The sequence below is a fragment of the Bubalus kerabau genome, chromosome 17 (assembly GCF_029407905.1).
Source record: "Bubalus kerabau isolate K-KA32 ecotype Philippines breed swamp buffalo chromosome 17, PCC_UOA_SB_1v2, whole genome shotgun sequence".
In the NCBI taxonomy this organism is placed as follows: domain Eukaryota; kingdom Metazoa; phylum Chordata; class Mammalia; order Artiodactyla; family Bovidae; genus Bubalus; species Bubalus kerabau.
In genome coordinates, this window is record NC_073640.1 from 16003754 (window position 1) to 16272175 (window position 268422).

Sequence of the window (268422 nt, forward strand, 5' to 3'; positions counted from 1 at the left end):
CAGAAGAGGACCAGGACTTTGCTCCATGTAGCTGACTACATCCAGCCCGAGCACAAGGGTCCAGCCTCCAGGGCTAGGCTTCTCCCACTGCCCCCCTGGCTCTAGGGTATATCATTTTCCAGAGCGCACGGGAGGAGGAAAGGTCGCCCTGGCCAAAACCCTGGATGTTTCCAAGGTCGAGACTCTGTCCAGCATGAGATACCCTGTGAGTGGGAAAGGGTCCCTCCTGCCCACAGGGAGCTCCCAGCCTGGCCAATACCTGAGCATTGTTGCCTTTGTGGGTGAAAAACAAGGTACTCCCTCTCGATCCGGGTGTCTTTATTTTAAAACATATTTTCCCTTTTGATGCATTGAAAAATGCTTCCATCAGCTCCTTTCTCTTATGTGTCTTCCCTTCCTCTCCTCCCTGGGGCTTCTCGGGAATAACCCAGGGTGATAAGTGTGGACCAGGGCAGGGGAAAATTATTTAAAGAAAAATGAAAGAAGAGCTTGCTGCACCTCTCTGTGTGCTCTTGGGTGAGGCACAGCTCTGTGCTCCGTGCAGAGGAGCTACAGGGGGTGTGACGGGTTCTGGTTGGTGCAGGGATTCTGGAGAGGGGGGCAGAGAAGGTAGGCTCCTCTCAACATTGCTTCAAGACCCCCAAAATCTATCCCAAAATCGTTCCACGAAAGGTTTGCTGATCATCTTGAGAATCCACTCACTCAACACATAGTTACTGAGGGCCTAACATCTGCATGGCACATGGGGTCCAGCGGTGACCACAATGGACACAAGTCCTGTTTGCCTAAAGATGGGGTGAGGAGGCAGACTGTAAACATCAGCAATAAATGATCCGGTATGCATGAGTGTCATGTGGCTGCTATAACAAAACTGCACAAACTGGGGCACTTAAAATTGCAGAAATCTATCCTCACAGTTCTGAAGGCCAGAGCCCCAAACTAAGGTGTTGGCCAGGCCACACACCTTCTGACACCTGTGGGGAAAACACGTCCTGTGCCTCTCTCTCAGCTTCTGGTGTTGCCAGAGGTCCTTGGCAGTCACTGGCTTGTAGACGCATCCCTTCAGTCTCTGCTACTCTGTTGTCGTGTGACCTCTCCCTGTATCTCCAGCCTTCCTCTTCTTATACAGACACCAGTCATCGGATCAGGGCCCACCCAGATGACCTCATCTTAACTGGATCACGTGCAAAGACCCAATTTCTAAATAAGGTCCCTGTCAAAAGTAACAGGGGCAGAATTTGAACATATCTTTCTGGGAAAACAATTCAACCCACAATTGTGCTTGGAGAAAATCAGGCAGAAAAAGGAAGTGCCAAAGTTGGGGGCAACATGTGCATGTCTCTAAATGGGGACATCTTTAGAGTCTGTGGTCTTAGCAAGACATGATCAAGACCATCCCCTTTAGACCCTCAGGATTCAGAGGCCACTGCACCACCCTTTCTTCTCACTTGCCCCCTTGAAGCTGAGCTGCAAGTCACCAACAGCATCATCTGGTCACTGAGCCCCTGGTGCCAACGCTCTCGAACCCTCTCCAGGCCCCGGCTTTCGTCCGGTGTAGGGGCGGGGCTCTGTCCAGCCTGCACTTCGGACAAGAGGCTGACACGTCTCCACTAAAGCTGCCTCATAAAAGCTGGAAATATATTGAGCTGAGGGCTGTCTTTCCTGTCCATGCCGGCAGGCGTTCGTACCAGGCTTTCATTCTCGGCCAAGCACTCCAGGGAGGTAACACTGCAAACCAATTTTCTGAATAAATGTTTACACTGTATAATTTTCCTTTGGTGCAAAGCATTTCATCTACACGGGAAAACAAGCCAGAGACAAGGCCGGCAAGCTGTGTAAAGGCAGGACTCTGTGAACCGTGGCGCGGGGGGAGAGGGCGGAGCCTTGAAGAGTCTCATTAGAGACAGAGGTTGCCACCCTGCACCCCCTGGCTCCCCTTCCTAGCCCTGCAGCTGCAAACAGGGTGCTCTCGAGGTATCTCAGGAGCTGAGGGTTCTGCACATTCGTCCAGCTTCCTCTGGGCCCATCTGTCCCAAATACCTTAGATACATGTTTCTTTTGGTAATGGCCCCTCCGTTAAAGATCCTTAACAGGGAAAGATTTTTCTTTTTTTTTTTTTTTAATTAACAGACTTTAGTTTTTAAAGCAGTCTGGGATTTACAGAAAATTGAGCAGAATTCCCACACAACCCAGAGATGGGTTCCTACCTGTTGTCTCCAGCTAATGTCCCATGTGAGGCAGGCAGCCAGCTGTGAGCGAGGCCACCATGGGGGTGGGGACACCTCCAATGGGCCCAGCTGAGACCTGCTCCCCAACACTTTGATGCTACAGAGAGTGTAGACAAGTAGGCCAGAGAAGCTACTGTTAATGAGGGTATGACAAAGGAGACAACCAGAACGGGGAGACAGACACTGAAGGAGGAGCCTGCTCCAACCCCATGCGTAGGGGCAAAACTTAACACAGTGCTGTTCATGGCTGCATTTTATTGGTGATATTGAAAAGTTAGAAACAGCCTCGAGGTTTAAATACAGGAGTGTAGTTAATTAGGCTCAGCATCCAATGAATGAAATACTATGCTGCCACCAAAAATAATTTAAAGACTGCATAATGCCAGGGGAAACACTTACAATATAATTTGAAATGAAAAGTAGCAGAATACAATACTGTACTTCAGGTACTAACTAGGGGCACATAAAAATATACATACACTGGAAAGAAACACATCACATTTAACAGGGGTTGTATTTGGCAGATGAAGAGATGGAGGTGCATCTCTTTAATGAGTATATATACCTTATGTAGTAGGTGGGAAGAAGTTTTAAAGAAAGAAATGGCCCCAAAGTTCAAATCAGTTCTGAAGTCAATCAGAGGTTATGATTTAAAAGTCAGTATTTAAACCAGTATTATTGCATTTGACATTTCCCTATTTCTGATCACTCACCACTAGCAAGCCTAAAGGCTACGTTAAGATAATATGCACATATGTTCACATGTATATATTTATACATACACGCAGATATATGTGTATATGTGTGTTTGTATATGTGTATATATATCCATCAGGGTTTTCTTTCCCAAGGAAAAGTTATAAATCTTAATTTGTTTGGAAAAAAATCCCCAAAGGTGGGCTCCAAATGGTCTTATGAAAATAGATGACCAGCCAGGATTTATGAATACATGAGGTAGACAGGAATAATTTTACACATGATATGTTCCTGGCAGAGTGTCAGCCATACATTTGCAAAATTATTTTTTAATTAATTTCAATAGTAAAAAAAATAAGAAAAGAAAAAGTCTTTGAGTAATTAAATTCTCTGCCTCTAAGCATTTTCACTTAAATAGATTCATTTAATTTTTAACTGACTCAGTAGAAATTCATAGGCCAAAAAACTGAGGTCTGAGCTAGTAATCCTGGCCTCAGACCGTAAACTGGCTGCTATGAGCTCTAATTCAGGCTCGGTTTAAACTCCCCCTGTGGTCCTGGGCTAGTTACTCGGGCCTAGCTTGCCACTTCTTAGCAGAGAAAGTTTAAAATCACCGTGGATTCTGCAGCGTTGGTCGTTGTCTAGTGGGACTGAGATTGGCCATATCGTGGGTTGCAAACCCCTCTGGGCTCCACAGAGAGCATCCACCTGTCACTTGCCTGCTAGGGGCCTTGAGCTAAAGAACGTTCCTCTCCAAGTCTCATTTTCCTCATCCAAAATACAGGAATAACAAAAGCACCTCTCTCATCAAGAGTGAGCAAAATAAAACCAGGACTTAATGTATCAAGGGATCCCACATGACAGGGTTCACTTTCTCCTCCCAACTCTTTTTTTAATAATTGATTTACCAAATGATTCAGTTGAAGTGTGTATGTTTTCCCTCTGGCAGAGGTTGGTTTTCATTTTACTGAGCACTTACTGTGTACCCATATTAGTATTACTCACATAACTCTACCAAGAGCCCTGGAAGTTACCAACCTCATTTTCCCATTAGACAGAAGGGGGCGCTGAGGTTCAGTAAACAGAACCAGGAGTACAACCCAGGCAGTTGCACTCCAAGTCACATGCTTCACCCCTCTCTATGCTACATGTGAAGGGGACAGGAACACGGTTGTGGATGAGCTCACTGACCAAATGTGAATGTTAAATAGGATAAGTGATCCACAGGAATCCAAACAGCCCCCTACTCCTGCCCACTCCCACAGGCTCTCAACTCCAGAATCCTAAAGATAAGGATTCCAGTCTCAGCTCTACCATTTTCAAGCTGTGTGATCTTGGATGGGCTTCTGGACCTCTCTGTTCCTCCTTTTCCTCAGCTTCAAGTTAACAATAGAAGGATCTCACAGGTTGCTATGAAGATTACATGAAATAGTGCACTCAGACTGCGTACAGATCAGGAACTGAGATTCAGAGAAGCTGCATGCCTTGCCCAACACTCCACAGTCTCGGTCTCTGAACCAGCTGTAACGGAACCTGCTGTGCTGTTGATGATGGAACGCCATTGAGTGTAACATCACCTTTGGAACAGGAGAGTTTTATTTGCACATTTCGTGTTTTTGTTTTTGTTTTCTGTCATTCATTAATTTGTTCAACAAACATTTGAATCAGATTCTGAGTTGGGAGCTGGGGAAATTACAGAGAATAAGACCAATGTGGTCCCTGCTTACATGGGGAATTGCAAAGAATTCCATCTTGCCTCCATGCCACTCTTGGGATTCCCTGGCAGAGCCCAGTCAGGTCTGCTTTCTGGGGTGGAAACTCTCACATGGCTCCTAGCAGTGTGGGCAGTGACAGGCACTGTGCTCGCAGCTGGGCAGCTAGGTGGGGATGGGGCTCCTTTCACAGCCGGGACCTGCCAAGAGAGTCTCCCCTGCCAGTTTACACTGGGCACAGACTGGAGTCAAAGTACCCAGGTGCCTTCTAGTCTTGGGGCCTTTGCACATGCTGTTCCCTCTGCCTGCAACATCCTGGCCCCGTCCACTCTCCACCTGGCCAACTCCTCCCCCTTCAGGTCTCAGCACAACCGTCAATTCCCGGGGACCACCTCCCTTGGCCAGGACCACCCCCTTCTGGCGTAGGCCCCTCTTTACAAAGGCCCATACACCTGCACTCTCCCTGCAGTCCCAACCACACTGTGGTTCTAAGTATTTACCTGTCTCCCCCACTGAACTTGGAGCCCCATGCAAGCAGGGATCACATTGGTCTTAATCTCTGCGGTTTCTCCCACTCCCAACACAGACTCTGACTCAAATATTTGTTGAACAAATTAATAAATGAACAGAAAGAAAACTAAATGTGCAAGTAGAACCCTCCTCTTCCAAAGGTGATGTTACACTCAACAGCATTCCATCACCAGAATAAGCAGTGTGTTTTACCTCCTTTTTCCTCTTCTACATCCCCCACTTCCTTGCTTTCCAAATTTATAAACTGAGGGAAAATGAGTTCACGTAAAGGACTAAGCTCCTTTTGAAAAACATTTTCGGTGACTGATGTATTTCATTAGCATGGAAAACAATATAGTTACATTATACATTTTATACAAACTACTAATCCACATGTGTGCAAATTTGCCTCTAAGGACCACTTAGTATTTTTACAATATGCTTTCAATATTTCCCCATTGTTCCCATGTAATTTTTTTGCTATTAAAATACATAATAATGTTCTAGAGAAGGAAAAAAAAACAAAAACAAAAACAGGGTCGCCCTAACAAAGTAGAAGCAGAAGACTAGGGGCTTACAGATCCACTTTCCCTTTGTCTTTGATGAGGAAAGGGTCTGAAATTAACTTTGCCACCTGGATTTCAAAAATACGTGGAAATAGGCATATACAGACTTGAACCCACCACATTGCTTCAGCTCGCTTTCCCCGGTGCATCCGGCCCTGCAGAGACACAGGGACGTGCAGGTAACATCCAGCAACACTTCTAAATCAGGGAGCCCAGACAGCAGCGTCTGTCCACTGCTTGCTGTGTCCTCTCATTAGGAGAGAGAGCTCTGATCTCTTCCTCTTCTTCCAAGGACGCTGACTCCATCATGGGGGGCCCACTCGCACGACCTCCTCTAAGCCTAATCACCTCCCCATGTGGCCACCACCACGTATCACTGCACTGGATTTGAGAGGACACAAACATTTTGCCCAAACACTGACTAATATTTATAATGTTGATGATACTTTTGGTGTTTTCAGTTAAATAAAGTGTATTATTCATTTCGCTTACATTCTTTAAAAGGAGCCCATCAGAAAATTTAGAATTATACGTGAGCTCATCTATATTTCCATGGGATGACAGTGGTTTCCCAGACCATGAATGCAAATTCTATTTGCATACTGTACAGTGTGACCTTGAGCAACTAACTGTGCCAGGTTCCTAATCTGTGAGATGGGTGTCGTTCTGGCATAAAGGTGAGCTCTTTTAATCTGCGCCATCACTGGCAAATAGCCTTTCCAAATGGGCAACTTTCCCGGGAGCACGTGTGTCTGCTGGAATCCCCTCCCGCGTGAAAAGCTCCCCACCTCTGTTTAGTCCTGTTTAGCCTAGGGATCACACAGCCTTTGTCTGGTGAAGAACTGATTGGCAGGGAGATACTAAGCAAGAAAAACAAACAGGGCCCCTTTCTATATGATTATTCAAGAGAAAGCTTGAAAACCAACAAACGAAGAAAGAAGCAGTCACAAGAAATCTAAGTCGTTAATGAGGCGCCTTAGAACTCCCTCCAAGCTCCAGATTGGGAGTGGGAGGGGCTGCAGAGGAGGGCCACAAAGGGCAGAGGAAGCAGAGGGGAGGGGATGGGGAAAGGAACACCCACCTCAAACCAACAGAAGTCTGACAGGTGAAAGCTGACAGGGCCTTCAGGTGAGGCGAGGAAGGAGGTCCCCACGTTTGGGAGTAATTACTAAATCATTCTGCACCTTTCAAAACAGCAAAAAGCGATTTCCAGCTCAAAATAGCTTTGCAACATTCCCCACTGCAGAGTCCCTCTGAACCCAGCTGGCTGAGTAGTACTTTCAGCATCGGCTCCGCCAAACCAGGCTTGGAGAGAAGGGCATTCTGCGGGGGTCTTCGTGCTGCCCTGGGGCTGGGGCCGCAGAGCAAAAATGCAAGGATGGTTTGTCTGCCACCACTGGGATGGAACCAGCTGGAACCCACTCACATCCTGCATCAGCCGGTAGTCACACTGTGATGGATGAGGGTCAAGAACCTGCCCCTGACCTGTGTCTTGGGGGGCTGGGCTTCACTTAGAGCCCGGGTCTTCAGTGGGGGAGAGGGCTAATGCCCGCTGAGCCACATGGCAACAGCTCCTGAGCTGCTGAGAAGTCCTGGTCAGTGGTGTTCGGTGGATATTCTGACAAGAAGTGAGAGACTCTGGTTTTGCAGAGACAAAGTCCTGTATCTTATGGTTTCAGCAAGGACCACCTTGCTTCCTGCCCCATATACCACCTGGAAATGCTGGTTCCTAGACTGCTGAGTGACCAGATCTAAGGAAACTATTCACCTAACTAACTGCTTTTTCATAAGATTCTCATTAAAACTCTGCCTTAGCTAAGCTAACCAAGTCCAGGCTCCTCTCTACCTCTGCTCCCTCTCACAGCCCTCCAAGCTGACCACATACCCCAGGAGTTTCCCAAAAGGTACTGTATCATCACCCTTAATGCCAAATGCCACCCCTTCCACCTCCTGGCCCCTTGAGAAGCCTCCCTCACCTTCCCCTGCTTCTTAGTTCAATGCTCCCCTCACTCCACTGGCCGCTCTGGCCCTTGCACAGCTATTGCTGCCCTCTGCTCTCTGCATCAGAGTTATTTCGGGGTTTATTCATTTCCATGTCTGGTTGCCAACCCATGGGAGGCCAATGAGTGCCTCTGTCTAAATCACCTTGGCATTCAAACAGCGCAAAGGCTGAATACAAATGAAGAAGTGTATGAATGAGTAAATGAACAACTAAACAAATGAAAATTGACTAGGCAGACATTTCAGAGGCATTCTGGGCCCTTCCTCTTTAATGAGGGTCAAGAGCATAGACTCTGAAGCAGTAGGCCTGAGGTTGAATCCCAGCCCATATGCCTTGCTTACTGTGTGACCTTGAGCATATTACTTAACGTCTCTGTGCATAATAACAGTACCTACCTCCTGGCTAGAAGTAACTCTGTTTGAAGTCTGTAGAGCCATGCCAGACGCATTGTAAGACCAGGGACACTGCATAGTCTCAGCACAGAGTACAAAACCAAATGTTTTTTATGAAATTCTGATGTTGATCCCAATAGCCCACTTTGAGCTCACTGTGATAAAACAGAAGGCAAGGAGTTAAACCCTTCAGCCTCAGGAAAGAGGGATTAGCAGCATTGTGTCTGTTTAGTTACTCAGCTCACTGCCTCTCCAGAGGAAAATGCCCTTGAAAGATTAGACTATGTAGTGCGAACTACAGCCACAGAGCCGAGAGGCGCTGCTGTCGCCTCCCAGCCAGGCTGAGGCCTCAGGCTAACTTCCCGTAGGTGGTCTGGGCCAGATTTCCTGGAGGCCGGGGACAGAACAAACAGCCTTTCCTGTCCCCCAGGGACTACAGCGTGAAAGCACTTTTTGAACCTTAAATTAAAAAACCGAAAGGCCGTGTCCATTCTGCAAACTCCACATACTTAATTTTTAAAACAGCAACACGTCAAAGAGCTCTCACAAATGATGGGCCCCTGCTTTGGACTATTGAAAAGTGTTCGCCTTTAAGAAAAATAATTCAAACAGAGTGACATGTGCCTGCATCTCTCCTCCTCTGGAATGTCTTTCCTTCTCCAGGTGTCAGGGCTGTGAGAGATGAGACAAGCGACATTTGGAAATTGTTCATACCCTGATATTTTAATGTTCCAAGGGAATCAAGGCTTAGCACCCTGGAACAGGAAAGTCTCCTTGTTCTTAGTATGAAATGGACCATCATACAGAAGAGAAAAGGCCTGGCTTTCTGTCAGAGGTTGGAGATGGCTCTGTGCTTGCTCTTCAGATTTGTGACGACTCCCAAAGATGGGAGGGACATCCCAAAGATTCAGAGGGACAGAGACCAAACTTTGAGCAGAGAAGCCAGACTCCAGACAGAGTTGAAATGGAAAATTCTAGATAAGCATCACAAAGCCTGAACTCAAAGCTCTGTGGCTTCTGGGACCCTGGACCAGTTTCTTGACCTCTCTGAGCCTCAGTTTCCTCATGTGCATAACTGTAGGACTATCAGTTCCCAGGCTAACTAGTGAAGACTCCATGGAAACTGTACTTGAAGACTCTCTTTTGAGAACTGTAATTTGTAATAGTGCGGTATGCAAGTGGGAGTTTTCTCTAGACGAGGCTTGGTGTGTTGTGCCTTGTTGCGCAAAGAATCTTTAAATCTTATAAAACACCCAGGTGCTCAATGAGACCTTCATTGCTTCCTTTTTTATAATGGAAAATCAACTGGAACTTAATTTGCTGTCCATCAAAATTCAATTCTTTCTCTCAACATTGAAGAGTACAGGGCATAAGGGTGAGCATGGAGAAAATGCCTAGATACCCTGTTAAATAGAGGGAAACTAGCCCCAGCACAACATGCCTGCAGGCTGTGAGCTGTGTGATGGCTCTCTATTGAGTCTGCTACTCACAGCATCACACCTGGCACACAGCAGGTGCTCAGAAATATTAGTTGAACCAATAAATACGTATAGAATTATTCTACACATTAAATATTGGCTGCCACTGAATGTGGCATTAAATGACTAAAGTATTACGATCCATATACATATACAAGTGCTTGGGAAGGAAACTGGAAGGAAGCACTGAAGCCGTTGAAGGTGATTGCCTGAGGAGGGATGGGGCAGCACCTTTTGCCATAACTTCAGAATCATTTGAATACTTAGTCAGTTCAGTCGTTCAGTCGTGTCCGACTGTTTGCGACCCCATGGACTGCAGTACTTCAGGCCTCCCCGTCCATCACCAACTCCCCGAGTTTACTCAAACTCATGTCCATTGAGTCGGTGTTGCCATCCAACCATCTCATCCTCTGTCGTCCCCTTCTCCTCCCGCCTTCAATCTTTCCCAGCATCAGGGTCTTTTCAGATGAGTCAGTTCTTCACATCAGGTGGCCAAACTATTGGAGTTTCAGCTTCAGCATCAGTCCTTCCAATGAATATTCAGGACTGACTTCTTTTAGGATTGACTGGGTTGATCTCCTTGCTGTCCAAGGGACTCTCAAGAGTCTTCTCCAACACCACAGTTCAAAAGCATCAATTCTGCGCTCAGCTTTCTTTATAGTCCAACTCTCACCCCCATACATGATTACTGGAAAAACCATAGTTTTGACTAGATGGACCTTTGTTGGCAAAGTAATGTCTCTTCTTTTTAATATGCTGTCTAGGTTGGTCATAACTTTTCTTCCAAGGAGCAAGTGTCTTTTAATTTCACAGCTGCAGTTACCATCTGTGGTGATTTTGGAACCCCAAAATATAAATATAATGAATATTTAAAAATAAACATAATGACTTTTTAAAATAAATATAATGAATTTTTAAAAATAAATATAATGACTATTTAACCCTGAAATTATATTCTTGCCAACTTGTATACACTGTAAAGTAATAAAAAAGAAACTCATTTATAACTAATACCCCCTACTGGGTCACAAGAATTCACAAATCATTACAAAAGAGTCTTTGGTGACCCATAATTTGAAATTAAAATTAATAAATTCAGAGGAAAGAGTTGCACAGCACTGACTCCCACCTCCAAGAGCAGGAACTGATGGATCTAAGTAGTGAGTTAACCTATCTTGATAAGCATAAAAAGGGACCAAAGCTGGGAATCAGAAAGCATCCAGCTCTTGTCTTCATATTTTTATTAACCAAGATCACTTTCAATTAATAAAAAAAAAAAAAAACCTCAGAACACGCAGGTAAGGACAGTCCTGGCATGGAGCCACTATGGGAATAAAGCCCTGGGTAGCCCAATTTCCTTTCATTCTTTCAAAATTGGCTTCAGAGACGATTGTGAACATGAGAGAGGCCCCAGGCAGGGCTATCCTCAAGGTACAGAGAGGGAACCTAGCCAGTGGAGGTTTCAGAAGAACATGACACATTTTCTCCTTAGTGTTTCCTTTCTTACACACAGGCATGCACAAACATACACACACAGCAGCAGCCAAGGAACTTCTAAAACAGATTAATCCCAAAATTAAGGTGGGGAAAGGAAACCTCCTCAGGACACCAATCCTGTTTGAAGTTAGGTTTTGTTTATTTGTTTTAGAGCTCTCACAGTCTCTTTCCTGAATGTAGGTGAAACTATCTTTGGGGATCAGATGAAGAGAGCCCCCCACTGGCCTGTCGTCAAAAGTTGAATAGATGTTCTATCAACTAGAGAACCAGCCACCAAGACCCATTATCAAGTTGTTGTGTATGGACTTGCAAACCCACAGCACATACACCCCGACACTCACACCCCACACTTGTGGTGTCATGTTGACTCCGACGGTCAGAACTGAAAGCCTATGTGGCACCAAGATATCCATTAATTGCCCAGTTCTGCATGGAACAGAGGCTGTCCTGTGGGGCCCTACTCCATCATCTTGTCCTGGCATGAACCCTCGGGCTTAGTCTCAGAAGCACCTCCCCATGACTGCCCTCCCACACTTGTCATGCATGACAACTTTGCCAGGTGTGCTGGGTCCCAGTCTGCCTCTGCCCACCCCAAACACACTCCCATGTTGGGGCTTCAGGGTCTCTGGTGAATGCTGCATCTGATCAGGCCTCTGTAGGCATCCAGGAGGCTTTGGAGGAAAGGAAATGGTAGTTACTCTACGTGAGCCTGAGGAAGACACAGACAGAGACCCTGTGGAAAGCTGGGATGTGGCTGAGCAGCCTTTACTCCAAAAGACAGTGGAGACCTGGAGTCCAGCCACCTGCTGACACTTCCATCCCATAAGCCAACTAGCTGACCTTTCACCTGAATCTTGTCTCTGTCACGTCCATCCAAAGAGTTCTGTCAAATCCAGCCTGTGTGTGTTAAAAAACACGTAACATAAAATCTACCACTTTGACCATTTTTTAAATATACAACTGAGTGGCATTTAGGGCATTCAAGGGACTGTACAACTACCACCTCTGTCTCGTTCCAAGATGTCCACGACGCCTTCATCACCCCAAAAGAAAACCCTGTGCCCACAAGTAGTCACTCCCCATCCCCTTTTCCCCTGGCCCCTGGCAACCCTTGGCTTTCTGTCTCCATACGCTTATCTACCCCGGACATTCCACATCAGTGGACTCATACAACATGTGGCCTTTTGTCTGAATTGTATTTTAGGGTGGTCTTGAAGCAGACCCACCTTCAGTGGGAGATGGCTTCCTTCCTTCTGACAACATGCTTCATGGGAGGAGGACACCAATGACTTTCAGCCCTCTGCTCACAATGAACCCCTTGCTGACCAGAGCTGGAGTGGATGGCCTCAGTAGTGGGAAACCATCCTTTCCTTCCTCACCTGCATCAGCACATCTATGCCTCAGAACCCTAATGGCAGGTACCAAGTTGACACCCTCTTACAGCTGCAGCCCGGAAGAGCTAACCCACTTGCTTCACAGGTTAGCACAATCCACCTCACTGACTTCTGCATTTCTTTGCATGACACGATGCTCCATGCCTCTACTACTCACCTTGGGCTCATCGATATTTATTCATCCCCTGCCCATAAGAAGCTCCATGGTCCAACCACCCTAGAAGTTCACCACCTGCAGTACCCTCTCTCGGAACCCTCTGCCCGTGGCCATGAATTCAGGTGTGGCCGCTGGTTCCCGGTGAGGTGGGTGCACCTGCCGGGAGAGCACACACACAGCAATGCATGTCCTGCACGTCTGCATCACTCCCCCTCCCACACACATGTGCCTGTTGGAAAACAACTCAAGATTCCTAGAAGGGCCTAGAGAGGCACAGAGAAGCTCGTTTCTGATTTCATAGACCCTTGACCAACGGCCTGGGGCTGCTGTTCTCTTACATAGCTCAGCCTGAATAAAGGCCCTGCTTGTCTCAGCCAGTTATCAGTCAGGTTTCCCCGAAGAAACAGAACTACCAGGAGATACTCGTCGTCGTTCAGTCACTAAGTCATGTCAGACCCTTTGCAACCCCATAGACCGCACCACGCCAGGCTTCTGTCCTTCACTATCTCACAGAGTTTGCTCAAATTAATGTCCATTGAGTTGGTGATGCCGTCCAACCATCTGTCACCCTCTTCTCCTTTTGCTTTCTATCTTTCCCAACATCAGGGTCCTTTCCAATGAGTTGGCTCTTTGCATCAGGTGCCCAAACTATTGGAACTTCAGCATCAGCATTAGTCCTTCAATGAATATTCAGGGTTGATTTCCTTTAGGGTGGACTGGTTTGATCTCCTTGCCATCCAAGAGACTCTCAAGAGTCTTCTCCAGGAAGAATTTAAAGCATCAATTCTTCAGCGCTCAACCTTCTTTATGGTACACCTCTCACATCGGTACATGACTACTGGAAAAACCATAGCTTTGATTATATGAACCTTTGTCAGCAAAGTGATGTCTCTGCTTTTTAATACACTGTCTAGGTTTGTCATAGCTTGCCTTCCAAGGAGCAAGCATATTTTATATATGCATATGTCTACATATTACATATGTGTATATGTGTACATTGCGAGATTCATCTTAAGAAGTGACTCATACAGCTGTGGAGCTGGGAAAGCCTAGAGTCTGTAAGGCCACTGCAGGCTGAAAACTCAGGCAGGATCTGATGCTGCCGTCCTGAGGCAGAATTCTTCATCCCAGGGAAACCTCGGCCTTTGTTCACAAGCCTTTTAACTGATTGGATGAGGCCCACCCAGACTATCCAGGTTACTCACAGCCTACTGATTGGTCACAGCTACAAGCCTTCTCGGCAACCCCTAGATTAGCATTTGATCAAATAACTGGTCTTACAGCCTGACCACATCTATGCACAAAACTGACCAACCCACAGCCCTTGGAAGCCTCAGGTGGCAGATACTGCTCAGGTGTCAGACCCCACTGAGACCTCAGGCCCACCCAGGGCTGCACACGCCAAGAAGCCATAGATGAGACACAAGCAGGTGTCACATCCGCTCCTTCTCACCGCAAAGTACCTCATCTTAGGACAGCATGCTGCTTCTCTACATGAAATGTGACTTGGAATGCTCTAGTGCAAGATGTAAAGTGACTTTACACACACATGTATAGACAGTCATTAGAAAATCCAGATGGGATATTATCAGAATCTTCCTGTTGTCTCACAAGAGCTGTCTTGCTCAGCAATTACTTCTCGGAGTCACCAAGCAACGAAAAGAAACTTCAAGTTTTAAAATTTAGGTGGCTAATTCTCCCATCTAGGACAAATCATTCTTTAACGACTACCATGAAAAAATCCCTGTACAGAAAAACCAATGGGCAACTGGACCCTAGCCACATCCAAGAGGATAAAATGGCATGGAGTTGTTGCTGCGCCATCTGAGACCTGGAAGTAAATGCGTCCAGATCTCCCTTATGACACAGTTGGTGGGGTTGGAGGGCTCAGCAAGAAGGTTACATTATACCAGGTCCCAGGAAGTCAGGTTCTCCCAAGGTCCCTGGAATGTGTAACTGCAGAGACATGAGAGAAAAATCACAAGTATATTTTCACTGTGACTGAAGAAATGGCAGCAAAGTCTACCAGACAGAAAAGGGGGAAAGCCCTCTTGTTTATGAAAAAGGAGGGGGAGGGGAAGGGAAGGAAACATTTGGGATTAAATATTGTCGTTTGAGTGGCGCAGCTGATGAAAGCCAGGAAATTCAAAATGTGCGCACCGACAACCTGACACTCCAATTTTACACTCTGGACCCCGAACAAAAGCCGCTCTGTGAGGTGCCGGGACAGCGGGCGGCGTGGCTGCCGAGGGAGGGACGCAGGCCTCCTTTCCATTTAATGGCTGTTCAGTGTCGAGAGTGAAAACCAAAATGTTGTTCTGCGGCCCAACACTGGGCCCCTGCCCTGCCCCCAGCTCTGGTGACACGGTTCCGTGGCTTAGGCGGAGGCACCTGGCCTGTTCTTCCCCTCAAAACCCTGAAATTCAAGGGCGCTTCCACCAGTGGATTCCCCCCATCCCCATCTGGACATAGGCAGCTGTGATGTCCCCAGTCTTGAGCCCAACTCCCCCAGCACTGCCCCTGCCACAGCAGATTGGCCCACAGGTCCCTCCAGAGAAAGCCAAATGCAGCACAAAGAATCAACCAGGAGGGGCTCCAGGCTGGACCGTGCGCTGGTTCAAGTGAAAGAGCCCCTGAGGAGGGCAGGCCGAGCAGGCGTTCACACGACGGGGAGAAATGACACAGGAACTAGAAGCCACAACAACCAGGGTCTCCACATTTGTTTACTGAGTTCAGCCAACTGTCTTTGAAACTTCAGTTGGATGGTCCTCAGATAAAACCCTTGGACATTCAAACAGGCATTGACAAACTTAACCTGGCCAGGTGGGAGCCCGGGAAGTGCTGAGGCCCAGCTCTAGAGATCAACAGCAAAGGCCAGCACGGCAAGGCCTCTGCCTGAGGGAGCACCCGGACCGCGAGTGCAGCAGGGGACACAGACAAGGCCCCCACCTGAGAAGGAAGGGAGACGTCAAGTAAAACGCAGGAAGTAGGGAAGTGTGAATCCATCACTCCCCCTCTCTACAGTTTAAGGCTGAGCTGTGGGCTCTAAGAAAAGCCACTGGGAAGTCATGCTTCAGTAGCATAGAGCACTGATTAAAAAGTCACCCCAAAGGCCCCACCCAGAACCCGTGGGCCTGAGTGAAGTCCACATCCACGTGGGCCCACCATGCACCCATGGCCCACCCTCCACCACGCCTGAAGCTTTCCCATCACCAAGCCTTTGCCTGGGCTGTGCCCTCTGCTCAAAATACCCTTCCCATACATCCTCTCCTAAAGAAAGGCATTGTCACCTCTCCCATGACGCCTACCACCTCACCCAGGCAGACTAGTCTTCCTCCCTGTCCACGAGCACCTCAGCCAGAACCTCCAGAGAGACTGTGGCACCCTCTCCCCCTAAGGTCCGAGAGGCAGGGTTGCGGGTTCTCATCTGTGTCTTCCCGGCTCCCTGTGCAGAGCAGGTGCTCTGCAGTGCCAGCGCCACCTCCCTGCAACAGTAAGCAGGGCTGTATTCCCCAACAAAGTCCCTCAATCAAAGACGCGTGGCCGAGGCCCCCACTGTCTCTGACTACAGTACCGAGGCACCAGCCCAGCCACAGCCCTGCTTTCTACGCAGCGGCACAGGGAGAGCCCCTCACAGTCATCAACTCACAGCCACAACACCTCATGGGCATCAGGACTTTTATCCCTGCTTCTCTCTTGCAACTCATCCAGGGACACAGAGGAAAGGACACAGCCCAGAGCCTACCTCCTCAATCTCTTAGAAAAGCAAAATTGGGTTCTCAGCCCCACCAGCCCTTCCTGCAAGACTTCCAGGCAAAACAAACAGAAAAAAATGTCTTCTGACCCTCAAGATGGGTCCTCCTGCAAACAGAATTCAAAACTCAAATACAGAACGTGAATGGAAGCTTTAACTCATCATTTTATGTTCAGAATTGTTTTTCTTCCAAAAAGCTAGTCCCAATGCCCATGAATTTCCCTTGATCTTAAAGTCACCCTTGGAGGATTTCTCTGCTCGCCTTCGCCTCCCAGCCCATAAAATGTAGGACGGCGCCACCTGCTGGCCAGAACGTGTAGGACATCAGGCGTCCAGCTCAGAGGTGTCCAGCGAGCTGGCCATCCTTGTGATCTCCAGAGCACTTTAGCCTCTTCAGTCCCAGTCAGGAGAGGAAATAAACATGGACACGAGGTGGGGAAAATGCTGGATTGGCCTCCATATGCTCGCTTATCTGCTGCAGGAGCTGCAATAACAGGAGCTTCCAGGGCTGCCCAGCAGCATACTGCAAAGGTCAGGTAAAAAACAGGCATGTGAGCCAGAGGGCACAGGGCTTCCTGGGGCCGGGAGAGTAGCCCAAGGCAAGCTGTCGGCCAAGGGAACCCCAATCATGAGGCAGGTTGAGGGCCCCAGAGAAGAAATCAAGGGCAGGAAGGCAGGTGCTTAGTGTCCAGTACAGGACCCAGAATGGGGAGAACCCTAGTAAATACGTCAAAAAGCAAAACATGCTGAGTCAATCGTCAGGCAGCAAGCAGGCCCGGCTGCCCTGAGCTACAGCTGTGGGCATGCTGAGGGTACAACGCAAACGAGGCAAACAGGGTCCCTGCCAGCTCAGCGCACACACGGGAGGAAACACACAACTAAATACATAGACAACAGTTCCACGTGGTTTGTTACAGAAGTTAAGGTCTCCAGGTAAGGCCCTCCATATTGCTCCCAATAAACACTGTTATATGAGGAAGTAGGGTCTCAGAGAGATAGTGCCCACTTGAAAATGCTGTTCGTTCCTTCATTCAGTAAGTGGGGTCTGAGAATCCACATGATGTCAGGGACTACAATAAACACTTTGGTCCATTAGCTCTTCACCACAAGCCCTAAGAGGTAGGGGCAGAATCTGTATTTCATAGATTGAAAAACTGGGTTCCAGCAAAGTTAACTTATGCAAGATCACACAGCTTCTCAGTAGCAGAATCAGGATCTGAGCTGAGGTTCAAGCCCAACACCTGTATATGAAGTGTGCTAAGCCCCATGATGGTCCTCCACTCAGGAGATATTGAGTTTCTGTCACAGGCAGGCATTGAGCCAGTTCCTTGGGATACATCAGTGAGCAGAACAGGACAAGGGCCCCGCCCTCAAGGAGCTGAGGCTGGGAACACAGATGATAAACAAGTGAACAAGAGAATGAAAACACAGGGGTGGAGGCAAACTGCTCAAGAGCAGAGCTGGACAGATGCATTTCCAAATTCGATTCTGCTTTCCTCTTTCTGAACCTCTTTCCTCATCTGTAAAATGGAAATAAGAGTAGGGCCCATGTGAAGATTGAAGGATACCTGGCAGCCAGGACACCCAAGAGTGGCTGTTGGTATGAGCAGCTCAGGATGAAAGGCTGCGTGAAGCCCACAGGCAGGGTGCCGTGGTGGAGGAGATGCCTGGTGCTGTTCAATATTGCTCTGATGGCCATCCTGGGAACACCAGGGCAGCCAACTAGCCCATCAAACACCCTATCAGTGACAGTGCAGAGGTCCCCGGGTATGTCGTTTTTTTAAGGGGGAAGATTCTCTTTTTTCCCCAAACACTTCTTATTTTTATAATTTCAGACTTGCAAAAAAAGTTCAGTTCAGTTCAGTTCATTCCTCAGTCGTGTCCAACTCTTTGTGACTCCACGGACTACAGCACGCCAGGCTCCCCTGTCCATCACCAACTCCCAGAGCTTGCTCCAACTCAAGCCCATTGAGTCAGTGATGCCATCCAACCATCTCATCCTCTGTCATCCCCTTCTCCTCCTGTCTTCAATTTTTCCCAACATCAAGGTCTTTTCCAGTGAGTCAGTTCTTCACATTAGGTGGCCAAAGTATTGGAGCTTCAGCTTCAACATCAGTCCTTCCAATGAATATTCAGGACTGATTTCCTTTATGATGGACCGGTTGGATCTCTTTGCAGTCCAAGGGACTCTCAAGAGTCTTCTCCAACACCAAGTTCAAAAGCATCAATTTTTTGATGCTCAGCTTTCTTTATGGTCTAACTCTCACATCTATACATGACTACTGGAAAAACCATAGCTTTGACTATACAGACCTTTGTCAGCAAAGTAATGTCTCTGCTTTTTAATATGCTATCTAGGTTGGTCATAGCTTTTCTTCCAAAGAGCAAGTGTTTTTTAATTTCATGGCTGCAGTGATTTTGGAGCCCAAGAAAATAAAGTCTGTCACTGTTTCCATTGTTTCCCCATCTATTTGCCATGAAGTGATGGGACTGGATGCCATGATCTTAGTTTTTTGAATGTTGCATTTTAAGCCAACTTTTTCACTCTCCTCTTTCACTTTCATCAGACTCTTTAGTTCCTCTTCACTTTCTGCCATAAGGGTTGTGTCATCTGCATATCTGAGGTTATTGATATTTCTCCCGGCAATCTTGATTCCAACTTGTGCTTCATCCAGTCTAGCATTTCGCATGATGTACTCTGCATATAAGTTAAATAAGCAGGGTGGCAAAAAAGTTCAGAGGAGTATTAAAAAAAAAAATCCCCTGTACCGTACTCTTAAGCAGGACACATCATGGTGGTAACGTCTTCCCACATCTGCCTTCTCTTGCACGTTTGTTCTCAGAGCCATTGGAGGGTACGCTGTCGTGCAGACATGATCACCTTCAGTCCCTATGCACTTCATGTGCATAAACATGAGAAACTGCCTTCTCAGCTACAGCACCTGGTGCAGCACCTCAAAATTGGGAAATTTGCTCTGACTGATGTCGCCAATCTACAGACCTTACTTGCATTATACTCACTACGCTGAGAAGGTCCTTCACACCAAGAAAAGTCCCAGAACACACACTGTGTTCCGCTGTTCCATCTCTTTAGTCTCCTCTCACCTGGAACATTCCTCAGTCTTTCTGGTCTTTCTAGAGCCAATCATTGAGTAGAATGTCCTTCAAATTAAGTTTGTCTGGTATTTGGTCATGATCAGAGTCAGGGTGTGCTTTCTGGGCAGGGAACCCAGAAAGTGATGCTGTGTCCTTCTCAGGGCACTGTATCAGGAAGCCCACGAATTCTGTTTGCACATGATGATATCACTATTGACTAAGGCAGTGTCTCTCAGGCTTCTTCACTGTGAAGTTTGTTCTTTACCCTTTGTAACAAGTTTCTCATGGGGAGGTTCTTTGAGACCACACACTCTGTTCCTCAAGAAACTTTCATGCTAGCATCCAGTAATGATTCTTGCCTGAATCAATTATGGCTATGATGGCTGTCCAGTAGTGGGTTTCTAACCATTTCCTCTAACTTTATTAGTCTCAGAGACAGATTATCATGGAAGAGTGGAAAATTAGTCCCCCTGCTTCCTTCTTGCCCCTGGCTATTCTCCACACAATAGTTAGAGAGATCCTCTGAATAAGGAAACCAAAGCCTGTTTACCTGCAAAAGAATGAAGCTGGACCCCTACCTCACATCCTATACAATAAGCAACTCAAATGGATCAAGAAGCTCAGTGTAAGAGCTAAACTTTAAACTGTTACCATAGGACTAAATCTTCATGACATTGGAGCTTCCAATGGGTTCTTAGATGTGACACCAAAAGCACAAGCAATAAAAGAAAAATGGATAAATTGGACTTGATCAAAATTTTAAAGCTTCAAAATACACTAGCCGAAAGTGAAGTGACAACCCTACACCTAAGGGAGCAATAGGAGGCGGCCTCTTCTGGACGGAAGCCCCATTGGCCATGGAGCCATCTCAGTTCAAGCCACCTCTCCACAGACCCCCCTGAACCTTGTCCTTGCCATCTGACAGCTCCATCGTCTGCACCAAATGCTGCTGACTGCACACACCTGACACTTCTGCCGCCCCGAGTTTTCCTCACTGACTGAGGAGACAGTGCCTCTCACACTTTAATGTGCATATGAATTGCCTGGGTCTGTCCAGCTGCAGATTCTGGTTCACTGGGTCCTGGGTGAGATTGTTTCTGTGTTTCTAAGAAGCTCCAGGGACGCCTCTGCTCTGGTCCATGGACCACGCTTTAAGTCACAAAGTGACAAAAGACCTACTCACTGTATCAAGTAACGGAAAAGAAATCCTCCTTTCCTCTGCCTCTCCCTTCCCCACAATGCCCAGGGCCTTAGAAAGGGTTGCCTCCCTCTGAAGGCAGTGCCAGGTAGATAGGACTTGTCCACTTAATGCAAATTAGACTTTTAGAACTTGGGGAAGAGGAGGGGCCTAGGGACCGTTGGCAGAGTCACTTCCCCAGAGCTTGTTTCTAAAGAGAGACTGTCATCTGGAGAGGCAATATTGTGCAATTCTTCTGATTCCAAAGCTGATATTCTACTGTTTCCAGGATCCAGGGCAAACAAGGGAACGACTTAAAGGTTTAGCTAGGTATGAAGGAGGAGACCAAAAGCAACATCTAGTGCCAAATGAGGGAGAAGGCAATGGCAACCCACTCCAGTGTTCTTGCCTGGAGCATCCCAGGGACGGGGGTGCCTGGTGGGCTGCCGTCTATGGGGTCACACAGAGTTGGACATGACTGAAGAGATTTAGCAGCAGCAGCAGCAGTGCCAAATGAGAACCAGAAGAGTCCTCCACACCCCCTACCTGTCCTCACTGTGTACCCTTTAAAGTTTGCTGGAGCCCCTGCCTACATCTAGTGGAGTCATAGGAGGGAGATGTGATGAGGGAGTAAAAGGTGAGAGAGAGAATGGAGGATGCTTAGTATCTGAGGCCAGTTCTATGGTTCTCACACTTATCTTCAGTCACTTATCCTCTTTTATAGATAAGGAAACTGAGGCTCAGGAAAGGTTAAAGGGTTTGTCCAAAGTCACATGGCAACCAAGCTGGCAAGAAATGTTTGTGTTCCTGACTCCTGAATCAGGCTCCTTTCTAACAGGTCTCCTAAATTGAATGTTTATATTAAGAAAAAAAGCAAAGTACAGATGGCATTTTGTGGGGTGGTAACCACATAAATTAATGTATTCCAATTAATTTGGAAAATCTCATTAGAGAAAGCAAACATTGTATTGAACAAGGGGAGGCGGTAAAATTGGTGGTCAGGGCAAAAATCATTTTCCATATATAGGATCTTAAGGAATGGAATGATTGGTTGGGGACTATTTATTTATTTATTTTAATGAGCCAGCAGAACTCTTGAAAGCACTCATTCATTCAAAAGCATTTAATAAGCATCTACTGTGTACCAGGCCTTGTGGTAAAGTGGACAGAGAGGGGGGCGGTCACTGCACTTAGTCCTTAGTACCCCATCTGTTATTCCTCTTTATACATGAGTTAAACCAGGCTCAGAAAGGCTAAGGAATCCGGCCAAGAGGGCTGTGAAGCCAGGTGTGTTTGAACCCAAAGTCTGCAGCCAGGGCACTACCCACATATCACTCCCTAGAGATGAGGATATCAAGTGCTCAGTGAAGCAAGTCCTCACCTCTGTGCTTCCATGGACACAGACTATAGTTGTTCTCAATGTTGACCTAGATTTAGAAAAATCACACTCTACCTGCTAATCCAAGTAAGTAAGAAACTAGCAACATGCTGTCTGCAAGAAATAAGCTTGAAATATAAACACATGGACATATTTGAAGTAAAAGGGTGGTTCTGGCAATGATAATAAGCACTGGATTTATCCTCCCATTTTACATACAAAAAAGAAGAAATATGCGAGCAATCTCAGCTCAAGAGAGTCGTGCCTGAGAGAGTGGAAACAGAGGGGAGTCTCATGAGGGCACATATGGTAACAGAGATGGAGAATGCCCTAACTGAGACCACCAGAAGATGCAATATGGATGAGGAAAGAATCCATGAAGCTAGATCAATAGAAATCACCCAAACTGTAAAACACAGAGGAAGGAGAAAGAGGAGCCGAAAGAGATGAGGGAGAAAGAGGAGGAGAGTGAGGACAATGAGGGGCTTTAAATACACTTGGGACAAGGTAAATAATCTAATACACATGTAACTGAAATCCCAGAGGGAAAAAGAAAGACTTGATGGTGTAGAAGACATATCTAAAGTAATAGCTGATAATTTTACTAAAGTAATAAAATATGTCATGACAAATCCAAAAAAGATCACAGAACCCCAAGCAGGATTATTAAAAATAAATAAAAATAGACATATCATGTTCAAAACACTGAAAGACAAAGAGAAAATCTCAAAGGCAACTCAGATAAATTAAGGAAATATAAGAATGACAACAAAGTTCTCATCGGAAACTATACAACACAGAGGACAATGAAGTGGCTTCATAAAAGTACTAAGATAAATAATAACTGTCAACACAGAGTTCTACCTCCAAGAAAAAATGCCTTTCATAAATGAGAGCAAAATTTAAATTTTTTTCAGAAAAGTAAAACCTGAGAGAAGGAATTACCAGTAGACTGGTGCTGCTGCTGCTGCTAAGTCACTTCAGTCGTGTCCGACTCTGTGCGACCCCATAGACGGCAGCCCACCAGGCTCCCCCCTCCCTGGGATTCTCCAGGCAAGAGCACTGGAGTGGGTTGCCATTTCCTTCTCCAATGCATGAAAGTGAAAGTGAAAGTGAAGTCACTCAGTCGTGTCCAACTCTTAGCGACCCCATGGACTGCAGCCCACCAGGCTCCTCCGTCCATGGGATTTTCCAGGCAAGAGTACTGGAGGGGGTGCCATTATCTTCTCCAATATTAAAATTCAGTTCTTCAGGTGAAAGGAATATGAAACAAGACCGAAACACAGACCTGCAGAGAGAAATGAAGAGCTCCAGAAACTATAAACGAAAGGAAATATAAAAGATCTTCTAAGTAACTTTTTAAGGCTGGGTGTTTAAAGCAAAAATAGAAATAAAAGACTGTGGAATTATAGCCTATGTAAAAGTAATACATGATAAGAATAGCACAAAAGATGGGAGAAATTGGAAGCAGACTATTACAAACTGCTTATGCTATTCATGAAGTGATACATTATTTGAGGGCAAACTGAAAAATTAAAGATGCATATTCTAAACCCTAGGATGGCAATAAAATATCGTTAACTATTTAATGATATAATAATAATGTATTGTGGAGTTCATAACATCTATAGAAGTAAAAAAAATATGAAAAAAATAACACAAAGGTTGAAGTTGGAGGGAATTTTTACTGACATCTTTTTGATCAAACCAACCACATCTGTAAAATGAGGACACTACCCACCTCAGAGGGTTATGAAGAGAACTAAATGAGAGCACATGTGTGTAGTATGGAGCCCAGCCCTGCCTGACACACAGTAAGTACTTGGGAAATGTTTAATGAATGAATGAGTGTTCAGTAGCATGCATCCCATTCATTCTATGACAGAGTTAGGATTTCTTCCAGAGCAGAGATCCCCCAAAAGCTGAAAGTAGACTTCCTATTTGAGGATCACAGGGAAGTGGGTTAATTGCCAACCAGCTCTGTTTCTTCAAATCCTGGTCTTTAATATAATCTATAGTCAATTCTACCTCCAGAAACTCAGTCTCTCCACCTCCCAGGAGCTTTCAAGTGAGGCAGACAGAATTTAGTCAGTAATGGCAGTCAGGAAAAATAAACTTATCTAGAGAAAGGAACAGAGAGAACCACAAACAGCTTATGTTGAGAAAAGGAACTTTGTAATCCCCCCAACATCTGTAACACACGTTTATCTTGTGATGGGCATTGGCACTTCTGTGTCTGACCTTGGGAAGACCCTAAGAAGTCTGGCTGGTTTGAAGATGAATGTGTAAACCACACACAAACTCTACAGCAAATGAGCTAAAATATTCTCCAACCTGCCCTGGACATGTAAATGTTACTATGAATATAATACATCTAATATTAGATAATATTGCTATGAACCTAATAAATCTCCTAATGACATAACGATTTCCATTAGGCTCTGTGCCCAAATCCTAGGCTAAGAGCAGCAAATACAGCCTATAGGAAGATCTTTAAATGGGATGCTGGTAAAACGAATTACCATTTTCCATTTTGCATGGCAGAAACATGACAACTTAGGAGGAGGAACTGCTTGAGGAAAGGAGGTGAAGGAAAGCCCAGGGCATGTCTGGAGGCACCAGCGTGTCTTTGAGACTGGCATGCTGGCTGTTTCATGCCTTGTGTGCTATTCTCTCAGCCCATCATTTTACTCCGCAATTTCTGCAGCAGCCCTTCATGCACAGATGCAGTCTCTGCACAGTAGCATGCCTCCCTGCACTCTGCATGTCTTGCTTTCTGCCCAGCTTCTCTGCCTACGACCTCCAGAAGCTCATCCTGTCATGGAAGAGCCAAAGACATACCACCTGTGGAACTTCCCTCCACCTACAGGAGATCAGAGCCAGTGGGTAAACACTCACCCCTTGGGCCTCGGTAGGCAATTTCTAGTCTCATTCTACATACTTCATCGAAATTCCCGACAGAATCAAGCCCAACTGCCCACTGCATGGGCTAGCACCAGCCCTGACGGGGCCCAAATGGCCGCACATCTCTTCCCCAAAAGAATCGGTTTGCTCAATGACCAACTCAACTTTCGAAATTTACCAAATTTAACCACTTACAAAAATTCTATTTATGTCATTTATAGTCATTTATATTATATTATATAATATTTATATTTATATTAAGTGATGAACTATGGACGGAGGTTCATGACATTGTACAGGAGACAGGGAGCAAGATCATCCCCAAGAAAAAGAAATGCAAAAAGTCAAACTGGCTGTCTGAGGAGGCCTTACAAATAGCTGTGAAAAGAAGAGAAGTGAAAAGCAAAGGAGAAAAGGAAAGATATACCCATTTGAATGCAGAGTTCTAAAGAATAGCAAGGAGAGATAAGAAAGCCTTCCTCAGCGATCAATGCAAAGAAATAGAGGAAAACAATAGAATGGGAAAGACTAGAGATCCCTTCAAGAAAATTAGAGATACCAAGGGAACATTTCTTGCAAAGATGGGCTCAATAAAGGACAGAAATGGTATGGACCTAACAGAAGCAGAAGATATTAAGAAGAGGTGGCAAGAATACACAGAAGAACTGTACAAAAAAGATCTTCATGACCCAGATAATCACGAAGTGTGATCACTCCCACTCACCTAGAGCCAGACATCCTGGAATGTGAAGTCAGGTGGGCCTTAGAAAGCAGCACTACGAACAAAGCTAGTGGAGGCGATGGAATTCCAGTTGAGCTATTTCAAATCCTGAAAGATGATGCTGTGAAAGTGCTGCACTCAATATGCCAGCAAATTTGGAAAACTCAGCAGTGGCCACAGGACTGGAAAAGGGCAGTTTTCATTCCAATCCCAAAGAAAGGCAATGCTAAAGAATGTTCAAACTACCACACAATTGCACTCATCTCACACGCTAGTAAAGTAATGCTTAAAATTCTCCAAGCCAGGCTTCAGCAATATGTGAACCATGAACTTCCAGATGTTCAAGCTGGTTTTAGAAAAGGCAGAGGAACCAGAGATCAAATTGCCAACATCCGCTGGATCATGGAAAAAGCAAGAGAGTTCTACAAAAACATCTATTTCTGCTTTATTGACTATGCCAAAGCCTTTGACTGTGTGGATCACAAGAAACTGTGGAAAATTCTGAAAGAGATGGGAATACCAGACCACCTGACCTGTCTCTTGAGAAACCTGTATACAGGTCCAGAAGCAACAGTGAGAACTGGACATGGAACAACAGACTGGTTCCAAATAGGAAAAGGAGTATGTCAAGGCTGTATATTGTCACCCTGCTTATTTAACTTAAATGCAGAGTACATCATGAGAAATGCTGGACTGGAGGAAGCACAAGCTGGAATCAAGATTGCCGGGAGAAATATCAATAACCTCAGATATGCAGATGACACCACCCTTATGGCAGAAAGTGAAGAAGAACTAAAGAGCCTCTTGATGAAAGTGAAAGAGGAGAGTGAAAAAGTTGGCTTAGAGCTCAACATTCAGAAAACGAAGATCATGGCATCTTGTCCCATCACTTCATGGGAAACAGATGGGGAAACAGTGCAAACAGTCCACTGTTTCCCCATCTTTATTTTTCTGGGCTCCAGCTTTCTGTTTCCCCAACTTTATTTTTATTTCTTTCTGTTTCCCCAACTTTATTTTTCTGGGCTCCAAAATCACTGCCGATGGTGATTGCAGCCGTGAAATTAAAAGATGCTTGCTCCTTGGAAGGAAAGTTATGAGCAATCTAGACAACATATTAAAAAGCAGAGACATTACTTTGCCAACAAAGGTCCGTCTAGTCAAGGCTATGGTTTTTCCAGTGGTCATGTATGGATGTGACAGTTGGACTGTGAAGAAAGCTGAGCACTGAAGAATTGATGCTTTTGAACTGTGGTGTTGGAGAAGACTCTTGAGAGTCCCTTGGACTGCAAGGAGATCCAACCAGTCCATCCTAAAAGAGATCAGTCCTGGGTGTTCATTGGAAGGACTGATGTTGAAGCCGAAACTCCAATACTTTTGCCACCTGATGCGAAGAGCTGACTCATTTGAAAAGACCCTGATGCTGGGAAAGATTGAGGGCAGGAGGAGAAGAGGATGACAGAGGGTGAGATGGTTGGATGGCATCACCGACTCGATGGACATGGGTTTGGGTGAACTCCAGGAGTTGGTGATGGACAGGGAGGCCTGCCGTGCTGCGGTTCATGGGGTCACAAAGAGTCGGACATGACTGAGCAACTGAACTGAACTGATATTAAGTGGAACAGTTTTAATACATTTTGAAGATTCTGCAAAGCTTTAGGTAACTACTTTTTATATTTTGTCTTTATAATTGCATTTTAAGGAACATGCAGCTACAACTCCCCAGCAAGAGGGGAGAAGGTATTTAGGAGATGATACACAGAGCAGCCTGGGCTTCTGATCACGGGTGGGCAGTGGGAGACACGGTGAGGTGGTGGGGAGGAGGTTGCCCCAAACCCTGCATCCTGGCCCCACCATCTTCCCAACTCTAATGGTCCTTCCAGGTTGGGAGCCTGCACTCTGGGCAGCTGCTGGGTTCAAGGATCAGCAAGAATTCCTGACAGCTGTGGGTCCCTGGCCAAGTAACTTCAGTCTCCATAACCTCCTCGATAAAAGGGGAAAAACCACCTGCCCAGAGGACTTCAGTGAGAGTGAGATAAGGGGACATGTGTTCAGCACACAGTGCAGTAAGAGTGTGACAAAAGTAGGGTGTTTTAATCTTTGCTCTGGCCACAGATATTCCTGTCTAAGGAGCTCATGCAGTTCTGAAGATGTAGCTGAAAGAAGATTCCTCTTGGCTACACATGTGCTCACTTTTTAAGAGACACTGATCGGCCTATGAAACTTACTGAACCACTTCACCCCCAAGCCCTGGGCCAAGCACTGAGAACATCACATACAACTCTGCCTTCCAGAGGCTTCCAGCCAGGACACAGCAGGGAGACAGGCCTGGGGAAGAGAAGCTGCATCCACAAGAAAGGGACTCTGAAAGAGAAGGGAGCGAGGGTGCTCTCAGCAGAGAGAGTGAGCAAAGGAAAGGAGGCTGGAAATAAAAACTGGGGTAACAGTCAGGCTGGGGTGTGGGGCCAGGAGAGCCCTGGGGCAGATGGGGTTTCACAAGCTTGTAAGGGCTCAGATTACTGAGAACTTTACCTACCAAAACAAAAAAAATAAATCTGTTTTTTCCTGCAATCAATGAAGAACTTCCTTTAGGAGGACAGCAATTTTTCCTTTGAAACTCCAGATTTTAATCTGCATCCCTGGCACAGATATACATTACACATTTAAGGAAATCATTTCTCAACTCCTGAACCCTGCAGACGTTCTCTTGGGCATACAGCTCTTGGCCCTCCCTATTTGCCACCTCTGTGAAATTGCACTCAGTCCTGCTCTTGCCCCAAATGCCTCTGAATAAATCCCACAGAATGCTGCAGTTGCCAAAGCCCAAAACAGTTTACTTGGTCAGGTGATGATCAACACCTAAGGAGAAGGGTGTGACGTGCGGCCTGAGACAGAGAACCTCTGAATGGACAGCACTTGGAGAACCTTGCCTTGCTGGAGAACAATGATTCCTCTAAAAGGAAACTTAAAGCTGCAGGAGTTGGAAAAAATTCCTTACCTATGTCTTAATTTTGTCATTTATAAAATGGGAATGACAATCATGCCCTACCTCACAGGGCTATTGTAAGGAATAAGCACAATATCTGCGTGGCACACTTAATACAGTGCCTGAGACTTAAGAAGCAATAAATGGTACCTAACTATGTTAACGGAGAAGGCAATGGCACCCCACTCCAGTACTCTTAACTGGGGAATCCCATGGACGGAGAAGCCTTGTAGGCTACAGTCCATGGGGTCACTAAGAGTCAGACACGACTGAGCGATTTCAATTTCACTTTTCACTTTCATGCACTGGAGAAGGAAATGGCAACCCCCTCCAGTGTTCTTGCCTGGAGAATCCCAGGGACGGGGGAGCCTGGTGGGCTGCCGTCTATGGGGTCACACAGAGTCGGACACGACTGAAGCAACTTAGCAGCAGCAGCAGCAGCTATGTTTACATCATCATCACCACCACCACAACCACTACCCTTGTCTAAGTGTGCCTGGGATGGTAGAGATACCTCATTCCATAATCCTGCACTCAAATATGACTTCCCCTCCTAGACATGGGGACAGAATGTTGAAATGTGAAACATTCTGGGGCTGAAGGCATATACTCAGCACACATCACTCCTCTCTACTCCCATGACTAGAACAGACTTTGCTAGTTGATCACGGTATTCAGATGTGGTCTCCTTATTCCTGACACACTATGCAGACCCACCAACAGATTACAATCAGCCCAGGAGGTGAAATATATCTACCCACTGCGACCACCATGCCACTGGAGGAAATGGGCTTAAAGCACAAGAAGTTATTGGGCTGCTATCCCTTAAAGGTACAGCTGAATGGATTCCTGATTAACTAGTAGGACTTCAGCTCAGGGTCCAAGGTTTTGAGAGCAAATTCAAGTTCACTCAAAATGTGTGAGAAACACAGTAAGGTATCCTGAATTGAGCCCCAGGACATTAATAGAAAAACTGGTGAAATCTGAACACCATCTACAGTTTACTTAAGAGCAATGTTCCTTAGTTTTGACAAATCTGAAGTTATCAAAAAATTAAAATTTTACTTAAAAATTAGTATGATTTACACAGGAATAGCCAGGACCTGAAACCCAGCCAGCTGCTTCACCAGGAAGATAAAGTGACCAAAGCTTCAATCCTCAGAGCTAACCTGGAATAACCAGATCATGTAACCATGATGACTGTAAGTGCCTCACTCCCAGGGCCTTCCCAATTCCCAGCATTCTGATATGATATGGACTAACACTGATAGGTAAAACCTTGCTGCATAATTTTGTTTTCTCTTCATGTAACTTTCTTCTTTTCAAAACAAGCAATTTATTTGACTGTCTTTTAATATTCTTTTTCTTATAAATTCATACGCCTGAGAAAAAATATTTTTTCAGTCAGTATGTCTCAATTTTTCTTTTTTTGATAACATGATCACCGTCTATAGAACCTCAGTGCCTTCAAGCTCTGATGCACTGTCCCTTCCACATCTGTCCCATTCACTATTCACCCCTTTGCAAGGAGACATCACTGGGCTGAACCCACACTCACACACTGCCTGGCTGTGTGACCTTGGGCAAATCACTACCTCTCTGAGCCTCCATTACCTCACCTGTTTGTTAAAGGAAGGATGAATTAACACCATGCATGTAAAAAGAATGTGAAGCAGGTAGAGGTGGGAAACAGTGAAGAGTAGGTATCATTACTGTTGACACTTAAAAAACATCAGTTCACTTCTCTTCCCCTTTTCCATCACAGAACAGCAAAACATTGTGATGTAATGCTTAGTAACTGCCACAAAGAAGTCTCTCTAGCTCATTTATTAGAAGCATCTTCTCACATTCCTACCTTCCTGAGTTTATTCGTGATCAGCTGTCCACTCAGTAGGTGGGTAAATGAGTAAATGTCTCCAGCTCTTACTAGACCCAAGATACTTTCCTGCAGGAAGAGTCAACCATGCAGATGCCACGGTGCAGTCATGAAGGCTCCACACAAGCAGGAGGACCTGCAGCCACGCTCACTCAAGCGACTGAGGCTGAGGTTCCTTGGCATGCGGCCTCTCCACAGGGCTCCTCAGGACATGGCCTCCGGCTTCCACAAAGAAAAGGATCCAAGAGAGAAGTGGGAAGGGTGGGGAGAGAGTCGGAGAGACAGAAAGACAGAGAGACAGAGTTGGAGGTGGAAGAGGAGAGCGAGTGGGAGAGCGAGAGGCGGAGGCACCAAGATGGAAGCCGCAGCACTGTTCAGGACCCAACCTTAAAAGTGACAGCATCACTTCCGCAGAGTCTACTGGCCACACAGACCAGCCGTGGCGCAGTGAGTGGGGCAGGGGTTCACAGGATGTGAGTTCCAGGAGGGGGAACCACTGGGCATCGTGGAAACTGGCTGCCACCACCTGTCTAGGTCTGTCCCTATGGACACCGTCCGGAAGCACAGGTGGAGGCACCTACGTCATCCTCTGGACCAGAGTCAAGTGGCTGCCATCAGCTGGGATCGACAGCAAGCCTGGAAAAGATGGTAAGGCTGCGACTTGACAGTAAGTGGGAGAGGCTGACACTGCTTCTCACTAGCTGCAAGACAACTGGCAAGCGAATACCTCAGGCATTAACACCTCCCTGGAGCTGAGGTTAATTATTTCAGCGCATTAGCAGGCTCAGCTTCATATGCCTTTCAGAAACTCAACCAAGAATCAAAGCTGAGAGGTCACCCCTGCAGCTCGTTTTCAGATGGTCTTAAATTTTATTTAAGAAGGAAGAATTTGGGATTGCACAAATAGGGGTTGCTTTTGCCCACCCGGGTCGTAATCAGCTTCTCACTCACCTGGGAGGACAGAAACAAGGAAGAAGCTTGAAAACCCCAAGCAAACTTTGTTTGGAATGATTGGAGGGGAGCAGGAAGGAAGGTAGCTATTTAAATAGGAAAAGAAATGAAGTGAAGTGATAATCTTTCTGTTTCTAATCTTTTCACTGTGTCCAGAGGTAGAAAATTACAACCTCTGGCCTCCTCTCAGGCAGGCCCTTGGATCCCAGGCTCTTGGGGATACCCAGGGATCTAGAAGTCACAGCCACTCAAGCAGCAAGGAACAGCTCCAAGGGTCCAGCCTGGCCAGGCTCCTGCACATTTCACACCTGTACTCTAAGAGGAAACAGAACCAGAGGGCTCTACCTCAGTTTCATATGTAAAATGGGGTGAAAACAGTGCCTATCTCAGAATATATTACTATTATTATTGGTCATGGCTACAACTTGACTACATGCATTGAAGGCTTGCTTGCTCTAGGCCAGGCTTTGGGCTACTCACCAAGCCTGCCACCAACAAAGCCTCGCTTGGCAAGTGAAGAAATGGGAGCTCAGAAAGATGAAATCACTGGCCTCATCCAGCTGGCTGGACACAAACACTGACCCCAGAACTGGTGGAATAGAGCAGGCCTCAGCCTGTGACAGGTGAGTAGATGGGGAGATGGGTGGATGCGATGTGATAAGTCCAGCTCCTTCCTTTAGAAGAAGTATTGGAAATTTCCATGTGTTTCCTTTCTGCAGTCTTTGACAAATGTTCCACAGGAGAACAAGGTTTGGCTGTGAAATACCTCATCTTTTCCCAAAGAAAAACAGCACCTCTTTTTTCTTTCTTGTAAGTGATGCGAAACATTTCACATGGCCCCAAACAGATCTAGCACCTTAAGGGTCAGGAGCTGGGGACTTCACCAAACACATACATCATTAAAGTTCCCCTGAAGTTAATGTTACCACTGTTTTGTGCCCATGAATAAAGCATTAAACAAATATTGTGCCTGAGACACCTCATTACCCAAGGTCGTTAAGAGGCTCAGGAACACCGCAGCTACATTTGAAGCCAATTAAGAGGCCTCACACTGGGTGCTGGAACCACATGAGTGGCTGGCACGACCCCTAGCACATAGTAGGCACCTCGTAAAACATGCAGAGCAATTCAACGGGATCCCCCTGCCCTGGAGATTAGCTGACTCCACCAGCGTGCTCTTAGAGCCCAGCCCTCAGGTCCCCTAGCACGAGACACAGACTACAACACTCGAGCTGACAACAGCTGTGAGCACAACAAGCAAATGATCGACACCAATGGTAAACATCAATGATTTCAGTTTTGTTTCCATTTAATTTTTTATTATGGTGAAATGCACAAACAAAATTTACCACCTTTACCATTAAGTGTGTCGCTCAGTCGTGTTTGACTCTTTGCAACCCCATGGACTGACTACAGCCCGCCAGGCACCACTGTCCATGGCAACCCCTTGATGGTGGTAATGGAGGGGAGGGGGTCCTCCACAGTTCTGCACCAGGAGGACACAGACCGTGAGATCCTGAAGCTGGCCCTCCTAGACTGTAGAGAGCCTCTGGTACATGATCACTGATGGCAGAAAGATTACCCAGAAAGAAGACTGGGAGGAGGGGGAGGAGAAAAAATGGGTAAAAGGGGGATAGGACAGAGGGAATGGGAGAGGAGGAGGGGGAGGAAGCTAGGGAGGGGGGAAGGGGTAACGACATCAGATCCCATGTTTATTGCTATGTGACATGTCAATCATTTAGGAACACCTCAGTATCATTTTAGTGACCAGATCACAGTCTTTTGGCCTGGCATGTAGTCCCAACTCTGCCGTCCAGAAATCCCAGTGATAGAGAAGGTGTGTCTGCTGGTGCCCTGGATGATCCGGAGCAGGCAGGTGGCAGGACCCACAGGAGCTGGCCCCCCTTTTGCCACAGTCTCCATCCTCCCCACCCACATCAACTCCCAGGCGATTGCATCCAGCCCCAGGGCTCCAAAACAAGCCAGCTGGTGACTCAAATTTACCCCTCCAGCCACAGCTCCCCTTTCCACAAAGACTCAGTTCTAACAGTGATGTCAGCACCTCTACGTGGCTCCTCCACCGTGCCCACCACACCCACTCCTTCCGCCGCTGCTCTCCCACCCCAGCCAATCTACCAGCAAATCCTGTTGTCTCCACGCTCAGTATACACCAGGAGCTCAGGCTCATTCCCACCCTCCCAGGTAGCGAGACTGCCCCTCCTCAGTCAGTCCTCAACATGGCCACCAGAGGGAGCAGGTTAGAAGCCAGCCTGGGGCCATTCAGTCCAGGCACTTCCAAAGGGCTTCTCCAAGTCAGAACAAACCCTGAGACCCGCAAATGATGCCAAGACCTCAGGACCAGGCCTGAGCTAACCTCCAGACCGCCATCCCTGACCACAGTCCACTTCACTCTCTGCTGTAGTCACACTGGGTTCCTAAGCTTCCTCATACTCCACGAATATCCATCCTCAGGGCCTTTGCACCTGTCACCCCACAGTCTGGGGCTCTGTCCCCACTGTCACCCCATTCAATCCTCCGCTCAGGTCTCCTATTCAGAGAGGGCCCCCACCCAATCACCACCCATCTTTTTTCTGCTTTGCCTTTCTTCCTAGCACCGTCACCACTTGACCATCTCTTCGCTTTCAGTTTCTGTAGAGCCAGACCTCCTGAGGAAGAAAGCTATGCCTATGAAATGGCATGTCTCAGGCCAACTGTGTCAACTGATGACAATCGGAGGCCCATGAGGGTTCGTACTTTGCCATGCCAGCTCATAAACTTTAGTGACTCAGGGACCCACACACATTAGCCTGTGCTTTGCTTTATGCCTGGCTGACTTTCCATGCTTCACACACACCTTTGACCATGACTGCAGCCCCCAGGACTGCACTCTGAAGTCCAAGGACATTCCAGTTAAAGATGCCTCGCTCTTCTGTCTTGCTTTAAGTACAGTAACTGGCATCATCAGCTGTCCTCAGCTGGAACCACGTGAGACAGCAGAAGGGATGGCGAAGGCTGTGGACAGACCACTTGCAGCAGAGGCAGCACTGCTGCTGCTGCTGCTGCTAAGTCACTTCAGTCGTGTCCGACTCTGGCGAACCCATAGTCGGAAGCCCACCAGGCTCCCCCGTCCCTGGGATTCTCCAGGCAAGAACACTGGAGTGGGGTGCCATCACCTTCTCCGAGAGGCAGCACAAATGCTGGCAAAAGTATGAGGAGCTGCTCACACCTCAGTTAAGCAATGCCAGTTAAAAGGTCACAGCACGCTTTACCTCTCACATTGGCAGAGGTTCAGGGGAGGAGGCATGCCCAGTGCAGGTGTGAGGGAGAGAGGCCCTGTCACTGCTGCATGGTGGGGTCGCATCACAGAAGCACTCAGAAACATCAATACACCTGTGTCTGCAGAGTGGGTCCCACACTGACCTGAGCAGAAACAACAGGCAAGAGTCACCCCACAACTAGCACTCAAGGCAACACCCTGAGTACACGAGTCTCTTCAGACACAGAGAAATCAGAAAGTTCATACACTGATGGTGGGAATATGAAATGGAAAATGGTGCACAGGGACTTCCCTGCCTGCCAATGCAGGGGACATGGGTTCAATCCCTGGTTCAGGAAGATTCTACCTGCCGCAGAGCAACTAAGCTTGTGATCCTCAACTACTGAAACCCACAGGCTCTGGGGCCTGAGAGCCACAGTTAATGAGCCTGTGTGCCTCAACTACTGAAGCCCGTGTGCTCTAGAGCCTGTGCTCCATAACAAAAAAAGCCACTGCAATGAGAAGTCTGCACACTGCAGTGAAGAATAACCCCGCTCAACAGAACTAGAGAAAAGCCCGCACACAGCACTGAAGACTCAGAGCAACCAAAATTAAACAAGTTTTTTTTAAACTTTGCTATAAAAAATAATAATAATAAATAAACAAATAAAATGAGGCAGTGTTTTCCACCATGGAAATGAGGCAGCTCCTCAAAACATTAAAGAGAGTTACCATATGACCCAGCACTCCCAGGTACATACCCAAGAAACATGAAACATGTTGACACCAAAAGTCATAAATAAGCGTTCACAGCAGCATTATTAGTAATACCCCAAAAGTATAAATAACCCAATATCTACCAACTGATGAATGGATAAGCAAGATGTGGTCTGTCCTTGCAATGCTTATTATCCAGCCATAAAAAAAGGAATGAAGCTACTATGTGAGTGAACCTTGAAAATATTATGCCAAATGAAAACAAGCCAGATACAAAGGATACATATTCCATCTATACAAAATTGGAAAAGTGAAAAAGTAGGTTAGTGGTTTCCAGGGGTGAGGAGAGAAGGGAACAAGGAGTAAGTGCTTAATAGGTATAGGGTTTCTTTGGGGGGTGAAAATGTCTGGAATTATGTAGCAGTGGCAATTGTACAACCTTGTAAATATAGCAAAAAAAAAAAAAAACACTAAATCACTCTAAAAAAGGTGAATTTTATGGTATGTGAATGATATCTCAGTTTTTAAAAATATAAACTGCATACAATTTTATGTTACTTAAAGTGAGACCCACATGAAACAGATGCTAAAGCCATTTCAGGATCCTCATCCAGAGGATGTGCTGTCCTAGCAAAGGGAAAAGAAGTTCGGGGACGGCCCCCCGCCCACAGGGACACAGAGGTGGAGAACGAGTCCCATCCTCACAAAGGGAAATCTGAGGAAATCATTTTTCAAAAAGTGATCACTTTGAGTTTCACAAATAACATTTATTGATCATATTCATAATGGAATCTCACCCACATTCACAGCAACTCCACTACAACTAAAAATCACCTGATGATAAATAACTTGCATTGACTGAGAGAAGAGAGACTATCACAGACTCTCCCTGATTTGATGGCTTTTGTTAAAGACCTTGAGGAGGATGGACATTTCTGCTGATGTTCTTGACGGTAGCCGTTGATTCCAACTTCATACCCAAAAAAGCTGGCTAGAAAGCAAAGAGAAAGGCAATTACTAGGAACTGACCCCAAAATGAAACCACACTGGCCTTGTAGGGCCTGTGTGAGGAGCCTTCCCGCGGTGGAGGGTGGAGGAAACCCCACCGCAGAGCAGAATGCACACTCGGCCACTGAGGAGCCTGCGCAGGAGACAGGGAGCCACCCTGGCTGGCTCACTGTCCAGGGTGGGACCTGAGGGAAGGCACTCAGTCCCCTCAGCCCCCTCTCCCCTTCTGGGCTCCAAGGAGAACACCAGCTCTGCAGAACTGTGGAAGGAACTGAATAAAACGAAGCAGCATGTCCACATGGACACAGCATGTCCAGACCAGAAGGCAAGGATTGACTCATCAGTACTCTTCTGGGCTCCCTGTTGGGCAGGTTCGGAGCTCATCCATTCTCCCATGGCCTCTGAGTTCTAGCAAGCCTCTGCCAGGCCAGCAGATGGGCCAGCAGCTTCTCCTGAGATAAACTGGGTGTGCACTTTGTGGGATCTCACAGGGCACCCCACATACACCCCAGGCAGGTAAGGAATTTTTCCTAACAGCTGGTTAGTGCCTGACCTCTGCCCTAAGATCCTGGCTCAGAAGCAAACACCTCCCATAAAAGTATTAGCAATTTTCCTTTGGCCCACCTGAACCACCTATTAATACTTAATATGGATCATCTACAGACAAGCTTCTATCTTTGTTCTTCCCAGAGTGGGAACCAGGGAGTCCAACCAAATTTGACATCAAGTTGGCAAACAAAAAAAGAAAAATGAAACTTAAACAAAGAAGGAAATCTCACAGTGCTGACCCATTCAGATCATGCAAAGCTGACAGAACCCTGGCCGGCTGCTTCCTCGGGGCACTCGCCCTGGAGAAGCTGCAACCCAGGTCCACTATAGGCACCTGTATGCAAATGTGCATCACGGTGTCATATGGACCACAGGGAGCGCCAATACTAGGAGAGTGGCCAGGAAGGATTCAGGGAGAGGAATTTCCACTTCCAGACAAGATGGAGTGACAATGACAGAGCTGGTTTCTTATTTGAACAACTAAAAAACTGGGCAAAAGGCATCTGAAACTGTTTTCAGATACTGGACATTTTCTAGAACATTCCTCTTACAACTGGGTGGAGGAGACAGACAAAAAGTAAATAAGTCAATATATGTAAATTCTAATTGTGCACATTTACATATTGATATGTATTTGCATGCCTTCTATTTACATATTGGTGTGTGTTTGTATATATTTATATATAGGTGTGATGAAAGAAACAGGAAGAAGAAGGTGGATGGGGTAATGGTTGGGGACATGGGTAAACTGGGGCGTTAAGAGGATGAGAAGGAGGAGGAGAGCTGTTACTGAGGGGACTAAAGCAAGTAACCAGGTAAGGAGAGGCCCTGCAGTGAACCTGAGGTTGCCCTGGAGGCTTCCTGGGTGGTGGCAGAGGCAGAGTGGGGCCCCCAGGTGAGAAATGCAGGCCTGGACAAGGCCAGGTGTGTTTAAGGCTGGAGAAAGGGCTTTTCAATATGGAGCCTTGATAGTCGGGGCTGGGCTGTGAGAGAGGCAGCAGGTTCCTCAAGGCTGTAGTGTGCTTAAACTCCAGAGGGATGGCTGGTCAGGCTGGCATTAAATCCACTTCCTACCCCAACACAACAGAAGTTTGCAGAAACTGAAACCAGTGGTCTTTTGGGGGAAGGGGAATTTAGAAACTTGAGAACAGGGAAGGTGAGAAAATAAAGGTGGGTAGATGCTCCACCACCCTACCACTGGCCCTAATCTTCATGCATCTGGTTTGTTCTTCCCTTGCATTTTCTGGAAGAAGATGTGTGCGTCAGGTACGAGCAACAGTCCAGACAACGCTAACCACATAACAGTAATCAGAGCAGTGCCCACCTCTCACCCTCTGCTGCGCGACAACCAAGTTCTCCCACACCTTCAATTCAACTAAACCCCAGGATGTAAGATAAGCCCAAGGCCACCACTGCCCCACCCACACCTGCTCACCGGATGGCCTCCATGACCCTCAGCAGGGCATGGAGGAGTGTCAGGAGGCTGAGGTTGAGGGGCAGGAGGGAGGCTGGGGGGCTTTCTGGCTGCCCTGAGGCCACCAGCCCAGCCTGGTGAAGAGCCTGGAGCTGCTGCCACTTGAGGAGATGGCGCCCTTCACCACAGATCCGCCAGCGGTTGTACCGGGAACGCACATCCAGAGGGGCTTCTAGGCAGAGAAAGTGAGTCAGGCCCCGAGGGGTATGGGGCCAGGGTACTCTTGAGCCTGCACCCATGAGAGAGCCCTCGGGAAACCAGGGCAAAGGAACCAGGTGTCACAGCAAGGCAGGTCGCAGCCCTGGGGTGTGAGCACTCACGCAGCGCCCAGGGAGATGAAGACAGCATGGCTATGTGTTTGTTTCTAGGGCGACTGTGGGCCTTTGTGGCTGTGTTTTCTGAGTCTTTATCTTTTAGAGCTGCCTACTGAAATATTTATGAATGAAAGGATATGGTAGTTAGTGGTGATCTGCTCCACAGTAATCTTTTTTTTTTTCCTTTTTTTGGGGGGGGCGAGGTGGTATGGAGTGGGTGAAGCACAGAAGAAACCAAATCATCCAGGAGTTGATCAGTTGATTGTGGCTGTAGCCGAGGGAAGGGAACATGGGCTTTTGCAGAGTATCTGAAATTTCCCATAATAAGCGGTAAACAACCACCACAAACACAAATGGAATTCAAACATCTCTATCTCCTCCATGCTCTTTAGCTTTTTCAAGTCCTGCTTTGGTCACATGTGACCCTCTTGATGTTATATCTCTTATTTATTTTTACTATTCTATTAATATGCTACTACTAAAAATGTAGTACCCCGACTCTAATCATACTAATATAAAATACATTAACAAATATAAACTATCTTTTCTTTATAAAAAACTATCACAAGAGCATAAAGAAGAAAAGCACATGAGCCCTCTATTTACAAGATCAGAAACACAGATTTTTCTAAAATGGAAATCAGCTGGATTTGAAGCCAATGAACCATCTCTTATTTTTAGGTCACTCTGTATGAAGCTCAGAGGAGAGAAGGCTCCCTAACCTCCTAGTGGCAGTGAGACTGGCACTCACTCCCAACCTGTGAACACACTCTCACTCCCATCCTGTGAACACATTCTCATTCCTGTCCTTGAATGGGTTTGAGGCTTGAAATATTACTAACATAAATCACCTGAACTATAAAACCATGGCTGGAGTAAAAATTAATACTGGTTTTTAACAGTGTTATCAATGGATGCATGATTCACTAATAAAACGACCAAGCTTTTACACTTTCTTAAAGATGCAGAGTAGTCAAAGCCAAAAACAACCAATAAAAATAAACCACTAAATTGGTGAGTTTATACTATACAGTAAAAAGAGCGGTTTCTCAGGTGGTTCTCATTCTACGGCCACTTTTTTTAATAAAGTGATTTCTGGCTCTTCCACCTAAAACTTGAGGCAACGTGTTGCTATCTGTTTTGTTCACCATGCTCACACACACACACACACACACACCCCCCAAAAGCCTCTCTTTACTGGGCTGACCTGCCCCTTTCCCACCCACAGGGATTACCTGTGACTGTCAGCTCAGACACACGAAACCAACCTTAACCTACACATAAACAGAGCTTTCATTTTTAAATTGACACTGCTGCTGCTGCTGCTGCTAAGTCGCTTCAGTCGTGTCTGACTCTGTGCGACCCCAGAGACGGCAGCCCACCAGGCTCCCCCGTCCCTGGGATTCTCCAGGCAAGAACACTGGAGTGGGTTGCCATTTCCTTCTCCAATGCATGAAAGTGAAAAGTGAAAGTGAAGTCGCTCAGTCGTGTCCAACTCTTAGTGACCCCATGGACTGTAGCCCACCAGGCTCCTCTGTCCATGGGATTCTCCAGGCAAGAGCACTGGAGTGGGGTGCCATCGCCTTCTCTGAAATTGACACTAGTGGAGTCCTATTGCCTGGGCTACACTGACTTGTTATTCTACCTTGCAATGTGTTGGGGGATCCGTTTCATCATCCCTAACAGCTGTGGACTTTAGGTAGCCAGTGCCACATTTCAAATGCACCTCTATTTATGTCCATCTTCCCACCAAGAGACACTTAAGTTGCTTCCAATTTTTCACCAAAGAAATCACTGCTACAGACAGACATGTGTGGAGTGCCCACAGATATTACCCAGACATGGGCTTGTTGGATTAAAGATTTTGATCGATACCTCCAAACCTCCTGCCAAAGGCTGTGACAATTCATGCTCTTCCTAACTGTGCTTTTAAAATGAGGGAAAAGTTAAGTATCTTCTACATGAAGAGATGAGCATGAGAGGTAGTGGCCGCTCATTTCCCAACCACTCTACCCCGACCTGCACACACCCAGGCTCTGGGTGGGCCGCTCAAATCACCTGCTCATCAGGAAAACCCCTTGTCAGACACCCAACGTCTCAGTTCTCTCCAGGTCCTCCTCCAGAGAGTCCATCAAGGGCGCTCACCGTGCAATCTGGCCCCAGCACAAAAAGGGGAGGGTGTGATCTGACTGCACAAAACACGTCCACTCCCTTGCTCACATGCAATGCAGAGAAAGCAGACTTGTCAACCATCTGTGAGGAAAAGCACCTCTGCTCATTTCAGAGATGAAGAAAGTAAAGGTGCAAGTAGAGACACCATCTCCTGGCACACCAAGACTGAGCGTGTGAGGACACGCATACATCAGGCCACACATAAGGATACGTGAACACACCTTGTCATGATTATGAACTGCACTGTGAACATGTGAGTATGTGCTAGGCCTGTCATGAACATATGAATATATGTATACACTGTATGATGAATATATGCATAAGTGTGGTGTCATGAACATACAATGTGTCAGGAATACATGAAGATACAAATATGTCAACATACAAGCCTATACACTGTCATAAATGTATATTTACATATAACACATACATATACAAGTCATATCATGAATTATAGAAGATTAGAGCTTAAAAAACACTTCAGATACCACCTAACCCCAGGATGCAAATTGGTTTCATCCTGAGAGTCAATATTGATAACTGGTGGAGTCTGAGGCTTCTCTGGGTTCACTGGGAAAAGATAAGGGGTGATTAGTGACGCCTGGTAAGGGTAGGTGTCGGAGAAGTGGTATGTGCGCCAGACTGTGGCCTTCTCTGTGTTATTACCCATCATGACAGAAGTCTACCCCACTCCCATCATGATGTTCATGAGAACCCCGTCTTCCTTGGGGAGGGGGTGATGAGACACGTGTGCACTGAGTTACCTGGGATGCCTTTAAAACTCTGCTGCCTTTTCACCACCTAGGATAAAAGATAAGAACGTGGGCAAGAGCGTCAGCCCAGTGATCCACCAAGACGGGGGCCCAGTGATTTAGCCTGGAGACCCCCAGAAACGGGTCCATGACCAGCTCAGAATGCAAGTTATGTTTTTTTAAAAGGCCTCTAGGTTTTAATTCTGGTGACAGTTTGCTACTTGGTGACAGAAAACCAGCAGATGGAATGTGGGTGAAGGCAGAAGAAGCCTCTAATTCCAGGACACTCAGAAAGCAAGGGAGAGGAGTGGCCCCGGAACTGAGCGGGGCTAGGCCTAGCCAACCATACCCCACCACAAACACTGCCTGGAACCCAGAGCTGTGGAGGCGGCCAGACAGAGCCGAAGAGTGAGCACAGACTCTTGAGCTACGGCCCCTCCCCAGAACCCTCGCTCCATGCCTGCCATGCTAGGGCTACAAGGTCAGGCTGCTCAGACAGGCCGAGGAAAGTGAGGTAGAGGGGAGGCAAGGAGCAGCAGGGTCGGGTGGGAAGAAAGAGGGAGGGAGGTGAGCAAGTTGGAGAAGAGGGAAGAGAAAGGAGGAGATGGGGAGGAGGAGGGGCAGAAGAAATGATGGGAAAGGTGGCAGCAGACCCTCAGAGCGCAGTGTATCCCACCCTTCCCAACACCACCAGGACACCTGACCTGGGCCTGCCCTGAGTACCACTTGCCTCCTGCTCTCTGCTGCCCTAGGCCACAGCTTGGAGGAGACCCCCAGACACCAATGCAGGCTACTGTGGGGAAGGAACCCGGCACCCTTCCCCTCATCTCTGGGTCCCCCTCAGCCCACCCCTCACTTTCAGGCCTTACTGCCATACGAGCCTCCCTCTTACCTTCTTGTGAGACCTCAGGACCTGAGGCACCCAGTAGGGCATCACGGCCTGATCCCTAGGCATCGGGAGGTGGCCCCCAAAGCGGTGGCATGGGCAGGGGCATGCCTTGGTGGTTTTGGGAATATAAGACCGGACCATCTTTTGGATCTAACAGAGGAAGGGAAGAGAAGGTCCAAAGGGGGGTGGAGCCACACCCCAGAAAACCTCAGCCTCAGGGACAGGGCCCTGGAGAGTGCCTCTGCTATACCCCTCCCACAGTACACCCCAACTGCCCGGCTGAGGGAGCAGGTCCCCCCATCATGATATTCCCAGGGGTGGCCAGCACCCTCATTACCCACCACCTGCACATCTGCAGGGCGTGGTGCTGTGGTGGGACACATGCGGGGAGTCAGGAGACCTGGCTCCGTCCTGAAACTGCTGGCCTCCAGGAGCACCCTTGGTACCACATTTAGCCCCTCTGAGCCTCAGTGATCTCAGCGAGAGAGGGGACTCTGCCAGCACCTTGGCCACACTGGTCAAAGTCTACCATGGATAGTCTTTGGTCCAGCAGTTGCACTTCTGGGACCGCATCCCGCGAAAACACATGTGCATTTGCTCAAGAACACTCAGTGCAGCACTGACTGTAGTGACCAATCAGCCTGAATCTGGTAATAAGGGACAATGAATAACGGACACAGGGACAAAGGGAATGGATGGCCTTTGGAAAGAATAATGCAGATCTGTCTGTCCTGACATACAATGAGCACAGAGATGCAATATTAAGTGAGAAATGCAGCACTGTGAATACAGCATGCTACCATTTACATCAAAAAAATTAAAGAATATGTATGCAGTGTTGTTTGTATATGAGTTGTGGTGGGTCAGATCCTTACCCCAATGCCTCCTCACCACCCCTAGCCTCACCCTTTGCCCTGCAATTCTGCAGTTCCTTCCAGAAGAGTAGACTCTGCCCCTTGACTCTGGTCAGATCACGTACTGGACTGGCCAACAGTATAAGCAGGAAGTGACAGTAGCCAGATCTGTCAGGCTGTGAGCTGCTCTCACATCTCTGCCATGGCCACAAGACAGTGCCTGGGGCAGCCTGCTGACCCCAAGATCGGGATATCTGAGGCCAAGCTGCCAGCAGAGTGTCCCTCAGCCACATGAGCTATCACAGTGACTGCTGTATCAAGTTGGGTCTTAGGGTGACTTGTACATTGCTAGCCAAACAACACAAGCACAGAAAACCTCCAGAAGGCCAAATGAGGACACCTCTGGAAGAGGGGTAGGACAGAGAGTTCTGTGTACCACACCCCTGCTGCACTGTGGGAATTTCCAACCATGTGCTCACTGCTCACATTATAAAACATAATCAAAACTACTTTGAGTAACCCCTGCAACCTCTGAGGCCGCGGGAGGACTGCACTGGAGCCTGGGTGTAAGGTGTGCTGCCAAGCAGACACTGCCGCAGGAAAGAGGAAGGGAGTCCTGGACCTCCTCCAAAGGAGAGAAGATGAGGCCTGGAGACCCGGGCACCTCCCTGCACCCTGGCTCCTTGTCACCACGGCACAGGACCCCTCTCACACAGGACCCTTTTGCCCGCCAGGATAGGGATACTCTAGCCACTTCTACTCAATCCACCCATGCCTGCTAAGCCCGTTCTCCATGGCAGGTGCTGCACCAGAAGCAACAAGACCCCATCCTGCCCACAGCAGCTCCCTGCACAGCACCGTCCACTGGGGAAGAAGAAACACTGGGACTCGGGGAGCAGAGCTGGGAGAACATTCAGGCCAGAGGGGCAGCTAGGTGGAGAATCAAGAGAGCAACCATGCCTGCTGAGAGTCCCAAAGACATGACAAGAGAACTACCAGGGCAGCCACACAGCAATCATTCCTCCTCCTGTTAAAAGAAACCAACTTTGCTTACGATGCAAAGCGGCCAGGCCAGGGATCAGCCAGTCCCACTTGCCAACAAAGGGTCTGGGGGGTAAGGGGACAAAAAAGCTTGGGCTTCTGGGAATGTTTTATCCCTGAAAAGGAGGAGAAGGTAGGAGGTAAGCTTTTGGAAGACTCTGGAAGACTCACTTTCTGCCATGTACATTGTCATATAAGAGACCCACAGCCAACATCTAAAAACACTAGAAGTGAAAAATAACACCAACTCTACACAAAGTCTTCCTGAAAACTTAAAAGATTCATTTTTGATAAAAGCTCTCAACAAACTAGAAATAGAAGTGAAGTCCTCAGCCTGATGAAAGGCAACCATGATCCACCACTGTGCTGGGGACAGGCATGCCTAAGCAAGATCCAGAAAGGACTAAATTATTAAACTGATAATCGGACTTCATCAAAATCTAAAACTTCTGCTCTTTGAAAGACAGTGATAAGAGAATTAAAAGACAAGTCAAAAACGCAGAGAAAACACTTGCAAACTAAATATCTAATAAAGAACTTGTATGAAGATATATAAAGAACTCTCAATACTCAGTAATTAAAAAAAGTAACTCAACGTTTTTAATGGGCAAAATACTTGAACAGACACAAATCAAGTAAGATATGCACATGGTAAAAATATACGAAGAGATGCTCAACATCATTAGTCACTGTGGAAATACACAAGTTAAAGCCTCAGTGAGAGGGATTCCCTAGTGGTCCAGGGGTTGGGACTCTACACCTTCACTGCCTGGAGTGCAGGTTCAGTCCCTGATCAGGGAACTGAGATCCCGCAATCTTTGAAACCAAAATTTTAAAAATCTTTTAATCAAAAAAACATACAATGAGATAAACACTTATTAAGATGGCCAAAATTTAAAACACTCACCAAACCAAGCATTCATGAAGACATGAAGGAACTGGAACTTTATACATTATTGGGAAGATTGTAAAATGGAACAACCATTTTTGCAGAACAGTTGACAGTTTCTTAGAAAATTAAACATATGCCTCCCATACAATATAGCAATGCCTTTCCTAGGTGCTTGCCCAAGAAAAATGAAGGCATGTTCACACAAAGACTTATACACAAATGTTCACAGCAGCTTTATTTGTTGGACAAAATAGAAAAAAACTGGAAACGATCCACACGTCCTTCACTGGATGAATGGTCTATCCATATAACACACTGCTAAGCAGTAAAAAGGAATGACCTATCAGTGAACACACTGATGAATCTCAAAAATAATCATGCTGAGTAAAAGAAGCCCCTGGAGAAGGAGATGGCAACCCACTCCAGTATTCTTGCCTGGGAAATCCCACAGACAGAGGAGCCTGGTGGGCTATATATAGTCCATGGGGCCGCAAAGAGCCAGACACGACTCCGTGACTAAACCACCACCACCACAAAAGAAACCAGACTAAAAAAAAAGTACATACTATACGATTCCATTTATAAAAAATTCAAGGAAATGCAAACGAATCTATAGTGACAGAAACAGACCCATGGTTGCCTGGGGACTGTGGGAAGAGAGGGTTGAGTGGAATTACAGAAGGGAACAAGGAGGACTTCCCCAGTGGTTCAGTAGTTAAGAATCCGCCTGCCAATGCATGGTTCATGGGTTCAATCCCTGGTTCAGGAAGATTCTACAAGACAGGAAGCAACTAAGCCCATGCACCACAACCACTGAGCCCACACTCCAGAGGCCACAAGCTGCAACTACTGAGCCTTTGTGCTGCAACTACTGGAGTCCATACTCCACAACAAGAGAAGCCACCGCAGCGAGAAGTCCGCGCACTGCGACTACAGAGTAGCCCCCACTCACCTCAACTAGGGAAAAGCCTGAGCACACCAATGAAGACCCAGCACAGCCAAACAGAAATAAATAAATATAATTTTGAAAAGGGTACAAGGAAACCTTTCAGGGTTGTGTACATGTACTGCATTATACCATTTTATACAAGGGTCTTGAGCACCCTGGATTCTGGTATCTATGTGCATCCTAGAACCAATCCCCTGTGAATATCTAGAGATGACTGTACATTATCACAATTATGGTGGTGGTTTCATGGGTGTGTGCATATGTCAAGATTTATCAAACAGGATATTTTATATGTGTGCCATTTTATCACATGTCAATCATATCTCCAAAAATCTGAACCCCTGATTCAATTCACCTACCTGATTTTGGGGTCTCAAGGAGAGAGGGACCCAGTAAGGCAGTGCTGCCTTAGCCCTGGGCACTGGCAGGTAGCCCCCAAATTTGGCCTGGCACTCACAGCAGATGGGCTCTAGATGAACAGTGCTGGGGACAGGACACATCTGAGCAAGAGGCAGACAAAACAGAATTTAACGTGATGTTGCATTAGTGATGCAAGCCAAGGCACTCTCTGAATGGTAAATCCACACTCAGAGGGAGCCAGGTTAAGACATGGCATCCAGGGCAAGTGCAGGCACAGGGGCCTCGGCTACTGCAGACTGTCCTGAGATCCTCCAAAGTCACTTGGAGGGGGACCACAGAGCCTGCAGACCCGGGATGTGCAATCACTTACAGCCACATTACTATGAGCAAGTCTTGGATCTCTCTTTCTAAAAATGGAGAAATACAACCAACTCTAGGATGGATGACCGCTCTTTCTGTGGTTGTCCACGTCAGTCTGCATACAGAACTTTGTTTGCAAAACCTTCCACATCCATCGCATATGATCCCACCACACCCACAGGCTGGGGGAGAGGGAAAGTCATCCTCTCCAGGAGCAGACAGAGCTGCCTAGAACAGATACATTAAGGGGCAGCACTGGTTCTCCCAGACCTCCTAAATCCCTGTCTCAAGGTATCATGAGGCACTGAGGGGCGGGGAAGGCAGTGGGTGACCCTATATAGAGATTTGGGGGCTTGCATGGCCACTTAAACCACTGGCTGACACACCCTCTCATGAGATGCTGCTTCTGGACCCACATTTTCTGCTCTACTCCCCACCAAAGGGCATGTCAGGGTTGGGGCAAAGTAGTTCAGGTTTGCTTTCCTTACCAAATGATCTATGAGACACACTTCTTTCCCAAAAGCTGGAAATGTGCTTCTTTTCCTAGAAAAGAAGACAGCTTAGAAAGTTCTGGACTTTGTGTACATTGGAGGCAGGAATGCTAGTATGAGAGCCTGAGCCAGCCTGGCTCGTATCATTAAACCCCAAGAGTGGAAAGTGAAAGTGAAAGGTTAGTCGCCCAGTCATGTCTCTTTGCGAACCCATGGACTGTAGCCTACCAGGCTCCTCTGTCCATGGGATTTTCCAGGCAAGAGTACTGGAGTGAGCTGCCATTTCCTTCTCCAGAGGACCTTCCCAACCCAGGGATCGAACTCAGGTCTCCCACATTGTAGGCAGACACTTTACTGTCTGAGCCACCAGGGAAGTCCTAGTCAACTGCCCATTCTGAGGCCCTAGTCAACTGCCCCCCAAGAGTGGAAGGGGTCATCATTCTGAGCCTAAGAGGGGGCAGAGGGTGACAACAGAAGCAGGTAGATACACACTCATGTGCTAAGGTCTAGGGGTTCCCATATGTCAAGCTATTGTGGAATCCTCCATCCCCAAAGGGTTTAGCTGGAATCAGCCTGGGTCGGGAAGATCCCCTGGAGAAGGAAACAGCAACCCACTCCAGTATTCTTGCCTGGAGAATCCCATGGACAGAGGAGCCTAGTAGGCTACAGTCCATGGGGTCACAAGAGTCGGATATGACTTAGCGACTAAACCACTACCACCAGGCACACTCCAGCTAAACCTATGCTAGGACCTTTAGGAAAGACAGGAACATTCCAACCTGGTGAGAACTTTACAAAATGTGTAGCTGCCAACCACAACACATGCTTTATCATACACCCTGAGCTTACTTAGAATTCTGAAGGAAAATACTGTCAAAACCATACATCTAATGAAATTCTTTGCAGTAAAAAAAAAACTGGGTGCTTTGTCTCTTGGGCTGACAAAGCATTTGGAGCTACACAGATTCTACTACTCTTCCCCATTCTCCGCACAACAAATTGCTAGTATGTTGGCCACCATATGGAGAGTGTCCAGTGAGCATAAATTCAAAACAAAGCAAAACTTCCAGCTTTCCTAATAGCATATGTAACATGGCAATGGTAAGAGTGATATGATCATAATAATCACTATTTTGCTATCTATTTACAGTAATAGCTTCAGGTCACAGAGCTCAACTCCCACACCTGATCCTTGACAACACAGAATATGGGATGTTGCCCTGCACAGCACCCAAGCCCCCTAACAGTCATAAGAGCATTGTTATTTCCTTTGTGGAGGCCAAACCTCCAGCCCAGAAGATGAAGCCAGTTAGTCCCAGAGACTGGGTCAGAATGTCATAACCCAAGTCAACCCAGTGAAACTCATTCTTGTTGCTATTATTCAATTGTGTCTGACTCTGCAACCCCATGGTGCAGTATGTCATGCGTCCCTCATTCTGGGGCTTTGTGTTAAAATTACTAGGAAAGGAAATTTCCTTTTCTGTTGAAGTTGCAAGAGCTTTTCCAGAGGTCTTGGTGGTCATTTTGCCCCCAAAGGGGAAGAAAACAAAGCTGAAAGATGGAGACAACAGTCCCTGACCACAGTCCTTAAGCATCTGTGTACATCGGTTCCTGACGACTTACACCTGACAGCCTCAATTAGTCAGTGAATTGCCTTTCCTGCTTATATGATGTAGTGTAGTGTCTTTCCTGCCTACCTTTTACAAGCTACTATGGGACGGGGTCGGAGAAGGCAATGGCACCCCACTCCAGTACTCTTGCCTGGAAAATCCCATGGATGGAGGAGGCTGTAGGCTACAGTCCATGGGGTCGCTGGAGAGTGGGACACGACTGAACAACTTCACTTTCACTTTTCACTTTCATGCATTGGAGAAGGAAATGGCAACCCACTCCAGTGTTCTTGCCTAGAGAATCCCGGGGACGGGGGAGCCTGGTGGGCTGCCGTCTATGGGTCGCACAGAGTCGGACACGACTGAAGTGACTTAGCAGCAACAGGAGCAGCAGCATGGGATGGGGTGACCTGAGGCTATTGGGGCTCCCCAGGTGACTCAGGGTCCAGGTTCCCCCAGATGACTCTCAGCCCAGGGCCCCTCTAAGTGACTCAGGGTCTGGGGCCACCCCAGTAGAATTGGGGTCTGTGGCCTCCCAGTGGACTCGAGGTCCAGATCGCTCAGGTGACTCAGGGTCTGGGGTGCCCCAGCTGACTCAGGGTCGGTGTTCCCCAGGTGACACAGGTCCCGGGGCCACCTCAGGTGACTCAGGGTCTGAGTTCCCCTCAGGTGACTCGGGGTCTGGGGCCCCCTCAGGAGACTTGGGGTGTGGGGCGCCCCCAGGTGACTCGGGTGCCGGGCCCCTTGTGTGGCGCGACGGCCCAGCGTGCAAGACTGAGGGAGGCACCTGCCTGTCATGACGCGCTCGGGGTGAGTGTGCGCTGACAGACCGAACGGACAGCCGAGAGCTCCCAGAAATGCCCGCCACGATTCTGCTAAGTTATGGTGAGGGCGGTGACGAAGCTCAAGATGACAGCCGTGACGAAAGTCGGGGCTGGCTCACCGTGTCACTCCTCTTCGGGCCCGCCCCTCACACCGCCCCGTCAGTCCCCGGGACCGCCCTCGACCTCGAAAGCCCCACCTCTTCCGCCCTCCCGCTCCTCTGAGGCCAGGCTCTTCCGGCGACAGCACTCTATTAGCTGTCGATTGGCTCTCTATTAGCCAATCAGATGCTGCATTCTATACATGTTTACTTACCTGGCATCTGATTGGGCTCTGAAGGCACAGGCAGGGGTCAGCGGAGCGGGCGGGGCTGGGGGCCGGGCGGGGCCGGGGGCCGGGGGGCGGGACGGGGACGGGGCGGGCCGGGGCGGAGGTCGGGCTAGGCGCAGGTGAAGACTCCTCGGTTGTGGTCTGGACCTGGCCTAGGTGGGCGTCGGCCTCGGAAGACACACCTTTCCCCGCCCGATCCCGGGAAAATCCACTCACTGTTTCGTGCAGACGGGCCTGCGGGGCTGCAGGGCACAGTAGACGGGGTATCTGTCCCCTGGAAGGAGAGAGAGAGCTGCGCGACGCGGGCCCAGGACCCATTCGAGAACCGCGGAGCATCTCGGTGGGAGTGTGTCCCACGCAGGACCTGGGACGTATTTGTATTTGAAGTCTTTCATTGTTTTTCTGACGCTGAGATTTAACTGGGCGCCTTTGTCACTGGCTGAATCGGACTCAAATTGTGATTTTTGAGGATGTGTGTTTCTGAAGCAACCGAGGGTTCGAAGGCCTTGGAATTCAGAACAACTGATTGTAGTATCTCTTGAAAACAAACTTTTCAGTGTTTGCTAACTTTTTTTTTTTTTTCTTTTTGGCCACACCTCAGCTTGTGAGATTTCAGTTCCCTGACCAGGGATTGAATCCCAGCCCCAGCAGTGAAAGCCCTGAATCCTAACCTCTAGACAACTAAGGAACTCCCTTTTTTTGCTGACTTTAACATTCTCAACTAATACTAATATTTGATCAAACCATCATAAGCAACGGTAGCCCTGGTGGGCCACATTTCCTTGTGCTGACTGCTACTGCTGCTAAGTCGCTTCAGTCGTGTCCGACTCTGTGCGACCCCACAGACGGCAGCCCACCAGGCTCCCCCTTCCCCAGGACTCTCCAGGCAAGAACACTGGAGTGGGTTGCCATTTCCTTCTCCAATGCATGAAAGTGAAAAGTGAAAGTGAAGTCTCTCAGTCGTCGGACTCTTAGCGACCCCATGGACTGCAGCCTACCAGGCTCCTCCGTCCATGGGATTTTCCAGGCAAGAGTACTGGAGTAGGTTGCCATGGCCTTCTCCTAGCCATAGACAAACAGAATTTCCCAGGCACTACTCAGGTTTCATGGCTCTTTTATTGAACTGGTAAGTTCATGACCTATGAACAGGGCTGAGCTTCCAGCCAGTTCCCACCCTGCAGGCTCTCCTAGCTAGCACCCATGCTGATTGGGCAGCACCCCCCACTATATTAGTTGCTAATTATTTATTTTATTCTGTCTTTTAGCTGCTAATTATTTTGGACACCACCCCCTACCTGTGTATCTGTATAAACAATGTCAGCACTGGTCTCTTAATAGCTAATGACAAAATTTATCGAGGAATCTCACCATTAGCCTAGTATTTTATTTATGGCTGTCTCATCTCTGCCAACCTTGGATGGCCCTTGGGAGTCCTTGTCATTTCTATTCTCCTGAGCCCACTGGAATATCATAACACAGAAGACAGGTTTATGCCCCACAAGCCCCACAGAAGCACTGGCCCTCACCACTCTTGACACTGTCATTCCATTTCATGTCAAGTGCAACTCATCACCATTTCCACCAAAAATGGCTAAAATTAAAAGGACTGACAGTACCAAGTTTGTAGAGGGTGTGGCAGCAGGAACCCTCACACCTTACACAACAGATAAAACCATGTAGGCAAACTGGCAGTATTTACAATGTCTAAACATGTGAATGACTTCCCTGGTGGCTCAGACGGTAAAGCGTCTGTCTACAATGCAGGAGACCCAGGTTCGAACCCCGGGTTGGGAAGATCCCCTGCAGAAGGAAATGGCAATCCACTCCAGTACTATTGCCTGGAAAATCCCATGGACAGAGGAGCCTGGTAGGCTACAGTCCATGGGGTCGCAAAGAGTCGGACACGACTGAGCGACTTCACTCACTCAAACATGTGAATATCCTGTGACTAAGCAATTCCCCACCCCAGGTAATCACCCAAGATAATAGAGCTTATGTCCACCAGAAGATACCAACAAAAACACACACAGTGCCAGCCCAGCCAGCAGCTGGAGGACAGCCACTTCTCACTCCTTCACACGTATCTGTGTGAGAACAGACATCTGTATCTTTGAGAACATTCCTAAAAAAGCATGTATTGTAGCTGGTAAAGAAAAAAAGTTGTGGTTTGGTTTTGAGTTTCACTTGTTATTTCAGGATCATCTTGCCTAACTGACCTGTAACAGTTTTCACAAACGTAAATCCTGTTATGGTTAGTGGTTAAGTGAAATCATGATTTTCAAATAAAGTCTAAGCTAGAACTGTAATTTTTAAGTTCTCGTGTCCCATGACTTTTGGGTCTCTCTCAGGTTGAACCCAAGCTGCACAGTGGTTCAGGTCAAGATTACACCAGGCGCCGCCACCGTCACAGCCCTGAATACAGGACTCACTTTTTTACCCAGATGAGGGCCCTGTATGATGTGACAGGTGTACACTGGTGATCGGCATGCCGTCAACTCTGCTGCCCCCAACCTTACCCTTTTCCTGTGGGCCCACAGGCTTCATCGTCACCTCACCAACTGTGACACCTAGACTTCTCTTCGGCGGCTGTGACAGCAGCGTCTTGGCCTCTCCTCCCTCCTCCACTGTGAGCTCCTGCAGTCTGCTGGGGGGACACAGGACCACTGTCATCCTTCTCTGTCATCGGGGCACTATGAAATGGCACGGCCAGGCCAGGTAGCCAGGCCAGGAGAGTCTTCTCATTTCCAACTGCCTGTGTCACTGTCTCGCCCCCACCCCCAAGGTGCCAGGGACCCCATTCTAGCACTCGCCCTGAGATCACCGAAGCATCCTCTAGGAGAGGCCTCCGCACCGTTTCCCCCACACCCATGGCAGCCCGTGGGAGCTTGCCTTCCAATAGAATTGTGGAACTCTGTGAACAGGAGAGACATTCCATGGTGACGCGGCCATCCACCTGGGCTCCCATACCCACACAGACCCACACAAATGCTTTGTTGTTGTTTTTCAGTCACTGTCGTGTCCGACTCTGCGACCCCATGGACTGCAGCACACCAGGCTTCCCTGTCCTTCACTGTCTCCCGGAGTTTGCTCAAACTCACGTCCATTGAGTCGGTGATGCCATCCAACCATCTCATCCTCTGCTGCCCATTTCTCCTCCTGCCCTCAATCTTTCCCAACATCAGGGTCTTTTCCAATGAGTTGGCTCTTCTCATCAGGTGGCCAAAGTATTGGAGCTTCAGCTTCAGCTCAGTCCTTCCAATGAATATTCAGAGTTGATTTCCTTTAGGATTGACTGGTTTGATATTCTTGCTGTCCAAGGGATTCGCAAGAGTCTTCTCCAGCACCAAAGTTTGAAAGCACAAATGCGTTATACATATAAACTATGTCTGTGGCATTAAAACTTCATTGGGGGTGTTAGGGGGAAAACGTGTACAATGGCTCTTTGGAGGGAAATGATAATGAATGAAAGAAGCCAGGTTAAAAGAGCTACATACTAAGTAATTCCATTTATTGGACATTCTAGGAAAGGCCAAACAATAGGGATGGAGAACAGAGGAGTGGTTTAAGAAGGGGCAGCACCAGGGATTTTGAGGAGGATGGAACATTCTATATCCTGACTGTGGTGCCTGTTCACAGCTCTGTGTTGGTAAACTTAAAGACATGTACTTGCACTACAAATTTACATAAATTACATCTCAAAGAACCTAGCCAAGAAATAAAAAAGGACAGCCCAACCATTCCCACAATAGTGTCAAGCTACCAGCCCTCCTTCCCCCAAGTTTCCTTTCCCAGAAAGGAGCCTGAGAGGCAGCCTTCCATCACTTAAAGGGATTTTCAAGTCAAAGTGGCGGGAAAGGTCTGAAAGCTTTACCCTAGAGGCATGTCTTCGTTGATTTCACCTTGCTGGCTGCGGTCATGCAGCATGCAGTGACCCGAAGGGCCCACTAGAGTGGGGGCTATAAAGGGACCTGGTCACAGGGAGCAAAAGCCCCCAGGCCTGGCAAAGCAGCCCCCTGCAGTGGGTAAGGGTGAGCACGCTGCCTTCGGGGATGGGAAACGAAGCGACGCCCCAGATGGAGGGCAGAACTCAGCCTCAACCCTTCTCAGGAATCCAGGCCCAGCTGGATGGGAACGTGATGTAGTTTTACTTTCTGTACACTATTTGAATTTTTCACAAGGATATTACTCTTGTAAACAGGTGAAAATCATACATAAATGAGCTCCTCGGCTGTCTATTCAGCCACTGAGCACATCCCTGCCCTTATCTATCCCACCCTTCGGTTCTCAAAAATGGCAACTTAGACTTCAGACTAGGAGAACCCACTGCAGCCCTACCCTTGGGGAGAGGGTACAGGTCCCAGACCAAACAGAGGGATCCAGGGGCCTACCGTTGTCTGGGTTCCCAAGGGCCACTCGCCAGCCACTCTATTCCATAACTGGGAAAATCACAACTATCCAGACCGGGTATGAGAAGCACAGGCCCCTGGGGAGGCCCCACCCCCGCACTGGTGACCCAGTCCTCTCTGTCGACCAGCAACTACTCTCCTGTGATTGGCCCCTGCCCACATCCAGAGCCCATGTCACTTAGGGCTCCAGGCTCCATCTGAATCATAACCCGAAAGAAACAAATTACAAAGCACACAAGATTTCAAAAGCTGCTTTATGGAGAAACAGCACCCCAAGGTTGTCGAGTCCAGGTCACAGGTCAGACCTTCCTAGGGTCCTGACCCTGCCCCACGCAGCAAGCCCGAGCAGATGCCTGAGAGTGATCACAGCGTCCATCTCAACTGTTGTCTTCATCACTCGGGAGGTGGGGTTTCAAGATCAAACAGGATGAATGTTTTTCTTCTCCAAGCGGGCTTCATGATCTCAAACCACAACCAAAATTAGAATTAGGTTAAAAAAAAAAAAAAAGCAAAGGGTTCTCATCCCTTTGCGTGTTCCGGCAGGTCTCCCTGCAAGCGCAGAAAGGACCCAGAAGAAAGCTACTTTGCTGCTGGACCCTCAGGTGTCACTGCTGGTGACCCTGGGCCCCGGAAGGCTGGCCTGCCGGCCGCTGAGCTATAAATGACACAGCACTCCATGTGGTTCCCATTCACAGTATCAGGCAAACTGACGGCATGTGGCTTTCTTCTCTGTCTAAATAGTTCTGAGAACGTACAAAGTACACTGCAGATCTTCTCCCCAAAGTGAAGACAGAGAAGTTATCCTATTAACACTGGGATGGACTCTGTGAATTGAGGCATCTTACCCTCAAGGTAGGTGAGGGTTACCTGAGAACACTCACATAAGGATTCTTAAAGTTAAAGCATGAAAGTATCCAGGAGAACACAGCTACTGAGTCACAGGTGCTCCTGGTCCACACTTGAGATACCACAGTCGCAAGGAACTCGGGGAATTCCCCAAATGACAACGGGCTGAGCAGGTTTCTGACCCACTCTGGCTTGGCTCACAAGCACTAAAAAGACCTCTCAGTGGCAGTGGGAGAAAGCCCAGGCAACCTGAAAAGTGAAGGCAGTCCTGAAGTGTCAGACAAGAGGGCAGCTGGCTGAGGGAGGGATCTGGCTGTCTGGGAACAACTCCAAGTTGTCAGTGAGAAAGGCAGGACAGCTTCACCCCTGAGCTTGTTCTGCAGGCAGTGGGAATGTAGCTAGTTAGACGACCGTACGCTTTCCCACCCTACTCATCGGCCAGGGACACAGGTACCCTGCACGGAGCGGGGACACCAGGCCTGGTGTCAGGGCCGGAGGGGACAAGGGGAGGAGCCAGGCAGCGGCGGCCTGGAGCACCAGCCACAGTGAGCTGGACTGTCCCAGAGGGGCCAGGGCAAGGCTAGGAAGGGAGGTTCCAGTCTGAACTGACAGAGGAAGAAGATTGAAACCCTCCCACCACAATGCCCCTAAACCCGTTCCCACCCAGTATTAGATGCTGGAGCTCTGAGCCCCGGGAGGCACGGGGGGAGGGTGAGGAACAGATCTGGGTATAGTGCCAGGCCTACATCACGAAGCCAAAAAAATAAGGGCGTTTGACACAGCCTCACACCAAACACCTCCAGCCCCAACATGAAGAATCCCCATGACCTGTGTCTGAAATCTCCAATCACGTTTCTAATCAACTCCCAGAGCGTGGAGCCCTCCAGGTATGCAGAGAGGTATCCCTCCACCCCATACCCAACCTCACGGCAGCAAAAGTGGCAGTGAAGGTGATGCCCACCGTGGGGAACATCCAAAGACCGCCCGAGGTCCACCTGCCACCCCCAGATCAAGCCCCACAGGAGCATGGCCAGCCCCTAACCTGGGTCATGAGAGATCCCCATTGGAACCGGCTTTATCAAAAGCCTCGGACAACACCCTCTGCCTTTTTGAATCCTTGCCTACAGTGAGTTAACTGGTTGGAAGTTCCCCTCCTGGGCCGGTTGACCATCCACCATGGGGGGGAGCGGCCGGTACTGCGTCTGTGCACAGAACTGCCACTGTCTGCGCACCTCACCTACAGAACTGGAAACTGGGGCTTCCAGAACTGGAAACTAAGTACAGTTGGGAGACTAGGAGCCCTCTGGGCAGATGACAAGCCCACGCCCTTCACTCCTACTGCCCTGCCCAGCGACACCCAGGCCGCTGCCACCCACAGGCCCCACCTGACACCCGAGACGGAGGCCAACGTGAATGCGGCCAGCAGCCCAAGGTTATTTCAGTCACTGTTAGTGGCAACCATGCGTAGGCCAGACACTAGAGGCAGGATAGCATTTAGTTTGGGATTGGTTTTTAATCAGAAATGCTCATCTTTACAATGCTGGGGGCCTCAGACGGAGACAGTCCCTTAGCTCTGGGTAAAACACGCATTTTCTTGATTTTATTTAAACAGTGGTGAAACCTAGAGAGGAACAGCCTAGCGCCCAGCTGTCCTCCGTTTTCACTGTCCTCAAGGCTTTGTGGCTGCACCATCAGGGACAGCCACGCTTGGCACAAGAGAAGAACAGCCGCGCTGTGAGATGGGGGAGGGCAACAGGCTTTGAGGCTCAGTCCTGCGAGAGATACAGGAACTGAAACCACGTCCCTACCCGACTGTGGGTCCTGCTGGAAGGATCTGGGAGGTGTGAGGTGGTGTCACTGATGAGACTCGGCTGACAGTGCCCGGCGATGGCCCAGGGCGGACCCCACAGAGTCCTGGTCCTGGGAGGGTTAGTTTGCATTTCAGGGCCATGCCCAGAGCTTGTTGCTTCTGGGCAGCAAAGGAAGGAAGGCCCAAGTAGCCAAATGGACTGAAGCGGGGACTGAAGTTATTTGAGAAAAGGGCCAGTCAGGAAGAATTCTACCAGGAAACACAGGACACGTTTCTTGGGGCACCTCAGGTTGGGCTCTACGTGAAGGCACCACAGAGCTGCCCCCTCCCTGGGGCGCCCAGAGTGAGGGCTCAGCGCAGTCCACCCAATGAGGACAAGAAGCTGGGTTGCAACAGAGTCCATCCACCCCGGGGAGCCACCGGCCCTGGCAGGCAGGTGTGGTGATGCTCTGCGGGCTGGAGGGAGGGCTGAACATAACTCCGGCAGGTCTGTGCCCAGGCACACAGGGCTCCGTTCTTCAGGGGATGGCAAGATCAGGCCTCGTGGGGGTTCCCAAATGCAGGGGTCAACAAGACAATGGGGACAGCGCCAGCAGAAGGGTTAGCGCCCGGGTTCTCCACGCTGGAGGGGCCTGGTCCCCTGACACTTCCAGAAAGCTGCCCTCTCCCCTGCAGAGGGGCGTCAAACACCCAGCACGACCCCTCCCGATGTTCCGCCCCTTTCAAGAGTGGCATCTCGCAAACCACGCAGGGGAGCAGACGTGGGTCATCTCCGAGGGGCCCTGTCCTGGTTCTGAGACCGGCAGCTGCAACTCACGGTCTCACACCAGTGAGTGTGGGGTGGAGGAGCAGGGAGGGCGCTCACTGACTGCCTGTCGGAACAGCTACAGCACAGGTCTCGGTTCTAAACCTGAGAGAGGCCAGGCAGGCACCTTGTGCTGCGGGGAGCAGGGCCGGGTGGTGCTGGACCAGGGCCACCGAGCTGCCGGACGGCCTGCAGTGGGCATCTCCTCATGACCCGTATCACCGGCCCCATTCACTGATCTTGGAAACTGAGATCGGAGTGACGTGCACTTGTCCCAAATCCAAGCGGATAGGTGGAGAAGTGGGTCTCGAGCCCCACCCCGTCTCCCCGGAGCTCCTATTCTGCACACAGCACCCCCACCCGCCCAGGCTGCGTGGAAGCCACCGTGGCCCTCCGGCTTGCTCCCCGCAGAGGGGATGGTGGAGCCAACATGCCTCCCCCAGGACTCCTTCCATGAGCTGGAGGCAGCAGACCCCCATGCATGCGGAGTGACCCTCCCTGGGGGAGGACTGTGTTCTCCCTAGAAAACGGCCAGTCTCTCCAGTTCAGTCGCTACACACCCCGCGGCCCATCCTCCAGGTCCGTTTGTTCTGGTTCTGTTGTTTTTTTCAAGACATGCTCAGCCCTCCTTTTGCTACTGGCAGATATGCAGGTGTGCGGTGCGCTCCGTGGAAAGCATCTGGGCGGCCGCGCCGAGGCTCCTGCGAGCAGGGGGGTGTCAGGTGTTGGCCGAGTCCCCCAGAGCGCATGCTGCTACCCTCCCAGCCCTGAGCCGCCCTCTGTGGGGAGGCGGACCGTCAGGAGGTGAGGGACTGGATGTTCTTGAGCATCTCCTCGAAGGCCTGTGGGGACGGGGCGTCTGCATTCCGGAAAGCGGCCTGGACCCTGCTGTACAGGCTGAAGGACTTCAGCTCCAGCCAGATGAACCCGAAGCGGTCCTCGTCAAATAAGACAAAGACCCCAGGGGTGCGCTCAGGGCTGGTGAAGCCGTGGCCGGCGATGAGGCCGGTGCCGTAGAAACTGAACAAAAATAAAGAGTGTGGGGAGAGAGGGTGAGCAGGGCCCTTGAAGACACGCGGTGGCCCCAGCCCATCACTTTGTGGTCCGGGACATTCTGGAACACCCCTCCCCCAGAGATCCCACATGGGCTACGTCCACCATCCTCCAGCAGTGGGCAATACGCGGGGTCCGGCTAGTGGGCTCCGCACCTTCCGGGAGGCTGGCGTTCACTTACAGGGCGTGAGCAGGCCTGCTGCTTCGCCCCAGATGGCTGGGCTCACCCCGCCAACCGCGACTCTCTACCAACTCACCCAACGAAAGGATGAGGGTCTCAGGCAGCTCCCCCTCGTATTGCTGCCCCAAAGTGCACATCTTCATGGCACAGACCCAGGCAACAGAAACCTCAGTTCCCAGGATAGTCATGTGCACGTGTGAACAACTCAAATGTAGTCAATGACTTATCTGCACGTAAAAGCAAAACTTGCAAATACCCGTTACAGCCACGTTTGGAGACTCGGGCTCTAATGCACTTATGTCTTTCTTGCAAAGAACTCAGTGTTTCTGACAGATGACAAGGAGTTGGGACTGGCCTGACCCTCCCGGTGTGTGGAATAATGCCTAGGACCCCACCTCTGCCTACCACACTGAGGCTTTGCTAGGCGGGAGGGGACTGCAGCCCTGTGCCTGAGGGCCCGCGGCTCGGATGGCTCCTGGGCACCAAGCTTGGACACATAAAAATGTGTGCTGCACAGGCTCTGCAGCTGGGCCAGGGAACGCACGCACCCCTCCCAGCCGGGCCCCTAACATCCAGCTTGGGGTGGAGACCTTCTGGTGACATAGCGGGGGCTGGACCAGAGCTTCCAGGCCAGCTCTGCCCGAAGGCTCTAAGCTGGCCTTGAGATGCTGCAAGTTGTCAAGTTTCCCAGGGATGAGACATCTGTCTCCTTTATGACTTTCAAAAATTCACAGCAGGTGAAGTTACACTGGAACGCTATTGTGTACACCTCCCTCTGGAAAACCCATATTCAGCCTCTTTTATCACAACAGTATTAACATGAAGAGGATGTAATAGATTTTGTCTGTCAAGTCCGCACCAATGCCTAAATCCCTTTTGGGGAGCTCGGCGTGGGGCCCAGGGAGTAGCACTGGCCACCCAGGACCTGGAACACTTGGGCAGAGCTTCCCACGGTGCAATGCTCCCCACTCCGTGTGGAGTTGGCCCCACCCCAGGCTGCCTCTGTGTTGGTCTGGCAAGGGACCCCGGAAGCCCACGCCCCGATCCTTACCACATCCTGCAGGTCCGGGGATAGTCCTCATTCCTCGAGCTCACGCCCACTGGCAACACGAACGGCTGCCCCGACTGGGCAGGTGGCTCAGCCACGGCCACGGCCCCTCCATCCCCAGGTGCCTGGGCCGGCTCGGCAGGCGGCTCCTCGCGGGGCTGGGGGCTCTGCTGGCCGAGGCCCTCAGCGTCCTCGGGCCCACCTTCCTGCTCCTGCTCCTGCTCCTTGCGCACCTGCTCGCGCACCTCCAGGACAACGCGGGAGAGCTCGTTGAAGTCGTGCAGGCTCTCAGCATCAGGCAGCTGGATGCGGTGCCTGAGGTCAATCTCTACCGTCTGCTGCCCAGCAGGGATGTTGGGGTCGCCCTGTGGAGCCAGTGTGCAGCCGTCAGCAGGCTCAGAGACCGCGCTGAGCTTCCAGCCCCAGTCCTGCCTCCGGCCGAGGGCGCTTGCTGAGCCTTTCCACTGGTTTGGCAGTGACCCCTTACCAGTCGGAATATCTGATACGTCCTTAAAAAGAAAAACAGTGCCCAGAGCAGGCAGCCTCCTGTGAAAGGCCTTTGAGGACAGGGAATGACAGTACCACAGGTGACCCTGGGAGGGCCCATAGGCACCCCTACACCAAAGACCTTGGGTGGGAGCCACCCTATGTTGACAGCTGAAGCAATGGAGCCTCAAGAGGTCTGTGAACCCTCCCCGGTCAGGCAGGGCCAGCCGGAAATGCCAGCCCAGACTGTGTGCCTGGAACAGGAGACAAGGGGCCCTTCGGCCAGGGCCCCCACTCAGCTCAGCAGCCCTCCAGGCATGTTCCCGAGCTGCTGAGGCCCAGACAGGCTGTGGGGGCCCAAGTGCTAAAGCAGAGGGTCACCCAGGGAGCTCCTGGAGCCCCACACCCGGCCTACCCCCATTAAGTCAGAACCTCTGGGGTGGGGCCAGCATCAGGGTTTTCTCTGCCTCCCCAGGAATCCTGGGGTGTGGCCAGAGCCAAGGGCTGTGCAGGGAAGGCTGCCTTGGAAATGTTCAGAATTCCCAGGGGATCATGTGAAAGGTGGGCCCTGAATCAGCAGGTCGGGGTGGGGCCCGAGATGTCAAGTTCCCGGCAAGCCCCCTGGGGAAGTGCTGCCACAGTCTGGGGCCTGCTCTGAGTAGCTGGGGCGCAGCCAGAGCCGCCCTACACCAGGATTATGTGATTGCATACATGTGGTGCTGGGCCCGGCAGGGTGGCCCCCGGGACCCACCGTGATCTTCGTGCCCCTGGCATGTTTCCCGTGGAAGCTGAGCATGACGATCTCCAGGCCGTGGCTGCCATAGGTGCCCTTGAAGAGGCCCGGCCTGATGAGGTCATCCGGGCGGCTGGGTGGGAGGTAGATGCGGCGGTAGGTCAGGCAGTTGCTGCAGGACAGGGGGTGTGGGGGGAGGAAAGGGCAGCGTGAGAGCACGACTGGCACAGCCCACGGGCGCGGGGGTAGAACACGGGGCTCACGCTGTGCTGCACAGGGCAGGCCGCGTTAGGTTCCCCCCAAGGCCAGTGGGAGCAGGGGCACCCCTCCTTCCTGAGCTCCACTCACCCCAATGCATGGGTGCCCACACACCTCACACCTTCTCCAGCACTCAGGGTGGGGACTCCTGAGGCTGCCAAGGGGCCAAACAGAGGCAGCAGGAGAGGGTCTGAGGGCAGAGAGCATGACAGCGAACGGGGGCTAAGAGGCTGCCCAGGTGGGCATGGGAAAGGGAACATGAGGCTCTAACACACAGGCCAGGCCTGTGAGAACACAGCTGGTGGGTGATGGGGGTCAGACAGGCAGAAAACGGACACCAAGGTAGGTCAGGAGACAGGGCCTCTGGCCATAGTACCCAGAGAGAGCAGGACTGTACTCAAAGTACCATAGGGACCATGTTCACAGTACCCAGAAGAGAGGGACTGCATTCACAGCACCCAGAAGAGAGGCACTGCATTCACAGCACCCAGAAGAGGCACTGCATTCACAGCACCCAGAGGGACTGTGTTCATAGCACCCAGAAGAGAGGCACTCCATTCACAGCACCCAGAAGAGAGGCACTGCACTCACAGCACCCAGAGAGACTGTGTTAACAGCACCCAGAAGAAGCACTGCATTCACAGCACCCAGAGGGACTGTGTTCATAGCACCCAGAAGAGAGGCACTCCATTCACAGCACCCAGAAGAGAGGCACTGCACTCACAGCACCCAGAGGGACTGTGTTAACAGCACCCAGATGAAGCACTGCATTCACAGCACCCAGAGGGACTGTGTTCATAGCACCCAGAAGAGAGGCACTCCATTCACAGCACCCAGAAGAGAGGCACTGCATTCACAGCACCCAGAGAGACTGTGTTCACAGAACCCAGAAGAGGCACTGTGTTCACAGCACCCAGAGGGACTGTGTTCACAGCACCCAGAAGAGAGGCACTGTGTTCATAGCACCCAGAAGGATTGTGTTCATAGCACCCAGAAGAGAGGGACTGTGCACACAGCACATGGGAGGGAGAGACTGCCTGCCCCCAGCCAGGGGCTGCACTCACTCGTACTGACTGGTGTAGATGAACTTCATCAGGATGAGCTCCTGCATGTGCTCGTGGAAAATGTCCTCCAGCGTCCGGCCCCACTCCTCCCTTAGCCACGTGCGGAATTCCTTCCAAGAGAACACAGGTCACAAAACCACCCAGACACAAGGGTGCGGAGAGGCTGCCTGCTGTGATGGTGCGTGGACAGCATGAAGACGCAAGCTGGGCAGGAGGGACGGGACTGTGTGCATTCGTTCTCCCAGCTCCCAGCCTCCCTTCCTGTTGAGGAGCCTGGGGCTCTGGTCCCCACTTTCCCAACTTCAACAGGAAGGACACTTAGGGACCATGGGCGTCCTTTGTGGAGGCTGGGGCCACAGCGCTGTCAAGAGTGCCTGGGAGGCAACTGTATGAGCCTTGCTTCCGCGCCAGACGGCAGCATGTACACTGAGCCTGGTTGTCGGGCCTCTGGGGGAGCAGGCACATCGGACCCCTGTGCTGGCCACGTCTGCTTTCTGCAGCCCCCAGTGAGTACAGGACAGGGATGGGCAGGGTGGAGGGTGTGGGTGGACTTTCCTTTTTAAAACCTGTCTTCCTAGTTATGTTCAGTAAGTATATTTGTAAAAAGAAAGCTTTTTAAACAGTGCATCCACGAAGCCCCATAATTCATTATGGCATCAAGCTATGCGAAGGATATTTAGCACTTCATTGTTTCGTTCTGTACATTCAACATAGCTAATCCACAGCTACGTGTTCCTAACTCAGTACAGTGTTTCCAGTGACTATCTAGAATTAGCTCTACAAACACAAGCAAAAACAATTTACTAAAAAAAAAAAAAAAAAAAGGCTACTATCTGTCAACTGCTTTAATATGTTACTGCTCATACCCTGGCAAAGAATAGAAATTACTAGTGACTGAAATAAACAACTGTTAGACATACAAGGTCAACAAATAACAATTAACTGAATTTTTTATATACTAACAGAACAAAATTGGAAAATGAAAGTTTTAAAATCCTATTTACAACAGCCTCAAAAAACACACAGACTTAGGAATAAATACACAAAGCATGGGTGATACTTCTACTCTGAAAACCCCAAGATGCTGCTGAAAGGGGGTGAAGAGGCCCACAGGTCAGAGACACCTGTGGACCAAAAGATTCAGTATTAGGTCAGCAACTGTCTCACACTGACCTACAGACTCAACACCAGGCCAGCCGTAATCCCATCAGATTCTCTGGAGAAACTGCTGAGCTGATTCTGAAACCCCTTTGGAACATCCAGAGCAACCTTGCAAAAGAACAAGGCTAGAGGATGCACGCTAACGTGGCTGACTCACTGCAAAGCGACAGTAACCGAGACGGCGGCTGAGCGTGAGGTCAGAGCTAGGGAGAGACCTGGAGGGAGTTCGCTGGTGGCCTCATGGTTAGGACTCTGGGTTTTCACTGCCATGGACCAGGTTCAGTCTCTGGTCAGGGAACAGAGACACTGCAAGACATGTGGTACTGCCAAAAAAAAAAGACAGAGCCTAGAAACACCCACATGTGTCTCATTAATGGACTTTCAACCACAGCATCCAAGCCACCCAACAGGGAAAAAGTCTTTCTTTTCCACAAATGGGGCACAAACCAACAACCACAGGGAACAAAGAAGCGATCCCCGCCACATACAGTAACCATTCAAGACAGGTCACAGACCGAAACGTAACGTGAAGCTACCAAACTCCTAAAAACAATCACAGAGAGAAACACACTGTCTTTGCAGTCTGGGGGTGAAACAATAACCACAAAAGAAAAAACCTCACAGGTTAGACTTCATCAAAATCAAAACCTCCCACTTACGTGGCTGAACTCATGGAGGAAAGGCCCTTAAAAAAAAATCAAATAGAGAAATACCAGATGAAGATGGAGGTGAGGGAATGCAGCGAGCCAGGATTTCAGTGCTGTCACGGCACATAATCAGACTTGAGCTGAGAGCCAAGAAACTGGCTTGTGAACCGTCATAATCTTATTTCCTTCGCATGAGGTCAGTCATTAGGAATACCAACCAGACCCAATTACTCAGAACAGATACGCTCACTATGAAATTATCTCATCAGATATGTATCCACAAGGAAAAACACAGGGGCAGAAAACATACCAGACAAGAAGTCCATTACAGATCCAGGGCTGGTTCACCATGGCCAACACCCCACCACCATCGCCTCGTTCTGCACAGCAGCCTAGGAGCTGGGTGCTAACACCTTCCCTGGTCCACAGAACTTTCCAGAGCCACACAGCTAGCAGGTGACAGAATTAAAGCTAATAACCCAAGGCCACATGCTCACCGGTCTCATCTCTGCCACAGCCAATCAGGGCTGGCAGGAGTGCAGCAGGGCAGAGGGCCCCACGCACCATGGTGGGCTGTAAACAGGAACCAGCGAACTGACAGCGTGGGAACACAATCTGAAGCACAATCCGGAGGACCTTCAGGGCCTTTTATACAATTCCACTTTTGCAGAGTCCATGCAGCAGTCACAAAAATAATGCCCAGCATCTCTCTTAGGCGGCTCCAATCAGGCCTGCCTCTAAGCCATTGACCACTCAATGCTCCAAATCACCTGCGACTACAGGCAATCTCAGGGCCCCGTTTTATAGACAAGGGCTGAGGCTCCCAGAGGGCAGGTCACTCGAGCATGTGGTCAAAGGATGACAGGGGAACAGCTGAGCACAAACCCCATGTCCAACTGCAGGACAGTCACACGCCTACGGTTGTTACACCAAAGCAAGATGATGGATGGAATGTTGCATAAAAACTAAAGTCTGCAGAGACATCCCTGGCCATCTGGTGGTTAAGACTCTGTGCTTCCAAAGCAAGGGGGATGGGTTCAATCCCTGGTCAAGGAAGGAAGATCCCGCGATTGATGCAGCACGGCCAAAAAAAGAAAAGTTTGTATATAATATTAATGAGACTGGGAAATGTTTCTGGAATACCAGTTAAGCTAAAAAACAAAAAAGAAAAAAACAGAAAAACTATCTAAATTAGATAGACCACAGTGACACCACAAAGGCCAAGGGAAACAAGGGATGATGGAGAGTGGACTTGCGGAGGCCACCCTGGTGGGGCCGTCTCAGCACTCTTCTCCCTCTGGATTCTGAGCATTCTGCATCTGATGGTGACAGTTCAGGAAGCATCATTTTGGGAAGGCGGTGAGAAAGTATATAAGACAAAGGAAAGCAAAATAAAAGCAACTGTGTGCAACTCAGAGTGTCCAGCACCACAGGCTTTCTGCACGCCGTGGGTGGGACCCGCCACCCTCTCCTCCCTTTCCCATCCATGCTCCTCCTCACAGCTCCCCCCAACCCCCGACTTCCAGAAGCCTCAGGCCGCGGGGTCTGGACAGATGGGGATGGGTATGGTGGCTCAGCCACGCCATCCCACCCAGGAAGAAAGCAGGCACCATCCGCAGTGGGAGTTAGACAACAGGCACACAGCTGGGGTCTGGGCAGACAAAGCCCTGCACTGCCCTTGGGGACCCCAGAGATGAGGCTGCAGCTTCAGGAGGGACAGGTAAGGAGCAAGCGCAACACCCCAGTCCCAAGAGGGGCCAAGACAGTCTGGACGTGGCCTTGGAAGTGGCACAAAGCTGGTAGGTAACCCAGAACGTGGGGAGGTAGAGGTGGGGGCGGGGTTTTGGCAAGCCTCAGGATGCAGTTTATGCAGAGCAGGCTTTGGGCATTGATGAGGGCAGAGAAGGGCTGGGGTGGGGCTTCCTCCTGAGCAGAGGGAGGGGTGAGAGCCAGCAGGGCCTGCAGGGGCCGGGGGCTCAGAGTCAAGGACAGGTCTCCACCTGGAGACAGTGATAAGTTTACCCTCCTGCCCTCTGAGGCCACCAGGAGTCCTCTATTCCCTTGGGAAGCACCACTGTGGTCCAGAATTTTACGTGATTATCAACCATCAGAGCACAGGGTGGCTCAGGCTTTCATCTTATCTTCAGAGCCATCACGATTCCTCTCCCCCTGGAGCCTGAAGCCACTCTCTAGGTCGGCAAGACTCAGCTAAGAGTGGGGATGTCTCAGCTGACATGTGAATCCACAGAAGAACACCATCCTCTAACTCCCTACTTGGAGGGAGAGACAGAGGTGGAGAGGTGGAGCACAAGGAGCCAGCAGAGAGACCCCGGGCAGCTGAGGCGGGCAGAGTGACCGTGGGCCAGATGGCGAGCTCCCCACCCCGGGACTCGGGTGGACCCCCCAGCACCTCAGGCAGCCCAGCCTCTGGCTCTAAGGGGTTCGCCCTGATAAAGCCTCTGGTCTCCCTGCAACTCACACCTGCAATGAGACCCCGCAGCCCTCGGGCCTCTTGTCAAAGGGGCGATGGAGAAGCAGTCAGAGAACCACTTCTACTCGGCGTGTTTATCCTCAGCCCGGCACACACATCCACACCATGAGGATGAGCCTGGGAGGCGGCCTCCCTTCACATGTCCACCCTCATGTCACTCCCCGGGACAGCAGAGTCGGCCTCACCTCCTGCCGCCCGCCAGACATCCTGTGGTGGTCCGTCTGGTTGCACTTGGTGGAGAACTCGTCCTTCTTCACGATCTTGAGTGTCCATAAGACGGAGAGAGGGTCACCAGTGAGCCCCGGCGGCCCCATCAGAGCAGGGGTGCACCAGGCCCTCCCGCTCCCATGCCCCCCATCATCCAGGGGCCCCAGAGGCCGCCAGATGGTGGGTGGTCCTAGAAGGGCACTGGGGACCCCCTGAGCGCAGGCGGCATCGCTGCTCCCAGGGGGTGTCCTCGAGCCGCACTCTCCTACTGAGGCAGCAAGGATGCCCGCTCGCTAACTCGCTCGCGGGTGGCTATCTGCCAGGCCCACACCCAAGAGTAAAATGTCTTATTCCAAGCAGACACCCTTCCAAAGGAGGAGAAAAGAACCTCGCTTAGAAGGACACATGGTTCTAAGTGGAGGCAGAAGCCGGGACAGCTCCAGCCAGTGAATCTCTGAAGCAGGGTAGCAGCATCAACAGCACCCAGAAGGACTGGGCCAAGCCTGAATCCCCACTCCTGCTGACCAGCGCGGGTTGGGGGTGCTGCTGGGAAGACCCTGGCAGGCAGCTGGCACTGGGCCCCGGGGAGCAGCAAGGAGCCCTGGCCTCACCTGGACATGGCCGTTGTGGGGCCCTCTGTGGCCGTACATGCACTCCACCGTGGCCGACTTCCTCTCCATCAGGTGGATTCGGAACAGGGGCTTGAACCGCATGGGGTCATCCACGTGAGGGTCGTGGGGAGGCAGGTACATCCAGCCAATGATGAACAAGCCATCCACCTGCACGCAGGTCCACACAAGGGTGAGGGTCGGGGTTGGGTGAGGCACAGTATCCCCACCCTAACCCCCCTTATGACTATACAGTGGAAGTGAGAAATAGATTTAAGGGACTAGATCTGATAGAGTGCCTGATGAACTATGGACTGAGGTTCGTGACATTGTATAGGAGACAGGGAGCAAGACCATCCCCATGGAAAAGAAATGCAAAAAAGCAAAATGGCTGTCTGGAGAGGCCTTACAAATAGCTGTGAAAAGAAGAGAAGCGAAAAGCAAAGGAGCAAAGGAAAGATATAAGCATCTGAATGCAGAGTTCCAAAGAATAGCAAGGAGAGATAAGAAAGCCTTCCTCAGCGATCAATGCAAAGAAATAGAGGAAAACAACAGAATGGGAAAGACTAGAGATCTCTTCAAGAAAATTAGAGATACCAAGGGGACATTTCATGCAAAGATGGGCTCGATAAAGGACAGAAATGGTATGCACCTAATAGAAACAGAAGATATTAAGAAGAGGTGGCAAGAATACACAGAAGAACTGTACAAAAAAAGATCTTCATGACCAAGATAATCACGATGGTATGATCACTCACCTAGAGCCAGACATCCTGGAATGTGAAGTCAAGTGGGCCTTAGAAAGCATCACTACGAACAAAGCTTGTGGAGGTGATGGAATTCCAGTTGAGTTCTTTCAAATCCTGAAAGATGATGCTGTGAAAGTGCTGCACTCAATATGCCAGCAAATTTGGAAAACTCAGCAGTGGCCACAGGACTGGAAAAGGGCAGTTTTCATTCCAATCCCAAAGAAAGGCAATGCTAAAGAATGCTCAAACTACTGCAGAATTGCACTCATCTCACACACTAGTAAAGTAATGCTCAAAATTCTCCAAGCCAGGCTTCAGCAATACATGGACTGTGAACTTTCATATGTTCAAGCTGGTTTTAGAAAAGGCAGAGGAACCAGAGATCAAATTGCCAACATCTGCTGGATCATCGAAAAAGCAAGAGAGTTCTATAAAAACATCTATTTCTGCTTTATTGACTATGCCAAAGCCTTTGACTGTGTGGATCACAAGAAACTGTGGAAAATTCTGAAAGAGATGGGAATACCAGACCACCTGACCTGCCTCTTGAGAAACCTATATGCAGGTCAGGAAGCAAAAGTTAGAACTGGACATGGAACAACAGACTGGTTCCAAATAGGAAAAGGAGTACATCAAGGCTGTATACTGTCACCCTGCTTATTTAACTTATATGCAGAGTACATCATGAGAAACACTGGGCTGGAAGAAGCACAAGCTGGAATCAAGATTGCCGGGAGAAATATCAATAACCTCAGAGATGCAGATGACACCACCCTTATGGCAGAAAGTGAAGAGGAACTAAAAAGCCTCTTGATGAAAGTGAAAGAGGAGAGTGAAAAAGTTGGCTTAGAGCTCAACATTCAGAAAACGAAGATCATGGCATCTGGTCCCATCACTTCATGGGAAACAGATGGGGAAACAGTGGAAACCGTGTCAGACTTTATTTCTGGGGGCTCCAAAATCACTGCAGATGGTGACTGCAGCCATGAAATTAAAAGACGCTTACTTCTTGGAAGAAAAGTTATGACCAACCTAGATAGCATATTGAAAACCAGAGACATTACTTTGCCAACAAAGGTCTGTCTAGTCAAGGCTATGGTTTTTCCAGTGGTCATGTATGGATGTGAGAGTTGGACTGTGAAGAAAGCTGAGTGCCGAAGAATTGATGCTTTTGAACTGTGATGTTGGAGAAGACTCTTGAGAGTCCCTTGGACTGCAAGGAGATCCAACCAGTCCATTCTAAAGGAGATCAGCCCTGGGTGTTCTTTGGAAGGAATGATGCTAAAGCTGAAACTCCAGTACTCTGGCCACCTCATGCGAAGAGTTGACTTGTTGGAAAGGACTCTGATGCCGGGAGGGATTGGGGGCAGGAAGAAAAGGGAACGACAGAGGATGAGATGGCTGGATGGCATCACCAACTCGATGGACGTGAGTTTGACTGAACTCCGGGAGATGGTGATGGACAGGGAGGCCTGGAGTGCTGCGATTCATGGGTTGCAAAGAATCGGACACGACTGAGCAACTGAACTGAAACCCCCCCAACAGTGAGGACCAGCCACATCCACATCCCAGTCCTGCGGGGACCCAGAGCAGCAGGATGAGCACGGTCTCTCCCGCCATTAATTAATTATTAATTAAATAACTAATTTAAGTAGTTTATCCAACATGAAACATGGTAGCTAAAGCTGGTAACACTGTTACATCATTGAAATATGCTGAGAAACAGAAATCACAGTTCTCCCCACCCCTAGTAAAGGGATCAAACTGTGAGGTGATGGGTACCTTGACTAACTAGAAGGGGGACTCCTTCCACGATGTTACTTGTGCCTCAAATCGCCACAAGGTACACTTTACAGACCTCACAGTTTTGGTAACTATACTAAACCAAGCTGAAAAAATTAGCTAATTTTTCAATAGAAAATACAGCAGTGAGACCTGGATCCAAGCAAGCTACTGAGAGAGAGCATCCGGCTCTGAAGTGGGCACGGGGGGCGGGGCAAGGGAAGAAGCCCAAAGACACAGGAAAGAAGCAGGAGTGATTCAGAGAGCGACCCCCAACAGGGCAGCAGACTTGAGAAGGAACGGGCGCTGCTCTTGCCAGGGGAGACTCGGGAGCCAAGACCAACGCGCGACAGGAGGCCCTGGCTTAGATCCTGAGGCGGATGAGCCAGCAGCTGAGGGTGGTTCTAAGATGCACGGGGAGCCCCAAGTGTGGATGGGGCCTCAGGGGACCCGGGGACCAGTGCTGCTGTGGTGAGCTGTGGTCAGAACCTCACGTGTGTGGGTGCTGGAGTTAGAGACCCACGCTGAAGCACAAACACGGACTGTCAGGAGCCTGGGGCTTGCCTTAAAATACTGAAAAGAAAAGGCAAAGGGGCCGTGAATTTGGCACCAGGCAGCTGCCAGGAGGCGGGCATGTGGGCGTCACCCTGCCGCCCTGTGTGTGTTTAGAGTGCCACATGATAAAAGTGGTGACGGGGATAAAGGAAGGGACAGTCCCCGGGCACCACACTCAGCAAGCGCGCGTTCTCGTGGAGGGCGGGGGTGCCTCTGCCGCCCACACGGTGGCCCCCCAGCCAGTCCTGCCTCCCCGGGGGGGTTGAGTCCCCAGCTTCTGGTTCCAGTGACAGAGAAGGACGGAACTCAATCACTAATCATCTGAGAGGAGGGCTAGTTGGCGGTGCTCTGTCAGGGGCCCCACTTTACCCTAATTATCCCCTGCTTTCAGAAGCCCTTTTAAAAAAAAAAACCACACACAACTCTATTATTCACTGCCAGTAAGAAAAACAGTGACCCCCTCCCGCACTGGAACTAAGGAGAGACTAAGCCCACGCTGGGAGCTGTCTGGCTTATCCCGAGAGAACATTCTAACAGCAAGGCTTCCCTGGCGGTATTAATATTAAACAAATGTGAAGTGAGTTTCTCAACAGATGTTTCCACTACATTATAAGGAATATGAAGCAATATTTATCCCTAACCAAACCCCACCTGGTGAGCAAAACCCAGAGTCACCAGAGTCACCTGGCAATCCACGTGAACCTGGCTCCTGGGACCCTGACAGCCGCAGCAAGGCAGACCCGCCAGCTGTGACCCGAGCTGCAGCCAGAGCCCTGGACTCAGGCTTCTGGCCCGCCAGGTGTATGTGCAGCAAGAGGGAAGCAGAGGTGGACCCCAGGCTGCCGGAAGGACCCCTGGCTTGGTTTTCCCTGCACTGCTGGCCACAGTGACGCTACGGCCGGGGCGCCTGCCTGGAGCTCGGTGAATACAAGGCCCCGCCCGGCTTCTGTCCCGGAGGCTGTAGTCATGTCAGCAAGAACACCAGCAAGAAGGGCCGTGTCCTCCTCGATGCTGACTCCAGTTAACGCCAAGGAAAGTCAGGTCTGAATTTTTTCAGACGGATCCAAAAATTGATCAGTTAGTTTTTTACATAAGATAGGCAAGTCATCAGGAAGCATATAAAGATTAAAACCAAAAGACTTTTCTCCTGGCTACCACCAAGGAGCTTATATCAAACAGCCACTCCTGCTGGGACCAGCCTTAAAGGCTGAAAAGGGGAAGTTAAAATGCTGCTTGAGGAGGCAGAGGGCAGGCTTGCAGAGGAGGGACAGGTGCCTGCCACAACCCCACGCACGTGCCACACATACCTTGGAGCAGAGCCAGCATGGGCCTTCCATCCAGAGCCAGCCTCTGAGGGCCCCACACTGCCTCCTGTCCTTTCAGACCCTGATTTAGGGCAAAGGGCCTGTGCACAACCCAAGACGGGAGTGTCCGGGGCCTGTGACAATCAACGGCCCTTGGTGTCCAAGAGGCAGGGATCAGGTAAAGCATTTTGTATCACAAAGTCCCTGCATGTGGCAGGGGCCAAGAACTACTTAGTACGAATCTTTGCTCATTTAGAAAATAACACCTGGCCTGTTGAGTCTTTGCGACTATCTGTCAGGTAGGAACCACTCAGGCAGGTGGACAAAGTCCCTTGCACAAGAATCCAGGCCCGAGGCTCTTCAGACTTACCACCACGTTCAGCAGTCCTCCGTACGGCCCGATATCCGGCTGCCACAAGCCCAGGATGTGTCTGTATCGGTGAAGCACTACAGGGAGAGAGAGGACAGGGCTTCGCTGTAGAGTCAGCCAGCCTCCATGCAGAGTCAGTAATCGGAGGGAAGAGCATTGGCGGGGGGTGAGGCTTGTGAAGAGGTCACTCATGAAGGCTCACAAGAGAGCCGTGCAAACAAATGGGGCTTTAAGTAAACCTTACAAGTTCCTAAATCATTCAAAGAGTAAAAATGTCTTTAGAAAGCATGATAACGGGGTTATTTTGAAACCCAGCCTCTGCGTATCAGCTCCAGTGACGAGGAACTGCTGCCTCAAAAGACATGCAGTGGGCACCCTGGTGAGGTGATGAGCCTCCCGTCGGTCTCCACAATGGAGTAAGCATGGGACTCTTTAGCAGGGCAGAGTCCAAAATGTCATGGGGCTGTAGAGTAAGATTTAAAACAGATCATCCTTCTTTAAAAACAAAACACATTCCCGCCTTATTTCAAAAGCAATGCATGTATATTTACTGGGGGCAACAAGAGAAAAGGGCACTTGAGGCCAACCTGCGATCCCACTGCATGGCCATGTGCAGCAGGTGTCCTGGGAAAAGTCCTTCACTTCCACTTCCTTTGCACGGGTATTTGTGGAGTGAATAGTGAAAAGTGAAAAAGTGAAAAGAGGAGCAAACTGCACAAAGAAGTGAACCAGCTCATGCAGGGCCCCGCCTGCCAGTTGCAGGGTCTGGGGTCTCACCACAGCCAGTGTGCGGTGCTAGAATTCATCTGTCAACTGGATTTGCCCATGGGGGCCAGGGGTGGGCAGACATTCTTGGTCAAACATTATTCTGATATGTGTGTGTTCCTAGACGAGGGTGACATTTCAATCTGCCATCTGACAGAGAAAGCAGATTGCCTTCCCTCGTGTGGTGGGCCATGTCCAATCAGTTGAAGGACTGAGCAGAAGAAGGCTGGTGCTCCCGTGAGTATGAAGGAGCTCCTCCTGCCTGGCTGAATGTTGGGAGATCAGTCTTTTCTAACTTCAAACTCTAATCATGGGCTCTTCCTGAAGTGGACAAAAAGGCTAACCCTCCCACAAACAAGGGAGTTTTCTCTTGGCTGACTGTGTTGACCTGGGACAATGGTCTTTTCCAGCCTTCAGATTTGAACTGAAACATGGGATCTTCCTGGGTCTGGAGCCTGCCAGACTTCGAACTGGAACTACACAATTGGCTCCTCTGGGGCTCCAGGCTGCTGACTGGATCCTGGGACTGGTCAAGGTCTCCATAGTTGTGCAACCCAACTTCTTATACTGCTCTCTTTCTATATGAAGGAACTGGTTCTGTGTCTAAAAACCTTGGCTAACACCCAGTGGGAGCCATGGATGGTCTCCAAGTGCAGGAGCTGCATCATCACAACTTCAGGGAGGAAGGCCAGGCAGCAGGGTCCAAAGGGACCTGAGCCCAGACAGCAGCTCTGCGGCCACCACTTGGTCTGGGGTACAGGGACAGGGACGGGTCCAGCATCATCCCGAGCCCACAGGGCGTGCAGAAGACTGGTGGGAATGTTCCACCAGCCTCCCTAAGGTTGCAGCCTCAGAACACACATCTTCTGAGTCAGCTTACAAGACACATGTTAAAGTCAGTGGTTGTCTCATGGCCGTGCCCCCATAGGTTTTGCATTTGTTAAACAAGCAATAATAAGCGGGGTCAGAGTCATAAGCAAATACTGAGCTCCAGACAGTGCAGCACACACGCACGTGTTTAGGGGTAAAACAGACTAATGTCTACCACTTACATAGAAACACAGCACATTATACGATGAATGCATGGACAGGTGTGTGGGGGTGAAGTGGGGCAGAGAGCTACGGAGTCGGGTAGGTGGGTGCTCACTGCACAATTCTCTATACTTTTCTGTTATGCTTTTAAAATGTTGCCATATAACTGTGGAGAAAAAAATCAAATGGGCCCATACAGCATGGCCTTCTCTTGTCTCCGGTCTCCCATCTTTCCAAGATCAATCAATCTGATCCTGAAGCCCCTGGAAAGTCTGTCCAAAGAATCTGCCACCGACCTGGCAATTTCCAAAGGGGAGTTCCTTCTTCTGCTTTAAAAGCAGCAACTCTCTGAAAAAAAGAGTCCAGCCTCCCGTGCTGCCGAGAGCAGCAGCTGCCTCTGGATTGCAAGCTCCACGCAGGTGAGCACACACGGGTATGCCCCTGGCTCCTGGCCCACCCAACCTGGGCCCTCAGGACAGTTAGAGGGAAAGTCAGAGACCACCGGCGTCAGGTGGGCTGGGAGCATGCTGGCCCAGAGGCACTCTATTCCCTAAGATAACGTGATGCCTGTGCTTTACAACATATTCTTCAGAAAGTCTCAGGGTTAGTCCAGGAGAAGCGACCTGACAAGCCCCAGTGGCCCTCGGACTGAAGCGTCCACTTGAGTCACACAAAACTTCAGGGTGAGGACAGGAAGGGCAGCCCCATATGCACGGTGGCCGCCTGTGCCCGGGCCTGTTGGGAGGCCGGCTCTAAGGCGCCACGGCCACAGGACGGAACAAGCACAGACAAGCTCAAGCACCTGCCCTCGGGCTCGCCTCTGACCCGCGCCCGCACCCTGCCTCAGGCAGAGGAGGGGCCCCCGGGTTTAGGACAGAGTCCCCAGCATCTCCTGGCCCAGGCGCTCAACAAACTCCAGGGCTCCCCACCTGGAGGAGGATCCCCAGCTCAACAAGCCCTCCTTCCTCCGTCTCCAAACACGCATTGACCACTCAAGTCAGGAGAGTAAAGTGGGATTCAGTCCCACTTACTGAATGGGGCTGGAGAAGACAATGGCAACCCACTCCAATATTCTTGCCTGGAGAACTCCATGGACAGGGGAACCTGGCGAGCTACAGTCCATGAGGTCGCAAAGAGTCGGACACGACTGAGTGCCTGACACACACACACTGAATGGGGCCCACCTGACACTGCCCACATGCAGACAGTGGGCTTCGGACCTGAGGCAGCCAGTGGACAGGATCAGACCCTTCAGGGGCTGTCCCACCAGAAGCAGGCGTGCTCAAAGCGCCCAAGTCCCAGGAATCCAGGGAAGCCGGGTGTTCCAGTTCACAGGCGAAGCAACCAGAAACCAGAGAACCACACTTTAACTCAGCGAGAACAGTGAAAATGCTCCTGCTCTCAGCCCCATGAAGCAGGACTTGGGCCTTCCAGAAGGAGCACCAGCTCGGAGACCCTGCCGACCACTGATCCCCAAGGTCAGCATGGTTGCGTTCAGAAAACCAGCCCAGGCTCTAAGGTCACCCCACCACCACCACCAAAACAGGAACAATGGTCCAAGATGACTAAGGAACCTCTCAGCCCAGGAGCTAACAGAAAAACACTCTGTCCTAGTCAGGGCCAGCCGATTCTCATCTGCCAACAGGAAGGGCCACTTAATAAGCCAAGTGGGAAACTCCAACACACTTGACAACACCCAGCCTAAAAGACCCATCTTCCCTCGGCATGAGCTGAGACTGAGCAGTCTCGCCCCTGCTGTCCTGCCAGCAGCTGCCACGGCCCACCATGCTCGGGGCAGCCGGCCCACCACCCACAAGGCTGTAACATCATTTTTGAATCACTACATCTGTCGTGCAGAACTGAGGTTTCAGGCCCAAAGGAAAACCCTACATGCAACTGACGGTATCTCCTGCCACCCACTAGAAACTTTAGGTAGCTGGAATAAAATCAGAGGAGAAAACACTTCCAAACTCACTCTGTGAGGCCAGCACGACCCTGATACTAAAACCAGACAAGGACACCACGAGAAAAAAAAATTTAAGGCCAATATTCCTGCTGAACACAGATGCAAATATCCTCAACAAAGCGTCAGCAAACCAAAAAGAACCGCACACCACGATGAAGGGGGTTTTATCCAGGGAGGCAAGGATGACACAAAACCCGCAGATCAATCAATGCGACACACCACATTCACAAAATGAAGGCTAACAACCACGGGAGCCTCTCCACACACGCAGAAAAGGTCTTTGACAAAATGCAACACCCATTTATGATAAAAGGATATGGAGAGAGTGTACCTCAACACAACAGAGGCCATGTGTGACAAACCCACAGCCAGCAGCACATCAAACATGAACAGCAAAAAGCTTTTGAAAAACAAGGATCCCCACTCTCCCCATTGTCATTCAGTGTAGGATTGGAAGTCCAAGCCAGAGCAATCGGGCAAGAAAAAGAAATAGAAGGTGTTCACGCTGAAAAGGAAGAAATAAAACTGCCACCATTTTGCAGATGACATGTTACCATACCCTAAAGACACCACCAAAAACTCAGACTGAATAAATGAATCACATAATGCGGCAGGATACAAAATCGATATACGGAACAAAGTCAGGAGAAACATCCCACAGACACACGCTCTCCTCTCTCAGACACACACCCCGCTGGTGCCCACAGCCCTTTCCAGGAGGGCCCTTCTGCTTTATCCTTACCCATGGTCTCCTGCCTTTCTCCGTAGCCATCCTGCAATGCGTTCTCTGCTCCGCTTGGCAGACTGGGTTTTGGAGGGGACTTCCCCTCCAAGGACTCCACCCTGTGCCATCTATACCTGAGGATTAAAAATGGCCTGGCCATCTCCTCACCCACGGGGGTGATGTTCCACTAAACACCTCATGTCTACTCGAGCAACCTGGAGCACTGCCAGAATGCTGGGTCTGAGCCTCAAAGCCCAGAGCCCTACAGGTACACGAGGTTATTTTTAAGTTCAAAGTGCACCATCGATTCACACACACAGACATGTGCTAGATTCATCAAAAAGGCAACACACATACCCCCGGTACAATCCCAACATCCTACAGACACGGATTGTCAAGACTGTCAGTTAGCTACACACACACACCACCCCCAGGAGCAGCTGATCTGGGCCACAAGGCTTCAGAGAGACTGTGTCTCTCAGGTCCAAGGGAATGAGGCCCAGAAGACTTCAGGGGACCTGGGGACCTGAGGTCCCATGGCTCCAGACAGAGCACAAGTGGACAAGGAAGAGCCCAGGGCCTCGCTCCTCACAAGCCAGTCATCACAGCAGACGTCTCTGGAGCTTGGGAGAGCATCAGAGCACGAATATCAAGAAGCCCTCAGTTGGGACACCTTAGGACACTGGAACCTGGAACAACACCTGGGCGTACAAAAGCTCAAGCTCAGTTGAAATTGATTTTTCTTTTTTTCACGCATGCTTATTTTTCCCTGGTATTCTTGTAGACCATCTAAAATAACAGACCAGTTCTCAGAGAGAGGCAACCAAGGCTGACAACTGGTTACTGTCACTGTGTCTAGATCTTCCAGGTGTCCCGCTGTGCTTTTATAACTACACTCGCAGCTCGAGGCGCCAGCAATCCCCCACTAAAGCAGGGCCTCGAGGCAGCGTCAGCTCCAAGCAATGGGGACAGCACGCATGCGGCTCTGGTCCAGACGCTCGAGATGTGGTCTCCCAGAAGTGTGGTCAACCGTCGGGACTCAGGACTCATCCTCATCACTGCAGGAAGCTTCTCTCCACCCTCTGGGCACAGAGAAGGACACCTCTCAAAACAACCTGAGGCACTTCCTGGTCCCGGTCACCCCGAGAGGCGTGTTGGAATCCCACATCAGCCTGACAGTGTAAGTCCTGGAAGAAGCCTGTGACAGCCCTGTGGCATGATAACCTCTAAGTGCTGGTCTGTTTGTGCCTAAAAGCCCGCGACACCTGGTTCCCCTCAGCACAGCCAGTGCCATCGATCCGCTGTTCTCATTGATACCCGAAACGTCACCATCTGTCCTATGGGGCTGGAGATGGCGCCTGGCTCACTGACTGCTGGGCGCGGGGGGGATAGCACAGCCCAGGACAGAGTGTTCCAGAGAGCCGACTCCCAAGAGGGCCAGAAAAGGAACAGGACTCACATCTTCAGCCAGCCAGCCCAGCCCGGGTGTGTGGTGACTGCTCCCACACCAGTCCCCTGGGCCTGGGTGACACACGAGGTGGCTTTGTAAGTGCACAGTGCCCAGAAAGTGCCCCAGAGCACACTGCCTAGACTTCGGGATGACCCTGAGTAAAACAGGACTGGCCAGCACACAGCAGCTACATGGAGTCTGGTGGGGGTTAGGAAAAATTCCACCAATGACTCTATTCTCTCTGTTTTAAGCAGATTTTGTTGGAAACTATGCTCTTCTAAGACTCAGGAGCGGGTCTGCTCAATGCAGATGACGCTGGCCCCTGGACACCCAAAGGGGTGGGGAAAAGAGCAGGAGAGGGTTGCCTGTGCTTCTCGAAAACGTGAAAACAGCTTCCAGCACATCCTGGCTCAACCCAATACAAACAGAGACAGCATTCTTCCCCTGTGGAACACGGCTTAGGAAGATGTCTAGAGCTCAAGTGATGCCCATCAAAGGAGGAAATACCCACTATTTCTACGTACTTTTGTTGTGTGTGTAAACTTTTTACATTGACGTCTACTGTTAACACATGATGACTACAAAGCCGAGATGTGAACACTCACATTTCATCTCGGAAGAGGTAGGTTTTAAGGCTCCTATGTCTCAAGAAGCGATAAATGTTAAAATGCACAGCAACACATGCTCGTGCTTGCTACAACCCCAAACCCAAAGCGGCTGCAGAAACCCTGCCCATTTGTATAACTGCCCCAGGGCCACCACTCAGGAGGTGAAAACCAGCAAAAGCCAAGGAGGTCAGCCCACTGCCGGGACCAGAGCCTGGGTGACAGGCCCTGCCAGCAGCATCTCGGCGGTGCTCGCCACAGAAGCGGAAGCCAGGGTGGGGTTGAGGGTGGGGGTACGTACGGCAGGTGTACACGTCTCTGTACTTCATGTGCTCGTAATCGGGCAGAATTCTCATGAAACGTCCCGACTTCACTCGTGGGTTTATACCTGAACAGACACAGCAGGCAAGGGGCTGAGGGGGCTTCCGCCTTCTCGACAGGACTCGCCATTTGCTCACCCACATCACACGCTTCCCCTTACGTCCTCGACCCCTGGAACCTGCAGGGGCACTCGCCATGGTGGCAGGCCCGGCCAGAAGGAATTGTGGTGACAGGCATTGCTGCCAGTCAGCGATCCATGCTGGGAACTCCCCACGGCAGGCCCACTCGGGACTCCCCCAACCCCAGGCTCTCTCTCCATCACCCACCACGATCACCAGGCTTGCTGAGTAGGGAGGTCAGAGGTCACGCTCACAGATATTGGGGTGACCGTGTAGGGAGCCCTGTACCCCAGCTAGGATCCCCGGCTTGCCCGGTGCATACCTGGCATGTCCTTCACCTGTTGCATTTGAGCATGCTGTTTGTGCTGAAGGAAGTACTTGCCAGCCCCCGAACTCAGTCAGACCCCTCGCTCCTGAATCAAGGTAGCTGGGTCCACTATCTAAGGAGGAGAGGGGTGACTTTCTTTCACCACCTCCTCCGGAAGCTAAGGATGAGGCCCTCAGAGCAAACTCAAAGAAACACGGTTCCGGGGATGTGAGGATAGAAGCTGAAGCTCACACTGGCCGGGACAGATCAGACACTCTGGGATGCCGGTTAACAGACTGCGAATCATCCTCTGCACTTGGCAACCACTTTCAAGGGGTTGAGAGCCAGCAGTTATGACCTCTCCAGATGTCCTGCTTTGCCTGTGACCTCCCCATGGCCCTGTCCCCTCTTGCTGGACTGCCCCTCTCTACTGCTCACCTGCCCACTCACTGTGCCCAGACATCTCCTCCACAGGACAGCTGCCCCCAGCCCCTTTGCCCACAGCTGAGATGAGCTCCGTGGGGGCCTTAATTTCTCATGCATGTTCTCCCCCAGGCACTTCAGCCCCACCACCAGGCAGGTGTAAGCCTCCCTCCAGGACTATTTCAGGACTTACAGCTCTTACAGGGAACTCAAGTCACTTTCACATGATATCATCAAATGGCCTAACAAACTCAAGCGGCCCGATGATAAGAACTTGTCGTATTAGACCCTCAAGGCAACAGCTGACCATTCCCCAAAGCCAGGAAGCCTCTCGTTTCTGTGCTGACAGAGGCTACTGCGGCCAGTGTGGTTCAGACAGATACTGATGCCCACAGCAAGGGTAGCCTCCTGAACTCCCCGGACTTAAGACTCCAACTCTGGGGGAGCAACGCTGGAGCCAAGGGTGGAGTGGGGCCCTGGGGACACCCCCAGGACAGAGGGCAGGAGGACAGGGTACACAACCAGCTCTCCACTCCTGGAACTCTGGGCTTTGCAGGATTCAAAGGAGCATTGTTCTCGCCCCTGAGACCAGAGGACCGGAAGAAACTACACTTTCCCAGGAGTGACCACTAGGGCCCCCAGATCCACTTCCCCTGGAGGCACATGTCTTCTTGGGGAGTGGGACATGGAGCAGAGGTCAGAGAGAAAAACTAAAGTGCGAACGTGGACAGGGAAGGTGGAGCGGGAAAGCCTGTGCAGACCAGCACTGGGTCCAGGACCCAGGACAGGGACAGGGTGCAGGCAGGGGTGGGGACCAGGACCAAGGACAGTGGTGGGGTGGGGAGAGGGGAGGACCAGGACCAAGGACCAGGGCCAGGGTGCAGGGAGGGGTGGGGACCAGGACCAAGGACAGTGGTGGGGTGGGGGGAGGGGAGGACCAGGACAAAGGACAGGGGTGGGGTGGGGGAGGGGAGGACCAGGACCAAGGACAGGTACAGGGTGCAGGAAGGGGTTGCCACCAGGACCAAGCACAGGAAGTGGGTGCAGGGAGGGGTGGGGACCAGGACCAAGGACAGGGGTGGGGGGAAGGTGGAAGTCCAGGACCAAGGACAGGGGTGGGGGGAAGGTGGAAGTCCAGGACCAAGGACAGGAGTGGGGAAAGGTGGAAGTCCAGGACCAAGGACAGGTCCGGGCGGGGGATAGGGCGGGGATGGTGGCTATGGTGAGTAAGGATGCAGCCCAGGCCCCTGGCAAGTGAGGAACTGGGGTGCTGGGAGGTAGAAGTAGGCCGGGACATGCAGGGCTCTGGTGGGAGTGGGGCGGGGGCGGGTGGGTAGTGGGGACGTGGCCACCTTGAAGGTACAGTCAAGCACCAACACCAAGAACTGCCCATGTCCAGGGTGGCTGGGCTCCTCAGAGGAAGATCCACGGAAACCCAGAGACTCTGACAGGAGATTTCCCAACTCGTGAGCAAACTAACCCAGGAACACCTGCCAATCTAACACCCCCCAAGTGGCCACGGGATTGAGACGGAGAGAAGTCTGAGGGGATGAGGAAGTCAGCCTGGATTCAGGGGCCAACTGTGGCCCATGGCCTGCCTCCCCACACTCTGCTTGTGCAGGGGGTGTGGGCCACGTGAGGATGGGCTGGCCCCCTGGGAAGCCCCCCATTCTGAATCACAGGTGTTCCCACAGAGGACCCCAGCCCTGGCTTCCTAGGGAAGCCGCTCAGGGAGAAGCACCACCTGGTCTGAGTGTTCTCTGCAGAACTGGTACAAAGTGCAAAAGAAGGTGAAAACCAAAATCTACCAAGATGCTTTTAAGACGAACAATTAAGGTCCTTTCCAGAGAATTCAGCAGGTCTCCCTTAGGCCAAAGGTCTTTCTTACACCGTCTTTTACAACCCAGCCCCGAGGGTTAATAGCGCATCACACCCCAGCCCAGGTAGGGAGAGGCAGGATGCCCCCTGCAGGACCCTGGGTGGCATCAGTGCCAACAGCCTCACACCTGAGGGACGGCCAGAGGAGAGATGCTTGGGGCAGGGGCTCTGGGCATCAGGGAGCATTGCTGGCGACTCTGGAAGGCAAAGGGGCGGGGACAAGAAATGGGGGGAGGGGCGGGGACTGGGGGCTCACCACTGCTGCAGGAAGCGAGCCCAGGAAGGGCAGGGCTCGGGGAGGTGGAGGGGCCCGGCTGCTGTCACACATCACGGTCACCCCTGCTGCCACATCTCCAGCCAGGCTGCGGGCCAGGACCCAGAGAGGGGCGCCTCTGAGCCCCCCGGAGCTGTTTTCAGGGCAGCCACGTCTCCCAGATAAACAACACCTGATGCACTTGTGCTGCAAAGTCAGAGTCATGCTTTGGCCAGAAATGGGGAGAAGAGAGCCCCCTGCCTGCTCAGTGCCGTCACGCCTGTGCTGGCTCCACGGCGTCACCTCTGACTTTAAGGGGGCATCTGAGAACTGGCCCGTGGGCTGAGGGCCGTGGACTTTTACTTTACGTGGTTGCTGCTCAGTGAGGGTCCGCCTCTGGAACCAGTCAGCGGAAGATGACAACAGAGTAACTTACGCTTGGCATAGACATCTCGACAAGACACGCCCGTGATCTCCAGCTTCCGCAAGTTTTCACAAACGCCGTACTCTGTAACAAGAAACGTTTGCTGGGAATTACAGTCAAGAAATCAGAAAGCAGCAGCAACAGAAAGACTAGGGGAGGGGCTGGGGTGGGCATGCCTCAGCCTTGGCCGTGTGCTCCGAGCCTGACCCTTCTCCCACTGCGGAGGTTTTACGGGCCTTCTCCACACTCAGTCAACACCTCACTCACCAGTGAAGCCACTGTTCTATTTTTAGATGACACCACTCTGAATGAAACAGCAATCTGCATTGTCTATTCTGATTAGCTCTGGAAACCTAATCGCTCAAACCCACAACCAGACAACCAGCTCAGGAACATAGTGAATACTGTGTGTTCCCATGGAAATAAGACCATCACTGGTATCAGGGTTCCACAAAGGCCCCAGACCCCGGTGTGGCTACTGACTCTGCAGTGAAGACACAGCTGGGGCTGCCCAGGGTAGCCTTGAAGCAAAACCCTATACCACCTCCACGACAGCACTCTGCCCCACCTCAGGCAGGGGCCCCAGGCTCAGAGAGGCTGGTGACTCAGCAGTCCTTCCAGAAGGCCAGCAAAGGGCTGTCAACCTCATCACACCATGGCCGTTCCCCTGCCAAGGCCTGGTCTTTCCAGCGGAACGCCTGACGTCAACCCAATGCTTCTGTGGCTGCGAGGACTGTGACGGTGTCCAAGCCAAGCTCAAGAGGCAGACAGTGAAGCAGCCACTTGGGGCAAGGCGGTCACCACCAGGCCTGTCTCCCTGCCTCCCCTGCTGACGAACAGCCCATGGCCTGCCTCATGATCACACAAAAGCACACGTGCTACCCTCCTGCCAAGAAGAATGTGGACTCCACTCCGGAGAGTCATGCAAGTCGCAAGAACTTGAAAGGAACTTGATAGTGAAACATGCTGTGTGTGACCTGGGGCAGGGGTGACACCTGCATGTCACATGAGCCACCAGCAACCAAGAGGCCCCAAACCCTCTCAGACCACGTGGGGGACCAGCTGGAAGGGCCACTTCCACCCTGGCTGGCAGTCGAGCTGGAGTGGGTCTGCCCACACTCTTGAGAAGAGCTCGGCCCCACACCAGACGGCCTTCATGAGCTCCCACCACGGTCAGGCGGCCGCCTGACCACCACGGGGCTGTCACCACCTTGGGTGATCCCCATAAACAGTGTCCTTCCCTTGCACCAATGACGGCGCACTCAAAAACTGTCACCACACAAGACCTGCTGTGTGGTTCTGAAAGGACAGCTCCTCCTCCTCGGTTCCAGCAGCAACCAGAGCACATGGTCAACAAGACCTGCCTCTTACTGCCTCACAGACATGATGGACATGATGGTTTGGGAGCCCACTAGGGGGCAGGGGGTGGGAGCCTTCTCCTCCAAACTGTGCACTTTTTTTTTTTAATTTATTCTCTCATTTATTATTTTAATTTATTTTTTTATTGAAGGATAATTGCTTTACAGAATTTTGTTGTTTTCTGTCAAACCCCAACCTGAATCAGTCATAGGTATACATATACCCCCTCCCTTTTGAACTTCCCTCCCATCTCCCTCCCGATCTCACTCCTCTAGGTTGATACAGAGCCCCTGTTTGAGTTTCTTAGCCATACGGCAAATTCCCGTCGCACTTTTGTGATACACACGGACACTGCCGGTCAGATACAGGGCACAGACCAGAGATGCACCTGCTCTGGAAGCCTGTATCTCGCAGAGGCATGGGTGCCACCCCGCATGCACCTCCCAGGGCCGAGTCGCTGAAGGCAGGCAACCTGATCTGAGGTTTTCCTGTCTGAGTCCAGCAATCGTCCAACCTGAGAGAAACAACACGCTGCCTCCCAGCGATGGCTTGAACTTTGGATGACTGAAACACGGTGAATCTCTCTGCACAACGTGTCAAGAAAAGGCACTGTTAATATCACCCAGGAGATGAACCTGCATGAGCAGACAAACCAACCACAGAAAAGGCCACCGACAATCGGAAGGAAAGCAAAGGTATGACACAGTGCTAATAAATATGGCAACGCTCAGTGGGTTTTCCTCAACGTTCCCCAAAGATAATACATTCACCAAAGCAGAACAATGTCATTCTGACCCAAATGTTCCTGCAAGAAATGTTCGGTATTTTCCACATGATGGGAAAGGCTTTTTTTTTTTAAAGTTGCGGCTAGGAACGATTCCACCTCCTCTGACTGTTCTATAAACCTTTCTGTAAGTCACTGGGGAAATGCCATAAAGTAGCAGTAAGGCCAGTGAACCTACACCACCACGGAGCCTCCCTCCCAGAAAAACTCATCCTCCTGCCCAAGATGGTTACAGTTAGCACACCAAACCATGCTGCCCACAGCTGCTTTCTAATTGCCAGCAATTCAAAAAGTTTCCTTGCTAAACTAGTACATCAGGCAGCTTGTGAAAGTCTTTTTTGAAAGTGTCTACTCTAAAACAAGCAACACAGTCTAAAAAAAAAAAATAGTTTGGGAAGGGGGAGAAAAATGGCTGGCTGAGCTAGACTTGAGGAAATTTAAATTAAACATAGAATCCAGCTATTACCCTATTTCTAGTACATTCTCAAAAGAGATGAAAGTAGACTCAGAGATGTGTGTTCACCTTTGCTTACAGAAGCATGGTTCACAATAGCCAAGAAGTGGGGGCAACCCCAGTGTCCACTGACAGATGACAGATAAGCAAAATAGGTCCATCCTCACAGTGGGGATGGACTTAAAAAGGAAGTGGCCTTAAAAAGGAAGAGAGGCAGACACCTGACACAACCTGGCTGAACCTTGAGGACACTGTGCTGAGTGAGATGAGCCCATCGCAAAAGGGCAGCATTGTATGGTCCCACTGATACGAAGTCCCCAGAGCGGCCCGATTCATAGAGACAGAAGGTAGAAATGGAGGGTGCCAGGCGCTGCGGGAGGGGAAACGGGGTGTTACTGTGTCATGGGGACTGAGCAGCCACTGGGGAACATGGAAAAGTTGTGGCCATAGTTCTGGTGATAGCTGCACAGCCACATGAATGCAGGTAATGCCGCTGAACCACCCACTTCAAAAAGGTCAAAGTGGTACATTTCACTTTGTGTATATGTTACCACAATTAAAAAAAAATTTAAATTGCCACTTCCAAATATTCCAATCAGGAAATTTCCGAAAAGCTATTTAATGCATGTTTCGCCAAGAGGGAAAAACAGGCCAGGAATCTGGGCTGAGTCAACACTGAAGCTGCATCCTCCTGTGACCCGACTGCCAGGGGCTCCCGGCCCTCCTCACTCACTTCCCGTCCAGTGAGGTCCCTTGCTGCCCAGGTTTTACCCAAGCTGCCAACCACAGACGTGTTTCTTAATGTGCAGGAGGTCTTTTCTGTCTCCATGGGTGGGGACGGGTAAGAGTTTTCTCCTCTCTTTTCCACTCTCTCGCCTCTACAGGAGGACCCAAGGGTCACATGCTACTTCCCAAGACCCTGGAAGAAAAAACGGAGGTGAACGGAGCTGGTGCCTGTGCCTGCCGTGGCTAAGACGTGCAGGCACTCTGTGTCAGAATCGAAGGTGACAAAGTTAGCGACATCCATCTATGGGCTGCACCAGTCCTGGAGTCCACAGTTACAGGGCACTCAGCCCCATGCTCCAATAAAGGCCACTCAGGAGGGCTCTGCCACGCTGGATGGCCACAGAGCCAGAACCAACTCTGACGCAAGCGAGGGGCACATGGGATGAGAGTGGGAACAGCAGGTCATCCTGCTGTTCCAGAGACGGGGCTGGGGGTCCAGGGCAACGCAGGAGCACTGACAGGCTCAGGCAGCAAAGCGCCCAGATGGGGCGACCTGTGGGTGGAGCCGGCAGAGACACACCTGGAGGCACAGGTGGGGGGTGCAGTGCGGAGGCCACTGCACTGCCAGGCAAGGCAAAGGCAGAAGAAAGGCTGGGGCCCAGCCGTGGCCCCCAGAAGGCAGCAGTGGGAGAAGGGGGCTGGGGGAATGCGGCTGGGTCGTCTCCCACCTGCTGTAAACTCAGTTCCCCAAACAAAACCAAAAGGTAATATTGATTGGAAATGTAGTTCATTTTTGTTTGCACTAGATTAGGGGATAATTATAACCCTTAATAAAGTATGGTTGGAATTTCTGAGGCTGTAAAAGGAGGCAGAGGCAGGGATGGGAGCTGGTAGAGAAGGGGGGTCCATCAGGCTTGGGGTGGGGGGGTTTCAGGCAACTGGCTTTCAGGTCTCCTGCTCTGAGGACACCCCTCCAACAGCAGAGCACAGGTTCCAAAGTCCTGTGTGTCCCACAGCTTGCTGCTTTCCTTAGCTGTTACTGTAACTGCATAAAATGCCTTTTAAAAATAATAATAATAATAATAATGTAGCAGATCTGGAAAAGCACTTTGCAGCCAGCTCATCTCAGGATGGACGAATGTAAAAACCAAACCTAGACGCAGCCCATGGGCATTTCCTATTAAACACTTAGAATATTCGGGCTGCTAAGCAAACAGTTCCCCAGGACAGCTGATACCACCTACACAGTCAATGAGACTTCTTCCCAACCAGCTCCACCTCTGCAAAGATGAACAGCCTCAGTGCCAACAGGAGCCTCGTCCCTCCAGCCAGAAGATGCTGACCCTGTCCAGCTCCATGATGGGCACCCACTGGCCAAGGGAGCCCCACTCCCACTGAGGCCCATCTGTCATTCTTAGACACTTATTCCTGCTACACACACCCCTGCTGGGTCTTACCACCCACTCCTGAGACCAGGGGGTAAGCAGGAGTCTGACTCTGCCATCACGTCTCCCCAGACCTCCTCTCAGATTTCAGACACTCCCCGACACCCCACTAATATTCAGCAAGCAGGCCTGCTGGGGCTACTCCGGGTTCCTCCCCTGCCCATCACCGCGGGGCAGACAGTGAGGGCATCACTGGCAAAGGATGCTGACTCATGAGTGAGAACCCAGGCCACCTCCTGGACCAGTCCTGGGCTTCTCAGAGGACAGTGGTTCCTCCAAAGTCCCAAAGACACACTCCTTCCAGCCAGAAAGACAAACCAAGATCCTCAACTGAATTACATAACCACTTTGTAAACACAGCAAACAGTGAATACAGCCCAGCAGTTCTTCCTGGCAAGGCACCCATGTTTGTCCAGTTAAACATGGCCAAGGGGGAATCTTGGCTCATCACTTCCTGGGGGCCAGACGCGCTTTCTAGCTTGCTGCTCTGAGGCTAGCGATGTCCGCTAAGAGGAAGTGTCTCCTGTACCCCTCCTACTCTGCTAACTGGAAGGATTAGGTTACTCTGTGGAGCAGCATACGTGATGCAACTCCCAAAAATAAAGAGCCTGTAGTCCTGTCACTGAGCAAAGCAGGACAGGATAAGGGCTCCCCTCCAGTTCTGAGACCCTGCTGTGTGTCCAGGAGGCAACCTGGCTTCCTCTTTCTCCTGGTTGGGACAGGGATGCTGCTCCTACTACCTGGACAGTCTGTTTATACACCACCACCCACCCCACACCCCCAAAACAAGCAGGCTCAACAGGCATTGCTTAACGAGAACCATAAAATATTCCCAAAGCCAACAACCTGCCCACTTCACCTCCTCCCTGGATGATCCTTCCGAGCTCAGCCATGTTTATCAAAAGCCACATTTTTCACATTTCATGTCAGCACACCAAACAGAACAGAAACAGTGTTTTCTTCTGTATGCAAATACAAAATTGAATATTACTTTTGATTTTCCCATTTCTGTCATACAGCTCAAACATTATGGGAAAAGGATATTTCTAATTATGATGGAATTGCAGCCCACCTTAGACTTACAACTGATCAAAATATTATATAAATATTATTCCAGGGGTCACTGAGGCACTTACCATCAAGAGAAGAAATGGGCAAATTATATACTATATAGTTGAAATCTGACTTTATGTCTCTATGTCTTTACGTTTGAGCATTTCCTTTGCTTCTAAATATATCTTTTGCTATCATTTGAATGTTCTGAGTTGGAATCACAGTCTGAATTTTCTAGACGCATTAGCCTCAGGTAGACCTCACAAAGTGCTGCAGAGATGAACCGTATTAAAAATGGCCAGTGTTTCAAAATTCACCAACTAAACGGTGAAGTATTAACTGAGAAAAGCCTCGTCAGGGTCAAAGGCAAAGAATGGACTTGGCTTCTGCCCTATGCTCTGAGAAATGACGGCTTATTTATAGCCCCACAAGCAAGTAACTGCAGAGGGCCTGGAGCCAAAGGAGTGATGCATCAAAACACGGCTGGGGGGGTGGGAGGTGCAGGGGTTGGAAACGGGGAGAGGCAGAACACAGCTCACTCCCGACCCCGCGCCGCCCTGCAGGCCAGAGCTGCTCTGCTTTCCCATAAGAGGGGAGATATCACTTATTTGGTGTACTTGCCCCCAAAACAGAAGCACATATTTGGCTTCTGAGTAGCAACTTTCTTTCACCTGCCCAAAGAAACTATTCAATCCAACAGCTCCATTAGGCAGGGGGCTCAGAAAACCAAATTCTATAAAAAGTACTGATTTGTTACTGTTGGTTTCCTGCTGCTAGGACACTGAAAACCGTGAGATTCACGCTAGCACTGTAACAGCCACCCCACTCTAAGTTTCTAGGCTCCCTCCCCCACCACCCTCCACCTGCCCCCAAGTCATCCCCTCATTTTAAAAAGAGCCCCTGACTCGTATGTCTTGCCCGCAGCCCAAAACTCTTAGAAGCAATAAAACACAGGGGTAAGAAAAAAAATTTTTTCTAATTAAAAAATTTTTAAAAAACAAAACACAGGTGTGCAGCACCCTCTTCCCCGGATTGCTTGTCTTCTCCTCTGGGAAAACTGATTATCAAAACACAGAAAGCAAAGGCACATACACTGAGCGGTAAACACGCACGCTCACTAACGCCTCACTCGTCCTCCCAGAACACTAACAAGTGTCAGGGCTGGACCTGGGGCTTCAGAGCCAGGAACCCCAGTAGGCTGCGACCACCCGCCTCCTGCTCACCAAGGCTGGGATCATTTTGGTTTTTGCCTCTGTGCACATGACTTTGACCTTATCTCCCACCACAACCAAATGTCTAGTTCAGGATGGAAGCCGTTTAGGGGCTCAGAGAAATGAGACTTGTCTCACGCACGACTATCCTTACACATACTCCAGTCGTAATTACACTAACCCTATGGGATGCCTGTTAATGCTACATGGGACTGCCAACCACCCAATGTTGGACCCAGATGAAGTGGAAGTTAAAGTTACCAGAACAAACAAGTGAAACTGAAGACCCGGCTGTTGACAACCTCCATAACCTCAGGATGACAATCATTACTTAAACCGAAAGCTACCAGAAAATAACTTTGATCAATGCTGTAACTTTTGCAAAAGTGACTATAAGTGAAGTTTGAAAGTAAAGCACTATTGACTATGAGAAAATGGTCTGCATATATTAAACAGAAATTGATCCAGATTAAATAAAACTTGCAAATCAATAATAAAAAAATAACAATGGGGAAAGGGGCAAAGATTAAGGATACACAAATAAGAGAAACCAAAGAGTGCCAATAATTATATTTTTTTAAATGCGCATCTTCATGAGTTATCTGCCATCTGTAAATTAAATGAGATGCTGTTTCTCACCCAGATTGGCACAGATTTTTAGAAACAAATGGTTCAAACCAGAAAAAATTTAGGGGACACTGGATTAAACGATAACGAACCCAGACCACAAAGGCAGCTCTGTGATGAGCACAGAGCACTCCTGTTACCTTCAGTGTCTTGCCTGTGCACGCCTCGTGACAGATGTGCAAAGAGGAAAACACACCTGTTAATATCTGGAGTGAAAAATCACCGCCCCCCCAACCCCCACAAGATAACTGGCCAGTTTCTAGCAAAACTACAAAACTCATAACCCACTACCCCAGCAACACCAGTTCTGGATATATTCCTCAGAGAAATTATCAAATTTAACTGCATCCAAGGAAACATATGAGCTCGTTCACTATCACACTGTGTGCAGTGAGAAAAATAAAAACGAGCAAAGGACCACACACGGCCTCTCCAAATTATGAACCACCACACAGTGCTCAGGAAGCTGGAACCAGATTTAAATGTATTAACATGGACAGAATTTAAAAACACAAGTTGACAGATGCGTAATACTCACAGATGATATATTTCCGAAAAACTAAAGCATGATAAGACAATGTTGGGGATGTTACAGGTGTATGTATATACAAGTAAAATCGACCCACAAGCGTGGCTGCTTCTTGGGGGTGGGAAAGACAAGGCTGATCTGGAGGGATTTGAGAGCTGGCTAGAAGGCTTCTTTTAAAAAAAAAAAAAAAGGAGAAAAATCAAAAGCAAATATGATAGAAGACTTAACTGTTATTTACTGGGGATGACTAAGAAGGCGTCTGCTTTACCATGTTTGTCTTTCATTTTTTTAATTTCTCAGAGTGAAAATTCTCCCGGCTGCCAGGCCACCTTGGTGAAGAGGAGGCCTTGACCCAGCTGTCACGGTGTCTGCTGTCCCCAGAGAGCTGCACTGAGAGGCACAAGAGCAGGAAAGGAAGGGCTAGTCGTCCTCCATCTGCCCCCACGCCTTTCTACATCTTCAGGAGGACTTTTCATATTTCCACTAGAAGTTGTAAGAACCTGTCCTGAGCTGTACCTCTGGTTAATTTTACTCTGTGGCACACCTCTGAGCTTTCTGGTCACACAGAAGTCTTGTTAGCCTCTGTTCCTACACATCTTACAGTTTCCCCAGAGACAACCCCCTGGAGACCACCACACAGGTTTGGCTGACTGATGGAGAAACTCACAACGCTCAAAGCAACATCTGTGACAAATCTGGGACTCACAAGGGTACAAAATGCAAAACAAAGCAAATGAAACGGTGGAACTCTCTTTGCCTCTGAAAGAGGTGAAGTTAAAATGGCCGTGAAGCATCATCACCAGTTAGGGTGTGAGGGCTTCATCTGTATCATCTCATTTTACCCTCAAAGTAACCCTATGGGGGCAGCACTTCCCAATAACAGTTGGGCCAGGGAAGCAGCATGTTCAGGATCTCAGAGCAGATAAACAGAGTCTAGCCACTGACGACCAATCCTGAGGGTTGACCACTGAGCTTTATGGTAGAAAGATGATGAACTGACTGACCTCCCTCTGGAGAGGATTCGGGGAAAGAGGCCTTCTCATGAAGTCTTCCTGGGGGTGTAAATACCAACAGCTGGGCAATGAGTATGTAAGGTGTTATCAAGATGCACAGCCTCCCTGCTGCCCACAACCCCACTTTGGAAAGTTATACCCCAAGAAGATAGTCTCAGAAGTTCTAAAAGGTGTATGTAAGTCCCACCAATTCCTATAAAATGCACAAAGGCAGTCTCGATGGCACAAGGAAAAACTGCAAGCTTAAAAGTCTAACAGTAAAGGACTAGCCTGTGGCATACACAGGCAGTGGAACACTATGAAGCTTTTTTATACTGAACCCTCTATGAGATCATAAATGATACGATCCCATTTACGGAAAAATGTGTACATGACTCCACATGTGCGTAGGGAGAGACGTTTTCCAAAATTTTAAGAGTGGCTTATCTTTGATAGCAAGAATCTCTGATGATTTTTTACTTTCTTCCCTTTGTTGTCCTTCATTGTTTGATTTTTCTTCTTACCTATCCTTTTTACCGAAACTCTAGAGTTTAGTGAACAGCAGAGATCTGTCAACGTTCAAATGAATACAGAGCCCTGAACTCTGGGTTAAGTAAAGCTGTTTTCAGGGGATTTGTTACAAAACTATTCACCACCCTCACTTCGGACATCAGCATCCCTAAGCGGGGCATAAGCGCCCTCCAGCAATGCCCGCCTCACAACCCACCGCTTCATAGACCAGGTCCTCGCCCTGGAGACCGTCCAAACCCTCGGACTCCCCTAACTATTCAAGTTCACCCTCATCGATCTCGTCAGCTCCGCCCCCAAGGGCTGGGGACCGAGAAGGGTGTCACAGACGTCAGCTAGTTCCCCGGCCTAAACCCAGCCCCAGCTCGCGTCACTGCCCTCGGCGTCCTGGCCCCCATAGCTGGGGCACCCCCTCAACCCTCTCTGAGCACCCCATGAACTCCGCCGCGCCCGGAACCCGCGCCCCGGATCTGTGGCAGGGGCCCCCGGGGTCACAGCAGCACCCGGCGGCTGGGACCTTCCCCCCTGGATCCCTGTTCGATGGCAGCTGCCCTGCCAGAGCCCGTGGGGACCCCACCCCACCCCCTCCCAGTCAAGGCCCCTGGGGCCCAGGCCGCGCCCCGGCGCACTCACCCTCCCGGCAGCGCCGCCTCCAGATGGTGTCAGTGTGCAGGATGCGTCGGAACTTGGTGCAGACCTGGGCCAGGCTGGGCAGGTCGGTGCCAGGCAGGGACGCGAAGATCTCCACCAGGAGCTCGGGCGGCAGCTCCAGCAGCGAGCATCGCGGGGGCGACGAGGGGCCCGCGCTCCGGTCGCCCCCGGCCCCGGACAGCGCCGCCGAGCCCGCCTCGATGCGCTCCTCCTCGGGGTCCGTGTCCGGTTCGCTGTCGGCCGCCGCGGTCTCGGCCGGGCCCCGGCGCTGCTGGCGGCGCCGGCATCCCCGCGACGGGCCCACGCCGCAGAGGCGAGCGCACACCGCCATGCCGGCGACTGACGGCCGCCGCGCCGCCGCCGCCCGTGCGCACGCGCCGCCGGAGAGCCCAGCCCCGCCCGCCCGGACGGAGAGCCCGGCCCCGCCACTCCACGCCACGCCCCCCAGGGAGCCTTATTCCCGCCCCTCCAGGGAGCTTTATCCCCGCCCCCAGGAGCGCGGAGTCCCGCCCCCCGGGGGAGCCGAGCACCCCTGGGAGAGCCCTGCCTCGCCACGCCCCGTCAGAGAGCCAAGCCCCGCCCTCCGGGGGGAGGGGGAAACCAAGGCACCACCACCACCACCACCCCCCCCCGGGATTCGAGGCCCCGCCCCGCCCGACAGCTAAGCCACGCCTCTAGTACATTGCCAAAGTACCTGTCTGGGGCTTGGTCCCGCCCACCAGAGGGGACCCGAAAAGTCTTGGGCTGGCGTAGCCGAAAAGCCCCCCGCCTCGACCGCCCTTCAAGGTTCATTAGGTCCCTCTCCTCGCAGCCCCACCGGTCCCAGGCGGCCCTGGCCTCCGCTCACCTGAGGACTGCGGGCCTCCCGTCGCGCGCCCGTACAGAGCACGGGAAAGGAATGTCACCGACAAACGCACGACGGCCGCCCCTTCCCGACTGAGCGCACACGACAGGTAGGCAGTAGATGGCGTGCTGCCGGTTGTGAGGGCCGAACTCACCACCTCCTGAGTACCGCACTGGAGCTCTCCCAGAGGTCACCCTGAAGACCCTACGAGGGACACCCCCCCCACCCCGCCCCCGGAGAATGCCTCGGGAAGGCCCTAAGGCCCCCTCCAGAGCTCCCCCCAAGGATCCCCAAGGAACCCCCTGGGAAGGCCCAGAGGACCCCCAGGGAAACCGGAGGACACCCTCTCTAGAGGACCCTCGGGAAGGCCTCAAGGAGCCCCCCAAGGATCCCCCTGAGGATCCCCAAAGAACCATCCAGGGAAGCCCCGAGGACACCCCCACAGGATCGTCCCAGGAGGGCCCCAAAAAGACCCCTGGGGATTCCAAGAACTCTCCAGAAAGGCTCTGAGGACCCTCTGGAGAATCCTCCAAAAAACCTGGAAGAGAGCCCTACAACCCCCATGAAGGCTCAGAGAATACCAGCCCCGGACCCTTCAGGAAGGCCCAAAGGAGCCCTCTTAGAACCCTCAGGACCTCTAAAAGCCACCTGAGCACCCTTGCATGAAGAACCTCCCAGGGTAGCCCAGAGAACACTCTTCTGAGGACCTCCCAGGAAGGCCTGGAAGAACTCCCCGCAGGATCCCAAGAACCCCACCAAAAGTTTCAAAGGACCCCCAGTGTACATCTTAAGGATCCCCCCTCAGAGAACAATTCAGGATGCACACAAGGACACCCCCACCACACCTCCCCATGACCCAGAAGGGTCATATAAGGTGTGATTAGGGAAACAACACAAACTTATAGCACCTGGAACTAGTTAAGCCAAGTCGGACCCTAAATTGTGCCTTTGTTATTTAAAAACTGACATTCACTTATTTCTACCCTGATTGCAATGAAAAGAGGTAATCACACTAGATGGGTAGTCTATATGATCTTCAGTTCAGTTCAGTTCAGTCGCTCAGTCATGTCTGACTCTTTGCTACCCCATGGACTGCAGCACACCAGGCCTCCCTGTCTATCACCAACTCCTGGAGTTTACTCAAATTCATGACCATCCAGTCAGTGACACCATCCAACCATCTCATCCTGTCACCCCCTTCTCCTCCCGCCTTCAATCTTTCCCACCATCAGGGTCTTTTCAAATGAAATGGGTATATCTTTCCTTTTCTCCTTTGCTTTTCACTTCTCTTCTTTTCACAGCTATTTATAAGGCCTCCTCAGAGGCCAACCATTTTGCCTTTTTGCATTTCTTTTTCTTGATCACTGCCTCCTGTACAGTGTCATGAACCTCTGTCTGTAGTTCTTCAGGCACTCTGTCTATCAGATCTATATGACCTTTCTGTGCCCTGATTACCTTGTTTACTGTGCTCGAGGGTACTGTGGGTTCTAGACGGGAAGCCAGCTGGGGCCTGGGGCAGGGGTGAAAGACACAAAGCCTTCCTGTGACAGTGGCTTCCCCTTAAGCAGCACTAATAACAAGAAACTGTCATTTCCAGAGAGAAGAACGCGATTACGAGATTATGGAAGCAGACCTCTGCCTGGGTGAGCCCAACTCCTTTCTGGTCCAGACTCACGTCAACACCCTGAAGTGCTGGAGCAACTGCCCAGAGCCCATATGGAAGCTAAGAATCCACAGACCACCCCAGTGTTTCTGGTCAGTGTTGCTCTTTCTACTCAGATTGAAAAATAATGACTCTTCGAGTTCCCTGGGCCCAGCCTCCACAAGGTCCTGGCTCTTCACTACTTCCTTAAGGAGGTCTCCAAGCGGAAAAGACAGCTGCCTACCCCAGTCCACAGAATCCCATAAACAGGTAAGTGCATCTTTTGACAAAAGTAACAATGCTGGACTTCAAACCTTGACTATCTCAGCTCCGGGCAATTGAAAAACAACTTGTGACTGCCTTCCCTGTATCTGGGTGTTTTTTCAAACTGTCGTCCAGCCTGTTATCAGAACTCGCCTCCTGCAAGTGGTAACACAGAAACAAAAGAAGAGTCATGCTTCACTCACCTATTTAATATTAGTATTTAATGACCCCATTGACTCCATATCACATGACACAGAGTACTTCACAATCCAGGCCTAACCTCCAGGTCTGGCAGCATCTCCTGTCACCAAACATCTCTCAATGGGAGCCACCCAGTTCCTTAGTGGGAACGCACCATGCCTTGTCACATCCCTGCCCCTTGTTCAAGCTGTCTCCTCTGTCAGGAAAACCCTTTTCCCAGTCTGTGCCGGTAAACAGTCACCCCTTCCACCTCGTCCTCAAATGGTACCCCTTCCCGGAATGTCCCTTTATTACTGCACCATCCTTTGTTTTATGACAAACACGTGCTTCCTTTGGTAGCGGCCTCCCCAGCTGTATCCGCTGTTACATGACAGACATGCTAGCATACATCACGCAATAGGCAAATGTGTACTGACTACATGTTGGCTGAGTGAAGAACAACAAACTGGCTAGATGGCTACAGAGGGAGGAATGTGAACCAAACAGATTTAAAGAAGCCTTGTGGATCATTGCCATCCCCATCCAAGCTAGGAAGTCTCTCAGCAAATAGAAATGCGTCAACTCATGTGATAAGTATTTACAGAATGCCTGACTAACCTACATGCTATGTTCTACATGGATCCATAGATTATAAAGCATGCACTTCGCTGCTGTATATTTCAATTTGTTTTTTTTTTCTAATCTGTCTACTCACTACTAGGTCCTATTAATAAAATATTCTTCTAGAAAAGTTTTAGGGTATATTAAAATGTACAAAATAGTTTGGTTAAATTTCCATCTTTTGAAGAATGGTTAACCATGTTCATAATTTGAATTATGTATAATTCAGTTAAAAGATATACCTAAATCTACATTTTTGACAGCAGGAACAATAAAAGACTGTGTACAATAACCCACAAAGATGTTAAAGGTTTGAATTTGTGCTGACCATTAGAACAGAAAGAAATGGATGACCATGAGAACTGTGGTAATCCATAATGGGGGAGAAGAACCAGAGGGGAAGACTTAGGCTATTGCAGAAAACAATTACACATTGAACCCTGAAAGCTTTGTGTCCTTGAAGCTTTTACAGCCCGTTATGTAGAACTGGATCCTTTACAAAAAAACGCCAAAGAGGATACATTCATGCTAAAATGAGGGAAGATTAGATAGAAGAGATCTTTTTAAACGGAAAATTTTTTAAATTGTATACAATTTTAAAGGTTACTTTTTCTTGCAGTTATTACAAAACATTGGCTATATTCCCTGTGTAATACAGTACACCTTTGAGCCTATCTCACACCCAAAAGTTTGTGCTTCTCCCACTCCTGTGTTGCCACCTCCCATGGTAACCACCAGTTCTCTGTATCTGTGAGTCATCTTTTTGTTATATTCACTAGTTTGTTGTAGTTTTATTTTTTTTCCAAGAAAGCAAAGTGAGGATTTATTAAGTGAAAGTATGCTCACAGTGGGAGAGCAGGCAGACTAAGGTGAGTAGCTGCCTCACTTGTTGTATTTTTTAGATTCCACATATAAGCTTGTGCCTCCCACTCCCCACCCGTCTTGTGCCCCTCCCTCACTTTCTCCACTGGTAACCACTAGTGTTTGTTCCCCATGTTTGCAAAGTCTGCTTCTTTTTTGTTATATTCACTAGAGTTTGTTGTATTTTTTTGGATTCCACATATTAGTGATATCATACAGTATTTTTCTTTCTCTCTCAGGCTTATTTCACTAAGCATAATGTCCTTCAAGTCCATCCATGTTGCTGGAAATGGCAAAAATTTTGTTCGTTTTTGTGGCTGATTGTATGTGCATATGTACATCACATTTTTACCCATTCATCTGTTGATGAATGTTGTTGACACTTCAGTTGCTTTTATATCTCAGCAATGGTAAATAATGCTGATATGAGCATTGGGGTATGTGTATTGATATCTTTTTTAATTAGTGGGGTTTTTCCAGATATATATCCAGGAGTGGAATTTCTGGGTCATATGGTAGTTCTGAATATTCATTGGGAGGACTGATGCTGAAGCTGAAGCTCCAATACTTTGGCCACCTGATGTGAAGAACTGACTCATTGGAAAAGACCCTGATGCTGGGAAATATTTAAGGCAGGAAGAGAAGGGGATGACAGAGGATGAGATGGTTGGATGGCATTACCAAGTTGATAGATATGAGTTTGAGCAGGCTCTAGGAACTGGTGATGAGCAGGGAAGCCTGGCATGCTGCAGTCCGTGGAGTGACAAAGAGTCAGACACGACTGAGCAACTGAACTGATGGTAGTTCTGTTTTTAATCTTTTGAGAAACTTCCATACCATTTTCCACAGCAGTTGTACCAAGAGATCATTTGTTTTACCAAATGACTACATGCTCCCAATACATTCCCTCTTGGGATTACAAGAGGGAACTCTTTGTTAGTGAGAACTGTTATCTAAGGAAATTAGTAGTGTACAGGGCAAGGCACTTTTCAACTGATTGCCTCAAAAGTCATGGAAAATAGTAGTTCTTGGACTTAAGAAAGCCTTGTCAACTTCCCCATGCTGGTTCTCAGAATCCAGATTTGAAAATGGCATCTGCTCAGAAGAAATAATCAAGGTGAATGGAGAGAATAGAAAATATTCAAAGGCTAAACAAGAGATTTGGTGTGTAAAATAAGAGTTTCAACAGCAGCATTTATGGGCAAAAGCTGGAAAAAGAGCAGTCCTTCAGAATTTGTTTACAATTAAAGGAACAAATGACTATAACAAAGAAAAAGGCCTGTGAAAGGCCAGCCGGTTCCATGAACTGTTACACGTTCACTTAAGAGATAGTATTAGGTTGTAGGAGTGATTTGAGATCATTTTCCTGCAGTCACCGGGGTGTTGATTTCTGAAGTTGTACAGGAGAGCCAGGGCGTCATGGGAGAGAGGAAGTTCTCCCGCGCCATGCCTCTTTCGCTCTGGACACTCTCTCCTGGGCCCGGTGAAGACATTCTGAAAGACTGGAAGCTATGGAGCGTCACTTACAACACCCTCCTGGCTGAATCCTTTCTGAGGATAGCCAGGACACTGCTCTTGAGCAATACTTGTTTGTTTACTTGTGCTAAAGAGCAGGGATGACACAAGACTGATTGGACCAACAGCCAATAGTAACCCAGACAACAAGGAGGGTTGGATAGCTCTCCCAATCAGAAAGAGAAGAGGCGGGACAGGCCGGGCAGGCCTGAAGAGCTGAACTTAAAGCTCAGTGTGACTTGCCCTCCATACTGAGTGTGGCAAAATAACCCTAACGTGTTCTGTACTGCAGGTTAACGTTTCATGCCTTATTTACAGATTCGCAGAAATAGCGTGGTAGCATGATTTACAGCATTACTTCACTAATGCTGGGACATCATATTCTAGCAGTTACCTTATATCCCCCACGATTATGGTCATTTCATGTTAGGAAAAAAGGAATAGGGTGAGAGCTATTTAAAACTGACCCTGCTTGGCTTTCTAGAATGATTATGTGATAGTTGAAAAAGTACCATGAGGTTTCTGGAGAAAGCACTGAATAAATTCACAAAACAGATTTGTTCTTCTGTACATTATGTAGATTATTTAAAAGATGAGTCATATTTGCTATTTGTTTAAAAATAAATCTTGCTATGCTTATATTAACTAGCTTAAAACCTTCCTTTGGAAACCAGATAGAATGTTTAAATCCTCTATATTTTTTAATTGGATTCTATATGAGTGATATTAACTGACCACTCAGAATATCATTTACATTGAATATCATTTACATTGAATGTCTATTGAACTGCAATCTGAGGGCACATGAAATTTTTCACATTCAAGTACATTTGTTTTCAAAATTTACATGAAGTTACAGTACTTATTGGTTGATATTTGTTTGCATATAACAAATTAGTCAACTTTAAATATAATTTATCTCAATATGCTTTTCTTTCAGGCTCATGAGATAACTTTACACACCAACTGCTTTAAATGATTTTCTGAGATACTTATGGGGTTGTGTGGTTTTAAATTCAAGTAGGAATTTAAGATAAGACCATACCACTCACTGTTAATATGGACTTCAATACTTGAAAAATCATAGAGTAATCCTGTCCCATCACTGTAATAGCCCTTGTGGTAATCCCTGGGGCAGTGAACCCAAGGCTTGAGGTAATCTGGTAAAGCTTTATGGATGCCTAAGGGACTAGAAAATATGAAACCCTTCTTACCCTCCCCCCAGTTCCATATGCCTGATATCGATTTTTTTTTTCACTCTTCTTGCATTGGGAACAGTTGTCCAGCAAGGGAACAAAAAGTCCATTTCTTACAAGGCAGCAATTAAGCCAAAAAAGCACTCACCAGTCAATACTCAATATCATAAAAACCCAGAAAAGAAAGCAATACACCGTCCACACTCTCATGGAGACTTCGAAACTGATCATTTTGTGCTTGGGAGAAGGTGGGTACTCTTACTGGATTCCCCCCATCCCAATCCTTGCAGAATAAATACAAAAATACTAAGAATGCCCATGGAGCTTAAAACCTTCCTTTGGAAACCAGATAGAATGTTTAAGTCCTCTTTATTTTTTAATTGGATTCTATATAGTCTTGTTTTTTAAAAATTTATTTGCTAATTGTATTTGGCTATGCCGGGTCTTAGTTGTAGCGGGCAGGATCTTTGAGTTATGATCTTGCATCATTTGAACCCTTAGTTGCAGCATGTGAGATCTTGTTCCTCAGCCAGGAAGAGAAGCCAGGCCTCCAGTATTGGGAGCATGAAGTCTCAGCCACTGGACCACCAAGAAAGTCCCTAAGTCCTCTTTATTAACTGTACCTTATCAGAGATTTTTCAAGGTAAAGAACTGTGACAGAAAGGGCGGGGGGAAACCTGGGAAAGTGACATATGCCCAATACAGTGTTCTTTTGTGAACAGTGATACAGCGCAGAGCCACAACTAACAGCATTGTTCTGAGTGGGGGGTGATTATACAACAGACTTGGCTTCTCCGTAAAGGAAGAAATTCCAGCTGCACTGGAACCCTTGAGAGCTATGTTTTAGTAGGTTCTGTATGTTTGTATAATAAATGTTCATTAGCACAATCCAAATACTTTATCAGACATTATAAGAAAGGCTTTTTCCAAACTCAAAAAAAGGGGAGAACACTTTCAAAGTCCAAGATATTAAAAAGCAAAAACAGTCAAAGAATCAAGTGCTGTTCATTCACATACCTGTTTATTAGATGTTTGGGCAATAACTGACTTGCTCACTAAACGCTTCATAGAGATCTATATTCTACCAGGTCACTTCCATCTGCTCCTCAGAAAACACCTGGAGTTCTAAAATATAGTACAAATGAGTCTGAGACTGAGAAAAATGGTTAGGTATTCAAGGCAGTTCCGCTAGTTAGTCACTGAAAGACTGTGAGGACTGAATATGGGTAAGGCTCCCTATTTGAGAGAAGAGCGGAGATCAGTAAAAGGTAGTGAACTCTGCCAGGTGCGGAAAGGCCGGCGTCCTGCCATTGCAGGTGATGCCCAGGGCCCCCTCCACCCCAGAAGTCACCTAAGGCCGAATGTCAAGCCCAGGGCACGGACTTTCTCCAAAGCCAGACTCGACTGACCGTAACCTGAAATAACGCGGTTTTGGCTCTTTTCCCAGTTGGGACAATGTGTGATGGAAGTTACCAGTTGACAGTTTCCTTAGAAAAGAAAACTGAGATGTCCTTGACGTGGAAAGCCAATAGAAACAAAGACACACAAAGCCGCCGACGGAAAAGAACCAGCAGCTTCCAGCTGTGAGCTCTCAGAAGGCAGGGGCACAACAGGCCTTTATTTTCCTGTGGAAACATCGCTGGCCACCGTAACTGGCACCGGGAACAGGAGCGAGGCCGCGCCCCTGCAGCTCTGCCAGGGAAGCAGAACCGCGCGCGTCCGCCGGGCACGTGCCCGCGGGGGACGGCCAGGTTCCGGGCTCGCGCTCCCCCGGCCCGTGGCCGGTCGCCGCGCGCCAACTCGCTCCCGCGAGCCCGGGCCTGACCCGTTGCGCATGCGCGCGCCTCTCTCCTCGCCACTCACGCGCTTCGACCCCGCCCCGGCCGCTGCGCGCGGCCCGCTTCCGCCACGCCCGCCATGGCGGCCGCTGCGGCCCGCCCCTGGCCCCGCCTCCCGGGATGCCGCGCAGGTCACCTGACGCGGCTGCGGGCTAAGGAGACACAAGAGAAGTCGCTGTCGCCACCGTCGGAGCTGTCGCCGCCTCTGCCGCCGCCTGGAGCCTCCAACTCGCCGCCCCCACCCAGCCTGCAGCGCCATGCCGTCCGAGAAAACCTTCAAACAGCGCCGAACCTTCGGTGGGTGCCGCGGGCCGGACGCTGTCTGAGGGCCGGCGGGGGCTTCGGGGCCGAGGCAGCGGGGCCCGGCCGAGCCGAGGGGCTCCGGAGAGGGCGGGCGAGCGGAGGGCTACGGGGCGGAGGGGCCGAGGCGAGCTGAGGCGGGGGCTGCGGGAAGGCCGGGCCCGGGCGGCCGAGGGAGTCGAGGCAGGGAGCCTGACGGGCCGAGGGCCGCCGGGCCTGGGGGTCTAAGGGGCCGAGGGCGCGCTGGTTGGGAGCTGCTGAATCACCTTTCGGCCCGGGCGGTCTGCGGGCTGTGAGCTCGGGGCCGTCAGCGCTCCAGCCCCGCGCTGTTCGGGCCCTCCGACAAAACGAGCGCTAGTGGCGCGGGGGTGCAGTCCTTGTGGGGGAGTCTGGCCCGGCGCCGGGCCGGGTTCTCAGAGGTGGTGGCACCGCGGGTGCACGTCTAGGTCACACATGGTCCCTTCAGACGTCTGTACCTCCACGGAGAGGGGTCCTCACGCCCGCCCCTTCCCCTGCAGCCCCGCGTGGCTGCGACGTCTTGGTCCTATTTGTGGCACAAGCGCGAGGGTGGGTGGCTCTTCTTCTCACTGGCTAGCGACAGCATTCTTTGACACCAGCGGCAAATCCGTTCTCTCCCAGTTCGGGCTGGAGTCCCTACTTAGCACGCTGGTGTTTGGTGGAAACCGAAAGTAACACCATCACAATACTTACTCCTGCACAACACCGATGGGAAGGAAGTGATTGGTGCTCCTTTTAAAGCAAGACAGTGCTGCAATAACAGCGTGGCCTCCTTGTATATCCCCTGTGTAGGGCTTGTTTGTTTATCTCAGGCCAGGTGGAGTAGGGCGGGACCAGCGTTCCTTCCTGTCTTAATCTTCTTCAGGATCTTGAGCAGTATCTCTGCTGTCTTACTTTGGTCTAGTTTCCCGGAGTCTGGAAAAGAGGCAAGCGTTCATTTGAACCTGGATATGGTTTTGTAGATCTCATTATCGATAATTATTTCCTGTGCCTGAGAAACTCCAAAAAATGAAATTCATATTGATCTGAAGAGCATATCCTTTCAGCCTCCTGAAGCAGTTGGCTGGTTAGCAAGACTTCGAGGTGTCTTTTTTTTTTTTTTTTTAAGAAATTTTGTCTATAGTGACCTTTGTGAATTAAGATATTCGTGAATATTAGTTTTTGTGCAGCCCCTGGGAGCAGATTTGCCATTGTACCTGGCTTCTTTCCTTACTGGCATTAAAAGATAACTGGGGACGTTTGTATGGGAAAGATGCCCGTTTTCTCATGACCGGATACTATAGTTAACTTTCTTTCTGCTTAGAGTACTTTTAGGTTATCTAGAAAAATCCTTGAAGAAGAGTAGGTAGAGTAGGAAAAGTGAGAAATAATGAGAATAAAAGTGAAAATAAATGACAATACAATAATGAATTAGAAGGAATTCCCCTGGTGCCTGTGGCCCTGAGGGTAAACCAGCAGGAATGCCTTAGTTTTTCTCCATTTGTGTATGTTGCATATACTATATTTGTGGGCTTTCCTCTTTGTTCACCTTTATTTACTACCACTCCTTTTTTTTTTCTCCCTTGTCTCCTGACTCTTGATTCACTTTTTTTTTTTTGTACTTTTATTGAGAAATGACATTCATTACTGTGTAAATTTAAGGTATCCAGCGTGATGACTTGGTTTACGTATCTTGTGCAATGACGACTACAGTAGGTTCAGTTCAGTTCAGTCGCTCAGTCGTGTCCGACTCTTTGTGACCCCATGATTCTCAGCACGCCAGGCCTCCCTGTCCATCACCAACTTTCGGAGTTCACTCAGACTCACGTCCATCTAACATCAATAAAAAAGGTATATTTTCTCCTTGTTAGAAGAATTAGTATTACCCTCTCCTCTTTTTTTTTTTAAAGGGCTTAATAGTCATTTTGCAGAAGAATATATCATTTAATGGCTACTGCCTTTCCTTGCTGTTGATCATGATAACCAGCACTGATAATTTTTTTGTAGCACAGCAAATGAGTCAATCAGTTCTTTGGAGATACCCTTTTTGTGGAACCTAAGACCAGCCCCAGTTAGCTTGAGCAATAAGTACTCTTCCCAAGTGAGTGAGTTTGGGTTAATTAAAAATTGAGTGTAGCTCTGATACATATATTCTACCAGGGTTGAGAGGGTTGAGATGAATCTTAGAGCTCACCCAAAACAAGGACTTCCTTTTGTAGCCAAGGAAACTGGGTGGGGCCCTGAGAGTTGGAGATCATGGTCCACCTAGTGGCAAAGTCTGGACTTGTCCTTCAGCCCTTCTGGTAGGAATTCTTCCCATCCTCCAGGAGGTAGCCAGTACATGAAGTGGACTAGCACTGAGTCAAGAGGCAGTGATGTGTCCTTACAAATATTTTGAATAATTTTGTGAACTTTAAAGCTATACTTGAGCAAATATTTTTGGATTCAGTTTTCTCAAATGTCATAATTTCACTCCATTTTCTTTTGGGTTGCCCTAGTTTAATAACAGATCTGTCTCCTAGACATAATCTGCTGAGATTCAATGTTAAACCTAGATCTTAAGCTTCACCATCAATAACAAAATGGGCCTGCGTTATCTCAGAAGTTGATGTGGTAGTCTAGAATAAATAACTCCAATTACTCTAACAGGTAGACTGAAGAGTGAGTTTATGCCAACACCTAGATAACACTCCCTGAGCTTAAGCTATGTCACTCCTGGATGGGTGGGATTTTACATTGTTTATTTCTAGGCATATTGGGGGAAATATTTATTATGCTTCCATTTCATCTTTGTACTAGCCTGAGCCCTGGGGGAATACAGAAGTGACTGAAGCCGGGGCAGTCTGTTGAGAAAGGCAAATGATAAACAGATCATAACAGCGCTAAGAAAGTAACTGAGTGAAAGAAGTGTTCTTTTATGCCGTTGATCAGTGATGTTGGTAATGCTTTTGTTAAATATACTGCTGGCCTCTGAAAACAGCCTTCTACTCAAAGAGGTTTCAGCATATACCATATTTATATTTAATTTCTCAAGGCTTACCGCTGGATTTTCATTGCAGCTGGCCAGGACGCTAATGATATTCCTCTAGGACTTTGGTACTACTCTTGTCATCTTAAGGAAGTCACTTGTCTTTCTCAGTGAAAATGATCATTTTTGCCTTCCTTTTTGGGCCATATTTTGGGGATAAATTAACAATAACTGAAACAGAGATGACCTACCAGGATTTTGGTAGGATGCTGCTCTCGGATAAGTCGGACTTAGAGAAGGGATAAGGGGGCTAGATCTGTTGATACTTTATCAAAGAAGGGTGGTGTCCACCCTCTTCTGAAGGAAGCAGAGACTACAACTGTGGGAGAATCAGTATCTCTCAAGACTTAACTGGAGAAGGCAATGGCACCCCACTCCAATACTCTTGCCTGGAAAACCCCATGGATGGAGGAGCCTGGTGGGCTGCAGTCCATGGTGTCGCTAAGAGTCGGACACGACTGAGCGACTTCACTTTCACTTTCACTTTTGGGGATGAATCAAGATAAAGCTTTGACACTATGGTTTGAAGCCGAACATTTAGAGCCCATTTTGCTTTTCCCTTCTCCACTTAACCATAATAAACCTGTTCTCCTTATATAAAAAATCTTTCATCCTTAAGCTTGAGTGATTCCTTTTTAGTTCAGTTCAGTCGTGTCCGACTCTTTGCAAACCCATGAACTGCAGCACACCAGGCTTCCCTGTCCATCACCAACTCTCGAAGCTTGTTCAAACTCATGTCCATCGAGTTGGTGATGCCATGTGATTCCTTTTACCTTAAATTTATTTGGATAAGCTTTTAAATGTGAAACATCTCAGGGTATGTTAAACTTATTATTTATTGGCTGCAGTGATTTAAGTAAATTATGATTTCCCTTTGCTTGTGAAATCTGCTCTGACAAGATAAAGATTTTTGTTATGAAGAGGGCTGGTAGTGGAGTATAGGTGGTTCAGCATCTTTTCTGGGATAGAACAGATATAAGGACAGAGCTGAGAGAAGTGATGCAGTATTAGTAACACCCCAGAAATAGAGAGGAGTTCAAAGGATGATGTAAAGAAAAACTCTACCTTTGTGTTTCTTCTACTTGACAGTACTGTCCTGAACACTGTGGCTCACTTTCGTGTGTGTGTGTGTGACTCACTTCTGACACCAGACATAAGTATTTTTCCACACAACAAGCAATTCAGCTCATTGTCCTGTTTAACTCAGTTGTGACACTACCTGGTGATAGCCTCAGATCCAGTCCATGGGGTTTCAAAGAGTTGGGCACAGCTGAGCAGCTAACACTTACACTTGGAGCTTCTTCTCGGTCCAGCCACTGAGCTGGTAGTCAGTCACTGGTTGTCATATAAAATCCACTTTTTGTCACACATCACAATGCAATCAAGAAATGCTTCTTTGTTTTTGTATAGAATAAGAGAAGACAACACTTCAGAATGATGATTTTTTTTTTTTCAGTCTGCTAACTCAACATTCAAAAAACTAAGATCATAGCATCCAGTTCCATCACTTCATGGCAGATAAATGGGGGAAAAGTGGAAACAGGGACGGATTTTATTTTCCTGGGCTCCAAAATCACTGTGGATGCTCACTGCAGCCATGAAATTAAAAGACACTTGGTCCTTGGAAGAAAAAGCTGTGATCAACCTAGACAGCATATTAAAAAGCAGATATCCCTTTGCCAGCAAAGGTCCATATAGTCAAACCTATGGTTTTCCAGTAGTCATGTGTAGATGTGAGAGTTGGACCATAAAAAAGGCTGAGCACGGAAGGATTGATGCTTTTGAACTGTGGTGCTGGAGAAGACTCTTGAGAGTCCCTTGGACAGCAAGGAGATCAAACCAGTCCATCCTAAAGGAAATCAACCCTGAATATATTCACTGGAAGGACTGATGCTGAAGCTTCAGTACTCTGGCCATGGTGCAAAGAGGTGGCTCATTGGAAAAGACCCCAATGCTGGGAACTGTTGAGGGCAGCAGGAGAAGGGGATGACAGGATGAGATGGTTGGATGGCATCACTGACTCAACAGACATGAGTTTGAGCAAAATCCCACAGAAGGGAAGGACAGGAAAGCCTGGTGTGCTAAAGTCCATGGGGTCAGAAAGAGTCAGACACGACTTAGCGACTAAACAACACAAGGCACCCACTTACTGAGCTTTTCACCTTTACAGTTTGCTTCAAATGCTAAAGGACCATAGAATGGTCGACGTTGAGTTCTTTGGCAATTTCTCTTGCAACATCAGTGATCCTCTCAATTGGTCATTGTCAACCTCTGATGCCTGACCACTACAATCCTCATCTTCAAGGCTTTCATCTCCTTTGCAAAACTTCTTTGAACCATCAAAGAAGTTGGGCCAAATGTGTTGTTGATGCTGCAAGTTGTCTCTGATGTTTTATGACCCATTTTGGACTCATTAAAAAATTGCTCAGATTTGCTTTTTGTACATCATTTCTATAGTCTAAAATAGATAGAAAATAAACAGCAAGTAATGCTATCAGCAAAAAAAAAAATAAAGTGAGAAATTCACATTAAAATGATGTATAGCATAACCACATTTATTTCAGAATGTATTCCAATATCAAATGGTGAAGTTCAACAGTGCAAAACCGCAATTACTTTTGCACCAACCTAATATGAAGGCTGTGAAAGCCTGCCAGGGAACAGCTGAAGGAAGAGATGCATGGGGTGAGGAAGAGTGCTAAACACAGGAGTTTCTGTCTCCTTGGAGGTTGGTAATTGCATTCTCCTTCCACCCAGAAGCACTCCAAACCATTTGTAGTAATAAATTCATTTGTATCACTTTTTAGATTCTACATGTAAGTGATGTCATATGATACTTGTTTTTCTCTGACTTACTCAATATGATAATCTCTAGGTCCATCCATGTTGTTGCAGATGACATTATTTCATATTGAATAATGGAGCATTTATTAACCATTTACTATGTGCAGATATTTGCAAGGGGTGTACCAATGATCTCATCGAATCTTTAATTTTTCACTATGATTTATTATAGGATATTAAATATAGTTCCCTTACTATAAAATAGGACCTTGTTTATGCATTCTTTATATAATAGTTTGCATCTGCTGATACCAAACTCCCAATCTAACACTCCCCCTCCTCCCTGCCCTTTGGCAACCACAAATCCATTCTCTATGTATTTGAGTCTATTTCTGTTTCATAGATAAATTCATTTGGGTCATATTTTAGGTTTCACATATTAGTGATATCATATATTTGTCTTTCTCTTACTTTGCTTAGTATGATAATCTCTAGGTCTATCCATGTGGCTGTAGATGGCATTATTTCATTCTTCTTTTTGGCTGAATAATACTCCATTGTATGTATATACCACATCTTTATCCATTCCTCTGTTGATAGATACTTAGGTTGCTTTTTTGTCTGGTCTGTCATGAATAGTGCTGCTGTGGACATTGGGGTGCATGTATCTTTTCAAGTTAGTTTTCTTTAGATATATATATGCTCAGGAGTGGGATTGCAGGGTCATATGGTAGTTCTGCTTTTTGTTTTTTGAGGCACTCCTTACTGTTTTCCATAGTGGCTACACCAGCTTACATTCCCACCAACAGTAGTGGGGTTCCCTTTTCTCCACACCCTCTCCAGCATTTATTTGTAGGTTTTTTAATGATGGCCATTAAATCAGTGTAGATGATAAACAACTCATTGTAGTTTTGATACATGATAATTATTAGTTATGTTGAGCATCTTTTTGTGTGCCTGTTGGATGTCTTTGTAGAAATGTCTATTTAGGTCTTCTGCTTATTTTTTAATTGGATTGTTTGTTTTGTTGTTGAGTTGTATGAACTGTATATTTTGGAAATTAAGCCCTTGTCAGCTGCATCATTTGCAGATATTTTTCTCTCCCTCTGTAGGTCATCTTTTTGTTCCTTTAAATGTTTCCTTTGCTGTGCAAAAGCTTGTAAGTTTGATTAGGTCCTGTTTGTTTATTTTGCTTTTATTTCTATTGCCTTGGGAGACTAAGAAAACACTGTGAAGATTTATGTCAGGGAATGTTTTACCTGTACTGTCTTCTAGGATTTTTATGGTGTCCTCTCTTATATTTAGGTCTTTAAACCATTTAGAGTTTATTTTTGTGATTAGTAAGAGTGTGTTCTAACACTGATTTACATGTAGCTGTCCAGATTTTCCAGTACCACTTGCTGAAGAGACATTTTTCCATTGTATGTTCTTGCCTTCTTTGTCAAAGATTAATTGACTATAGGTGTGTGGATTTATTTCTGGGTGCTCTTTTCTGTTCCACTGATCCATATGTCTGTTTTTGTGCGACTAACACAGTTTTGATTACCATAGCTTTGTAGTATTGTTTGAAGTCTGGAAGGTTATTCCTCTTGCTTTGTTCTTTTTCTTCAGGATTGCTTTGGCAATTCTGGGTCTTCTGTGGTTCTATATAGATTTTAGGATTATTTGGTCTAGTTCTGTGCAAGGGTAACTTGATAGGGATTGCATTAAATCTGTAGATTGCTTTGTGTAGTGTGGATACTTTAACAATATTCTTCCACTCCAAGAGCATGGGATATATTTCCATTTCTTTGAATCAACATTAATTTTATTAATGTTTTATAGCTCTCAATGTATAAGTGATTCACCTCTTTGGTCAGGTTTATTCCCAAGTTTCATTTTGTTTTTGATGCAGCTTTAAAAGATATACATATACATATATATATTTTACATTACTTTTCTGATATTTCATTGTTAATGTAGAGAAATGCAACCAGTGTCTGTATGTTAATCTTGCATACTAACCTTTGCGAGATATGAGGTGTTAGTGTTTGGTTTCTTTCAGTTCTAGGGAAGATGTTTTTACTGCTTTGCTTTGCCACAGCTAAGGATAGGTGGGGTCAGATATGGAAGTCTACCAGTGCAGAAAATAAGTTGGATTTTTGGTCCTTAATAATGCCGGTGTTTCTTCCTTTCTTTGCAGAACAAAGAGTAGAAGATGTCCGACTTATCCGAGAGCAGCATCCTACCAAAATCCCGGTAGGTCATCTCTGTTTCAGTTATTGTTAATGTACACAGAAGGGAGCACTGCTTCAGTAGTGCTTCTCCATGTGACCGCCTGATGGCTTCTGCAGGAATCTACAACCATGCAACCAGTGTGTTCGTTTAGTGACCTGGAATGGAGGCGTCTTCATCTGCAGTGTAATCTGATCACTGTTTCCTCCCAAGTCTGAGTCTGCTGTCTTAATGTTACACACTTCACAAGCCATGTAAATTTTACTTGGTAGAGAAGGGATAAGGGGGCTAGATCTGTTGATACTTTATCAAAGAAGGGTGATGTCCACCCTCTTCTGAAGGAAGCAGAGACTACAACTGTGGGGGAATCAGTATCTCTCAAGACTTAACTGGAGAAGGCAATGGCAGCCCACTCCAGTACTCTTGCCTGGAAAACCCCATGGATGGAGGAGCCTGGTGGGCTGCAGTCCATGGGGTCGCTAAGAGTCGGACACGACTGAGCGACCTCACTTTCACTTTTCACTTTCATGCATTGGAGAAGGAAATGGCAACCCATTCCAGTGTTCTTGCCTGGAGAATCCCAGGGACAGGGAAGCCTGTTGGGCTGCTGTCTCTGGGGTCGCACAGAGTCGGACACGACTAAAGTGACTTAGCAGCAGCAGCAGCAGCAAGACTTGACTGTGACTGTACAGTCCAGGCTGCCCGACTTGGCCCCAGAGAAAGAAGACTTCTTATGTTCCGTTTCTTTGCAAGAGATGGGGGAAAAAGATGCTGCTCCTGTAGTGTAAGGGCCCACATGTGCTGTGCCCTGGGTCCTTTGGTGGTGGACCTTAAATAGTTCCTGTTGTGACACTAGGTCTAGGGAGAAATGGTCAAGGAGCTTGTGGCTTTAGACAGAGGCTGAATTGTGGCCCTAGGTTCAGGGTTACTAAGTGATCTTGGGCTAATTACTAAAATTCTGAGAGGAGCTGCCGTATCTTCATCTATAAAATGGGAAGAGAATCCGATCCCACGTGGCTGGGAAAATGTGCATAATTCTGGGGACATGATTGTCACCTCTTACAGACTGCATCCACTGCTAACTTCTGCAGAAGCTTCCATAGTTGGCTTTCTGATTGATCATTTCATACCAAAGTGAGGGAAGAGAAGATGGGAAGATCTGGGATTAGGGTTGTGAAGTAGACAGACAATAGGAAGGGTCTGCTCAGCAGGGCAGGACTGGAGGATTCTGTACTTAAACGTATGTTTGCTGTGTTTCTTAGACTGGTTGGAAATTTCAGTCTGTCTTCACGCTTAGGCCTACATATGACCTGGGCATGAGGTTTCTGGGTAATTTCCCTAATTTTAAGGTTTTTCTTCACTTTTGAGTACCTGCTGTGTCTATTTGCTAGCAGGTACTTGGCAGTCATTGGAATCAAAATAACCAGCCCAACAGTCCACCAGTATTGTTCCATAACCTCTTTTTGAAATATGAATGTTTGCATACATTTTCAGTCATCTTTTTGCTAGTAGTTTCAGGTTTTTTTTGCAGAAGTCATATTCTTACTTGCAGATACCATGTTTTGAACATACCTCGTAGATACAGAAAGCTATTGATCTTGCCAGGGAAGGTGACGACAGCTTGGCTTGCCTTATACAACCTCATGTAGGCCCCATACAGTGCAACAGTATATATATAAGCATTTAAACTCTCCTAAAGATTTCCCCATTCCTGCCTTACAACTTGGAGAAGGAAATGTCAACCCACTCCAGTGTTCTTGCCTGGAGAATCCCAGGGATCGGGAAGCCTGGTGGACTGCCGTCTCAGGGGTCGCACAGAGTCGGATATGACTGAAGCGACTTAGCAGCAGCCTTACAACTTCTTGTTATAACAGCAGGCTAAAGAATTGCTCTACATGGGGAAGGCTATCCATGGTGCTTAGTAAATAGGTAATACTAAGGCTCATGGGCAGTCACTAGTCTGCAGTCGTAGCTTATATAATGTGGCTTACCACTAAAAAACAACTTTTTTCCTTTACAGGAAGGAAGTATGGCAAGAAGCTAATGGATTTAAGTCGTAATGTGGAACTATTTTTGATCACTGCATAGTTCAAGATTCTTTGAAAATTCATTTGTTAAAAAAGCAAAGATATCTTATCAAAGTGACAGAATCTCTGAGAAGTCTGCAAAAAAAAAAAACAAAAACAAAAATAAAAAATTGTCTCCAGACCAGCTAATTGTGATCTCTACTTGTCAGATATTTACTTAGCATTTGAGTCTATTACCATACTTAAGATCTTAAAGTTTTATTAAAACTCTTGTCATGTCACAGGTAGTGGAATTGGTGTAGATTGAGATCATTAAAGCTGGCACTCAGCATCTCTGTTCTTTTAAGGCTTGGGGTCTTTTTCTGTAGTGTATTTTCATAGTTGCAAATAACAGAAGGCACTGCACTTTCCCCAGCTGGTGGCACCCCTGCCCTTCTCTGAAGGCAGCCGTGTTGTCTCGTGCACTGTATTTCATAAGGAACAAGTGTGCTGTTGTAAACACTGTTTTGGAACGTGCCAGTTACAACAAAGGAAGTGTTTTAACTACTTTTCATTGTTAATGGCTATTTTAAAAACCACTTTTGTGGCTTTTCTAGGTAATAATAGAACGATACAAAGGTGAGAAACAGCTTCCTGTCCTGGATAAAACAAAGTTCCTGGTGCCTGATCATGTCAACATGAGTGAGCTCATCAAAATAATAAGGTATTTAATCATCTTTTAAACTTATTTCTTTGGGTAACTTCTCATTCTTTAACAGGCTTACAGATAAATCTGCCATGTAGTTCTGATAAAAATATGTGCAACTTAGTAACACTATAAGGTGTTCCATTTCTGAGTCTTCAGATTTCTTACCTGCTGCATCTCAAGTCCCTTCTGATTCTTCATCCTGACATCTATGTAGATACCATGCGGGCTCAGCAGTTTGGTGCATGGGCTTAATTAATTAGTTGCTATCACAAAGCATGTGGAATCTTCCCGGACCAGGGATTGAACCTGTGTCCCCTGCATTAACAGATTTTTATCCACTGAGCCACCAGGGAAGTCCAGCATACTAGTTTAAAACTGGCCTAAGGAGCGTAGTAAGAATGATCTCTCAAGGGTTATCGTTAATACTTATCATGCATATAGTCATAGAAAACATTTTGTGCTTTGTGAGAAGAAATTCAAATCATCAGTTAAGTCATATTGCATTTTGCCAGAAGCAACATTAGCAAAATCTTTATTACTTCTATGGGATTCCCTGGTGGCTCAGACAGTAAAGCGTCTGCCCACAATGTGGGAGACCTGGGTTCGATCCCTGGGTTAGGAAGATCCCCTGGAGAAGGAAATGGTAACCAGTACTCTTGCCTAGAAAATTCCATGGATGGAGGAGCCTGGTTGGCTACAGTCCATGGGGTCGCAAAGAGTCGGACACGACTGGGCAACTTCACTTTCACTTCACTTTATACTTTTATACTGATCCAATGTGGGCGATGTTTTGTACATTTCTCCCTGTGTACTGATGTATCAATATTTCTTCACATGTTTTCTTTCTTTCAACAGAAGGCGCTTACAGCTCAATGCTAATCAAGCCTTCTTCCTGTTAGTGAATGGACATAGCATGGTGAGTGTGTCCACTCCGATTTGTGAAGTGTATGAAAGCGAGAAGGATGAAGATGGATTCCTGTATATGGTATACGCCTCTCAGGAGACTTTTGGAATGAAATTATCTGTGTAAGACTAAAAGAAAAATGCGTGTTACAGAATTTTTTAAACCCTTACCAAGGAATAAAAAAGGGATGTTACCAACTGAGGTTGATCAGTTCATCTAATCACCGATCATCAAAACAGTAGTTTCCTGCCTAGGAGTTTTAGGAAGTTGTTTTTTTGTACTTCAGACAGAAAAACTGAGCTCCAGATGAGCACATTCAGCTTTGGGAAACTTTATTATTTAACCTAGGCTATCTGGTTTTTAAATTTAATGTTTAAAAATAAAATACTTTGCATTATAAGTTGCCAATAAAATAGACCTTCAAGTTAATGTTTTTTTTTTTCCCAAAAGAAACTTGCAGTTTTGAGCATTCAGAGAGACATTGTCTTCTCTAGGTTCACAGAAGCTGCCAACTTTTTATAGAAGGGTTTGCGGTCAACTGGAGGAATCTCCTTGAGAGGATCTTTAAGTATATGTTGTCAGGTATAGCCACCCACCCCCAATGCATTTGCCATAATAGTTGGCAAAAAGCAGGGTGAATGGGGGTGTACAGGAAATAAGGAAACCGTGCTGCTGTCCAGGGTCCCCACTTGCTAATAAGTGTGTTTCAAGTTAGCACTCTCATTCCGGAGTTCTCATTTGGTTTGTTCTCTAGACAGTAACACAGAAAAACACCACTGCTCAATAGGAACCTTGAATAATTGATTATTTTGGTCAAGTTTCTCAGAAGGCCTAGAGAAAGATATTTTTTGTTTTGAATATTCTCTTAAGAGCTCAGAATGGTGCCTGCTTTGGTAAATAAACAAGCAGTTACCTGGGTTTCATTCTTTGGGACAAAGGTAGAAAGCTGCAGGATACTGAAACTAAAAGCATTGAGATTCAGATACTTCTTCTGCCTTTTGGCTTGTAGCTGTAGATGATCCATGTTTTATGTTGTGTGTGACTAAAATATGTTATTAAAACATTTTTAAGAGTATTTCAGTTATCACTGTTAGGTCAGGCAGTCATCAAAGTACTCCTGCTCCATGTGCATGTCAATTTTGAAAATAGCAAAAGGAAACGTTCTTCACAGATATTGATGTCAAACGTTAAACATTTTTGAAGTCCAACTAGAGTAAATAATGAGTGCTTCCTACTACCTGCATGGGGTTCACTATGTACCATTTTTTGTGAGAGCTGCCACAGAAGGATCACAGACCCACTTGAGACTGTACACACAGCAGGCCACCGTTCACCCTTGTGTATCTAGATGTGTGTGGAAAACCTGTATCTGTTAGTGGCAGTTATTTACTGTAATTGAGGAAGAAAAAGCAATATTACTGCATATGGGCGCTCAGCCCCAATCTGCTCTTCCTGCTGCATGCATCTGTCCACATGTAACTTTTAATATGTATATTTTTACATTATGTACATTCTTAGCCTGTCTTGTTTAGATTGTATACATCATTATATCTGACATTCTTGTAACTACTGTGTGATCAATAAGATTCCTATAAGAAACTCTGCTTTTTAAAGACAAAAATACCGTGCTGAGAGGGCTGACTTAACTTATATCCCACATTAATGGGTGGTCACTCTATTTATAGGATCTTTAAAACATTTTTAATGAACTAAGGTGAATAAAGGCACAACTAAAAACTATCATCAAAGTTCAATGGCTTAGTATTTGAGACTTGCAGTCTGTACTATCCAAAGCCACGGGGATAATACCCTTCCAAGTGAGGAGTGTTGAGGCTGGTCTCACTGTGGGTGGAGGGACACCCACCTCTAAAGGTCCCTGCCTTATGAGCAAGAGACCTTGCTCCACCTTGCTCATGTTGGTCAAAGTGTCCTGCCTTCAAAAAACTCAATTATCTTAAAATTACAGATGTCTCACAAAGTGTGTGGGGGGAGTGTCGGAGGTAGGTGTTTTGTGGGAATAAGCACTTGAAAACCTACTCTAAATGAACTAAAGTACAACACAAAAAGTATTGACTGTGTGGGGGGCGTGGTCTGGAAGGCATTACAAGGTGGTCCGTGGTGCCCGACGTGGCCGGGTCGGGGGCTGTGTACAGTAGACAGCAGGTGTGCACGTGATCCCCATCCTCGGAGTCCCCGGACGTGACCAAACAGGGAGGCCTTCCCCATCTGAGGGGCTGCAACCTAGCAGGTCCCAAGAGTGGCCAGCTGTGTCTCCTGATGCTACTTACCTGACAGGAGCCCTGACCAGTCCTGGAACCGTGCGTGTGCGTGTGTTTTTCTCCGGGTATCCAGAAGTCTGAGAAGACCAAGCCAAACTGGAGATTCCTGCTAGGAAGAAAGTCCCTGAATTCTCTCTCTGTGGCCTGCACTGCTCAGGGTAGCACCACGGACCAGGGCAAACACATGCTTGTTAGCCTGCCACCATCCCGAGTCCAGGGAGGACATGGCCACAGACACCAGGGCACACTCACCACGAGTTTGGAAACGTCCAAAGGACACTTGGTCTAGTAATGCTGACCCTGATTATGGAACTGGGAGCTGGAAGACCTTAAAACCAATCCCAAATCAATAGAACATTTTTTAAAAACCCAGGAAACTAGACAGAAAGTGGATTTAAGACCAGGTATCCCTTTTGTAACACTGAGAAGGCGGCAGAAAGAACAGACTCCCTAGCTTGGAAATCAAGAGCCACCATTGGAAAGGATATGTGCCTTGTATTACATGAGACGAAGACCTAATAAAAAGAACTTTTTTTTTTTTAATTTTTATTTTCAGTACATTAAATTTACTCATAAAAACATTCTAAAAATGTACAATTTTTCCTTTTTAACAAAGTATAATAAAACATAAAAACCCCAAAAACAGAATACTTGACATTTACAATTCAAAATCAAATTAGCAGAATATTAAATATTTACAAAACTATATCTTTTAAAAATATTTATAAAGTTACATGCAATTTTGTAGAATTGACATAAAAGAATGGCTCAAAAATGGGATAATTTTCCTTCATTCCTAAAAAGAAATATGTCCAATAGAAGCTGTGAAGATTCTTGAGTACACGAGGTCTTCAGTTTCAGTACCAAAGCCTGTCTTTGTGCATCTAAGAACTGTACGCATGAGGGGCTCCTCACAGCACCGGGATGGACTGGCCGGCGCTCCCCTCCCTCCAGTAACAGTGTAGTAACATTGACCTTTGGCCTCAACCAGCACAGTACATAGTTTGCAAGTGTTGATTAAAGATACTCACTTTGATTCAGAACCTCAGGACTTTTAATTGAGCCTCTTCAGAACCCATGGATGTAAATGTCACCTGCCTCATTCTTTGGGAGTCATCTCTGCACTTTGGAAAGGACGGCCACCTCACTCAGGGTCCACGGGCCCATCCACTGGATGGGTGGTCGAGCTGAGCAGGGTCACGGTTTCCCTTACAACCTTTAAGACTCTTGGACATGTAACGCCATCAGTTATCAGCGTGTAGATCTAGCAAGGCATCTAGTAAGCCACCACGGAAGCAGGAAGAGTGACAGTGACAGGGAGCGAGGAGGGTGCGACCCAAGTCCTGCTCAGGAAAGTGCTCACTAGCAACACTGGAGTGAGTGGACAGATGCAAGCCTCGGTCAGCCTGTGCTCAGACGGGAACGCGTGACAGCCGTGTAACAGTAGGCAAAGTTACTACCCGCTCTGCACCTCCACACAGCGTGCAGTATAAACTAACTGTGGGACTTCTTGCGATAAAGGACCTAGAATTCTAAATTGGTAAATTAAAATACTGAACCTACTGACTACTATATTAACAAGCTGAACTCGTGTAATCTTTTGGAGATTATAAATGATGCTGGTTTTTTTTAAAAACATCCAATCACATACCTGCTTTCAAGAAAATAGTTTTGTCTTTATTATTCTAAGTGCTAGCTCCCATTTTCTCAGTGCTCTTTAGCAATTAGAAGTTTTTAACATTTATACACTTTCCAATTTTCAATATCATAAAATAAAAATTAGAAAATAAGGTAGAAAATCGAGTGTTCTGCTTTAAAAAAAACAAAACAAAAAAAATTAGTGTTTTATCCCAACGTATCTACTTCAATCTGTACATTCCACTTTCCCCATTCTTGGGGATAGAAACTTTTAAGATATGACAGACCACACAGAGCACAGTGGCTGGGGCCACAGCATTTAGAAACTGAGCGCACAACTTCAGTAACTGATTCAAAGGGCCAGCCTGATCTGTTTCTAGCTGATGAGGACATCCTCTGAGGCAATGCCAAGTGCTCTTTAGGCTCACTGACTGTGGTTGCTTCTGGAGAGAGATTTCATCACAGACAATACTGCTAGCAAATATTCCCAAGTATGGGACCCACTCACTCGAGAAGAGGTCTCACGGTTTGGCAGCTGAATGCTTTGTGCCTGTGTGTCCCGTGTCCACGTTTTACCGTTAGCAACTCTGAGTGGCCACACACGCATTTTCAAAGACAGCTAGCAGTTTCTCTGAGACTTCTCATGACTGGAACACAGCCACACAATGTCTGAACCTATTTCTCTTAATTTGAATGTCATACTTTAAGTTGAAGTTTGTTCTGATTTTTTGTTGTATTTGACGCTAACCTCTAATATTTATCAAAACAGTTATAAGGGTAACAACAGACACTTTCATTCCCCGATACTGACGACTAAAACAAAAAAAAAACCTAAATATGATTTTTCTCTTTTGTTATGAGACAGTTTTCAACAGTTTCACTGTGTTGAAATAGAATTTATTTAAAATAGTTCTTTGTTTAAAAAAAAACCAAAAAATTTTAAAAGTTTGGCTTTCAGCACATATCCAGGCCACTGTAACGGCCTTCAGAAATATTAAAATCGTAAACATCAATGAACACTCCAAGTCTTCCTTAAACATAATATGACAAGTTCCAGTCTAGTACTCTTTAAGGCAAAGTTGTGTCAGTTCTCACAATTTTGACATTTTGTAGTGTTTATAATTTAAGAGATCAATGTAACATTCCCCCAAAAAGCTGTTGTAAGCATCATCATTACTTCAAAACTGTAGGTAACACTGTGCCAAGGAGAGAGAATACAGAGGTCTGTCAATTCTGCATTGCATAGAAACAAAACTACTAAAATAAAACTCTAAAAAACTCTACTAAAAGCCTTTCATTAAAAAAAGTAACAACTTTCTGCTTTAGTTTCCAAGAAGCCAGGAAACTGATCTGAAAAATTTGAAGCCTTACAACACAATGCCTCAAATTCTAGGGTACTCTTGATTTACACCAATTTTGCATGAGGCTGATTGTCCCATTTTAAGAATGGTCTGAGTATTATTATTTTCTCTTTTAAATATTCAACTGGAAAATCCCTGGGCAAGGCCTTACCAATCAGTATTTTAACATTGAAGGCTATAGCATTTAAAACAGTATTACTGAAGCACAAAATTCCCTTTAGCCATGAAGCTTTAAGTCCCTAACTTTCACAACAAAAGCTCTCATTGCATGGGGTAAAATTGAGAGCTGCGTGGTGGGCTGTATTTCCCACCTTGATAAAACTAGGCTTCTGCAGGTCTTGTAGCTCTGTCCTGTCGGTGGAGTCTCTTTCAGAGTCTTAACCACTTTCTATCGTAGTTTTCCAGTAATTTTTAAATGGAATTAACTATTGATACAGAGCCTAATACAAAAGAAGTTGACAGGAGAAAATTTCAGTCGTTTGCTCAGAGATTGTAGGACTGTATTATGTTGAAAGGTCTGTCTCAAGTGTGAATCCGTTAGCAGTGAGCCTTGGGGTCCTTGGGAAGTCCATGGGAGATAAAATAACTTGCAAACTTGGCTAAGGATACGCAGCCTCCCGTCAGTGCCGCTCACGAGGCCGTGCTGCTATCGCGTCTGCCAGGGTTCCTTCATGGGGAAGACGACAGGACTCAAAGCTCTGAAGGGCTGGGAAGGAAGGTGTCCTCAAAGCTTTGACAGCTAGGGATTCTCTGGGACTTGGACCCTTTTAGAAATTAAGTTGTTGCAAGTAACTATTTCTGTTTAATAATGTAGTTTAAATGTATTTGCAGGAAAAAATAAAAACCTGAAAACTGCTACAAGTGCTTTTAAGGAGGGAAGGAACACTAACACCTCTGTTGTGTACTAAGTCATGTAGCCTGCTGGTGCCGACTCTAAAGACGGAGTCTCTGAGTGTCTTGCACTGACTGGTCTCAGGGAGTCTGTCTCCCAGAACTGCAGAGATTGACATCAGTTTACATTCTTCTGTAGTGCAATCCTTAAAAAGCCCAGAGATTAGTGCCTAACCACTGTTAAGAACGAAACAGAACAAACAGAACAAAACAAAGGCGACATTTTCCCTCACCAGGGGTGTCAAGAGTCCGACTGGTAGAACTCCACTTGGAGAACTCCGACCTTCAGTTCTCGATTCCAACCTCACGTAGCTGCCCTGGAATTACGTGTGAGCCTAGAAGGACCATTTACGGCAATGCTCTTCAGGAGACGGCAGGTCTCTGCATTGCGACCAAGGGTGGAGGTGGCCAGTTTTCACCCACAGTGGAGATACCCACTAGGCCAGTCCTGACATCAAGCTCCCGTCTAGGATTTTGGCAATAAAACTGAGTTTGATGCATTCCTACGCTAGGTTTTCTATCCAGTCTAGTAAAGTAAAGCACCTTTGGATTAAAAATATTAAGCTCAACAGCAACTAGACTTCTCAGTTTTGTATTTAATTTTCCTTAGGTCTCCATGGCTTAATAGTGTTCTGTTGCCAGAGAAAAATATCAATCTGTGGAGTCCAGACTTTCTGCTGGAGGGGCATATTTCAACCTAAAAGTACCTAGAGAAGGGGGAAAAAAAAAAAAAAAGAGATCAAATTTGAATCACCATAGAATTACTGCCATGATCTGTCCAAAGTTATTTCCGGAGTCACTGGTCAAGATTTGGGTGCTGGAAATCTAAACCACCTCTTCTAAACCACTCCCAATTCCCCTGCTGCACCCCCAAACTCTTTTGTAAAGTTTATCAAATCAGACAAAACGGTGCAGAGACTGCAGAGTTCCCAGTCCTTTCCCTCAAACTTTGGGAGCTCAGACAGCAAGAATCAGCCCCTTCCCTGGGGCAGGGCCAGGGAGGCCCGACCCCACAGAGGGCTCTGGGTTCGCTGCCTCAGGAGACACAGCACCATCTCTGTCAACGAGGGTGGCCACAGCCCACAGGCACCCCACCTGCCACCAGACCCGACTCCAGGCTGTCTGTGCAGTTCCCCTCAAAAGTCTCCAGAAAGCAAGTGGCTGACTGTCCAGCTTTCCCCATGCCCAGAAAAACAGCAAGAACAAACCTGGTGTGGTAACGACAGCAGACACACACCTAACTAAAGGAGACAAAAAAATAGCGAGTGGAAGTAGGAGAAGGGGAGAAAGAAGATACAGCACAGGGAGCGAGGACACCACGGAGCCACACGGCGGCCACGGCCACGCCACGCTGGACCGGGGACACAAGCGGGGACAGAGTCCCATCGGCAGCGCCTGCGCTCACACGCCACGCCCTTGGTTCTCAGTTAACACTGGGGGTGGCTCTGAATCACCCACGCTTGCTCCCCAGTCACGTGGCACAAAAGAGCAGACCGCGGAGCCGTCGGGCCACGGCCAGAGAGCCACCCTGGAGTGAGGAGCAGGCGGAAATCATAAAGACAGTCTCTGAACCAAAGCTGCCCTCTGGGGGCTGCACAGCCCATCAAGAGTTTGGTGCCTTCTCAGAGAGCACTTGAAAATCACTTCTTGCTTGCTTTAGAAAAAAGGAAGTTGATTATTATTTTCATAAAAAGGACACTCCTGTCTGGGTCTCTCCACCTCGAGAGCCTTTACCTTGCCGATTGAAGTCCATGGACGGCTGCTTGCAGTCCTGAGCGCGGTGACCGGTGGCCCCACAGTTGTAGCACGAGAGGCTCCCGCTCTTTTTGTGACTGGAACCATTGCTACTGCCCACCAGGCCCTGGGCCTGGTAGACGCCCGCCGCCCCCATGAAGTTCTGCACAGGCGGGACAGTGAAGGCAGACTGGCCACCCAGCACGGGCTCGGGACCCACGCCACCGCCGTAGGGCGAGTGCACGACTGGGAAGGCGCCGCCGCCATACTGCTGGGCACCCATGTAGCCGCTGCCGCACACGGGGCTGAAGGGCAGGAATGGGAAGGGGAAGACTGAGGGCCCCGAGAATGGGTGCTGGAAGTAGCTGGCATAGCTGACAGTCAGGCCGCTCGAGCCGCAGCTCCCACTGCAGCCGCATGACGTGCACACAACACAGCCGGGCGGCGGGGCGGGCGCCGGCTGCTGGGGCGCCGGCTGCTGCTGGTGGTGGTGGTGGTGGTGGTGGTTCTGGGCCGAAGCGGGGAGGTTCCCGGGGGAGCCGCCACCGCCGCCGCCGCCACTGCTGCTGTAGAAGCTGCTTTCAGGGGCCGAGGGGAGCGCGGGGCTGGAGCTGGGGGCCGCGCAGCTGGGCACGGTGGCCATGTTTGCGAAGGATGGGGAAGGGTGGCTACTGGAGGCGGCAGTGTTGCTGTTCGCACAGAAGCTGCCCTGCAGGGGGCCCACGGGCACACTGCTCATCGCAGAGAAGGCAGCTTTGGTGTTGGCTGTGTACAGAGCAGTCCGGGGGTTTATTATTGCAGGGGGCACACTTATTTGCACATTGTTAGAACAGGAGGTTTGCCCAGAGATGGCGGAATCGGCAGGGACAGATGAAGACACCAGGAGTTTGATGGGCGGCCGAGCCACGTGGAAGACGGTGCTGGACGTCCCCGCGGCAGCAGTGCTGGCTTCCACCACCAGGGCCGGCTGCTGCGCCGGCTTCATCACCCTGTCCAGCGCGGACGCGTGGACGACTTTGGTGCGGGGACCAAAGGAGACAGTGGGAGACACGGAGCTGCTCTCGGCGAGTCCGGAGAGGACCTGCATGGGCTGATGCGGGGTGGACGAGGGGAGCACATCCATCATGGTATTGCCAAAGCTCTTGTCCACTTTGATGCTGCTTCTTGGTCCAGAGACTTTACTGCGCTCCTCGAGGGACAGCAGCGAGTGCACAGAGGACGAGAGGAGCTTCATGTCCGTGCTCCCCCTTTCCGCCTTGTGCACAGAGTTCAGCATCCGGATGGGTGCGATGTGTGAGGCCGCCGTCATCATCTGTGGGGGCAGCGAGTGGTGGCCCGACGGGGTGGAGCCTGCCTCGTTCTGCACGGGGAGGACCTGCGCCGTGGGCCGGGCGGAACTTGAAGTGAAGTGGTTCAGCAGCATCACGGGCTTCTCCTTGTCAGGGCCCTCCAAGTGGATCTCCACACCTAGAGGTGGAAACAGCGTCAGCACAGCCTGCCTGGGCCGGGCGGGGGCAGCGCCTCGCGAGCCGCGCAGGAAGGAAGGGCATCCTTACGTCTGTCGTTCTCTTCCGCGCTGTCTGAGCTCTCTTCCCGGGCCTGCACGCCCATCGGGCTGGGCGAGGAGCTGGAGCACTCGGAGGAGCTGCCTTCCCGGGCCGTCTGGTGAGGGGCCTGCTCCACCTCCACCCGCAGCGCTGCAGAGAAGGGACAGGTGACAGTCCAAAGGTGGCACTGAGGTCCTCGAGCCACAGGACATGACGCTGGCTGTGCCTTCCTCTCCCACCCACAGGCATGCCTGTCGCGCTTGTCTTCGCATCAGCCCCAAGGAGGCAGGTCCTACCCTGGCCCTATGCACACAGGGTTGAGGCTCCCACGCTCAGCAGATGCACACACAGCCATGCCCTTGGCTCCCAAAGCACACACCACAGACCAGGAGAAGGACCCCCCAACCACCAGGTGCTACAAAAGCAGCCCTCCACCAACACAGAGACCTCTGTGTTCTGAGGCCCAGGGACACAAGACCTTTTCGGTTAAACAAGTACCGAAAAGATGCACTGACAGTTTTTTCTTCCTGGTTCCTGTCACTCTTGATGTTTCTGGTGCATAAGGAAAACAGCAGAAGGGCTGTTACCATGGTCCTCCACCACCCGCTGAGGAGAGGAAGGCAGAGGGAAGGGGAGAAGGCTGGTGGTCCGGCATCAAGGACTTCAGGGTGGACATGCAGGGCAGCAGCCTAGGGCCACCTCTCTGCACCCACGTGGAGGGGAGAGACTGGCATCTATTTTCACATTTCCTGTTCTTTCCCTCTCACCAGAGCAGTTCCTGGGTCTAAACCTTTTGCCCAAACAACTTCAGGCGAGTCACCTGTCTCCAGCTGCAAACCTAAGGTCTCTTCTATTTGTCTACTGCAGAAACTATAAGAGCTAAAATGATGAAAAGTAACTCTTTAAGTACTAGGAGACAGAAATGGACAAGTGGTGTGACCTGAGGTCTGACCCTCGCCAGAAGGGTCCCGGGTCCAGGCGCACCCGGCCCCACCCACCTGCAGCATGGCTGCCTCGCACTGTCTGCACGGGCCCCACGTGGCTGGTGGGGGGCACGCGGGCCACTCCGCTGCTGCTGACCGGGGGAGGGGCCGAGGGGTTCAGGCACCGTTTCTCTGACTTCTCCCTGTGCGACAGGAAAGCACACCAACAACCAAGTGTTCAGTTCTGCTGAACAAACTCTCAATGCTTCACAGATGCTACTTAAGTACACATGCTCCACAGAAGGGTGATTTCCATCAAAATAATCCCCAGGGTAGAAGATAACTGACTTGTCAGATTCACTCTAAAGGGTCGTTCCTAGCAAACCAAAGACATATTTGTAGAGTTTTAAGAGTATTAATTAAGGTTTGATAAGCCACCAGCAGTAACAAGTCCTAGCATCTGTCCCTCATGTTAGAAACTAAAATGAACACATTTCATAAACAATCTCACACTCACTTCTCCAGCTCCAGTTGAGTCTTGAGTTTTTTCTTTGCTCCCATGGTGAGGGATTCAAATTTATTTAGATCTTCTTCCGTAAGGCTCAGAAACTTCCACAGAAGAAACAAATTACAAAGTTACTGAGAATTAATTAGGATTCTGACAACAAAGAACTTGGAGTTTAGCTTAATAAACATATTCAACCTCTCGGATACATAAACCCATAAAACTTAACCAGATAATAAAAGACAGGGAAACGCTACAGCATTTACTTGCTAAGTGACTTGGTGTCCAGAGTCCAAAATACGAGACACCCACTTTGCACCTGAGGGTCACGGGCTGTGTCTCCTGAGCCTTCGGCACAAGCATCGGGACCACAGCCGGGTGAGCGTGGGGCCCTGGAAGGCGCGTGCTGTGCGGGCAGGTGGCTGGGACAGTGTCCTGCGGTCTCAACTGCTACTGGGATGCAGTTCATGGAAGTGTCCTGCTCCAGGGACCCGACTCCCACAGAGAGGAACATCGTCCTCTTCAGCGGCTCTTGTTTTTGGAATCACGGGACACCAGCAACTCTGTTGGGCAGCAAGTGATCCAGAAAAGCACGTGCCATCCACACTGAGTGGAAACCTAACCCACTGCCCTTACACTAAAAAAAGATCTGACGTGGTTCTCGTGACGGCCCCTAATATGATCTGTGATTTTAGCCTTTTCAACTACATACATCACACCGTAACTTTTTAAACTGATCATGAGCAAGGATAGGAAAATCTGTTGTTTTTAAGACTTATGAATCCTAAATTGAGAGTACTGAAAATATACTTAAAAAGTGTTTTTTATTAGCAGTAAAAGCTTGACTTCTAGTTCTTCAATTGCAGGTTTTTGGACAAAGGAAATGTTTACAGAGACCAAAGCTACCACAGCACTTTATCCAGCAGAGGGCACTCAGAGTTCAAACATCCCATACAGTCTAATTTACCAGAGACATTGAAACTTGAAAGAAATTTCAGAATTTAACAATGGAAAAAAAAAATGCTTCTTGTCAAAATTCTACTGTAAAAATAGTTTCTATGTAGGACTGCTTGAAAGATACAAAATTCATCTATTCCTTTAGCTATTATGCCCTTAATGAAGCCAGGTCATCAGCCAGCATTTACCCGGGTCAAAGTATGCGGGGTCCTTTAAAAAGGCCTGCACTGAGGGCCGTCTAAGCAAGGGGGATGCAAGCTCCAGAATCTACTACTTCTACCCCCCGCAGGGTGGCTGGAGGCACAACACTCTTCACATCACATACAGCAAGTATCTACTTGGGAAGACCCCAAACTACCTTTAAAAAGCTGTTTGTTCACAAGCAATTTATGTTCCAGTTTTTGTTTCCAGCTGCAGGCAGCTTCAAATTCAAATCCACGTCCCCCTCCAGCAAGCTCATGGGACCTGGGGAGCACGCATCTGGCAGTGTTAAGGACCAGGTGGCATGACCTCCACAACACACACACTGCCGAAACCCAGCTCGGTTCCTCTGGGAACGAGGTCCGAAGAAAGAAAGATTACCCGAGACAACAAGCACATTCTATCTGCCTGCCAGTAACCAACGTACCTTCTCCATCGTGAGCTGTTTAAAGACAGGGTAATACTTGTGCAAACGCAGTTTCCGAAGCCAGTCTAAAATCCCGTTTTGCTCCTGGGTCTGCGGGGCCTGCAGGCTGGACGGCATCAGGATGGTGGGCGAGCTGTCCATTGGGGTCCGGTAGGCCAGCGCCGAGCCTGCACCCCCTGAGTGCGAGCAGTGGGGCAAGGCGGCCGCGCTGGCGGAGTGCTGCACGTGGTGCTGGGCGCTGCCCTGAGAGGACGGGATGCCGGCCACTCCGCACACAGGCCTGCGAGGACAGCAGACAGGTGGTTTTCAAAACTCCACGGCCTCCACTCAAGACCAGCTCCTCGATCCAGACTGCATCTGTGGCTGACTCCACCACTAGCGTTCCAGTTGCAGCCTCTGCCACCACACCCCCGCCCCAGGGGACCGTCTGTGGACACGGACGTGTGCATGCACCTGTCCAGACACGGCGCCTGAGCACATGTACACACACATGTGTGTCACCACCAGACTTCTGGTTGAGCTGCCTAGTTTTTTTCTGTTGTTTCTATCACAGAATAATACTAACAATCATATACTAAAATCGACTCCAAACATTTTTTTTTTTAAAGTAAATTCCAGAATGCTGGAAGGAGCAAAAGCATCTCTCTCTGTACCAGCCCCTTCAACACTAAACTGCAGACCCACAGATTTATCATGTGCTCACACACTCCAGGTGACGGATGAACAAGAAAGGTGGGACACCAGAGATCTCCTTGCCTGACTAGCGTCCGTAGGACCGTGTGTATGTGTGTGTGTGTGTGTGTGTGTGTGTGTGCGCGCGCGCGCGCGCACACCCCACCCCACATGTGAGGTCAGCCCATTTTAGGGCCCCAGCTGGCAGAGAACCCAGACAGCAGCAACTCTGGCCCTTCACGGGCTTAATCACTCCCTAAGACCTTGTAAAAATGAAGATTTTCAGAAATTCTGGTTTCCGAGAATGTACAGGGCCCAGAAACTGGCATTTGCAATAAGGGTCTTTGGGAATTCTAATTCCAGTGGCTCAGAGAACCCCTTTTTTCCTATTTTTTGAGAAATCAAAAAGTAGATTATCTCTATCCAATTCTTATCCAGTATTACTAGTCGAGACTAAGATCAAGAATGCCTTAGCTCCAGAAGCAAGTGCTGGCACACAGTGAGAAGCAAGCCCTGTAGCAAGGCTGCCTGGAATCGCGCGGGCTGACAGGAGAAGTCTCACCTTCCAGACACGCCCATCATGGTACCGACTTTAGAAAGGGAAGGGGTGCCAGGACCTACAAGTTAAAATGAAGATAATTCATTCACAGACCACAAAAATATTTCTACTTTTACTGAATTACATTTTACAAACTCACTTGGACTTTGAAGCTGTTGGGTGGGAGAAGAAGTGCTGAAAAATTTCTTAACATGGTCATTTTTTAACACATGAGAAGGTAACGAAGCCAAATACCTAAAAAATAAACAGAGTGGTTTTATCAGCATTAAAATGTATTATTACCACAAAGTAACTGGGAGAGAAATTTTAATTTTCAATTAAGAGACATCTGTATCAGAGAAAAACTAAACAGAAGCACCTTAACCTCTAATCTTCCTGCTTTATTCAGTTTAGTTCTTGGCAGGATTCGGGGGTTTCCTGGAGCCCCTTCCTGCATTTACACTGTACGAACAGAGTCTCTCTGGGCCCACAACACGGGGCCTGTGGTCTCAGCTGCCGGGGGCACTCCAACGGCGGGCCCAGTCCCGGGCCCTGGCAGCAGGGCTCCCTCTGTAAACGTGTACAGGACAGCATGCAGGACACCCTCAGGGTCCAGAGTCTCTGGACCCAAGAAATGTTTTATTAGGTCTTCGTTTCATCCTTTCTACTACAGAAGAGAAAGGATAACCAGATTTTATTTCGTAAGACTGTCAAAATTACAGTACATGGTGGCATATACTTCAGAATTCCTTCACTTGTATATCCTCAAAAGCATGCCTAGGTTAAGATCCTTCAAATTCTCCGTAACTGGAGAGGAGACCGGAACCACCCAGACCACGTGTCACCTGGGCAGCCCCTCCGTGACCAGGCGGCCCAGCCCCACCCACACCACTGAGGGCCGTCGGTCCACCAGTCACACAGTGCTGCTGCAGGGGGCTGCTCTCCGTGGCCTTATGGAGGTCAGGGGGGAGCATTACCTCAGGTCCGCTTCCAGATCCATATGGTTTCGCTCTACATAAAAGGAATCTGGGCCAGCTAAGCAAGGAATGAATTTCTCCAAATTTTCTTCAGGATACAGCTGAGACAACTGAAAGAGACGAAAAGGCACAGGAAGTCTGGCACAATCTACTTAACAGAACCAGGACTCCTCAGCGTGAGAAACACCTGGGCAGGTGCGAGGAGGTGGCGTCTGCTGGTGAGAGTCTGGGCTTCTGCATCCACTGGGACGCAGGAAGCCACAGCCCACCACAGCACAGGGAGCTGGGCGGCAAAGCCACCACATCGACCCAACTCCAAGAGGGACCTGCCCTCCAAGGAGACGGCACATGAGCCGTCCAGCTGCAGAACACGAGGAAGAGGCGGCTGCCATACAAGCGGGCAGAGGAGATGGGCAGGGATGAACACACCCCACAGGCTGAATGAGGGTCAGACAGCAGCCGGCCAGGAGCCCGGGCACGGGGCAAGGAGACTGTGCCCTCACTTCTGAGCTCTCTTCTGTGGGCGGCAGGCTGCAGGGAGCCTCTGCAGATGGCACAGGGTGCAACGGCTGTCCCGGGGGCCAGGCAGGAAACCCCATACCTCCCCCTGGACACTGCTCTCCATCCAAAGCAGAAAGCCCACAGGCCACAGGCCAGGATGAGATGGCGCCTGCTCTCAGAGCTCAAGCACAACCCCCAAGTTTCTGGAGATGAGGAAGAACACCTTCCTGCCTCTGGGAGAGGAGGAAGAAGAGGAAGTCCTCCTGACACTGGTCTTTTCTCAGGGAAGGTCAAAACAAAACCCCTCAAGCCCCAAGGAAGGGCAGGAACCCCTCCTGAGTGGAAGAGCCTGCATGAGCACAGAGTGGACCAGGTCAGCTGCTGGGGAGGGAAGGGCAGCGATGCTGAGAAAGGGCCCAACCCTGTGCCTGGAGCGCGGGCTGCACCAGGACAGGGAGCCCCCATCCCCACCATAAATCTATCCCCAGCACCCTCCCTGGGAGTGGAATCAATGGGGCAGGCAGACCCACTCTGTCCCACAGGTGAGGCAAGACCATGCCATACTCCTCTCGAGACTCCAGGGACCAGCAGGTCTCTCTGGAGGAACCCAAACCCAGCTCTGCTCCTGACAAAACTAACCCGAAGCCACACTAATGGTTTGATGGATTCCATTTCCAGACTAGTTTCTAGACATGATGTCTAACATTCAATCAAAAATTATAAGATAAAAAAGAGGTGGAGTCTATTGTCAAGATAATCATTAGAACCAGACTCAGAAATAACCCAGATGTCAGAGCTATCAGATGACTTGAAAATGAACAAAAACCCCTAAAATCATGGTACCAGAGATGAAGAGTTCAGCTCATGAGCAACCTGAACAGAGCCGAGGAGAAACATCCCTCAACTTGAAAACAGGGTCAAGTACACGTAACTCAAGGCCCAGGAGAAGAGAGAGTGGAGCAGAAGAAATACCGAAGGAGGTGATGAAGAAGACAGTGAGGCAGAAGCCCAGGAAGGGCAAAGGACCCAAAGCCAGGGGAGTGTCAGCTGCTGCAAATACCCAGACAAGAGCGGCAAGGTCTGCCAGCATGAGCGGAGTCCAGAGAATCACTTTTCCACAAAACAAGTATGGAGGCCTGGAGGAGAGGAAACTCAGTGGTCTACATGGTGCAGAGGAGCAGGAGAGCCTGGGGCAGGACCCACAGCCCTAGAAAGAAGGCCTGTGGCACTCTTCAGGGCAGGACAGGCTGAAAAAAGAGGCATGATCAAGCAACTTCTGTCCAAGCTTTTCAACTCGATTTTCTCCCATGGGATGTTTTCCCTCATCTTATAATCAAACTAGACAGCATATTAAAAAGCAGAGACATTAGTTTGTCAACAAAGGTCCGTCCAGTCAACGCTATGGTTTTTCCAGTGGTCATGTATGGATGTGCGAGTTGGACTATAAAGAAAGCTGAGCGCTGAAGAATTGATGCTTTTGAACTGTGGTGTTGGAGAAGACTCTTGCGAGTCCCTTGGACTGCAAGGAGATCCAGCCAGCCCATTCTAAAGGAGATCAGTCCTGGGTGTTCATTGGAAGGACTGATGTTGAAGCTGAAGCTCCAATACTTTGGCCACCTGATGCAAAGAGCTGACTCACTGGAAAAGACCCTGATGCTGGGAAAGATTGAGGGCAGGAGGAGAAGGGGATGACAGAGGACGAGATGGTCAGATGGCATCACCGACTCAATGGACCTGGGTTTGGGTGGACTCCGGGAGTTGGTGATGGACAGGGAGGCCTAGCGTGCTGCAGTCCATGGGGTCGCAAAGAGTCAGCGAGCGACTGAGCGACTGGACTGAACTGAACTGATAATCAAACTGCCAGCTGCACTCTGGAGACGCTGCAGCCGTGCTGGCTCCACTCGGCAAAGGTGGCCACTTCAGATGCTCAACTGTGGCTAAGACAGTGGTTCACCGCCTGGCAAAGGCCAGGCTGGGCGACTTTAAACATGCAGGTGTGTGTGCACGCACACGTGTGTATGGTGGTAAAGAGGTATTTATTAGTGCAGCTTGTTGTTGAGATGGTATTTGTTGAATCAATTTAAAAACAAGCAGCCGCCTTTCAAATTTTTTTAATATTTGAAAAAATAAACACAAACAGAAATATTCAACATGTACATGTACATGTACACAAAGGTGGAAGCAGGTGGAGTCTGCGCCCACTGCCGCCCGTGCCGCCCCTCCCTCAGCTGTGGCAGGAGAGCAACAAACCGCCATCAGCCAAACAGCCCTGGCGCCCGCGGACTCACGTCCTTCTGCCCCGCCCAGTTCTCAACAACGGAAGGAGGTGGACCACACGCCGCACCAGGGCGGGAATGCCCACCCTGCACTCACTGCCCTGGCTCAAGGTAGCGTCCATGGGCGTCAGGCTGCCTTCTGACCATGATGAAGGGGACCCTATAATTTTTATAAGAGCCCTTGAATCACCTTACCTTTGAAATAAATTCAGTCACTTCAGAGGAAGATTTGGTTACTGATGTGATTGAAGAATCAGACCACAAGACCTTAAAAACAAATAAACAAACCAACCTTAAAAACAGACACCACATACTCAATTCACAGCACATTCTTCCAGGGATTCACAGCCAGTACATGGCGGTAGTGGGACGAGACTTTATAAAAGCCTCGTGCGTTTATACCCCTTGGCGTGTTATAGAAAAGATGTTCTCGTAACTCTAGTCCATTAAAGCTTAACTTCCTGTTTTGCACAATTATTCAAACATCACTAAGTCATTCATGTGTGGAGTCTAAGGTTGCCCCTTAAAGCGTCATAAAGTCCCTGATGACCCCGACTGCTTGTGTGCACAGCCCCTGACGTGGGAACCCCCTGCTCAGGTAGGTCAGTCTACGTGGAGTCAAGACACTATGAGAGGTGAGCCTGTCCAACAGTGAGAGCTCCCGTTCAGGGCTGTGGCCGTGCTGGTGGCCCGCAGGAGTCTGACACGAGTCAGGGCAGTTAGGACCAGGAGAGCAGGGACCAGCTTCCACTGCAGGGGGCGGGGGAAGAACGCAGCAGAGAACATCAGAAAGGCCTTTCTGGAAGTTCTACAAAGCCTGGTACAGGGGGCACAAATGTCCATCTTCCCAAATAGACTGTGAGTTCCTTGGGGCAGGGGGCTGGCTTCCCAGCACTGCTAAGTCGCTTCAGTCATGTCCGACTCTGTGCGACTCCATAGACGGCAGCCCACCAGGCTCCCCCATCCCTGGGATTCTCCAGGCAAGAATACTGGAGTGGGTTGCCATTTCCTTCTCCAGTGCATGAAAGTGAAAAGTCAAAGTGAAGTCGCACTGTCTGTGCTATTTTCCACCTATGTCAGCACAGACACCTGTCAGAGGCTCTCCTGCACTGAGAAAGGCGTAAGCTGAACTCAGAAGGAGCGAGACAGGACAGAGGGAAGCAGGTGGGACAGGAGGGAAGCAGGGCCCAGAACAAGAAAGGTTAAACCATGAAACCATGATGTTCACCCTAAAGTCCAGAAGCCCTGGAGGATTTCAAGTCAGGAAATAAAATGACTGAGTCTTCTGTCACCCAAAGGGAAGCATTACATGCACCCTGATGTAGAGAAACCAGAGCTTGGAGATAATCAAGCAACTCTCAAGCGTCCACCACCCGCCAGCCTCTTGCATGTTTGCTGACGGTCTCCCAGGCCTGGACTCAGGGCTGGCATCTCTCCTCCCTGTTGAAATTCACACGAGTCCCTTTCTACTCTGGAGCTGTCATAGCACAGAATAATTACTAGGGTGTGTTTTTCAAGCCCCAACAAAATACAAAGTGATCAAGGCAAGGAACCTTTCTCCTTTATCTCTGAATTATCAACACCTCCCAGAACTCATCACAGCAAGTGCTAGCATTTTTTAATGAATGTGCTGTGCTCCATCCAAAATCTACCTACACTAAAATGAAAATACCTACACCATTTTTTTCTGTTTGAAATAATTAAATCTTTTAACAACACTAAAAACAAGACTGGGTGTAGTGAGCTGCTCCCCACGTAAAACAGCAGTAGCAGCCATGATTCAAGGTGAGAGCTTTCTCGCTTTAGATACATGACCCAAGCACTGTTGGCACTATGGTTTTCAAAGCAAAACACACTGCACGTCACACGCACGAACACACCCTAACTCAACTCAGAGCACTGAGCCCAACACCCAGACGGTGAGCACAGCACAAACATACCGTTTTACACTGAAACAGACAATCTGCTTCCCTGACCATTTTACATTTAAAGAGGCACAACTATTCTAGGTTGCCTGCTCCTGATATAATCTTCTTTGACTTCCAAAAGGAGTTGATGTTTCCACCCAGGGCAGATACAAAGCAAGGACTGGAAACCAGCTGACTTCAGCAACACACCTCTGCAGGAATCACAGGCTGACCTGACCCAGCCCTGAGCCAGAAGAGAGGCCAGCCAGCCCCCAGAGGGGTGTGGACCAGGAGAGCAGCTTGGCATCTTGCCACAAGTTAGAGACACGTGATCCATCGAGTCCAGGATAGCATCAGTCATAAGCTAACCCACGGTTCCTGTACCAGCAAGAAAAAACACTGCCAAGCAAATGCCGCCACAGTCGCTTCCTATCACCTGCACTCACTCAAAGAGCCACTGAGACCTAAAGAGATGGACTTCAACATATCTTAAACATACACAAAAAAGCATGCTATGCATAGAACAGGTAAGTATTCACACTCAGAGTCTGACTCCTCTGACTCACTGTCTTGTCTTGCTCTCAGCACCCTCTGGTCCAGGGGCAGCAGCTTAGGAAGAGGCCCTGCTACTCAGGTCACAGCCCTCATGTGGGCAGCCCTCATGTGCCCAGCACCACTAGACCTGCCATCAGGCCTCTGAGGAGCTCTGAAGCCAAACACAAGGACAGGCAGAACAGTCATAAAGGACAAGGCAGCCTGGAAGCAGCACAGACCACATGCTTTTAGAACTGTTTTTTAATGCTAAAACTATCAACAATATTTGCCATGAACTACAAGCAGAAAGCATCGCCAAGAACAGGATGCTATGAAAAAAAAACTGTCAGGGAACAAGAGTTCTTCGAAGTTTAAAACAGGACAGCAGAGGTGAAAAAGTCAATTCAAGATACAGAAGATGGACTCTTCCACACAGTAAATCAAAAAAGTCAAAGGGAAAGAAAATAGAGGCAAAAAGAAATAAAATAGAGGGCAGGAGTTCCAAAATAAAACAGAAAAATGGGGCAGAGGAATCAAAAGAATGATCCAAGAAAAGGTCCCCAAGTTAACGGGCTTAAGCAAAAAGGGCTGATGCGTCCCAGCACAGTGGATGGAAACCTAAACCCATGTGTGGCTCTGAGAAATGTGCGAGTGACTGGAACAAAGCAGAGATCCTAAAACTTCTAGAAACTGTAGAACAGAGCCATGCTTCTCAATAGCAACACTGCAAGATAGGAAGTAAGAAGTGCTTCCGAGCTCCTAAGGAAACATGACGGCTGGTCTAGAGTTGTATTCCCAGTCACGTGTCAGGGCAGATGGATAAAGACACTGCCAAACGTGAAAGTCGGGAACTGTGCCTCCCCAGGACCTTCTCTAAGAAGCTACAAGAACCAGAACGGACCTGCAACAAGAGGTGATCTGCGAGCCATGAGCAGGGAACCAGAGCTGGAAGGGAAGAGGGGACCCCAAGGTGAAGACATGGGGGCCCTCAATGAGGCGGTGCCAGCCTGAGTCCAGGTAGGAGAAGGGCCACAGCTCCAGAGGGGGAACCAACAGAATGTCAGACCCATCTGAACACAACCAGGGAAAACTTTAGGGGCAAAGCTGTTTTCCAAGTACGTGTTCCCAAGCAACAAACAGAGAGAGACAATTAACCCCAGAAGAGCAGAGCACCGGCAAGGAAAAGCACTAAGCGTCCACCACACAGCCAGGGAGCCACAGTCTCCAACACAGCCAGGCTGCCACACAAGCACTGAGGTGTAGTGTGTCCCCTGGTGACGCGAGCACGCACACTGGAGTCTCTGCACACATGGAGCTGATGGGAGCAAAAACTAAGCAAGAAACAGTTGTTAAGACTGACCCTCAGCTCACAGTGAGGATGCATTCAGGGCAGTGAAGACTGTTTCAAGATGGAAAAGCAAACTTTTAAAGAAAAAACACAGCACTAAAATAAATGTACTGTCAACCCACTCCAGTATCTTGCCTGGGAAACCCCATGGACAGAGGAGCCTGGTGGGCTACAGTCCGTGGGGTTGCAAAGAGTCAGACACAACTGAGCGACTAAACAACAGCAACTGGGTTCTCAACAGAGACGGGCGTGAGAGGAACGGGGTTTTTATTGGTACTGCTCCGCAGTTCCTCTTAAGTCAATACAACTCTCCCGTCTGCTAGGCATTTCAAGTGTTTGGGTCATCTTCTGGGGTTTTTTCCCACCCTGTCCTTCATGCATAAGTAAAGAAAAATATACTTTAAAAAAAGTTTTAGTTATTCGACAGTGAGTTTGGGGAAGCTGGTAAATGTGGACATTTCTACATGGATACAAAATCATTTTGTATTTTAAAAGATTCTGTCATCTGCTTCCTGGATTTGATTTCCACAGTAACTAGTAACTAGCAATTACAACTTCAGCAAAAACAAAACCAACTCCATGGAAAAAAAAGAACAGGAAACTCAAACTCCTACTTGTAGTCTATTTGTTACTTACATCTTCCTATAAAAAAAATAACCTTTCATTTGCATCCTGGAAAACAATGACACATAAAAATTAAAACTAGAGATAAAGAAGGCTGAGAAAACAGGCGGCAGGGGGAGGGGGGCACGGGAAGTGTCGCTGACTTTTCCCTTAATAAGTGAAAGCTTCCAGAAAAAACTGCTTCCTGAGTCTTCCTACACTGTAAGCAACAGAGGGCATACCGCCCCGTGGTATGGCAGACACTCCTAATAAAGGTTTTTACTGTTCTGGCCATAGTACAATAGACATTCATTTCCAAGTTCAAAAGACAACCTATTTAAAGGACAATTTATCCTAATTATTTAGGGCTTTGTGGACAAAAATTAATCCTCAGGTAACTTTTAAAAGTGTTTTACTGAAGTATAACTGACACTGAAATGCACATATTTAAAACGCACACTCTGACCAGTTTGGACGCACACATGCACCCACAAAACCATCCTTCTGGTCAATGTAATGGACATGGCCATCACCCCTCCCCAGCAAGCTACCGATCTGCTTTCTGTCACTGCAGATTATTTCGCATTTTCTAAATTTATCTAAATAAACCCGGAATGAGCATACTTTCTTCCCTGGCTTCCTTCACACGCGTAATTATGGAGTTCTCTCTGTCTATACTGCATCAGTAACCCGCTCCTCCACGCCCAACAGCCCACCGTGTGGTCACAGCACAGTGTATGCCCAGTCTCCCGTGATGGGTATTTGGGGCCTTACAAACAAAGCTGTTACAGACATTCGTAGACAAACCTTTGTATGAACACATACTTTCATTTCCTTTGGGTACTGACCTAGAAGTGGGGCTGATGAGTCATATTTTAGGAGCATGTTTAACTTTTTAAAAAACTGCCAAACAGTCTCCCCAAGTAGTTTCACCATTTTATGCTCCCAGGACAGTCCTTCCACATACCTGCCAGCAGTTGGTGTGGTCAGTCCTGCGGACCTCAGCCGTTCTGATGGGCAGGCAGCATGAGCTCGTGGTGGGTTTAACCGGTCTCTTCCTAACGGCTAATGACGCTGCACATCTGTTCACGTGTGCTCTCTGCCCTCCACACATCTTTCTTGGTAAAATGTCTGTGCATTTTTTATTGGGTTATTTTCTCATGATTGAGTTCTTGAGAGTTCTTTTTATAGTTTGAATACAAATCCTCAAACACACACGTAATTTACAAATATGTTTCTCCTAGTTCTGTGGCTTGTCTTTCAATTTTCTCCACAGAGCCTTTCAAAGAGCAAGTTTTAAATTCTGATGAAGCCTAATTCGTTCATTTTCTCTTCTGTGGGTCATGTTTTGGTATCCTACCTAAGAAATACTTGCCTGTTAAGTCACAAATCTTTTTTCTGTGCTTTCTTCTAGAAGTTCTATAGTTTATGTTTTATGCTTAGGTCCAAAATTAGTTTTGAGTTAACTTCTATACAAGAGGTGAGGTTTGATCAAGATTCTTTTTTCTTTGCATATGGCTGCCTGCTCCAGAACCGTTTGTTGAAAAGACCAACCTTTTTCTTCACTGAACTGCCTTTATACCTTTGTCAATAATCACTGACCAGGGTGGTATGGCATCCAGGGCCTTAGCCCAAAGCAGAGGAGGCCTGGCCTGCAAGACGGAGCAGTCACCACCGCCGACCCCAAGCCCAGCCCAGGGCAACCCCAAGCGGAGCCGCAGGCAGTGGGAGCCTGAGCTGCTCTGGCCTCATCAGAGCGCTGCCTGACCCAGAACACACAGAGCACTCGGGGCAGGGAGGGACCTCAAGCCTGACGGATGGCGCCCAAGCAGCCTCTGTCCTTCGGAGGGCCACGGTTCCCTTGTTTGCTTTTGTTGGCTACACTGAGCAGCATGCAGCACCTTAGCTCCCCAACCAGGGGTCAAACCCACGCACCCTGCTTTGGGAACGTGGAGACTTAACCACTGGACTGCCAGGTAATTCCACAACAATAAAACTCTTATCAGAAAACTCAAGAATGACTCCTTATTACCTTGGCTTAGACAAAGATTTCTTAAATACAAAAAGCATGAGTAACGAAAGAAAAAGTACGTAAATTGGACTTCTTCGAAAGTCAAAACGTCTGTGTGTCAAAGGACAGTATCAAGAACATGAAATAAATTCCCACACAGCGGAAGAAAGTATCTGTAATCCAAAAGGCCCGGTAATTCCAGTCCTAGGCGTATATCCAAGAGAAACGAAAGCATCTGTCCACACGCAAACCTGTACACCAATGTTCACAGCAGCATTACCCATAAGAGGCAAAAAGTGGGAACCACCCAGAAGTGTACCAGCCAGCGGCTGAGCAGGCAAACAGAACATGTCCATCCACACAGTGGAGACTCACTCAGCCATCAAAAGGGAAGTACCCATACAAGATACAACACAGATGAGCCACAGAAACATTATTTGCGTGAAAGAAACCAATCACAAGAGATTACATATTGTATGATTGCACTCATGAGAAATACACAGCACAGCCAAACCCAGAGACAGAAAGTGGATTAGTGCTGCCTGAGACTTAGGGAGGAGAAGAGGGCAATGACTGCTAACAGGCATGGGGCTTCTTGGGGTGATATAAATACTAAAATTAAATTGTGGTAATGGTTACTAAATTCTGAATAAATTGTAAAAACACTGAATTTTTTTTTTTTCTATTTTAAAAAAAATTTATTTGGCTCCACTGGGCCTTAGTTGTGCCACGGGGGATCTACTTCCCTGACCAGGGATCGAACCCTGGACCCCTGTACTGGGAGCGCAGATGCCTTAGCCACTGGATGACCAGGGAGGTCTCAACACCAAACACTTAAAATGGATGATTTTATAAAATGGATGAATTTTAATGGTATATGATACCTGTCTCATCAGAAGTATAAAAAAAGTCGCTTAGAATATTTTAAAAATGTTTCATCTTTAAAAACACCAGTGATATTCTCCCAAAGTCTTCCAAACAATCAACTGACCATGTACATGTGAGAGCAGCTCTGGCCCCAGGGGTGGCCCCTGCCCCTCTCAGCATCTCGGTGTCAGGGCCCCTGCACTTCAACACCAGTGCTGAGGTCAGGTAGTGAGTCTTTCAATTTGTTCATTTCAAAACTGCTTTGACTGCTCTGTAGTTTCTTCCATATACATGCTATTTGTTATTCATTCACTTATTTACGCAGGCTGCACCACCAGTATGCAGTATCGTAGCTCTTCAACCAGGGACTGAGCGCGGGCCACGGCAGTGAAAGTACCAAGTCCTAACCACTGGACTACCCGGGAATTTTCTCCATGCAAATTTTAGCACCATCATGTTGATTTCTAGAACAGAAAAATGCTCCTGGGACTGACTTTTGCAGACTGTTGTGTGAGATGACAGAGAATCTGTAAGTTTACAGGTGTGTGCAGAGATGTTCCCACAGGGTCCATGGTCCTTCCTCTCTACAGAACTGCAGCTCTGACCACAGCCAGCCAGAGACTGTGGTTAAACCCTGGAAGCTAGGCAACCATAAGGCGCCTCATCTTTCTAGCGTGATGGGATGCGCAAACCAAAGGTCATGCATATTACACATTCACAGCCCACAGGCAGCCACTTAACTTAGTCACAAGCAGGAGAGGGCAACTCACTGCCCAGAGCACCCACACGGCTGAAGCTGCACCAACGAGCAGCGTGCTTCATAAATAAGGGAGTTGTGTGTTTTTAAATGTTCATTTTATCTTTCCTTATATCTCAAATTACCATCCAAAAAATACAGTTGGGGCTGTAAATCCCTGAGGGCACATCAGGTTAGTAACCCCACCCCCCAAAAAACCTAGCTGAACTGCTGGCTGGTGAAGGCTTATCACCGTCCTAAACACAGGAGTGTGCTTATCAGTTATCTCATCAGGGGAAGTAAGCTTTCAGATAACCAGAGCTTTTCTTTAAACGCTAAAACACTTCATTCAGCTTATGCATCTGTGTAGAAACTTCCTAAACTCAACAATAACCACACAGGACAGTAAGCTCAGAGCTGAGACAGGTCTCCAAGGAGCCTTCTGGAACTGTCCACTGGACCTCCAGAAGACTCGGGGTGTCCCTGTCTGCCAGCCTGCTGCCCCCATCGTGGTCACAAGCCCCTCGTTTGGAGAGAGGCCGAGGGTCCACCCTGCCCAAGCTCACTGCTTTACAGAGAGGCTGAGGATTGGGGCTGAATCCAAACCCAGTTTGAGCAGACTGGCTGTGAGTGGGGTTCAAAGGGCCTGATAAACAGTACGCCTCAATTTTCACAATTCTCCACTGTAGCCAAATTAGGTGACCAACTACCAGAAGCCGAGTATGTCAGTCCAGAGCGCGTTCCCCCCAAACCCACCAAGGAGTTTCTGTCATCCGGGAGGTGCAGAGGGACACGGCTCATCTCTGCAGGCACTGACTCCCCCAGATTCCAGCCTCTGACTGAATGGAGGTGCTGGGATGCAGACAGGTTCAGCACTGTCCTTGGTCACACAGCTAACAGGGACACAAGTGGACCGTGAGTTCCAAGCTGCACCCAAGCCCAGACCCTCCCCCTCGATGGAGAGCAAGTAGCCCCAACAAGCGCATCTTGGGGACCGGCCACCCGCAGGGCCCAGTCCCCACTTCTATCTCCCACAGCACTGGCACAGAGCTTTGCAAAAAGACCCGTCTTTTATTTAGATAAATAAAAGTATTGCTTTATGGTAAATATTCCCTTCCTATCCCTTAGGGGAGAAAAGGGGAAAAAAAACTTAGTATCTTACCTCAAAGGAACATTCAACATTTCTTTCATTTTTTTTGTGTGATAATCCCTTCAGGTCTATCTTTTCAACAGTCACTGTGAAAGTAAACAAAACAAAAAAACAACAAACAGAATTATAAAAACGAAATAAAAGCTTGAAGTATACATGATTAGTTTGCATCGATTGATATCTTAGCGGCTTTCACAGGAAAGCTCCCAGCACCCGGCACCATCTCCTCCGCGGGGAGCTCGTCAGGAATGAGGGAAGCTGGAGGCTGAGCTCAGAATGAGGGCAAAGTTGATCTTGAGACAGAAAATACAGGGAAAATATAAAAACAAATTTTAAAAAAAGGGATCGGTACTTGAAAAGAACATACGTTTATTTGCCTGCTAGAGGGCACGGATGATTACTGTAACTGAAGGTTAGTTATGCTCTGTTCTCATCCCTAAAAGACTAAAGATCAACACCTCCCACTCTGGTTGTTTAGAGACGTAGCTGCCCAGAGCCTTCGTCAGCGTCTTCCGTCTCCTTCTGGGACGGGGCCAGGCTGCAGGCGCGACGACCGCAGCTGTGGGGCAGGCGCTGCAGACCCCTAGCGCCGCCCCTACAGAGCAGGGGCCACGGCTGCACAGGTGGACAGGACAGGAGAAGACAGTCGCGTTAGACAGCCCCAAAGTGATCCCCTCCTCATGCCTCCCCTGTCACTCCCATGGGTGCTTTTTTTTCTCTCCTCAGAAAGAAAATTATACAATTAAGCTTGTAAGCACTTAAGTTTTAAGATGCAAATTAAGTTTGTAAGATGCAAATATTCGAGCACAAATATTTTTGAAAATAAAACAGCACTTAATAAACATGATCTAGTTTCCAAACTTCAAAATCACACTTGGTATGTATGTCCTGTTTCTGATTCAAACACGAATGCATCTCAAATGCTCATTTAACTGCTTGCTTCTTCAAGCTTATGAACTTCTGGCAGGTGCAGCAGTCAGACAATCCAGCTCTTCCGGAAAGACCCCAGTGAATGAGGGAGGCTTTCCTGCGTGAACAGCATACACACCTTCCTGACTTTTCACCCGTATTCCTGGAGGTCGCTTGGCTGTGTACTATGGACATGTCTGCAGATCCTCAACACCTGTCTAATCTGACACACTCAGTGTAACTCACAAAACTATCATGTTACACTTTCTGCAGACGCCCGATCTCCTGGTCGGCCACACATCCTGAGTTTTCTCCAGCAAACACCACTCTGGAAGACGTTCAGGGCCAACCCCCAGAAAGCTTCGTGGTCAAAAGTTTGGAGGGAAAATCTAAGAAACTCCTTTTCGTAGACTGCCCATGTACGTGATCATATTAAAGGCTCTGAAAAGTCCTGTGACAAGTAAATCTACTTTTATTAACCACATTTCCCCAATTTTTTTTTTTTGGCCGCAGAACTCTCTCCTCCCATAATATGTCTAAGTGCCCAGAGAACGAGCAACTCTGGGCACCAGGCTTCGGAAAGGTTCTAACCCTGACCTTCCCACTATTGCAGCCACTGACCCCATGGGACCACTTACTTTGGTATTAATTACAATTGAATAAAATTAAAAATCTCATTCCTCAGTCGCACTAACCACATTTTAAGCACTCGGCAGCCACACATGGCCAGTAGCTGCCACACTGAGCAGACCCAGAACCCTAGTCATCACAGGGAGTTCTACTGGGTGGTGCTATAAAGTCAGGGGCGGGTGGGCCACAGGCAGCCCTCGGCCATTGGTGTGACCGTCTCCAGGGTGCAGAGCCACACTGTGGGCTGACGTACCGCCAAAGGCGCTCTCTCCCCTCCGACAGCAGAGCCCAGCAGTGGTGCCAGGCTCCACACACCTCCTCCCCGATCCAGAAACACCAACCATCTGGATCTTCGCAGAAAACAACATGCCGATCCCTGCCCTAAACCAACAACTTGTTCATTCACCAACTCGTTATGAAGCGCCTACTGTGTGTTGGGCTGTACTCCGGGGCTGGGCACAAGGTGGCCAGCACTGACCAGAGTCCTTGCCTTCACAAACCGCTGCCTGAATTTTTGAGCCTCTGTAAGTTTATAAAGTTGTATCAGAGTTGATACGGATCGTGGGAGACACAAAAACCCATTTGGTTTAGAGTATTTTAAACTTAAAATAGCATCTCACAGGAAGGAATTACTGTTTAAAAAAAACAAGAACGTTTGTTTCCTTTCTGGCAAAACAAAGAAAACACCACGTTTAGCAGCTGTGCACTGCCCGAGCTCGCTCAGTGAAACTGCCCACTGCTCCCGTCTGACTTCCCCAGGCAGACTGTCAGCAAATAAACAGTTCTTACACTCTCCCAATCACTATTTTTAAAAACTTACCCACAGTGACCTCACTCTAATCCAGACCCTTCACTTCTTTAGACAATAGAATATACAAAGTCAACGAACACAGAAAAACCTATTTGGCGTTTTCCTGGGCCACAGAATACCAACGTGTAGCTACAAGTCCCAGGGCTGAATATTAGGATTTGTGAAAAAAAAGCAGAAAAAAAACCCTAACTGGACTGAAGGCGGGAAGTGACTCATATCTGGACAGGAAAATGTGAAAAGCAGATGAATGTTACTCAGCTGTTTTCAAATCAAAGAGGCATTTCGGACCAGAGGTCTGAGATGTTAGCAAGACCTCTTTGGAGCCCCCAGCCCACCAGACGCTGTGCTCTGTCTGCATCACCAGCCCCGATTTTGCCAGGACGCCTCTGGACCAAACACACGGACAAGACCTGCTGTCTTCTCTTGATGCCGCCTGCCCTGGAAGCGACACCTGTGGCCACACAGGGCCCTGAGGGTGGAGGACGGCCCGCTGGGGACAGGGGGTGGGGCCAGGTGGATTCTCTGCAGCAGGTGAGAGCGCTGACGGTGGCCAACACGAGGGTCGGGCTGGGTGTTCAGCTGGGCTTCAAAGAAGTATAAGACACTCTCAACTCCGAGACTATTAAAGACCATGTTTATAACAATACAAGCACGAACAAGTGCTTATCCTGTTACCTGAAATATTATAAACTACATGTATAACATGATTATAGTTTAAAATGTAAAAGAGAGAGAGACTGAAAATAAATGATCAAAAATGACAGGGTTAACTGTGCCTGGTGGTGGAGTTATGGCTAGTTTTCCTGTCCCATCTCTGCAGTGTGGTTGCATGGTTTTAGTGTTTACCTGTGTGCACACACGTTTGCCGACGGCCCACTGAAAGCCCACTGGCAGACAAGGCCCCCCTCCCCTCCCGCCACCCTTGTGAGCCTGCAGACTGGGTCATGTCACACGCGAAGCCCCACTCCTTTCTGAAATGTATAAGCAAAAAACTTGTCAGTTTGAGGGGCTGGATATCAAACCATCACCTGAGGAAGAGAACACAGCCCAAGACAGGATTAGCACCGACTGGGAAGACCCCCTAAACCCAGGGCTGGGCGGGAAGAGCACCCAGGACGAGCGCGCCTCCCCGGGGCCCAGACGGTGAAGGGGTTCGGGCAGGGCACGCAGCTTCGGACTCTGGCTTGAGGCCGCCAGCCTGCTCCCACGTGCAGAAACAGCACGTGACAGTGTGCTGCTTCCTTTCAGCATTTCCTGGGCTCAAATTTTCTTCTTTTCTTGTTCCAGCTGTACACCAGCGGTTCTCTCAAATCTTACGAGTCAGAGCACATGGCCTTCGGGAAGATGTGTAATTGCACTGCACTCCCATTTTTATAACTGGATCCATGCCTAATTAAAAACCAGAGCACTACTGCCACTAAGAAAGCAGGGAGGCCGAGCTGCGTGGATAGACTGTAAAATGTACCGTGGTAAGAGTGCAGGCAGCTGCCCTGGAAGGCCCAAGTGGGGTCCGGTGGGCTCACAGACCCCCTCCAGCAGCCACACCGTCAGGTCCAGGAACACACTCCCTACCCCAGCCTGGGAGCGCCTGTTAGGCCCACAGCCTAAGGGCTGCCCTTGCTGCCAAGTGCTGCCACGTGACCCCCCGGCGCTCAGGGCCACGTAGCACGAGAGAACAGGACACCCAGAGATAATGGCTTTAATATGTCCCGAGAAGGAGGCTCTCCTCTGAAACACCTCCCTTTCTACCCTAAAGACTTCTGGAAAAAACCGAGTTGTCGTCAGTTTCCTGCTAATTACGTGTTTTACTTGATTTCAGTGTATCTTTGTTAAATAGCGTAATTCGGTACAGTCAATAACAAGAAACCAATTTTATGCCACACCCAAAACTAAACCAAAGCTAAAAGAAAGCATAGTAAAAAGGGTTTTACTGATTAGTGAGAGAAAATATGAAAAATAATCATTTTCTAGCACAACACCTTCTCTCAAGCTCCATACAACAGAACTCAGTGTCCTCATAATTAAAGAAACTGAACCAGAATAATAGTTAAGATGCCTCCAGCTTTACAATTTTATTACTGAAATCTAATTTTAATCTAAGAATTTAAAAGCTGTACTCTTAAAAGTCTCAGCTAAATAATGTTCCTAAATATCAATTTACTTTCTCACTTTCATCTAGCATTTAGTTGTCTGTGTTAATGGGAATAATTTTTTAAAACACTGCTTCTTTTAACTGTTGTTAAAATTTGAGCATTCACTACTATGCTGATTAAACTGATCCTCTTTTCTACATCTTTTTAGATCATGTTATATGAATTTAAGAACTCTATAAATTTACTTTTCTTTGATTTTATCATCTAGCTCCCCTGCATTAATTTGATTTGTTAGTTCTCCAGAAAGATATAAACAAAAGTTGAACATGATCCAGAAAACACAAAGCTGATAAAAGAGACGTCTGAAGTAGAAAATTAGGAAATGAATGCATATTCCATCTGGATGGTTAGCAATACAGCACTTGAACTTAGGGACGGGAGGAATTCACTTATTTACATTTGTTATGTGTATTAAGGCCAGCGTTTGTTCCGCCTTCATACGCACGAGGCCCTGCAGCGCCATGACTGGTGCACGAGTGCCTCAGCCCACAGCAGCAGGCGGGGCAAGACTTTAAAAGCGAAGGGAAGGGCCCGCTGAGCAGAGCCACACACAGTCAAGGCCCAGCGGTGACAGCACCTGTGTTGGGAGGAAACTAAAGTGGTGGCGGAGACGGGGGACAGAAGGCCAGGGCAGGCGGGCTGGCCCAGGACCCATGCATCAGGGCAGGGGGAGACCAGGGGCTCCGCAGTCTCCAGCTGTGTGAACTGTGACACGTCAGCTGCATGACCTTGGGCACCGTTATTTAATCCCTGAACAGAACAAGCACCAGCTTGCTCCGTGGAGCTGCGGCATCACCTGGCAGGCTCCTGTGAACTCCCAGGCGGCTTCCCAAGGAAATCTGTACCTGAAACCTTCAGTCAACAGTACAGAGAAAGAGGTAAGGCTTTCTTTCGCCTAATGAGTGCATGACTTTCCTTTTCTAGTCTCTTCTGTTTAACCAAGTGTTGGGATCTCAGAGTTGGAATCCCAGCTTCTCTTAGGAATGCTGCTTAACCACAACTCAGTTCTCCTGTCTGAAATGGGGACTGCAGTTACAATGAACCAGGCTATTATACCTGAGTCCCACAGGGTCCTAGGAAGGTCAGGCAGGTTAGAGTATGTAACAAGCTAGGACCACCTTCTAAGACTAGTCAGGGCTTCAGACCGTCCTTACTGCTGTCCCGAGCTGTAATCTGAAGAAACACAAAAGTCTGACCTCTTTATAAGTTGAACTATGTCTCTGAAGACTTTTAAAAAACACAGACAATCCAAAACTGAAGTGGGGTACAGAAAAGACAACAAGAAAACTAGTAACGCTGATAGTGGCTTCAGACTTTCCGAAGAGCAGTAGCAGGGCACTGGGGAAAGCACAAACAATAACCAATGACCAGTTACCTGCTGGGTCAGCTTCACGGTAGAGGAACTACGGTTACCTGTGACCACTGAATGGAGACCGCTGAGGATAATCAGCAAGGTCTGGCTTACTGCATCTTCTAAGGGTCATGATGTCTGAGAGCAGTCAGGTCCGGTCCTACCACAGTCCTGCCTTCCTGCACCAGGCATCCCAGCAAGACACAGACACTGCTGTTCAACCAGCACTTACATTAAAACACAGGAACAAAGGGTCTTGATAATTGTGCCGACAGGAGAAAACCATAATGGTGAAGAAGTGGCCCTCCCCCCTTAGGACTGCAAGGGTACAAGATACAGGCTCCACTTGGACGGACTGGGGACAGAGGAAGCAACACCCACCAGGAGGCACCTCCCCCTTAACAACACGATGAAGGAAGACCCTCTGCTCAGTGAGTGACAACGACCCACCCAGGAACAGAGGCCCTGCTGCCTTCAGGACGACTGAGCCTCCAGCAGAATCCAGGAAACGAGCTGACTGCTGCTCCCAGGGCCGTGAGGAGGGCAGCCGTCCAGGCCCGCAGGTGTGAGGACTCGGCACCACCGGCATCCTCGCGCAGCTCCAAACCGGGAGGCGAGAGCAGCTGGGGGCCCTGCGGGCTGCGCCCCATCCTGTCCCTGTGAGCCCCCCACGGGCCCACACCACTGGCCAGGGGGCCACTGGCCAGGGGGCCACCGGCATGACACGGTCCTCTGTGGCCGCACAAAGCCAGACAGCCGAGAACCAGGGAGACCAGCCTGCCCCTGTGGGAGGGAGAGCGCCTTGTCCACGAGAACCAGGGAGACCAGCCTGCCCCTGTGGGAGGAGAGCGCCTTGTCCACGAGAGCCAGGGAGACCAGCCTGCCCCTGTGGGAGGAGACCGCCTTGTCCACGAGAACCAGGGAGACCAGCCTGCCCCTGTGGGAGGAGACCGCCTTGTCCACGAGAACCAGGGAGACCAGCCTCCCCTATGGAAGGAGAGCGCCTTGTCCACGAGAACCAGGGAGACCAGCCTGCCCCTGTGGGAGGAGAGCGCCTTGTCCACGAGAACCAGGGAGACCAGCCTCCCCTGTGGGAGGAGAGCGCCTTGTCCACGAGAACCAGGGAGACCAGCCTGCCCCTGTGGGAGGAGAGTGCCTTGTCCACGAGAACCAGGGAGACCAGCCTCCCCTGTGGGAGGAGAGCGCCTTGTCCACGAGAACCAGGGAGACCAGCCTCCACTGTGGGAGGAGAGCGCCTTGTCCACGAGAACCAGGGAGACCAGCCTGCCCCTGTGGGAGGAGAGCGCCTTGTCCACGAGAACCAGGGAGACCAGCCTCCCCTGTGGGAGGAGAGCGCCTTGTCCACGAGAACCAGGGAGACCAGCCTGCCCCTGTGGGAGGAGAGCGCCTTGTCCACGAGAACCAGGGAGACCAGCCTGCCCCTGTGGGAGGAGAGCGCCTTGTCCACGAGAACCAGGGAGACCAGCCTGCCCCTGTGGGAGGAGAGCGCCTTGTCCACGAGAACCAGGGAGACCAGCCTCCCCCTGTGGGAGGGAGAGCGCCTTGTCCACGAGAACCAGGGAGACCAGCCTGCCCCTGTGGGAGGAGAGCGCCTTGTCCACGAGAGCCAGGGAGACCAGCCTCCCCTGTGGGAGGAGAGCGCCTTGTCCACGAGAGCCAGGGAGACCAGCCTCCCCTGTGGGAGGAGAGCGCCTTGTCCACGAGAGCCAGGGAGACCAGCCTCCCCTGTGGGAGGAGAGCGCCTTGTCCACGAGAACCAGGGAGACCAGCCTCCCCTGTGGGAGGAGAGCGCCTTGTCCACGAGAACCAGGGAGACCAGCCTCCCCTGTGGGAGGAGAGCGCCTTGTCCACGAGAACCAGGGAGACCAGCCTGCCCCTGTGGGAGGGAGAGCGCCTTGTCCACGAGAACCAGGGAGACCAGCCTCCCCTGTGGGAGGAGAGTGCCTTGTCCACGAGAACCAGGGAGACCAGCCTCCCCTGTGGGAGGAGAGCGCCTTGTCCACGAGAACCAGGGAGACCAGCCTCCCCTGTGGGAGGAGAGCGCCTTGTCCACGCGGAGCCAGCGCAACTGCAGTGTGATGAAATAAGACAAGTTCAGGCCCTCTGTCCCGCGGGCCCGCGTGGGGCTGGCGGCGACCACGTCAGTGCAGAGACAACAGCACGTCACTGCACAAAGCGCTGCTCTAATGCAGGGGTGCCGGCGCGGGACGCGGCACGACAACGGCCACTGACTTCCCCTTGATGAACATCAAGACCTGAGACTTCCACAGTCCAGACACATCCGTGTAGAACTTGCAGAATTCAGAAAAAATTATACATCTAAGACTGGCGTTTTCAAACCACCTGGACACATCCAGCCAAACGCCACGACCCTCAGCTCCTCCCCACACCCCGTCCTCCCAGCAGCCCCGGCTCACCTCTGGACAGTTTCCCTCCAGGCCTCTTGGGCAGCGACCCCTCAGTGGAATGTGTGGATGTGTGCAGGGCGTTCTCCAAGCTGTTGCCCACGTTGCTGACGGGGGGCTCCGTCCTGGGCGTGACCTGTGGGGACAAAGTCGCCATCATCTTATTTTCTTCCTAAATTTAGTTCATGTGTAAGGATTTTCATTTTTATCTGAAAGTCACTTATGCTTACTGCAGCTTCCAATTTTTCTGTAAAACAGTCATTGCTAGTGTGAGCACTTCAGGCGGAAGACAAAACTTTGAGCAATTCACCACTCACCACTGAAATGTAAAGCCACCCCAGTTTGAGCAAACATGGGGACTAATGTCTTGTGCCAGCAGTTCACTCGCTGGGTAGAAACTGTTAACTAAGCCGTCACAAATCCTATCTGAGGCATAACCTGATTTTTCAGTTCTTCAAATCACAATTTCCTATCAATTACAAAGCAGGACTTAACACTGTCCTATAAATCTTGAAAAAATAATAAAATGCTCTAATAAAAACAGGAGACAACAGGATAGACCTGGATCTATTTGGGGGTGCATTTTTAAAAAGCATATTCTAGAAATACGTTACAATCCCATCTCTGGGCATTTGTCATACAAAGTACTCACAGGTGAGCACGATGTGTGTGCGGGGCGGGGGGTGGGGTGGGGGGTGGGGGGCACACTCACTGTAACAGTGAAACACTGAAAATGCCTTGAACAGCTACTGATAGAGAGCCAGGAAAAAAAAGGACCACCGCCCACAGCCCCCCAGTCTATGCTGGCCTTGGGGTTCAGCCTACACCAAGTTCCCGACAGGAGCCAGGAGGGCTGCCCCATCTCCACTCCCTCGTCTTAGGCTTACAGCCAGCCAGGACCCCAGAAGGCCACCTTGGACTCTACAGTGACCTCAGGAGGGGAGGGGAGGGGAGGGGGGGTCCTTGGGAGGGGGGGAGGGAGGGGCAGCACCTTTACTTTTTTCCCCTAATGACAACCAGTATTTGAAAATTTTTATAGCCGAATGTATTTATTACTTTTAGGATTTAGGGGAATAATAATGACCAATGCTTTAATGTCTTCCTACTCACAATTTAAAAGGAGAGTAGAGAAAAGTTACGATTTTAAAGTTTACCAAAAGCATCAAGTTTTAAAAGATGGAGAAACACAGTGCTACATACACAGCCAAAGAGAAGGTCTGGGAAAGGGGCATGACTTCCGGTCCCAACCTGGACCCGAAGCGGGCACGAGATGCACACAGGAAGCTCTCTGGCTGCCGCTGTCCTCAGCTCACCTTGTTACCTGGCTAGCGGGTGGGCGGCGGCACAGACCCTGCTGTGTGCAGGCCTGGCCGGGGCACCCGGCAGAGGCAGAGGGTCTGGGGCAGGCGGAGGTTGGCAGAACGCACCAGCTACCTCGGGAGGCCTGGCCGGGACACCCGGCAGAGGCGGAGGGCCTGGGGCAGGTGGAGGTCTGCAGAACGCACCAGCCACCTCGGTAGACGGGACACCCAGCCCCCCGCAGACAGAGCTCAGGGAGGCTGCTGCAGGCACGACCCTGCCTGCTCCCAGAGGCCAGTCTCTGGCCCAGGAAGGCCCCAGCTGTGCAGGTGTCCCCTCCCCACACGCGAGTCCCCACACAAGCTTAGTAACTCCGCAGGTCTGGCTAATCTGCAAGTTTACGGAACTCAAGGAAGAAAACCCTCCCCCTCCAGCACTCCACCAAAAAAGTCCATTCATTTGGTAACATTTACCGAAATGCTGTATTTTCCAATTATTTATATTTGTAGTTTAATTTGCATTATTTCCTTTAGGTGGAGCAAAGTTTTCTTTTATCATCCGATGACCAGAATATTCCAGAGATGAACTTCTTTATTAAATAAGGTAAAAGCACTGACAAGTACAACACAATGGATATGAATCTGAGCAAACTCCAGGGTATAGTGGAGTCTGGCGTGCTGCATGCAGTCCATGGGGTTGCAAAGAGTCAGACATGACTTAGCGACTGAGCCACAACAAAATTACTCAAAGAGCAAGATTTTAAATAACAAACAGTATTTTGGGAGGCTGACATTTCCAATACCCTAAACACAACGGCAGCCAAGTTCCCACATCTGGCCTGACCCCCAGGAACCCCCTCGATCTCTCAGCTGCCCTGGCGGGTAATTCTAAGTCCTGGTCCTAAGGCGAGGAAGACTGAGGGTCTCAGCAACAGCTAGTGGAAGCGCAGGCCCTGCTGGCCTGTGAGGAACCTCTCCGTGTGGAGCAGACACACACACACCCCTGCCCAGCCTGCAACAGCCCAACCGGCCAGGACGGACGCCACCCTCCAGACTCACAGCCTTTGGGGAGGGGGCTGCAAAAATGGACCGCAGTGCCCTCAGCCACTCTGGTGAACACTGAGGCAGAGAACTCAGCCAGTAAAGCCTGGGGCGGAGGGCAGGGGCGCGGAAATGACTCTGGTTCTCAGCCCTGACTGCACATGGAACCCTGGAGTTACCCAGCAGGATGGATGCACTGCATCCTACATAAATACAGGAAAGAAAACTAAAACAAGGAAAAAAAAAAAAAAAACATTTATTTTCCTTGGCACTTTTAAAGCATTTTTTCCTAGTTTTCCAAAAGTTCACTTCTTTCAACCCAGCCTCTATCTTTGTCCTGGTCCTTTGTTTACACTGAAAGCTGTCTTCACTTGTGCTTCCCAGAAATGCTGTTTTTTGGGGTTATTTTTGGTGAAGCTAATTTGCCCCATGTGACCCACACAGCTCAACCGAGCGCTGTCTGACTCACGCTCACAAGCAGAGCCGTCAGCAGCCTGACGGACTCAGAATGGAGCCCTGCTTGGTGCCGGGGTCGCTTCTGCTGCTGCCGTGAGGCTCTGGGAAGACGCGGTCCGGCCGCCAGCCCAGCGCAGCCCTGACGGATGTTTTCCATTAGGCTCACAGTCCTGCTTCCTGCCAGTGCCCGCCGACTGACACCCTCTGGGCCAGTCAGCTCCTTTTCCACCTTCCCAGCCGCCCCTCCTACGACCCACGGGGTCTGGCTCCTGACATCTCCCATGGCCGTCTGCTCCATCCACTGGGCCTCCGGGGCAGGAAGATGGTCAGGATACACTGGAGGCCTCTGTCCTGGCTGCGCCCTCAGCCAGGGACCCCTCAACCGTGTCTCATACACAGCTCGGGCTCTGCAGCCGTGGCCCTGCCGACCGAGCCACCAAGGCCAAGACCTCTTTCCGGCACATGTTCAGCTTCCTCCACTGCACTCACCTCGCAGGGTTTTTGTGAGATTTAAATGGAAAGCTTTTGAAGTAGCGTGCTGCAAAGACAGTCAGGACTCAGTGAAATGGCAGTTGTGGCGACAACCAGGGCACGTGCAGGCCAGGCAGGAAGGCAATCGCACAGGTTCACGTGCTGACACACGGCACAGCGGGGACACTGGAGGGGACGCACGCCCACAGGGTCCCGCAGAGAAGCTCCCCCGGGCGGCCGCTCGACCACACCCCGAGAGGAGCATGCAAAGCTGCACCGCTGACCTCACCCAGGGACGCAGTCCAGGCAGGCCCCCGGATTCCGCATCCCCGTCTTGGGAAGCTGGGGGCTGCCTTCTCCTCTAAATAGACACTCCACCCACAGGCAGCTCTTCTATGACGAGCGAGCGCCACCCTGCAACAGCATGGACGGTGACCTGGTTATCTGGACCACAGGCAGACAAATGCCCCATGAGTCAGCGCTCGTGATGCCACAGGGGAGCAACCTCGTCCCCAGCCAGCAAGTGCAAATCACTGCAGCCGTGTGTCTGTAACAAACTTCACTGCCTCTAGACCCCTGGGCCCACTCATGCACTGGGAGGAAGCTGTCCTAAAAAGATAACCAGTGATACAAGGATTTGTGTGCAAGAAGGTTCATCTAAGCTTCAAAAGAAGAAAAACAGGCAAGTCCCTGGTGGTGCAGTGGGTGGGACTCCAAGCTTTCACCACTGAGGGCATGGGTTTGATCTCTGGTCAGGGAACTGAGATTCCACAAGACATGCAGTGTGACCAAAAGGAGAAAAAAAAATATCCAGCAAGGTTAATATGTAAATACGTAAATGTACATCCATATGATTAAATATTATGCAGCCTTTAAAAAACAACTTCAGAAAATGAAAGGCATGGGGAACACTCACATTTAGGTATGTGAATGTGTAATATAGAAATTGTATAGACACATACATTATAGGCATTGGAAAAAGAAGAAAATATGCCATAATTTTAATAGTATTTTTTATCTGAGTAAGTAAAATATATTTTTTGTTTTCTAATTTTTTAAAAAGGAATAATCACTATTAGGGTTAGGAAGAAAGCTAAAGATACCAAGTGTAAATGAGAGCACGTTTCTACAAGATGCAAACAACATGAAAAGGTCAAACAGAAGCAACTTCTAAACAACGGCAGCCGCTCAGCCCAGTGGCCGCCCTGTCTCCTGGCCGGCCAGTGCTGCCACGGAGCTGTCAGAGGTGCTGAGAAGCCCCAACAGGAAACCCCGCCACTGGGGGCAGGCTGGTGGAGCTGAAGCCTGGCGGGAGAGGAGCCAGCCAAGCAAACACCTGCGGGAGGGGCTTCCAGGAGCAGGAACAGACCCTCAACTCCAGCATCTACCGACAGAGTCCCTGATTTCCAACTTGTCCTCCAAGTGCCGCCTCTATAGTGGGAAGAACAACGTGCTGAATGTTGATACTTGTAAGTCAAAGGGAAAAAACACATAAAATCAGAACGAAAAGTGATTTGTAAGCATTTTACTAAAGCAGTGATTACGTGTCTCTAAAAAACCAGAACAAGAAAATAGATAGTTTAATAGTGAAAGCTATTTGCTGACTTAGGACAAGTGAAAGCCAGAGCTAACCAAAAACCGTTTTCCACATAAAAACATTCCTTTTAATATTCCCTACCCTAGAGCTCTGCTCATTAAAAAGAGAGAAGAGATGGGAGAAAAAAATGATTACTGCTCAAAAATCTCAGCACGAGATACCAAGTACGTAACTAGATGAGTTCTAGCAAAGCAATTCTAGAGCCAAGTTCTTCACAAGCAGCCCTGGGAGGTACAGCCCCACGGCACACCTAGCCCCACCGTGTGCCCCAGGAAGCTCAGAACTTCGTCTCCAGGCCACCCACAGCTTGCGATTAAACCAGAGTCCGGCGGTAAGGCAGGGCACTGGGGGAGCGCCTGGAGCCTGTCACCTCGCAGGAAGCCACCACGGTCCAGGCTGGCAACATGGCCGGGGTGCAGAGCAGGCAAGGCTTCGTCTGAACAGTGCACTACCAGCTCTCACTGAGAGCTTTATTTTAAACAACCTAACAGGTCAGGTGTATTCTCCTGGAACTGAGCAGGTAATAGGCAGGAAATTTAAGGTGGGGCTGGGGAGTATTCAAAACAGTGCTTTGGAGAGAAAGGCACAATGTTAGTGGTGAGGAACACAGTGATGCAAGGGGTCACACAGAAATGTTATTAAATGCACAAGGCATTTAATTAATATCAATTAATTAATATCAAAAGGCACAGCCAGGTGGGAACAAACCCCCATCTCTATAAACTCCAAAAGCGACTCTGAAATGTAAAATACTATGTTCAGGAAGATAGCCCTCCCCCTTCAGGAAAAACCTAAGTCACGTGACTGATGTCCTGGTGGAAGCTGCTCCCCTCGGTGTGCAAGGTCCATTCCAGTAGTTTCTTTCCAGAACATCACAGCCAAAGACACAGACAGGGTATCCGCCGCAGGCTATTTTCACCCTCAACACTTCTGACAAGAAGGGCACAGTATGCCTAACACTGGTATCGTGCACATCCTGGCCAGAAGGACGCATCAATCTTGGGTACTCTTTGAGAGCCTGGCTCAGTGTTTAGTCATAATAAGTGAGGTGGGCTCTACTGCCCGCTTTGGCTCTTGACGTAACGCTCCAGCACCTGACACGAGCATCCAGAGCAGCGCGCGTTCCCAGGGGTGCTGCACGACGCCCCGGGGCGTGAGCCACGACACAGGATCAGCCCAGAACACGGGGGCATCGGCGACGGGCAGAACAGGCGCCCACAGACGCTGGGGGTGAGCTGGACCCCCAGCTGGAAAAGAGGACGTGAGGACACATCAAAGGTTCAGAAGCACCAGTGAAGCAGGCCCCGGGGATGTGTCTGGGTAGGAGCCCTGTGAGCAGACGCCTATTCTGAAAGGAAAAAAATCACTGTGATTGGTAACCCAGCCCCTCCAGTACAAGTATTAACAGCACATGGCTCATGCGCTTCATAACTAGTCAAGGAAAAGACCCACACAAACAAGCGTTTTCAGAAAATTCCCACCTGCAAAGTTAGCACACAGGAACAGAGGTGGGGAAGCTGGTGATAGGAGAAGTGCAGTCCTCCCCGGGGAAGCAGGGCCCAGGGAGCGCTGTGTCCAGCGGGGTCACAGCCCAAGACGCAGATGGGGCGTCCCCTGTAGGTTATTTTCACCATACATTGTCCCACATGGCCCAACAACCCACATCAAAGTATCTCATTCACTTAATTAACTCTGTTATAGCGATAGGTTGTTACCATTATCCCCAAGCTTTTAATTTTTATTAAAATACCCAAATGTGATGGGAGGAGGAGCTGTTTTTCTTCCCCACAAATTAATTCTCTTTCCTTTTCAGTTATTTTTTTTTTCTAGTCTAGACTATAATATTTCTAGAAGTAGTTCCTACATAATACATGTTTTAATTAGATTCACTGTGAATCAGTAAGAAAACTGAGGATACAATTTCTTTCTAGTAATTCTATTGAGGTTCTTATGTAAAAGTCCTAAATAATCAGAAATGATGCTACAATGCTCCCTTCTCATAATGAATTCCACATCAGTGTTTAAAGTATAACGAATATAAACTAACAACTAGGGCGCTAACAGCCGTTGGTTTCCTGCCGTTCTACAGTACACTAAAATACCTAGGCTTACCACGAGTTACAACTTTGCAAATATTAAAGGAATACAAGCAGACAGTCTTACTTTCAGAGCTACAGACTCCTCTCTGAGACAACCTGACCCACGCGCGTAGTTCTACAGGTGACAAGCCCATCAGAGCACTGGAAGAATACACCCTCTGCTCCCAGCTCTCAGTGTACTTGTCCGTCAACTTGGTTTTGTTACTGCTACTGCTGCTGCTAAGTCGCTTCAGTCGTGTCCGGCTCTGTGCGACCCCATAGACGGCAGCCCACCAGGCTCCCCCGTCCCTGGGATTCTCCAGGCAAGAACACTGGAGTGGGTTGCCATTTCCTTCTCCCATGCATGAAAGTGGAAAGTGAAAGTGAAGTCGCTCAGTCGTGTCCAACCCTCAGCGACCCCACGGGCTGCAGCCTTCCAAGCTCCTCCATCCATGGGATTTTCCAGGCAAGAGTACTGGAGTGGGGTGCCATTGCCTTCTCTATTGGTTTTGTTAAGGTATATATAAAGCCAAACCATCAAGTTCAGAGAGTTTCTCCCAACAGAAGCTTTTGCACACCAGCTTTTGAAAAATAAAACAGCAGGATACAAAAGTTAAAATTCACTAGACTCTGCATCTATATAGCACATAAGAGAAATAGCCGTTGGATGTTACTAATAGGCCCACGGGAAAGAAAAGCACTGAGGAAGACAATGTTTTCACTCGAGTGGCCTTTCGAAAACCCCCGGCATGTCCCTCCACTACTCAGGACACAGCCCCCCTACCAGGAGGCAGGGACCGCTAGCCTCTGGGACTGAAAGACGATGACACAGTCTCTGCCTCCAATAATCAAAGTTTGGGAATGAAAATGTGAAGAAACCTATTACAACACAGTATGGTAAGGGCTAGGGCAGAAGGAGCCAAAGAAGGCTGCTTTATAGACTGTGTGAGCCAGGAAGTGGGGCCAGAGGCCCACTCTGAGAGAAGAGCATCTGGGGGGGTCAGGGGAAAAGGGGGTGCGTGAACACGAGGAACTGACTACAGACAGAGCTGAAGACACACAGCCAGGCCAAGGGCAGGTGCCGCGCTGGCACGCCGCGCGCCACGCTAGGAGCTCAGGCCAGAGAGCACCAGCCCTACGGACAGCTTCCTGGGGCCACTGCTGCGACGCCTGGGGGCTGCGGTCAGCGGGGCACCATCACACACTAGACCCAGGTCGGGGATCCTAGACCAGAGCCCACTTAAGGGCAGCACCCGAACATGTCACTGTTATTTCTAAAAAGAGATAAGGCACCAAAGTTTCTGTTTTTAAATTTAATCACAAAACAAGGGAGAGAAGCTCTAAAGTTGTCTCTTGTGGACTTAAGGACAGCAGTTAATTCTAAAAGGAGGACATCACTCGCCTGCTTCCTGACTCGGGATGAAGTGGAGCTGCCTGTGGCTAGGGCTGTGCTTATTCCCAGAAGACTACTGTGATCTGTGCCCTGATTCCCTCATAAATTACCCAAATCCAGTTGCAAAGAAGTGTCCCGCATATGTAACCATCATACCAAGTGTGTCAGGGAGAGGTGGGGACAGGGGGAGCGAGTGACAGACCGAAAGACACGAAGAGCACAACCCGGCTGCCGTGTCGCAGCGTCGGTGGAAATCAATGACTCTGTGGAGATGAGAAAGCAGGCAGACTTGCCAACGGTGTGGGATCCTGGCCGGCGGGTCGGATGTGCTCAGCGGTCAGAGACAGAAGACAGGACCTCGCCTCTGGACACCCAGAGCTCCCTGGAGCATCCGGCCACAGCTCAGTCACAGCTGGTTACAGAGTTGGGGGAATAAGAGAGAGGGCAGACCATCAAGTAACAAGAGAGAGAGGCAGAGAGAAGTCCGAGGAATACCATCATCAAAAGGGCAGGCAAGCAGGAGAAACAGAAACTAAGACTCAAACAAGTGGAGGAAGTTTGGGGTGGGGGGTGGGGGAGGGCTGTCAGAGAATAAGGTGGGGTGGGGCTCCCAGGGAGCTCCAACCAAGCCCCACCCAGACCCTTTAACTGAGCGTCTCAGCAGCCACAGTTGTTTAAAAAACAAAACAAAACACCATCCCCCAGAGAATTTTACAGTGCAGAGAGCCCACGGAACAAACGAGATGAGAACGATAAAGGGTGAATCTGGCAAATCACAGGTCATCAGGCTAGAGACATCAGTGAGACCCAACAGACAGTCCAGAAGTAAACTGAAACATACCGGAAATACGCCACATTTCAAATCTGAGAGGAGGGTGCGTTATTCAACAAATGGCACTGGGACAGCTAGGCTGTCATCTGGAAAATATAAAACTAGCTTTGTACCTTAGACCAAATAAATTCCAGATGGATTGGTTAAATGCAAAATGAGAAACCACACGAGTTCTGTATAAGCACACCACAGGGAATGGTGGCTGTGCACAATGCATTACGTTCATGTGAGCACAATCTACGCACGTGTACAGTGATGTGCACAATGCACACTGCATTTCTAATCACGACACAGCACCCTGAAGCCAGGCGAGACTGACAACGACAACGTTAAAAAGGAAAACCTAAACTGCATGGCAGAGTCTTTTGGAAAAAAAACCAAACCTGGAAAATAAATTCCTGAAACTTTCACTGGAGTCAAAAGGACAACTTCCTTGAAACTTACAGAGCTCCTAAAAAAGAATAAAGACAAGATCAATAACCCAACAGAGAGGGGGCAAAGGATATACAGAGCTCAACAAAAATAAATAAAATGGATCACCTGAACGTGTGCCCCCACACTGAGTGGTATTCCTCGCCTCCTCACATTCTGTGGGGATCCCACAAACGAACTCGGCAACACCCCAGTAATTACAGGAGCACAGACCATGTGACCCACAACCAACCCCACGTCCAGGCTTCTCTTCTGCAGACACGCTTACCACACATTAAGGGCCACACGTGCTGTCTGCCGCACGCAGGTGGCATGCACAGGACAGGGAAGTGACAGCATGATCTGTAGTAGTGAGGGGGGAACAGAGCCCATCATCAGAGACCCAGGGCAGCAGCTCTGCAGGCAGCACGATGCTCATCAACAAAGATGCCAAAAAAAATAAAAAATGAAAAAAATAATAATAAAAAAGAAAGAAAGACGCCAAGAGGCACAGGCGATGGACAGACCTGTGCGCACGCTAAGGCACGGGTCATCTATCGATAAATACAGAGTTTTTCTTGACGGTTCCACAAGAAACAAAGAGGGGAACAGAACTGCATGGGTTCCTGGGTAAAAATAAACCTGTTTTAAAAATGTGAAATAAAAAGTATCTACACTCAGGTAAGGGAACAGAAGCTTGAAATGTTCTGTGTGTCCTTCCCCAAGTGCATGGGGGACAGGGGAGTAAGGAGAAGGGGATGGTGCATTGAATATTCTTTTGTAGCTTTTCCATTTATTTTTACCTCTCATTATTAAAATATTTTTAATTTAAAAGATTACTGGCTACTCTTTAATTAAAACTGTTTTCCTTGAAGAGGCTGGGGGCAGAAGCCAGGTTACAGGAGGCTGAGGAATAGCTGACAGTCAGGCCCAGAGCAGTAGTACTGATTCCAAGGAGGCTGCTGTGTCCTGTATCACTGGGGGTGTGTGTGCACGTGTGTGTGCGTGCATGCTCAGTCACACTCATGAAGACGGCGCAGATGAGAGATCCACTTGTACTGAACTATGTATACATGATGTTTTCAAAGAATACATAAGTATATTTTTAGATAGGCATTAGAACCTTGGAAGATTTCACACCAGACTGTTAAAAATGGGCGCCCCCTGGAAAGCAAGACCTGGCCACAGAGGAACAGAGGCCACAGAGGAATGAGACCACGGTGGATGGCCGAGGGTTCAAGTGCAAGGAAGGGTTCTGCTGCCTCCAGCAAAGTGCTGATGTGCCAAGTGGGAAAACAGCGGAGGTCAAAGGTTGGCGTGGGGAGGTGGGGAGGACAGGAAGTGGCAGAGTGCAGCACGTGACCCAACAGTGTCCCCGAGGAAACAGAAAGATGTGACCAGGACAGAGGCAGAGGGCTTCCTGGGACAGAAAGGAAAGCTCTGTCCCTGAAAGGAGCAATTAAGGATAGGACGGGGACAGGGAAGACTTTCTGAGGGCTGGTGATTTTTCTACAAACCAGCACAACATCCACCCCAAGCCCTGACCCCTCACAGGCACGTCCGCGGTCCCGCCACCAGCCTTGCCTCCTACACGTGACATTCTGCACCAGCAAGAGCCGCCAGGGCGGCGATTACTGGAGAGAGGGTCTGTCCTGCCTCTGTCTTCTCTTCACTCGAAATGACTCCAGGCCTTCTGACCCAGAATAAAACAAGCTGCTTCAAAACTAATCAATATTTTATCACTTCTCAATAACTGCTTTTGACTTTGACAGAAGTGTTTCTGTAACGTTTGGGTCTTACAGGGCAGCTGTAAAACAGAGAGGCTACTACACAGAGTGAGGCGCGTACAAAACAGCTAGGGAGACTGCATGAAGCTCTCCTGTAGAAACTAATTTCTAAACCATGTACGTCAAGGGTAAAAGTAAAAAACCAGAAACCCATCGATAATTTGTAGACTATCAATAATAGTGAACCTGCAGCAACAGTTCTTACTTAAACTAGAGAGAAGTAGTATTCTGAATGGGGGTTTCTCAAAAAAAAAAAAAAAAAAAAAAGATATTCAAGGGATCTCTTCTAAAATTTAACCCATCAAAGGCAAGGAAAAAGGACACTTAAGTAGAAACTGCTTTTCCTAGATGTAATAAAAATTTTCTTTTTATTTTATTTATTAACAGTCACCAATTCTGCCAACAAACAGAAGCTGGACCAGCTCAGGTCCCTTCTCCTCACTTCTTCTGAAGTTGTAAAATGCGCACATGAATTTGTTGGGAAAATACATTCATCCAAAATGTCTTCAATCCAAAAGAAGGGAAATAAAGTGTACAGGACTGAGGAGAAAATGGGTAAAATAAAGACTAAATAAAAATAATGAACTTCAAAAACTGCAGAAATAAGGCTAATGTTGATGTTTATCTACACTAACGTTCTAAGTTGCATCAGTGATGCCACCCCATTGCTCATCATGTCCTAACAGGATAGGAAACTTCCAGCTTCCACAACTATACTCCAGAACACGTGTGGAATAGAAATGCAAACGTTTGTTGAGTTGAACGACGCACATGTAAACTAGCTCATGTCAAGGTAAGTGGCCTGAATTTAACCTGAGGGCAAAGGACAGTAATTCAAGTGTCACATAGTCTGAGCCATCGTACAGCGGGGCGACAGCTACAGGAGAGGTGAGGGGCTTTCATCTGTAATGAACACACCAGCAGCACGAAAGCAGTTAAAACCGCACCCCAGGAGGTCTCAATTCCTGTACCATGTACTTCACTATAAAAAGAGGACCGTCTTTGGGACCTACAAAAGCTGGCCAAAAAAAAATAAATAAAATCCAATCAATCTGTCTCAGGACACCCTCTCCCGCAGTGCACTGAAGGAAGTCAGACTTGCTGGGAGTGGCCTTGACGGGTGGCCTTGGACATGGGCTGCCCGGAACAAGCGTGACCGCGGAGCCGCAGTGGCCTCCCAGGCACAGTGCTTCCTTTAACCTGAGCAGGAAGCACAGCGGCTCCAAGCAAAGTCCCTTCTTGTGGTTTCAGACGACTCCCAGCTCCAACAGGCCAGGGTTTAGGATTAGTTTAGGATTAAAGGAGAGACCAGAGGAAGCCACTTCTAGCTCACATGACAAACTACCCAGTATCTCCCTTCGGAACTGCAATGATTTCCAAAAACTTTTGGAAAATCAATGAGACAAAGTCAGCTCTTGCTCGCCTTGGGCGAGGGATTGTTAGCAGATGTGTTCACCGCGCCTGTGTGGACCCCGAGCCTCCCTGGTGCTCATCCCACAGCGGAGGGCTCCAGACCTTGACTAGGGCACACGGCCAGAAGACCACCACCAGCCACCACACTCCTGCGCTAAGCACTTTAAAAACAGTTTCCGCACCCTCTCACAGTAGGTCCGTGAAGCTCCTGACCCAAGGATTCCGGACACAAGGGCAGGAGGGGCTCACAGCGTGCCCCTGGAGCTGACCATCAGCCCCAAGAGCAGAGTGGCCTCTGCCACCTTTCAGCGCAGCTCCTCTGGAAGCCCAGGGTCTTCCAGAGGAAAACCTGCAGGGCACAGCGCTGCACGCTACACAGCCATCCGCCAGGTGGACTCCAGTCTTGAGAGTCAGCGGCCAGATGTTGGTGACACTCCAAAGATGACCAGGTGAGTGTTAGGTGTAAGGGATTAAGACAAGAGTCTACTAGCCACGAAGCAAAAAGAGTCTAGAAACAAGCACCGGAAACAATCCACCTGTCCACCAACTGATGGATGGATAAACAGAAGAGGGCATATCCACCCACACAACGGAAAGCACTCAACCTAAAAGGAGAGAAGTGCTGACACAGGCCCCATCCAACACGAGCGACCCTCGAGAGCAGTGCACTGGGGGAAGGCAGTCAGCCACAGAGACCACACACCGTAACCCCGCTGACATCCAGTGCCCACAACAGGCAAACCCACGGACAGAACGCAGTACAGTTCTCAGGACTGGGGGAAGGGGGAGGGGAAGTGACACAAATCGGCACAGGCTTCTTTTAGGGGTGATAAAAATGTTCTGGAATCAAGACAGCCGGGATGGTTACACAACTCTATGAATATACGAAAAAACATTGCATCACACACCTTCGAGGGGTGAATTTCACAATATAGGGATTAAATCTCAATAAAGCTATTATTTAAAAAAATAAGCACATACCACAGCACCTTATCACTTATACAGAGAAAAGATAGCAAAGGATAAATGTAAACACTTTCCAAAACTATGACTTTATAATTAAATAAAATGAAAGACTGAGGCAGTGTCAAGTGGAAACTAGCTACCATCACCAGTTTGTACTACACACCCATAGTGCCATCAGCTACTGGGCACCATGAAGCCACCCTACTCTCCCTCCAGGTTTTCTATGAACACCTTCCTTTCTGAAAGTTAAAATGTCTAGTTTACATTCTTCACACTTTTAAACTTCTTATGCAAGTCCTTGGAGAAAGAAGATTTTAAAATAACACAGTGAGACTTTGGAGAAGCAATTGGAAATAACCACTATATCAGAAAATTTAATTACTAGAAGTCTCTCTTTAAACAGGATAAAGAATAAAAAACAACCATCATCATTATCTCTAAAAGACACAAAGTCTCTAAACTCAGAGAGCTCAAAACAAAACACAACATCTTAAAAAAGAAATGTAAACAGAGATTTAACCAAGGCTGCTTTTTCAGGACTGCCCTAAATGTCAGACTTAAGAGATACTAAGAAGGCAAAGGCTTACATGGTAGATTTCATGTGAGTTTTGCATCAATGTCAGGCATATACTGGACATCAGCAAAGGAACAGAAAGTTAAATGAATGTGATTGAACTTAGTTTGTCCAGGTAAAACTAGACACCATGACCGTTTCTGAAACATGGAAGCAAGAGCCCCAAAGTTACTCACTATAACCTCATTATCAAGGGTCAGGCAGATCTCTCCAATTTCCCACAGATGAACAAGAAAAATGCCAACTCCAAGTAACTACATACTCAAAAATCAACTTAGAAAACACTAACATTCTGAAACAAATATTTCACTCCCTAACAACGTGCCTTACTTAAGTTAGCGCTCCTAGAGAATTCCCTGGCAGTCCAGTGGTTAGGACTGGGCATTCTCATGGCCAGGGACCTGGGTTCAATCTCTGGCCGGGGATATAAGATCTTGCAAGCCCTGTGTTGCAGCCAAAATCATTAAGAAAAAAAAAATTCAGTGCTCCTCTAAAGAAAGCCAAAGAAGACCAGGCAGCAAAGGAAGCTCACAGCATATCTGCTGGGCACCTCACAGGGGACCTCATGGAACCCCCAAACAAGCCCACAAGGCCATCCACTCCAAAACACCAGGAAAAGGGATTCTGGTCAAGGTCACACAGCTGGTCAATTCTGAGCCCATGCCAGACCAGCAGGGGGGGGAGGAAGGGGGGACTGGGGAGGGGAATCAGCCCCCGAACCTCATCCAAGGGGTAGTTCTGGTTTGACAAAAAGTCTCTCTTATCAAAGATATTTTTTTTCTAGCTTTAGCTCACTGCCCATTTTTTTTCTAGTGTTAGCTCACTGCCCCGTTAAAATCATCACCATCTTCTGCTTTTATAAGGCGATGCATCTCTACACACTAAAGAATCCCCTTCAAGAGCTGACTATGAATGGTTTAACAGCCACGGACAGCGGCAGTGCTTAGGAACAGGAGCAGAGGACTGACTGGTGAAACTGGCCACTGGGGACTGAACCCCCTTGAGCAGCAGCACCCCAAAGCCTACTGAGCTCCCTGGGGACAACCACATTTCACAGGACCCTGCTTTCCCTTTGTTGTAAATGCAAGAATGTTTTTAGGGTGGGATTTGAACACACACTTAAAAAAAGAGACTACAGTCTCAGAGGTAGTACCTATCTCAAAAAAGATATGACAGATTAAAAACCAATGTAGGTACCACAACCACGTCTCAAAGGAAGTCATTAAAAGCCACAATTCACCAGTGAAAGACAGCTGAAAAACCACCACTAGCAAATCAGAGAATCAAAGTTTCAGTTTAGGACACTCAGCCGTGATCGGAAAGCACTTAGACTACTGGTGTGACTGCAATCTTCCACTTCCCAAAGAAAATCAGTTTTAATACAAAAACATACACCACACATGGTCACAGATAAATCCTTTTGCTTGGAGCACAATCCTAGCACAGGGTCCCAGGGGGCTGCTAAAAATAAGTTTGAGCTCCAAACACTTTGTGTTTACATAGTTTTGAAACATTTAGACAAAAGTTCACATTTCTAAGTGAATGACCACTCTGCCCTTCCTGTTTAATTTGAAGACACCAGATCTTTTAACTAGTCCTAGTCGGCTCCCCATCAGTCTGGGATCCGTTCCTACAAAGGAAGGCGGGTCACCGAGAAGTAACTGTTTCACGGGTGTTCAAGGCTCCAAACCTGTTTTTCCTTCTGTTACGGTAGCCTGATTCTTACACGCAATATAAACACAGACACAGGAACACATTCAGAAATACACACATGCACTCCATACACACGCATACATGCACACACTCACGTGTGTACTCACGTACACGCACACACGGACACGTGCCCACGGCGGCCTGCGACCCGCGCCGACCCTAACCTCCTCGGGGCGACTCGGGCCCCACAGCTCCGGGGATACCGGCACCTAGGCCTCGGGCCCCGCACGGCACACTGCAAACGTCTTCTACCCTTCCAGCACCTTCTAATCTCCACCTCCCACCTCACTAGTGGCTTCCTTTTCTGATAATAAACACCAGATTTGGAGGAACCAAGAGGACACACTGTGTAGCGGTTATCTGTCGCCCAAGAGCCTGATTAAGGGGACAAAGGCCTTATCGCGCTTCCAGCGGAAGACGTGGACCGAAGGCCTGACCGGCCGCGAACTCAGCTCAGGGCGCTCTTCCCAATCCCGGAGCCCCCTCCCCTGGGCCCCCAAAGGGCATGCGGGGCCGGGCGGGGTCCTGGGGTGCGGGTTCGGAGTGCGAGGTGGGGATGGCAAGTTGAAGTGAAGGTGGGGTTGGAGGTGCCGGGTGGAGAGGCGTGGGACACGAGTGAAATGCGGAGCGGACGCTTGGGGTGCGAGTGGGAGGTTGGGGTGCGGGGTCGGTGAGGACACGTTAGGGCGGAAGCTCCGGGCGCGGGTAGGGGTTTGCGGTAATGTGGCCGCTTGGGGAGCAAGGCGTGAGGTCTGAGGTTCCGGTGGGGGTTTGGGGTGGGGGCCTGGGGAGCGGGTACGCACCTTGTGGCAGGCTGGGCAGGTGGGCAGCGCGCTCTTGCCCCCGGGGCCGCCGCCGCCGCCGCTCAGGCTGCTCTGGATCTGCGTGAGTTCCTGGCGCAGCACCTGCTTCTGGTGGAAGCTGAAGGCCGGGTGGTTGGAGGCCATGGTGAAGAGCAGCAGGAACTCATCGCCCGTGCGGCCCTCGTTGAGCTGCAACCCGTAGTTGTGGATGATGGAGTCGATGTGCGTGAGCGTGCGGTACAGCACACCCGCCGCCTCGCGCTGCTCCGAGCCCAGCAGCGCCAGCGACACCAGCAGCTTGCTGCGCACCACCTCGTCCGTCAGGTTGGTGAGGCTGCCCAGGTCGGCCGGGTTGTTGGCCTTGATCTCCGAGTCGCGCAGCGAATGGTAGTCCTTGCGGGCCAGGTCCTCCAGGCACGAGCCGAGGAAGCGCAGCTCGAGCGGGATGCACAGGTCCAGCAGGCCGCACAGGAACTCCACGCGCTGCGGCGACGGCAGCTCCGAGAACCAGCGGTACACGCCGTCCCTCTGCAGCGGGCAGCGCTTCTCCACCATGCTGCCGCCCGCGCCGCGCCGCCACGCGGGGCCGGGGGCCGCCGCCCGGGGCCGGGGCCGGGGGCGCGGGCGGGCGCGGGCGCGGGCGGGGGTGCGGCCGGAGCCGGGCGAGGGCGAGGGCGGCCGGGCGCCGCGGGCCGCGCTGGGGCCGGGGGCGCGCGGCGCGGGCGAGACCCCCGCCAGGGGCCGGCGGACGGGCGCGCGCGGGGCGCCGGGGGGGCCCGGGGCGGCCGGGGCGGCCGGGGGCGGCGATCGGCCTCGGGCCCCCCGCTCACGGGCGGGATCCTGGCCCGCGCCCGTCCCCGGCGGCGGCCGGTGCGCGGCGGCGGCGGCGGCTGCTCCTCGTCGTCGTCGTCGTCGTCGCCCGGGAGGCGGCCGCCCCCATTTCCCCCCGCGCCGCAGGGTCTGTCACTGCGGGCCGCCCCCCGACGGAGCTGCCCGGGCCATGCCGCCGCGCCGCCGCACTGGGCCGACGGCCGTTACCCGGGACAGAGGCCGCTGCAGCTCGGGAGAGGCGCTCAGAGAGGGCTCGGGAGCGGGCGGCGGAGGGATCTGTGCCGGCACTCGCCGCGGCCTCGCGCCTCTGTTTCCAGCGCCGCGGACGAATCCGGGCCGAGCGCCGCGTTCGCAGCTGACGGGCGCCGCGACGAGGCGCAAGTGGGCGGGGAGGCGGCCTTTCACGAAAGCCGGGCAGCCGAGCCCGCCCCTCCCTCTGATTAGTCCGCGCTGCGCCTTCTCGGCCTGCGATTGTTCCGGATCCCCAATCCTATGCGCCCCTGCCGCGGCCACGCCTCCCCAAGGCTGTCGATCACGTTGGAACCTCCCTGGCCCGCCCCGCGGCGGCCGACGGAGTCAACTGGCCGGCGGGGGCCGGGTGGGCCGAAAACCCGAGGCGGATTTATGGTTGCTTTTGTTCGCGCAGATTTGCGTGGAGCATTGTCTTAGGTGAAAGCTGGGCGTCCGGCCTTCCTGTTTTACTCCTGAGCGTCACAATAGGGAGGTAGCGGGTGTCTTCGAAAAGCCGCTGGGAGAGGGCCTCCGGAGACCCCCCCCGCATCGCCATTCCCGCCCTGCTTCTGCGAAGCTTTGTGACCTTGGGCGAGTGGCTTGGCCTCTCTGAACCCCGGGTGCTTCCACCCAAAGTGAGGGTGACCACAGGCCGCCTCCGGGGGGCCCATGAGAAAGTCGTGAGCTCACAAAGGCCCGGCGCCCGCATCCCTGAGGCGGCTGGCCTGCCCTGGGATGTGACGGGAACAAGCTTTGTGAGAAAACCTCGCCCAAATGGAGCCGTTAGGCCGGCCTCCTTTCACGAGTCACTTCCTCAGCTTCGGGAGCCCAGAGGGTGCAAGCACACCGGCCAGGGTCAGGGAGCATTTCCATTGGCCCGGATTGCGGGTTGGGGACAGGCGGGGGAGAAGGTGGTGGCCCAGCCATAACTGCGGGCAGCGGTCTGCCATCTCCAATAAGGAAACCTAGGCCCCGGGAGCAAGAAAGTCATTCTTCCCGGCCCTTCCTGTCGATCCCTCCATCTGGCCCGCTTTTGCATTCGTTCAGCAGCTCTCCGGGGCGGGGCGGGGTGGGGGGGGGCTTGCGAGCCAAGCCTGCCTTCGCGCCTGTGGAGCCAACAGCCGGGTGCCGGGTACTAGGCAATAGAGATTGATTGAGTAAATGAATGCATTTCTTCAGGACATAGTCCAAGATACAAACCTCCTAACAAGACGTTCTCCAGCCTTGAGACTTCAAAGTTGCACAGATATTGCAGAGCCATAGTTGAGGGGTGAGGGGGTGGGGGACACAGTTGCTTCCCAGTCTTCCACCCCCTCCACTCTTTGGACAACTTTTCCTGGAACCGCCTGCTGTTCTTGGCTGCTGTGGGAAGGAGCCGGCATCCAGGTGAAGGTCAGCACAGCTTCCCAAGTGTATCACATCCTCACAGGCAGCAGGGGCAAGGCTGGGCCCAGCTGGGTCCCCACTTCCTTCCCCAGTACAGATTGATTCCTGTGAGTAATTGAGTTAATCCTTGTTCTCCCCAACTGCACTTTATTAAGTGATTCCAGGGAAGTAGCCACATTCCCAAATCTACAATATGAGAAAGTGAAGGAACATGAAAACCAAAACAGTTCACCTTTACTTTCTGTTGATAAATTAAGTTCCTTGGAGTGGAAAGATCTTGGGACCTAATGGGTGCTGAGAGCTTCCTCAAATCCAGCCAGACCTGTCTGTGAAACCCTTAAGCTCTGGTGCCAGTCAACCTGGATTCCAGGCCCAGCTCTAGATGGCCATGTGACCTTGGCCATTCATTTGACCCCTCTGAGGCTCAGTTTCTTCGTCTGTAAAAGGAATCAGGAACCCCACCTCCCAGCTGGCATGGAGGTCGGAGATGCTAGTGGAGCCCCTTGGCAACTGGGGCAACCGAGCCACAAGCAACTAGATGGAGGGCTCCCAGCTCCCAGCCACCTTCTTGTCACTTCAGCCCATGCTGTTTGCTACTCAGAATATGCACTGAGATGAAACATGTCCCCCCCAAAGGTCCTATTCACACAGAAGCTCAGAATGTGGCTTTATTTGGAAAGAGGGTCTTTGTGGGTATAATTCAGTTAAGAATCAAAGATGAGATCAGGGACTAGAGTCAGCCCTGAAGGACAGTGTCTTTATAAGAGACGGGAAAAAAAAACAACAACAACAGAGACTGGGTAAGAAAAAGGCCCTGTGAAGACAGAGGCAGAGCTTTGGAGCCAAGGGTCACCTGGAGCCACCAGGAGCTGGAAGAGGCAGGAAGAATTCTCCCCTGAAGCCTTCAGCGGGAGCACAGCCCTGCCCACACCTTGACTTTGAACTTCTGGCCTCCAGAACATAAGAGAATGCGTTTCTGTTGTGTTAAGCCATCAGGTTTGTGGTTGGTGTCACCGCAGCCCCAGGAGACTCCTACAGTATTGTTTCCTTGTGACCTTCGGTCTAGCTCAAGTTAAATCTCTGCCCTGCAAGACAGACCCCACTAAGGGTTTGGGGCTTCTAAGGAGAATGGAACCCAGTCCCCAGCCCCCACCCCTTACTCTAAGGAACGGACAGCCTGGACTTCTTGCTCTGAAGCAGATGGGAACCAGTCCGCGAGGGAGTGCTCTCTTCCATACACTGTCCCCTTCCCCCAAGGACCTCTGGGGAAGGGGTAGGGTGGGCACTGACCCCCTGTCCAGTCCTGAGGTTGAGGTTTTCTCTGCTTTACCTGCTTCCCAGGGATCCTGCCCAAAAACAGCCTGTAGCCCTGGGCTGCTAGCAGCTCCTCACTTTCCCTTGGTCTCCGGGAGGTGATGCCTGGCTTCCCCTGTGTTTGAGTGTTTCTCCAACTCCTACAAATTGGAGAGGCTTGGGACCCATGGAAGGAGATTGAGAGGCCACCCCTCCCTGTGAAAGCAAGGGGGCTACAGGTAACAGGGAGATGGACCACGTGTTCAGCAGGGAGATTTCCACACAGTGCAGAGCAGGAACAAGTTCACTTGCTCTTTCAGGCTATTCCTGCCACATGCCTAACTCGCGGGGGCCCAGGGATGACAGTGCAGCGGGCCCTGCCCTAAGGGGTAGGACAGTATGTCTGTCTGCATTTTCCATAGAGCTGGGATGGAGCAGAAATTGTTTTAATACTACTTTTGAGAAAGAGAAAGATTGGCATTCACCCCAAATTCTCCAAACGGTTTTGCAGTGACGTGCCTGGGATGACCTCTTGTGTCTGAGTTAGCAACACTGATGAATTACTGCGGTAGGCAGGGACCAGGCTGAGACGAGACTAGCCACCTGGACCTCGAGTTCAGGGCTTCTCTCCCCGTCCCCAGCTCCTCTACCAGGGCCTTGCTTCTCTCATTTAGGATCAGCCAGAGAGGAAGAGCCTGGAGGCCAGGTTGCGGTTGGGAAAAAGAAAACAGAAGTAAGATTGAGACTCCGATTAAGATGAGGGTGCCTTAAGCAGTTAGGGCTGGAGGTGCATGCACACACAGTCTTCGTGTCTGGAGCCACCACTTATTTTTCCCTGGGGTATGTGGCCAGGATGTGTGTGGTTTCCTTGTAGATGTTTTCATGTTCCCTAGGCCCTGCCTTCCTGTGACTGAGCCAGCAAAGGACCCGTAATGGCCCTAAGAAGTGGGTCCCTAACCCCTCTGTCGGATCCTTGCTAGGTGTAGCTTCAAGCCAGCGGGACTAATCGGAACTAATCGTAATAGTACTATCTTTGTTCCCATTTTGCAGATGCAGAGCAGTCAGCTGTGAGCCCGGGGGAACTGATGGAACCAGATCCTGACCTAAGTCAACTGCTAGGACTCTGTCCCTCAGGGAGTAAAGCACAGAGGTACAAGTCATTATTCACTATCTCTGCAAGCCAGATTCCAAAGGTGTCTGTGGCATGCCAATTCTTTCTAGCCATGAGACTAACAAAGTCCACCTGAGGTCATAAACAGGCAGTTGTCCCCAGCCACGCCTGGCCTGGTGCTGTTTGGCCACGTGTTCTCCTCCAGGGCAGACCTGCTTTCCAGGGTGTCTTTAACCTTGGTCTAGATGCAGTGTTTCCCCAGGGGGAGTCCTGGGCTGTCACCTAAAATGCAGATTCCTCAGCCAGACCCCAGGTGCGGAGTCAGACTCCATGGAGTGGGGCCTTCAGATCTGCATGAGACATGCTCCCCAGGGCACACTGAAGTTGGGCAACTCCCCCTGGGCAAGTAGTTCTCACTTTCAGGCTTCTAATGTGCTTCCTTGGGTTGACAGCCACAGTCCTAATCAGAGTCAAGTTCATGTTACAGCCCTGCCATTCCATAAGGATCTCCCTATTTTATTTACTTTTTTGGCCACACTGGGTGGCATGAGGGATCTTAATTCCCCAACCAGGGATTGAACCCATGTGCTCTTTGTTGGGAACTTGGAGTTTTAACCACTGGACTGCCACAAAGTCCTGGATCTCCCTGTTATACAAGTAAGGAAACTGAGGCTTAAAGAGACCACCCAGTTAGTGAATAGTGAATTCACATCATTAAGTTCTGCAGCTTTACTTCTGTTGTATATTTGCTTGTTACTCATATTTCTATGTTTCTTATGGCACAGTAATGATATCCTCTGAAAGCTAACAGTTCATTGCTGCCTTTAGTTTTGTGTGCTTTGGGTTTCTTTTGTTTACCTTTTTACTATGGAAGTTTTCAAACGTACTGGAAAATCAAGAGTATAGTGTAGTCATTCTTCGCATCCCTACAGCCTACCTCCAACAGAGATGACATTTCACTGTTCTTATTTCATCTGTTTCCCACTAGAGTGGGCGAAATACATATATTTTCTTTCTGGCGTATTTTAAAGCAAATAATTTGGGGATTTATACACATATATAATTGTATATGTACTATGTATATGAAAATGAAAGTCGCTCAGTCATGTCCGACTCTTTGTGACGCAATGTACTATACAGTCCATAGAATTCTCCAGGCCAGAATACTGGAGTGGGTAGCCTTTCCCTTCTCCAGGGGATCTTCCCAACCCAGGGATAGAACCCAGGTCTCCTGCATTGCAGGTGGATTTTTTACCAGCTGAGCTATCAGGGAAGCCCGTACTACATATTTAAAACTGTGTTATTTTGTCTGATTGTGAGATAATACATGTTCCTTGTAAAGAGATTATGCTATGCTAAGTCACTTCAGTCGTGTCCGACTCTGTGTGACCCCATAGACGGCAGCCACCAGGGTCCCCCGTCCCTGGGATTCTCCAGGCAAGAACACTGGAGTGGGTTGCCATTTCCTTCTCCAATGCAGGAAAGTGAAAAGTGAAAGCGAAGCCGCTCAGTCATGTCCGACTCTTAGCGACCCCATGGACTGCAGCCTACCAGGCTCCTCCATCCATGGGATTTTCCAGGCAAGAGTACTGGAGTGGGGTCCCATTGCCTTCTCCGTGTAAAGAGATTATACCTCAGTAAAAAACAACCTTAAAGTCAAATAATGTTGCTTCTCAGTCGTAACCAACATTGACATTTTAAAATATATTTTTCTAGACACTTTCATATTCATATATACACATGCAAATCTATTTTTTTAAATGGTATATTCCTCAAAAATAGGACTGTGCTCCCCATTTTACCATCCATTTTTTTCCACCTAACAGCATACCCCAGATATCTATCCTTGCCATGGAACCTCTTGCAAATCGTGATTGTCAAGGACAGCCCAGAATCTTGTCTGGATGTATCGCGATTTGTTCAAATAATCTCCTGTTGTTGGACATTCAGGTTGTGTCTGCGCTCTGCTGACTGTCTAAAGGCAGTTCTGCCTGCCTTGGACTTTGCACTAGGCTGAAGGCTGGGCCACCTCTTCTAAATCCCAAGTGGTCTTCCGAGAAGGATCAGGCAGGGACAAAGACATATACTGTGGAGCTTCCAGTGCCTCCCCAGTCAAGTCTCAAGACATAAGACACACCCAGACATGAGTGTGGATGAGAATCACATTTCCAGAGGCAGGGAGCGTATTGTTTGGGCGACAAGATGTAACTCTAAAATACAGAAGGTTTCTTTTCCGACAGTCATACCAGAGCTCACCCAACCCAGTAACTCCCTGTCCTTTCAAAGTAGTCACCCGGAAGGCAGTCCTCTCCTTGCAATAAAACGGTGCTTGCATGAAAATGCATCTGAGAATTCTTAAAACTATCTCCAAAGCCTGGTGTAGGTGGTGTTTGGATGTCCTATAGGCTGGAAAGTCTTTATGCTTCTAGGTATGTTGAGATCTGGAAATAGCATGTGTTCACCAACTACATTGCAAACACAGAATTTATGTCTAGTTTGAGCAGAAACAGATTTACTCAGCTATAACAGAGAGATGAGAGTCTGTGGCAGGTTTGGAGAACTGCTGTGGAGGCCATTTTTGTATCTTTTTGTAAATGAATTGCCTGTTCATGTTTTTTGCCTATTCTTCTATGAGGTTTTGGGTCTCTGTTTCTGTCAATTTTTAATTAAAAAAAATTGTTTAGGGATATTAGCCCTTTATCTGTGATTTATGTTGAAAATACTCTCTATCAATTTGTCAATTGCCTTTGACTTTGTTTATAGTATTTTTATCCTGAAAAGGTTTCCTTTATTTTTATATAGTTAAATGTATTTATCTTTTCTTTTATTGCATCTGGATTTGGAATTGTGGTTAGAAGAGCTTTCCTTACACCCAGGTTAGATAGGAATTAACCCATATTTTCATCTGCTACGTATATGGTTTCATTTTGTTGTCTTTAGATCCTTGATCTGTTGGGAGTTTACTCTTACGTGGAACATGAGGTATTTGCTTTTGAAACCCAGTTTTATTAGATGTATTCATTAAACCTCGGGTTGCAAATTAAAATGCTTTCAAGAGCCAGGCAGAAAGTTAATGAGCAAAGCTAGATGGTATAATAAAACGGAGTGGTAAGGTCCATGGCCAACCAGAGATTACATTTAAAAAACACACCCACACATTGGGACTTCCCTTGTGGTCCAGTGGTTAGGACTCTGAGCTTCTACTGCAGGGGCCACAGGTTTGATCCCTGATCAGGGAATTAAGATCCCATATGCGGTGGTCAAAAAACACCCCTCACAGTGGGTATATTAGCTTCTTAGGGCTGCCAGAAACAAATGATCACAAACTTGGTGGCTTAGAACAACAGAAATTTATTCTCTCACAGTTCTGCCGGCGAGAAGTCTGAGGTCAAGGTGTCAGCAGGTTAGTCTCAGGGGGAGTCTGTTGCAGGCTGTCCTCCCAACTTCTGTGACTGTCAGCTGCCTTCCTGGGCCCACAGCCACACCACTCCAATCTCTGCCTGTCTTCAGGCCTCTTCCCTGCATTTGTGTGTCCAGATGTCCCTCTTCTCATGAGGACACCAGTCCTTGGATTCAGGGTCCACTCGTATCCAGGACAACCTCATCTAACTTGATTACATCTCCAAAGATCCTATTTCCAAATAAGGGCACCCTCATAGGTTCCAGGTAGACACATGTTCTGGGAGGACGGTGAGGTGAAACCAGAACTGTCCAGAGCACCTGGAGCCTGTGTGCCTAGAGCTTGGGGACCTCCATGGACATCTCCTGCTGCTGTTGGTGCCATCTGTGCCTAGTGACGAAGGGTCTGTTAAATTGGGAAACTCATCAGACCTCAGGGCTTCCCTGATAGCTCAGCTGGTAAAGAATCCACCTGCAATGCAGGAGACCCTGGTTCGATTCCCAGGTCAGGAAGATCCACTGGAGAAAGGATAGGCTACCCACTCCAGTATTCTTGGGCTTCCCATGTGGCTCAATGTGGGAGACCTGGGTTTGATCCCTGGGTTGGGAAGATCCCCGGGAGAAGGGAAAGGCTACACACTCCAGTATTCTGGCCTAGAGAATTCCATCGACTATACGAACACGACTGAGTGACTTATACTTCACTTCACTTCATCAGACCTCACTCTCCAAATCAGTTTTGAGAAGCACTGACAGCTGGTCACTTTAAAATGTCCTGAGAAAAGGAAAAAGAAACTATAGAGAGAGACCAACTCTCCCGAGTCTGAACGAAGAGCTGGCCTGCCCCGCAGCCTTACCGAAGACAGGCTTGTTCTGTATAAATATTTGGGTTTCCCCCTGCAGGCCAGGCCTCTGTTATGCTTCTTCCTTCACTGTAAGGGGTGAATTCATACAAACCCCTCTGTGCCAAAGGACGTCCCCTTTTGTACCAGAGAAGGAGAAGGGTGGTGCTTGCCCTGCCTGGAGGTCTGGGGGAGGGCTCTCTGGTTTGCCCTCTCTCAGGTCCCCAGCCCCTGGTTAGCCAAACACTAGCCCAGGTGCTGCTGTGAGGCAATTCTGCAGATTAAAGTCCCAGGTCTGGTGATCTTAAGACACGAAGCTTATCTGGATGGGCCTGACCCACTCAGGTGAAACTTGTAAAAGCAGGGTGTTTCCAGAGGCGTTAGAAGGGTCAGAGGGACATGACGCTCTGTTTCTGCTCTGAAGACAGATGGGGCACTTGGGAAAGAATGTGGGTGGCCTCTAGGGCTGAGTGTGGCCCAGCCCACGGCCAGAAAGGACGCAGGACATCAGACCTACAGCCTCCGGGAGGCAGATTCTCCCACAGATGAGAGCCCTGCTGGGGGACACCTGGCTTTTTGCCTGTAAGACCTGCACAGAGAACCCAGTCAAGCCTGGATTCAGATTTCTGGCCCACGGAGCTGTCGGTGGTCAGTGGGTGTTATTGTAGGCTGCTAAGTGTGTGGTGACTTGCTATGCAGCAGGAGACGGGAACCGGCCTCTGCTCTGGATGAGGTTGGGGAGGCTGCTGAGAGAGGGGTCGGGTGATTCTGTCTCTTCTGCCAGAACATTTCCATCCTGTGTTCACCCACGCCATCTACCAGAGCTCCTGGTCCCTGCCCATGACATAAAGACACCACGATGAGCTGGGTGTGGGGGGCCACCGGCTCCAGAGGCTGAGGGAGAGTGGACCTGTGCCGCTCTGTGCTCAACCAGTTCACCAAAGACCCGGCAACCAGGTGAGTCGAATTACATTCTATCTGGGTGTTTTATAGCTTCCTAGAACCAAGGAATCTTCACATAATCAATTCCCCCCTTTTGGGTAAGGTCCCAGAAAACTGCATCCCCTGGAAGTGAAAAAAAAACAAAACAAGAGTAAGTAACTCTGAGTACCTGCATCTTGATACCCTCCTCCTCGCAGAGTGGAGGTGGTGGGTGCGGGGCACATGGCATCCAGCAGGTGCTCAGTAAACCTTGGCGGTTGGGACGATGACTCTCAGGTGGAAGGCTTATTCACTGCCCCCTCCCTGGTCTCAGTGCTGTGACCCAGGACAGGTGTCCTCGTCCCGTCACGGAAGTGAGACCATAGCGGGGACCTGCAACCCTGGCTGCACAGCAATGGCACCCGGGACAGGGAGGAGCTGAGCTTCTGCCCGGGAAGACCACCCAAAGCCCTGAGCATCCTTGGGCCACAGTGCCCTGTGCGGGTAGGAGGAGATGTCAGTGCCAAGCAGGGCAGTCAGGGCTTTGAAAACAGGTTTTAGGACTCATGTGTCAGAGAACACCCTCCCGCAGGGGAAGGAGCAGTCAGAGAAATGCCAGAGGGCTTCTTAAGCAGGGGGTGTGAGGCAGGCGGAAGGATGAGAAAGGCCCCACTCAGACAAGAAGGACCGCCGGTGTCAGGGGTCTGATCTTGGAGGAAGATGGCCTCGGTGTGGCCCCTACCTCCCCTCCCGCCGACAGGGTCTCTGTTCTGGGCTGAATTGCGCCCTCCCCACCCCACCCTCCGCCCCCAGAAGATGTGTTGAAGTCCTGACCCCCATCACCTGGGAGCCTGGCCTTGTTTGGAAACAGGGCCTTTGTGGATGTAACCAGGTTGAGGCAAGGTTGTTAGGGTGGATCCTAATCCAGTAGGACTTGTGTCTGTATACAAAGAAAAGCATAAAGGGGAGGGGCCAGGTGAAGATGGAGGCCAAGATTGGGGTGATGTGGCCACAATCCAAGGACACCTGGGCACCCTGCCCCCGACTCTGAAAGAGGTGGGAGGGACACTCCCCAGAGCCTCCAAGAGGTAGCACAGCCATGCCCACACCTGGACTTCAGACTCGTACCCCGTACTGTGAGAGAAGCCATTTCTGTTGTTTGAAGCCCCTTGGTTATGGCGGCCCCAGAACGCAGATCCAGCCTCCAAGACCCGGGTGGGGACGGCCGCTTGGTGAGTGTGCAGTGCTGCACATGAAATACCTATTCAGGGTGGTTCACAAGCCACCCCCCTGCCCCGACCTGTTCTCTCTCATCATCTCGGGCTACGGAGGCAGGAAAACACATTTTATGTATCTGTCTTCCCTCACATCCAGGAGTCACTGTGTGGTCCTGTTCTGGCCAGTGAGACCCAAGTAAGTCTGCCAAGAAGTTTCTAAAACACTTCTGCTTCTCAAATCAAAGGACAAGTGTGCCAGGTGCCCCTCTTTCCTCTCCCCATCCGAGCCTGCTTGAACACAACATGGCCAGTGTTGGGGGCCGTACCATTGGGGAATGCCATCTTGGCACCTTGTACCTGACATCACCCAGCTGAACTCAGCTTGTCCCGTGAGAAAAATAAAACTACTTTGTTCAGCCTCCTTGGGCTTTCTGCTCCCTGCCGCTGACGCCTTCCTGGGTACCATGCTCTGCCTGCATGAGCCTTTCCAAGCCCGTCTTCCCTCCAGGTGACCAGAGAGGTTAAAGGCAAGTGCTCTGCGAGTCAGACCAAGCAGACTCCAACCCTGGCTCCCTCACCTCCAGCTTGCAGTTCCGCCTCCTCCCAGGGCCTCACTCCCCTAGAAATGGAGATAAAGATACCCACTTGGAAAGATGGCAGGAGAGTCAGATGAGATGCTGCCGGCACTTAGCAGATGCTGGAGAAATAGTGCTGCCACCATTTCCAGGAGCGTCTCCATCCCCGGGCCCTGATGTACGCAGGGCTCCACAAAATCCTGAGCACTGGAAACGCAGTGCACTCGGGGTCAGGGCGAGGACGCTGACCCATCTCACCTGGGCTCTGAACCAGCAGTTGACACCCCATAGGTTCCCGAGCCTTAGGGCTCACTGCCCTAACTTTGGCTTGATCCAGTCCCATGTCAGAGAACAGGAACAGCCCTATATCATCATCATGGTGGTTGGCACTGTGGGAGCTGGCTCAGTGCATGGGGCACGGCACAGGACATCACTTGCCGGAGGACAGACAGCAAGTGACAGAGCAGGGCCTCGAGACCGGCAGCTCCCGCGCCTCCTGCCAAGCCCGACCGAGCTAAGGGTTTTGGCACCAAGAGCAGGAAGGGCAGAAATGCCAGGGGACAAAGCACATTCATGCCTCATTTAACCCTATGACATGCTTTGAAATCAATAGATCGTTATCCTCACCTGGTAAGGAGGCGATCAGGCCTCAGGGAAGGAGAACAGATGCTGGCAGAGCTCACGCAAGAAAAAGTGCTTCCTGACCCCAAATCCTACTGCCCTGTGCCCTCCAGAAAGGCTGAAAATCAAGCCCGGGTCAGAATGATGGCTCTGTGGGCAAGGAGGGTCACTGGAGCTCGGTGAGCCTGGTGTCAAGGAGCTAGCACCTATGGAAACCTGCTGGAAGCTGGATGCTCTGCATCATCATCTTACTCAGCCCTCTTTGGACAGAAGAAGAGACTGAGGCTTAGGGTGGCCACTTGCCCACATAGACAGCCAGGAAGGACAGACTCCACTTCCTACCCAGTCTGTGACCCTAATCGCTTTGAGAATTTCCTCACCAAGCAGAGGCCTTTGCCCTGCATTTTAACAATATATATGTAGGATATATGTTTCTATATTAACATGTGTTTGGCTTCAGCTTAAGGTTTTGTGAAAAGGGAATTGTGTGGCTCACATTGTAACCACTGGTCCATACGTCACACGTGTGATTCTTGGTGATGGGCTTATTTTCTTTCCTACAGGGATAGTATTCCTCAAGGACTTCTAGATGGAACCATCAGAACCATACGTGGATAGTTTATGGCAAGGCCATGCTGGCATGTCCCAGATGGAGGTTAATACTGTCAAAACATGTGCCGGTGGCTTAATGGAATTCCAGTTCCCCAAGAGCAGGGGCTGGGTCTGGTACTTTTCTTCCACCGTGGGTTTCCAGCTCTAAACAGATGCCTTATAGGCACTTACTAAATATTTTGAGATGGTCATTCTAAATTCCTCAAATAAGTGTTTGTGACGCTTCTCCCAAGCAGAATCTTTTTCTTCTGTAAAGATCATGGTACTGGGCTAATTTCTCCAATTAGCAGGATATTTGTCTACCAATTATGATTTGTTATGTATAATTATGTTTCTACCCAAGTGCTTGAAAAGTGGAATGTTTTCCAAAATATTGTTGATTATTTATTTATAGCATAGCCTCAATCCCAGGATGGGAAAGACTTGAGCTGGAAGAGCATTTAGCTGTCAGGCAGGTTAAGTTCTTAACTAGTAGATGAGGAAAATAGATTAAGGGCCACCAGGGATCACCTAGCCAACTCACTCATCACTCAAGTAGGGGAGTGATTGCTGGTGCAGAAAATAAGTGATGTCATTTACAACCTCTTCAGGTTTTTGATCAATTACATTTGACCAAATTTCTCTGTATTACCTATGTGATAACAGTTTGAAATAATATGTGCTAGTCACTATTCATCTGTGGTTCTGACACCAGGTATGAATTTACCCATGTAACCTGCTAATTAGCAGCTCCCAAGGGCAGCTCTGCTTGCTTGCGGTGTCTAGTACATGTAAGGTAATCAATACGTGTTTGTTGACAATGCGTGTTTGTTGACTGAATAATTGATGAAATTTGGATTAAAATGCTGCCTGTGACTTTCCCATTGAATGTGAAGGCCGACTTAGTAGGCCTCCTAGACCCTTCTAACTGATGCTGGGTTTTAATGAGAAATACCTTTGGTTGCAAAGAATGGTGATGTTGAACATTTAGGGTTTATTTTTTTCATAGGACAAGAAATCCAGAGATGGGTAGTTGGTGGTGCTGCCTCAGCAATGATATTCATTGATGTCAGGGACAGCATTTGTGTGATTTGTGATTTGGTCCTTCCTAATGGTATCCATATGGCTGCCACAGCTCCAGACATCAACTCCTGCACCAAAGGAAAAAGGGAGGAAGGGAAGAAGCCAGCAGTGTTCAGTTCAGTCACTCACTCGTGTCCGACTCTTTGTGACCCCATGGACTGCAGCCTGCCAGGCCTCCCTGTCCATCACCAACTCCCAGAGCTTACTCAAACTCATGTCCATTGAGTCAGTGATGCCATCCAACCATCTCATCCTGTCGTCCCCTTCTCCTCCTGCCTTCAATCTTTCCCAGCATCAGGGTCTTTTCAGATGTGTCAGTTCTTCACATCAGGTGGCCAAAGTATTGGAGTTTCAGCTTCAGCATCAGTCCTTCCAATGAATATTCAGGACTGATCTCCTTTAGGATGGACTGGTTGGATCTCCTTGCTGTCCAAGGGACTCTCAAGAGTCCTCTCCAACACCACAGTTCAAAAGCATCAATTCTTTGGCACTCAGCTTTCTTTATAGTCCAACTCTCACATCCATACGTGACCACTGTAAAAACCATAGCCTTGACTAGATGGACCTTTGTTGGTAAAGTAATGTCTCTGCTTTTTAATATGCTGTCTAGGTTGGTCATAGCTTTTCTTTCAAGGAGCAAGTGTCTTTTAATTTCATGGCTGCAGTCACCATCTGCAGTGATTTTGAAGCCCCCAACATAAAGTGTGTCACTGTTTCCATTGTTTCCCCATCTATTTGCCATGAAGTGATGGGACCAGATGCCATGATCTTAGTTGTCTGAATGTTGAGTTTTAAGCCAACTTTTTCACTCTCCTCTTTCACTTTCATCAAGAGGCTCTTTAGTTCTTCTTCACTTTCTGCTGTATTGTGTCATCTACATATCTGAGGTTATTGATATTTTTCCTGGCAATCTTGATTCCAGCTTGTGCTTCATCTAGTCCAGCATTTCTCATGATGTACTCTGCATGTAAGTTAAATAAGCAGGGTGACAATATACAGCCTTGACGTACTCCTTTCCCGATTTGGAACCAGTTTATTCCATGTCCAGTTCTAACTGTTGCTGCTTGACCTGCATACAGATTTCTCAGGAGGCAGGTCAGGTGGTCTGGTATTCCCATCTATTTAAGAATTTTCCACAGTTTGTTGTGATCCACACAGTCAAAGGCTTTGGCATAGTCAATAAAGTGGCTGCTGCTAAGTCGCTTCAGTTATGTCTGACTCTGTGCGACCCCAGAGATGACAGCCCACCAGGCTCCCCCATCCCTGGGATTCTCCAGGCAAGAACACTGGAGTGGGTTGCCATTTACTTCTCCAGTGCATGAAAGTGAAAAGTCAAAGTGAAGTCGTTCAGTCGTGTCCAACTCTTAGCGACCCCATGGACTGCAGCCTACCAGGCTCCTCTGTCCATGGGATTTTCCAGGCAAGAGTACTGGAGTGGGGTGCCATTGTCTTCTCCACAATAAAGTGGAAGTAGATACAATTCAATATTTTTAGTGAATTAAAAGAGTACAACATACAGCAACCGTCACTACAAGTTTAGAAGTTTTAATCACCCTGAAAGAAACCTTGCACCTGTTACGGTCACTCCTCAGTTATCCAGAACAGCCTCAGCCCTGGCAACCACTGATCTGTTTTCCATTTCTATGGATTTGCCTCTTCTGGATGTTTCATAGAGACACGGTTGTACAAAATGCAGCCTTTGCCACTGACTGCTTTAATGTAGCATGATATTTACAAGGTTCATCCATGTTGTAGCGTGTGTCAGTTTCCCCTACCTTTATTGAGGCATAATTGGCAAATAAAATGGAATATATTTAAGGTATACAGCCTGATGATTTTATACACTTAATTTTGATTACCACAATCAAGCTAATTAACATTTCCATCAACTCACATAGGTTACCTTCCTTTTTTATTAGTTGAAGTATAATTGACCTACAGCACTATGTTGGTTCCAGGTGCACAATATGGTGATTTGATACTTTTCTGTGTAACAAAATGGCCCCCCAGGATAAGTCTGGTTATCATCAGCCGCCATACAAGGTTACTACAATATTATTGGCTATATTCCCCATGCTCTACATTTTATCCCCATGATGCATTTATTTTGTAACTGGAAGTTTGCCCCTCCCCTCAATCCCTTTCACCTATTTCACTCATTCCTGCCACCCCCATTTCCTCTGGCAACTATCTATGAGTCTGCTTCTGTTTTGTTATGCTGGTTCATTTGTTTTATTTTTAGATTCTACATATAAGTGAAATCATATGATATTTGTCTTTGATAGCCTGACTTATTTCACTTAGCATACTGCCCTCCAGGTCCATCAGTATTGTCACAAGTGGCAAGATTTCATTCTTTATTATGGCTGAGTAATAGTCCTCGACTATGTATATCACAAATTATTTGTCCATTTATCCATCAGTGAACAGTTGCTTCAGTGTCTTGGCTGTATGAACATAAGGGTGCATGTATATTTTCAAATTTGTGTTTTTGTGTTCTTCGGAAAAATACCCAGGAGTAGGATTGCTGGATCATATGGTAATTCTATTTTTTTCATTTTTAAAGGAAGCTCTGTGTTGTTTTCATAGTGGCGGCATCAATTTACATTCCCACCAACAGTGTGCGAGGGTTCCTTTTTTCCACATCCTTTCCAATACATGTTATTGTCTTTTCAATACTGCCATTCTGACGGGTGTGAAGTGATACCTCATTGTGGTTTAGATTTGCATTTCTCTGATGACTCATGATCTTGAGCATCTTTTCATGTACCTATTGGCCATCTGTATGTCTCTCTGGAAAAATGTCTATTCAGATCCTCTGCTCATTTTTCAACTGGATTATTTTTTTATATTGAGTTGTATGAGTGCTTTGTGTATTTTGGATATTAACCTCTTATCAGATATCTTATTTGCAAATATCTTCTCCCATTCAGTAGACTGCCTTTTCATTTTGTTGATAGTTTCCTTTGTTATACAAAAGCTTTTTAGTTTGATATAGTATCATCTGTTTATTTTTTCCCTTGCTTAAAGAGACAGATCCTCCCACAATACTGCTAAGACCTGTGTCAGGGAGTGTATTGCCTATATTTTATTCTAGGAGTTTAATGGTTTCAGGTCTTACTTTGAAGTCTTTAATCTATTTTGTTTATTTTTTTATGAAGTTTGAGAAAATAGTCCAGTTTAATTATTTTGTGACCATCCAGTTTTCCCAGCACCATTTATTGAAGAGGCTGTCTTTTCCCCATTGTGTATCCTTGCCTCCTTTGTCATAGATTAATTGACCATAAGTGTGTGGGTTTATGTCTGGGCCCTCTATCCCATTCGTCTCTGTCTGGTTTTGTGCCAGTTTCATACTGCTTTGGTTACTGTAGCTTTGTGTGGTCTACAGTCAGGAGCGTGACAGCTCCAGCTCTGTTCTTCTTTCTCCAGATTGCTTTGCCTATTGGGGTCTTATGTGTTTACATACAAGTTTCAGAAGTTTTTGTTGTAGTTCTGTGAAAAATGCCATTTTTCAACTTGATAGAGATTGCATTGAATCTGTAGATTGTTTTGGGGAGTATGGTCATTTTAACAGTATTAATTCTTCCTATCCATGAGTACTGTATATTTTTCCATTTGTTTATAGTGTCTTCAATTTGTTTCATCAATGTCTTATAGTTATCTTTTTTTTTGTCTGTGGTGAGAACACTTACAATCTACTCTCTTAGCAAATTTCAGGGGCAGAGTATGGTATTAACTCTAGTGGTGAACACTGTACATTAGATCCTCAGAACTTATTCATCTTGTAACTGAACGTTTGTAACCTTTAATCAGCATTGATTTCTATTTATGATGACGTCTTTCTCAGCATCATCAGGGCCATGGTGGCCTGATACAGTAGGCAACTCTCACTGTTCACCCCTGGGTTGGCAGCAGAGCGCTTGTGAAGCAGACTTTGGAGCAGAGCACAGACTCCAAGGCACTGTCTCTCAGGAAGGTTCTGTTTCTAGCTGGGGAGCATCATGTACACACAGGAATGAAGACAGCCCTTGGAATCATGGAGCTGTGTTACACTTGCTTTTTATATTATCACATCACAAGGCAACACAAGCTTCCAACCATTATAGTGGGCACCGTATATATTTAATCCTCAGCATGACTCTGCAATAGATACGATGCTCTTGACTATGTATACCAGAAAATCCAACTGAAAAGGGCTTAAATAAAAAAAGAAATTCACTGTCAGAAAGTCCTGAGGTGTGAAAGCTTTAGAGTTGGTGAATATATTGACTCAAGTGTACCATTGAGGACTCAGTCTTCTGCGTGTACATTCTGCCCTCCTCAGAATGTCAGCCCTGACCTTAGTCTGGCTTTCCTCATGCTCACAAGTGGCTGCAACTGTTCCAGGAATCACATCTAGCATCCAGAAGAAGGAAGATTATTTTTCTATGTATAGCAATTTTAAGGGCAAAGAAAAAACAAAACAAAAAAGCTTTGACTGAAGCCCCTTAGTTCAGGTTGTAGCACATGCCCACGCTTAAACTAACTTCAGACAAGAAGAATAGAGTCATCATTAGACTCATAGAGTCATTGTTGACCAATAAGGATGCACCTTCTGAGGCTGGAGCCAGCCTCTCCTGAAGCCCATGGTTGTGGAATAGAGTGTGGAAGCCAGAGTAATATCAGGATTCTGTTTGCTAACGAGGACACTGAGGCTCACAGAGGTCATATAACTTGCAGGAGGTCACATCTGATATGCTTTATGCCAGGTTTCTAGCACAGATCTGTCGGACCCGAAATCTCCCTCCACTGGAGCACCCTGCTGCTTTACACGAGGTGGCAAGGCTGGAGAGGGAAGGGCTTCTGTTATTACAGGGCTGATATTGCCCTTTTACCGTCATAATCACAGTGGCCGTTGTACTCCATTAGAGGCAGCTTTTGAGAGTGTAGGTGCCCCATAATCATTAATTTTATAGCTGGGCAGATACAATCTAGCTTCAGATAACCACATAGCTCAGTCCAACATTGTGCGAGGGTCAAGTCTGCCAGGTTAATTACCTCCTCTTCTGTGGGAAATGCACTCCACAGCCTGTAGTGCTTTCTTCCTTCTTGTCCACCCCTTAGCTAGTTCTTAGCATGACACCAGGACCGGAAAGTGTTGGGTCTGCCTGGGTCGCGCAGTAGCATCCCTGGGAAGCTGATGAGAGAGGAGGTCCCAGGGGCTGACTGTAATGAGGCTGGAGCTTCCCCAGGCTTGCTGTGTCACCTATCACTGCTCCACTGCCACAGATAAGGGAGAAGTGGATGTCTCAGCAACAGCCTCCTCGTCTTGCTCACTCACTCGACACTCACACGGCACTGCACGACACTAGTGTGGAAACAGGGTGTGCCCTGCCTTTATCCTGAGATGATCAGGCTAAAACCTCCTTCGTGTCGTCTGGGTTCATGAACAGTTAGCAGCGTCAGAGGGGACAGCTGGGAAAGCCAGGGCTTTGGAAACCCGGCTTCTGTCTTTCCCACTTTGGCCTTGGACATGCCATTTATTCCCTCTGCCTCCCAGTTCTCTTATCTGTGTGCCGCCTTGGCCAGGCTGCTCTGTGGCTCAGGGACCACAGATGCTGAAACCTGATGAGCGGCTGGCACCCAGGAGCAGTGGCCATGAGTGTTATCCTCATTGGACCTGGGCCAATAAAATTGGGACCAAGTCAAGGCTCCTACATGGAACTTTTTACAAATTACGGGCCAGTTTCTTACCACACATGGAGTATGACTGAGGTGGATTTGGATGGAGCAATTTGATTCAGTAGTCATCTGACATCTTGGCACGCTCTGAAAGGAGAATTTAAATTTTACTGTGAGGGCCGGCTTCAAAATCTTGTGAGCTTCCTTGCTTGGTCCAGGGAGCTGGGAAAGAAACATTTGGATTTATGTCTCCTCCTGGGTGAGTGTGTTAGCTCCCTCTGGCTGCTCAGTAGCTTAATACGTATTTATTATCTCTCAGTTTTGGAGACCAGAAGTCTGAAATTAGTCTCACAAGTTTAAAAATCAGTGTCAGCAGGGTTGCTCTTTCTGGAGGCTCCAGGGGAGAATGTTTCTTGCCTTTTCCAGCTTCTAAAGGCGCCGCATACCTTGGCTCGTGGTCCCCCTCCATTTTCAAATTTCAGTCTCTGCTTGCATCTTCCCATCCTGTTCTTCTGACTCAGACTCTTCTGCCTCCTTCCTTCCCTCTTATAAGGACTCTGTGAGGATATTGGGCCCCCAGATAATCCAGGGTAGTCTTTGCCTCAAGATCTTTAACTCAATACCATCGGTGAAGTCCCTTTGCCCAGTAAGGTCATATATTCATGGAATTAGGACGTGGGTGTCTTTGGGGTCTTTATTCACCTGCTACAGTGCGTGTACAGCAAGCCTGTGGTGGAGGGGACCATGCGGGCATTAGAAGTGTGCTGTGCTTAATGCTCCAGGCAGCGACCACACTCCTGGGGTGACACCACCTGCTGAGGACCAGAAAGGGGTCCTAGGTTATTTCTGATGATGGAGAGAGAGCTGGATTTACAAATGCTGGATTGACACTGGCCTTCTGTTCCCACAAGAGTCCAGACAGGAAAACAGAGCACACCAGCTATCTGGGCAGGAGAATTCAATACAGGGCATTGGTTCAACAGATGTGGAAGTGCGGAGAGGCAGGGAGGGAACCTGTGGTAGTAAAGAGCAAATGTGCATCCCTCAGGCAGAGCAAAGATTCCCCCACGAAGTCCAGTTGTCAGCTGGTTTGCTAGCTCGTAACCTGTTACAAAACAGAGCTGTGACATGTTGGCTTAGCAAAGTGGATTTGTGGGCTATATACCACCTCATCTAGTCCTGACTAAGTTAAACACATGCCTTAGAAAGTACAGAACATGAGGATCGAAGCAAATGCTACAAAACTGGAACACAAGGGCAGAAAGCAGGAGAGGCAACTGTGCGGTTTCTGCCCAAGTCTTCATCAGATCCATCCACATAGGAAACAAAGATGGTCATCCAGTCAGACCTCAAAGACAGTCCCAGAATCCAAGTCAGGAAGTGTATCGGAAGCATGTATTCAAAAACCCAGGACCGTTAGCAAAAATCCTCACCTAAAGGCATCTTTCTGCCTTGAGGTGTCGTATTAGTGATGATGGAAGCTGACACAATAGCAGGACGTTAAAAACCATCGTTTCCTCTTTTACTCAGCACTTTAAAATCTCCATGTTGAGGGAGTTCCCTGGCAGTCCAGCGATTAGGGCTCACCCGTGTTCCATCCCTGGTCAAGCTCACAAGCCTCACAGCGTAACTGCCCCCCTGCCAAAAAAATTTTCCGTGTTAATGTGGCTCTTGTGATTTTACATAAAAGATGAGAACACGAGTGCATGTGCTTAATTCATAAATTTTTAAATGCACATATAGTGTGCTAAAAAGTTTTTGCACTAAAGAATTCACGTCTACTAGCTGTCAAAACAAAAACAAAAATCAAAACCCCAAAGCAGTGACTGTAGGAAACATTTTGGTTTCCTGTACTGTGTAATTGAGAACTCCGCGAGGGCGACGACTGCAGGCAGACGATGAAGGTCTGCTTGCTTTTTCACGGGTGGGGAGCACCTGTTGTGTAGAGAAGGTGTTCGGAGAGTGTTTGCCTGTTGGTTGGTTTTCTGATTTGTTGGAACCAGGCAGAGGGGCCCTTCCACCTCTGGGTGGCCCCCACTTCTGAGCAGAGGGAGGGTTGGGTGTTGGGGAGAGGAGAGCTCTTACAGCCAGAAATAGGGGGACAGCTCTGGCTCTCGCACCATACATGGGGTGCCAGTCCTAATCACACAGGACTTTATAGAGGAAACACGGTTCTGATCCTTCTGCCTTCAAGGCTGGAAACCACTGTCCCTCCTCCCTTCACCCAGAGCCCCAGGCCTGGCTTGGAGATGGAGTGCTGGGTGCTTGGTGTGGACTGTTGGTTGGGATTCTGATCGAAGGCTCCTGAGGAGAATGATCCCCCCTGAATTATACAGGACATTGGCTTGTAAATACCTTTTTTTTTTTTTTTAAATTAAAGCAGAGGGTCCATGACTTTCACCATATTCCCAGATTAGCCTAAGACCCAAGGAAGGCTGACAAGAGTTGGGAAAGCATATTCTGAGCTCAGACTAAGTTCTGGCCGTGGGATCATCTCATCACCTCTCTGAGTCTCTGCTTTCCTCATCTGGATGAGGGGACAGTCCTGCCCACCACCACCACCCACGCCCACCCCCAGTGTTGTTGCCATGGACACGCAGAGCGGTGATTCCCAGTAGCAATAACACTAGCCTTTGCTGACCCCACTCTGCTCCCCAGGGCCTCCCCGGGTTCTCAGCTGCCAGGCTCCACAGTGGCCTTTTTGTTTGTTTGGAGTGAGTTCCGGAGAAAAGATTGTCAGCAGAGTTCTAGAAAACACACACACTCCTCTGCGCTTGGAGGTCTCCCAGCTGCTCCCATGGCCGCCTAGCTGAGAAAGTGGTGTTAGGAATGTTTATCTCTGGAGGAAGCTGAAGAGCTCCTTTCAGCAGAACAAGGAGAAACCACAGGAGCGGGCAGAGGGGCTTGCCGGAGCATCCCAGCATGGCACTGTGGGAATATCCATGTCCTTTGTTCTGCCTCAGCCAACAACACCTCCAAGAGAGGCTGTCAGCCAAGTCCTGGTGATTTAATGTCACAGGGCACACTGATGGCTCAGACCAAAGAGATTGGTCCTCAACTCCAGCGATCAGCTTCCAGGCAATGTGGGGACTCCCTCTGTGGTCCACATCTCTGCATCCTTCCTGTTCCCAGGTGCCATCTTGTGTGAAGAAGCAGGGCTCTTGGTGAGGTTCAAGCCGATCACATAATGGTTAAGGGCCTCTGTTCTGGAATCACATTGACCAGGGTTTGAATCCTGGCTCTGCCGCTTAAGAGCTGTGTGCCCTTGGGAAAATTACCTAATCTGCCTGAGCCTCTAATCTGCAAAATGGCAATATCAAGTACTCTGACCACAATGGGTGGTTCTGAGACCCGAATGAGGTTATTATAATAAAAAAGCATTCAGCGTAGGTAAGTGCAGACACATGGAAAGGAGGTCACAAGGGGTAGCTGGTGTTTTTTTCAGTTGTCTGAATATAAAATCGAGAAGTGGCAAAACACAAAAATTTCGAAGAAGAAAACCAAAAGCCCTCGTGACCCCAGACTCTGGAGGTACACACTGCTGGCCTGTGGTTAGGCTGCTGTTCAGTCTCTCTTCTTTTTTAAAAAATTTTTATTGAAATATAGTTGATTTTCAGTCTCTTTTTAATTTTCAAAAATTTTTAAACTGGAGGATAGTTGTTTTATTATGCTGTGTTGATTTCTGCCATGCCAGTCTGTTTTCTTTTTTTAAAAATTGTTTTTATTTGAAGGATAATTGCTTTACAATATTGTGTCGGTTTCTACCACACATCAACATGAATCAGCCACAGGTGTCGGTAGGTCCCCTCCCTCTTGAACCTCCCTCCACCTCCCACCCCTTCCCACCCCTCTGGGTTGTCAGAGAGCGCCGGTTTGGGTTCCCTGAGTCATACAGCGAGTTCCCAGTGGTTGTCGTCTTACGGATGGTGGTGTGTGTGTTTCCTGCTCTCTCGTTCGTCCCACCCTCTCCTCCCCGCACTGTGTCCACAAGTCTGTTCTCATGTCTGTGTCTCCACTGCTCCCCTGCACATAGCTTCAACAGTAACATCTTTCTGGATTCCATACATACGCGCTAGTACACGCTATGTGCTTCTCTCTTTCTGGCTTCACTGCATACCAGTCTATTTCCTATGCGTGTGTCTTTCAGAGATTCTGCTCACTGTTGAATGAGTACAGCCTACATGCATATATACATGCTAACTTGCCTTAATTCCAAGCATGATCTTTTTTAACCCACTTTTTTTAAACTTAAAAATATATGGCGAGCATCTTCTCCAAATCATTACATTTTTACCATATTGCATATTTTCCCACATTTTGATATTGCTGAGATAAAGATGTGTTTTAGAATCAATGTCAAAAGAAACATGCCAGCTATTTTCTTCTTTCTCTTTCTCCCCTGAAAAGGGGGCTATGAAATGGTATGTTGCATGTAAGGAATGGTAACAATGGAGCTTTTGAAAAAGCACTTCTTAGAAACCACGTCATATTCTTGGGTGCCTTTGCCATAATTAGTGTAACTGACTTCTACTTTTGGACATTGCAACTCCTTCCTTGTGTGTGTGTGTGTGTGTGTGTGTGTGTTCTCTTTCTTTACTATAATCAACAGTGCTGCCAAAGAAAGCATATGGCAGGAAGTACAATCTGGTGGGTCACTGACCCAGCGGGACAGAGGTGGGGGTACTGGTCAAGGTCACAGCCAGCCTGTGGTGACCTTGAAGAGAGGAGGGTGGGAGATCAGGGCTGACCCCCTACTTCCCCCCTCCCTCCAGCCTCATGCCAGGGCTGCCTGCTGGTGAGGAAGGGGGCACAGTTTTTCAGGGCAGTGTGCAGCGGGGCCCCAGATGTGCACACGTGGTGCTCAGCATGCACACACCAGCCCTGGTGAGTCGAGGCACCGGCTTCAGGCTAGGAGCTTACTGCTCGGGCTTTCCCCTCCCGTGGAACAGAAGGTGCGGAGAGCGGCCGCCAGTGCCAGGCACAGACGGGAGCTTCATGCTCCAGGCGAGAGCACAGACGCTGTCTCCTTTCCTGGAGTTCCGTCTCATGCCTGCATCTCGTGGAGGATGCTATTCTTAAGCGCCTGGCTCTGCTGACTTGTGCACACGACAGGAGGAGAGGGGATTGACAGGGTGCAGGGGTGGGCAGGGGGCGCTGCCCGTGCCCTCGCTAACAATGGGCTGGGGCTGGCGGCTGTCACACCCACTGCCGACAGTAATCACATCCTGCCTTTCCTTTCCCACCAGCTCTGACACAGGCAGCCACACCCCGCTTCTGGAAAGCACCACTCAGACTCCAAGGGTGCTTCTTGGCCACCCCTTCCCCCCTGGGGCCCTCCCCCACCGCAGATCCCGCTGCCAGCTCTGGGGGCTGTGTGGGCCCTGGGCCACCACGAGAAGCATTTGGTACTGCAGGCTCTTTGAGGTGGGGCACCAGTCCGCTTTGGAATGTTGGTGGTTGTGTGGGGCGGGCTCACGGGTAGGGTGTGAGGCCCAGCCCGGTCACTTTCAGCCAGGGCTGGGGGGTGGCAAGCAACAGAGGGGTTGCAGGAGGGGGGTGCTGGAAGGACAGGGTCTAGTTTACAGAACAGAAAGGAAAGACAGACAGCAGATGACCGGACAGAGAGGAGAAGCACAGTACTGGGATGCGGGAGGCCTCTTGGGCACAGGGGCGGGGTGCTGCTGGGATCCGCTTGCTCCATTTTACACTCAAAGCCACAGAAAGTCAGAGGGGAGGGGACTTGCCCAGTCACGTGGCCCATTGGAGGCACAGCCAGCCCTGAACTCAGGCCTCTGACACGGGCAGTGGGACCAGCCCAGGTGTCCAGAGAAACCCCAAACCACAGCGTCCTCCCTGGAAAGGGGGTGCTTGTTCCAGGGCCGCCTCCCCTCCCAACTCCTGACCCCTGACCCCTAGGCATGGAGCATTCAGGATTGGCCGGCGGGCTGCGCCCCAGGCAGGACCAGGGTGTGACTCAATTCTGCCTACTCCCCCAAGCCCCAGATGGGGAGGCTGGCGAGCAGGAGCCAGTGCACAGCCACCAACCAGCTGCCCAAGTCCCGCTCAGAATGGCCAGGCCTCAATTTGCAGAGACCACAGAAGCACGGCCTTGGCAGGATGCCAGGCCTTGCCTCTCTGACCACCAGCAAGCCCACCCTGTCGGCATCCACTCACATGACGTGTCCTACCCTCCGTGCCCTGGCCATACCAGACATCTCACCCGTCCCTCCCCACTTTCCATGCATTGTCACTTCACCTGGAACGCCCTCCCTCACCCCATTTTCCTTCCACCCCACTAGCTCCGCACGAAAGAATTCAAGCTCTGCAGTCGGAAAACCAAGCAGCCTTCGCAACTTCCTGGTGCGGACCTCGGGCGAGTTGCAGGGCTCCTCTCGATGTCAGCTCCTCCTTTGTAGCGTGGAGATAAGATGTCTCTTGCAAGGTTGCTGTAAAGTTGAGGGGTGAGGGGTGCAGACGCAGATGTTTGGCACACAGGAGATGCTCGGGATGATGGCTGTTATCTCATTCCAGGGCCCAGCTTCTCCCTTGGGCACCCAGCCTGCAGGAACGTTCCAGGCCACAGGGTCGCTTTTCCTGGCCCCGCCTCTCGCCTCGACCTGGGTCATTTTTTGCAGCACTTCTCAAATGCTGCCCTGCACTGTCCTCGTGGCAGAAGGGAACTTTTCAGCTGCTTACAAGCAAGCCACACACACACGAAAAACTGACTGTTGCCAATTCTCGCCTTCAAAAATTACAGATCATAGTGGAGATGCTGGCCTCAGGTTCTGGTTAGCCAGGAGCAGAGGAGAACTTGTCATTTCAGAGCAGCGGTCAGTGCCTCATGCTACTAACTGCTGGAGTCTTGGCTTACCTGAGCAAGTTAGTGAGCTTGTGTGTTACTCAGGACTCTTTTCACTGCAAATGACAGATTTTCAACCCAAATCCCTAAAGTAAGAATAATATTTATTGGTTCACTACATGGAAAACAGAGTCTATAGTTGTCCTTAGCTTCAGGTACAGCGGTATCCAGGGGCTCAGTGGTGTGTCTCCTTGGCTTTCCTCCATGGGTAACCTCATCTGTTTAACAGAGGGTGATGGTAGCTCTAGGTTTCTAGGTCAGGCTGTGTACTTCAAATTTAGCCACATCTACATATGTCGCATCCCACATACTCTCCTAAAACGTAATGTTGACAGGGGACTTCCCTGGTGGTCCAGTAGCTAAGACTCCACCCTCCCAGTGCAGGAGGCCTGGGTTTGACCCCTGGTCAGAGAACTAGACCCTGCATATGCCACAACAACAAAAATCAAAGATCCCCCATGCCACAGTTAATGCCCCGTGCAGCCAAGCAAACAAATAAGTAATGGTAGTTGAGGAGATAGCTCTTCATTCTCTCAACATCCACATATCATTTCTTAGTAAAGATTATTGATTCAGTGTGGGTGAGTCTCATCTTTGACCAATCATTGTGGCCAGAGGGATGGAAAACTCTGGCTGGTTAGGCTGGAGCATGACTCATGTCCTGGCCTGGTGAAGAAAGGGGACAGGGACGGTCAGTTTAATCAGGACCCCAGCAAGGAGAAGGGGGATGCTAAAGGGTGAGCCATTAGCTAAAGGGTGAGCCATTCTCACATGTAAAGCAGGTCCACAACTTACTTGTGAGTTGCTCTACCATCCAAGAAAGTGTTTTATTTGTTAAGGCTTAGATGATGGAGAGTTGGGGAAAGGAACCCAGAAAAACCACATTCACACTGTCCTACCATGCATGGATAGGATTCAGAGAAAATAGGAGAATGTTAAGAAATGAAAGAGGGACCTCCCTGGTGGTCCAGTGGCTAAGACTCCGAGCTCCCAATGCAGGGAGCCCGGGTTGGATCCCTGGTCGGGGAACTAGATCCCAGACGCTGCAACTAACAGATCCCATGTGCTGCAACAACCAAGACACAGCTTGTGCGTGCGTGCTGAGTCACCTCAGTCGTGCCCGGCTCTTTGCAACTCCATGGCCTGTAGCCTTCTAGGCCTCTCTGTCCATGGAATTCTCCAAGCAAGAATACTGGAGTGGGTTGCCATGCCCTCCTCCAGGGCATCTTTCTGATCCAGGGATCGAGCCGGTGTCTCTTCTGTCTCCTGCACCGGCAGGCGGGTTCTTTACCACTAGTGCCGCCTGGGAAGCCCCAGCACAACCAACCAAATAAGCAATTTTTTTTAAGTTTTATTTAAAAAAAGATAACACAGGCAGCTAATGCCTGAGTTACTCACGTCTGTGTGAGGAACTAATATTCTGTGCTCAGCATTGCATTGGGTGTTTTATATACATTCTCACTTAATGAACCTGCACTCTTGGAGGGAAAGGACTGAGCCCCTGGGGCAGTATCTGGCATATAATAGTATGTTTTCATTAGGATTGCACCTTGGCTACTGTAATAAAGGCCAAAATAACAGTGGTTTAAATAAGACAGGACTTTCTTTCTCTTAACAATTGCCCAAGATTAAATAATTCAGGCCCATGTGGCAATTCTAGCTTCTCTTATACATATAAGATCATGTTGCTCTGCCAATCCCAATATGTGGCCTCCATCTTCAGATCTAAAAGGGCCGCTCCAGCTCCTGCCAGCATGTCTACATTCTAGCCAGGGCAACAAGATAAGAGGGAATGAAGGATGCCCTTTCCTCCTTTTAAGGACTGGCCCAGAACTCTTACCCACTCTCTTTTGCTTATATCCCATTCACCAGAATTTAGTCACATGACCACATCTAGCTGTAAGGGATGCTGGGAAATGTAGCTTCTAGCCAGCAACTATGTGCCTGCTGAAACTCAAGGGTCATATTACTAAATAAAGAACAGGAGATTGGGTATTGGGTGATGAACAGTAGTCTTGGCCTGAGACACTCAGAAGCAGTATCCCTAACGAGAGAGGCAGTGTGTACACTGAATAAGATCACAGGCCTGGAGCAAGCTTCCAGACAGTTTTATGTAGGCTCTACCCTTAATGTGATCTCTACCCTGTGTGATCTCAGCCTCAGTTTTCTTACCCATAAAATAGAAGTAGTGGTAATGCTACATTTCATTGAGTCTAAGATTCACATGTTAAATGTTTTTACAAGTAATGACATTTTTAATTGACAGCAGTTTTCATTCTTAGTCATATACAACATAATGGTGTGTCTTACAACTAATGGTCTCAACAAAATATAATTTTTTTGAGAACAGTATATGAATAGTATATGAATAAATAGAATATACACATTCTACTTATTAATACAAATAACTCCAGTATTCTTGCCTGGAGAATCCCAGGGATGGAGGAGCCTGGTGGGCTGCTGTCTATGGGGTCACACAGAGTCAAACACGACTGAGGCGACTTAGCAGCAGCAGCAGCATCAATAGAATATATCAGATCAGATCAGATCAGTCGCTCAGTCGTGTCCAACTCTTTGTGACCCCGTGAATCGCAGCACGCCAGGCCTCCCTGTCCATCACCAACTCCCGGAGTTAACTCAGACTCACGTCCATCGAGTCAGTGATGCCATCCAGCCATCTCATCCTCTGTTGTCCCCTTCTCCTCCTGCCCCCAATCCCTCCCAGTATCAGAGTCTTTTCCAATGAGTCAACTCTTCGCATGAGGTGGCCAAAGTACTGGAGTTTCAGCTTTAGCGTCATTCCTTCCAAAGAAATCCCAGGGCTGATCTCCTTCAGAATGGACTGGTTGGATCTCCTTGCAGCTCAAGGGACTCTCAAGAGTCTTCTCCAACACCACGGTTCAAAAGCATCAATTCTTCGGCGCTCAGCCTTCTTCACAGTCCAACTCTCACATCCATACATAACCACAGGAAAAACCATAGCCTTGACTAGATGAACCTTTGTTGGCAAAGTAATGTCTCTGCTTTTGAATATGCTACCTAGGTTGGTCATAACTTTCCTTCCAAGGAGTAAGCGTCTTTTAATCTCATGGCTGCAGTCACCATCTGTAGTGATTTTGGAGCCCAGAAAAATAAAGTCTGACACTGTTTCCACTGTTTCCCCATCTATTTCCCATGAAGTGGTGGGACCGGATGCCATGATCTTCGTTTTCTGAATGTTGAGCTTTAAGCCAACTTTTTCACTCTCCACTTTCACTTTCATCAAGAGGCATTTTAGTTCCTCTTCACTTTCTGCCATAAGGGTGGTGTCATCTGCATATCTGAGGTGATTGATATTTCTCCCGGCAATCTTGATTCCAGTTTGTGTTTCTTCCAGTCCGGCATTTTCATGATGTACTCTGCATATAAGTTAAATAAACAGGGTGACAATATACAGCCTTGACGAACTCCTTTTCCTATTTGGAGCCAGTCTGTTGTTCCATGTCCAGTTCTAACTGTTGCTTCCTGACCTGCCTACAAATTTATCAAGAGGCAGATCAGGTGGTCTGGTATTCCCATCTCTTTCAGAATTTCCCACAGTTTATTGTGATCCACACAGTCAAAGGCTTTGGCGTAGTCAATAAGGCAGAAATAGATGTTTTTCTGGAACTCTCTTGCTTTTTCTATGATTCAGCGGATGTTGGCAATATGATCTCTGGTTCCTCTGCCTTTTCTGAAACCAGCTTGAACATCAGGAAGTTCACAGTTCACATATTGCTGAAGCCTAGTGATTGACCACTCTCATATTTTCCACCTGAATAGTGTCAGGATCATAGTAAGAGCTCAGTAAATGCCAGAATCTTCAGAAGGTAAGAGGAAGTGACTTGTTCAGTTGGAGCTAAAATAATACCCAGGGCTCAGAAAATATAAACCACCCTGCTATTGTCAAGGCAGGAAATGGACAGGTCCTTCCTTCATCTGACACAACACTGATTTTAAAATCAGTTTTGCAGGGACTTCCCTAGCGGTCCAAGTGGCTAAGATTTCCTTTTCTAACACAGGAGGCGTGGGTTTGATCCCTGGTCAGGGAGCTAAGATCCTACATGTCTCATGGCCAAAAAACAGAACATAAAACAGAGGCAATATCATAACAAGTTCAATAAAGACTTTAAAAATGGTCCGCATCAAAACGTCTTAAAATAAGTTTTGCAACTGACGACAGAATGTAATGGAAGGGGTGGGGGCCAGCTCACATACTGTCTTAGTTCAGGATGCTGTAATGAAATGCCACAAACTGGGGGGTGGGGCTTATAAACAGCAGACATGTGTTTCTCACAGCTCTGGAGACTAGAAATCTGAAATCAGGGTGCAGCGAGGTCAGACTCTGGTGACAGTCCTCTTGCGGGTACAGACTGCCAACTTCTGATTGTATCCTCAGATGGCAGAGAACAGAGCAGAGCCGTGGCAGTCAGCCCCCTAGAAGGGCCCTAATTCCATACATGGGGGCTCTACCCTTTAGGTTTCATTTAATCCTAATCACCTCCCAAAGGTTCTACCTCCTAATACCATCACATTATGCGTAGAGCTTCACTATAGGAACTTTGGGCAGGACACGAACATCTGGTCCCTAACACTTAGCTTCTCGGTTTTCCTCCATAAGCCGTGGGGCTACTGTAACAAACTACCTCAGGCTGGAGGGCTTAAGACAATAGAAATTTTTTCTCTCCCCATTCTGAAAGCCGAAAGTCAGAAATCAAGGTGCAGGCAGGGCTGGGCTCCCACTAAAGGCTCAAGGGAGGGTCCTTCCTGCCTCTTCTGGTGGCTCATCACCCTAGTCCTAGGTGACCTCCTCATGAAAGTGAAAGTTGCTCAGTCTTGTCCGACTCCTTGTGACCCCATGGACTTAGTCCATGGAATTCTCCAGGCCAGAATACTGGAGTGGGTAGCCTTTCCCTTCTCAGGGGATTTTCCCAACCCAGGGATCGAACCCAGGTCTCCCACATTGCAGGCGGATTCTTTACCAGCTGAACTTTGAGGGAAGCCCTGATACCCTAACCATATACCTGCAAGAGTCCTGTTCTCTGCAGGTAAGGGTGTGTTCTGAGATGTGAGGAGATATGACTATTTAGGGGGTGCTGTGCATAGCAGAACGTCCCTCACTGCAGTCTGTTCCCTGCCAGGCTTTGCTCGTTCTGCTTTCTCTCTCTCTCTTTTTTTCTGCCGTCTTTCACTCCCTGGCACATCTGCTGGTTCTGAGCGGCATCCTTGATTCCAACGTCTTGAACATTCTGTTCCACGCAGATGGGGAAGGAGGCACCCAGCCGTTCCACTAGCTGCCGTTAAAATATAATAAGTTAGAGAAGAGATGAGGGAAGATAAGCCCGGGAGGAATAATTAATAGGAGGGAATGTCACGTGGCGTGAACTCACTCAAGCACACCAAAATTTGTTACCGAGGCTTCCTCAGAGCTCCATTTATTTTTTTCCCTTCAGTAAAACGTTCTACGTAAGCACTGAAGTTGTCAAAATGCAAAGAGATGGCATAAGAAAGATTTTTAGTTTGGGGTATCAGCTTTTCTCTCTTTTTTTGAGGTGAAAAGGAAATTAGGCAAGTGTTGTGTTACAAGCGGAGGTGGTTTTTCTACTAGGTCAGGAGGCAGCCTCTTAAGAGTCCACAGGGCCAGCTCATTGAGATCAGTCTCTGTCCACACTTGGGCCACAGTGGGGCAATGATGCTTTGGGACTGTTTAAAAGGCACCGTGTACAGGGTTTTGTTAGGACTATGGGAAAAGTTTTCTGAGGTCAGGATTAATTATTTTAAATCTGGAAGGGATCTGAAGAAATGATGTTACTCAGTGGTTCCCAGGCCTAAGTCAGCCCTGCTGCTGCTGCTGCTGCTAAGTCGCTTCAGTCATGTCCGACTCTGTGCAACCCCATAGACAGCCTCCTACCAGGCTCCTCTGTCTCTGGGATTCTCCAGACAAGAACACTGGAGTGGGTTGCCATTTCCTTCTCCAATGCATGAAAGTGAAAAGTGAAAGTGAAGTCGCTCAGTCGTGTCCGACTCTTAGCGACCTCATGGACTGAAGCCTACCAGGCTCCTCCATCCATGGGATTTTCCAGGCCAGAGTACTGGAGTGGGGTGCCATTGCCTTCTCTGATATCAGCCCGAATTAACACATTTTAAAGAATACAACAGGGCTTTCCTGGTTGCTCAGGTGGTAAAGTGGCTCAGAGGGTAATCTGCCTGCAGTGAAGGAGACCAGGTTCAATCCCTAGGTCAGGAAGATCCCCTGAAGAAGGGAATGGCTACCCACTGCAGTATTTTTGCCTGGAGAATTGCATCAACAGAGGAGCCTGGTGGGCTACAGTCCATGGAGTCGGACACGACAGAGCAATTGACACACACAAAGAATATAGTAAATATTCTATAATGCTCTTCTTCATCTGAAATGAAATTCATAGAAATAATAGCTTACCTACACACTAATTGAGAAATAAAAGCACAGCAACATAATGCCCTAACTGTAACATGAAGGAAAAGTCATTTAATATAAAACTGTAGATTTCAAAATGTAAAGGCTGAGGTCTGAGCATGGTGGATGAGAGTGAGGGGTACATGCTTGCCCAGAAGGGGCATCACGGTGACACAGGTGCGTCACATGAAGGCTCAGCACCACGAAGGCACCACCGCTGGTGACGGGATTCTCCAAAATGGTGAGCAACTCACAGTCAAGCTCTGAACAGACGTGACCATCTGCCCTTGACCACATGATAGCTTCTTTCCCAGAATGTCCAGGGTCTATGCTGCCTCATGACTCATTGGAAAAGACCCTGATGGTAGGAAAAATTGAGGGCAAGAGGAGAAGGGGTTGACAGAGGATGAGGTTGTTGGATGGCATCACTGACTCAATAGACATGGTTTTGAGGAAACTCAGGGAGTTAGTGATAGGCAGAGAAACCCAGTGTGTTACACAGTTCACAAAGAGTTGGACGTGACTTAGCCACCAAACAACAACATGCTGGTGCTGCACGAGACAGACAAACAGAAGACAGAGCTAGTTCTAGGCCTGCAAATGACAAGAGGGCTTATCATTTGCATAAGGTCTGGTGGGACATTGCAAAGAGGAAAGGTTGGGGGAATTCTCATTTGGGGGACGTCTCTGCCATGCAATGCCTACAAATTTCACACGCCCTTGGGGCAGCACTGCCCCTATTGAGGACCACTCATCTTTGGTGACCCTCAATTTTTAAGGTAAACTGAGTGAGGCTGGGGCTTCCCAGGTGACTCTGTGACTGCCAATGCAGGAGATGAGGATTCGATCCCTGAGTCAGGCAGGTCCCCTGGAGAAGGAAATGGCAACCCGCTCCAGTATTCTTGCCTGGGAAATCCCATGGACAGAGGAGCCTGGCGGGCTACAGTCCATGGAGTCCCAAAGAGTCAGATACCACTGAGCACGTACACGCAACGAATGAGTTTTACTCACGAGCTCTTCCAAACATTGAACATCTATCATTCTGGTCTCACACGAACTCTTCCAAGGAATACACAAAGAAGGAGTATTTCCAAACGCATTCTGTAGGGCCAGTGTAATGTTGATGCCAAAACCTGACAAGAGTAGTGTGAGAACAAAAAGTTACAGGTTAAAATCACCCATAAAAAAGACATGAAAATCTTACACACAATGCCAGCAAGCCCAGTCTTTTCTATATGTATGTCATGATATGTTACATAACATATCATGACAAATGTTAATTTATGCTAGGAATACAGAAGTGGTGTATTGACAACATAAGAAAAATCTGTAAATGTCATTCACTACATTAACAGATTAAAAAAGAAAAACCACTTGATCATTCACACAGATGCAAAAAGAGCAATAGCTAAAACTCAACATTTCTTTATTAAAAAAAAAAAGTCTTGAAAGAATTCAGTCTCTAAGTCTCGTCCAACTCTTGGTGACCCCATGGATTGCAGCACGCCAGACTTCCCTGTCCTTCACTGTCTCCCAGAGTTTGCTTAAACTCATGTCCATTGAGTTAGGGATGCTATCTAACCATCTCCTCCTCTGCTGCATTTTTCTCCTTTTGTCTCATTCTTTCCCAGCATCAGAATCTTTTCCAATGAGTCAGTTCTTCACATTAGGTGTCCAATGTATTGGAGTTTCAGCTTCAGCATCAGTCCTTCCAATGAATATTCAGGGTTGATTTCCTTGAGGGTTGACTGATTTGATCTCCTTGCTGTCAAGGGACTCTCAAGAGTCTTCTCCAGCACCACAGTTCGAAAACATCAATTCTTTGGCGCTCAGCCTTCTTTATGGTCCAACTCTTGCATCCATACATGACTACTGGAAAAACCATAGCTTTGACTACACAGACTTTGGTGGCAAAGTGATGTCTCTGCCTTTTAATATGCTGTCTAGATTTGTCATAAGTTTTCTTCCAAGGAGAAAGCGTCATTTAATTTCATGGCAACGGTCACTGTCCACAGTGATTTTGGTAGATTTTGGTAGATAGGACCCCCGAAATAAAATCTGTCCCTGCTTTCACTTTTTCCCCATCTATTTGCCATGAAGTGATAGGACTGGATACCATGATCTTCCTTTTTTGAATGTTGAGTTTCAAGCCAGCTTTTTCACTCTCCTCTTTCACCCTCATCAAGAGGTTCTTTAGTTCCTCTTCACTTTCTGCCACTAGGGTGGTATCATTTGTATATCTGAGGTTGTTGATATTTCTCTCGGCAATCTTGATTCCAGCTTGTGATTCATCTAGCCTGCCATTTTGCATGATATACTCTGCATATAAGTTAAATAAAGGGAAAGAAAGTGAAAGCGTTAGTTGCTCAGTCATGTCCGACTCGGCAACCCCGTGGCCTGTAGGCCGCCAGGTTCCTCTGTCTGTGGAATTCTCCAGGCAAGTATACTGGAGTGGATAGACATTCCCTTCTCCAGGGGATCTTCCTGACCCAGGGATTGAACCTGGATCTCCTGCATTGCAAGCAGATTCTTTACCATCTCAGCCCGCAGGGAAGCCCCGAGTTAAATAAGCAAGGGGACAGTTTACAGCCTTGATGCGCTCTTTTCCCAATTTTGCACCAGTCAGTTGTTCCATGTCCAGTTAGATTTTCTTAATATCTTAAGCCTATCTACCAAAAATTCTATAGTAAATATAATTCTTAAGGTACACATCCGAAGCAGTGCCTTTATAGTCAGAAACAAGGCAAGGATGACTCTCTGTCTCTCTGCTTCTCTGTAACATTGTACTGGAGGAGCGACCAGCACAGGAAAATAGGGAAAGTATTGTTTGTCAGGGTTGGAAAGGGAGGAACAAAACCATCATTGCCTCTTGGGTGACATGACTATGTTAAAAACTAGAGTCTATAGGAGAATCATTAGATATGAGAAGAGTTTAGCAAGGTGACATCCAGTCATTAAAAATTTAAATCTAAAAGCCCAAACAGAGTAGCCGGGAGCATGCCAGATGAGAGGTTCAGGTTCTATCTGGACAGCAAGGGCTGAGCCCAAAAGAGGTTCTGCCCAAGGTCAGTGCTGGTTCAGGAATGTGGGTGGGTCTGAGCGCTGGGCACAGCGCTGTGGTTCCAGCTGGTTGGAGAGCAGGCTGGGGAGGGTGAGGAGAGGGCTGTTCTGAGTTCGCCTCGTGAATCAGTTGCTCGTTCTCCATCAACCCCGGCAGGCCTCTCCCTGGGTCTCTTTGGATTCAGCTAGCATGTGACCAGATGGTTGGGTTAGGTTCTCTTATGTTGGCAAGAAACAGACACCTTCCCATCCTGTGACCTCGCTCTGGTGCCGGCAGGTCAGGTGTCTCTGTATCTCTCCTGCTGTCTCAGTCCGTCTCTTACTCTTTCTCACCTCTCACCACCGCACCCCCCCACCCAGAAGAAAGGATCTGATTGAACAATGCTCATTCTCATTGTTATGCTCATTACCTCTTATTCTAGTTATCTGCCACTTTCTAACAAACCACCCCAAACCTCACGTATTAATCATGCATTATGTAAAATCAGATATCATGGTGAAAGTGAAAGTGTTACTTGCTCAGTTGTGTCTGAGTCTTTTGACCCCGTGGACTGGAGTCCGCCAGGCTTCTCTGTCCGTGGAATTCTCCAGGCCAGAATACTGGAGTGGGTAGCCATTCCCTTCTCCAGGGGATCTTCCCGACCCAGGATGGAACCTGGGTCCTCTGCACTGCAGGCAGGTTCTTTACCATCTGAGCCGCCAGGGAAGCCCATGTGGTGGTGGCACAGCTGCAGTTTGAGCAGGGCTTGGGGGACAGGTCACCTCTGCTCCATGTGGACACAACTGGGGCAGCTCGAAGCCTGACAGTGGTTCCGTGGCGGGGGCTGAGGTCGGCTGAAGGTCCTGCACTCACAGATCTGGTGGAACCTTGGCTCAGACACCTAAATGTGACTCCTCTGTGGTGGCTGGCTGCCAAGAGGAAGCATCCCGAGAGAAGTGGGTGGAAGGTACGTCACCATTTAGGACCAAACGTCCGGTGTCATGTGGAATCACTCTGGCCATGGTCACAAGCCCACTCCATTCCGGGAAGGAGACCCAGACGCCACTGCTTTGGGGAGGAGGGGTAAAATCGTACCATGAGAAGAGCCTGTGGTCTGGGAGGTGTTGCAGCCACTTGGGAAATACAGTCTGTCCTGCCTCCTCTTCTGGCCTCCCCTGTTGTCTGACAGCAGACCCATCCTGTGTCCACACGGGAGCCCACGACCTGGCTGGGCCATGAGTGACACGCCATCTCTCCAGCCACAGGGACTGGTGGGGAGGGTGGGACACGTGGGCATGTGGCCCCGAGCCAGCCCAGCCCCTCCTTGCCCATAGTCCCAAAGCGCACAGCAGGGGGACGGCACACACCAAGGACAGCACCACTGACTACAGGCAACGCCACAGCGGCGCTGCACCAAGCCCAAGCTTAGGAGGCCCTTAGCTAAATGAGCTTTCCCTCACAGTCCTGACTGACACTTGGCGCAAGTGACCACTTTCACATCATCCCCTAAATTCATCACAAAGTAAGCACAAAGCTCAGTAACCATCATGGTTGATTTTTTTTTTTTTTTTTTTGGCAGCCTGGTGCAGCTTCCGGGATCTTAGTTACGTGACCAGGCATTGAACCCCAGACCCAATGCAGTGAAAGTGCTGGGTCTTATCCACTGGACCACCAGGGAATTCCGGGCTTGGTGATTCTTTGTTTGAATAGCTATCCACAAAGTGTCCATATCTCTTTTGTTCATTTTCCCAAACTTGTCCATCCCAAGCGTTGGACAGAAAGGCTCTCAGTTAATTTATCTTGAATGAATGAGTGAGTGGAGCAGGCTAGCAAAAGCCACAGTAGCTCTTGTGTCAGATAAAACCAGGTTTGAATCCCACTCCCCACCACTCACCCACTGAGGGATCTTTTTTTTTCCCCTAAGCTGGCTCATTTTTAAAAAAAAAAAAAAAAGATTAATTTATTTGGCTGCACTGGGTCTTAGTTGTGGCATGCAGTAACTTTTATCTTTGTTGTGGCATGTGGGATCCAGTTCCCTGACCAGGGATCGAACCCAGGCCCTTGCATTCGGAGCGTGGAGACTTTGCCACCGGACCATCAGGGAGTCCTGTGGAGGGTCTTGCGGCAGGGTCGTCGATCTCTCAGGGCCCCCTTTTCCTCATCTGTAAAATGGGGATGACAAGATTAACTAGCTCAGAGGCTTCTCACGAGGATTAACAGGTTGAACTCTACTGCTGTTATGGAAACTGGTAGGAGGTGTGAATGGAACGAGAGGAGACCAGGTGGAAGACACCCGTGAGGTTAACCCACCTCTGCTCCAGAAGGGGTGGGTCTGACTGCCGTTGACAAATTACACTCCCTCAGCTGGGCAGCACCTCTGTGGCCTCACGCGGGACTGCTCACATGTCTGTAGCTGTCAGGCGGCTCGTGGGGGCTGCGTGGTCTAAGACCATTTCTCTTACGTGCCAGCGGTTGGTGCCAACTGCGGGTGCAGCTGACGTGGCTCTTCTCTGCTTCGCATGGCCTCACCCTCCACGGACAGGTTGGGCATCTTCCCGGCATCCAGAGGGTGAGCATGGGGACAGCAGGGTCTCTCGGGGCTGAGGTCAGCCACACAGCATCATTTCCACTTCCTCCCCAGCCGTGTCATCTCCTTTGATAATTCACCCCTTCGCATCTGCAGGGTTTTTTCCCCTCTGTGTAGTTGCCTGCTGCTGTTGTCACGAATTACCACAAACTCGATGACTTGAAACAATGCAGATTTACCATCTGAGGTCAGAACTCTAAGATGACTGGCCGACATATTCCTTCTGAAGGCTCTAGAATCGAATCCACCTTCTGGCTTTTCCAGCCTCTGGAGGCACCACGTCCCCTGGCTCGTGCCTGCCCACCCGCCCCATCTTCATCTTCAAGGCTGGGAGCCCAGCATCTTCTCTGTGACCTCCTCCCTCCTTCAAGGACACTGGGACTGCACGTAGGCCCCCTGGATATGCTGGGATCATCTCCTCCTCTCAGCATCCTGCCCTTCATCACAGCTGCAAAGTGGCTTTTGCCAAGTAAGGTAAACACTCACAGCTTCCGAGGATTAGGACATGGAGGTGATGGGGGCCCTTGTCCCATTTACCACACACTCTCACCCTGATTTCTAATCTGGTGGTTTCCACACTTTCAAACATATTACAATTTTTTTTTTTTAAGGCATGATCCAACATATGTAATTAACAGTCTGGGCTCTGCAGCCAAGCTGCCTGGATCCAAGCCCTGGCCCCACCTCCAGTCTGTGCTTCCTTGTCCAGACGCCTGACTCTCCACACCTCTACCTCCTCTCAGCACCGAGGGGGTGGTCATTTCCTGTGGATGCACCCATAGCCAGACAGGTTGTTTAAACCACAGACGCTGATTGCCTTATGGCTCTGGAGGCCAGAGGTACCAGATTGAGGTCCTGGTGATTGGGGTCTGGAGAGGACCCTCATCCTGGCTTCCAGATGGCCACTTTCTGGCTACATTCTCATGTGGAGGGGAGGAAGGAGAACTAATCCTTTGGGGTCTCAGTAACCAAGTGGGATCAGGGCCCACCCTTAAGGACCTGACTTCCTCTTTGTTTCTTCCTTACTCCAAGTGTAGCCCTGCTTGGGGTCAGGACTTCAACTTGTGGATTTGGTGGCGGGGCAGGGGGATACAGTTCAGTCCGTAGCCGGAGGTGATGGTACCGTGAAGAGCCGTGGGGAGTAAATGAATGAATAGCTATAGACGGCTTGGGGCAGGGCTGTGGCACACGGGCAGGACGAGGGCGCTGTATTCTTGTGGTTATTTGTAAAGCCCGCCTCTGTACTGTTCTGCACCACTTAACACACACCGTCAAATATAAAAGAGAAAAAGGGTGAGATGAGTTGAAGTGATAACAGCCTCTTCCCACACTTGCAGTGGATCCCCTTGCATTTCTGTCTCTTGGGGTGCCCAGTGTCTGTATTTTCCAAACATCGTCTTGGCATTTGAGAAACCGCTCTAGTCAGCCATGGGAAAACCCTAGGGACTTGCTTGCAGCCCTCCTAACACAGGCTCCCAAGTCAAGGTCACCCCACCTGCTGAGCCTGACATCGTGGCTGAGACATTGAGTTCTTGTATTCACAAGGTCATAGTTACCACACTCATACCCACACTTGCCACCCCGCAATTCCTGTCTTATTCCCTTGAGATGAAAAGCCACTTTTTTTTGTTTGTTTGAGACCCTCAGTCACACCTCAGCCACCGCTCTGTGTAAGGGGGCACCCCATGACCTTCCCCTCCAGCACCAGCCTTCCCACACGGCCAGCACAGCGACCGTCTGCAGATACAAGTCTGCGGGCCCAGTTGCCTGAGATCGGGATTCATTCAGAAATATGAAAAATGCTTGAGGTTGGTTCTCAAGCATTTTCCCTCCCTTTCTGCTGGGGGTCAAAGAAGCTGCCCTGTGAGGGCTGCTTCTCAGGGAATCCGGGACCCCAGCTGTCCTCTGGGTTGGGAAAGCAAACGGTCGGGCTTCCCAGGAACTGATGCATCGTCAGAAGAAAGCCATCCCATAACTGGTTTGTGTTTCCTTTGCCTCTGCGGCCCCAGCGTCCTCTGACCTTGGCAGTGCCAGGATTAGAAGAGGGGGCCCCGCCTCCCTTCTCAGCTCCCTCCCTCCTGACCGATTCCTCTTTCTCCATTAACGTCTGCGGGTGATGAAACGAGACCCCTCAGAGAAGTGCATGATGGAAGTAAGTCTCCTCCAGCCCAGCTCTTCAGGGCACCAGACCCGCCTTCACAGAGCTAAGCAGGGTTGTCTGCTTCTGTGTCCATTTTCAGAAAGAATCTCTATCCACCTCCATGTGCTCAGGCATAGACATGTGTGTGTAGCCCGTGTTCACATGTGCCCGTGTGTGTGTGCATGTTTGCAGGACATCAGACATTTCTTACAGAAGCAGGAGCATCCATGCGCCTTGCTCTTTTTCATTCGTTCTTTTTCATTTATCCTGGAGACTGTTGCATGTCGGCTCAGACCACCCAGCCCTTCTTGTGGTCCGTCTGCTCGTTGTCGGTATGTGGGTGCTGAGCTGTATGTACCAGCCTCCCTCCTGGGAGATGTCAGACCTGTGTAGTAAACACAGCATGGAAAGGGGCTTCTTGCATGCCTGTTCAGCACCAGGGGGGCCAGAGAGACTGGGATCCAGTCCTCAGACCACAGTCCTTGTGTCCTGCCAGAGGTCACCCAGCAAGATGGAGATATGAAGTAGGAACGCCCTTGTTGTTGTTCGGTCGCTAAGTTATGTCCGACTCTTTGCTACCTCATGGACTGCAACACTCCAGGCTCCAGCAATCTCCCAGAGTTTGCTCATGTTCGTGTCCATTGAGTCAGTCCTTGTCAACCCTGAAACAACCCTCTGCACCCTCTTCAGTCTCCACAACACCAGAAGGGACTTCAACCCCCTCCAGCCCACCCACCTGGCCACCCACCCCCAGCACAACATAGCCAGCTCAGGTACCCGCATCTCAGATTCCCAGAGATGGACCCCCAGGTGTGTTTTTCAAAGCAGAAATGGCTGCAGAGTCAGGAGAGGCCACTCTTGCCACTGGACAGGGTTGGACTTTAAACAGACCTTGCATCCCCAAGTGCTGCGCTTCTGGTGGACAGTGGCCTGGCCCGCTGGCCGCCAAGGATCACCCTGCAGAGCCCACCTGTTCCACCCCAAGGACTGATCTAGAAATTATTTATAGACCTGAACTCCACAGAATCCACTGTGCCTGCTGTTGCTGTGGCAACGGGATGTGGAGCGAGCACTGGGCCTGACGAGGCCAAGACGAAGGCGGTGATGTCTACCCCGGAGCCCCGCTCGCACGCGCTGTCAGGGGTCACCCGGCAATGAAAGGAGGCTTTCAGTCTCGCCTCCCATGGGGGCTGGCTCACATCCCGGAAGCAAAACCACCTGGGGGTGGAACCGCCGGCTGCCTGTTGGGTTTTGTTCAGACCTCTTGATGAAATCACCTAGGACGATGTCCCCTCAGCCCAGGAGCCTCTTACGACTCCGGCTCCTCACCCTAGACCAGCTGCGTCAGGCTCCCTGGAGGGTGGGGCCCAGGAATCGTGTTTAATTTTCTGGATGAGTGGAAATCCACAGGACTCAGCAGTCTAAACATACAGAGGGCTTGTGGTTTCCTGCACCCTTGATATCTGCTTGCGTTGCTTTCTTGTATCAGTATTTCCTTCTTGATGGAGATGCAAACACAGCACATGTCATACAGGTTCTTATCCTTCTCCCTTTGAAAAACAAGGATACCACACCCCTGTTAACAATCTGTTCTCTTTTTTTCCATGAATGCATACCCTTTTTTAAATTGAAGTACAGACGGGACAGTTGGACCATAAAGAAGGCTGAGCACTGAAGAATTGATGCTTTTGAACTGTGGTGCTGGAGAAGACTCTTGAGAGTCCCTTGACAGCAAGGAGATCAAACCAGTCAATCCTAAAGGAAATCAACCCCAAATATTCATTGGAAAGACTGATGCTGAAGCTGAAGCTCCAATACTTTGGCCACTTGATGCGAAGAGCTGATTCATTGGAAAAGACCCTGATGCTGGGAACAATTGAGGGCAGGAGAAGGGGGTGACAGAGGATGGTTGGATGCATCACCGACTTGATGGACATGAGTTTGAGCAAACTCTGGAAGATAGTGAAGGACAGAGAAGCCTGGCGTGCTGTAGTCCATGGGGTCACAAAGAGTCAGACACGACTGAGTGACTGAACAACATAGCTGATTTATGATACTGTGCTGATTTCAGATCAGATCACACCACAGTGATATGTTGTATTATATGTATATATGTATAAATGTATAATATATTCCTCTTCAGATTCTCTTCCCTTATAGGTTATTACGAAATAGTGAGTAGAGTCCCTCTATGCTATATAGGGGGACTATATGTTCATTGATAATAACGTGGTGATTGATTCTGACATTTGCTACTAAAGTCTAAGTGGGTCCTTGTTGGCTACCTGTCTCACACTGAGTTGCGTGTGTATTTAACAGCTGATTCTAAAGGCATCCCTGAGAAGTAGCGGCTGCTTCTCCTTTTTCCAGCCACAGCTGTGGCGTTTCCTTTGTGCGGATGTCTAAGGCATCGCTTACCCAGCTCTTTCCTGGAACAGGTTGCCCAGAAGCAGGACCTACTGTGAAGCTTTGTCTCAGGTGACAATTAGGGAGTGAGGGAAGCCACACAGGAGGGACGGGGGGGCCACACAGGACACTCAGGAAACGGGTTTTCTAACCCCCGACCCAGACCTACCCTTTTGGTGAAGGGCTGCCCGGAGTGATGTGAATTGAGGCATCTCACTCCTGGGGGCAGGTGACCTGCAGGAGCCATGGGCAGCCCTCCAGACACAGCGCCGGTGGGGGTGTCGGAGGTGTGGACATACTCAAACTTCAGTGCGCAGAAGTGGGGAAAGGGCTCCCGAGACCCTGGAGGAGTGCTGACCACATCACAGCTGAGACCATGTGAATGTGGCTCAGACTCAGCCCCTGGGGAGCAAGGTGCAAAAGCACTTCCTGGTTCAGGGCCCATCAGTGACCAAGTCTTCATCCATTTATGGAGCGCCTCCATGAACAAGAGTGCACGTGGTGTCCCTGGGGGCCTGGTGCCCAGTGGGAACACCAGCCAGCGGGGCACAGCTTCCTCAGGGGGGGCACCCCTGCCTTCTTACCGAAGGTTCTCAGGGCAGCTGTCCTCGCTGCACTGCCCGGGCTCACTGTGCACCAGTCTCACTGCCAAAATTGCTCTGGTCCTCAGCTCATCTTCTTGATCTGTTTATGGATTCAGTGTAAAATATGCTCATTGGTATTTGATAAATTGGTATTTGGTAAAATATGCTCATTGGTGATTGATTCTGACATTTGCTAGTAAAGGCTAAGGCCTTGGAGACGAGCAGAATCCTTGTAAGTGCTGGCAGAGGTTGCATTACCCGAGGCCTCTTAACAGCCTGGTAATCACTTGCGGCCACTCCCCATCTAGACCTGCCTGGTGTGGTCCGTAAATCATGCTGCAGATGGACACTGGCGCTCAAGCAAGGCCGTGTGGTCCTGTGGGAGCCACGTGTTTCTGGGACCAGAGGTGTTTCTGTAAGAAGTTCCTCATAAGGATTTCTGACTCTTCCTTGCTCGCCTCTTCACACCATGTTCCCCAGCCTGCCAGGATCTTGCCGTTGGCAGGAAGAGACCCTCACTGTCTTCTCCGGAGCGAGTCTTCAAGCCCATGGGGCACGTGGGACCTGAGCCAATCCTGGGAAGTCTGTACAAAGGCGCCCCCATCTGGACTGTTTAAAGAGGCACGGCCTTCTAGGTGGAGGAATTTAGGGGCTCCCAGAGGAGCCTGGTGGGCTGCAGTCCATGGGATTGCTAAGAGTCGGACATGACTGAGCGACTTCACTTTCACTTTTCACTTTCATGCATTGGAGAAGGAAATGGCAACCCACTCCAGTGTTCTTACCTGGAGAATCCCAGGGACGGGGGAGCCTGGTGGGCTGCAGTCCATGGGGTCGCACAGAGTTGGACACGACTGAAGCGACTTAGCAGCAGCAGCAGCAGTGGTTGTAGGGACACAATCCTTTTGGGCTGCCCCTGTGTCTTTGCAGCCTAGCATGTTAATTAGGGATCACTTCCAGTGCTCTAGTGAAGAAAACCAAACAGCAGAGCCAGAAGTGTCTTTGTCTCACAGCAAGGTCATGCTGACTTGGCACAGGCACCTTCTTACCTAGGGATCCCCTGCCTTTCTCTGGGTGCAGGCTGGGCGCTCCACCCATAGAGATCTGCAGGCAGAACGGTCCTGGGGGCACTGCCTGGCAGGGGGAGACCTTCCCTGTGACACAGCCTCCAAGGCCTCACCCCACGGGTGAGCTCCGAGGCTGGGGTGGCCCTTCAGGGCTGTCCTTTGTGTCCCCACGTGGACCAGAGCGGGGTGGCTCCAGGTAGGACAGCTGAGAGTGTCTCTGGAAAGGGCTGTGTCCCAGCAGACGGGGTAGGAGTTCTCCGGTCCAGAAGGGTGGTCCATGGACCCGCTGTCACTCAGGCACACAGCCCATACCAGGCTGGCTCCCCAGGGCGGTGCTCCAGTGGGCAGGAAGGGTGGGAGGGAGAACATTCAGGGACCCAGTTCAGAAGCTGCGCACCTCACCTCCTCACAGGTCCCCAGCTAGAACGCAGGCACGTGGCTGCTTCTGCCTGCTGGGAGGTGCATGTTCACTGTGGGCAGCCACGTGCCTGTTGCGAGCTGGCAGTCTCCCTCTATGAGAGATGGGCAGAGCATGGTACCTGGCCTGTTCCTGGCCAGTCTGGAGCCCAGACACCCAGTACAGCCCTGGGTGAGCAGAGGGGAGTGCCTACTGTACAAAGGAGAGGGGATGTTTTCTCGTGGTTCGGGAGGACTCTGAGGTATGGCATGTGTGTTAGTTTCCTGGGCTGCGTAATAAATTATTGCAGACTTAGCAGCTGAAAATGCCCCCCAGTGTGTCTCACAGTTTCTGAGGGTCCAGTCTTGTGGGCTGCAATCAACATGTCATCTGGGCTGCATGCTCATCTGGAGGCTCGGCTGGGAGGGCTCAGCTTTCAAGCTCACTCTGGTTGTTGGCAGCATTTATTTCTTCATGGCTGAAGGATCGAGGTCCCCGTTTTGTCTCTAGGTGTCACCTGGAGGCTGCCCTCGAGCACCCCATGGCAGTTCACAGCCTGGTTCTTTCCTTCTCTCTCACTGCATCTGCTAAGGCAGAGTCTTGTGTAAAGAAACGTCATCATGGGAGCGACATCCCACACTCTCTTGGTTGGAAGCAAGTCACAGGTTCTGCCCGCACTTGAGGGGAGGGGACCACCCTAGGACATGTCTGCCACAGCACGAGATTGTAATCATACATTTGGCAAGGCTGGGTTCCAGACCCAGGGCTACTGCTGCTGTGTGACATCAGGCAAGCCACGCACCTTCTCTGGGCCTCAGTGTCCTCATCTGGGCAGCAAAGCAGTAGAGGCCAATGGTCATTACGTTCAACATCAAAATCGATGTGTGTTTTTCTTGCAAAGAACAGGTTTAGCAATTCCATCTTTCATGTTAATCATCCGAATGCTCGCCACTGTGGCTGCAAGAGCTAACGGTGCTGGCTGAGAACTTGCAGTAGGTGATCAGAACTTGCAGTAGGTGAATGCTTCCCGTTCACCTCTGTACTCCTCTCAACATCTCTACAGGGTGGGCTTTCTGTCCTCAGCCTGTGGGCCAGGAACCTGGCTCAGAGAGGCTGAGGGGCCTGCTCTGGACACCCAGCCAGTGAATGGATGCTGGGCCAGGCGGTCTGACTTCAAAGCTCCCACCCCTCTCCCTGCCCCCTCTGTCTGTTATTGGCAGCTGCCACCATTCTCCGATGGAATTTAACTTTCAGAAGGAGGGGTGGGAAGGGAGGAGGCTTCGTTCCTTGACCTTGATAAAGTGCTTGGGAACACCTAGGTCTCGTCCTCTCCCCCTCTCCCCACCGCTGTGGTCAGACCTGGGGCAGAGCCAGGAGGTGGAGACGGACTGACTTTTTGGCAAGGTTAGCCCTCCAGGGCACCGAGCAGCATCATAAATCTTTATGACGTCTCATCTCCAGGAGAACAGTGATCCGACCCAGACACAGTCCTCACTGGAACCTGCTGCCACAATTGCCCACTAGGGTCTTCCTGACTTTTCCTGGGGTTCCTGCCTCTAGGGATGGGCCTCAGGGAGGGGGTTCTGAAGAAGAAAGGGCGGCCCTTGGCCCATCTGTCAGGAGACATGGGTACACTCACACCAGGGTCACCTGGGTGGTCCCCAGAGGTGTGGGCAGGCAGGGCAGCAGGCACAGTGCCCTGAACGGTGCAGAGGAGCTGCAGAGCTGCTGCCACGCAGGGCCTGGAGCGTGAGGGCGGGCGGCGCTGGAACTGGGGGTGGGGGGTCTAGAGCATGAAGGTGGCAGTGCTGGCACCAGGCAAGGGCAAGTGTGTGGAGCCCACAGCCTTGACCTTCAAGAGACACCTGGCCCGAGGCAGCCCTGCAAGAAGGGATCCAGAGCATGAACACCCAGCCTTCGCTCTGCACCCCATGCCAACTGCACCAGGGTACCCCAGGGCAGCCAGAGGCCAGAGAGCAACTGTGTCCCCTTTTTCTGTTTTTGGCCATGCCTCAAGGCTCATGGGATCTCAATTCCCTGAATAGGGACCAAACCCACACCCCTGGCAGTGCAAGTGTGGGAAGTCCCAAGTGTGTCCCCTTCTGCCGAAAGCACAGGTCAGCTCCTGAGGCAGGGATGGGGCACACAGGGTGCAGCAGGGTTCTGGTGCCGAGGCTGTGGGTGGGGCAGGCATTTGTGGCCGGGCATTGGAGTCAGATTCCATAGCAGGTGTGTGTGGCAGGCTGAGAAAAGTGGCCGAGATCACATAATGAGCAGGTATCAGAGCTGATGTGTTAGTCAAGGCTCTCCAATAGTGGGCAGGGACGGGGTGCAGCAGGGACCTGTGGGGAGCGGAATTGTTCAGCACCATGGCCAGAGGAGAACTTGGCGTTGGAGGAAGTGGCCAGACAAGGGAAGTGAGGAGAGCAGGGGCAGAGAGAGGAGGCAGTGAGAAGGTGGGACACCAGTCTGACCAGGTGGGGACACCTTCCTGATGATTCTTTGACAACAGATTGTCTTTACGTTTTTTTAAAATATTGATTGATTGATTTGGTTGTGTTGGAATCTTTGTTGCTTCACGTGGGTTTTTCACTGTGGTGCATACACACTCTCTAGTTGTGACGCATGGGCCCAGTTGCCTGGAGGCATGTGGGATCTTAGTTCCCAGACCAGGGATTGAACCCACGTTCCCCTGCACTAGCCAATGAACCACCAGGGAAATCCCAAAGGGTTGTCTTTTGACAGCAGACAGTTCCAAGATCCCAAAAGCAAAGTGCATAGAACTTTTGCAGAAAAAGTCATATCTTTATCTTTGGGGTGGGGAAGGATTTCTTGAACAAAATCACCAAAGGACAGACCACAGAAGAGATCACTGACTCTGACATCTAAATGAACAGGCGAGGGGAAGAGGCGTGATGTGCCTGCGGGGTAAAAGGCAGGCCCCCACCAGGCAGTAGGGCACACACACCTGTCCCGGTGTGGCCCTCTCCTGGCCAGTGGGTTGGCAAAACTCAAAGAACCTGGGCATACCAGGTGATGCCAAGGACAAGGGCACAGGCTGCCAGTCCTCTGCTGCAGAGAAGGTCCCCACGCGTGGTGTCCAAGAGCAAGACCTTGCCCACCCAAGACCCTGCAGTGCCCTTTCAAGTGCAGCTGCTCACAAATGGGCAGAGATGCATAGATGTTCACAGTGGAATTGCTTTATGGTTGAAGCAGCCCCGAAGCCCCCGTCAGCAGGAGTCAGGTAACTTCTGGGCCACCACTAAGGTCCCTTCTCCCCACGCCGCCCTCTTGTCACCTGGCCAGGAGCACATGACACACGAGGAGCAAGGTCCCTGGTCACCATAGGCGTCACCTTCAAGGGAGGAACACAGTGACAGTGACTGGGGCTTGAGGAACACTCAGCCAAGAGCTTCTTCTGGAATGTTCCCACCTGTGCACTACCCCCACCATCCAGCAGGTGGCAGCACCAGGAAGTGTGCTGCAGGATGGGGGCTCCCTGCCCACCCCTCTTCCAGCCAGCTGGGAGCCCTGAGGCCGGAGTTCTCCTTTCACCTCTGCAGGCTTTCCTGCCCCTAGGCTTTTCCTTCCACACCAGGGGGCTCATTACTGGGGGTGCCACATGTCTCTGGCCCTTGCTCTGTGCTGGGGGCTCCTTCTGGAGTTCACGTCCCTGAGAGGGGACTGGTGTATGGCTGGTGGGAGGCGCCTGGCCCTGAGACGTGGCCCTCACCCCACACCCAGCCCCGTCTCCATATGAGACCCCAAGCCCCTCCAAGAGTCACCAGTTATTGCTGAGTGTATTCATCTCTCCTGATGGTCCCCACAACTTCTAAGGGTCCAGCCCCTCCCATCTCTGTGGTTTTGCAGAACAGGCACCCCATTCTAGCAGACAAGCGAAGGGGCAGGAATGGGTATTAAAGGCCCCTCAAAGGCACCTCAGCACGCCCTCCCTGGTTTCCTGGAGGAGGCAGTGGGTGAAGTTGTGTCCCCTCCGGCGCAAAGATGTGGTCAGGTTCCAACCCTGTTACCTGTGGATGTGGCCTTACTTGAGAACAGGGTCTCTGCACGTCATGACTTCGAGCTAAGATGAGATTGTGCTGGTGCTGGTGAGCTGAAAGGAGCAGCTTACGCCCAGTTCATCGTGCTGTTGTCAGAATGGGACCGGACACAGAAGCACACGCGCAGCAGGTGCTCAGTAAGTGCACCACAGCTCCTGTGAGTATCAAGTGCTTCTCAAGACGATGGACCAGCGGACAGACAAGGGACGGCCAACTCCTGATTTCCACTGGGGAGTGACTGGCCCCGGAGGCAGAAGACTGGGGGTGGGTCGGGGGGAGGGTCGGAGCATTTGGCTCTGGCTGGGCCCTCACTCTGATGGAGAGGGCTTCACAGGAGGGCAGCGAGGGGCAGGCGCTTCCACGTGTAGGATTCATATGAAGTTCCTGTGTGTTTTAAAACCCAGGTGTTTAAGGGGAAACAGAGATTCCGCTGGAAGAGTGCTGGAAAAGCACATGAACAGAGGCGGTTAGGTTCCGGGTGGAACATGGGAGCTTCAGATATTTGAGTCCACCCGGTTGGTTCCTGAAGCCCGGTGGGACACAACAGCACACGCTGGGTTGTGTGATTTCCTGGCAACACAGGCTGGAAACCCAGCTTCAGAGACTAAGCTTCTTAGAGCACCTACCTGAAAATTCACTCACAATGATCACAGCAGCAAGGGCAGGCAGGGGATCACAGAGGGCCTGGGGGCCTGAGGGTGAAGGTGCCAACGGGAGACCGCTGGGCAGGGTCCCCCTCCGCACCATTGGCCCGTGCCGTGTAGCCTGCTGGACAACCCTCTGCAGCCAGAAGCCCTAGTTTCCATCTCTAGGAAGAGTAAGGACCTGAAGCCCTCTGAGAGACAGTCGGGGTTGGCGTTTTGTGCCTTTTTTTTCAGGTATTTCTGTGGGCCTCCACAGGCTATCTCTTAATAGGGTGCTCCTGCCTTGATGCGAATGGACACACAGCCCTCTCGAAATGAAGCCGTGATTCTCGTTGGAATTGTCACTCACTCAGACTGGAACTTGGTGGGTGTGGCTAATTTAAATAAAACGTGGGCAGCCCAGCGGTCCCTGCGAGTCTTCTCTGTAACCAATTCAGATCCTCAGGCAAGCTCAATCCCAAATGTAGAAGGCATTTGGTGAGTGAAAATGTCCCTCTCAGTGTTATTTACCATAGAAAATACGGGAAACGGCTGACATGCTCCATCGTGGGCTTCCCTGGTGCTTCAGATGGTGAAGAATCTGCCTGCCGTGTTGGAGACCCGGGTTCTATCCCTGGGTCGGGAAGGCCCCCTGGAGGAGGGAATGGCGACCCACTCCAGTATTCTCGCCTGGAGAATCCCATGGACAGAGGAGCCTGTCCATCATAGGAGCCGGCAAAATAAATGCTGCTGCTTTCCCCAGATGGAACATTATGGGGTCCCCGGGGACAGGGTTAGAAATGTTACAAGGGGGCTGGTCTATGATCCAGCAGTTTCACTTCCTGGAATTCATCTCAGAGACACACTTGGAAAGTGTACTGACGTTTCACAGTTATTGTGAAAAAGTGGAAACCGCTGTCACCCAGCAGAGATGTGGTTGAATAATCTGCTGAAGTTGGATTTCAGTGTCCGTGCTGTCCTAATCTCAGTGGAGGTGTAAAACTATAAAATAAAAAAAAAAAGGCATTGTATGAATATATGTATATGCATGTGTAATGAAATATATATGTATATGTATATATAAAATGGGCTTCCCTGATAGCTCAGTTGGTAAAGAATTTGGCTGCAAGGCAGGAGACCCCGGTTTGATTCCTGGGTCAGGAAGACCTACTGGAGAAGGGATAGGCTACCCACCCCAGTATTCTTGGGCTTCCCCTGTGGCTCAGCTGGGAAAGAATCCGCCTGCAATGCAGGAGACCTGGGTTCGATCCCTGGGTTGGGAAGATCCTCTGGAGAAGGGGAAGGCTACCCACTCCAGTATTCTGGCCTGGAGAACTCCATGGACTGTATAGTCCGTGGGGTCGCAAAGAGTCGGACACGACTGAGCGACTTTCCCGTTCACTACTTTCATATATAAAACAGCAAGCACATATGTAGGTATGACTGCAAGCTTGCAGATGAGTAAACATGTACGTAGAGTTCCTCTTTTAACTTTTCATTTTGTACTGGGCTATAGCCAGTTAACAATGCTGTGGTAGTCTCAGGTGAACAGCAGCAGGACTCAGCCCTTCACATATATGCGTGTACCCATTCTCCCCCAGACTCCCCTCCCCTCCTGACTGCCCAGCTTTGAGCAGAGTTCCGTACGCTATACAGCAAGGCCTTGCTGGCTACCCACTTTGAATACAGCAGTGTGTACCTGTCATCCCAAACTCCCTCACTGTCCCTGCCTGCTTCCTTCCCCCCATCCACAACCATAAGTTCCTTCTCTAAGTCTGTGAGTCTCTTTCTATTTTGTAAATAAGTTTATTTGTATCGATACTCTTTAGATTCCACATATAAGTGATGTCATATGCTATTTCTCCTTTAGAGTTCTTTTTTGTTGTTGTTGTTTTAAATCACATCCTGGCTGATGAGCACCCAGGGGGTTAAGGGTGATCTTTCTGTCTTCTCTCTCCATCACACTCTTTAGTCTCTGAATATTTTGCAATGAGTCCATACTGCTCTTACAACCAGAAAGATGGTGATTTTGCAATAAATACATAAATAAATGTTGCAAGGAAAAGCGGTGCTTACCAGGGTTATGAAATGATGTGGACAGACACTTACGGACATGCTGTGAAGTAGACGAGGAGGCAGGCTGCCCACATATGTGACCACAGCCTGGCAGACAGAGCCACCCGCCTGGGAAGGCAACGTCATGGGCCTCCCAGCAGGGCAGCATTAGCAGGGGGTTGAGGGGGGCTGTGCTGCCCTTTCTCAGTGCTCAGGTTTTAAGATCCATGCTCCCAAAATTAACCAAATGAGCTTTTCAAGGCGAGCAGGGAGGCTCAGCACTGAGGAAGGGAGCTGGACTCCACTTCCTGATGGAGGAGGGGTCAGGTTGGATCTAGACAGTTCTGTAAGAGGGACCAGAGTCCAGCTGAACTGCAGCCAGCACTCCTCCTCGCTCACTGGCTCCACCCAGGGCCGCCCAAGGAGCAGGCTCGGCCGGGAACCTGACTCCCAAGGCAGTGTTTGCCGACTCCTTCGAGGGCTTCTCCCCATCAGCCTCCTCCCTGGCCCGGGAGCGGTCCTTGCTGGACGCTGCTGTCATGCCTTTGCCCTTAGGTGAAGAGTCTTCACTTCCCCACTGTGTCCAGGAAGGGGAGGCCAGGGCGGGGAGGAAGGGCTGGGCTGCTGAGCGAGAAGAGTTCCTTCCCATCCCCTGGAGCTGTGCCAACAGCCTGAGGCTGTGCCACCCACACCCACCTTCCAGCCAGCCGATTACTCACAGCTGGGTAATGTCTCTGCTTCCTGGCCGGCCAGCACTTTCCCACCCTGCCAAGACTTTCAGGAACACAGCTGGGATGGCTAACCCGAGGGGCCTGGCCGGGAGTGGCCTTCCTGGCCGGCTGGGCCTGGGGATGGCAGGCAGAGAAACACCCTTACTTCTGTCCAGCCTCCCAGAGAGAAGTCCGGCTGTGGGCTCCAGTTCTGCCCAGGCCTGTCCCAGGCTCAGGGCTGGCCCTGTTTCCTTCTAGGCAGAACAGAAAGCAAAACCTCAACCAGGGGGTGGGTTGAGATCAAAGGCCGTGGCCCTCTGACAGCCTGGACATGCTCACCATTCCTGGGGCTCAGGGAGGACAAGGTGGTCGAGAGCCCCTGCCAGCCCAGCATCCAAGGTCTAGTAGCCATCAGTTCCCACCAGGCTTGTGGAGGGATTACAGAGGTCAATAAACTTAGAGAAAAAAAATTACATCTTGCTTTCACTAACCTTTCACTGATACAAACAAGCCAGGCCCAGTAGGATTAGAGCAGTGGGGTCACATTAGCCAGAGTCGGGGCAGGCATCTCAGAGCAATGCCATCTTCACCTCCAGCCTTCTCCCCACTTTACAGATGGGAAAACCAAGGATGGGCAGGGGACGTCATCACTCAAGGTCCTGCTTGTGAATCAGGAGCAGGTTTCAAAGCAGGTCAATCCTGCCCCAGTGCTCGAGCACCATCCTGCAGCCACTAGTGGTCCCCCGAGTGCCCACTCCCAGCAAGAAGGACAGGCCTCTTGGAGCTTGATATTTACCATGCTAATACAGAAACCTGCATCACTGGATCTCAATCTGAAATGATGCTTTTGCATTTATGTGGCTTATCTCCTTATGGGAGTGCGGGATGCACACGTGCTCAGTCATGCCCGACTCTGCGACCCCATGGACTATAGCCTGGCCGCCAGGCTCCTCTGTCCATGGAACTTTACAGGCAAAAATACTGGAGTGGGTTGCCATTTCCTACTCCAGGCGATCTTCCCTGCACCAGGAATCGAACTCTTATCTCCTGTGTCTCGTGCACTGGCAGGTGGATTCTTTTACCACGGAGCCAGCTGGGTACCCTATGCATTTTAGTTGTGCGTTTAAACCATTATTCTGAGAAGAGATCCAAAGCTTTTGCCAGAATGCCAATAGGGTCCACGGCACAGAAAAGACTATGAACATGCTTTAGAGCATGCCCAGAAAATGACGGCAATGAGGAGGAGGAAGGCAGACTGCCAGTTCTTTGAGGCAGGGACCGCCCCTTAGTTCACTGCTGCATTTCAGCATCTGGGGAGCACCCTCTCAGGAGAGTGCCAAGGGTGACTTAGGGAAACTTCCAGCTTTTAACCAGCCCCCATGCCATTATCCCTGTAGACAGACTTCCTGGGACCCTCCTCCTGGTGAGGGTGCTGTCAGGGCTTCTCTCTTGCAGAAACCCTGGGTGGCTGTGGTCGTCCTCTGGAGGAAGGGGTGAGTCCACAGGGTGGGCAGAGCTCAGCTCTGGATCAGACTAACTTGGGTTCAGTCCGGGTCCCAATGATTTACGAGCTGGGTGACCTTGCACAATTACTCTAATCTGAACCCTTGATTTCCTCATCTGTAACATGGATTTAATCATAGAATTTGAATCAATTCAGTTCAGTTCAGTCACTCAGTCGTGTCTGACTCTTTGCAACCCCATGGACAGCAGCACGCCAGGCTTCCCTGTCCATCACCAACTCCTAGAGCTTACCCAAACTCATGTCCATCGAGTTGGTGATGCCATCCAACCATCTCAATCTCTTGAATAGAAATGTTCTATATTTGCACATGTCTGTGCATCCATCCATCCTTCACCTGTCTATCCATCCATCTATCCACTCATCCATGCATCTTATTAGTTTGTATTTCAGAGTATGTACATTTCTTCCTAACTATGTCAACATGCATATCATGAACAAGACTTTAGTGCTTGTGAAACTTAATTTTCCTTCTGGATATGCAAATGACCGAGTCCTGCCTCCCCCTTCTGTTGCCTCTCCCCACTGCCACCCTGCAGCCGCAGGCTGAGAGCTCCCAAGCCAAGGACCAGCAGGGCCCTCTTAATTCCCCCCAGGCCCCTGGCTCCTGGCTGACCCTCTTCCACAGAAAATCTGAGGACAGACAGGAGCTGGTGTCTTAGCTCAGATTCTTTCCAAGGCTTCAGTGTGAGTTGAATGATGCTTTTCTGCTGTGGAGACATATGTGCAAATTATTCCCCTGGATGTCCTGCGAGCTCTGGTTCTGAGCAAAACTCATCATCTTGGACTAGCTGGTCTTAGAGGTAGTGAGCCCCCCATCACTGGAGTTAAGCAAGGATAGAAACAGCTCTGGAAGGGGTGTGGGTATATAGAGAGCATTCAAGCCCAGAGCAGGGAGTGAACTACACCAGGGTTTCTCAGCCTTGGCACTGTGATGTTCTGAGCTGGACAGCTGCTGTGGGAGGCACCTGTGCACGGCTGGATGTTATGCAGCATTCCTGGTCTCTGTCCACTAGATGCCAGTAGCGCCTCCCACCCAACCAACTTGACAACCAAAAATGCCTCCAGTTCAGTTCAGTTCAGTCGCTCAGTCGTGTCCGACTCTTTGTGACCCCATGAATCGCAGCACACCAGGCCTCCCTGTCCATCATCAACTCCCGGAGTACACTGAAACTCATGTCCATCGAGTCAGTGATGCCATCCAGCCATCTCATCCTCTGTCGTCCCCTTCTCCTCCTGCCCCCAATCCCTCCCAGCATCACAGTCTTTTCCAATGAGTCAACTCTTCGCATCAGGTGGCCAAAGTACTGGAGTTTCAGCTTTAGCATCATTCCTTCCAAAGAAATCCCAGGGCTGATCTCCTTCAGAATGGACTGGTTGGATCTCCTTGCAGTCCAAGGGACTCTCAAGCCATCCCCAAATGTCTCCCAGGGGGAACTCGCCCACAGTTAAGAACTCCTGAACTAGAGGACCTTGGAGGTCCCTTCTGTCTTGAAATTCCACTGTTTATCCTACCCCCAGGACATTCCCTGCCCCACCCTTCTTAGTCCTGCATCCTTTCCGTTGCTATGGAAACCGGGAGTTATCTCACCTCTTCCATTTCTCCTTGCCCCCCTCTCCTTTGCACCTTCTTTCAACCAACAAACCCATGAGCCCAGCCAAGGGGACACTACCACGGACAGCCCTGCTTGCTCCTGTGTCAGATGGGAGCAGCTGTAGCCTGACCTCCTGAGGCGGACTGAGGATTGAGTGAGAGGTGCTGGGAGAAGCAGGGCAGCCATTAGAACTGGGGTCAAGTCTGTGGGGGGCACGGGCGGGGGTGGCGACAGCAAAGGACAGTGCCCAGTTCTCACGGGGTGAGCAGGAGGCTGATGCCCGACCTGAAACTGAAGGAAAGATACTCCATGAAGATGACTGTGCAAGAGCAGAGGTGGGGCAGGGCTTGACAGGGTGCTCTTGAAGCAGGAGATACTGGTCTGGGGTGGTCCTTGCCCTGGAGGCAGCCCCCTGAAGGGTTTTAAGCAGGGGTTCAGTTCAGTTCAGTCGCTCAGTAGAGTCCGACTCTCTGGGGTGAATGACATCTATTGAGAGTGAGAAAGGGAGAAGGAGGGGACTGCAAGACCGGCGGGAGGCAGTTACTGCAGTCCAGAAACTAGATGGTGAGGGCTGGTCCTGGTGCTGATGGCCAGAGGAGGGGCTGGATAGGAGGAAGGCAGCTGGGGGACGCAGGTATTAAGAAGGAAAAAGCCAAGGATGGACCTAGGTCTCCTGAGGACAGAGCCTGGCCTCCTGGGAGTGCAGCCTGGCCTCCGGAGGGTGGAGCCAGACTTCCTGGAATGGGACCAGACTTCCTGAGGGCAGATCCAGGCCTTCTCGGTTCAGTTCAGTTCAGTTTAGTCACTCAGTCGTGTCCGAGTCTTTGCGACCCATGGACTGCAGCACGCCAGGGCTCCCTGTCCATCACCAACTCCCGGAGTTCACCCAAACTCATGTCCATCAAGTTGGTGATGCCATCCAGCCATCTCATCCTCTGTCGTCCCCTTCTCCTCCTGACTTCAGTCTTTCCCAGCATCAGGGTCTTTTCTAATGAGTCAGCTCTTCGCATCAGATGGCCAAAATATTGGAGCTTCAGCTTCATCATCAGTCCTTCCAATGAAGATTCAGGACTGATTTCCTTTAGGATGGACCGGTTGGATCTCCTTGTTGTCCAAGGGACTCTCAAAGAGTCTTCTCCGGCACCACAGTTCAAAAGCATCAACTCTTCAGCGCTCAATTCTGGGCCTTCTAGGGGTGTGGTAGGCCTCCTGGAGGTGAGACCACACTTTCTGGGGGCGGTGCCATGTAGCCTGAGGTGGAGCCTTGGGGCGGGGCCAGGTTGTTGACTAGCTAAAGAAGGCAGACATAAATTCCTCCCCCTTGATAGCCACCTCGCTGCTCCGGCCTGGTTTTCATGGGGCTGCCTGTGTCTCCATCACAGTCTTAAGCATCTAGTCAAACAGTACCCTCAGAGACCACTGCCAAAGCATATGGCTGGAAGGACTGGAAACGGCCTAGGGTCCGTCAGTGGGGCACTGTGACCCCAGGTCTCCGCACACAGTGAAGGAGGCTGCGCAGCTTCTGCGATGCCACGCCCTTTCTGGGGAGAGACCCAGCTCTGCTGGAGAGTGGACACTACAGAGCAATGTGCCCCCTGGTGCCATTTGGTGAAAAAAAACCAGCCCATGATCACAGTGTTTGTATGTGCATCCATATTCCCGGAAAGACCTCAAGAATCTGTCGGCTGCTTCCTCCAGGGAATGCAGCGGAGGAGAGCCCTCACCTCCCTCTTGCTTTCTCCCAGAGCCCATTGGGAACTGCACGTGGCTGTAGGGAACAGAACCAAACTCAGGCCATGGAATAAGGAGCGTGTTTCCTCCTGGGACCCCAGAGGCATCCAGCCAGGCATGCCGGCTGGGGCAGCAGCCCCAAGCTGGCCATAGTGACCGCTGCCCGCCCCCAACCAGCTCCTGCCCTCATGGCCGCGAGGTGGTGGCTGCACTGCCGACAGCCTGGCCTCCAGGTGGGAAGGAGGGCAGACGCCAGCTGAGCGGGAAGGGCTTCTCCGTAAGCCCTTCCTAACACCCGGTGCCATCCGTGGTGCTGGGCCCACAGCTGCAGGGGAGCTGGGACACAGGGGTTTTCAGCCCTGACCTTGATGCCCTGGACAGAACTGCAGCTCTGGTAGGAAAAGGAAGAGAAGCCTGGGGACCAGGCTGGCCCACCGCCGGGTGCCTTTTAAGCTGTGTCCTGGGGTCTGCTGCTGCTTATCTGAAATGAGCAGAGCACTCCAGCACGTCTGGAGGATGTGCACAGCCTCAGCCTGGGCACGGAACACCGCCCCGCACCCCCCCACCCCGTACCCACCCTGCCCCACCCCGCCCCCGGAGCAGGATGCAGGCGCAGTATGCAGGGAGCAGGCTCAAGGCAGCATGGGATGGGGACGTGCCAGGGGACAGGTGAGGCGGCAGATGGTGGCTGAGGGCAGTGACAGTCTGCAAGGTAATGAGGTAGCTCGTTATCAGGCAGTTCTTGTTGGTGGCCAAGAGCCCAGCCACGACTGAGCAACTCAGCACAGCACAGAGAGCCTAGCCACAGTCCAGCTCGCCCAGCCCAGGGAGCTGAGGTCTGGGCCTGCCCTGCCTGTCCACAGGCCCAGGGTCCTTTGTCACCTCTCAGCAATGAGCCCGGGTTCCTACATCTGCCCCCTGGAGGGAGAGATGCTTTACACACAGATCCTGGGCTCCTCTACCCACAGAGGATGAGTCAGAGGGTCAAAGGGGCCCACCAGCCTGGTGATTATGAGGCCGTTACACCCCAATGCCACTTGTTGAGTACCTGCTATAGGCTGGGCACCATTCCCTTTATTCATGCTTAATCCTCACTGGGAGAATCATCACCCACGAGGTGTCAGTAGCCCATGCCTTGTCACTGACAAGGAACTGGAAGCACAGATGTGAAGTCCCTGCTTGGTCGAAGCCACAGAACTGTTGGGGAGGACCCTCCATCCCAGCACACAGACTGGTTCTCTGACAGCCTCGCACCTGCGTTCTCTGGTGTAGGCTCACAGCATACTCGAAGGCCTGGTCTTGCTTCTCCCCTTTAGTAGATGGGGCACCCTGAGGCCTTAGGAGCTGTATCACAGACACAGCACTTTGGCGACAAAGGTCCATATAGTCAAAGCTGTGGTTTTTCCAGTAGTCATGTACAGATGTGAGAGTTGGACCATAATGAAGGCTGAGTGCCAAAGAATTGATGCTTTTGAACTGTGGTGCTAGAGAAGACACTTGAGAGTCCCTTGGACTGCAAGGAGATCCAACCAGTCCATCCTAAAGGCGATCAGACCTGGGTGTTCATTGGAAGGACTGATGCTGAAGCTCCAATACTTTGGCCACCTGATGCAACAAGCTGATTCAATGGAAAAGACCCTGATGCTGGGAAGGATTGAGGATGGGAGGAGAAGGGGGTGACAGGATGAGATGGTTGACTGGCATCACTGACTCAATGGACATGAATTTGAGCAAACTCCAGGAGATAGTGGAGGCGGAGAGGCCTGGTACGCTGTAGTCCATGGGATGGAAAAGTGTCAGACATGACTGAGCGACTGAACACCACCACCACTCTGAGTCCCAGCCAGATCAGAGAGTGGATCCTGGGGTAGGGGAGGTGGTAGACCACTGGGCCACACATTACTCATCCTCTCTTCACCATAAATATCCCCCTGCTGATCCCATGAGGCGGACTGTGAGCAAGGAACCTCAGGCCATCTTTGCCCGGGTCACAGGAAGTGGGTCCCCCCATATCCCGGGAGAGGCAGCCACCTACCTGCCTACAAGTGTGGCCTTGGACCAAGCCACTCAAACCCCATTCTGCCACCCTCATCCAGACAGGAAGCTGGCCTCCTGGGACATCCAGTCTCTCACCTGTATTTTGGGGGTGATGAGAGTAACTGCTTCCTAGGTGGCTTTGAAAACGCAATGAGATTTTTTTCTTCTTATTTTAAATTTATTTGTTTTAATTGGAGACTAATTACTTTACAATATTGTAGTGGTTTTTGCCATATATTGATATGAATCAGCCATGGGTTTACATGTGTTCCTCATCCTGAACCCCCCTCCCACCTTCCTCCCCATCCCATCCCTCTGGGTCATGCCAGTGCACCAGCCCTGAGCGCCCTGTCTCATGCATCGGACTGGACTGGCAATGAGATCTTGTAGGAAGAGGGCTGCCCCCAGATCTTGGCACATAGTGAGTACTCAAAATGAAAATGCATACTGAGGTGTAATGTACAGGGAGCTGTTTACTAGAGACTTCAGCTCTTTTTATACTGGATCAGCCACTTGATACCTCCACTCTTTTTAACATAAACTTCACCACTCAACTATTTGAAAGTGTACAGTTCAGTGACATTTAGAACATTCTCAGAGTTGTTATGGGCTTCCCAGGTGGCTCAGTGGTAAAGAATCTGCCTGCCGATGCAGGAGACATGGGTTTGATCCCTGGGTCAGAAAGATCCCTTTTAGAGGGAAATGGTAACCCACTCCAGTGTTCTTCCCTGGAGAATCCCATAGACAGAGGAGCCTGATGGAGGTCGCAAGGAGTCCGACGTGACTTAGCGACTAAACAACAGACAGCAACAGAGCCGTTACAACCGTCAGCACTGATTCCAGAACATTCTCATCCTCCCCAAAACATCCCAAGTCTCGTTTCCCAGCTCTTGGCAACCGCAAATCTGCTTTCCGTCTCTGTGGATTTACCTACTCTGGACAGTCCATAGCAAAGGGATCAGACAATATGTGACTGTCTGTGTCTGGCTGTTTTCGCTAAGCATGTTTTCAAGGTTCATCCATGTTGTAGCCAGTTATTCCTTTTTGTGGCTGAATAATAGTCCATTGTAAGGACAGAAGGGGCTTCCCAGGTGGTGCTAGTGTTAAAGAACCTGCCTGCCAATGCAGGAGATGTAAGAGATAGGGTTTGATTCCCTGGGTCAGGAAGATCCCTTGGAGGAAGGCACGCAACCCACTCCAGTATCCTTGCCTGGAGAATCCCATGGACAAAGGAGCCTGGTGAGCTACAGTCCATAGGGTTGCATAGAGTCGGACATGACTGAATCGACTTGGCACACGTGCAGGGACATGAAGTGTTTATCCATTCATGAGTTAATGGCCATTTGGGCTGTTTCCTTTCATTAACTTTTTAAACATATTTTTATTCCATTCAGTTCAGTCACTCAGTCATGTCCAACTCTTTGCAACCCCATGGACTGCAGCACGCAGGCTTCTCTGTCCATCATCTCAGCATCAGGATCTTTTCCAATGAGTTGGTTCTTCGCATCAGGTGGCCAAAATATTGGAGTTTCAGCTTCGGCATCAGTCCTTCCAATGAATATTTAGGACTGATTTCCTTTGGGACGGACTGGTTGGATCTCCTTGCAGTCCAAGGGACTCTCAAGAGTCTTCTCCAGCACCACAGTTCAAAAGCATCAGTTCTTTGGTGCTCAGCTTTCTTTATAGTCCAACTCTCACATCCATACATGACCACTGGAAAAACCATAGCCTTGACTAGACGGACCTTTGTTGGCAAAGTAATGTCTCTTCTGCTTTTTAATATGCTATCTAGGTTAGTCATACCTTTTCCTCCAACGAAAAAGTGTCTTTTAATTTCATGGCTGCAGTCACCATCTGCGGTGATTTTGGAGCCCAAGAAAATAAAGTCTCTCACTGTTTCCACTGTTTCCCATCTATTTGCCATGAAGTGATGGGACCAGATGCCATGATCTTCATTTTCTGAATGTTGAGTTTTAAGCCAGCTTTTCACTCTCCTCTTTCACCTTCATCAAGAGGCTCTTTAGTTGTTCTTCACTTTCTGCCATAAGGGTGTTGTCATCTGCATATCTGAGGTTATTGATGTTTCTCCTGGCAATCTTGATTCCACCTTGTACTTCATCCAGGCTGGCATTTTGCATGATGTACTCTGTATGTAAGTTAAATAATCAGGGTGATAATATACAGCCTTCATGTACTCCTTTCCCAACTTGGAACCAGCCTGTTCCATGTCCAGTTCTAAATGTTGCTTCTTGACCTGCATACAGATTTCTCAAGAGGCAGGTCAGGTGGTCTGGTATTCCCATCTCTTTCAGAATTTTCCACAGTTTGTTGTGATCCACACAGTCAAAAGCTTTGGCATAGTCAATAAACCAGAAGTAGATGTTTTTCTGGAACTCTCTTGCTTTTTCAATGATCCAGTGAATGTTGGCAATTTGATCTCTGGTTCCTCTGCCTTTTCTAAATTCAGCTTGAACATCTGGAAGTTCACAGTTCATGTCCTGTTGAAGCCTGGCTTGAAAAATTTTGACCATTACTTTGCTAGCATGTGAGATTAATTGTGTGGTAGTTTGAGCATTCTTTGGCATTGCCTTTCTTTGGGGTTGGAATGAAGACTGACCTTTTCCAGTCCTGTGGCCACTACTGAGTTTCCCAAATTTGCTGGCATATTGAGTGCAGCACTTTCACAGCATCATCTTTTAGGATTTGAAAGAGCTCACCTGGAATTCCATCACCTCCACAAGCTTGGTTCATATTTTTATTAGAAGACTTTTAAGATTAAAGTGTAATTGACTTGTAACATTACATTAGTTTCAGGTATAAAGCATAGTGATAACATACATTATGAAATGCTCAACGGTAAGTGTAGTTACCATCTGTCACCACAGAAAATTATTACAGTACTTTTACAATGCTGTATTCCCTATGCTGTATAGTATATCCCCTTGACTTATTTATTTTATAGCTGGACATTTATACCTCTTAATCCCCTTCCCCCTTGTCACCTCTTCCCACACCCCCTCTCCTCTAGCCACCAATAGATTATTCTCTGTCTCTGTGAGTCTGTTCCCATTTTGTTTTGTTTGTCCATTTGCCTATCATTTGGATTCCACATATAAGTGAAATCATACAGTATTTGTCTTCCTCTCCCTGATGTGGTTTACTTAGCATGATACCCTCCAGATCCATCCCTGTTGTTGCAAATGTCAAGATTCCATTCCTTTTTATAGCTGAGTAACATTCCACTTGGAGAAGGCAATGGCACCCCACTCCAGTACTCTTGCCTGGAAAATCCCATGAACGGAGGACCCTGGTGGGCTGCAGTCCATGGGGTTGCTAAGAGTCGGACACGACTGAGCGACTTCATTTTCTCTTTTCATTTTCATGCATTGGAGAAGTAAATGGCAACCCACTCCAGTGTTCTTGCCTGGAGAATCCCAGGGACAGGGGAGCCTGGTGGGCTGCCATCTATGGGGTTGCACAGAGTCGGACACGACTGAAGCAACTTAGCATAACATTCCACTGTTCATGGGGTTCTCAAGGCAAGAATACTGAAGTGGTTTGCCATTCCCTTCTCCAGTGGACCACATTTTGTCAGAACTCTCCACCATGACCTGTCCATCTTGGGTGGCCCTACACAGCATGGCTTAGTTTCATTAAGTTAGACAAGGTTGTGGTCCATGTGATTAAATTAGTTAGTTTTCTGTGATTGTGGTTTCAGTCTGTCTGCCCTCTGATGCCCTCTCTCAGTGCCTACCATCTTACTGGGGTTTCTCTTACCTTGGACGTTGGGTATCTCTTCACGGCTGATCCAGCAAAGGGCGGCCGCTGCTCCTTGTCTTGGACAAGGGGTAGCTCCTCTTGGCCGCTTGCCACCCCAGTGCTGCACAGCCACTGCTTGCCACTCCCATTAACAGTATGAAAAGGAAAAAAGATAGGACACTGAAAGATGAACCCCCCAGGTTGGTAGGTGCCCAATATGCTACTGGAGATCATGGAGAAATAACTCCAGAAAGAATGAAGAGACAGAGCCAAAGCAAAAACAACACCCAGTTATGGATGTGACTTGTGATGGAAGCAAAGTCCAATGCTGTAAAGAGCAATATTGCATAGGGACCTGGAATGTTAGGTCCATGAATCAAGGCAAATTGGAAGTGGTCAAACAGGAGATGACAAGAGTGAATGTCGACATTCTAGGAATCAGCAAACTAAAATGGACTGGAATGGGTGAATTTAACTCAGATGACCATTATATCTACTACTGTGGGCAAGAATCCCTAGAAGAAATGGAGTAACCCTCATACTCAACAAAAAAGTCTGGAATGCAGACGCAATGTACTTAGATGCAATCTCAAAAATGACAGAATGATCTCCGTTCGTTTCCAAGGCAAATCATTCAGATTGACTGTAATCCAAGTCTATGCCCCAACCAGTAATGCTGAAGAAGCTGAAGTTGAATGGTTCTTTGAAGACCTACAAGACTTTTTAGAACTAACACTCAAAAAAGATGTCCTTTTCATTATAGGGGACTGAAATGCAAAAGTAGGTAGTCAAGAAACACCTGGAGTAACAGGCAAATTTGGCCCTGGAATACAGAATGAAGCAAAGCAAAGGCTAATAGAGTTTTGCAAAGAGAATGCACTGGTCATAGCAAACACCCTCTTCCAACAACACAAGACTCTACACATTGACACCACCAGATGGCCAACACCGAAATCAGATTGATTATATTCTTTGCAGCCAAAGATGGAGAAAATCTATACAGTCAGCAAAAACAAGACCGGGAGCTGACTGTGGCTCAGATCATGAACTCCTTATTGTCAAATTCAGACTTAAATTGAAGAAAGTAGGGAAAACCACTAGACCATTCAGGTATGACCTAAATCAAATCCCTTATGATTATACAGTGGAAGTGAGAAATAGATTTAAGGGACTAGATCTGATAGAGTGCCTGATGAACTATGGACACAGGTTCATGACATTGTACAGGAGACAGGGATCAAGACCGTCCCCAAGAAAAAGAAATGCAAAAGAGCAAAATGGCCTGAGGAAGCCTTACAGATGGCTATGAAAAGAAGAGAAGTGAAAAGCAAAGGAGGAAAGGGAACATATATCCATTTGAATGCAAATTTCCAAAGAATAGCAAGGAGAGATAAGAAAGTCTTCCTTGGTGATCAGTGCAAAGAAATAGAGGAAAACAATAGAATGGGCAAGACTAGAAATCTCTTCAAGAAAATTAGAGATACCAAGGGAACATTTCATGCAAAGATGGGCTCAATAAAGGACAGAAATGGTATGGACCCAACAGAAACAGAAGATATTAAGAAGAGGTGGCAAGAATACATAGAAGAACTATACAAAAAAGATCTTCATGACCCAGATAATCTCACAATGGTGTGATCACTCACTTAGAGCCAGACATCCTAGAATGTGAAGTCAAGTGGGTCTTAGGAATATTCACTATGAACAAAGCTAGTGAGGTGATGGAATTCCAGTTGAGCTCTTTCAAATCCTGAAAGATGATGCTGTGAAAGTGCTGCACTTAATATGCCAGCAAATTTGGAAAATTCAGCAGTGGCCACAGGACTGGAAAAGGTCAGTTTCCATTCCAATCCCAAAGAAAGGCAATGCCAAAGAATGCTCAAACTACCGCACAATTGCACACATCTCACAAGCTAGTAAAGTAATGCTCAAGATTCTCAAGCCAGGCTTCAGCAATACGTGAACCGTGAACTTCCAGATGTTCAAGCTGGATTTAGAAAAGGCAGAGGAACCAGAGATCAAATTGCCAACATCTGCTGGATCATGGAAAAAGCAAGAGAGTTCCAGAAAAACATCTATTTCTGCTTTATTGACTATGCCAAAGCCTTTGACTCTGTGGATCACAATAAACTGTGGAAAATTCTGAAAGAGATGGGAATACCAGACCACCTGACCTGCCTCCTGAGAAATCTGTATGCAGGTCAGGAAGCAACAGTTAGAACTGGACATGGAACAACAGACTGGTTCCAAATAGGAAAAGGAGTACATCAAGGCTGTATATTGTCACCCTGCTTATTTAACTTCTATGCAGAGTACATCATGAGAAACACTGGGCTGGAAGAAGCACAAGCTGGAATCAAGATTGCCAGGAGAAATATCAATAACCTCAGATATGCAGATGACACCACCCTTATGGCAGAAAGTGAAGAGGAACTAAAAAGCCTCTTGATGAAAGTGAAAGTGGAGAGTGAAAAAGTTGGCTTAAAGCTCAACATTCAGAAACCGAAGATCATGGCATCTGGTCCCATCACTTCATGGGAAATAGATGGGGAAACAGTGGAAAGTGTCAGACTTTATTTTTTTGGGCTCCAAAATCACTGCAGATGGTAACTGCAGCCATGAAATTAAAAGACGCTTGCTCCTTGGAAGGAAAGTTATGAGCAACCTAGACAGCATATAAAAAAACAGAGACATTAGTTTGCCAACAAAGGTCCATCTAGTCAAGGCTTTGGTTTTTCCAGTGGTCATGTATGGATGTGAGAGTTGGACTATAAAGAAAGCTGAGTGCCGAAGAATTGATGCTTTTGAACTGTGGTGTTGGAGAAGGCTCTTGAGAGTTCTTTGGACTGCAAGGAGATCCAACCAGTCCATTCTAAAGGAGATCCGTCCTGAGTGTTCATTGGAAAGACTTATGTTGAAGCTGAAACTCCAATATTTTGGCCACCTGATGTGAAGAGCTGACTCATTTGAAAAGATGCTGATGCTGGAAAAGACTGAGGGAAGGAGGAGAAGGGGACAACAGAGGATGAGATGGTTGGATGCATCACTGACTCAATGGACATGAGTTTGAGCAAACTCCGGGAGTTGATGATGGACAGGGAGGCCTGGCGTGCTGCAGTCCATGGGGTCCCAAAGAGTTGGACACAACTGAGCGACTGAACTGAACTGAATAGTCCACTGTATATCTGTACCACATCTTCTTTATCCATTTCTCTGTTGATGGACAGTTGGGTTGTTTCCATATCTTGGCTGTTGTGAATAGTGTTGCTGTGAACATAGGAGTGTATATATCTTTGCAGTTAGTGTTTTCATTTTCTTTGGATAAATACCTAGAAGTGGAATTGCTGGACATATTGTAGTTCTATTTTTAAGTTTTTTAGGACTATCTATACTATTTTCTGTAGTGGCTGCACCGACTTACCTTCCCACCAGCAGTGCATGAAGGCTTCCCTTTCTCCACACCCTTGCCAGTGCTTGTTTCATGCTGTCTTTTTTATAATAGCCATTCTGACAGATATGAGGTGATATCTCATTGTGATTTTGATTTGTATTCCCTAGTAATTGATGATGTTGACCATATTTTCCTGTGTCTGTTGTGTGCATCTTCTCTGGAAAAATTTCTATTCAGATCCTCTGACCATTTTTTAGTTTGATTGCTTGTTTCTTTGATACTGACTTGTATGAGTTCTTTATTTTAGACTTTATATGTTATCTTTATACATTATCCAATTCAAATGGATTAAAAACTTAAATGTAAGACCTGAAACCACAAAACTTCTGGAAGAAAAAATAAGCAGTATGCTCTTTGACATCACTCTCAGCAATATTTTTTTAAATCTGTTTCCTCAGGTAAAGGCAACAAAAGCAAAAATAAGCAAATAAGATCACATTAAACTGAAAAACTTTTGCACAGCAAAGGAAACCATCAACAAAACACAAAGGCCACCTACTGAATGGGAGAAGATATTTGCAAATGATTTCTCATACGGGGTTAATATCCTGAAGGTGTAAAGAACTCATATAACTCAATATCAGAAAAATAATCTGATTAATACTAAGTGGATTTTTTATTGAAATATGACATAGAGGCAAAAAGTGTGTAAATCCTGGGTAGGAAAGTGAAAGTTGCTCAGTCGTGTCCGACTATTTGCAATCCCATGGACTATAGAGTCCTTGGAATTCTCTAGGTCAGAATACTGGAGTGGGTAGCCTTTCCCTTTTCCAGGGGATCTTCCCAACCCAGGGATCGAACCCAGGTCTCCCACATTGCAGGTGGATTCTTTACCAGCTGGGCCACAAAGGAAGTCCAATCCTAGGTGTACTGTTGTTTAAATTCAGAGTGAATGTACTCAGTCAAGAAATTGAATGTCAGCAGCCCCAGGAGCACCTTTTCCTGTCCCCGTGGCTCTGTCCGTCCTCTGAGAGCAGCCATCGATTGACCTTTGATGCAGAAGTTGGTTTCTGAATGTGAGCACATGAAATTCCAGAGCTGAGCTGCCTTCCCTCCTTGCTGTATGCACACAATTCATCCACTGTGTGTATGGTTTTAGCTCAGCAGTGTTCATTCTGTGCCATTGTGTGAATAGACCACGCTCATCCATTCATGCCACTTCATGGCAAATAGATGGGTGAAAAAAATGGAAACAGTGACAGATTTTATTTTCTTGGGCTCCAAAATCACCATGAATGGTGACTGCAGCCATAAAATTAAAAGAAACCTGCTCGTTGGAAGAAAAACTATGACAAACCTAGACAGCATATTAAAAAGCAGAGACATCAGTTTGCCAATAAAGGTCTATATAGTCAAAGCTATGGCTTTTCCAGTAGTCGTGAACAGATGTGGGAGTTGGACCATAAAAATGGGTGAACACCGAAGAATTGATGCTTTCAAGTTGTGGTGTTGGAGAAGATGCTTGAGGGTCCCTTGGCCAGCAAGGAGATCCAACCAGTCAATCCTACAGAAAATCAGTCCTGTATATTCATTGGAAGGACTGATGCTGAAGCTCCAATACTTTGGCCACCTGATGCAAAGAGCCGACTCATTGGAAAAGACCCTGATGCTGGGAAAGATTGAGGGCAGGAGGAGAAGGGGGTGACAGAGGATGAGATGGTTGGATGGCGTCTTCGACTCAATGGACATGAGTTTGAGCAAGCTCTGGGAGTTGGTGATGGACAGGGAGGCCTGATGTGCTGCAGTCCCTGGGGTCACAAAGAGTCGGACACAACTGAGCAACTGAATAGCAACAGCAAATTTATTGATTCTACTATTGATGGACACACAAGTGGCAGCCTGGTGAGGGCTGTTGCCATTATTCTGCTGTGGACATATTCTGGTGGACAGATGTGGTGTTTCTGTTGAGTCCAGGCCTGGGAGTGGGACAGGAGGTCACTGGGTATGCAAGTTCATCTGAGTACATATTGCTAATTCTACAAAGTTCTGCAATGGCAAATTCCAGCAGCGTCCAAAATCTCCAGTGACACCACACCCTTGCCTATCATTAACATTTGCTTTTTCTACAGCTTTATTGAGGTAGAATTCACAGACCAAACAGTTCATCCCTGTAAAGGGAATAATTCAGTTGTGGTTCATACACTCACAGAACTGTGGGACCGTCATCACAGTCAGTGGTGAAAAAACCCCTGTACCTGCTAGGTGTCCCCCCAGCATCCCCCCCACCAGCTGACCAGCCCTATTCAACCACTGACACGCTTTCTGTCTTTATGGATTCAGGCGTGCCACATAAAGAGAATCATACAGAATTTGGTCTTTACAACCCGCTTCTTTCATGTGGCACTGTGTTGTTAAAGTTCATCCATGTTGGGCCATGAGTCAGTGGTTATCCTGTTAGTGGCTGAGTAATAATCCACCACGTAGATATGCCGCATTCTGTTTATTCATTCATCAGCTGATGGTCACTTGGGTTGTTTCCACTCTGGCTGTTATGAACGTCTTTATAGAAGCTTTTGTGTGGACGTGTGTTTTTATTTTCTTGGATACGAACCTAAGAGTGGAACTGCTGGATCATGTGCTAATTCTGGGCTCCCATGTGCTCTCGTGGTAAAAAAAACCCACCTGCCAATACAGGAGACATAAGAGATGCTGGTTCAGTCCCTGGGTCAGGAAGATCCCCTGGAGGAGGGCACAGCAACCCACTCCGTATTTTTGCCTGGAGAATCCCATGGACAGAGGAGCCTGGAGAGCTGTAGTCCATAGGGTTGCAAAGAGTTGGACACAACTGAAGTGACTTAGCACGCGCACACATGCTAACTCTGTGTTTAACCATGTGAGGAACCACCAGACTGTTCTCTGCAGGAGCTGTTTCTGTTTACAGCCCTATCAGCAGCCCTCTCTGTGCCTAAAAAAACATGACACTCCCCCATAGGCCAGGCTTAGCAAATGCAGCATCTTCTGGCCTGGGATGGACATGCCTCTGTGCTGATGTGGCCAGCCTGGAGGGGCCAGTATCTGGGGCGTGTCCGTGATGCCATGATGAGCCACGAATGCAGTGCCACATGTGCCTCAAGATGGGTCAGGCTCGGAGTCACCAGTGGGCTCTGCTGCCCATGGCCTCAGCCCTCCATCCTGCACTCACACCTCTGGTAACAGTAATCTATGAAAGGACATCGGTCAAACTCCCCACAAGGAGGGGTCCAAGCAGGCTCTGACCAGGAGGCACAGCACAGCTTTGGTGCCAAAGCACTAGACATCGGGGCTGTCAACTGGCACAATCCTGTGCCCAGAGAGGAGACCGGAATGCAGCTTCCCGGGCCCCCCCACCATCATCTGAGCTCTATGCTTCCCGCTCTAACCAGGCCGGAAGTCAGGTACAAACTGCACCCAGCGGAGTAACAGGGGGCTTGACTTCTGCTCCTGACTGCTGCATGGCCTTGAGCAAGTCCCTGCCCATCCTGGTCTCAGTTTGCCCATCAACAGGCCTGGGGTCGATCTAGTGATGTTCAAGGCACCCCCAGCTTTCTCGGGAAGAGGATGGGCCACACAGTGGCCTTTGACATCAGTCCTTTGAGTCCACAGCAGGGCCGTACTCTCCAGAGGCCCATGGAATGTGTTTATATTCCAAAGCCGAGCGGTACCTGATTTCCTGGAGCCCAGCCACCTGCCCAGCATCCGCAGAGCCCTCGAGCCCCCCAGCAGTAAGGAAGGAGAAGGGACAGTTCTTGGGGGCCCAGAGCTTCCTTCTGACCAGCCTGGGGTTTGCTTGGACCAGGAGACTCTTTTCTTCTCTCTCATTTGCTCAGCTTTTAACTCTGTATGTTGACAAATGTGTGTGAGTGAATGATTCATTCATTCGCTTATTCACTCAATGAAAAATATTATATTAAACCTTTGTTCAGAAATGGGGGCCTCAACGGAGCACACCCACTGCAGAGGCCATGTCACCGAGGCAGCAGCCCTCCTCTGGGCATGGCGGAGCATGCCGTATAAGCTCAGGGCGAGGTGAGCACCAGCAGGAAGGGCCCCACAGCCTTGACTCCCATCTGGCCCCACCTCGTCCCTGAAGCCCCTTCTCTGACCACTGGACAACCATTCACTTCTCAGCACCAACCCAGACTCACTAGGGGTAAGTTCATAGCCAAAGCCTTTGACAGAAATATCATGCTTCCTGCCCCACACCTGGCGGGTGAGGTCTGGGCGGACAGGCAGGTAGGGGGGCCTCCCCTGTGCTCAGCGAGCCTCTTGGTCAGTGAGTTGGTCAATTCACTTGGTCAGTGAGTTGCCCAAGTGACCAAGACCATCAGGGATCAGAGACTGAGGGGATGGGTCTGGCTCCCAGTATCTGATGGAGGCAGCATGGCCTCCCTCCTCTCATTTAGACTGAGGGCCTGGACGAGGTCCTTTGATCCTGGAGTGATGAGCTGCATTGCAGACTCAGGGTTCAACCAGCCACTTGGTGAGCAGCCCCTTCAACCCTGGGGATAGGACAACTGAAGACCAGCAGCAGTGGCAGCAGGCAGAGCAGTCCGTGCATGAGAACGGCGGATGAGGCTGGGTCATGGACAGCCTGGGAGGCCTGGGTCCAGGTCATTTGTCAGGTGAGACCCAGAGTGGGGGGCACAATGGGCCAGGAGCAAGCCCTGCCTTCTTAGCACCGCAGTAATTGCTCAGTTCAAGATGCAGACAATTGGAGCTCCGAGAGTTCATTCGCTGGTGTTTTCCTACCTGACCCACAAGACCCATGAGAGTCCTCCCCATGGCCTCTGCCCTCTGCCCTTCTGTGCTCCTAGTCATAATAGTAACCAGTACACCAAGGCCTCCTTGCTCTGAACTGACCTCAGATGACATGGGTCCTTATAGTGGGACTGGAGGGCAGCAATAAACAAGGACACAAAAATTAACATAGATTTAGCAAGAAAATTCGGAGAAGGCAATGGCACCCCACTCCAGTACTCTTGCCTGGAAAATCCCATGGATGGAGGAGCCTGGAAGGCTGCAGTCCATGGGGTCACTGAGGGTTGGACACGACTGAGTGACTTCACTTTCACTTTTCACTTTCATGCGTTGGAGAAGGAAATGGCAACCCACTCCAGTGTTCTTGCCTGGAGAATCCCAGGGATGGGGGAGCCTGGTGGGCTGCCGTCTATGGAGTTGCACAGAGTCGGACACAACTGAAGTGACTTAGCAGCAACTTAGCAGCAAGAAAATTAACATAGATTTAGCAAGTCTATGAAAAAATCTGCATGTATGCACAGGAAGATGTCTGCTAGGAAATGCCCTGAAAATGTTACTAGTGGTGACCCCAGGACTTCCTTGGTGACCCAGTGGTTAAGAATCCACTTTGTAGGACATGATCCCTGGTCAGGGAACTAAGGATCCCACATGCCATGGAGCAACTGAGATTCCCTGTACTACAACTAAGCCCCATTGCAGCCAAATACGTTAATTAAAAAATAATAGTGGTGACTTTGGGAATAGAAAGGGCAGGTCTTTAGTAATGGTGATTTTGAGATTGCACATGGAACATGCATGGGTCCCACATGCACACTTGGTGCCTTTTCTTCAGTGCAAACACCGTGTGGTCTGAGCAGCAGACGCCCAGCCTCCCTTCCAGGCCTGCACCTCCTCCAGGCTGGCCGCCCTCCTGGCTTCTCACTCGCAGGTGAGTCAGGGCACCTTAGAGGGCCTGGTTTCTTGCTTGTGAGGGTTATCCTTATGCCAGATCAGGTGGTTTCATTTCCTCTCTGTGTAGTAGAGTTGGGATGTTTTAAAACCCTTATGCTTATTTATATTTTCTCATTTTTCTACAGCAAATATATATTCCATAATGAGACATACTTTTAAAAAATCAAAGGGTAAAAAGAAAAGCTGGGAGAATTCAAGGAACTGCAAGAAGAATTCAAACATTGACCACAAAGACGGCACAGTCCTGGGGCTTCTGCTTCAGAAACAGCTTCAAAACATATAATTTCTGGCCAAGGCCAGCCTGTCTGTCGGCCAAGTTGGGTGGGGGGTGGCGGGGCGGGGGCACGGGCAGCTGTCTCCGCAGGCAACGTCTGCCTCCAGTCCCATGACCCGCCTGCCAGGAGCGGTGGCTGAGGAGGCCAGAAGTCAGGGGGGAGACAGCGAGTGCCTCTGCTCGCCAGGAGCACTGCTCCCAGGTTTTTGGTCTCTAGCCTTTTTCTTTCCCACTAAAGCAGTAGTGAAAAAGGAAACCACCCTCGGAAGAATGAATGTGCCTGCGGGAGGTGCCTGGGGGAGGGGACACAGCCGGTGTTGCTGTGGGCAGAGGTTCACCTCCTCCTGGTGGCCGTCGGAGAAAGGACACAGCTCGTCAGACTGCTGGCTGGGGACGGTTCTGCAATTTGGAGGCATATGGAGGTCTCGGCTCCCCTCTGGGTCCTCATGGTCCAGACCCACCTGTCACTTCCTGCTGTGTGAGCTTGCAGGAGTCACTTTTCTCCTTGAACGTCTTCAGTTCAGCCGCTCAGTCGTGTCCGACTCTTTGCAACCCCATGAACTGAAGCACACCAGGCTTCCCTGTCCATCACCAACTCCTGGAGTCCACCCAAACCCACGCCCATCGAGTCAGTGATGCTATCCAACCATCTCATCCTCCATCGTCCCCTTCTCCTCCTGCCCTCAATCTTTCCCAACGTCTTCATCCCGACTATAAAGTGAACATAGAGACTGGATATGCTCTGGGATTTTTTGCTCTCCTGTGAAGAAGCCAAAACAGAAGGAAAGTTAGCAGGTGGAGGCATCACTCCACTGCGTGGCTCAGAAGGGAAAAGAGGTTTGTTCACATCTTCAAATGCAGGCCTCAGAGGCTCAGAGCATGGCCCCTGGAATCAGGCTGTCTGGCTTTGCATCCTGGCCCTACCATCTGCCAGCTGGGTGGCTTTATGAAAATCACTTTGCCTTTCTCAGCCTCATTTCCCTTATCAAAATGGGGATAATGGTAGGACCTACTTATAGAGCTGTTGTGAGGTTTGAAAGGGTAATAAGTGTAAAATTCTTAGGACAGCAATGGACCCATAATAAGCGTTTAATAACTATTATTAGGTGTATGAACACATGTACATACACATAGTCCATAAAATAGAGCATTATTCAGCTGTAAAAAGGAATAAAGGCAACCTACCAAATGGAAGAAGATAATTTGCAAATCATGTGTCTGATAGGCTTTCCCTGATAGCTCAGTTGGTAAAGAATCTGCCTGCAATGCAGGAGACCCTGGTTCGATTCCTGGGTTGGGAAGATCCACTGGAGAAGGAATACGCTACGCACTCCAGTATTCTTGGGCTTTCCTTGTGGCTCAGCTGGTAAAGAATCCTCCTGCAATGCAGGAGACCTGGGTTCAATCCCTGGGTTTGGAAGATCCCCTGGAGAAGGGAAAGGCTACCCACTCCAGTATTCTGGCTGGGAAAATTCCATGGACTGTATAGTCCTTGGGGTTGCAAAGAACCGGACACACCTGAGAGACTTTCACTTTCGCTTTATGTCTGATAAGGGGTTAATATCCAAACTATATAAAGAACTTATGCAGCTCGATATCACAAAACAATCCAATTTAAAAATAGAGGATTTGAATGGGTATTTTTGCAAAGAAGACATACAGATGGTAAACAGGTAAATGAAAAGATGCTTAACATCACTAATCACCAGGGCATTACCCGGGCTGCCCAGCTCCTGCTGTCTGGTATTAATTAGGCGGATTAATTAGGCGGATGCTAATCTCACAGCCCTGTTGCCTGAAGGTTCTTTCCTAATCATCAGCTCCTTCATCTGCCTGAATTCTCTCTGCTGTCCTGGAGGTGGTCCTGGAGATGGGTACAATTTGACCCACTGCACAGATGAGGAGAAGGAGGGTGGGGGAGAAGAAAAGTGGCAGAAGAGCCTTGAAAACCCAGGACCAGGCTTCCCAGGTGGTCTAGAGTTTACGAATCCACCTGTCAATGCAGGGGACGTGAGTTCAGTCCCTGGTCTGGGAAGATTCCACATGCTGAGTGATTCCACATGCTAGGCCCATGAGTCACAACTACTGAAGCCTGCACGCCTAGATCCCATGCTCTGCAATAAGAGAAGCTACTGCAATAAGTCTTCACACTGCAACCAAAGAGTAGCCCCCATTCACTGCAACTAGAGAAAACGCACGAGCCGCAATGAAGACCCAACACAGCCAAAAAATTAATTAGGTTGGTGCAAAAGCAATCACGGTTTTGCATTGTTTAATTTTGCCATTTGATATTGGAATATATTCTTCCATAAATGTGGTTATGTTATACACCACTTTAATGCATTTTTTGCTTTATTTTTGCTAATGACTTATTACTGACTGTTTACTTTGTACTTATGTTAGACAAAAAGCAAATGTTAGCAATTTTATTATTTGAGTTCAAAATGAGTTGTACAACCCCAAACCTATGGGACTCAGTAAAAGCAGTGCTGAGAGGAAGGTTCATAGCAATACAAGCTTACCTCAAGAAACAAGAAAAACATCAAGTAAATAACCTAACTTTACATCTGAAGCAACTAGAAAAAGAAGAAAAGGAGAGCCCCAAAATTAATAGAAGGAAAGAAATAATAAAAATCAGAGCAGGAGCAGAAATAAATGAAAAAGAAACGAAGGAGACTATAGCAAAATCAGCAAAACTAAAAGGTGGTTCTTTGAGAAGATAAGTAAAATAGACAAACCATTAGTCAGACTCATCAAGAAAAAAAGAGAGAAAAATCAAATCAATAAAATTAGAAATGAAAATGGAGAAATCACAACAGACAACACAGAAATACAAAGACTCCTAAGAGACTACTATCAGCAACTATATGCCAATAAAATGGACATCTTGGAAGAAATGGACAAATTCTTAGAAAAGTATAACCTTCCAAAACTGAACCAGGAAGAAATAGAAAATCTTAACAGACCCATCACAAGCATGGAAATCAAAACTATAACCAAAAATCTTCCAACAGACAAAAACCCAGGACCAGATGGCTTCACAGGTGCATTCTACCAAAATTTAGAGAAGAGCTAACACCTATCCTACTCAAACTCCTTCAGAAAATTGCAGAGGAAGGTAAACTCCAAAACTCATTCTATGAGGCCACCATCACCCTAATACCAAAACCAGACAAAGATACCACAAAAAAAGAAAACTACAGGGCAATATCACTGATGAACATAGATGCAAAAATCCTCAACACAATTCTAGCAAACAGAATCCAGCAACAAATTAAAAAGATATCATGACCAAGTGGGCTTTATCCCAGGGATGCAAGGATTCTTCAATATTTGCAAATCAATCAATGTGATACACAATGTTAACAAATTGAAAGGTAAAAACCATATGATTATCTCAATAGATGCAGAGAAAGTCTTTGACAAAATTCAACACCTGTTTATGATAAAAAAAAAACTCTCCAGAAAACAGGCATAGAAGAAACATATATCAACATAAAAACCATCTATAATAAACCCACAGCAAACATTATCCTCAATGGCAAAAAATTGAAAGCATTTCCTCTAAAATCAGGAATAAGACAAGGGTGCCCACTCTCACAACTACTTTTCAACACAGTTTTGAAAGTCCTAGACACAGCAATCAGAGAAGAAAAAGAAATAAAAGGAATCCAGATTGGATTAGAAGAAGAAAAACTCTCACTGTTTGCAGATGACATGATCCTCTACATAGAAAACCCTAAAACACCACCAGAAAATTACTCAGATCAGATCAGTCGCTCAGTCATGTCCAACTCTTTGCGACCCCATGAATAGCAACACGCCAGGCCTCCCTGTCCATCACCAACTTCCGGAGTTCACTGAAACTCACTTCCATCGAATCAGTGATGCCATCCAGCCATCTCATCCTCTGTTGTCCCCTTCTCCTCCTGCCCCCAATCCCTCCCAGCATCAGAGTCTTTTCCAATGAGTCAACTCTTCACATCAGGTGGCCAAAGTACTGGAGTTTCAGCTTTAGCATCATTCCTTCCAAAGAAATCCCAGGGCTGATCTCCTTCAGAATGGACTGGTTGGATCTCCTTGCAGTCCAAGGGACTCTCAAGAGTCTTCTCCAACACCACAGTTCAAAAGCATCAATTCTTTGGTGCTCAGCCTTCTTCATAGTCCAACTCTCACATCCATACATGACCACAGGAAAAAACCATAGCCTTGACTAGATGAACCTTTGTTGGCAAAGTAATGTCTCTGCTTTTGAATATGCTACCTAGGTTGGTCATAACTTTCCTTCCAAGGAGTAAGAGTCTTTTAATTTCATGGCTGCAGTCACCATCTGCAGTGATTTTGGAGCCCAAAAAAATAAAGTCTGACACTGTTTCCACTGTTTCCCCATCTATTTCCCATGAAGTGATGGGACCAGATGCCATGATCTTTGTTTTCTGAATGTTGAGCTTTAAGCCAACTTTTTCACTCTCCACTTTCACTTTCATCAAGAGGCTTTTGAGTTCCTCTTCACTTTCTGCCATAAGGGTGGTGTCATCTGCATATCTGAGGTTATTGATATTTCTCCCAGCAATCTTGATTCCAGCTTGTGTTTCTTCCAGTCCAGTGTTTCTCATGATGTACTCTGCATAGAAGTTAAATAAGCAGGGTGACAATATACAGCCTTGATGTACTCCTTTTCCTATTTGGAACCAGTCTGTTGTTCCATGTCCAGTTCTAACTGTCGCTTCCTGACCTGCATACAAATTTCTCAAGAGGCAGATCAGGTGGTCTGGTATTCCCATCTCTTTCAGAATTTTCCACAGTTTATTGTGATCCACACAGTCAAAGGCTTTGGCATAGTCAATACAGCAGAAATAGATGCTTTTTGGAACTCTCTTGCTTTTTCCATGATCCAGCGGATGTTGGCAATTTGATCTCTGGTTCCTCTGCCTCTTCTAAAACCAGCTTGAACATCTGGAAGTTCATGGTTCACGTATTGCTGAAGCCTGGCTTGGAGAATTTTGAGCATTACTTTACTAGCATGTGAGATATCACAGTAATCCAAGTCTATGTCCCAACCAGTAACGCTGAAGAAGCTGAAGTTGAACGGTTCTATGAAGACCTACAAGACCTTTTAGAACTAACACCCAAAAAAGATGTCCTTTTCATTATAGGGGACTGGAATGCAAAAGTAGGAAGTCAAGAGACACCTGGAGTAACAGGCAAATTTGGCCTTGGAATACGGAATGAAGCAGGGCAAAGACTAATAGAGTTTTGCCAAGAAAATGCACTGATCATAACAAACACCCTCTTCCAATAACACAAGAGAAGACTCTATACATGGACATCACCAGATGGTCAACACCGAAATCAGATTGATTATATTCTTTGCAGCCAAAGATGGAGAAGCTCTATACAGTCAGCAAAAACAAGACCAGGAGCTGACTGTGGCTCAGACCATGAACTCCTTATTGCCAAATTCAGACTTAAACTGAAAAAAGTAGGGAAAACCACTAGACCATTCAGGTATGACCTAAATCAAATCCCTTATGATTATACAATGGAAGTGAGAAATAGATTTAAGGGCCTAGATCTGATAGGTAGAGTGCCTGATGAACTATGGAATGAGGTTCGTGACATTGTACAGGAGACAGGGATCAAGACCATCCCCATGGAAAAGAAATGCAAACAAGCAAAATTGCTGTCTGGGGAGGCCTTACAAATTGCTGTGAAAAGAAGAGAAGCGAAAAGCAAAGGAGAAAAGGAAGGATATAAACATCTGAATGCAGAGTTCCAAAAAATAGCAAGAAGAGATAAGAAAGCCTTCTTCAGCGATCAATGCAAAGAAATAGAGGAAAACAACAGAATGGGAAAGACTAGGGATCTCTTCAAGAAAATCAGAGATACCAAAGGAACATTTCATGCAAAGATGGGCTCGATAAAGAACAGAAATGGTATGGATCTAACATAAGCAGAAGATATTAAGAAGAGACAGCAAGAATACACAAAAGAACTGTACAAAAAAGATCTTCACGACCCAGATAATCTCCGATGGTGTGATCACTGACCTAGAGCCAGACATCCTGGAATGTGAAGTCAAGTGGGCCTTAGAAAGCATCACTACGAACAAAGCTAGTGGAGGTGATGGAATTCCAGTTGAGCTATTCCAAATCCTGAAAGATGATGCTGTGAAAGTGCTGCACTCAATATGCCAGCAAATTTGGAAACCTCAGCAGTGGCCACAGGACTGGAAAAGGTCAGTTTTCATTCCAATCCCAAACAAAGGCAATGCCAAAGAATGCTCAAACTACCTCACAGAAATTTACTAGAGCTAATCAATGACTATAGTAAAGTTGCAGGATATAGAATTAATACACAGAAATCCTTTGCATTCCTATATACTAACAATGAGAAAACAGAAAGAAAAATTAAGGAAACACTCCCTTTCATCATTGCAACAAAAAGAATCTAATACTTAAGAATAAATTTACCTAAAGAAACAAAATACATATATATAGAAAACTATAAAACACTAATGAAAGAAATCAAAGATGACACAAACATATGAAGAAATATACCTTGCTCATGGATTGAAAGAATCATTATAGTAAAAATGAGTATATTACCCAAAGCAATCTATAGATTCAATGCAATCCCTATCAAGCTACCAATGGTATTTTTCACATAACTAGAACAAATAATTTCACAATTTGTATAGAAACACAAAAAACCTTGAACAGCCAAAGCAATCTTGAGAAAGAAGAATGGAACTGGAGGAATTAACCTGCCTGACTTCAGACTATACTACAAAGCTACAGTCATCAAGACAGTATGGTACTGGCACAAAGACAGAGCTATAGATCAATGGAACAAAATAGAAAGCCCAGAGATAATTCCACACACCTAGGGACACCTTATCTTTGACAAAGGGGGAAAAATATACACTGGAGAAAAGACAATCTCTTTAAAAAGTGGTGCTGGGAAAACAGGTCAACCACCTGTAAAAGAATGAAACTAGAACACTTTCTAACACCATACACAAAAATAAAATAAAAATGGATTAAAGAGCTAAATGTAGGACCAGAAACTATAAAAATCCTAGGGGAAAACATAGGCAGAACACTCTCTGACACAAATCACAGCTGCTGCTGCTAAGTCGCTTCAGTCATGTCTGACTCTGTGCAATCCCATAGGCGGCAGCCCACCAGGCTCCCCTGTCCCTGGGATTCTCCAGGCAAGAATACTGGAGTGGGTTGCCATTTCCTTCTCCATAAATCACAGCAGGACCCTCTATGACACACCTCCCAGAGTAATGGAAATAAAAGCAAAAATAAACAAATGGGACCTATTTAAACTTAAAAGCCTTTGTACAATGAAGGAAACTATAAGCAAGGTGAAAAGGCAGCCTTCAGAATGGGAGAAAATAATAGCAAATTAAACAACTGACAAAGAATTAATCTCCAAAATATACAAGCAGCTCCCATAGCTCCATACCAGAACAATAAATGACCCAATAAAAAAATGGGCCAAAGAACTAAACAAATATTTTTCCAAGGAAGACATACAGATGGCTAACAAACACATGAAAAGATGCTCAACATCACTCATTATCAGAGAAATGCAAATCAAAACCACAATGAGGTACCATCTCACACCAGTCAGAATGGCTGCCATCAAAAAGTCTACAAACAATAAATGCTGGAGAGGGTGTGGAGAAAAGAGAACCCTCTTACACTGTTGGTGAGAATGCAAACTAATACAGCCACTATGGAGAACAGTGTGGAGAGTCCTTAAAGAACTGGAAATAGAACTGCCATACGACCCAGCAATCCCACTGCTGGGCATACACACCAAGGAAATCAGAATTGAAAGAGACGCATGTACCCCAGTGTTCATTGCAGCACTGTTTACAATAGCCAGGACATGGAAGCAACCTAGATGTCCATCAGCAGACAAATGGATAAGAAAGTTTCATATACACAATGAAATATTACTCAGCTACAAAAAAGAATGCATTTGAGTCAGTTCTAATGAGGTGGATGAAACGAGCTTATTATACAGAGTGAAGTAAGTCAGAAAGAAAAACACCAATATAGTATATTAATGCATATATATGGAATTTAGAAAGATGGTAACAATGACCCCATATGCAAGACAGCAAAAGAGACATAGATATAAAGAACAGACCTTTGGACTCTGTGAGAGAAGGTGAGGGTGGGATGATTTGAGAGAATAGCATTGAAACATGTATATTACCATATGTGAAATAGATGACCAGTCCGAATTTGATGGATGAAGCAGGGCACTCAAAGCCGGTGCACTGGGACAACCCAGAGGGATGGGATGGGGAGGGAGGTGGGAGGGGGGTTCAGGCCAGGGGGACACATGTATACCCAAGACTGATTCATGTCAATGTATGGCAAAAACCACCACAATATTCTAAAGTAATTAGCCTTCAATTAAAATAAATTAATTTTTAAAAATGAGTTGTAAAGCAGTGGGGACAACTTGAAACATCAATAATGCATTTGGCCCAGGAACTGCTAATGAACATACAGTGCAGTTCAGGTTTTGCAAGGGAGACGAGAGCCTTGAAGATGAGGAGTATAGTGATCAGAAGGTGACACCAATTGAAAGCCATCATCAAAGCTGATCCTCTCACAACTACATGAGAAGTTGCCAAAGAATTCAATATTGACCATTCTACAGTTGTTTGGCATTTGAAGCAAAATGGAAAGATGATAAAGCTCTATAAGTGGGTGCCTCATGAACTGACTAGGAGAAGGCAATGGCAACCCACTCCAGTACTCTTGCCTGAAGAATCCCATGGATGGAGGAGCCTGGTAGGCTACAGTCCATGGGGTTGCTAAGAGTCAGACATGACTGAGTGACTTCACTTTCACTTTTCATTTTCATGCATTAGAGAAGGCAAAGACATAAGCCCCAGTCCTCTTGTAACTTAGCGATGCCACACCACACCTGCCTGTTCTATTTGTCAGGGGTGAGCAAGTGGGTGAGTACAGCCCACACTCAGGGCAGGAGAATAAAGCTTCCCTCTTGAGGGGTGGAGAGTCCAGGGATTTGTGGGCATACTTTTATTTTTTTAATTAATTTATTTGGCTGTGTCAGGTCTTAGTTGCAGTGTGCAAATTCTTAGTTGCAGCTTGTGGGATCTAGTTCCCTGACCGGGGATGGAACCTGGGCTCCCTGCACTGGGAGCATGGAGTCTTAGCCACAGGACCACTGGGGAAGTCCCCTGTGCACATACCTTAAAGCCACCACAACAGATGGCCTTGCCCTGCTGGGTTGTGGCTTAAACAGGGGTCCAAGACTGCGGTGATGCTCTGCTGGGAAAGCAGAGGATGACCTGTCTCCTGCCTCTACTGCTTACCCGCTTAACAGCCTATCTTCTTTGTCAAAAAAAAACAAAAAACAATGACTAAAAGCAAAACCCAAGGAACCATCCCTGATCTTAGCAGCATGTGGGATGGTTAACTCGGCTGGGGCTCAGTTTCACAGTGGAATAGCCTCTGTGTGTGTTAGTTGCTCGGTTGTGTCCTACTCATTATGACCCCATGGACTGTAGCCCACCAGGGCTACATATGAAGAAATATACCTTGCTCATGGATTGAAAGAATCATTATAGTAAAAATGAGTATATTACCTAAAGCAATCTATAGATTCAATGCAATCCCTATCAAGCTACCAATGGTATTTTTCACATAACTAGAACAAATAATTTCACAATTTGTATAGAAACACAAAAAACCTTGAACAGCCAAAGCAATCTTGAGAAAGAAGAATGGAACTGGAGGAATTAACCTGCCTGACTTCAGACTATACTACAAAGCTACAGTCATCAAGACAGTATGGTACTGGCACAAAGACAGAGCTATAGATCAATGGAACAAAATAGAAAGCCCAGAGATAAATCCACACACCTAGGGACACCTTATCTTTGACAAAGGGGGAAAAATATACACTGGAGAAAAGACAATCTCTTTAAAAAGTGGTGCTGGGAAAACAGGTCAACCACCTGTAAAAGAATGAAACTAGAACACTTTCTAACACCATACACAAAAATAAAATAAAAATGGATTAAAGAGCTAAATGTAGGACCAGAAACTATAAAAATCCTAGGGGAAAACATAGGCAGAACACTCTCTGACACAAATCACAGCTGCTGCTGCTAAGTCGCTTCAGTCATGTCTGACTCTGTGCAATCCCATAGGCGGCAGCCCACCAGGCTCCCCTGTCCCTGGGATTCTCCAGGCAAGAATATTGGAGTGGGTTGCCATTTCCTACTCCAGGGGATCTTCCCAACCCAGGGATTGAACCCGAGTCTCCTGCATTGCTGGTGGATTTTTACCACTGAACCACTGGAGAAGCCAACCTCTATCCTCACCTTTAAAATGAATGAGAGCTGCTTGAATCAATAGAGATGAACCTAAAATGTTATATCAGGTGGAGGGAAAAAGAACCGCTAAAGGATTTGAATGGTATGACCATCTTTACGGACATTTCGTGGGACACACGTGGTGATGGCATATAGTGGGAGGGATACACAGTAACTTGGCAAGAAGTGGCCGCTGAGCCAGGTGAGAGGGGAAGCATGGGGCGGAGCTTCCACTCTAAGCTGATCTCCTTAAAAAACACTGCAGAGCAAATACGGAAAAGATGAACATTTGTTCAGTCTGGGTGGTGGAACATGGGTGTCTGGTACAGGCTGAACCAGGCACAATGTAAAGTCTTGAGTGTGTTTTGACAGCGGAGCTGCTGTGAGGATGCTGTGGGGAGAGGTGGGTTGAATGCACCTCCTGCCCCAGACACTAAGGTGCTGGAGACTCGTAGGGTCATCTCCCTCCCTGGGCCTGGATCGCATCACTCGTATCACTGAGTCGCGATATGGGAGGCAGGCATGTCGGCGCATAGCAGAATCTGACTCCGACTTGGATGTTGGACTGCTGGCAGCTATGAAGCCTCCGCACCAACGCCCCACATCCGGGCAGGCTGATAGGAAGTGGGTGCTCCCTCCTTCGTGGCTGCTGGCAGCTCCGTTCTGAGAGCAGACACCTCACCCCCAATCACAGCAAGACCCAGGCCAGTCTCCCTTCCCTGCCATTTCGGACCCACGTGGCTGGCCGCCCTGCTCCCCCTAGTGAGCCTCATCATGGGTGCATGGGCTACTCATCTCTCCCAACCTGAGACCCCCGCTTGGCGGTGGAGGGGGTGGTCCACCCGGTCCCTCCCGCCCAGCCACAGCACTCTGATACCTGGGAGCTCTTACCTCCTGACTCAGGAAGGCCAGGCCAGGCAAGTCCCTAGTCCATCACACATGGGCATCTTGTCTCCGGGGATCAGACAGAGGTCTTCCTCTGTCTGGATTCCGTCTCCCCTCCCACCTCACTGCTCTTCCCTGGGATGACCCTCAGAGTCTCGGTGGGAGACAAGAGAAGGGCAGCTCCCTCTGGCGCGAGATGGACAACGGCCTCTGGGGGCTCTGTCTGCCTCATTGGCCAACAGTGCTCACGGGAACTTCCTCCAGGAAGTGACCCTAAAATGCTGGAAAGGGAAGATGGGGGCCCCTGGCCCTCTAATGCCCCCCAGGGGACTGAAAGTGAGCTCAGCTGTCAGGGGACAGAGGGGCCCTGAGCACCCTTGACGTCTGATTCCCTGAAATATGGTCAGTGTTGGTGGCAATGTGTGTGAAGAGTGACGGTGCATCCTGAGAACAGGCCGATTATAAAGCAGCCTTGAAGGTTTGCCACGAACTTAGCACTGAACCACATGAAGTTGCCCTTTTGGAGGGTAAAAAAGGCCCCAGTTCAGCAACTTCATGTGGTTTGTACAAGAAACAAAAACACCCTATGTATTTTGTGCCTTCCCCTCTCCTTTTACCCAGAGTGGAGCTGGTTGTTTGTTTGATCCCTGATTTCAAGAAATGCCCAGGCTCTGTAGCCCCTTGGGCTGGAGTGGAAGCCCAGCGTGCACTCTGCATCTGACGGGTGGGGAGAAAGTGAGGCGAGGCGGCTGCACGGACGCTCCCGTCCAGACGGGGTCTCCCTCGGCCCACCGTCTGCTCTGGGCCTGCTTGCAGCGCCGCCGCAGGAACTGAAGCCACAGGCCCGAGGCTGCTGGAAAGGCCCTCTGGGCGGTGCAGGGCTGGACCCCAGTCGCCTGGCCTCGGTGCAGAGAGCTGGTCTCTCGTGGCCTCTCTGGATAAAGTGCATTTGCTGGAATTGGCCGCATAAACAGCTCCACTGGACTGGCGGTAACGGCGGAGATTCAGGCTCCACGCTGAGGTGCAGGCAGCACGCCAGGATGGCCTTCTAGCCCTGCCACTCACACTGCCTGGGGCTGTGGTCTGCCCTGCCCCTCCGAGAACCCGGCTTCCTACAAGGAGGGCTGGCGGAGAACCTGTGTGCACCTGATGACCCCTGCCATTGGGGGTTGGTCCTGGACCCACGTGTCAGCACTGCCCACTTTAGAAATGCAGAGTCTCAGGGCCTGTCCAGTCCTGCCAACCCAGAACTAGAGCCAGGAGGCTCTCTGTAATGAGAGGCTGAACTGTAGCAGGGAGGACCATCCGGCAGCAGCTGGTTTGCAGAACGCGTGTGCCCTTTGACGTGGCCAGTCTGCATTTTGGAATTTATCCCAAGGAAGCAGAGATGCACACAGGGAAAAGTCTGACCTAGTAATGCATTGCTTACTCCAGACACAACGGACACCTCATTCATTTCATGTCCTTGGGCGTAACCCTGGGATGGGGCTGGCTGGCCAAGAGGGGACTGAGGCTCACAAAAGTTAAGGACCCCCAGGCCGCCTGCCAGGGCACAGTAGGGTGAGGAGTTGAGCTCAGGCTGCCCACCAGCAGTCCCCTGCCTCTTGGGTGAGCATGGCCATGGTGGTGCTGTTTACAAGAAGTGGGCAGAATGGGGGCACCTCCTGCACTGGGCGTGGGCGCAGGGGGATGAGTTCTGTCTTTACAACCAGGCACCTTGCCTCTGGTTTGGGGGCGTGGATACCAGTCCCTGATAGGCCCGCCTGTGCACTTGAATAGCACCTCTAGAAACTGGGCTGAGGTCCACAGTTTCCTCCTGCCCCTGTAAGATGCCCCGGAACCCCAGGGGCTGCCGTGGCTTCCCAGGGGCGTGGGGGACTCTGGTCCTCCCAGCTGAGGCCTGTGAGTCTGCTCTTCCTGCCATGGCTGCCATTGGCCAGGAAAGCATGTGTCTGTGGTGACTCAGGCTGGCATCGCCTCGGGTAGCTTGAGGCAACCCACATCCTAGAACCTGGTGCTTCAGACCAAGGGACTGGGGATTAGGGGCAGAAGAGGACCCCCAGCCCCTGTGGCTGCAGCTCCAAGGCGTCACTGTAAATTGGTTCCCAGGCTCTCGAAGGGGCTGGCAGGTGCACACGTCCACAAGATGAGCACAATGGCTTCCCGGCCATCAGAGGCACAGATGGCCCAGCATCAGTTACAAGCTGGACCCAGAGACACCACTCCATGTGTCTTCCAGGGCCCCAGAGAAGGGGGAGTCTGCCCCTTTACCCCACCCTGTCCCCCAAGTGCCCTCCCTGTCCCATTTCTGCTCATAACCAGGGCACTTCAGAGGCAGCATGGACCCTGGAGCCAGACTGCCCAGGTTCGAATCCTGGCCCTGCCCCTTGCTATTCTAAGTCACTTCAGTCATGTCCGACTCTGTGCGACCCCATAGACAGCAGCCCACCAGGCTCCCCTGTCCCTGGGATTCTCCAGGCAAGAACACTGGAGTGGGTTGCCATTTCCTTCTCCAATGCATGAAAGTGAAAAGTGAAAGTGAAGTCGCTCAGTCATGTCTGTCTCTTAGCGACCCCATGGATTGCAGCCTAACAGGCTCCTCCCTCCATGGGATTTTCCAAGCAAGAGTACTGGAGTGGGGTGCCATTGCTTTCTCCGGCCCTGCCCCTTAGGAGCTGTGTAATTTTGGACAAGTGGCTTCACCTCTCTGTTCTTCAGCTTCCTTCTCTGTAAAAGGGGTCATAATAGTCCACTGAGAGCACGCAGTTGTTGTGAGGGTTAAATGAATTAACATATGGAGAGCACAGAGAACATACGAGCACAATGCAAACGTTATAAAGCTCTAAAGGGATGGAAACTATATTCAAATCTAACATTCGCTATTATCGACGGCTCTGGACAGACACTAGCAACCTGGGCCGTAGAAGACAATTTAATGAAATGAGAAAATGTGCAGAACATGTGCTAAATGAAGAAAAAAGGAAGTACAAAAAGCATCTTCCTACTTTTGTAAAATCTATCTGTGTTAACTGCACCCAGAAGAAAAAGCCTGGGAATAAAGAAATCAGTTGTTGACTGTGTAACTGCTGGACTTGGGGGCGATGATGACTTTCACCTTTTGTGTGTGCATTCCTGTATTTTCCAAAGTGTGTACAGTAAATGTGATGGTTATAAGATGAACCAAATGCATTTTAAAAACCTGCCCACAAAGAAGAAAGCTGTATTTCAGGGAGCCCCCGACTCTTGTCATGATGGGGAGCTGTCTTTCCTTTTCCCAAAGCTGTGGCCCCACTGTGGGGAGTGAACCGGTGAGAAGTTGCAAGAACCCTGATCTCTCTATCCCCAGCTCTCCAGGGAGCAAGAGACCCCTGAGCCAGCAGGCTCAGGCCCTCCCCACTCCTGAGCGTCTGCCTCTTTTCCTGGGGGTACCTCCCACAGGGAGGGATGGATTCAGTGGGTAACACTGAGGCCAGCTCTTCATTAAATGAAGGGATTGTCACTGCCGGCAGCTAGGTCAACAGTGACAGTCACGTCACCTACTCTCCACAGGAAGGCGGCGTTGATTCTTCTTCCCACATGACAGGTGATGACTCTGAGGCCCCGAGAGTGTGGCCCAAGGCCACAGAGGAGCAAGCGGCAGGCTTAGGACCGAACACGCATTCCCCCGAGTCCGCCCCAGGCTCCGCGGGTTCTTCATCGGGTGGGGATCCTGGCACTGACAGCTCTCTACCAGCTGAGCCTGGTCTGCACGTCCCCAGTAACTGTGGCTGCCGGCTGTCAGCAGAGCGCACTGGGCTTCCGCAGACGGCTTTCTGCCACCAGGGCAAAGGCCACACTTGTCCTCTGCCATACCCCCAGCCCTGGCATAGGGGTTCTTGAATGAATATTAAGTGAGCTGTTGAGAGTTTGAGGTAAAGAGCCTGTGTTTGGGAGGCAGGAGAGATTGGGAGGAGGGCCTGGGAAAGAAGCCTGTCTGGTCAGCAATTCACTTGGCCGAGCAGAGCGCAGACCAGCTCCTGTGAGCTCAAGGCCTGGCATGTTCTCTGACTAGTCGGGGTTCAGGGAGGCTTCAATGGGCTGGAAACACCAGATTCAAGCACACTCCAGGGTGTAGGTCCCCAAAGGTCCAAGCTTGACTGGTGCTCACGCTCTGTGATTGCCACTTCATGTCTCACTGACCCTTCCTCTAGGAAGCCCTCCAGTGTCTTATCAGCTGTGGTTACAGTGGGAATGGGAATGTGTGTGTCTCAGAACCCATCTGTTCAGGTACCTGAGATGCTTTCCACAAGAACACATTATTGGGGGTGCTGATGACTCATCATTGGTTCAACTACCCCTACATCCCCAGAGCATGAGGCTCTCTGGGAGGCAAGACTACTGCACTCTGAGGATACAAGCTGGGTCAGATGGAAAAGGAGTGGCCAGTTGTCTCAAAGGTGGGTGTGTTAGTGAAGATCCTTCAGGAGTGACACCAAAAGCAGGAGGGATAAAAGAAAAAGCACATACAAAGGGCTTCAGCAAAATTAAAAGCCTTCATGCTGCAAATGATAAAACCATGAAGAAAGTAAAAAGACAACCTAGAGAATGGAAGGAAATATTTGCAAACAGTCTATCTGTTAAAGGATTTGTATCCAAATATGCAAAGCACTCCTACAGCTTAATAAGAAAAATACAGATTTAGAAAAGGGCAAAGGACTTGAATACACAGTTCTCCCAAGAAGACATACAAATGGCCAGTAAGCACATAGAAATATTCTCAGCATCACAAGTCACAAGGAAAACAGTGCAGCTGGTCTGGAAAATGGTCTGGCAGCTCCTCCAAAGGTGAAAGAGAGTCACCACGTGACCCAGCAATTCCTCTGCTAGGTTTATACCCAAGAGAATTGAAAACATACATGCACACAAACGTTTGGAAACAAATGCTCATGGCAGCATTGTTCACAGTGGGCAAAAATAGAAGCAACCCAAATGTCCATCAGCTGATGAATGGGTGAGCCAAATGCGGTCCATCCCCATGATGGAATGTTACTCAGCCACAAGCAGGCCCGAGGTACTGATGCTAAAACATGAATGAACCTTCAGGACATTATGCCCAGTGAAAGGAGCCAGTCACAAAGAGCCTGCATTGTATGAGTCCTTCTATATGGGGCGTCCAGAACAGGCAAATCCGTGCAGACAGAAAGCAGATTAGAGCTTGCTGGGGGTTGGGGGAGGGGACGGTAAGGAGTGACTGCTAATATGTACCACGCTTCTTTGGGAGTGATGAAAAGGCAAGATTACATTGTAATGATAGTTGACAACTTTATCCTAAGAACCCTGAATTCTACACTTTAAGTGTATGTATTATATGGTATGTGAATTATATCTCAATAAAGTTTTTGAAAATTTTTTATTAATTTCTTTTTTTAGTATATTCACAGAGTCATCGCCACAATCAACTTTAGAACCTTCTCATTACATCAGAATGAGCTCCTGTACCTGTCAGCAGTCACTTTCCCCTTCTCACCAACCTTCCTAGCCCTAGATAACCACTCTTCAGTTTTGTCTCAATGAATCTGCCTTGTCTGAGGATTTCATATCTTATATGAATTATGTACTATGTAGTCTTTTTCTTTTAACCTATTTTTGGCTGTGTCAGGTCTTACCTACAGCACCAGAGATCTTTGTTTCGGTGTGCAGGTTTCTCCCTAGCTGTGTGGTGGGAACCCAGTACTTGCCATGTCCAGGCTTAGTTGCCACAAGACGTGGGGTCTTAGTTCTCTGAACAGGAATTGGACCCACATCCCCACATCACCACATCACCTTCCCACGTGCATGGAAAGGTGGATCCTTAACCACTGGACCTCCAGGAAAGTCCCTCAATAAAGATGTTTTAAAAACACCCTTTTGCAAAACCCGGAGAACCCAGCTCAGAAGGTGTGCGCAAAAAGGGGTTCGTTCGCTTCTGTACTTGAGTAAGTCAGTAAGTTCAGACAACACCGGCCTTCAGGTACCACCTGATTTGGGGGACTAAAGCAGGTCCTCAGCCCTTGGGTGAAGGGGCCCAGCACGTGGGCTGAGACTCGGGAAGACTCTTGAGTGCGTTTGTGTGAGCGGAGTGCTGGATTCTGAGCAGCCCTGCATGCACTGCCGGCTCCAACTGGCACAGAGGGGTTGGGGGAGGCTACGTCCATGGGAAAGCAAGGTGGGGGTAGGGAAGGACTGGAAGAGGGGAGCAGGGGGTCCTCAGACCACAGTACCTGAGTTACTCTATGGTCCTGGGCAAACACTGGCCCACCATCTTCATGCCGTCATCCCCTGAGCGACTCGTTGAGCACTGCTCTGGACCGACACCGAGTCAGGATAGAATGTCAGCCCAGCAAGCCCGGTCCCTGCCGTCAGTCACCTGGCAGAGAACGCTGGGGAGGATCAAGCCTGGACTACACGGTGCGGGTGCACAGAAGCCCCAGGGGCTGTGGCACCACAGGCGGGGCCACCCACCCTGGCCTTGGAAGTGGTCGGGGGGCCAGGCAGACTTCCTGGGAGAAGGAGTTACAGAGCAGAGACCTGACAGGATGCAGCAGGAGGGGGAGCAGAACAGGTGAGGGCAGAGCCAGCAACCCAGGCCAAGGGGACTTAGGGGCTGGGAGGGGAGGAGGCAGACGGAGAGGCAGGCACCGGTCTGGGAGGCCTTGTAAACCGGGTTAGGGAGGCTGGGTGTGATCCCACGTCCAGTGGGCTCTGATGAGACACTTCCTGACAAGACAGGTGTGAACTCACCTGGCCTGGCCCGCATACCTGGTCCACACTGCTTGAGGCTCCCATCCACAACCGTGACTTCACCTCCCCAGCCTCTGAGCCCTTCTACACTGTCTTTGATCCTGGTACACCCACCACCTACGGCAGCTCAGCCCCTGCCCATGGCCCTCGCCCAGACTCCAGGACTTTCATCCTCCCCTTTGATGAACCAGCAGATTTACAAGCCTCTTCAGGCCAACCCTGCAGCACACACACACACACCCCCAACCCCACTGCCATCTCGCTAATCATCACAGGGATGGACGAATCGGATACAGAGTAGATAAGGGAACAGCAGGAGGAAACCACTAGCTGCCTCAGTCTAATGAGGTCTAATCACCCTCATTAGCCCTGGGAGGCAGAGAAGGAGGCGGGAACAGAGACAAGTGATCTGGCCGGGGGTGGGGAAGCGTTTTCCTGGACGCCTTTCTCCCCCACCCTGACACCCTGCCTGCTGAGCAGGGAGTGTGCGTGAAGCCTCCGTAATCCTCCCACTCCTCTGCCCATACATAGTCTGTGTCCCCAGTGCCACCACTGTGACATCAGAGTGTCAGACAAGGTCAAACACGGATCGAAAGCAGCCCCAGCTGACAGCACCTCCGGGCTCCAGCGTTCACTTACGTGACAAGCTGTGGTTCAGCAAATGTTTAGGGAACACCCACTGTCCATTCATTCATTGGCTTGTTCATTCATCATTGACTCGACTGCAATGATCACACTCCTGGTGTGTGACAGACACCGTGCCAGGCACAGAGAGGGGAGGAGAGGAATCAGATGGGGTCCCACCTTGCAGTGTTCCCCTGCCTGTGAGTGGATGAGACCATGAATTAAGACATATGACTTTACAAATAACTACAGGGCAGAGCGACATGTGCTACAACCAGTTGAGCACAGGTGTCAACAAAACTCAGAGGAGATGCACCTGCCGGGCCTGGTTCCTGGGGAGGGATGCTGATGGTGAGTCTTGTGAATGAGGAAGTGTTCCCGGTGCAGAGGTGTGTGCGCACATTACAGAACACATAAACTAGAAAGCAAAAATAACTGTGTTAATAGCCCCAAACTGGAAACAACTGACCTGAATGGCTAGTTATGGTAGAATGGAGCGAGTAACATCTGATGTATTTATACAATGGGATATTATACTGTTAAGCAAATGAATGAGCCATAGAGCTATGTTGGGTAAAAGACAGTACATGTATTATAAGTTCAGTCACATAAAGTTCCACAACTAAACTCAACTACTGGACTTAGGAATACACATACACAGGTGGTAAAACTATAAAGAAAAAAAGATAATGAGAAACTCGGATTAATGGTTCTGTTTGGGACAGAAGTTATGATTAAGGGGAGCACACTAGGGGGTTTGAGATGCTGATAATGTTCAATTCCTTGCCTGGGTGGTTGTTCGTGGACAATGCTATATAACCATTCATTAAAATGTACAAACATGTAGCTTGACCATAGACAACATCTTCCCCAGTGAGGGGATGTTTACACACTCAAGACAGAAAAGTGTGGTAGTTGCAAGCCTGCTTTTTACTGTTTGCTGATGGTGATAGAAGCAAGGTCTGATGCTATAAAGAGCAATATTGCATAGGAACCTGGAATGTCAGGTCCATGAATCAAGGCAAATTGGAAGTGGTCAAACAGGAGATGGCAAGAGTGCATGTCGACATTCTAGGAATCAGCGAACTCAAATGGACTGGAATGGGTGAATTTAACTCAGAGGACCATTATATCTACTACTGCGGGCAGGAATCCCTCAGAAGAAATGGAGTAGCCATCATGGTCAACAAAAGAGTCCAAAATGCAGTACTTGGATGCAATCTCAAAAACGACAGAATGATCTCTGTTCGTTTCCAAGGCAAATCATTCAATATCACAGTAATCCAAGTCTATGTCCCAACCAGTAACGCTGAAGAAGCTGAAGTTGAACGGTTCTATGAAGACCTACAAGACCTTTTAGAACTAACACCCAAAAAAGATGTCCTTTTCATTATAGGGGACTGGAATGCAAAAGTAGGAAGTCAAGAGACACCTGGAGTAACAGGCAAATTTGGCCTTGGAATACGGAATGAAGCAGGGCAAAGACTAATAGAGTTTTGCCAAGAAAATGCACTGATCATAACAAACACCCTCTTCCAATAACACAAGAGAAGACTCTATACATGGACATCACCAGATGGTCAACACCGAAATCAGATTGATTATATTCTTTGCAGCCAAAGATGGAGAAGCTCTATACAGTCAGCAAAAACAAGACCAGGAGCTGACTGTGGCTCAGACCATGAACTCCTTATTGCCAAATTCAGACTTAAACTGAAGAAAGTAGGGAAAACCACTAGACCATTCAGGTATGACCTAAATCAAATCCCTTATGATTATACAATGGAAGTGAGAAATAGATTTAAGGGCCTAGATCTGATAGGTAGAGTGCCTGATGAACTATGGAATGAGGTTCGTGACATTGTACAGGAGACAGGGATCAAGACCATCCCCATGGAAAAGAAATGCAAACAAGCAAAATGGCTGTCTGGGGAGGCCTCACAAATTGCTGTGAAAAGAAGAGAAGCGAAAAGCAAAGGAGAAAAGGAAGGATATAAGCATCTGAATGCAGAGTTCCAAAGAATAGCAAGAAGAGATAAGAAAGCTTTCCTCAGTGATCAATGCAAAGAAATAGAGGAAAACAACAGCATGGGAAAGACTAGAGATCTCTTCAAGAAAATTAGAGATACCAAAGGAACATTTCATGCAAAGATGGGCTCGATAAAGGACAGAAATGGTATGGACCTAACAGAAGCAGAAGATATTAAGAAGAGATGGCAAGAACACACAGAAGAACTGTACAAAAAAGATCTTCACGACCAAGATAATCACGATGGTGTGATCACTGACCTAGAGCCAGACATCCTGGAATGTGAAGTCAAGTGGGCCTTAGAAAGCATCACTACGAACAAAGCTAGTGGAGGTGATGGAATTCCAGTTGAGCTATTTCAAATCCTGAAAGATGATGCTGTGAAAGTGCTGCACTCAATATGCCAGCAAATTTGGAAAACTCAGCAGTGGCCACAGGACTGGAAAAGGTCAGTTTTCATTCCAATCCCAAAGAAAGGCAAGAATGCTCAAACTACCACACAATTGCAGTCATCTCACACGCTAGTAAAGTAATGCTTAAAATTCTCCAAGCCAGGCTTCAGCAATATGTGAACCGTGAACTTCCAGATGTTCAAGCTGGTTTTAGAAAAGGCAGAGGAACCAGAAATCAAATTGCCAACATCTGCTGGATCATGGAAAAAGCAAGAGAGTTCCAGAAAAACATCTATTTCTGCTTTATTGACTATGCCAAAGCCTTTGACTGTATGGATCACAATAAACTGTGGAAAATTCTGAAAGAGATGGGAATACCAGAACAGCTGATCTGCCTCTTGAGAAATTTGTATGCAGGTCAGGAAGCGACAGTTAGAACTGGACATGGAACAACAGACCGGTTCCAAATAGGAAAAGGAGTTCATCAAGGCTGTATATTGTCACCCTGCTTATTTAACTTCTATGCAGAGTACATCATGAGAAACACTGGACTGGAAGAAGCACAAGCTGGAATCAAGATTGCCGGGAGAAATATCAATAACCTCAGATATGCAGATGACACCACCCTTATGGCAGAAAGTGAAGAGGAACTAAAAAGCCCCTTGATGAAAGTGAAAGTGGAGAGTGAAAAAGTTGGCTTAAAGCTCAACATTCAGAAAACGAAGATCATGGCATCTGGTCCCATTACTTCATGGGAAATAGATGGGGAAACAGTGGAAAGTGTCAGACTTTATTTTTTTGGGCTCCAAAATCACTGCAGATGGTGACTGTGGCCATGAAATTAAAAGACGCTTACTCTTTGGAAGGAAAGTTATGACCAACCCAGATAGCATATTCAAAAGCAGAGACATCACTTTGCCAACAAAGATTCATCTAAGCAAGGCTATGGTTTTTCCTGTGGTCATGTATGGATGTGAGAGTTGGACTGTGAAGAAGGCTTAGCGCCGAAGAATTGATATTTTTGAACTGTGGTGTTGGAGAAGAGTCTTGAGCGTCCCTTGGACTGCAAGGAGATCCAACCAGTCCATTCTGAAGGAGATCAGCCCTGGGATTTCTTTGGAAGGAATGATGCTAAAGCTGAAACTCCAGTACTTTGGCCACCTGACGCGAAGAGTTGACTCATTGGAAAAGACTGTGATGCTGGGAGGGATTGGGGGCAGGAGGAGAAGGGGACGACAGAGGATGAGATGGCTGGATGGCATCACTGACTCGATGGATGTGAGTCTGGGTGAACTCCGGGAATTGGTGATGGAGAGGGAGGCCTGGCGTGCTGTGATTCTTGGGGTCGAGAAGAGTCGGACACGACTGAGCAACTGAACTGAACTGAACTGATTGGGTTCATTTCCATCTTGGGCAACTGATTTGACCTGTCCAGGTCTCAGGTTTCCTCATGTGTAAAATGGGGATAATAATAATACCAGCCTCATAAAGTTGTCATAGGATTAAATGTGATAGCAAATTTCAAGTGCTTGACACAGAGCCAGGCACATGAATGTAGTAATTAATCCTGATCACCATAATCACCACCATCAGTACCATCATCAGTATCACCACCATAACCATCATCATCATTATCAGCACTACCTTCACCATCACCATCACCATCACCACCATCACCACCATCACCATTGCCACAATCATCACCGCCATCACCATCACCTCCAACACCATCACCATTACCACCATCATCACCATCACCACCATCACCACCATCTCCATTGCCACAATCATCACTATGGCCACCATCACCATTACCACCATCACCATCACCATCACCATCATCACCATCATCACCACAGCCTCTCTTTTTCCTTCTCATTAATCCATCCAAATCACTTCTTCCTTATCCTTCTCTTCCTTCTTTATTCTTCCACCTCTGTCTTCTTCATAATTGTCTTTATCTAGAAATGGAAATGACCCAGTGACAATGCTCCCTGGGGTCATAGATAGTTCTGCTGCTGCTGCTAAGTCGCTTCAGTCGTGTCCGACTCTGTGCAACCCCATAGATGGAAGCCCACCAGGCTCCCCGTCCCTGGGATTCTCCAGGCAAGAACACTGGAGTGGGTTGCCATTGGATCTTCGTAAATAAGGAAGTAAAATGATGCCTGCCATTTTTCAAAGCTCTTTTATTCTCAATTTCGAATTATCTGTCCCATTGACAGAACACATATCCTAGTTTATTTTATTGAACTATAGTTGACTTACAATGCTGTATGAGTTTCAAATGTGAGCATGGTGATTCAGTTATATGTATAACACACATATACATATATATATGATGTGATGATACAATGATGTGTATATATTTATATTATATATATAGAATATATGCATTATTTGTATTATATGTATGTGTGTGTATATATATTATACAAATAATCTGAAAAAGTATATATATAATATATATATTATTTTCAGATTATTTTCTCTTTTAGGTTATTATAAAATATTGAGTATAGTGCCCTGTGCTATACAGTAGGTCCTTGTTGGTTATCTATTTTACATATAGTCATGTGTATAAATTAATCCCACCCTCCTAATTTATCCCTCCCTACCCTTTCCCCTTTGGTAACCATAAGTTTGTTTTCTATGTCTGTGGGTCTAGTTCTATATTGTAAATAAGTTCATTTGTATCTTTTTATAAAAGATTTCACATATAAGTGATATCATATGATATTTGTGTTTCTCTGTATGACTTATGTCACTCGGTATGATAATTTCTAAGTCAATCCATGTTGCTGCAAATGGCAATACCTCATTTTTTATGGCTGAGTAATATTTCATTTTATATATATATATATATATCACATGTTCTTTAACCATGTGAGATAGGTAGATATAGATATGATGAAATATTATTCAGCCATAAAAATGAGTGAAATCTTGCCATTTGCAACAACATGGGTAGAACTTGAGGGCATTATGCTAAGTGAATTAAGTCAGGCAGAGAAAGACAAATATTTCATTGCAACTTTGTGTGGAATATTTTTTTAAAAAGGGGGAAAGAAGCTCACATATACAGGAAACAGATTGGATTGAAGGTTGCAGGGGAGGTGGGTGGGCAGAATGGGTGAAGCAGGTCAAAAGGTTCAGACTTCCATGTATAAAACAAGTAAGTCAGGGGGTTTCATGCACAGCAGGCTGCTGCTGCTAAGTCTCTTCAGTCATGTCCGACTCTGTGTGACCCCGTAGACGGAAGCCCACCAGGCTCCCCCATCCCTGGGATTCTCCAGGCAAGAACACTGGAGGGGGTTGCCATTTCCTTCTCCAATGCATGAAAGTGAAAAGTGAAAGTGAAGTCGCTCAGTCGTATCCGACTCTTAGCGACCCCATGGACTGCAGCCCACCAGGCTCCTCCGTCCATGGGATTTTCCAGGCAAGAGTGCTGGAGTGGGGTGCCATCACCTGGCCTCTAGTTAACAACACTGACTGCATATTTGAAAGCTGCTAAGTGTATAAACCTTAAATGTTGTCATCACAAAAAAAAAATAATTCTATAACTCTGTGTGGTGATGGATGTTAATTTTAATTAGACTTATTGTGGTGGCCATTTTGCAGTATATACAAATATCAAATCATTATGTTGTACACCTGAGACTAGTATAAGGTATGTCAATTATACTTCAAAAAGAAAAAAAGAAGTATGAAAATCTCTAGGTCCATTCATGGTTGCTACAAACAGCATTATCTCATTCATTTTTATGGCTAAGTAATATTTCATTGGATGTATACATATATATATACACCATATTCTTTATATATATATACACATATATATACATATATATACACCGTATTCTTTATATATATATAAATATATATGTATATAAACATATATATACACTGTATTCTTTATATATATAAATATATATGTATATATATAAATATATATATGTATATATATGTATATATATAAATATATATATGTATATATATATATACACTGTATTCTTTATCCATGTCAGATAGAGGAAATATAGATCATGTAGATATGATAAAATATTATTATGTGGAATTATAACAAGGCATGGTGAAGAAAGCCCTGTGGGTGGGGCCTTTGATCCACATGGCATTTAATGCAGCACCTAGTCAGGAGCTGGCAGACCTACTTTCAAAATGGTACACTTACAGAGCTGTCACCTGGGACTGACTGTGGGCCAGGAGTCCAGCTGGGCTGACGGCTGGAGGCTCTGTTTCTCTCCCGGTGCTGCTTGGGCTTCCTAACATCATGATGAGTGGGGTCCAAGCTCTCCAGGATCTCAAGAGCATGAAGCAGAAGCTGCATTTATACTGTAACCTTCAAAATCACATTGCGCCCCCTCTGCTACACTCACCAGCCAGTCCACCTCCCAGCAGGAGAAGTATCAGCATTATGTTCTAAGAGAGCAGGAATGAAGGGGGCTCCTGATGCAGGCATCTCACAGTGTCGGGTAAACACAGGCACATTCATGAAGTTTCTGTTCAGGTACCCAGTCATGTCCGACACTTTGCGACCCCATGGACTGCAGCACGCCAGTCTTCCCTGTCCTTCACTATCTCCCAGAGTTTGCTCAGACTGATGTCCATTAAGTAGATGATGCCATCCAACCAGCTCATCCTCTGTCACCCACTTCTCCTCCTGCCTTCAATCTCTCCCAGCATCAGGATCTTTTCCAATGAGTCGATTCTTCACATTAGGTATCCAATGTATTGGAGTTTTAGCTTCAGCATCAGTCCTTCCAATGAATATTCAGGGTTGATTTCCTCCAGGATTGACTGGTTTGATCTCCTTGCTGTCAAGGGACTCTCAAGAGTCTTCTCCAGCACCATAGTTCAAAAACATCAATTCTTTGGTGCTCAGCCTTTTTTATGGTCCAACTCTCGCATCCATACATGACTACTGGAAAAACCATAGCTTTGACTACACAGACCTTTGTTGGCAAACTGATGTCTCTGCTTTTTAATATGCTGTCTAAATTTGTCATAGCTTTTCTTCCAAGGAGCAAACATCTTAATTTCGTGGCTGCAGTCACCATCAGCAGTGATTCATGAAGACGAACCGTAAACTGTAGACTGAAGCTCAGTTCTCTGAAGGAAACACACAGGCTTCTGTGGAGGTGAAATGGGGCCATTCTTTAGATAGGGAAACCAAGAAGCCTTTCTGAAGCCAAAATCAGAAAACTTCTTGGTCACAGGAAGAGGGAGTGGGCAGGGAAATGGAGGCTCTCAGTCCTGGAGGCTGGAAAACGGGACAGCTTTGGCTGGAATCCTGCTCAGTCATTATTTTTCCTTTGGCCAGGCACTTCACAGAGAGAGCTCCAAGCTGGTGTTGTTTTTTTTTTAATTTAGTATTTATTTATTTATTTGGCTGTGTTGGGTCTCAGTTGCAGTATGGGAGATCTTTAGCTGCAGCATGTGGGATCTAGTTCTCTGACCAGGGATGGAACCCAGGCCCCCTGCATTGGGAGTATGGAGTCCTAGCCACTGGATCACCAGAGAAGTCCCCTCCAAGCTGGCCTTTGTGGAAGCTGAGTGGGTAAGCCCAGGTCACCTGAGGAGTTCCCTGAGGTCACTACCATGAGCTGTTCACCCCAGAGCCTGGTGCACAGAGTCGTGAAATTCCACATGGGGGGCTGGCTTTTTATTTTTTCTCCCTGGTCTGTGTTTTGAAATTGCTGGGTGGTACTATGTTTATAAACTTAGAGAGTTTCCTCCAAAATGAAATCAATACCGTCAGCCCTACTTTATGGGAGAATGATTTCCAAATTGCACAAAATGAATGCCTCTAATATCTGCATTTCAGGAAAGAGAGTCTGAAACTGCTGGAGCTAATCTGACCAAACCTGGAGAGGAGGGAGGGGTCCTGGGGGTGTGTGCTGGAATTGCCTGGGGGAAGGGTATGCATTAGCTAGAGGTAGAAGGTGCTGGCCAGTAATTATTTGGAACCAATCACCATTTCCCAATGAGATCTCAGTTGCAATCCACTGCTTGTGTGAGGAAGGGCCGCTGAATCAGCAAAAGACAGCTTGAAAATAAAATGGAAGAAAGAAAGTACAGAGTGTCCAAGAGAAATGGCAATTTTATGTCAGCTATGTTAAGGGGAGCAGGCTGAAGGCTGGGTGTCCCATGTAGAAAGCCATGACCTTCGCTGGGGATTGGCCTTCTAATAACATCACGTCCCATGTCTTGAGCACCTATGAGGCACTGGGCACTCAGTTCAGATAAATTCTCACAGTGCTCTGATGGAAACTGTTATTGTGCCCATTTTACAGATGAGAAAAATGAGCTCAGAGACTTTAAAGGACTGCCCAGAGCCACACAGCTGCCAGTTGGTGGAGGCAGGATTTCAATCTGAATTGTGAGGAAAGTCTGTAGCCCTTGACAACATTTAATCTTTCATTTACACGGAACAGCCCTGAGATGCTATTTCATATCCATTTAGAGAGACAAATGGCAACCCACTCCAGTACTCTTGCCTGGAAAATCCCATGGACAGAGGAGCGTTGTAGGCTACAGTCCATGGGGTCGCAAAGAGTCGGACATGACTGAGCGACTTTACTTCAGAGAGACAAAATACAATAAAAGCAGACCTAAGCCTGATAACACTGAGTTTCAGCCAGGAAGCAGAGAACCAGAAACCCAGGGCACTTGCCCCAGGTGTTCTGGAGGGCCCTTGGGCTACTTCCATTAAGTCTAAGACAGGCTAGGCCCAAGAACTCCACCCCTGGGGATGTAGGAAAACCTCCCAGAGGGCACAGGGAGGCGCCACCCAGAAGGTGCACCGAATCCCAGTAACTTCAACTCACAGAACAAAACTGAAAACTCCCTAATTGTCTCTCTGATGAGGGGTGGTGAAGAGGGTACAGCCTTGCAGGCCGATGGCCCTTCAGAGAGGGGGCTTTGGTTATCCCGGGGAGAAAATAAACTGGACTTGAATTCTAGGAGGAGGAGGGGCTGGTTTTCTCTTGAGAGCCAAAGGTGGGAACACTGCTAGCTGGAGGTGTAACCCCGTCCCCCGACGCTGCCCCTGGAAGTGCATCTCTCCTGGCCTGCCTAAACCTCGGCGGCAAGGTCTGCTCCTCTGAGTAACCCCCAACCCCCATCCCCCACTGCAACCAGCCGCGACCCTGTGCAATCTCGCCGCGCAGCACTTGTCTGCTGCCATTTGCCCAACACGTTCCGGAGAGCTGGGAACTCGGGCTCCTGCCTGCGGATTTATGGTCCAGGAAATGCACTTCAAATTGGTCCCAGGATACCCGGATCCAGGAATCAGACACCATCTTTTGGGGGTGGGGGGTGGGAGTGTGTGTGGAGAGAGCCCTAATTACGCCTGAGAGGCGATTCCACTTTGTTCCCCCAAAGCGCAACGGCTCACGGGATGGAGGGGGGCTACCTGTTGGCCGGGGCGCAGGGGAGGAACGGAATTTGGGTGTCTTTACTTCAAGGTTTGTGCGTAGCTGGACTTTCTCTTAATTTATGGGGAGGGGCCAATGGCCAAATACCACTTTTCTTTCTAAGGCGAGCATCCCCTTTCCCCCACATGTGGACCCAAATCGCCTGTAAGGAAAAAGGAAGGATCATTTGTCATAGAGAAAACCACCTGTGGTCCGCAGAGAGCCTCTCCAGTCAAGTCAGGGCCAGGCGTCCCAGACAGGAATCGGGCGCGAGGGGCGAGGCGCGCGGTGGGCTAGCCGAAACGCGCGGGGCGCCCCTGGCCTGTCCAAGGCCTACGGCCCCGGCTTCACCTCGCGGCTCCCGGGAGGGGGCAGAGAGCGCCCTGGGTGCTGGGCGCCTTCCCGTTACGCAGTTCCTGTCCCTTTAAACCCAAGTCCCGGGAAAGACGGGGGAGGGGGGGTGTCTGGGGCGCCGCGGCTGGACCCCTATTTCCAGGCCGATCGGAGCAAGAGGTGACGCCGGGCGGGCGGGGCGCCCCGGGTCCCCGCCTGCGCCACGCGCCCTCAGCCAGGCGGGCCAGCTCCCCTCTCCAGGCCTCGTGCGCGCCGGGGGCGGGGGTCCCGGCGGCCGGGCGGGGGCGCGCGGGCGGCGGGGTGCGGGGGCGCGCGCGCGGGCGGGGCGCGGGGTGCGGGCGCGCGCCGCGCCGGCCCGAGCGCGCGAGCCGGGCCCAGAGCGCACGCCACCAACGCCGCCGCCGCCGCCGCCGCCGCCCGACCCGCCGCATTGCTGCTGCCGCCGCCGCCGCCCGGCCCGGCCCGGCCCGCGGCCCCCAATATGGTGCAGCCGCCCGCGCCGCCGCCCGTGCCGCCGCCGCCCGCGGGCCCCGCCGCCGCCCTCGGGCGCCCGCAGCGCGGCAGCCGCAGGTGGGGGACTGCGCCCCGGGCCTGAGCGCCGCCGTCCCCGCCTGGCCTGCGCGGCCAGCCCGGCGGGCTCGCCTCCGAGGGGCACTTGCCGCTGAGGT

The 268422-nt window shown here is 49.0% G+C and overlaps 4 protein-coding genes and 3 long non-coding RNA genes across 8 annotated transcripts; 4 read left to right on the plus strand and 3 right to left on the minus strand.

Annotated features, from left to right (window-relative positions):
- Positions 1–36195: 36195 nt before the first annotated feature.
- On the minus strand, positions 36196–50294 carry C17H16orf95 (chromosome 17 C16orf95 homolog). The gene is made up of 7 exons (XM_055552300.1): positions 49952–50294; positions 47548–47602; positions 46699–46839; positions 42607–42753; positions 41727–41763; positions 38438–38648; positions 36196–36436 (listed from the first exon to the last, which is right to left on the minus strand). Exons 3-7 carry the CDS (start codon positions 46837–46839, stop codon positions 36418–36420), a joined length of 555 nt encoding a protein of 184 aa, XP_055408275.1. The 5' UTR covers positions 47548–47602; positions 49952–50294; the 3' UTR covers positions 36196–36417.
- Positions 50295–57057: 6763 nt separating this feature from the next.
- On the minus strand, positions 57058–93889 carry FBXO31 (F-box protein 31). 2 transcript variants are annotated; one of them, XM_055552298.1, is made up of 10 exons: positions 93485–93888; positions 83156–83227; positions 79720–79806; positions 72877–72953; positions 68120–68287; positions 67487–67561; positions 63003–63112; positions 61699–61852; positions 60465–60826; positions 57058–59199 (listed from the first exon to the last, which is right to left on the minus strand). In XM_055552298.1, exons 1-10 carry the CDS (start codon positions 93831–93833, stop codon positions 58977–58979), a joined length of 1677 nt encoding a protein of 558 aa, XP_055408273.1. In that variant the 5' UTR covers positions 93834–93888; the 3' UTR covers positions 57058–58976. The 2 variants fall into 2 exon arrangements, with proteins under 2 accessions (XP_055408273.1, XP_055408274.1); XM_055552299.1 differs by lacking the exon at positions 79720–79806 and having other exon boundaries at positions 93485–93889.
- Positions 93890–93896: 7 nt separating this feature from the next.
- On the plus strand, positions 93897–97330 carry LOC129631343 (uncharacterized). Its single transcript, XR_008704002.1, has 2 exons — positions 93897–94455; positions 95944–97330. It is a non-coding gene; the product is annotated as an uncharacterized LOC129631343 (long non-coding RNA).
- Positions 97331–102575: 5245 nt separating this feature from the next.
- Positions 102576–114818, plus strand: MAP1LC3B (microtubule associated protein 1 light chain 3 beta). The gene is made up of 4 exons (XM_055552301.1): positions 102576–102760; positions 110755–110810; positions 113410–113516; positions 114357–114818. The coding sequence occupies exons 1-4, from the start codon at positions 102721–102723 to the stop codon at positions 114529–114531; spliced, it is 378 nt and encodes a 125-aa protein (XP_055408276.1). The 5' UTR covers positions 102576–102720; the 3' UTR covers positions 114532–114818.
- LOC129631342 (uncharacterized) lies at positions 102803–108216 on the plus strand. The gene is made up of 3 exons (XR_008704001.1): positions 102803–103864; positions 104423–104611; positions 107959–108216. It is a non-coding gene; the product is annotated as an uncharacterized LOC129631342 (long non-coding RNA).
- Positions 114819–119197: 4379 nt separating the features above from the next.
- Positions 119198–166703, minus strand: ZCCHC14 (zinc finger CCHC-type containing 14). The gene is made up of 13 exons (XM_055552297.1): positions 166102–166703; positions 149281–149404; positions 141001–141074; positions 132028–132099; positions 129056–129165; positions 128239–128333; positions 128103–128157; positions 126869–127148; positions 125296–125387; positions 124854–124981; positions 123865–124005; positions 122309–123775; positions 119198–121281 (listed from the first exon to the last, which is right to left on the minus strand). Exons 1-13 carry the CDS (start codon positions 166654–166656, stop codon positions 121226–121228), a joined length of 3249 nt encoding a protein of 1082 aa, XP_055408272.1. The 5' UTR covers positions 166657–166703; the 3' UTR covers positions 119198–121225.
- Positions 166704–175609: 8906 nt separating this feature from the next.
- LOC129631668 (uncharacterized) lies at positions 175610–195054 on the plus strand. Its single transcript, XR_008704147.1, has 3 exons — positions 175610–176151; positions 191110–191287; positions 192163–195054. It is a non-coding gene; the product is annotated as an uncharacterized LOC129631668 (long non-coding RNA).
- Positions 195055–268422: the final 73368 nt, after the last annotated feature.

What these genes read in the sequence shown, in the direction of transcription:
- C17H16orf95 (XM_055552300.1), bottom strand. Translation starts at nt 46,839, where the DNA reads ATGTGTCCTGTCCCCAGCACTGTTCATCTAGAGCCCATCTGCTGTGAG. An exon ending in TCCTGAGGTCTCACAAGAAG is followed by an intron (nt 41,764 to 42,606) that starts GTAAGAGGGAGG and finishes CTTTTATCCTAG; the next exon opens with GTGGTGAAAAGGCAGCAGAG. An exon ending in GAGTTTTAAAGGCATCCCAG is followed by an intron (nt 38,649 to 41,726) that starts GTAACTCAGTGC and finishes TTCTCTGCCTAG; the next exon opens with AAGCCCCTCTGGATGTGCGT.
- ZCCHC14 (XM_055552297.1), bottom strand. Translation starts at nt 166,656, where the DNA reads ATGGTGGAGAAGCGCTGCCCGCTGCAGAGGGACGGCGTGTACCGCTGG. An exon ending in ATGATGGGCGTGTCTGGAAG is followed by an intron (nt 127,149 to 128,102) that starts GTGAGACTTCTC and finishes CTGTCCTCGCAG; the next exon opens with GCCTGTGTGCGGAGTGGCCG. An exon ending in ACTCAACTGGAGCTGGAGAA is followed by an intron (nt 124,982 to 125,295) that starts GTGAGTGTGAGA and finishes CCTGTCGCACAG; the next exon opens with GGAGAAGTCAGAGAAACGGT.
- MAP1LC3B (XM_055552301.1), top strand. Translation starts at nt 102,721, where the DNA reads ATGCCGTCCGAGAAAACCTTCAAACAGCGCCGAACCTTCG. An exon ending in CAAACAGCGCCGAACCTTCG is followed by an intron (nt 102,761 to 110,754) that starts GTGGGTGCCGCG and finishes CTTTCTTTGCAG; the next exon opens with AACAAAGAGTAGAAGATGTC. An exon ending in AGCATCCTACCAAAATCCCG is followed by an intron (nt 110,811 to 113,409) that starts GTAGGTCATCTC and finishes TGGCTTTTCTAG; the next exon opens with GTAATAATAGAACGATACAA.
- FBXO31 (XM_055552298.1), bottom strand. Translation starts at nt 93,833, where the DNA reads ATGGCGGTGTGCGCTCGCCTCTGCGGCGTGGGCCCGTCGCGGGGATGC. An exon ending in GAGGCGGCGCTGCCGGGAGG is followed by an intron (nt 83,228 to 93,484) that starts GTGAGTGCGCCG and finishes TTCTTGTTACAG; the next exon opens with AGTACGGCGTTTGTGAAAAC. An exon ending in CCCACAACGGCCATGTCCAG is followed by an intron (nt 67,562 to 68,119) that starts GTGAGGCCAGGG and finishes TGGACACTCAAG; the next exon opens with ATCGTGAAGAAGGACGAGTT.